At 38.8% G+C, this 288,358-nt stretch overlaps 4 protein-coding genes across 14 annotated transcripts in view; 1 reads left to right on the forward strand and 3 right to left on the reverse strand.

The window, feature by feature from the left end:
• Window positions 1-51,281, reverse strand: part of ryr3.L (ryanodine receptor 3 L homeolog) — a 268,307-nt gene extending 217,026 nt beyond the window's left edge. For 5 of the 10 annotated variants that reach the window (XM_041573333.1, XM_041573332.1, XM_041573331.1 and 2 more), the window contains exon 1: window positions 51,122-51,281. In XM_041573333.1, the coding sequence (XP_041429267.1) occupies window positions 51,122-51,169 (48 nt within the window). In that variant the 5' untranslated portion in view covers window positions 51,170-51,281. The remainder of the gene's footprint in view (window positions 1-51,121) is intronic. The other 5 variants (XM_018231167.2, XM_041573328.1, XM_041573334.1 and 2 more) reach the window with 1 other exon arrangement.
• A 42,395-nt stretch (window positions 51,282-93,676) lies between these two features.
• On the forward strand, window positions 93,677-232,803 carry fmn1.L (formin 1 L homeolog). Of its 2 annotated transcripts, XM_018231168.2 has the most exons (19): window positions 93,677-93,927; window positions 116,371-118,234; window positions 135,980-136,125; window positions 142,109-142,226; window positions 154,262-154,323; window positions 170,654-171,495; window positions 172,371-172,515; window positions 188,469-188,556; window positions 203,493-203,554; window positions 204,794-204,882; window positions 205,758-205,887; window positions 206,527-206,673; window positions 207,562-207,621; window positions 207,961-208,081; window positions 213,481-213,573; window positions 218,019-218,070; window positions 221,371-221,520; window positions 227,459-227,543; window positions 230,461-232,803. In XM_018231168.2, exons 2-19 carry the CDS (start codon window positions 116,488-116,490, stop codon window positions 230,503-230,505), a joined length of 4,182 nt encoding a protein of 1,393 aa, XP_018086657.1. In that variant the 5' UTR covers window positions 93,677-93,927; window positions 116,371-116,487; the 3' UTR covers window positions 230,506-232,803. The 2 variants fall into 2 exon arrangements, with proteins under 2 accessions (XP_018086657.1, XP_018086658.1); XM_018231169.2 differs by lacking the exons at window positions 93,677-93,927; window positions 116,371-118,234; window positions 135,980-136,125 and adding an exon at window positions 139,148-141,351.
• Window positions 232,804-252,064: 19,261 nt separating this feature from the next.
• On the reverse strand, window positions 252,065-266,723 carry grem1.L (gremlin 1, DAN family BMP antagonist L homeolog). Its single transcript, NM_001090277.1, is given in 2 exon segments — window positions 252,065-253,764; window positions 266,660-266,723. A coding segment is annotated over 1 exon segment (549 nt). The 5' UTR covers window position 253,764; window positions 266,660-266,723; the 3' UTR covers window positions 252,065-253,214.
• An 8,235-nt stretch (window positions 266,724-274,958) lies between these two features.
• The window catches only part of scg5.L (secretogranin V L homeolog), a 20,519-nt gene continuing 7,119 nt past the window's right edge, over window positions 274,959-288,358 (reverse strand). Inside the window, exons 3-6 of the mRNA XM_018231170.2 lie at window positions 282,414-282,563; window positions 279,942-280,051; window positions 277,382-277,435; window positions 274,959-275,411 (exon numbers count right to left, since the gene is read on the reverse strand). Coding sequence (XP_018086659.1) covers window positions 275,325-275,411; window positions 277,382-277,435; window positions 279,942-280,051; window positions 282,414-282,563 — 401 coding nt within the window. The 3' untranslated portion in view covers window positions 274,959-275,324. The remainder of the gene's footprint in view (window positions 275,412-277,381; window positions 277,436-279,941; window positions 280,052-282,413; window positions 282,564-288,358) is intronic.

Here is a 288,358-nt window from a genome sequence, read left to right on the forward strand (position 1 = left end):
ATTTGTTAGCATACACAAAACTGTGCACAGGTTTAAACTCATGATGCCCTTTTGTGTTGCAGATGCAATCTGTGTGCAACTACACTGTGCAAGATTTTGCATCTGACTTGTTAGGTACAAGATTTTGCAGGGATTTGTAGTAGATGCAATGTGCTGAAATTCTGGGGAACAATGCTGCATAGTGAAAAATTTGTCAGATTCTTGTATTTTGTACACTACAGCAAATAAGGCTCACCATGTCTAGTAAAGACTTTGAGAAACACGATGGAAAATATATGAGAAAACTTAGTCAAGATTCCAAAAATCAAAGAAAATTGACCTACTGTCCTATGTAATGGCTAAATCATACACAACATATCAAATATGCTATATCATATTTATCATATCAAATATACATGTAGGGTACCTGTTATCTGGAAACCAGTTATCCAAATAATCCAAATTTTTTAAAAATTATTTCCTTCTTCTCCATAATAATAAAACAGTCCCTTGTACTTGATCCAAACTAAGATCGTATTAATCCTTATTGGAATCAAAATAAGCTTATTGGGTTTATTTAATGTTTACATAATTTTTAGTAGATTTAAGGTATGAAGATCCAAATTACAGAAAGATCCATTATCCAGAGCATTCCAGATAACAGGTCCCACACCTGTAATATACACCAATGAGGAATCACATCACACATCTCAAATTACAATGATAACAATATACATATATCATATTCATAATAAAACATTTATATTTCATGTTAATTAAGGTATGTGGAATATATCTAATAGAATATCTTATATATTTTTCTACTTGCTAAATCCAGTGACACGAAATCAACCTACCATTAGTGGTATGTGGAAAAAATACCACCCTTCCTTCTTACTTTATGAGAAACAACAAACCAATGCCCTCATCAATATCTGAAAATAGATTTCAGCCTCAACATGTTTCACACTCAGGAGGTCAAGGGGTACCACACCATTACAACACTTTAAATAGCAATCCATTTAGTTCTTAGAAGGATAGGCTAAAATTAAGTAAGCTTTATTAGAAAGGTCTATATAAATACACCAGTAAACCCTCAAAGTAATTCTGCTCCGAGTCCTCTGTCAAAAGAAACACCACATTTCTTTCCTTCTATAGTGTACACATGGGCTTCTGTATCAGACTTCCTGTTTTCAGCATAAACCTCCAAGGCTAGGGCTTGAGCATGCTCAGTTTGCTCCTCTCTCCTCCTCTATTATTTGAGCTCAGAGCTATGAGCAGGGAGAGGTTCAGGCAGGAAGTGATGTCACACCAAGCTAATATGGCAGCTGCTATCCTAAATAAACAAAGAGAGCTTCTAGAGCCGTTACTCAGGTATGGTTTGGAATAAATATAGTGTTATTGCTTGCACTATTGTGGCTAATCTATTGGCAATAAACTGCCGTGGTAGCTTTCCTTCTCCTTTAAAGGTGAGTAATTAACTCTTTCCATATTGGAAGATTTTTAATACACAGATGCTTTTCTTAAACTGGTAGATTATAGAAATCCCCTTGAGTTTAAAAGCACATTACCATCCAATCTAAATAGGAAGAAGTATAAAGCCTTAAAAATTTTAAAAAATCCATTATTTTAGTCCCAGCAGACTAAGGTGGTGGAGTAGTGATGCAAGACATTAATGATCATTTTTCTAAGGCAGAAAGGCTGCTCTCAGATAGTATTACATATATTCATTTGTCTTCAGTTCCAACTATTGAATTATTTTTTTGGGAGTTAAAAGCATTAGTAAAAAAGGCCTATGATAGAGAGATTTTGAATATAATGGAAGAATTTCCTCTACAAGTACCATTTCTGAATCATCTCCCTAAGATTCATAAGCATCTGCCGGACCCACCAGGCCAGCTGATTGTATCAGGTATAAATTCAGTGACCTCACATTTATCCGTTTTTATTGATTAATTTCTGCAATCATTAGTAATGGGCCAGCCATTGTATCTGAAGGATACATCATTGATTTTAGGTGTTTTAGAGGATTTTGAATGGGAAGAGGACATGATTTTAGTGTCTTTGGATGTGCAATCACTATGTACATGTATCCCTCACATGGGGGGGGGGGTTGAGGCCGTTAAGTTCATTTTAAATATATATAGTGATTGTCTCTCCCTCAGTAGCAGTTTGTATTGGAGGGTATCAGGTTTATCCTCCCCCACAACTACTTTGTTTTTAATCTATATTTTAAACTGGTTGGTACGGAAATGGGAAGTACCTTTGCTCCAAGTTTTGCCAATCTCTATATGGGCTCTATATTTGGTGATATCAGTTTGTTAATGGCGTTAGTTTTATCGTATTGCTACGTTGACAACATTATACTGATCTGGAAGGGGAGAGAGAAAGATTTGATTTCTTTTGTGGATAATTTGAAAAGGAATGAGTTTAACCTGTGCTTTACACACACCATTTCTAAAACATTTTTGGTCTTTTTAGATCTTGAGATTTTTGTGGATCGTGGTAAACTCAATACACAGACATATTTTAAATCTGTGAGTATTGACTCCTATCTACATTCTAAAAGCATGCCTCCCTCCTATTGTATTAACGATATTCCCTTTGGGCAATTCTTGTGGCTGAGGAGGAACTGTATTATAGCGGCAGATTTTAATAAGCAGGCACAGTACCTTGCTATCAAGTTTCATAACACGAGTTATGATCAATCTGTAGTTTGTGCCGTAAAGAAAAAAAAAAAAAAAAGAGATCAAGAAGCTCCCTCTTATGGCCCAGGAGCAAAAACAAAAAGCAGATTTCCCTTTATTTATTACATGCTATACTACTATGGCCAATTCAGTTTGAAGAATTTTGAAGCAAGAAAGATCCTGTATCGCAGGGGACCTCAAACTTTTTAAACAGGGGGGCCAGCTCAGGGTCCCTCAGACTGTTGGTGGGCCGGACTATAGTTTAAAAAAAAGACGGATTTCCATGCACACTGCACATATCTTATTTGTAGTGCAAAAATACAATACAATATACAACTACTTTGGCGGAACTCGGCTCCTACTTCGGCAGTTAGAGGTGGCCCAGCTAATCCAGGAAATGCAGCATGGCCAGGCCCCCCTTAACATATAGAAGCCATTGGGCCCCCCAGTGCCCCCCTGAAGGCGGCCCTGCGCACCTAGCTATGTATCTGTCTCGCCCCGAGAGTGGGGATTTGGTTGACGGTTCCCCTGTAACTCTTGCTAAGGATGCGACATGTGCAGAGGGTGCGTGCAAGAGGAGTACCTGGACCGGGTGAGTGGCACACTTCTATTATGCTGCTGCTCCCAGATGCTCTTTTCCTCGGCCCTAGCACATCACGTGACCGCGTCCCCCCGGGTGACACTAATGACACTGGACGCAGGCGCAGCGGGGGCCAGATAAATTACTTTGGAGGGCCGTATCCAGCGGTGGACCGTAGTTTGAAAACCCCTGCTGTATCACCCCCAGTAAAGTTGCAAAGGCAGGCAAATCCACAAAAATGACCATATTTCTCAACAAATGAAAACTTTTCTATATGGCAGTGATCTTTAATTGTATGTGGGTTGCTGTAAAACATCATGTAAATAAGCCATTTACTAATAATAAAAAGAATCACATGAAAAGTATGTCTCCAACATTGCAGAGGAGAAATGAAAAGCGAATTCTTATCATGCTGCTGCTTCCTTCAGCCTAGGAGTGTGCGAACATTCCATCTTGACACTTACTCAGATGTCAAAAATAGCCATGGCCGTGTCTGCTGTCATATGGTCCCAGGATGCACAAATCACATATCAAAATAGTACCCTTTAGCATTCTCTTAATTATGTTGGATAATATAAATTTCTGGACACTACAAAATGTGCATTGCTATAATTAAGACAAGAGCATATGTCAGAAGGATTAATTCAACAGTCAGGGTAGCATGTCAAGCACATCTGGTATGAAGGATACTGCAGGCACAGCAGATTTTATTTTTGTAATCCTGGATGCTTCCTAGCTGATGTTTAACCTTTTTCATTGGACAGAGATGCTGATCACTCTTCAGCGTCTAATGTGGGCTCACAAGTATGTTACTTGATTCTGAGCTTGCTGTTGGCAAGTCATTAATCTATTTTTATTAGCTAGGCCATTGCTTCTGGGACATCCCAGTAGACTTGGATACCTTCCTACCTCTCTATTCCCACACATCCACCCTCAAAAAATAATGGAATAAATTAAACTAACTACAATAACTCTTACCAGGGCCACATCTATTTGAACTCAACCTAAAACTGCCCAAAAACCTTTCCAGAAGTGCAAAGTAACTACTGTGATGCAGAATTTTTCTAACCTTTTTTGTATATATATATATATATATATATATATATATATAGATATATATATATATAGATATATATATATATATATAGATATATATATATATATATATATATATATATATATATATATATATATATATATATATATATATATATATATATATATATATATATATATATAGAGTCAATGGAGGAGCCGGCACTCTCGTCAAACGGTTCAACATTGCCTGGGTGCAGTGTCCAAAATTTTGGAAATATTTATCCCACAAAGAAGGTCCGCACTCTCAGGACTTAAATTTAAAAAAAATTTTTTTTTAACTAAACGACTAACGTTTCGGTCTCTCCGAGGCCTTTCTCAAAGACTTTGAGAAAGGCCTCAGAGAGGCCGAAAACGTTAGTCGTTTAGTTAATAAAAACATTTTTTCAATTTAAGTCCTGAGAGTGCGGACCTTCTTTGTGGGATATATATATATATATATATATATATATATATATATATATATATATATATATATATATATATATATATATAAAATAATACACAAAAGCCATGAATATCTTGTAAATTATATCCTTATAAACAGTGAGTTCTGATGTCATCAGTTATAAATGTTGAGTTCTGATGTCATTTCTGTCACGTGACTTACTGAAATTTGTGTATTATAATAAATAAAGTAGCCCCAGTTGTAAAATATAAGGATATTAGAAGTTACCTCGGAGTTCCATGACCTTCGGCCTCGTGTTTTTATATGGTCATAGAACTCCTAATATAAATATATTTTACAAGAGCGGGGGTACTTTATTCACTATATATTTTGTATGCTAAACTGTAATGAGTGAAAACACTCATATAAGGATGGAGATACTCACAGCTCTTCCATGTCTCTTACTACAGTGTACTAACAACAAAGTTGGTTGGGGGACTTGCATGGATGGGCATATCCATCCCAAGCACCAAATTTTTGAAAATAGAAATGATATGATACATATTTGGATGGCTTACATGCAGGTTGTGTAACTAGACAGTACTGGGCCCCACAGCAAATAATTTTTCAGGCCCCCAAAATGTCTAGAGGTTGACTTGTTTTCAGGGTTGGAACTAGGGGTAGGCAGAAGAGGCACCTGCCTAGGGCGCAATGAAAGTTGGGTGCTGGGCAGGTACTTGTCTTCTGCCTACCCCTAGTCCATGTTCGCTGCTCTCCCTCCCCACCGGCTCTTTCCCTCCCCTCCGGCACTTTCCCCTCCCTCTCCCTTCCCCTCTGGCACTCTCCCCTCCCTCTCCGGTGCTTTCCCCTCCATCTCACCTCCGGCGCTCTCCCCTGCCTTCCCCTCAAGTGCTTTGCGCATGTGCACACAATGCTTTGGGCGCGTACTCTGAGGGAAGCGTGCGCGTGAGGACGTTCACGGAGGGGAGCGTGGTGGCCGGCCAGGTTGCCAAGTCGGATTGGCCCAGCACTGCTTGTTTTACCAATATTTATTGAAATTGTTTATAAATTACAATATACTTCCTGGGCCCCCTGCAGCCGCAGGGTCTGCTTCCTCTGTAGTTACTCTCCTGACAAAAATTTGTGCCCTCAAAGTGTGGGTCACCCCACTTTATGAGGTCATATCTGATGAAGGGGCTCATCCCCAAAAACATTTTTTGACCACTGTGACAAAATAAAATATAACAGCCTGTTTGTGCCGGTACTATTTTTCCAATCATTACCACAGAATTATAAATAAGCATAATATAAGCAAAACAAACCACCACACCTCACATTAGCAAAACAATAGGCTAATTTATGTTCGTTTTAATTGAAGCAGCGCATTAGTGAACATAAATCATGGGGTTCATGATTCCCAAAGCCTTCTTTTTTGTATAAAACATAGCCAGCATTTTGAATAGAAGAGAATGTGATCTTAAACACAGATATACTGCATTTTATGGTTCTTTGGATTATTGCATTCTGCATTCTAGGGCAGTCTGCCATGCCCTCACATAAATCATCAAGCTGGCGTTACTCGGAGTATCAAACAGGCGTATAATACTGTTCAGGTCTTAGAGTACAAAAAAAAATATTTAATGAAATATACATGCAGCTTGTACTGCATCACCAGCTGATGTGCTATGAATTATGCATGAGCTGCAGACAAGTAAAAAAAAATATCTAGGAGATTTATTTCTCTACAAGATTGCTACATTGATTGCTTATCTGAATACTATGTATGTGATTACCTTAGCTGACTGAAGCTATTATTTGGACAATTTTAACTCTTTATTGGATGAGAGTTTTGCTGGCCACTGAGGCAGCACAGCAATTTACTCTTGCCATGCAGGGGAATTTTTCAACCCTTAGTACTGCAATGTGTTAGGCCTTTGAGAAAGCAATAATTATAGTGCTGTTCAGCGATCATTTCCATTGCAGCATAGGACAGCTATTGTAATTCAGAGCACTGCAGTATCATATTTTGCTGCTGCACTAGGTCTGCCTTAATGCAGGATGTGCCCTCCCTTACCATTGGAAAGATATTCAAGCAAGCGCATTTATGTTGTCTCAAGTTAGGTCTCAGAATACAACCAGCAAATGATATTTTATATCAAAAGGTAAATGACTTCCTCATAGAATGATTAAGCCAGCAGTAAATCAGACATTTTTTTTTTTTGGTATCACCAGTTTGCAGACTCAGCAGGAAAATCCAGTTGATTTGCCTTGTTCGATCTATGTAACAATTATGACTCAAACAGTTTGTGAGATGGTACTTAATCATTAGATTAGGTACAAGATATATTAAGGGGGATCAGTTCTGTATGTCACTCTACTGAGTCATATGAACAGTTACATCCAATAGCCTGTAGATGGGCATTCTTGGCTGTATGTGGAAAGAGTTTGGTCTTGTTCGTTAATATACATAAGTTGGTTAGATGCACAAGCTGTTTTATACACCACACAAGTTGGTTAGATGCATAATCAAGATTGTGATTTTCAAGTAATATGCCATCATTTCTGGTAAATCAGATTAAAGAGACAATGAGAACATTTACCTGTGTGCATTAAACCATAGCAACCAATCCATAATCAGCTTTATATAGTTGTGGCTAATATATAGAACAGAACGTACTTATTACAACTGTTACTCTGCAAGTTTGCAACAAACTATTAGGTACTCAAAACAAAACTGAAAAATTAAGATGGAATGTAAGCAAATCACACTTTGATTTTGTTGTAACAAGTAAACTAGTTCAGATAACAGTTGAAACAATGTGTCTAAAAAATAATCTTTAATAAATGTTGCAATTAAAACTTGCTATGGAAACCAACACAGACTCACAGCATATTTAACTCATAGCCGTGCAGGACCATGTCCCTGAAATAGGGATTCACCGAATCCAGGATTCGGTTCGGGATTCGGCCTTTTTCAGCAGAATTCGGATTTGACCGAATTCTTCTGCCTGGCTGAACCGAATCCGAATCCTGATTTGAATATGCAAATTAGGAGCGGGGAGGGAAATCGCGTGACTTTCTGTCACAAAACAAGGAAGTAAAAAATGGTTTCCCCTTCCAACCCCTAATTTGAATATGCAAATTAGGATTCCGTTCGGTATTCAGCCGAATCTTTAGCGAAGGATTTGGCCGAATCCAAAATAGTGGATTTGGTGCATCCCTACCCTAAAACTAGTTTGCTTGTTACAACAAGATGGAAGTGTGATTTGCTTACATTCCATCTTAATTTGTTTCAGTTTTGAGAAATAATTGTGGACAAGAACTTGGCCAAACGCAGAACATTGCTGCAAAAGTTGTGCTTTTATCGATCCATGTTTGCGAGTGAGTAGTAGTAATGGGCGAATTTATTCGCCAGGAGTGAATTCGCAGCGAATTTCCGAGCTTTGCCGCCGGCGAATAAATTCATGAAATTGCAGCGAAAATTTGCCTGTGACAATTATAGGCGCCCTTTGATTTTAATGGGCGTCAGAATTGTCGCCAGCGTCGGAATTGTTGCGAGAAATTTGCCCATCACTAGTGAGGAGCTCTTTTTCAAGTTAACAAAATCCAACAACACACAGTAGTTTAAACTATAAACCCCACCTCAATTAGTAAATAAAGGAGTAGTGGCCACTGCTAAGGGTCATTTTTTACAGCCTAGGCACAAAAATAAAGCTGGGGGGGGTATATGGTTTAAATTATTGTGTGAAAAACAGCTCCTCGCTCGAAACATGTAATGGATCAATAAAAGCACAACTTTTGCAGCAATGTTCTGCATTTGACCAAGTTCTTATCCACAGCTATTTCTATTGAATTAAGGCTTCGTTGGACGGAAGGGGTGGTGAATGGACTAAAGTTACTGAATCCTGCTTTGTCTATGAAAAAAGGATTGGTTGCTATGGATTACTGCACAGAGGAGAATTTGCACAGTGTTTATAAATTAGCTGCATTGCCATATCACATATAACTGCGCCCTACTTCATTACGAGGCAAAGGTGAAAAGTATAACTTGAAAAAACACGAAGAGCTCAAATTCATTGGAGAATGTTTATAAGCTTACCGATTTAAACGGTGGGTCCGAGTGCTCAAGCCCCAGACCCTAAGCAATAGGGAGTAAACCACTGGTAGATATAGTGACAGGCAGGCAATAATCCGGAACCTCAGAATGTAGAATTCAGAAGCCCGTAGTTTAAATAATATACATTTTTATTTTACATTATGATTAAAATCAACAGCCTTACGTGTTTCATGTCACAATCATGAGATAGGTTAACGACCCATGTGGACATTTTTGTAAACTTTTTGTCTTGTTGCATTGCACTTGACAGGGACACTGTTTTCCCATAAGTCTAGTGTTGCACTTCTAAGAGTATACTGTAATGGTGGATGCAAAGAGCCCATCTGAACAAGTCTTTTAGGGGGTTATTTACTAAACCCCGAATGCAAAAATCACGAAAAAAAAATTGACTTTTTTTTTTTTTTTTTTTTAAATAAAATTGGACTTTAAAAAATAATTTTTCGGAATTTATCAAACCCTGAGGATGGAAAAGTCTGAATCTGAAAATTCGGCATCTCAGACCTGTCGAGGTTTCATATAAGTCAATGGAAGGAGTCCCAATGATTTTTTGATATGCGCTGGGTTTCGTGCAATACCCCAAAGTTTTCGGGGGGAAATTCCGAAAAAATCGTGAAAAAAATCGTGAATATCAGATGAAAAAATCTGAAAAAAAAGTTAAAATCTGATTTTTTTTTCCCACATAGAAAATTTTCGGGAAAATTTAATAAATAAGCATAAAAAAAAATCGGAGTTTGTAGCAGAAAATATTGAGATAAATTCAGACTTTGAAGTGTTGTTCAAATTACATGAAGGCACTGTGTTTCATAAAAAACCATAGTATGGAGCTAAAAAATAGTACCTAAAGGGGCAGGCACGTTGGAAATCACCACAAATAGTAACTCTCATATAAATCATTTTTACTATTATTGCAAAATATATGTTGTGTTTCCCAGTATGAGCAGCTCAGTAAATAAGATTAATATTAAAAATTGATACAGTTTGATACATTAATGAATACATTGCTAAGCAGCAGCTTCAGTCGGCTCCCCAAACTCCGTAATCCCAAACTCCATTATCCTTATAGAACAGGGAGGGAAATAAAAGCAGTTCATTTTTAAAACCTAAATTTTAGAAAACTGGTGCACAGTCACTGCTATGCTTATACTACTTGGTTATCTGCACCCAGGCAAGCTGATACAATCATTACATATAACTAAATCACATGATAAGCAGACATGTGACTAAAATACTACGGAAACCTTGATGTATGTATACTTAAATTGGTGTATAGCACATTTCTAAAACCAATACGTGTTTACCATGTGACTGGGCCCCTAGCACTCTAGGTATTTTCTTGTGCACTACTGTATGTAGGCAATTAGCATCAGTGCAGTCATAGTGTAACAATAGCATCAACTTCTAGAGATTAATTCAGGGGCAGATGCAAACGTCATAGCCTAAACTTTGTACACAGTCAGTGACATGATACGGGGCTTCAAAGGTCCCCGTAGCTATGTGACTATAACAGTACTGTAAGAGGAAACAAGTGTAGAAAATGTTGTACTAATAATAGTTACTCATGGAAATAGCAGCGTATGCTCTTCTTCTTTGTGTACAGCATAAAGAAAGGAAATCAATGCAATATGTCTGTAAAAACTATTTTGCAGCTTTCTCAGTCCCTTTCAGTAATAAGCCTTCTGATGTTCCTCATCTCCCTCATCTCACTCTGAATTATCAAGAATGTTACATATTTTGTTTTATATCACATGCGATAGCATCTACTGTGGTATTAGATGTAATATTTCATCTCTTGCCTAAAATGAAAATGCCATGGACTTCCATGTGCAAAACTTGGGTATGTCCTTCAAATGTACTTCAAAAAAGTCCATTTGGTTATGTGAATTATACTTCACCTTTGGGCCAGTTAAAGGTACAGACCAAAACCGCCAGGTTTTTTTCGCCAGAGGACTTTTGCAATACGAATGCTGAACCCAGTGACATCACAGAGATCTTAGTAAGATTCACTGTAATAGGCTGCACCTACAACTATGGGGCATAGCCTAACCAACATCTAGTTAATGCCCAGATTCCAGTTAGACTCCTTACTTGGTTCAGACCTATAAATATTATTTCTGCCCCTTTCTGCCCCTTTCCGAGACAACAGAGACCCAGTCCTAGATGGGGGGCCTGACAAATGTGATGGTCTAGTTCGGGGGCCGGTTGGGCCATAACAGGGCCACACAAATCAGTTGAGGCCCAATTCTGCTTAGTTGCCAGGAGACTTTGGAGGGCAATGACTTGACGTGGACACTAATAACAGCCCTGAGCCTCTTCTAGGTAACATTATATTTATTTATTTTTTATACAATCTTCACTCACTGTCACTTATGTAAATAACATGGTTCATGTCACCTTACCCATAATCTCCCCTCCCTTTCTTTTTCTTACTTGCACCTACTTGACCTACAGTATTTGACACTACGTCCCCATAATGTAGTACTATACAATTCTCATACTATGCACTTTAATACTGTGTACTGTTACTGCACTGTTTCTTTTTTTATTTTCTCATAGTAGTCCATTTACATTTATTTACTTCATGTAATATGGTTATTTGTGTACTGTACTGCATTGCTGTTTTTTTATAATTTTACATTTTTATACAATCTTCACTCTCTGTCACTTATGTGAATAACATGGTTCATCTTGCACTACATCTGCTCTGCTGCTGTACTTAAAAGTTTTCTTAGTATTAATCCTTTTGTACTTAGTTGTAGTATTTAACTAGTATGTTTAATTTTGCACAGTCTAAAAAAAAGTGGATCAGGATGCATTTCACTGCATGTTGTACCTGTATAACTATACATGTGACAAATAAAGAATCTTATCTTAATAGCTACAAATAATGGCAAATACATCACTGCAAAAATAACATTTGAAAAATATTTTTCAGTTTCTGATCTCTCACATTTTAACATTTTTTTTCCAAAAGATATCTCCTGCCACAACCATTTTCAGTCTCTGTGTATATCTACTGATACTCTTTAAGTCTATGTATAGTTTACTGGATCTCATCACTACACAACCCCATTCATTTGTCACATTTTGCTGTTACCATACTCTTTCTCTCACTGCCTAAATCAGTCTTTTGACAAAAGCACTCTTATAAAAAACCGTTATCAAAAGGTTTTCACTTCTCCCTCTCACTGACTGTCTATCTGTGAAACTGATGTACATCCAGGAAAATCCTGGACTATTTTTAGTAATAGAACTCCCTGTAACTGCCAGTTACAAATGTCTGGAGAAATTACTACTATGCAGGCACAAGTCTCAGTCTAATGAGAGTCCGCTGGGAAAAGTAACCTACGATGGTGGCTCAGTACTTTAACGGAAACCAGCCCAGGGAAACAAACCTAGTGACTGAATTCTGAATTCTTAAGCTGGCCATAGATGTTGAGATTTTTAAAAGATCAGATCCTCATCGTAAGACCACGATTTTCTCGGAACGATCGTACGATCATACGAATTGTCCATCAACTAAAAAAGACCAATTTGCCAGGAAAACAAAGGGGAGCTGCCTGCTTGGCCCTGCAAACATAGATAGATTGCACTGGGACCGACAAAGATTTTTTAACCTGGGCGATCATTTCCTGACAGATGTCGGCCGAAAAAATGGTAAGATGTACGATCGTTCGAATCCCACTAACCGCACGATAATTTCGAAGGATTGGTCGGACTTCCCTAAAATCGGTCGTTCGGCAAGAAGAATCGTCACGTCTATGGGGAGCTTTAAGGGAAATGCAGAATATTCAATATGGAACAAAAAGTCACAAGCCATTTTACTGCCAGATTAATTTTTAAAGGGGTTGTTCACCTTCCAAACACTTTTTTCAGTTCGTTTTCAGATTGTTCCCCAGAAACAAAGACTTTTTTCAATTAGTTTCCATTTTTTATTGGTTACCGTTTTTTCAAAATCTAAGTTTAAAGTTTAATGTCCCTGACTCTGGTGTTTCAGTCTAACAGCTCAGCAATTCAGGTGCAGCTTTGAAACTGTTACAATTTTGCAACATTTAGGGGCAGATTTATCAAAGGTTGAGGTGAAAATTCAAATTAAAATATTTGAATTTCGAGCTAATTTTTGTGTACTTCAACTAGGGAATAGGCCAAATTTGATTTGAAAAAAAAATTGAATATTCGAATATCAAAATTTATCATGTACTGTCTCTTAAAAAATTCGACTTCAACCATTCGCCATCTAAAACCTGCTGAATTGCTGTTTTAGCCTATGGGGGACCTCCTAGAACCAGTCGATTGGTAAAAAAATCTAAGGGGTTTTTTTTTTTTGGAAAAACTTAGAATCGAATTCGATCAAATGCGCTGTTACTTGGATTCGTACGATTCGATGGAAAACAGACCTATACGATCAAAAACTGACCTATTTGGCCAAAAAAAAAAAAAAACGTTTTTTTTTGATAAATTTCGATTTACCTGCCCCTTCTCAGCAGCATCTCTGGAGCATTAACCAACTATTGTATCAATTCTACCAGCTGCTTTTAATGAAACTCAGAGATTCTGATCAGCAGGAAGATAAGAAATGTATCAACTAAATGTATCAATTTAGAATAGTTTACAGGGTCGCAACCCCCCCCCTCCCACTTACACTTTCATATTAGAAAAACAGTCACATATAGAAAATAGAAAGTAATTAGAAAAAGTCTTTATTTCTGGTGAACTATCTGAAACCAACTGATTGAAAAAAAGCCTTGGAAGGTAAACAAATCCCTTAAAAACAAAAGAAAATCTACAAAAAAAAAAAACAAATCAACAAAAAGTCATAAGCCATTTTACTGCTAGATTAAAATGTTATGATTTATCTCATGTAAATTCAATAGAAATATATAGTCGGAAAAGTGGAAAAACTGTGAAGATCCATGGAATTGTGGTCTGGCACTCCGTGAGCATCTCCAAACCAGTTTTATTAAAATAAGTAATTTGTCTAAAAAACAAAAGCCCATTACAGCTTTGGAGTTTCACGGAGTACCTGCCTACTGTTCCATAATTCAGAGCAGTAAACCTAGGCCCAATCCTTCCATTGCGTTATCTCTGTTTTATTTTGGAAAACTCCATACATTGTGTTTATTGTCTCAATATGTGAAGGAACCTAAGGAGGAAGAGGACTTTTTGACCTTCCTGAAAATGCAAGTGGGACTCAAGTGAAACTCGTCTGATAATTTGTCATGAAGTGAGAAGTGGCAAGCTAGGAGTTATATATCCGTCTGTGTAGAAACACAGGCTAACAAAAGGCAGATCTGTGGACTTCCATTGGACCTGTCAGAACACACAGTGTAAATTGAAGTGTAAAAATGCACATTTTGGGGTTCCAGGCCAATATCTACCCATTATGTGTAATGCCATGCCTGCCATAACAGGGAGCACATGCAAACAGATTGGTCTATTCTCTGCCTTCATGTCTAGGTGTGGCACTAGCCTACAGACTCAAGTGTTAGTTTGCCAAGATGAATTAGTTTACCTAATAATGTATACTGCTAATAATAAAATATTGGCTCACAGCAGTTCTGAGCTGATCTACTAGCTGGCTGCTACAGTGTTAAATGTCTGATGCAGGGTGCCACTGCACAGTTCTCTGGATGCCGCTGCACAGTTCTCTGCCGCTCTTGTTTGGATTGTAAAGCTGTGCTGACAGCAGGAGAGCTCCAGTACAGCACATCCCTCCACTTAGTCTCCAGTAAGGAAATATAGGAGCCAGCCAGGAAAGGTATCAGGTCGATATTAGTTGGCTGACAGGAAAGCTATCGCTTCTCTTTTGCTGCCAGCACAGCTTTAGGGAAGGAGAGAACTGTGCAGACCTGTATCATTAATTTAACAGGCTGGCTGCAACAGCAGCTCAGAATGCGAGCCAAGAGTATGATATTAGCGGCGAAAAGCTGCCAAGAGCTTAAAAAAAAGAGAATTCTGAGAAAACACAAAAAATTAGATTGAGATCTGCAATGAACTGCTGCAGTAGTATCTATTCACCGGCATCATGTATACAGCATTAACAAATAAACACCGTATAATGTTCAAAAAGATTTTATTAGTGCACCTTTTGTGAAATGCCCCCTAACAATCAGGCTAGGCTTTTCACCTAACTTCAGTATGCACCGAGGCATGGCATCTGTCAGTGCACACATTGGGGTGGATTTCTGAGGAAAAATTATATATATATATATATATAATATATTGTGGCAGTGGACTGCAATATTGACTAGCTTCACCCTATATCAAAGACTCTAAGGGGCAGATATATCAAGGGTCGAATTGAAAATTCGAATTTTCGAGTTCTTTTATTGTCAATACTCAAATTTGACTAGGGAGTTTTTCAAATTCAATTCTTGTTTTTTAAATAATTCGAATTTTGATATTCATCATACTCTGGCCCTTTAAGAACTCAAATTCGACACCTAAAACCTGCCGAATTGCTGTTTAAGTCAATGGGAGACGTCTAGGGATCAATTTGGTGTTGTTTGCAGCCTTCCTGACATTTGACGTTTTTTTCAGAGAAAAAAACTCGAATCGAGTTTTTTAAATTCGAATCAATTCGATTCGAATTTGATTCGAGTTTTCGGGTCGACTCTATTCAACCGACTTCCGAAAATTAGATTTTATTAATAAAATTAGATTGGTCGAAATTCCAGTTCATGCGAGTTTTAAAAACATGAATTCGAAATTCGACCTTTGATAAATGTGCCTCTAAAAGTCTAAAAATGAAATAAAAATATTGGGCTTCTGCACAGACCCATTATTGTTATCTATTCATTTAAGCATAATGGGCTGTTAAATGCTCAGTATTTCTAGGAATAGCAATGCAAGTTGTTTGTATGTTCTCCGTATTCTGCCATGTTTTCCTCCATCAATCCAAAACATATAGACAGGTTCATTGGCTCCTGATAAAATGAATGTGTTGTGCGAATGTGACAGGGACTTAGGCTACTGCCTCACAAGACTAAAGATAATAATAGAGTTTCCAAATGAATGAACGTGGTCTCTCTCTCTCTCTCTCAAACAAAAAAAAAGGGAAATAACACGCTTGTAATCACCAAACAGAAGATTCCCATGACTACCTGAATAAAGGCTTTTCTTAGTGAAAAGGACAGCAATCCAGCAAAATCTTATTTATTAACATGCATTAATAAGCAGAGCTTGAACAACAGCAATCATAGGCTCTTCACTCACTTGAGTGAAAGGCTTAACTGATTTTTATAACTGACTTATATTATTTATATTCGTATTCTAGACTCCATTGTTGCTCCAAGTTCATTTGTTAGCTTAACTACCACTTTTAGACATCACTATGTCTCTTATGTACAAAACAAAAACATTAAACAATTTTTTAAATGTACTGCTGTGCTTTAATGCTTTGGTGGTAGTGAGGGGTTTATTAAATCTCTGATTTATGTTTTACAGTGGCCTAGGATCTACCTACAATATATGTGATAACAGTTGTATCAGATTAGGGCAGGAGAGCCCATACTTTACTAATGTGAGGTCTACTTCTGGTGATGTTGTCCCATTATGATCTACATCCATACAAGCATTCTGTTCCATGAAAAATATTATTTAAATATTGATTGATGAGGAAATGTATATTGCTATATTTAACAAACAACTATTTCTTAACATAATACATATCTGAAAGGAGAGTTATTTAGATTGAGTTGATTGAGTCTTGAGATCTACTGAACACCAGCTAAAGGTCTACTGGTAGATCCCGATCTACCTTTTGGGCACCCCTGCATTAGGGGGCAGATTTAGTAAGGGTCGAATTGAAAATACAAATAAGAATTTTAGAATTTTTTTTTTGGTCAAAACTGTCAAATTTGACTAGGGAATTATCCAAACTCGATTCGAGTTTTTAAAAAATGTTGAATTCGATTTTTGAGATTTATCATACTCTGGCCCTTTAAGAATTCAAAATCAACTAGTCGCCACCTAAAACCTGCCAAATTATTGTTTAAATCAAGGTCCGGGGATCAATTTGGAGATGTTAATAGCCTTCCCGACATTCACATTTTTATTTGGAGAAAAAACTTGAATCAATAGAATTTAAATCAAATTCGATTCGAGGTCTTCCGGGTCTTTAATTTGTTTGAGTTTTAATAATTCAATTTAATAAATACATTTGGCAAAGTCGAATTTTGAATTCATTCGAATTTAAGGGAGTTTAAAAAAACTCACATGAATTTGTGCCTCCCTATGTGATTTAAATAAAGTATTTGCGCATCCCTTCATCTAACAGGAAAATTGGAAAACAATCACCTACAATAAATAAAAACGACAAGTGCCCATATCCTGGAACCTTAGATAGAAAGCAGCATATACACAACATAAAAAGTAAATTGCCAAAGTATTATTACCGTGACACTGAGACAGAATCACTCTCCCTTGATAAATGACCGTGCTGAAGACCCAATTTCACACCATGTGCTGTGAGGACACCATAACACATCCGTCATCCAAGTCACTGATTTATGAGAACTGCAATATTACCTTTTTAGCATTCTCAAGTAGACAGTGTTTATAAAGTAAAAGGGATACAATTTGAACTCTATCAGCTGGCAATAAATTTATGTCTTAAGTAGTATTTGCACAAAAAGAGATTGGCTTGTAGCCTAAATGAGATATTAACAAACGTAACTAACAAACAAAATGTACAAACAATGTACTACATCTATGGGCAAACAGTTAATAAACAGGAATAAAAAAAACTTGGAGTGGAGTGTTCACAAATCCAAACTTCACATGGGCTAGGATATTAACAGAAATATAAAGCTGTATAAATTGTAACAGAAAGTTCATTAAAGGCACAATGACATTTATCAAGGGTCATTTATCAAGGGTCGAATTTGAGTTTACTAGAAATTCGAATATTCGATTATTTATTTAAAAAAAATGTAATATGTAAAACTAGGATGAATTTTACAGACCCCTAAACTTGATTCAAATTCGACCAAACTCGATCCCCTGTCATGCACACCTTCCTGTAGCTCTATTGACAGGCATGATGTCAGCTTCTATGGGGCTACACAGAGCAAATACTGGCATGAAAAAACACAAAAAAAATGGATTTTCTCATTGATATCTTCTCAGTGTAGCTCCTCACATCCACCTGGAGCTGCATGGCATCAGTGTTCCACCCTATCCAATTAAATCAAGTTTTTTTTATTAATAAATAAGCTAAAATCGGGCATGGGAGTTTGGTCGTGATTTTTTTTTTTTTAAATAAAACATGAGATAAATTCGGGTTTTAGTAAATAACCCCCAAAGACTCTTCAAAATCCTCTGCAAATATATCAAAGGGGAAATATTTTGCCTAGAGACAGCATAACGTATGAGTGCCAGCAATATATTGCACAATTCAGTGCTTAGGACTGGGGCATTTGAAACATTAGGATATTATACATATTAACATCTCATAATTACATATATGTTACTGCTGAGACCAGTGTTTTGCAGCTGTCTTTGCTCCATTATAGTCCCTTAGCCAACTGCATCAAGGGAAATCTAGATGATGAGTAGTTATAAGGCAAGTGTTTTATCGTGCTTTGCTGACTTTGATCTTTTTGGCAAAGTAACACTGTAATAACTGTATGTTTGTTATACTTAGGTGTGATAAACCTATACTGGTTGACAAGGAAGGTAAGCAATATGACAGGGAGGGGAAAACTGAAAACACAACGGATTAATTCATTATTATTATTAGTAATACATGAAATATAATTGATTTTAAATCCTCTGAACTTAAGTTTTTTTTTTAATGATCATAAATTGTTCACTTTCATTAATTGAACATGAATAAATGGACTTAGCCCCCCAAGTTGAGACTAAAATATAGATATTAACAATGAACAGCCATTTCTTCCAAACAGCAACTTCCATCTATCTATGATACATACATCTGTCACCAAAAAGGAAGCTTATGTCTAGAAGAAAGCCGACAGTTCTATTAGTGCAGAACAGTCTCTAATACCAACTGACTTTCCTGACTTGCTCTTTAATGGCAGTAGCAGGTGCAAGAGAAGTGCAAGAAATACAAATCTGATACATACATTACCAGTAACTGGAGACGTCTTAACAGACTGCCCTGCCAAATAATTTCCTGACACATACTCAGTTCTAAGGTTGCCCTAGGCACATATGTGACCACTTCAAGCACAGGTAGAACCTTAAAATAAATTCATATATAAATGTATGTCAGATAAATCCAATTTAATGCCAGCTTTACAGTCTTAATTTTTGCACAGCAAGATGCAATTGTATTATAGAACAGTTTTGGGAACAGAAACGGAATGTTATTTTAATCGCCACATGTCAGCTGAGTTCCCTATTAATATCAATTACTCGAAACATGTTATTTGTACATTTGTTAAGTTTAAAGTATGTATTAAAATATTTAAGGTAATTTATATTCCTCAAATATTTAGGTTACATTCAAGGTGTGACCATACCTCCCAACATTTTGGAAGTAAAAAGAGGGACAAAAAAATTTTTTCGGCACATAGCGCAGCAATTTTTTGACCACACCCCTTTCTGTGGCCACACCCCCTAATTACCAAGTTTGTTTTACAAAATTAGGCAGGTTATGAAAGTTTGAAAATATTTCTCCTTATCTAAACTGTGTTTTTGTGTCTCAAAATTGTTACAAAGTATCTTATATGCACCTGTTAGGTGTTCTGGGCTCTCTGCTAAAAGCCAATTAAGTGAGAAACTTTGTTTCTTTTTCTGGTTGTTCAGTGCAGAGAAAAGAGGGACTTTCCAGTACAAATGAGGGACTGCGGGTTGAGCTGTCAAAAGAGGGACTGTCCCTCCAAAAAAGGGACAGTTGGGAGGTATGGGTGTGACTGTAGAAGAAGCAGCCCGTGCAACTGCTTGGAAGGACCAGGAGGTGTAGGACTACAGTGGGGCACTAACTGATGAGCCATTTCTGTGAAAAAGCACCGATTATCCAGAGAAGTTAGAGAGTCCCATCTGAAGCTAGAAGCATAAAATAAAAGATAAGCTATAGAGTTTTTTTAAAATCATTCAATTATGAATGAACAAAGCAGAATTTACGATTTGTTGCCAGGGAATAATAAAAAAAAAACATCTCATTGTACATATTACACAGATCTCTAGGTTCTTTAGATCAGAGTTGGTTAAAGGGACTTTGATAAAATAAAATAAAAATGTTTTGTTTGCCTGTATAGATTTAGAAAAGTGGGTTTATGTTATAAAAATCTATAAATAATAAATCAATAAAGATGTTGACATGTTACAGTCATATAGCTCTTGCAAGGGGTAGTATGTTAATATATGGCTAAATCTCCTTCTTTCTCTCAACAACACAGCTCTTTTATGCTTCGTGGCAAAGGTTTCGAGCATTTTGTCACAGCTCACAGATCTCACCCAAAGCCAACGTCTTACATCACTGCATGATTCACAGCCTGTAACAGGATTAGCAAATTGATTATGATTCAAACATGGCTTTTATGACAAATGAATGTCTTTGGTAACAGAAACTGACCACATATAGATATCGGCATAAAAATGTGATAAAATAGTTGAAATCATGAAATCTCAGTATCCTTTAAGACGACACACACACATCCCACTTTTTCTTAAAATGTGGTGCATTTACAAATAAGTGAAGATTTTTTTTATATATATGTGGGGCAAAAACAAGAAACTGGTAGGCCAATGACGGAATTTGATACACAAAGAGGGGGTTATTACATTCTGTGCACAACATCTGAACCGACAACTGCTCTCAAACTGGTCCAAGAAGTAGAAAAGGTATGCAGGTGGCTTGGTTGTACCCGAGGTACTTAAGGCAAGCTCGATGTTGACAAAATTCTCCACACCTGCCATATCATACCTGCTCAGAGAAAAGCTAAAATCACTGGGGGGGGGGTCCAAATGTTAGCACAACATAAAGCTTTTTTTTTGTGTTTCATTTCTGACCTTCGAAAATGACAAGAAATGTTAGACGTAGAATGCCAAAAACTGCCTCTCAACAATAAGTTCTCAAGCATTTTTAACCAAAGCTCTCATGCTTATCATAGTGAATTCACTTTCATACATCCTCACTATATTTACAGGATTCTGAAAACCTCCTAATATATAATTTGTTACATTCAGGGCCGTTTTATCTATAGGGCCAATGGGACATCTGCCCAGGGCCCACTGATTTTGGGTGGCCCACGGAAATTATTGCAGGCCATTGCCACTGCTCCCTTAGCCCTTCTCGCTGACCATTCCTCTTCTGTTCTTCATGAAGCCTGTGCGTTCCATTGTGGAATGCACGGCCATCATGGATTTCTCAGCAGCGTACAGAAGGCAGGCGGACAGACAGACAGAGAGAAAGCGAGGGCCAAGCAGTTGTGGGAGCAGAAGGGAAGAAAACTTCACTACTGGTATTCTGCTTGTGTAAGGTAATGCTTTCAATCCATCCACTGATCTTACTGGCATGTATAGAGTACTTATTAGACATTTTTCAGAAATCTTACTGGCAATTGTGTAGTTAATGGCTTGGTTATTGGACTTTTTTCAGTGATTTTACTGGCTTGTCTGGGATTGATGGATTGTGTCTGGCCATTACAACAATGATTATACTGGCACAGCTGGGGTTAATATACTGATTATCCATGTTCTGTAGCAATTGTGCTAGTATGTCTGGGGTAATTATGCGGTTTATTTATTTTCCATAGTATTTGTACTGTCACGTCTGGGGTTAATATGGCCATTATCCATTTTACTAAGGGATTAAATTGGCACATCTGCCGTTAATATCCTCATTATTCATGCTTAGTAATTATACTGGCTTATCTGGGTTGTGTTAGTAGTAAAATGGGTGTTGTATTTAGGGGTTGTGGGCATGGTTTTAAACATTTTTTGCCACAATGCACATGCCACAGTAGTGGGGCCCACTAAGTACCTCTTTGCCCAGAGCCCACCACGGCCTTAAAACTGCCTTGGTTACATTGTCTCTACAGAAATTGATTCACTGCAGGAAGGGGGTCATTCTTCCACTGTGTAGAGCACAGGTAAGGCCCCATCTAGAATATGCTGTACAGTTTTGGTCTCCATCACTCAAACAGGACATTATTGTATTAGAGAGGGTACAGAGAAGGGCAACTAAGCTGGTAAAAGGTATGGGAAATCTTAGCTATGAGGAAAGACTGGCCAAATTGGGGATGTTCACACTGGAGAAGAGGCACTTAAGGGGTGATATGATGACTATGTATAAATATATAAGGGGATCATATAATAATCTCTCTAATGCTTTATTTACCAGTAGGTCTTCCAGCTGACACGAGGTCACCCATTCTGATTAGAAGAAAAGAGGTTCCACCTAAATATTGAGAAGGGTATTTTTCCAGTGAGAGCTGTGAAGCTTTAAAAAGGGGTTGGATTAGTTTAGTGCCGAGTTCCTAGATGGAAAAATAAGATATATAGTGTATTACACTTATTTTCAGGGATGAAGAATAAAACTGGATCTACTCACAAAGCTTGTTTAGGGCCCTGCGGGCAGTTAAGGAAGATAGCTCATAGTACAAGTTGATCCAGGGACTGGTCCGACTGCCATTTTGGAGTCAGGAAGGAATTTTTTCCCGCTCTGAGGCAAATTGGAGAGGCTTCAGATGGGATTTTTCTGCCTTCCTCTGGATCAACTGGCAGTTAGGCAGGTTAAAAAAAAAAAAAAAAAAAAGGAGGTTGAACTTGATAGACGTGTGTCTTTTTTCAACCTAACTTACTATGTTAATTCCATGGCACAAACACCCCATTTATTAGTTTAATTGCCAAACAATTTTTGAGAAATGCCGGTGAACCACATTACATTAAAATGAAGGCTGCGTCCAGCCCCCAAAGGCCTGCAGTCCAACAACCCTGCTATATAAAAATACCAAGCAAATGAAAAAAACTTTTAATAGCATTGTAAATAGTTATTAGTTTTGGATTCATAAATTTCACATCAGAGATGACAGAGTACACATACTACAGTGCATGAAGAGTTTTCATGAGAATCTTAGTTGGACAAAAATAATCTTGTCAGACAGAGCTCATTCACAGATATCCTGTTATCTTTTCTTGCAAAGCTAATCTAAAGATAGCAGTGTCACTGACATACAACAGTAGCTTCACGGAAGATATGACCAAACGTAAACTTTTAATCTGAATAAGATGCATTTTACAACCATTGCATCAGACACAAGGAGACAGAGGGTGGGTAGAAAACCGATATAGTTCACTCTAGATAACACTGGTTCAACATACCATTTTAAAAGGGATGCTGCTGTGAGGTGAAAAGAAGCATGGTACAACTGGAATGTGATCTTTCACCCTCTGATAGGAGAGAGGTGTTGCTAGTCTATCACTAGAGACTTCCTTGGCATAAATGGAATTAGGGAAATTCTGAAATGAGCACGCACTCCTGCGGCACAACCAGTTCAGATAAAAATTTGATCTTTATTCCATGAATTAAAAACAAAAGTCCTAACGCGTTTCGTATCTAGAGATACGTAATCATAGGCACAAAAGCAAAAGAACCGTTACACAAATTGAAACCTTAAGAGAGGATATGACGCGAGGGTGAACTCACTCAAATTACTTTTAACACTATGGGGCAGATTTATCAAGCGTCAAAGTGAATTCGAGGGAATTTTTGAAGTTAAAAAAAAAATATCGAAATTCAAAGTAATTTTTTGGATACTTCAACCATTGAATAGGATACTATGACTTCGAATTTACTTCGACTCCGAACTATATTCGAAATAAAAATAGTTTGAATATTCGACCATACGATAATCGAAGTACTGTCTCTTTAAAAAAAACTTCGACTTCAATACTACGCCAAATTAAACCTGCCGAAGTGCTATGTTAGCCTATGGGGACCTTCTACAACATTTTTCTAAGTCTTTAGAGGTCGAAGGAAAATCCTTTGATCGATCGCAGAAATCGTTTGAAACGTTAAATTCGAACGATTTAATCGTACAATCGAACAATTTTACTTTGATCGTTCGATTGCCAAATTCGGTGAAAAATCCTTCGACTGTCGAAGTATTTTAATTCCATGGTCCAATTTCTAAGTATTTTTTACTTCGAAATGCGACCCTTGATAAATCTGCCTCTAAGGGTGCTGGTTAACACATACAGTAGATAATATAAACTTCCATCTCTCATCAGATTAAACATTCATCTGAATAAATTAACATATAAAACATTAACAATGAGTATTTTAGTATATCTGTCTTTCACAGAAACAGAAGTAATTTACACATTATATATACATATATATATATATATATATATATATATATATATATATATATATATATATATATATATATATATATATATATATATATATACACACACACACACACACACCATCAAATGTAAAAAAAACTCATGTATTTATATTTTGTGTTTATTTTTTGTTTGTGCAACAGCGCCGAGAAGGCTGACCCCCTTTAGAGACGGACCTGGGGCTTTGCACCCAGGTCAATTTTCATACAGGGTGAGCTTTTGGCTTTTTTATTAGAAATGGTTAAATAATTAATATTTGGATAGAGCCACAGGTTTTTCTACTTATAAATGGAATTAGCCCTCTCATCCAAAATATATAACAAAATAGTTCTTAAAGGAAAACTATACCCCCAAAATGAACACTTAAGCAACAGATAGTTTATATCAAATTTAGAGGCATATTAAAGAATCTTACCAAACTGGTATAAATATTTAAGTAAATATTGCCCTTTTACATCTCTTGCCTTGAACCACCATTTTGTGATGGTCTCTGTGCTGCCTCAGAGATCACCTGACCAGAAATACTACAACTGTAACAGGAAGAAGTGTGGAAGCAAAAGACATAACACTGTTTGTTAATTGGCTCATGTGACCTAACATGTATGGTTTGTTTGTTTGTTATGTTTGTGTGCACCGTGAATCCTACGATCCCAGGGGGTAGGCCCTTAGTTCTTAAAATGGAAATTTTCTATTTATGATTACCCAATGGCACATGTTACTAGAAAAGTATATTATTATGAAAATTGTTTATTTACGTGAAGCAGCGTTTTACATATGAGCTGTTTTATTCAGTATATTTTTATAGAGACCTACATTGTTAGTTTGTATAGTTTTCTATAAACATTTATATCCTTTGCTATCCATGACACATGAATGAATCAAGTTTGAGCAGTTGTTTCTTTTTTATGGTGGGATTATATGATTTTATGTGTGTTAAGTCTTTGATATTTATATGGGTAATACTATTAATGTAAAATCAGTAGCTTGTATTGCACTCCACTATGTAAAAGAGGAAATCTTTTAGCCATGTAATCTGAAACTATGAAAAGAATCTGACAAGTGAGAGAGAAAGATGAAGCGCATTAGTTAGTAAATAATCTACTGTCTACTTTTATGTGACATTACAAAGTCAAACTGTGCTAGGATTCCATAGCAGGGGTCCTTCTTGTAAACACCAACATATCTAAATAAAGAGTGAAAATTCCCCTGCGTAATAAGAGAGCAAGCCAAGGAAATCCACGCTAAGAAAGGATTGATGATAATTTTCAACACATGAATTGTTGTTAAAGTGATATTGACACATTTACAGGTTTTTATAGTAATTTGTAAGTATCACTTTAAAAGCATTTCTGCCATTGCTCTTACTGTTGCAGTCTAAACCCTTTCCCCTTTCATCATGCCCACACCAAGCTTAAGAAGCCCTTGGCTACTGCACTAAGCATGCAGGTGAGATAGGACAAAAGCCCATAGAATGGATAACCTACTACTGTCACCCATTTCTCAGATCTTTCCCATGACAACAAGCCTGGAGGCATGATTGCACATCAGGAGGCATGATTGCACATCAGGGGGCATATTTATCAAAGAGTGAAACTAGAGATTGGTCCAGTCTGCCAGAGTGAAATTGGGCCACGGTCTATTCATTCATGTCATTTTTAGGTATATTTATCAATAGGTAAAAGTGAGAGTTCACCCTTTGCCTCTAAGGGCTAGTCCACACGGGGAGATAGCCACGCGTTTGCGGTCGCGGCGACAAAGCGCCGCGCCAGTCGCCGCGACCGGCGCAGGCGACAGTTTTGTATGGGCGCCTATGTAAAAACGCCTGTGCTAACCACACGAGGCGATGCGCTTTTCAACAGTCGCCTGAAAAAGCCTGGCGAGGCATTTTCAGGCGACTGTTGAAAAGCGCATCGCCTCGTGTGGTTAGCACAGGCGTTTTTACATAGGCGCCCATACAAAACTGTCGCCTGCGCCGGTCGCGGCGACTGGCGCGGCGCTTTGTCGCCGCGACCGCAAACGCGTGGCTATCTCCCCGTGTGGAATAGCCCTAAATATCCAAGGGAAATTAATAAGTTGCACTCTCTCTCTGGCAGACTGTGGCCAGCTTCAAATTTAATTTTTGATATATATGCTTCCTACCTCAGCAGGTATAGATGAAGAGTTGCTAAAGTTTGACACTTGCAGTGGTGTGCCAAGGGCCGCTGCTGTCTGAGACATCAGCCACCACACACCCCCCTCCTACACCCCCTGTGCTCTTGGATGTCCGCAAAAGGGGGCTCCATCAGCTAGTTCTTAAAAAATGATTTGTAAATTTGATTCCCAACAACACAAAACATTTTAAATAACAGTAACAGTTGTAAATGTTTTCATAAATGAAAATGAATTTAGCTAGGAGTGTATTAATTTATTACCATATAATACACAAAGCCATGAATATCTTAAATTTTATCCTTATAAACGGTGAGTACTGATGTCATCAGTTATAAACGATGAGTAGTGATGTCATTTTTGTCACATGACTCACTAAAACCTGTGTATTATAATAAATAAAGTACTCTCTTTTGTAAATTATAAGGATATTAGAAGTCAACTCGGAGTTCCATGACCTGTATAAAAACAGTCAGCCCTTGGCCTTGTTTTTCTGTATGGTCATAAAACTCCTCGGTAACTTATAATATCCTTATAATATACAAAAGGGGGTACTTTATTCACTTTATATGCATAATTAGGTTATATACTGCATTGTAATGAATAGGTTAATCTTCAGTGGGATGCTAACCTAATGTGATATTAGCTTACTTGCCCCCCTGGAAAAATGTTTGTGGACACCCATGCCTGTACTTACCGTTTGCCGTTGAGGAGGTCTATAGGGTGTGACATCACTAGTACAGGGAGCAGTACTGTAAAAATTTAGCTCTAAGGGGCCCTTTAATTAAACCTTGGTTTTTTTTGGTTGAGGTTTTTTGGGGGAAACTCATATTTTTTGCAGAAAAATAAACACCCATTTTTTTTTTTAGAGAGAGATTTATCATACCCAAAAGCTGCTAAAAATCAGAATCCGAGTTCAATTTGTGGAAGGGAGTTTGGTCAACTTTTTTTTTTTAACTATGACTTTTTTCATAAAAAACTGATTAATTTGAGTTTTTGTCAATCAGCCCTTTACAGTTTCTGGGAACATGCTGCACACTGCTGCCTAAGGCAAGATTGTCACCTTGCATGCCAGCAGTATCGGCCCTGCATGTAAGTAATGGTAGCTGAGGAGTAAGAGTTAAGCTGGCCATAGATGCAAAGATCGGACTTTCACATCTCCCGACCCGCCACTAACCATTCAGATCAAAAGTCTTACCAGTCAGATTAGTTAAAGAACAGATCAGCAATGTTCTGCCCCTGACAGCAATCATACGATATCTATGTCCAACCAAAGCTAGTGACAGTCTCCCACTGAAAATCGTATGATCGGCAATACACGCAGAGATATTATCGGCAGCCGACAGAAATTTTCTAACCTGTCCGATCGACCAAACGACCGATCTCTGCCGGACTAAAAATGTCGGGACTCTCCACACACGGTCCGAATATCGTACGAATCCTCGATTCGTACGATCAGATCTTTGCGTCTATGGCCAGCTTTAGACTGTTGGTTATGGTTTTCAGGAGATACTGGCAGATTCTTAAAAATACCTGGAATGTGTGCATTTCACTTTAATTTGCTGTTTTCAAGTTTAGGAACTGAAGCAATTCAACTAATTTGAAACTGTAGTTCCATATATATTACATGGGGAGAAAACATCTCTTAAATGGACTTGAATAGAATTTGGCACAGGAATTTCTTGCGAAATTACTACTGTAGATATCCGGAATACATATGATTTAAATGTAATAATAATAAGTATGTGATTTCCTGATAAAAAAAAAATTACCACTAAAGTAATATAATTATTACAATTATATAGAGCCACTATATTCCACAGCACACTTTACAAAAGTTGACACATCATTCACATCAGTTCTTGACCCAGTGGAGTTTACGATTCAAGGTCTCTATCACATACTGTACATATGACACAAAATGAACAGCTAATTGAGCCAAGGTCTTCAATATAGCATGAGACAAATACTCTTCTTCATTATACTGGGGGCAAGCAGTTTCCTTTGCACTCTTCCTATTGATTAAACGGAAGTCTAACTTAGTGTGATCAAAGAACAGTTGCTCCAGCATTAATTGTACATACACACATGCAGCCTTATGTTCGTTAGCACCTAGGCCTGAAAAATTTATTAAATCAAGCTTAATCACCTACTTGTTATAGCATGTTCTTTAATATACATGGGTCATTTTGGGGTGTGATTCTAGGGATATGTGATGCTATGAATTTATGCTTTGAATTTTTTTTATACAAAACATAAATTCTATTCTTTTTGGGGGAAAAAGTTTACTAAAACCCCAAGTAACGCATTATGCAACTGCATACATTAGATGAAGTGCAACATTATAGGTGTATATATCACTATAATCAAAAACTATAGGCAGTTTCAGTTTCAATAGCAGCAGGTAACAGATCAAAGCTCTAAACATGGAGGCAGTTACCATGGCATCAGGTCTCCCACCGGGAACATTAAGGCTTACAGATACTCAGGCAGTGAAATGAATGATACTTCAACAATCTGCTGACTTTACTAGGTCACCTAAATAATGTCTGAGCAGCATAACATTGAAAGAGCATAAGGCTGAGCTTTTATGCTTTTTTATTTATGAAGTCACATTGCAGTAATATGTAAGAATGCTGCACAAGGAAGGACTACTTCTACGCATGCATTTCGCTTTCATGCTGCATTATAAAACTCCTCAGTGTATTACTATTTTGAAGATCATTTATCAATTGCCAAATGGAACAAAAATAATCACTAGAGGATGGTTCCAACCCAGTACTGTAATGGCTCATTTTCAACCTATGGTCAGAGCTCCTATTCTTAAAAGAACACACAAGCCTGGGCTACTTTCTGCATAGCATCTGTGCCGTCTTCTTAGGGTTCCATACACACCTGCTCATGCCATGGTTTACATGTTGAAATGATTGTCTGAATAGGGTCTGAAAATAGGGTGAGCGAGTGGCCATAGACGTTACAATTACGATCTTTCCTGGAAAAGATCTTTCCAAGAAAGATAATTTGTTTCAATACACATGTGTAGAGCTGAACTGTCAGATATCCAGATAGAATTCTACCAGTATCTGCTGATTGAGCACTAAAAATGGCCACTGTTTGGGTGCCTTCAAGTGATGGGCGAATCTGTCCCGTTTTGCTCTGCCAAAAAATTAGCAGAACTCCAAAAAAAATTTGCAAACGTGAAAAATTAGCAAAATGCATTGAAGTCAATGGGCATCAAAATTATTTTGACGCACGACAATTTTTACACTAATAAATTCACCCATAACTAGTGCCTTCAAAGGAGCCCGATCAAAATTTTCCGGCTGGCTTGATCGACGAGTTGGCCAATATCAAAGTCTTCTGCCAATATTGGTTGACTTGCCTCCCACCATACACGCACCGATTATTGTATGGAAATTTGTTTTGTACCATATTATCGGTGCGTCTATGGCCACCATTAGACCAGCTCTGTATACAGGGAAAATCCTCTGGTCTCTGTTAACTTGTATGCGAATGTTAGGGGCATATTTATTTATCAAAGTGTGAACCCCAACAATACACTTTGAGTTAAGAGAGACTAAAAAAAAAAAATATCCTATATACAGAGATCGGTGAAATGTCATTGTACCAAGCTTTGTTTACCTTTTAAAAAATATGCCCCTAACACTTAGGATTTCACTTACATGTTTTGAACTGTTTAAGATCTGACAGGTACAAAACTTAGCAAGTCTTTGGGGCTCATTTATAAACACTGGGCAAAATTGCACCAATCGGTGATTAGCTTTTTTCAGCCAGCTGCAGGTTGAGCACTGAAAGCAATCATCTGGTTGGTTGCCATGAGTTACTTCCCAGTGTTTATAAATGAAGCCCTTTGTCTTTTGTTCCTCTTTAAAATTAACAACGAAGCTGCAGTCACATGAAGGGGGCTATTTACTAAAACTCGAATTTAACTCATCTTTTTATTAGACCAAGCTCGACCAAACTCCCATTCAGGATTTTATTTTATTAATCAATAAGATAACTCGGGCTGCGTAAGACGTGTTAAAATCTAGTGAAAACTTGAATTGTACAAATCTTTCTGGATAGGATGCCAGAATCGTTTGATGGTTTATATATATATATATATATATATATATATATATATATAGCTAGAAAACCACAACAAACAGGTCTTAACATTGTGTCAAAGAAAACAAAATTTATTAGACGTTTCAGCTCTGTAGGTGGATATATATATGTGTGTGTGTGTGTGTGTGTGTGTGTGTGTGTGTGTGTGTTATATAAACATTCCTCGAAACTTTGTTGCCTCTCTGCATTTAAAAAATGCAGACTTTTGACTGCAGTAATGATAATCAAATAGACTACGAATCTCAGGGGATCACTTTGAAATGTTTCCTCCAGTCAACCACGGAAACATCATAAGTAATTACAGGTTTATAATATTAATCTACATAGTTCTAAACTATACTTTTATAGGTTTACAATATTAACCTTCATAGGTTTACAAAATGCAACCTTCATGATACTTTTATAGGCTATAGCCCTAAATGATACTTTTGTAGGTTTACAATGTTAATCTTCATAGCCCTAAACAATACTTTTATTAGTTTACAATATTAATCTTTATAGTCCTAAATGATACTTTAAAAGTGCAGAGCTGCATTCTTGTTCTTCCTTATTATTGTAATTGCTTACTAAATACATGAAAATGCCAAATGATAATTAAGCCATTTCAATATTGATGAGATGAAAGGCCTAGACCCATCATTGTTGAGGTCCTATATTCTATATTTTGTAGGATACGATTTGTAAGGAGGCCCTAAGAAGTCCAGGCCGTAAGATTTAGGAAGAAGCATCTTATCCATCACCATAAATCTACTAATTGAATCTACAAGAACAAGAAAATATAATCAAACTGACACTAAAAGAAAGAGGAGAAGAGTGAGCACAGATTAATAAACCCTTTCATAGAAAAAAAATGTTACTGGCTACTTGTTATGGAACCTCTTCAGAATCTTCATTGTAAGGAGTCAAGCTGTGTGTTAGAAGATTGAAACTGAATTAAACAGTTGGGAAATAACTTGTTAAGATGTTTGAAAGTCAAAGGGAGGCTTCAGATAGGGTGATAATTAGAAAGGTATGTCACAAAAAGCTTTCTTAAAGATAGTAGTTGTAACAGCATGTTTAAACGAGGATGGAAGGATACCAGCAGTAAGAGAGAGGTTAAATATCCGATTTCAAATAGCACAAGTTTTAAAGTGAAAAGACTGGAGAAGATGAAAGGGAAGAAGGGCAAGTATGCAGAAGGATCAATGCAAGTCACACTACGCAAAAGAGGCAGAATGGATAGTGTGGACTTTTGTAGCAAGATCAGTATCAGTTGGTAAAGTTAGCATTTATATGAAATGTATGAAAAATCAATTCATATTTACCTGTTTTCACCATATTTTCACCCACATGTCCTTTGATATAAAGATAAACCATTCTAAATATGAACAACAGTCTGATGCATAGGATTACCAAAATATATGGCATACATGGACTCATAAATAAGAACATTACACGTGAATTTTCATGGCTGACAAGTCAGCTTACTGCAAAGTCAACAGAACACACTTTCTGCATATTATGGTAAAGCCTAAAAAGAAAACTAGGTTTACCCCAGAATTTTTTTGTTACACCTTCTAACAAATTCAAAATGGGCGAATGTGTCTTTCAACTGGCGACTACAATGTGGTAAAGCTTTTTCTAGTGTTTTTTTTTTTAACAACACTTCTTAAAATCACCCTGAAGCTTTGCAATTTATAGCATCTTATTTCCCACGTCATTAGCTACTAAGATAAAATGGGTGAGTTAGATGGTGCTGGGAACCAGTAAGCAAAGAAAACAGTAGATGGCAGTTTCATGAATCTGCTGCTGTCTGCTTGACTATTCTACATAGGTGACAGGCATATTTATCCAGGGTCGAATTTCGAATTTGAAAAACTTCGAAATTCGAATTCAAAAAGACCAACCAAAATAAATTTGAAACTTTTTTTTGGCCGAATAGGTCCGTATTCGGCCAAATTCGAATCGCATTTGATCAAATTCGAATCTACGTTTTTCCAAAAAAAACTTACATTTTTCAAAGTCCACCAATTGACTAGGAGGTCCCCCATAAACTAAAACAGCAATTCAGCATGTTTTAGATGGTGAATGGTCAAAGTCGAATTTTTAAAGAGACAGTACATAAATTTCGATATTCACATTTTTTTCAAATTCGAATCTAATTTGGACTATTCCCTAGTCGAGGCACACAAAAAAAGCTTGAAATTCGAATTTTTTGAATTCGAAAACTTACTTCGACCTTTGATAAATCTGCCCCTTAAAAGGATAAAATTAAGGGGCAGATTTATCAAAATTCGAGTACGTAAAAAAAAAAACGCAATGAAAAAAAAAAAACTTGTGCAACTTTTTTTCTCGAATTCTAGCTTAAGAAAAAAAATGCAACAATATATTCCCGTGCATGTTTTTTCATGGGAAAAAAAGTCTCATGCCAGTGAGAATCTCATTGTCCCATTAATTTTCAATGAGGCTGAAAATTTCGAATGTTTTAATAAACTGCAAAAATGAATAAAGTTGTCTTAAAATATTCCTTTTGACTTCTATAAAACCTTGCCAGCTTTTACTTGCCAAGTTTTTTTCTGGCTACCTTTTGTGGTTTTATTCTTTAATAAATGGCAACTATTCGAGTTTTACAAAGACTATTCTCGAGTATATATTCATACTAGTGTTTTTTTCACTGCGTTTTTCTTGAATCGTGAAAAAAAAAAACAACTCGATTTTTGATAAATCAGCCCATAACAGTCCACATTTTTATTGCAGAGTGTTTGCTGTAACCTGTTGTATTCAGCCATTTTATTTGTTGGCAAAACAAAGTCTACCTGGTGTACAGTATGCTAAGCCTTAAATAATAAATATGCATGCATATATTTGTATGTATTTATAATTCTATTACAGGTATGCGACCTGTTATCCAGAATGTTTAGGACCTGGGGTTTTCCGGATAATGGATCTTTAAGTAATTTGGATCTTCATACCTTAATTCTACTAGAAAATCATGTAAACATTAAATAAACCCAATAGGCCGGTTTTGCTTCCAATAAGAATTAGTTATATCTTAGTTGGGCTCAAGTACAAGCTACTGTTTTATTATTACAGCGAAAAGGGAAATCATTTTTAAAAATTTGGATTATTTGATTATAAAGGAGTCTATTGGAGACAGCCTTTCCATAATTCAGAGCTTTCTGGATAAAGGGTTTCCGGATAATGGATCCCATACCTGTACTAAGATATGCAGCTCTGTACAATTCTAGATGATAGAAAAATACAAAAAGGTAGGACAAGCATTATAGGGCAGTAGCATGTAGGAAATGCTGAATGGAAAGTGAAAGTAATTGACTGCCCCACCTCTATGCCTCAGGCATAGAGGCGGGGCAAATAATATTTGATTGAGCTCAGATATTTAAACACCTTTATAACAGGAATGGATGTTTTAAAGAATAAAAATAATTTGTGTTTCATGTTTAATTTGCAAAGGACTTTTATTATGCAGCTTTTTATTTGTAGATGACAGATCCACTTTAAGGGGGTAACAATAGGCAGGTGTTCAGAAGAGCAATATTTAAATACACGTAAGGCCCCATTATACTGTAGCTTGCTTTGGCTCAGGAGAGTTTAACAAGCATTCTATCATGTTTCATATCTGGCCAAATATGACATCTCAAATGTTTGCAGACCAGTTTTGTGCTTGCCAGACAGTGGCCATAACTTGGGCAGACTGTAGGAAAGGTGAAAGTTATAGCCAAAAAACAAAAGTGCAATATTCTACCTTTCTAATTATCGATACAAAAACCCTTGTAAAAACTTGAGTGAAAAACAGCAATTTGAGCATATACAGTAGGTTATCAAAATGTAAGACACTCTCAACACTCTCTTAGATAAACATATTAAAATAGCAATTGAACCTTGAAGCCAACTAACTTGGTAATGCAGAACAGTAACATAATATCCAAGGCTGGGTTCACTCATAAGGCATTACATCACTCAAGCCAAGTCATCAGTGACAGTCTATGCCCTCTTCACAGCATGGAGTTTTTCTAAATAAAGAATGTAAGCACCCTTCCTGGACTTTTTAGGATGTGGATTACTGTGTGGAAAAAAACACTCAAATACTTTTCACACCTAAGAGGAAAATGGTATCCCTTCCCTAGGTATGTTTTAGGCTTTAGATTCATTGCACAAGCATGGGACCAGTTATACAGAATGCTTGGGACCTGGGGTTTTCTGGATAATGGATTATCATGTAATTTGGATCTTCATACCTTAAATTTACTAGAAAATCATGTAAACGTTAAATAAACCTAATAGGCTCAAGTACAAGGTACTGTTTAATTATTACAGAGAAAAAAAATATTTTTTTAAATTTGGATTATTTGGATATAATGGAGTCTATGGGAGACGGCCTGTCTGTAATTTGGAGCTTTCTGGATAACAACTTTCCGGGTCCCATACCTGTATGTTTTTGGCAGGGTGCCTTCTGTTTCTTTGGTTAAAATGTAAATATATGGCTTTTACTGGCTATGTCTTAGGCACCCTCACTGTAATATAAACAATCATTACTAAATGTCGTGTCTGGATGGAAAATGGGGTTTTAAAGACTACCCAGTTTTTACTTAACTTTGTAACCTCTTCCCAAACCATACCATGGGCCACAGGGTCAGCACACAAATAACTAGGCTTTCTCCTAGTAAAGAGGCAGGGATAATGTTCTTTATGAAAACCTTTGCACTTTTACACTTTGCTGTTGCATTCAGGGGCACACAACTTTTGTGCATGATTCTTTTAGGGCAATGACAGAACGGTTGTTTTATTGCAAAAGTGACAAAATGTTTGAAATAGCTGGTCATTTTTCTACCATGGTCAGTGTAGTCTGCCAGCCCCTGCTGTAGGAGCTGCCAGACTACAGGAGATGCTTTCCACATTTGGTGGTCCACATTTGACAAGCACTTACCCAACTATGGAAAAACAAGAACACTGCATTCAGTCTATGAAGGCGTTATAATTGACCTTCATGCTTGAACTATTACTATTTGAGTGATATGGAATCTAATTTTGAGAAAGTGGAAAACTCTAAGTGTGCCAACTATTCCACAAGTCATAAGGGAGTTACACTTGTCCAACCAATATGAAAACAATATAAAAACTATGTACACACCCCCATTATTTTATTTCAACTGATGCAAAAAATGGACCATGTTGTAACACACCAGCATTCTCAACCTATCCTGCTGGATAATGTCAATTACTCGGTTTGAATGTTCATACCAATTATGGCCCTCCTCCCTTTCTCCCTTTTACTTTTGCTATTTTGTTGCAATTGGGCTCATTTTGTTAATAAAAACTAAATAAAGATGCTACATAAAATATTTTTATACTCAGTGAGCTAGTCAATCACTAAATAATTCATGTTTCCTAAATCCAATAGTCTTTATTGGTACAGCCAATTGGTACTGGCATCAAGTCTAAAACTGACAGCACGAGTGACGTAGATTTTTTGCATGAGGTAAACAATCTTATATTGAGTTAGCATACAAATTATACATTTTAGAGGATCAGACAAATCCTTCTCTTGTTTCTGCCTGTGACATCATCCAGCCCAGTTACAGGCTGTAGAGCCATCCGATTGGATGGGTGCCCCGGTGCATCCTTGGGAGAGAGGGAGTGCCTGACTTTGGAGCCTTTTGTACAGGGTCTCCAACAGAGCTTAGCAGGGGTTGTATGCTGCAACATCCAGCCAGAACCAGTTCTTATAAGACTGTCCAAGCTGTTGCATCTGTAGAAGTACAGAGAGAGCCCATCCTGTTCCCTGCCAAGCCCCTGAATTGCCACGCGTTTATTTCTATTTAAAGAGACAGTAACCAAATTAGGTTTTTCTTTGTATAAGAGCCCTTAAACTATAACTATAATGAATAGTTATGTGTAAAACAGATTAAAGAGTTGCCTATTGATGAGGAACCCAGCTTATGATTCCTCCCGTACATGTCTGAAGGCTGAAAGACAGAAAGTTTGCAAACAAATCACACCAAATGTTATAACTACGACTGAAAACTGGCAGCAAGAGACACTAGTCAGGTCTGGTGAAGCATCTGGCAAAAGGCATGTTAAAACTTTACCTTTATTGGTCTGCATTAAATTAAAACAAACTAAAAAAAGAAAGCAAATGTGTATATGGTGGCAGTTTCAATTTCCAGTAATATGTAGTCTAAAATAAGCCCTAAAAGCTGGATCACTGAATGCACGTTACAGAAACTGCATAGCAAATGTGCCAGTGGGAGAGTGCTACTCCTTTCTCTGTGACCATATTTTGTTACATGTGCCCCGCAGTGGGAGGGGCAGATGTAAAATAAAATATATAGGTACTTGTGCGGGACAGGCACCCACCTTTGTATTTTTTTTTAAATGTCTTTATTTTCACCGAAAAGATACATACAAAATTCAATGGAACAAACCATAATAAGGGTTACATATGTGAATTGGAGTAGGCCTGCACACAAACCACCCTTGGTTTTCCATACAGAAAAAACTGGACTGCTTAAACCTACAGTAGGACACTAAGGGGCAGATTTATTAAGGGTTGAAAAATTCGAATTTAAAAAAAAAAATTTTAGGGCCAAAACTCTCAAATATGAACTCGATTCGAGTTTTAATTTGAATTAGAAATTTTGAGATTTATCACACTCTGGCCCTCTAAAAACGGGAATTCGACTATTCGCCACCTAAAACCTGCGGAGTTCATGTATAAGTCAATAGGAGAGGTCAAGGGACCAATTTGGACATGTTAGTAGCCTTCCTGACATTCAAGTTTATTCAGAGAAATATTAGACTTTAGTTTAAAACACACATGAATTCAAAATTCGACCTTTGATTAAGGGAGGTGTTCCCGAAACGCGGCAGGCGATGTTGGCCTGTGACCTGTTTCCACCATTTTTTATTCAGAGTGCCGCCTTTCTCTTTGTTCAAGTAGGGCCTTTAATTAATGTGCCTCTAAAAGTCCTCACTAACTCTTGTATTGCCAGTTAAGAACTGCTGAGCAAACGTAAAGAAAAATCTCCAACATCTTCTGTGCCAATGAAACCACCTACAAGCAATGTAAACTGAAAGTCATAAGGATCTATGCTAGCTACACTATACGCAAAGTGTTTTCTTCTGTGATAGTCTCAATGCTTGGTGTGGTGGACCACAAACAGTGCGCATTCCTTAAACCACAGGTTTCCAGTCTGTATGGCTGTTCAATTTTAAAAAACCAAAACCTAAGGTTGGGCTTAATCTGAATGTTAATTATGGTGAATTTTGGATACATATAAGGTAACCGTAAACTGCTTGACCTATACTAAGGTGAATATTACAGCAATTATACATGGTTAAACTTTATCAGTAAGGCTTTGTAAGAGAGGACAACAGGCTTCTCATGCTTTGAGTTCTCAAAAAGCTTGAGAGCTATTATAAGCTAATTATAACAGGAATATTGATCCATATAATTGCAAATAAGCAATGCACTGTAAAAAAAATTGTATACATAAATGCCATTGCTTTTTAAAGACAATATTAAATATTAATGCTATAATTTCTTGGTTTGATTTAGTTGCAAGCATTTTACAGTATAAAAAGCAATAGGTATCCTCAAAATGAAGGAATAATCAGAATCATTATTTATCCCCATGACTTAAGGAAAATGAAAAATATGATTTTTAAACGTTGTTCTTGTCTACACTAGAACAATGGCAACAAGCAAATAACAAAAATGTCAAGATTTCAGAACCAATCCACAAGGAATCATCGCAAAGTTTCTTGGTAAATTAATCTCTGAAGAACCAGATACTTGAAACTAAAACAAGCAGCCTCTCTCTGCCAACCCTTAACACATTGCGTGAGTGGGAAGTCTATACTCACTGAAATATCGAGAGCATTCAAACGGGGGATCTAATTACATGCAGAGATTTTAGTTCTTAGCTCCACTAACAGCTCCAGAAATATGTACAGATAATTGGAAAAAACACTTGTTTTGGTTGGGTAAAAAAAGTTCTCCCATTACTTAATGCACTTAATGTACAAAATGAGAAATATTTTGCTTGGTAACAAAATACAAAAAAGCCTTGTTTGCTGTGAATATTTTCTTACTGGAGTTATAGGACGAATATTTTACCTTGGCTAAAGTAAAAAGGATAATGGCTCCAAGTTATGCCCAAAATCTGAATTAGTGTGTATAATGATGAATCATCTATGTTCGACTAAAATTTCAAGACAAAAAAAAAAATGAGATTATTAACAGGGTATACTTTCCCTTTAAGGACCTCTGCATGCCGAGTTAAATAGTAATTTAGTGCTTATTGATATTGTCTTCAAAAAGCAGTCCACCTTCTGCATTGGTCTGCATTATTTATGTACAAGCTGCTTTCAATATATAAATACTTGATAATCTTATAGAAAATGATTTTGTTATTATATGTTGTGAATATTTAACAATCATATTAAGCCAATCATATCACTCAATGCCCAGTAATATTTACAATCTAAATTACCTTTCAGTTCATCAGCAGTCAGTTTAATTACCACTATTTTTAAGGCTGAGGAGGGGGAAGTGTAGCACCTGAAGGAAACTCACACAGAGGACTCACTCTATATACAGTAGATTAATTCTTGATACTGGGACACAGGATAAATGATCAAATATCAGTACTGTGTCTGCAACCTTACACTGGAAACCTAGCAGCTGGCTGAGTTTGACTGAGCACTGGTGATTTCTTTCTGTGTTTTCTCTGCAAATTGTAGCCAAATATTGCTTATAGCTGCCATTCGACCTTTAGAACAGGTAATTACTTGCAAGTATATGCTAATTAACTGGGGCTACAAAAAGCTCCTTGCTTGCTCACTAGAGTTCTTAGGTTAAGGTAGTGGTCCCCAACCAGTGGCCCCCAACCAGTGGCTTATGAGCAACATGTTGCTCTCCAACCCCTTGAATGTTGTTCCCAGATACCTCAGCACAGGTGCTTATTCTTGGTTTCGAGGCATAAAAAACAAGGTGTTCTGCCAAACAGAGCCTCCTATAGGCTGTCAGTCAACATAGGGGCTACAAATGGTCAATGACAGCCAATAATTGGCTCCCTCTGGAACTTTTTTATGCTTGTGGTGCTCTTCAAATGTTTTTTTTACGTTTGAATGTAGCTCACGAGTTAAAAAGGTTGGGGATCCCTGGTTTTAAGGGTAAGGGTCCTTTACGTGGCATGTGAGCTTACATATTTTGGCCAAAGTGTGGAACTAACACCGCATTTTTTGTAATAATTTTTATTCTGGCAATTTCTTTCTGTGTTTTCCTAGCCTATGGCTCTTCTTTCCATACAGGTATGGGATCCGTTATCTGGAAGTCCATTAACCAGAAAGCTCCGAATTATGGAATGGCCATCTCCCATAGACTCCATTCTATCCAAAAAATCCCCATTTTTAAAAATCTCTGTATTAATAAAACAGTACCTTGTACTTGATCCAAACTAAGATATAATTAATTCTCATTGGTGGCAAAACCAGCCTATTGGGTTTATTTAATGTTTAAATGATTTTCTTTTGTAACTTGTTTTATTGAAACGTTTTTTTTTCCAGGTATTTGAACATAATAGAACATAATTGAAAAAAAAAGAGCCTATAGGGTTAAGACAAGATACTTAAGGTATGAAGATCAAAATTACGGAAAAATCCCTTATCTGGAAAAACCCCAGGTTCTGAGCCTTCTGCATAACAGGTCCCATACCTACATAGTAACATTGTTAAATTGGGTTTAAAAAAGACAAAGTCCATCAAGTTCAACCCCTCCAAATGAAAACCCAGCATCCATACACACACCCCTCCCTACTTTTAATTAAATTCTATATACCCATACCTATACTAACTATAGAGCTTAGTATCACAATAGCCTTTGATATTATGTCTGTCCAAAAAATCATCCAAGCCGTTCTTAAAGGCATTAACTGAATCAGCCATCACAACATCACCCGGCAGTGCATTCCACAACCTCACTGTCCTGACTGTGAAGAATCCCCTATACTGCAAAAGAGAGGTACAGCCGGGGGCGATCCTGGCCCCTCCGCCGCCTGAGGCAGCAGCAGTTGCTGCTGCCCCCCCTCCCCCGGAAATTCGCTCTTAAAGTACCAGGAGCAGCATTTTTGCTGCCCCTGGTACCTAGTGGGGCGCTGCTGCCTGAGGCGACAGCCTCAACTTGCCTCATTGGTGAAGCACCCCTGGGTACAGCAAATCCAAAAAGGGGTAGAGCATATTTCTTCCTCCCACAAAGGTAGTGGAGTAAAGAATTACTAGTCTTAAAGTGGCCATACACTGTAAGATTTTAATCGATCCAGGACCGCATCTGCTAGTTGATGTGGTCCTCCGACCCGTCTTCGCCCATTCGTAGCATTGAAATCCGATCGTTCGGCCCCAGGGCCGAATGTTCGGATTCACTCGATACCGCCCAGCCGTTAGTGGGCATATCGGGTTATGCCCACTAACGGCTGGGTGGTATCGGGTGAATCCGAACGTTCGGCCCCAGCGATATGCCCACTAACGGCTGGGCGATATCAGGTGAATCCGAACGTTCGGCCCTGGGGCCGAACGATCGGATTGCAATGCTACGAATGGGCGCAGACGGGTCGGAGGACCACATCTGCTAGTTGATGTGGTCCTCCGACCCGTCTGCACCCATTCGTAGCATTGCAATCCGATCGTTCGACCGATTATAGATCAGGAGCCCCCACACATGGGCAGATAAACTGCAGAAACGAACTAAAGGACCTATATCGGCATCTTTAATCTGCCCGTGTATGGCCACCTTTACACTAGTGCAGCCTTGGTCAACAACAGCACTGACTGACATAACACAGGAAGAGAAAGATCACTTCTTAAACATTTCTCTTCCCTTGTGGGTTAATTTGCTTGTTATTAATCCTGTTTGGCTGATTCACATTAGTAATTTCAAGTAATACATGTATTTCTCCTGTCATACATCTTAGAAGTTTACCGTAAGAAGGTTTCAAAACAAAGGCACAAAATGCAAAGCTACACATTTGCATGTGTTACTGTATGCTTCACCTCTAGAACAAGTCATTTTATTTTGGATGCAAAACATCCACATGCCAATGGAATGCAGTAGGTAGTAGTTTCACTCTGCACTTCTAAATGTGTATATACTGTAAGCTTTCACCAGATTCTTTTCTAAGCAAAGAAATATATGTATCCTTAGACTGCACTAGGCCTACAAAAAACAGAATATCCTTTCATTTCTTAAAGTATTAAATATAATAATATAATAGTTGAGCTAAGGACACAATTTTCTATCTTTCTTTCTGCTGTCAATAGCATTTTCATCACAATTGACTTTGAAAAATCTTATTCTATTGCTCAGCATTTGTATTACCTCAAGCTTCCGGAGGTAGAATTAAAACAAAGATAGATAAACACTTGTTTTTAATTGCTGAGCTCTTACATAACAATGGTGTTAATAACAATACCACTAGCATCTAGTTTGTTTTCTCCTCGCCATTCACAGCCAATCCTATTGTCCTTATTTGATTTACAATTATGATTTTCCTCACTACAAATTAAAAAAAATTTGAAGCCCATTAATCTCAAAATGGAAGATTTCTTAAATTAACAATTTTTTTTTAAAATAATGTGAATTAGATCACTTTACACCTTTGAGTTAAATACTCCGCAAAGTCAAAAGTGGCTGCCAAAAGTAGAAGTCTATAGAGATTTTTAGGCTGAACAAAGTTAATACAGCGGATTGCCAGTAACATACAGCAAAAACTAACCCCTCTAATTAATGTGCAAACATGAATAAAAAGATAGAAATTTTTTTTTTAAGACAAATAGAAAAGGGTCTAAGAAGAGCATCTGGCCTCAAAAATCCTTTTGAGAAATTATTCATTTTTTGTGCTGGTTCTTTCTTTCTCCATGTTACCTACTCACCTACATTTTTACAGGGACACTTCACAGACAGGGATTGAAATAATGGAAGTGGCCTCAATGAAACAGGGGGTGCCCATGCTTGTGCAGGTAATTTTTTCTTATTGGGGCCCTGTTTCTTCTTTGTGGCAGGACCCACTTCCTAGGGGCTAATATTTAGGGTCCCTAGGGAGGAGGGTCCTGATAACTTAGAAGTATGGAGCTCAATGAATATGGATCTAATTGGACTATTTGAACAAATATTTTAATAATTGTTGGACACAGACTGAATAACAAGTCAATATTTGCTCTAAATATTGCCCAGTACTTCCATCTTCTAAATAAGTGTTTTTAAAAAATATAGAATAGCCCAGTATCAAACAATAACAAGGTTTTAGACAGCTTTGAAATTCACTTTAAACGTTTTTTTGAGATTTCGTACTCAATGTTTTATAAGCACTTTTAGCAACATACAGTATATGTGCGGTGTTGCTTAAGCTGGTCACACATGCTGCAATAGGATGTGCATTCACAGGGACCTCCTTCCCACATAGCACGTATGCTCTTTGTAATGATATGAATTCTGTGTATATTTATTATGTGATTTGTCTTCCCTGTGTATACTTGTATATATATATTGTACTTGTATGCATTGTAGCTCCTTAACAGCTCTTTTTTACAAATAAAATTATACATACATACATAATTCTAATCTGGATGCACTGATGGTTTAGCCAGGTGATGACCTCCATCAGTAAATGTGAGAAGCAGTTACCACTCCTATTTAATTATCCACAGAACATTCAAAGCATAGGACATCAGGAAAACTATCAAATATCCAGCATTTCCTCAGTGCTTCAGAACAAATGTGAATGCAGATGGGTGGTATGCTGCCTCAACCCCGGCCTTTCTAGCCTTCCCACAAACCTAGGCCTGGATATCAGTTTGCTTTATAGATGACAATTAAAATGATTACGGTAAGTGCCTACTTTGAACTGCTCAACACTCTGACAGTATGGATTACCGTATACAACGTATTGTAAAACCAGTCACATGAAAAGAAACTGTGTTAGTTGAACATGGCATGTCCATTGAAGTATAAAACTGTGTTTTATTTTATTCTGGTACTTTTCTCCCAGAGAATACGAGTGAAACATGCAGGGGCACCTAATTTAAATAAAGGGTTTTGTTCTCCTTTAATTAACCTTGAGAGGCACGATATTAACATGAGCCTCGATTAGAGCTAGTGTAAGAAAGGCAATCCGTTATTTGGTTTTATAGAAAAAAATCTATTGATTACAGTAAAACTGAAAAGTTACAAAAAAGGGTCTGTCTTTCTTTAGACCCTGATGATGATGATGATGATGATTAAACAAAGAATTTAATTATAAGGAATAATAAGGAAGGCACTGCACATATGTCTAAGGAATATTATTGTTATCATTATTAATAAAGCCCAAGACTGCAGCTTCAAGAAGATATTTTTAAGTGTACAGGATATTTATTGCCGGTTTGTCCTTTAAAACCAATGTAGAAATTATGAATAATACATTCCTTCTGGAATATAAGGGTTGCAATATAGAGGCAGGTGGTGCTCATTATTCAAAATTTGTTTATACCAACCCTGGAGGCAGGTAGTAAGGTTTGGATAACTTTCTGGCAAGAAATGGCACAAATAATTGTTTGCCAAATCAATTGCAACTGATCCAGGGCACACTCTGATTGCAATTTCAGGGTCGAGAATGTTTTGGTTATACTCAGTTTGAATCACTAACTTGCTGCTTTGAGCATTTGATTGCCTCATTCTGTATAAAGCTGTAGAATGTGTTTGGGAAGGATGGAAAAACTATTAAAAACACATAGTGAATAAAAAGGTGATCATTCATTTTGATAATAGATTAAAAATAAGCATGGGCACCTGGCGAACACTATAACAGAAGGGAATGTAAGAGCATAGCATTTTATACCAGAAAATACCTGTCTTCATTAGTAAGGTACCATTTTTCACATACAGAAGACTATAGAGAAAATCACCTTTGTTTCTCCCTTAAAATATTAATCCATTCAGCATGTTACATCAGTCTGTATGACAACATTTCAGGCCATTGAGTGCCTGAAACTTTGCTGCTATAATTTGCCCTTGCTTGTCAATAAAGGCAGTTTTATACAAATGAAAATTGGTGGTGTTCAGGTTTATAATCACTGGGAGGTGGGTCAGTGAGGAACATGCACTTGAAAAAGATCTTAAAGAGGCTGTGCCGACTACTGCACACTTGTGGATGTGCACCATCCCACTATAGAAAGCAGCGGCAGTCCCAGAATCCTTCACTTCACAGAGGATCAAGTTGAGGGAGTGGTTGCATTACACTGTGATTCTAAAATTCACAGGAATCTCCATAGTGGGTATGTAATAGGGACCTTAGATTGTAGACTCAACTGGAGCAGGTGCACATATAAATTGTCCATAATATCTGTAAAAGGCTAAGGAATATGTTGGTAATAATAATAATAATAATAGCCCAGATGTTTGAAGGCATGTAAGGGTCATGAACAGTATAGAGAGAAACTAAGGGGCCTATTTATCATGCTGCGTAAACAGTGGAGTAAAACATGACCGGAGATGTTGCTCTTAGCAACCAATCAGAGCTTCGGGTTTTTTTTTCCCAACTGTTGAAATCTAATTGCTGATTGGTTGCTTTGGGCAGCATCACCAGTAATGCTTCATTCCACTTTTTTCACAGCATGATAAATAGGAACCCTAAATGTTTACAGTCAGAAAGAACTGCACAATAATTTGGAAAGGACACAGGTCCATCAAATTCGGCCTTGTTAAAATAATTTCTGCCTAGATTCAAGATCATTCAGAAAAATATTTTAAATCTACAAGCATCGACAGAAATACTGAAGTTAGTAATCCAAACAATGGCTGATCTCCTGCAAAGTGAAGCAGAGGCAATGCTTACTGAGTGGCTACATGCCTACCCTCTTGGTGTATACCAACACTGTTTCACACAGCAAAACCAGGATAAAGTGGCCCCAGAAAGTAGGGACAAAGTAGGATTCTAACTAACATGTAACTTTAATTCATGTTCATTTTGAAGGGGGTGCTTAGACTAATTCTAAGCAACTTTTCAATTGGTCTTCATAATTTTTTTTATAGTTTTTGAATGATTTGCCTTCTTCTGCTGACGCTTTCCAGCTTTCAAATGGCCCCATCTAAAACAAATGCTCTGTAATGCTGCAAATGTATTGTTATTGCTACTTTTTATTACTCATCTTTCTATTCAGGCCCCCTCCTATTCATATTCCAGTCTCGTATTCAAATTAATGCATGGTTGCTAGGGTAATTTGGACCCTAGCAACCAGATTTCCAGGGTAATTTGGACCCTAGCAACCAGATTGCTGAAATGGACTGGAGAGCTGCTGAATGAAAAGCTACATGACGCAAAAACCACATATAATAAAAAAATGAAAATCAATTGCAAATTGTCTCAGAGTACCACTCACTACATCATACAGGTATAGGATCCCTTATCCAGAAACCCAATATCCAGAAAGCTCCGAATTACGGAATGGATGTCTCCCATAGACTCCATTTTATCCAAATAATCCAAAAATTTTTAAATAATTTCCTTTTTCTCTGTAATAATAAAACAGTAGCTTGTACTTGATCCCAACTAAGATATAATGAATCCTTATTGGAAGCAAAACCAGCCTATTGGGTATATTTAATGTTTAAAATAATTCTAGTAGACTTAAGGCATGAAGACCCAAATTACGGAAAGATCCGTTATCCGGAAAACCCCAGGTCCCAAGCATTCTGGATAACAGGTCCCATACCTGTACTAAGAGTTAATTTAAAGATGAACAACACCTTTAATAAGTATGTTTGTGAACAAGGTTATATGCCCCAAAGTTTGAGGGCTCTAAATAAGAATTTTGATGCAAGGTAAAGAAGCATCTAGACATGCCACTGAAAAGAAATTAACTATTACATCTTTGTAACTAAATAAAAGATTTGCTTATGTAACAAATGACAACTATTTTAACCTTCGCAAAGCCAAATATTTTAGTATTACAGATTTTGAGTTAAATGGGTATCCAGTTCCTTAGAATTGCATTTATGGCTTATCATTTGGAAAATAATGTTTTCCAGATGTGTTTTTGATCACTAAAACTAAAATGTTTATGCCAGATATTCTCTTACTAAATTACTAACAGATCCAAAAATCTAAACAGGCACTATAGCATAATATTTCCGTGTGTTTTTGCACTTCCACACATGCGCACATGCCGATTCGCTCATTCGCTTAAAAGGCGCCGCTACTGGCCAGGTTGCCTTGGGCTTCTGGTCCGTCTCTGATTTTATTATGTCCATTTAAAGGCCACCTAGGATACCCTGTACAACAAAATTTAATCTTATCTAACGCCATGTTGGGAGTTTGGTACATGATCATGTTTTTTTGGATATTTGGATCTCCAAGCTACGGGCTCATGCACCTAGGCCATTTAACTTTTACTATGATGTAGAGAGTGATATTCTGAGACAATTTGCAATTCATTTTCATGTTTTATTATTTGTGGTTTTTGAGTTATTTAGCTTTTTATTCAGCAGCTCTCCAGTTTTTAATAGAGACTGGAATATGAATAGGAGAAGCCCAAATAGAAAGACAAGTCATAAGAAGTAGCAATAACAATACATTTGTACCTTTACAGAGCATTTGTTTTTAAGTGACCCACGTTTGAAAGCTGGAAAGAGTTAGAAGAAAAAGGCAAATAATTCAGAAACTATGAAAAATAAAAAATGAAGACCAACTGAAAAGTTGTTTAGGATTGGCCACTCTATAACATACTGAAAGTTAACTTAAAGGTGAACCACCCCTTTAAGACTCAAATCGTAAAAGGTAAATCAACCCCAATAATAAAATAAAACATAAATCTATGTCTATTATGACTTGGGGCAGCTGGGAAATTGACAATATGTCTACTCCATGTCAGATTTCAAAATTGAATATAAAAAAAATCTGTTTGCTCTTTTGAGAAATGGATTTCAGTGCAGAATTCTGCTGGATCAGCACTATTAACTGATTCATTTTTGAAAAAAATCTTTTTTTCCCATGACTATCTCTTTAATGTTGCAGAGGAGAACCACTAGTTTAACTTTCATAAAGCTCTGACGGAATACACTTACTTATTAAAATCCGAAGGGCTAAACACCAGTATCTTTGACTGTTGCAAAATGAGTCTAACTTGGTTGATTTAAGCTATTATGCATTTTGGAGAATGCTAGGTTGTGGTAAAAAAGGAAAGTTAAAGCTCCTCCATATTTTCGCCTCGCAGGGTAGATAATAAGAAATTAGATTACCAGTGAACAGATAATCCTCTGATTAATGGATCCATGTTAACATATGTGAAGAGGGAAGGGGATTGTATGATGGTAATCAAATTATCTACCTCCTGAGGTAAAACATGGAATGACTTAAACATTCCTGTTTGCCATGTTTAACCCAAGAAAAATCTAAAAAAAAAAAACAACTGTTTTTAGACAAAAAGTATGTTCCGCACAATCGATATTGCCCATCCTATCAGTGTCGTTCTTTTTCTTCAGCCGCCCAGGGGCCAGGGACGGAGGTCGGAAGCCGCTTCTGTGCAAGTACCGGGTCTAGGCTGGTGGAGCCCACCGGGTTTTCCCGGTGTCCCGCCATCCCAGTCGGACACTGCGTCCTATATCCTGCTCACAAGCATTTTGTTTTTTTTACTCAAAGGGGGTTCCAAAGGAAAATACTGCATCTGTCTGCTGGAAAAAGCACTGCAGATTATTGTGAGCTCCAAGGCAAACTTGAACCAAAGGCCATAATATTCCAGCTTCCTTCTACACAAATACAACTATAACAGTTAATTTAAACTAATCCAACATTTACAGGGGCATGGACATTCGTGGGATGTTTCTTAAACGGGTTGTTCACCTTTCAATTAACTTTTAGTATGCTGTAGTGAGTGATATTCAGAGACAATTTGTAATTGGTTTTCCTTTTTTCAGATTTGTGTTTTTTTGAGTTATTTAGCTTTTTATTTAGCAGCTCTCCAGTCCTAATTTCCCAAGCAACCATGCATTGCTTTGAATAAGAGACTGGAATATGAATAGGAAGATGATTATTTAAAAAGTAGGTATAACGATAACTTTGTAGTCTTTGTTCTTCAGATGGGGGTCACTGACCCCCATTTGAAAGTTAGAAAAAGTCAGAATTAGCCATTCTTTAACACACAATAACTTTGTAGCCTTACAGAGCATTTGTTTTTCAGATGGGGTCAGTGACCCCCCATTTATAAGTTCGAAAAAGTCAGAAAAAAAGGCGAATAATTCAAAAACTAGAAGTATGAAAAAAATCAAAGCCAGTTGAAATGTTGCTTAGAATTAGCCATTCTATAACACACAATAACTTTGCAGCCTTACAGATCATTTGTTCTTCAGGTGGGGTCAGTGACCCCTATTTGAAGGTTCGAAAGTGTCAGAAAAAAGGCAAATAATTCAAAAACTATAAGTACGAAAAAAGTAAAGCCAGAAGAAACGTTGCTTAGAATTAGCCATTCTATAACACACAATAACCTTGCAGCCTTACAGAGCATTTGTTCTTCAGATGGGGTCAGTGACCCCCATTTGAAGGTTCCAAAGTGTCAGAAAAAAGGCGAATAATTCAAAAACTAAAAGTATGAAAAAATCAAAGACAGTTGAAACGTTGCTTAGCCATTCTACAACACACAAAAATCCAACTTAAAGGTGAATCACCCCATTAAGTAACTTCAACTGTATTATTAGCAAGTGTGTGCAACAAATTGCATCCGTCTGTGCTTTTTGGCCATAACCTCAACTGAATTGAAGACGCATTTGTAAATTCGGAGGATAAAACACAAATGAGAATGTGCCAGAGGGGCATAAATATCCTTTGCTGTTGCAACCAACATATAAAGGCAAAGGCAATGTGCTGTGTGATGCGCATGGCGTATTGTGATAAATAGTAACAGACAGGCTCTGTGGTAACGCGAGCCATGTGCATACACACAAGACAGGCATTGCTGAGAGGGAGCCTGGCATTCATTTCATATCATACACACTTCATCATGAGGAATAATCGCACCACACGACATGCATCTCAAATGATTTAAGAGCCTTTGCGACTGAACATATCCATTGGCATGCAACCCATCGGATTCATGTGGAAAGAGTTCTATGAGCAGAGGAGCGCAATGCAGTTTAATTGGCCCTTTCTATGTGCATCATCACTGGACGAGCTGAGACCACTCATCATCACGAGCAGCAGCAGCAGGGTGCTCTTACAGCACTGATTCCTCTCACACCACTGCAGTTTGGACCTTTAACTGTTCAGCCATCAGTCACTTAACCCCTTCGCCCCTGTCCATATTGCACAGGGCTTCCTGGTTTCCAGGCGTTCTAGTCCCTATCACGTATCTAACTGCAGCAAACATTGACAGAATTACGGACTATGAAGGTTTGTGTGTGAGCTCACTCCTGACATGATGTGTCACAAAGCACAATGGGAAGTGCACAACCACACACACATCACGCTGCTACAAGCTTCCCCAGCGACTGCTACAAACACAAGACTCTGTAAATCAAGCTGCAGCTATTTCATTTCAACACGGCTGGGTTTTTATCTATTTCTTTTTTCAATACTGCCAACCCTGACTAATTTTCACGAGTGCTAATTACAAATATAGCTTCACAGCTATAACCTCTAAATCACAAGTCTACTCCACCAAAGCAGAAATAAAAAAAAAAATAAAAAAAAAATTCCTTACAGTCTTGAGGAAAAGGTCATGAGCCTTGTGTGGTGTGGCTATTGGATATTATTAGCCAGGGTTCCCTTATCTGCAGCCAAACTATCTGGGACCGGTAGGAGAAACACCTGCTCTAGCGAGACTGCCTCGCTCTCTCTCCCTGCCTTTCTCTCTCTCTTCCTTGCTCTCTCTCCGTCTCTCTCTCTGCCTGCCTTTCTCTCTCTCTTCCTCTCTCTCTGTCCCCATCTCTCTCTGCCTTTCTCTCTGTCCCCCTCTCCGCCTCTGCTTTTCTCTCTCTGTCCCCCTCTCTCTCTGCCTTTCTCCCTCTGTCCCTCTCTGTCTCTGCCTTTCTCTCTCTTTCCCCCTCTATCTCTGCCTTTCTCTCTCTCTGTCTGTCCCCATCTCTCTACGTTTCTCTCTATCTGTCCCCCTCTCTGTTTCTGCCTTTCTCTCTCTCTGTCCTTCTCTCTGTCTGTGCTTTTCTCCCTCTGTCCCCCCCCCTCTCTCTCTGCCTTTCTCTGTCCCCATCTCTCTCTACCCCTCTCTCTCTCTCTCTCTGTCCCTCTCTCTCTGCCTCTGTCTCATGATACACACACAGACCGGCTGTATGTCTCACGTACAAACACATTACATGGGCGTCGCATAGAACAAAAGAGCGACTGGGCTGACGATTCCCTTTGACATGTAATTAACGCGTCTTATAACGCCGGGCGCAAAGTTATTTAACCCCTTCGTTTCCACATTCGGCGCCCAAGAAGAAAACAGTAGCTGTGCGTGCAACTTGTCCCAAATCATCATCCCCCCTCCCGTGCTGTAAGATAAAATAGAAGTAGAGGTGCAGACGTTTCAGCGCAGATGACTGGAGAAGAAGAGGCGAATGAGAAGTAGTGCAGATTGCAGGGACAGGCTACACCACACAAGCAGCCCGACCGGGTTGTGCTTTTAATGTCGGTCGGCTGGAATGAAATGGTTCTACTTACAGTGCGGAGGAATTGAATTTCGTCCTCCACTTCACCCCCTTCAGCCATGGCTCTTGAGGAGTCAGCTCTGCTAAGACTCTGCTTTGCCTCCACTGGCGACTGAGCGCGCTGTGCAGCTCTTCTCCCAGCAGCAATATTAGCATACAGCTAATCCCATACCATATAGGGAGCCGAGCTACCGTGTGCTGCTAACTCTACTGCACTGCAGACTGGCAACCCCCTCACTGACACAATCTCTCTCTCATCTTCCACTCCCACATCACATATGCACCCTACAGCCAAACGACTTTCATAGCTTTTTACTTCTACTAAGAAAATGATTCTATGCACCTGCACATGTGCTCTGCAGGTATTCCCCCTCCCCCACCTTTAACACAAAATATTGCCCCTCTTTACATTTGAGCAGTGCAAATAGGAGCATTGCCATATTGAATGTATTGGCGGAATACTATGGCTGCTGACTGTATCATAATTAACAGAATAGTTAATAAATAATATACAGTTCCTTTATACACAGTTTGGGAATCTGCTGAGACTGTTTGTTTTCCCTTTTGTCATTTGCACAAATGTTCTCAGATTGCCATTATGCTGCACAACAGTCTGGCACTTCCCCTAGCTGTGAAATCATTCCACTCTGCAGATCTGTGTACCACTGCGTTATGCTGCTGTCATATTATCTATGTGCATTCGCTGCTGGAACACAATCAATACTGAGGACTGGGGGGGGGGTCACTTCGGAATGCATTTGTCAGATCACAGTAGAGTTGCTATAATGAAACCTAAGTCCATCTTGGAACTACTGAAAAAGCATATCCTAAAGCTGGCCATAGACGCAAAGATCCTATCGTACGAATCGCGGATTCGTACGATTTTCAATCGTGTGTGGAGTGTGCCGACATTTTTCGTCCGGCGGAGATCGGTCGTTTGGTCGATCGGACAGGTTTGATTTTGACCCGACCGATCCCGAAGGAGCCCATTGCGCATCGTAATCGGATCATTCGGCCATACTGCTGAACGTTCAGATTACCCCCCGATATAGCCGTGCTCGTTAATGCCATATCAGGGAAAGATCCGCTCGTTTGGTATGGCCACCTTTAGAATAATGTAGAGTATAGGGCAACAACCCAATCAGTTCTGCTGTATTAGGGGAAATTGCAGTACAAGAATACCCTCGCACGCTAAGATTTGGGGAGATTTAGTGCCCAGTGACAAATCTCCACTGCTTCAAGCGACTAATCTCCCTGAAAAGCCTTCCTACCGGCTAGAATCAAAATTGCACTCGTGCCTCACGTGGAAACTTTGGGTGACTTTCGGAAAAAGGATTTAGATTCTAGCCGGCATGAGGTTTTTACAGGGAGGTTAGTCGCCCGAAGAAGAGGCGATTTGTCGCCAGGCGACTAAATCTCCCAGAATCTTAGCGTGTGCCCTTACCCTAAGGGGGTTATTTATCAAAGGGCACATCTTAGAGTTTTATGTACCTCAAATTAATCATCATCATTTATTCTTCATCATCATTTATTTATATAGCGCTGTCAAGATACGCAGTGCTTTAAATTAATGCACAACTGTTTTCTAATTTAAAAAAAAAAACTCAAATGTGAAAAACTTGAATGAGCAAATTCGGGGGTTAAAAAATCAAAAACTCTAATTGATTGAGTTTTCAGCATTAAAAACCCCTCCAAAAACAACTTGAACATCATGAAGGCTATTAACATCTTCAAGTGGTTTAAGGGACCTCTGCATTTGACTCCTACATAGATTTGAACTATTTCCAGGGTCGAGGTATAATACATCTTGAAAAATTCAAGTTTGTTTTGATTACGGGAAAATGTGGATTTTGACCAATAACATCAACCCAAAAACTAAATTTTTCATGGAAAACACAACCCGAACCTTAATAAATCTGCCCCCTATAGTTCTTGATTCCACATGCTGTCAACCATGTCCTATTGCTGTCCCCTTTAAGGGCCACTATAATCTGTGTCCACCTATTCTGAAAGAGACCAATGAGAACATTAAACAATGGCAACTATTAAAACTTCTAAAGCTATGGCAAAGGGACCCAATAAAAGCAATAAACAATTTTTTGAGCAGTTAAGGTGGCCATAGACTTTAAGATTCGTAAGATCCGTCAAATCTGTTACTGTAAATTTTTGTCAGAAAATCGATCTATCAGATTAAAAAATTTTGAAAAGTGAAATGTATCCGTTGTCCAATTGTTTGCAGGGCCAAGCAGGCAGCAACACACAGTTTCCTAACTTCAACTAGACAATATCACTTGAAATGGTAGTTTTTGTTGTTGGACAAATTGTACATTTAAACAATCGTTTTCAGGACCTACGATAACAAATAAATCCACATTTAGTCAGTATTCTGTGAATGAATGATCTTATCATCTTAACAATCGTTTGAACAAGTGGTTCACCCATCCACAGTAAACGATATGAGGAGACTTTGGTCATATCTGTCATGTAGGCTGCAAGACCTCACATATACAGTATTAACCGTCCCTTAGTTTACTTTCACAAAAGGCATGCGTGATAAACAATTGTTTAATGATTATCTGATTGTATCATCCACTGATTTCATAGTCTCACAATGATAGTCACAATCACAATAGTCTCACAATGAAAAATTTTAAACCTGTCTGATCGACTGTTGGAACTATACAATCCTTTGCACCCCTGTTGATGTAACTATAAATAGACAATTGTGCTAAAAACCTTAATACAGTAGTTGTGCTCAAAAAACCAGTTCCACTTGTCCCACTAAGCAATAAACATTTTTCAAGTACAAACAAACCAATAACCATGTGGAACTGAAGATGTGTTCAAAATCCCTCACTGCAACTAAATCAACAGAACAAAATAGCAAAAAAAACACAAATAGTACCTATGTTAAGATGGCCATGGAAGAGCAGATTATAGCCTATCTCGGACAAACAATAATCCTTGCCAATCTTCCAACCTGCAATTAACTATTCAGATTAATATAAAGTATTTAAGAGAATAAATCACACAATGCTCGGGCCATTAATTGACAGACAGGAATCGTAAAAAAAGATTGCCATGATATGAAAAATGTCAGGACACTCCACACAGTCTGAAAATCGTACAACCTTTGGTTCGTATGATGGTATCTTTGCGTCTATGATAAGCTTAAGTCATGCTGGGAAATACAACAGTTGTAGGGCAAAAAGACTTGGCACAGTAAACAAGTGAGACAAATGTGTATATGTGTTTGTGTGCACTTGTTAGACTGTGTATGTGCTGTGAGCGTATATGCTCCTGCCACCAAAACAGTGAGTGTGTTAGCATAAAAGAAAGTGTGTTAGTGTCGAGCTTCAGGCAGACTGAAGCTACAGGTGGGTAACAGGGGGAGAGCACTTTCATTTGTATCATAGGAGCAAGAGGTAGTAGAGCAGCTTTGGCTCTATCCCTTGCAAGTCCTTGGAGGAGTTAAGGTGGCCATACACAGGCAGATTGAAGCTGGCGATACTGGTCCTTTAGACCAATTTGGCAGTTTATACTGTATGCCAATGTGTAGGGCTTTCGACGGGTCCCCCTGATCTATATCAGGCCAAAAATTGGGCAGATAACGATCAGGCAGATTTTCTTTCGATCAAGGGCCGCATCGGCTAGTTGATGTGGTCCTACGGCCCATTGGCGCCCATTTGATTTGTTGTAATCCAATCTGCCGTTACTGGGCATATCGGGTTAAGATCTGCTTCTTTGGCGACCTCCCCAAACAAGCGGATCCAATAGTGTATGGCTACCTGTAACGGTTGGCACCCTAAATCTAGAACCAATGCCAAGCACCCTGGTCTTGGCTCGTGCTTCACCCTGTAGCAGCCACCTTTGGCCTCTGGAGGAGCCCTCAGCTACTCAGATGCCCCAGGTCTTAAAATGAGAGGTGCAAGGCGAGGGGTTTTAGACAGGCAGAGGGGCACAACTGTAAGCAAACTCTTTGGGCAGAAGTTCGTGGTACAAGGTGTTAGGCAATAGAGTAGTCAGATCAGGCCGGGTCGGGGCAGGCAGAGAATAAACGTAGTCAGGCAGGCAAGGGTCAAACCAGGAAGTCAATCAGAAGGGTTAAGCAGAATCGAAGTCAGTAATCAGGCAGGATTCAGAAGTCAGGATAGTCAAATAGCCAGGCAGGGGTCACAACAGGAATCAAAACAGATTAATCAGAAGCTCTATAGCACAGAAGCACCAGGAAGATCCTATAACGGGCAAGGTCTGGAAGCCCAAATAATCCTTTTATACTGTTTTGATTTTCTTGGCATTGCACGTTATTGCGCGCCAGCGTCATAACGCCATCGCGTCCGCGTCTATTTTAGAAACGAGAGAATGAGAGACATTGCGGCCGAAGAGGAGCGGCGTGGCGGGCGTCCCTGCCGCACCACTGGACCACCAGGGTGAGTCAGATTTGTTGCACTCCTTGTATGAGTACTGTAAAACAATGGACACATGTTTGTACTGATATTGATCCTGGATCTACTGCTTTATATTTTCTATTTATAAACCAGCCAATAAATGGGTGAACACTTTCTTCTTTTATACTCTGCGTGAGTGAAATGGGTAAAAAAAATGGAGTGTTATCCATGTTTTGGGAATACTTTGAGCAGATTACATACAAAGAAAAGAGTTACAATCTGCCACCAAACACAGGAAGATGTTCAAGATGCAAGCATCCTATAAACTGTATGTATACATACATGTACCAATAAACAGCCCATGTACATGGGCATATTTAATCAACCTAATCAAGCATAGTTTAAATATGTTTGGTGACTATAAAGCCAACTCTTCCAAATACAATTCAGTGAAAACACTGTCAGCTAGACAGTTTAAATTACCACAAAATTAAAAAACTAAATGAGATACAGACATTTTAATTAACATCTACCTTCTTTAATACAAGGACATAAACTGTTTGGAGTCTAAAATGATTTAGCCCTGTCATTTTGAAGACATTTGAAGAGCAATGTCTCTGTCACGTATTGTCTTATTTAGTGTATGTATTTGTACTCCAGTTGCATAATTTTTGGTATTTTTCTCTGGCTTTATTCAGTTGTGCAACTAGATTTTGCACTGAAGCTCCTTGACCCCAGTCATCGCCAATTTAATAATCCCACGTATCCACCTATATTTTTAAGACCAATTTTGGGGTCATAATATTACACAAGGTATAATTCATTGGTAATCCAAAGGCATCAAACTGTTCAGAAGACCCTTAGCATTTTACATCTATGATCAATGTTCAACCCAGTGCATTTTTACCAGGTTGATCTCCATCACTTTTTTTTTGCCTGCCCTGTTCCACTCCCACCTGTGTTAATAAAATACAGAAGCTGTCAGGACACACAGTTGATTTGCAGAAGTCCTACCGGTCTGTTTAATTACAGCAAGCTGTGGTGTTTATACAAGTGGCCTGTAGATGTCACTGTGCGCATACTTATACAGTGTATACTTCCTGTCAGCTTAAAAGTGAAAGAGAAAGTTACTGTTGTGTAATGCTTCCATGACTCTACTAATAAAGCACTGTTATATTCTCCTCATCCCCAGCTACCCAAAACATAACAAATGTCTATTCTACCTCTGCAGCAGCCTGCACCTTTTCTTCCAAACCCTGGTGAGCCTACCACATACCTTTTACTGCTTGGATTCGTATGTTTGAAAATTACATTATTGCTTCTGACCAAGGGGAGATTTCTGCTGGTAGAAAGCATGCTTTACTTATTCACTGCCTGGGAGCAGAGGGACAGCGTATATTCTATATGTTAACATTACCTGATGAGACTTAGGAAACTGCAGTTACTGCTATAAAGAACTTTTTCATGCCAAGAGTAAATGTGGTTGTTGAAAGATATAAATTCCGCCAACGTTGACAACGTAATGGCAAATCCACAGAACAATTTGTAGCAGCTTTGCGAGAGCTGGTTGTTACCTGTGAGTTTGGGAATCTAACAGATGAAATGCTAAGAGATCAAATAGTGGAAAAAACAAACTCACCTCGCATTATAGAGAGACTGCTCCTAGAGCAGGATTTAACCCTTGCAAAGGCTATTACAGTTGCTAGCCAAATTGAATCAGCAGTGGCAGAAGCTAAAACTCTCAGCCAGAGAACTGCTGGGAATGTACAGATTGTGAATTCAACACTGTGGCCTAATAATGCACAGTCACAGGCAAAATACAGTGCTAAGGAAAGGGATTCATCTACACTGCAAAACCATGCAGCAAATACAAATAGAAAATACTACTTTCACTGTGGTTCAACACAACACACTGCAAATCATGTTACATGTTCTGCAAAAGTTAAACGGTGCCGCAACTGCACAAAAGTAGGATATTTTGCTAAAATCTGCCGTAGTTCTGCTAAAGATGTTCATGAAGTCACTACTACAAATGCTACAGTATTAAGTGGGGATAAAGCTGGTACATTTATTCCAGACAAGTTTATATGCACTGTCAGTGTCAGTACTGCTTCTGCTGACAAGGGGCACTCCATTTACCAGATGCTTGATACAGGGTCAGCTGTTTCTATACTACCAAAGGATATTTTCTTGAAATACTTTGCAAAAAATCCGCTTGTTGCACCTGCCCTGAAACTGGTCAGTTAGTTAAAGGATCCAATCCCTGTGCTTGGTTGATTGCCAGTGACTGTACAATTTGAATCAAATACTGCAAAATGTGACTTTTACATTGTGAATAAGGGTACTGCTATACTTGGAAGGGATCTCTTTGCTGCATTAAACCTACAATTATTGATAGTCTCATTACTACAGCACCAGTGCCTGCCACACAGCCAGTGTCTAAAATGTCACCACAAAGCAACACTTCACTGAGTTGTGCAAAGAACTTTGTACACAAAGTTAAGTTGAGACCAGATGTAAAACCAGTATGCCAGAAATTGAGGCGATTGCCCTACTCTATAAGGGAGACTGTCTCACAGGAACTAAAGAAACTGGTAGATCAAGATGTGATTAAAAAATCAGAATCCTATGAATGGGTTTCACCAATTGTTGTAACAATGAAGAAAACTGGAGGTATTCGATTGTGTGTTGATCCCCGTGAACCTAATAAAGCAGTTATGGATAATCATCCCTTGCCACACATAGAGGAAATATTATAGGAACTCCGAGGAGAAAAATTCTTTTCTACTCTGGATCTTCAGAGTGCTTATCATCAAGTATTACTGCATGAGGAAAGCAGAGACCTCACTGCATTTATCACCCATGATGGTTTGTTTCGGTTCAAGCGTGTACCTTATGGACTGGCTTCAGCACCGAGTTGTTTTCAAAGACTGATGTCTTCTATACTCCATGGCATACCTGGTGTAGAATGCTACTTGGATGATATAATTGTCTATGCTCCAACTATGGATCTCCATGACAAGTACCTAGAAAAGGTTCTGAAATGCATTGATTCTGCAAGACTGAAACTGAAGCTTTCCAAATGTCACTTCAGACAAACTCAGCTGTCATTTCTGGGTCATATAATCTCACAAGATGGATTACTGCCTGACCCTGACCATGTCAACGCTGTTACACAAGCACCTACTCTGATTTCCAGACCTTACAAGCTTTCTAAGGTCTTACTTCATGGTATTCTAAGTTTATTCCCAACTATGCTTCAGTTGTGGAGCCACTTAGAGCACTACTACTGTATGTGGAACTTTAAGTCTGGTGTGGTCAGAGACTGCTCAACATAGCTTTGAAATAGTGAAACAGCTTATTGTGAACAGTCCAGCGCTAGCTTTATTTGATCCTGCACTACCCACTATGGTTACTACAGATGCTTCAGACTATGGCGTTGGTGCAGTTCTCACACAGATCCATGCTGATCATACAGAGAAAACTGTTGCATTTGCATCCAGAACACTTACAGAGACAGAGCGTAAACATTCCACTGTTGAAAAAGAAGCTCTAGGGTGTGTTTGGGCAACAGAAAAATGGAGAACCTACCTATGGGGTAGAGAATTTACCTTATGCACTGATCATAGCCCTTTAACTACACTGCTTAAAACAAAGGGACTAGGAAGAGCTGGAATGCGTATAGCTAGATGGTCAGCAAGGCTACTGAATTTCAACTACAAAATGCAATACAAACCAGGTTTGAAAAATGTAACTGCTGATTGTTTGTCACGTTTACCTTTACCTGCAGCTTCTGATACATTGGATGAGGACATAGAAGTTGTAGCATTGACTGACTTACTATCATCTAAGCAAGCTGATTTTTTAAGCAAGCTAGCCTCACATGTCCAATTCAAGTAAAATTACGGGACATCTTACAAAGCAAATGGCCAAATGCTGAGAAGAAACTCAGTCCTGATCTTCAACCGTATTACAAGATTAGACACAAACTGTCCTTAGTAGATGGCTATGTTGTCCGTGGAGCTCATGGCTTACTAGTACCAGAGACCTTACGAGAAAAGCTCATACAACTTGCGCATGAGAGTCATCAAGGAATTGTATATACAAAACAAAGACTACGAGAACTATACTGGTGGCCAGCAAAGGATGCCGATGTGGTAACTGCCATTCATTCTTGTGTTACTCATGACAAAACAGATATCACACATACACCACCACTTCAGCCAGTACCATTCCCTGATTCAGCATGGGAAAAACTTGCTATTGATATTGTCGGTCCTTTTACAGATGCTCTTATAGACTGCAGATTTGCTATAACCTTGATAGACTATTACAGTAAATGGCCTGAAATTGCATTTGTTTCTCATACAACATCAGCTGAAGTAATAACATTTCTATCTACACTCTTCAGCAGAGAAGGTAATTAAAGGAGTTAATATCAGACAACAGACCACAGTTTGTCTCATCTGAGTTTGAGAGGAATATTGTGCATAGGAAATCTTCAGTGTATTACCCACGAGCAAATGGAGAAATCGACCGATTCAACAGAAGTCTGAAAGAAGCACTACAGACAGCAAATCTAACTGGGAAAGTATTTACAACAGAGTTCCTACATAACTACAGAGCAACGTGCCATGCAACAACCCAATCATCTCAAGCTGAATTATTACATGGCAGACAGAAAGTTACATGTTGCAGACATCAAACTTCCACAAAATACTGTGCCTACAAAATCATCTACTGCTGACATTGTGAAACGTCAACAAGCCAAATACAAGGCTTATACTGAAAGAAAACGTGGTGCCAGAGAAGTACACTTTCAGCCTGGATCTTTAGTCAGAATTAAGAAACCAGGAATACTGAAACAAGGACAATTTAAATTTACTACACCACTTGAAGTGAGACGCCAACGAGGGCCATACACATATGAACTGTCTGATGGACGCATATGGAATGCAAGTCATCTTGCTCCTGTTAGATATGACTTTGGAAGCTCCATTTGATGAAGGACATTTTCCTAACCTGATGTCAACTGCAATAGGCCTGAAGAAAGTGAACCTATAAGGCATACTGAGAGAATCAGAAAACTACCTGCATGGACCCAGGACTATGTAATGTGAATAATGTATATTATTGCTTTAAGATGCATTGTTGTTGTTTATTACATTTGCCCAAATGCTTTCCTACTATAGGGGGAATATGTGGTGTTTCTACAAATGGCATGTAGATGTCACTCTGCGCATACTTAAACTGTGCATACTTCCTGGTATCTTAAAAGTGAAAGTTACTGTTGTGTAATGCCTGCATGACTCTGCTAATAAAGCACTGTTATAATCTCCTCATCCTGGGCTACCCAAAACATAACACAAGCCCAGTGAGCAGACTAACGCCATACTCTATTTTCACCTCCTGGAATTTTTTGTTTACTGGGGGGAACACTGTATGTTGTGTTTTCCTTATAACCTCCTATCATAAAAATTGCTAAATTTGGTAAAGTTATTAAGTTTGGAGCAGAAATATATATTTACCTTTATTTTGTCAGATTATGTACTTTCGAAAAATGTATGGTTTTCAAGGGATCAACTTACTGTTTAGACAATCTATTAAGTGGCATTTTTGACCTCACAAAGTCTGGAAACTAAAAAAAAAAAAAAAACAACATATTTGTTACTGACAAATGTGAAAAGAAATGGAGTTTGCCAAATATGTTATATTTTCATTTGTATGACAAATTATATTTTCTGATATGACAAATATGGAATTATTCATATTTATTTTTATACAAGTGTAATTACCAAATCATTTTGTACTGGAAAACAATATATATGTAATAATATGATATAAATGAAAGAGCATAAAATGTTAATAAATCAGCAGGCATTTCAAACAAATAAAGTGTAAAAGTCTACAGGAATTGAAAAGGATAAACAAATCAATGAAACAATCCCAGATTAGTGGTTTAGGCTAATGGCACATGGGTTGTTTTCTCTGCTGGCATTGAGAAAAGCCAATTCACTGCCTTCTTTCCCTGAATGTGCATGCACTGTCGCCAGCAGAGAAAACGACCCATGTCCAATTAGTCCTTGAGGACTACATAATACAAAATTCAGGTTAGTTATCAGTTAAACCATATTGTACATTTATTTAGACATAGCTACAAAAAAATAAAAAAAAAAGCTTGACTCACGCCGTGTCTAGCACTTAATAGTAAGCAAATGAAGACAATTACACATAGGGTATGTATATGTACAGAGAAGCTATGGTAACCCACCCCAACCAGAATGCATGTGTATGCATGCTCTTTATTTCTAAAATCACTCATATCACATGTAATCTAATTACTTACACATCACTTTTAAATATCAATATCACACACAATGAAAATAATGATGCATTAATTGCAACAGTAAATACACTGAAGCATACTGAAACAAGGTATTAAGCAATCCACTTGCATTTTACAGGCATGGGATCTGTTATCTGGAAACCCATTACCCAGAAAGCTCTGAATTATGGAATGTCCTCCATAGATTCCATTTTATCCAAATAATCCAAATTATTTAAATATGATTTCCTATAATAATAAAACAGTAGCTTGTACTTGATTCAAACTAAAATATAATTAATCCTTATTGTAAGCAAAACCAGTCTATTGGTTTTATTTAATGTTTACATGATTTTCTACTAGACGCGGGGTTCTGGGGGGGGAGCAGTGCTAGTGCAGAAAGGGCAATTGAGCCCTCTTGCACTAGAAAAGTCAAATTTCTGTTTAAAAATACCTAATTAGGCTCTTAAAGGTACCAGCTGCATCTTTTTGCTACCCCTGGTAACTAGGATTGCCACCAAATTACCACCAGTGGTGGGGGCGGGAGCTAAAGGGGCAGCCGTGATGCAAAAAGGGGCAGAGCTGCGGGGGTCGTGCCGCAAGATGGGGCGTGCCACATCGCCAGAAGAAAATGTAAGTTTCCACCGGAGGGCAAGGGCTTTTGTTAAGGGTATTACAAATTACCGGCAGCTACATTGTCGGTAAATTTGTAATGCTGGCCCCGGACCTGACAGGTGTTTTACCGGATGGCAACCCTACTGGTAACCTGCTTGGTGCCGCTGCCTGAGTCAAGCTTTTCAATATGAATATAGCCAAAAATGACATATTTTATAAAATGAATTTATTGCACCAGCCTAAAGTTTCAGCTTGTCAATAGCAGCAATGACCCAGGACTTCAAACTTGTCACAGGGGGTCACCATCTTGGAAAGTGTCTGTGACACTCACATGCTCAGTGGGCTCTGAGCATGAAAATGAGGTTGGTAATATAAGATGATGCTACAGGGTTGATTATTAAATTCTGATGCTAGTTGCAATTGTTTCTGTGCTGCCATGTAGTAATTATCTGTATTAATTACTAATCAGCCTTATATTGTGACATTTCTATTCTATGTGTACTTTACAGCAGCGGCGTAACTACCAGGGGAGCAGGGGGTGCAATTGTGATGGCTGATTCAGTTAATGCCTTTAAGAATGGCTTGGATGATTTTTTGGACAGACATAATATCAAAGGCTATTGTGATATTAACTCTATTGTTATATAGATACACTGTATGGGTATATATAATTTATGTGATAGTAGGGATGGGTGTATGTATGGATGCTGGGTTTTCATTTGGAGGGGTTGAACTTGATGGACTTTGTCTTTTTTCAACCAAATTTAACTATGTAACTATGTAACTATGTATATTAATCTTCTGCCTAAAAGAATATATCAGCATGTGACTCTTAATAAATTGCACTTTGTCAAGATTGCAGAACTCATTTGTCTGTAGCTACACCAACCTATTTAGCAGCGATTTATAGAGATTATACATCAATCACATTAGTCCCTGTCCCACTGGAGATTACAGTCTAAGGTCCCTGTCCCATTCACACAAACTATGGTCAGTTTTGACAGGAACCAGTTAAACACAGTCATTTATATCAGAAACCAATAAACTCCCTGTATGTTTTTAGTGTATGGAAGGAAACTTTTAGTACCCGGAGAAAACCCATACCCAAACATAGGGGGAACATATTCATTCTTTGCGCGTACTGAAAATCATTTTATCAGTAAGTGTATGGCCGGCGTAAGGAATTCTAGAATTCTTTCCAGAAGTCTTGTGCATATATCCATAAGGCTAAAAAGACATTAATATAGCACCGCCTCTCCTACTTTGTTTCTGTAACCAATTAAAATCAGTGGTGCATTTCAATGGGGACATGAACTAAAACTGGGATGTAACAAATTCTGTAATTACTACATATCTTGCATTTCCCCTCAGTGCATACACAATAAACCAAAATAAATAATGAGCTCTTGATTTTTCTATTGATGAGATATTATGTGTAGCTTTCACAATCTACATTATGTACCTTCTCCCTTCCCCCCTAGTGATCTTCCATCCCCCAACCTTCTGCATTTTTTTTCCACACCTTTTTCAGTCTTCTCCCTTTTTCTCAATTCTCGCTCTGTTAGTAAGAGTGAAAGCAGTGGAAGAAAATAAAGATTGTGAAACGGATATGGAGCATAATATGCAATTATAAACGAGTGGAGGTAAAATGCTGACACATAAAAATACAAGCTCCTCTTTTCCTGAAGCGATGGACCATTCTAGTTATTCTTAAACATATATTTATTCTACTGAATAGAATTTTAAAATCTTACTCGGGTAAAACTTCATGTGTTTAACTAAATGATGCTTGTGTATTAATAGGTTACAGATGATTATACTTTATAGAGGTAAGGAAATGAACTGGGTCTAAACAGCAGCTTTGTTGTAACCTTGTGCAAAGCAAAAGCCAGCATTCATTCTGAATTACTGCACCAAACTTTGAATGAATTCAGAGTCTTTCAGCTTAAGAGGTTGCTAGGAATAAATAGTAAGGTTAAAAAAACTGATGCAGGCTTAAAGCGGTTGTTTACCTTTGAATAAATTTTTGTATGATGTCGAGAGTGACATTCTGAGACAATTTGCAATTGGTTTTCATGTTTCATTATTTGTGGGGTTTGAGTTATTTAGCTTTTTATTCAGCAGCTCTCCAGTTTGTAATTTCAGCAATCTGGGTCCAAATTACCCTAGCAACCACGCATTGAGACTGGAATATGAATAGAAGAGGGTCTGAATAGAAAGATGAGTAATAAAATGCAGCAATAACAATACATTTGTAGCCTTACAGAGCATTTGTTTTTTAGATCAGGTCAGTGACCCCCATTCGAAAGCTGGAAAGAGTCAGAAGAACAAGACAATTCAAAAACTATAACAAAAATAAATAAAAACGGAAAAGTTACTTAGAACTGGCCTTTCTTTAACATACTAAAAGTTAACTTAAAGGTGAAACATCCCTTTAAAGCAAACAAAAAGAACTTAGTAAGTCAGGGGGCAGTTAGGGGGAAAGTATATGTCTTCCCAACTCAGTAAAAAAAATCAGGCAGTTTATAACCTGTATTAATTAATACTGACTGTCCAGAAAAGGCAGCGTAGAGCAGCCTGGTTGGCAGGCTCCTTCTCACATCATGTGATGTATTATATAAAACGATATGTTGCTGATTAAGATCATGTGCAGCTTGGGTTTCCACCCCACTGTAAGAAATACAACTTACCCAGAGCCGGGCCACACTGGGTGGGTGCCCTAGGCAACCTGGGCCAACGCTGCGCCGGCTGTGTGTGCGCATGCGCAAGATGATGCTGGCGTGCGCACATGCGCAGAAGCATCAATCGGCGTGCAGGAAGACGGGGAGTGAGAGGACCGGACATGGGGTAGGCAACAGAGCAGGTACATGCCTGGCGCCCCCCCCCCCCCCAGCTTTGCGCCCTAGGCACGTGCCTACTCTGCCTACCCCTAGTTCCGGCCCTGAACTTACGCTGTCGTCGTCTCGGCCTCTGCTCAGGGACCGGTTCCCATCAAAGATGGCTGCGCCTAAGGTCTCCACGTGGCATGCTCTGACACCAGTGCGTCAAGCGTGCGCAGCTTTTTGACAATGCAACGACAAGACACAGCGGCCACAGTTGGACTAACTGCTTCCTCTTTGGTCCGCTACTCCAAACTGCGCCTTTGGGCCCTTACACTCTTACACAGCCTGCATGGCTAATTAACAATTCATTTAGATGCATGATGCATGGCTGCACATGAATTGCCCTATGTGCAGCTGAAACTAGGTCCATTTTGGCTTCAATAATCCATGTAAGGGGTGGGAGACCTTGACAGGGGTGCTAATGAATGCCTCTAATTTTACTGTATATATACTGTATAAGTATATATATATATATATATATATATATATATATATATATATATATTATATATATATATTATATATTAGTATAAACATATGATTCATGCATTTTATGCATCTCTATTACATTTGAGTACCTCCTTGACAGCTATTTTACAATATGGCCAGGCTTCCTTTGAGAATGCAGAACACTGAACAGTTTCCAAGCCAAGGCTTGTGTTATGAATCAACTCAGAGTAGGAAAACTGATTTGGCAAACGTGAAATAAAACCATTTCGATACTAAACACACATTTTATCAGATGGAAGCACTGATGCGTTAAACATTTTCACGATTCTCCTACTGAAGTGCCTGATGACCAGAAAAATGTTATTCTTGCCCTAGAGAGCTACCCAGGCCTGTCTCTGAAACCAGCAGCCACAACCTCACCTACAGTATGAAAGTTATGTTTTATTCTGCACAGCTCAGCCAGATAGAGCTGTAAGACAGTCTGTGTCAGGCATGTAACAATATTGAGTGCAATGGCTCGTACTGTGAGGCTCACTATCACTTTCCTGATTTACCATTACATGCAGACTCGTCACCCCAGTATTGTGAAAGCTTCTGTCTAGCAGAAGGGCCATTTAGTAATACTCAGTAGTAAAGTTATTTTTCATGTCAATGTTTTGTGGGAGTTATAGTTATAGCTAAAAGATGAGTTGTATGCTAAATTAAATTACTGTAAGCAGTCTTTGCAGTTGTCAATGTAATATTAACGAACATGTAATGAACTCTAGAAGGGTGTAAAAAGGTTTGTTAAGCCCTTATATACTGCTATATTTTATTATATGAATGCAACCCAATTTAGAAATTGGGTAGCCCTCATTGAGTTTCACCAATCCAATTTAGACCTACGTGTCATTTGAGTTTGGCATGGAAGATCTAGATGTATGCTACAGCACAGTAGCCTGAGAAACTCTACACAACCTTAGGGGCAGATTTACTTAATTAACCCTCGATATTCGACTGCCGAATGTAAATCCTTCAACTTCGAATATCGATTCGAAGGATTTTAATCCATTGATCGAAGGATTTTAATCCATTGATCGAAGGATTTTGCTTCGATCAGAAAATTGTTAGGAAACCTGTGGGAACCTTCCCCATAGGCTAACATTGGTCTCGGTAGGTTTTAGGTGGCGAACTAGGGGGTCGAAGTATTTTTTAAAGAGACAGTACTTCGACTATCGAATGGTCGAATAGTTGAACGATTTTTAGTTCGAATCGTTCAATTCAAAGTCGAAGGTCGAAGTAGCCTATTCGATGGTCGAAGTAGCCATATTCGACCATTCGAAATTCGAAGTATTTTTTCTTCTATTCCTTCAATCGAGCTAAGTAAATGGGCCCCTAAATGTTCTGCTCATTTAAATGCTATATTGGGATAATGTAATAAAAAATTTGCCCAGATCTAGTAACCTATAGGAACCAGTAAGCAACCTTGCAGGGATAATAAATTTAATACATGTGTAGTAAGGTAGAATTTACTGGTCTGCTTAATCTTAATTGGTGTCATGATCTGTGGAGCAGGAACCCTGGAATTGCACACTTTGGTGAGCAGAAGGCAGAAGGCCCACCAACCATCCCCGGCCCACCCTTCGCCAGCCGCCCCCTCTGCCACATATTTGTTGCATTGGGACCCGACCCGCCACCCCCACTGGCCCACACCGCCAGTCACCCTCTGTCTCCCCTTCAGTCCTCTAGGGGAGGTAAAGAACTAGTAAACGATCTGCCAGCTGTAATAAGTGGGTCTGGACCGGCGGAACACCTCCAGGTTTTTTCCATTGACCCATCAGCTCAGTCCGACCCTGGTTACAAAGCTTCAGCAGGACTTTAATACACAGGGCCAGCTTTGGCAAGGATTGAGAACAGGAATAGCCTTTTATTTTTAAAAGAGTGACAAAAGTAATGCCAGAGCATTATGATGTGCACAGTCTCCAGACGCATGGCAGCAACAAGATTTGTGGAGCTGCTAATGTGCAGAGGTAAGCAGGCACACCAGTCTCCTGGAGCATCTAACAATTTGTTTCCCTTAGTATACTTCAATTCTTTACCTTCTCTCACTCTCGCACCTTCCCTTGTGTTCCTGTTTTAAATATAAATGGCCATTTAGCAGGCCTGTACTATGACTAACAATGTGGATATTCAAATCTAAGCAGTCTACAATACAATGAACTTTTAGTAAGAATTATTTTGTATGCAGGCAGAGCAAAGTGGATATGCTGTAATGTGCTCCTTCCTGTAGCTCCATTGACAGGCATGGCGGCAAACTAGGAGTATGCATACCTAGGGCATGCATAAATGGGGGGCACCAGGCATGTACCTCATATGTAGTCTACACCTAGTCTGGGCTCTTGTCCCTCACTGCCCGCAAGGTGTTTAACTAACCAACCGAACTGGCAGACCTCTCCAACATGTCTCATAATTAGTCTTGTACCCATTTCAGTGTTCCTTTCTGTGTTCAATGCAGAGTTAGGCATCACTGGCCAGAGAAAAACAAACAGAACTGGGAAGCAACATGTACAGTTCTAGCTATCTTAATAGCTGAACATGTCCTGTGTCCAGGGTCAAGAGGTGGCACAGCATCCCATGTCACTTTAGTCCCTGCTAGTAAGTCTAGTTAGTTGCTGGTTAGACCCGTAGGTAGAACAAATGGTGAGAGGCAGCTGGCTTAGGCAGTAGGAGCAAATAGGCTGATATTTGGTAGGAGCATTTATTTGCTATATAAATATGTGAACAATATTAGGATGTTTGATAAAAGAAAAAAAAACATATGATTGTAGGGAAAGGTAATGTGAAGACTGAACCTGAAAATTCAAAAAAATAAAAAAACCTGATAGATGAGAAACTGTCTGAGAATATGGTGAATCAACTAGTTACATTGATACCATGAACCATACACTGGAGTCCTGCACTGGTCCAGTAGGGTAGACCCATGGTGACCTGGACCCACTGATCTATTCCTGCCTTCAAGTTGCCTTCTAACCTGACCCAGGTAACTGGAAGCATTGTCACCAGGTCAGAGGGAGAAAATGTTATTTTAACTGGGGGAGGCGGGTGGGATGAGATCCTGCAATCAAGCTGGGCACCATGCAGGTCAGGGGTTTCTTTCCTGACCAATTTGTGGGTATTTTGCAAGTACTGTTCTACAGAATTAGCTAACTACTCAATATCACATGTGCTTTAGCACACTAAAGGGTATATATATCAAAGAGTGAAGTTAATAGTGAAGTTCCGCCACTAGAGTGAAATTCCGCCACTCTCCATTCATTTGTATGGGATTTTTATAGGCGTATTTATCAAAGGGTGAACTTTCACTTTCACCCATTGATAAATACGCCTTTCAAAATCCCATAGAAATGAATTGAGAGCTGCGGAATTTTACTCTAGTATTGGAACTTCACTCTTTGATAAATTTACCCCTATGAGTGAAGACTGATCTAAAATAAATATATTGCAAATGCAGCTTAAGACTTGAATTGAAAAATATGTAAAACATATCCTGGTTTTGCAAAGACCAGTTTATTTCAAAATCCCAGATGGCGGTGGTTGGCCTCTTCAAGATCACAGATCACACTATACTTAATAGTACTATTGACCCAAACTATATTGATACCCTCCTTAAAATAACTATATACAGTACATTTTTTCAAGCAAGGGGTAACAATCATAGGAGCACAATCATATACATATCCTACAAATCCCTCAAAATAGCACATGCAAGCTACTACCTGCAAGCTATAAAGTACCCACATGACACAAACGGTCTGCACATAATCCATTGAGTATAAAATCTTGCAGGCAGGTCTGGTCACACCACACTTCCTTTTCTATCTTTGTAATTTCTTTTCTAAAATGAGAGAGGCTGGTTGTGGCACCTGAACAAAACCTTGCTTTTTATGTAACAAAATAGAACAAAATAACTTTTTTGGCTCATCCAACTGCAAAAGAAGAAGCAAAACATACTGTCTAAACAGGCACTATGATTTAACATGGGACTACGATTTGATACCAGGTCTATTTGCCATAACAGAAGACCCTAAAATTAAATGCAGGAAGATACTCACTAGACCATCGAAGGATTCGAAGTAAAAATCATTTGACTATTCGACCATTCAATAGTCAATAGTTTTCCCCAACCAGTGGCTTATGAGCTACATGTTGCTCATCAGCCCTTTGGATGTTGCTCCCAGTGGTCTTAAAGCAGGTGCTTATTTTTGAATTACTGGCTTAGAGGCAAGTTTTGGTTGCATGAAAAAGAAGTGTACTGCCAAACAGAGCCTCATGTAGGCTGCCAGTCCACATAGAGCCTACCAAACCAACCACAGCCCTTATTTCGCACCTCAGGAACTTTTTTATGCTTGTGTTGCACCCCAACTCATTTTACATTTGAATGTGGCTCACGGGTAAAAAAAGGTTGGGGACCCCTGCACTAGACTATCTTTTTCAACTGATATCAATTAGACAAGTACTCGAAAAAGAATTTAATATAAACCTGCCAATATTGTTTTGCACAGGACTATGCTATGATTGTGGGATCAAATGTGGAAACATGGTATTCTAGTATTCACTGGGGTTTGTAGTAAACTGTAGCAGGGAGAAATGTCACAATTGCAACACAACAGGGCAGGTTAATGAAAATTCAAGATTGAGTTTTTTTCATAATTTGAGAAAAATGGCAGCAAAAGAATGCAGAGAAAAATGCAAATATACTTGAGAATATTTTTTGAAAGTTTCGTCATTATTTCTTTAAAAAAAACCCACAAATTAAATGAAACTAAGCAAGCAAAAGCTGACGATTTTTATTAAAGTCAATGGGAATTGTCTCAAAAGAATTAAAACAACTTTATGTTATTTCTTTTTCCCAGTTTATTAAAATTTCTAAGCCTCACTGGAAATTTTTGTTTATGACTTTCTGCAACAAAATGCAACCAAAACTGTTCTGTTCAATTTTTTTCTTAATTGTGCTAGTGCTCGTGTCATGTTTCCTGTGTCATGTGTCCCTGCAATCACCAGCCCATGCTAGAAAAAAACACATTTAACAAAATCTACTAAAGCATTATTCAGCCTTTCTCTACCATGTGGGCTTCTTCTTTATGGAGAAAAAAGATATGGGTCTCCAGCCTTGGATTTGTTATACACTACTGAAAACACTGCCATCAAATATTGTTATCCCTTAATGCTCTTTTCAAAACATTTTGACCAACAGAAGGGGCAGGAATATATTTTTTATTTATTAACTCAGTTTACCATGTGCATACAACTTGTTTGATCCAAAAAGGTGACGAGCAGGAAGCAATATGAGTACCTGATAATGCTATCAGGCTCAGCAAAGCCTTAACTGTCCTCCGAGAATTTGTCAACAACCTCTTTAGAGACTTGTGTCAATCAGTCAGTCATCTATTTAACTGATATTCTAGTATTTTCCAAGAATTGGCTACTAATTGTCTCCAAGTCAGATAAGTACTTTTACATCTGATGCTAAATTTGAAAAGAGTGGGCTGAATAATGTGGCTTTGAAGTTGACCCTTCTAAAATTGTATCCATCAGGGAATGGCATCCCTGATGTTACTCAAGCTTCCCAGTGATTCATAAACTTTGCCAAGTACTACAGACAATACATTAGGGGGCACATTTACTATTGGTCGAATATCGAGGGTTAATTAACCCTCGATATTCGACCATCAAAGTAAAATCCTTTGACTTCGAATCTTGAAGTCGAAGGATTTACCGCATTTCGAATCGAACGATTCAAAGTATTTTAATCCATCGATCGAACGATTTTCCTTCGATCAAGAAAAGCTAGGAAAGCCTATGGGGACCTTCCCCATAGGCTAACATTGGTGCTCGGTAGGTTTTAGGTGGCGAAGTAGGTGGTCTAAGTTTCTTTAAAGAGACAGTACTTCGACTATCCAATGGTCGAATAGTCGAACGATTTTTAGTTCGAATCGTTCGATTCAAAGTCGAAGTCATAGTTGAAGGTTGAAGTAGCCAAAAAAAACTTCGAAATTTGGAGTATTTTTTATTCTAATCCTTCACTCGAGCTAAGTAAATGTGCCCCTAAGTGATTCTTCACACATTGCTCCTATAAGAGCTTTTATTTGGAATAGAGAGAACCCCAATTCTTGGTTTCCCAAGAAGTATATAAAATACATGTTTGCTTTGATTCCCATCCTCAATTAACCTGAACCAATCCTTGACAGATTGAACTATAAACAACAGATTGCAGCATACCAATGTTAATGTAAATAAGGTGCCTTAAAGGGATACTGTCATCGGAAAACATGTTTTTTTCAAAATGCATCAGTTAGTAGTGCTACTCCAGCAGAATGCTGCACTGAAACCCATTTCTCAAAAGAGCAAACAGATTTTTTTATATTCAATTTTGAAATCTGACATGGGGCTAGACATTTTGTCAATTTCCCAGCTGCCCCCGATCATGTGACTTGTGCCTGCACTTTAGGAGAGAAATGCTTTCTGGCAGGCTGCTGTTTTTCCTTTTCAATGTAACTGAATGTGTCTCAGTGAGACATGGGATTTTACTATTGAGTGTTGATCTTAGATCTACCAGCCAGCTGTTATCTTGTGTTAGGGAGCTGCTCTCTGGTTACCTTTCCATTGTTCTTTTGTTTGGCTGCTGGGGAGGATATCACTCCAACTTGCAGTACAGCAGTAAAGAGTGATTGAAGTTTATCAGAGCACAAGTCACATGACTTGGGGCAGCTGGGAAATTGACAATATGTCTAGCCCCATGTCAGATTTCAAAATTGAATATAAAAAAATCGGTTTGCTCTTTTGAGAAATGGATTTCAGTGCAGAATTCTGCTGGAGCAGCACTATTAACTGATTTATTTTGAAAAAACATTTTTTTCCCATGACAGTATCCCTTTAAATGTAATAGCAAAAGGCAAGTTTTAAAAGCACATTGCTTCCAATTTATATAGGTATAAAACAAGGGAAAGCAAATAATTGTTATTAACACTGTATGTTCCATTGTGTATAAGCACAGAAACAGAGCTAATAGGTAACAATGAGCGCTCCTGTTTGAGTTCTAATTTCTATTGTCAAGGAGATATTCCTTACAGGTTGCTATCAGAATCCAAGGGGTCCCAGTGATGTTATCTGTCAAACTTGGACCCCTGGTTAGCGGGATCTACAAATTAAGTACAACAGGCACAGAATATGAATGCCCAGAATTTTACCATAATCTGCCCAAACCCTGCCCACCAACTTCTGTTGCACAAATCACACCTCTGTGCCTCTCAGCCCCCTCTGCCATAGAGCCAGCCCAAGAGAACTACCTCCCTGTTGCTGACCTGATTTCTAAATACTCACTGCATTTTATATATTGAAGTGCTGTACAAGCCCAGAGATTAAGTAGCCCTATAACTGTGACGATTTATGCTTTTAAAGATGTCCACTGCAACTCCCCATCTTTTGATCTTCTTGGCCATCTTTTTATCAGTCACATGCTAAGTGTGGCTTCTAGGTGCTAAGCTAAGTTTAGTTTAGGGATGGTCACAAAAATACATACCATTATGTTTCCATGCGACTCCCCTTCATGCAGATGGGCTGTTTCTCCATTCTGAATTTCTATGCAGGCAGAGGAACAGCCTTGTTTGGCATTAGCCTAATACTATGTTGAACTTACAATTACAGCAGTAATTTCATATCCAGTAGCATGACTGTGCACGTTGTATTTAGTGACGATTGTATTGAATAAATTAACTTTTAGTGTTCCTTTAAATTCAAATGATTGAGTAAATAATCAAAATACATTAATGAAAGGAACTAACATGAATTTGCATTATCCAGTTAATAGCTTGTTGCAGTGGCTTCCCACTGGTTACACCTAAGCCTGATTCCCCTGGCAGCTGGCTAACCAGTAGAACCTACAACATTGCTGTAATACCTTATTAGTGAAATTGATAAATAGTCTAGTTAATGCTGGATGCACAGAGAAAGGGTCAATAAGCAATTGACAGTAAACAAATACATCTACAAAGAAATCTACTATGACAAAGGAGTGATGGTTTACAATAGCTCTGCTTTCTTTGGAACTGGACCCTTGGCAAGAGAGAGAGAGAGGCAAAAATTATTGGATACACAAATGGGTGGCGATATTGAACTGATCTTTTGATTGATTGCCAGCATATTCTTTCTCATTTATCAATCTCTGAAAATATACACCAGTGGGGTCATTGGCAGTCAAGTCTTGCTTTGGTACAATACAACCTTATTTCAAGAATCCAAAATGCTTCTTCAGACGCCTATCAAAAGTAAATTGGATGATCTGTCCACTGTTGTTTTTTCAACACCTTTAGCAGACTAAAGGAAAACAAACATTTTTCGAATTATAAGAAACAAACAGGGGGTCTGCTATTTTGAGGCAAGGTGAGAATCTTTCCTCAGGTAGCAGCATTTCGCATATTACCCAGGGCAGCAAAAAACAGCTGCTGGTAACTTTGGTTACTGGTTATTAAACTGAAATTTCAGCTCTTCTATTGCAGAAAAGGCAATTGTGCTCTCTGAACTACAGATGCAGACCATCCTTGACCAGCTCCAACTCTGAATTTCTCAGCATGGTGTTGAAATGGGGGGGGGCAGCAAACAGGCCATCTGAGGTCAGCCTGGGCACAGAAATTACCTTGGAAACAAGGAGCAACAACAATTATCTAAAGATGTCCAAGGTAATTTACATTACTTGCCCTGACATTTCAAGGACACTGAAGTTGAGGCAACCTAAAAAGCCAAGAACAAAGCACAGCTTTATGGCCACTTAAGGCATTATGGCAATTGCCATAATTTCCACATTTCCAGTCTTGGCTTAGTCAAGTTGTGTTCATTTATGCACAAAGTATTGGGATAATATATCTGTAAAAAGGTGAACTTTCGTGCCACAAGTTGAGATCACAATGCTGTGCAGGTACTGTTAAATTACCACTCCGTTTTTTCCTAATTTGGTGAGAAGACTTTGCATTCCATTTACCATTAGCTAGGTCTTATTAATAGTTCAACTTTCTTAGAAGTACTTTCTCTAAATGGTCTGTCATGCTGTGGGTAGACTTTACTGTAAGAATATGATAAATCTTTTCATCGCACAGAGAGGAAGTTACACAAGTAATTAGAAGAACGACTGTATTAGATGCCACAGTTAAAACTATATATACAAATAGCTGCTGGCTAGCTAATAATTTTCAGACTTAGACAACCTCCTTGATTTCAGGAAAACAAAACACGTCAGAACACTGAAAATAATATTTAAAAACTAGAAATATCTTTGCTTTATCTATCAGATTGAAGGAGGATATCAGGTCCTAATTATTTCTTTCATTAAGAAGTAATCTACTATTTCTTCTGCAGCCTGACTTTACTTTTATAGCTTACCAAAAAAAAGAAGTTCAAGAATATCTTTGGAAAGAAACCTTGGCCCAATTTGTGGGCAGGGCTCTCAGGTGGGCAAGGATTGGTGCATTGTTGGCATGATTCAGTGTAACTGGGAGTAACCAGAGCATCGGACACATTAATTTCTGTTGTATTTGGAGACTGATTTTTTCAGTGGGTTAATAAACCAGGGGCCCCTGGGGGTAGGGCTTTGCTAATTATGTAGTATACGGTCCCACAGTTATTAAAGGAACATTAACACCAAAAATGTAACTGTTTTAAAGTAATGAAAATATAATGTACTGTTGTGCTGCACTAGTAAAACTAGTGTATTTACTTCAGAAACACTACAATAGTTTATATAATTGAGCTGCTGTGTAGCCATGGGGGCAGCCATTTACAACTGAAAAATGAGAAAAGGCACAGGTTAAACAGTAGAAAAGAGAGGTTAAACAGTAGAAAAGAGATACGTTCTGCAGTATACAAGGGATTCTTCAGAACGTATCTGTTATCTAATATGTGGCTTGTGCTTGAATGGCTGCCTCCGATGAAATTATTCCTTTAAGTACACAAAAAGATAGTACTGTTCTTGGTATTCACAGATTGCTTGATATATTAGTGATTATCTTGCTTATAAAGTGATGGTCATAAAATCATAAATATGGTGGTCAGAATCTTCACACAAATTTCACAAAGTTATGGAGACTTCTAACCATTATTTATTCTTTTCAGTTCTAAATCTTAGTAGAGAACTGTGAGATTCTGGAATAGAGGGTTTAAATACTTTGGGGTATACTTATCAAAGTGTGAAACTTTGTCAAATTCTGCCACTCTGCAGATTTAAGGGGTATCAAGGGGTAAAAGGGAAAGGTCAGACCAAATGTCAAAAGGTAAGCAGGCACTCCAAGAAATCCCAACCTACAGGCCAAATAGGTGGAAATAAAATCTTTATTTTAATCCACATGTCCTTAAAAAGGATTGTTTAGTGCTACAAATCGCTTAATCATAGGCAGTCTTTCATACTGTATATATACGCCTCGGAAAATCCCATAGAAATCAAGACTGTCAGATTGTTATGAATTATAGTTTGACTCTTTGATAAATATGCCCCATTACAGTACCCAAAGCAAAAGCTTTGTTTTGTGTCCATTGATGCAGTAAAAAATAATTGAGACAGAAATTTAATAAAATGGGCGGTGCAGAGATTTGATAAAATGGATAATAAAATGAAGTCTTTATAGACATTCTAAAAAGTTAGAACCTGCCTTGCAGATATAAGAAAAACCTCTTGTATTGGTTATTGTTTATTGTGTTATTCTTTGTATGTAATCTGCTAAATCTGTTTAATGTATAAACCCATTTATTGTGCAGTACTGTGGAATATGTTGGGTTTATAAATACGTAATGATAATTAAGATGGGCGGCCCCCACTGGATGTATGTAAAGATAACTGCGTACATTAAGATCAGCTGTTTGGGAGGGTCGGCAAACAAGAGTATCTTTGCTCAATTTGGCCCCTACATGCTTGGCGCTGGGCCTACTATCGGGTCATAAAATGCAAATATGCAGGCTTGTCAAGAGAGGATCAACGCTTTGCAATGGCTGTGAGATGAGACACACACATGGACTTTGTAGTTCATATGAAATGTCACTGATGCAAAGGCACCTTCTTCTTCTATAATTTAGTCCCAAATTCAGCTTGAAGCAATATTAGTATAGTATAATTTAGCTAAACTATCTCTACTGGAGGTCTGTATAATGTGATGTGTATATTGGCAGATGCAAAATGTAATATTCTGCAAATACCAGAGGACTCTATATACACTACTGCTCTTGAGTTAATGGAAAAAAACATAACTGTACATTTTATTCAGCACATTACTTGAGTCTTCTGAACTGATTGTAATGAAATGAGCTTGGAAGATGTTTATAATAGGGATGCACCGAATCCAGGATTCGGTTTGGGATTTGGCCAGGATTCGGCCTTTTTCGGCAGGATTCTGACGAATCCTTCTGCTCGGCCGAACCGAATCCGAACCCTAATTTACATATGCAAATTAGGTACGGAGAGGGAAATTGAGTGACTTTTTGTCACAAAACAAGGAAGTTAAAAATGTTTTCCCCTTCCCACCCCTAATTTACATATGCAAATTAGGGTTCGGATTCGGTTCGGTATTCGACTGAATCCTTCGCCAAGGATTCGGGGGTTCGGCCGAATCCAATGGATTCACTGGCTTCTGGTTTTATCATTGTTTTTACCTCAATTTGCAAAGTAGTATAATATTTTTATTGTTATCAAGTTTTAATAGTTATAATTGTTTTATTTTTTTAAACCTGAGACAAGAAAATTATTGCATTTGCCTCCAATGACCAGGTCACAAGCACAGTTCATAACAGTGTCAGTGAATATGTTTTCGTGAGTTATTGGGATTCATTAGGTGCTAGATTATTTTGAGGTATAAAAAATGCTATTTGTTGCAGTACAATAATCACACTTGGCAGGACTTTTGAGACTCTGTCCCTGGCGAACCATGGTTTTTATTGGCATATGTTCACACTAGTGATGTGTGGGTTGGGTTTTACCCGACCTGCACCCGCCCGATATCCGCCCTCCCTCCACCCGCGCCTGCCGAGCCCCACTTCCGGGTTCCTTTTATAGACCCGCCACCCGCCCCGCGATGACTTTGCAAAATGGGTGGAGCAAGCAGACGCACGTCTATAAAAGTTGAACCTGGAAGTCGGAAGCCGGCATTGTAAGGTCATGGGTGGTAGATCAGGCAAAAGTGCTCAACCTAAACCCACCTGTTACCCGGAAAGGGGGATGCGAGGTCAGCCCGAACCCCCCCGAAACCTGGGGGTTCGCGGTTATTGGGCCAGCCCACACATCACTAGTTCATACAGAAGCTTCTACCCTGTCTGTATTACACCCTGTTGTCGTAATGTTCACTCATTTTCTCAATACACATCAGCTGCATGGAGTACAAGTATGGGACCTGTTATTCAGAATGCTTGGGACTTGGGGTTTTCCAGATAATGGATCTTTCCTTACTTTGGATCTTCACACCTTAGGTCTACTATAAAATAATTTAAATACTAAATAAACCTAATACGCTGGTTTGCTTCCAATATGGATTAATCTTAGTCTGGGTCATGTACAAGGAACTATTTTATTATTACAGAGAAAAAGGAAATCATTTTAAAAAATGTGGATTATTTGGATAAAATGGAGTCTATGGGAGACATCCTTACTATAATTTGGAGCTTTCTGGATAATGGGTTTCCGGGTAATGGATTCCATACCTTTATAATGACTAATTTTGATAGAGGGCAGGTGTGAATTGTTGTTCAGTTTAAATATGTGCAGACATAGATAAGATAAGGTAAAAGATTATTTCTCTCTATCAGGCAGAATTTAACTTGACCAACCTGCGTCTAGCCTCCTGGACTATACTGTGCTCATTTTTTGTAACAATATTTGACGCTGTGATAATGAAGTGAAAAGTGACAGTAAAAATAGTATATTGAAACAGTGTTACATTATATGGTGATTTTAGCAGTAGGAGTGTTATATTGTTTAAACATAGAGATTATTAACAAAATGCTATTTATATATGTGCTATGCACTTTAATATATTTCTTGAGATGTCATTAGTGAAATTAAAATGGCAGTTTTGTTTCGGTGATGTTATCAATACGTCAGTTCCGAGTTGTCTAGTTTCCCGCCAAATTCTTGTATTTATGGCATTCTTACAAACAGACTTTCACTTTTTTTTTATTTAAGACCTTAGAGTGCAAATCCTTTTTTTGCTTGGTATATATATATCTATATATATATCTATATATATATCTATATATGTATATAGATATATATATATAGTGGATAATGTACCCCCTACTGTAATTTATAAAGATATTATGTCACCGAGGAGTTATGTGACCATATGCTGAACCCTTACTACTACTTTGTCTACCACCACAGCCATGGACCTAAACATGGTCCTTGAACTCCAAATATTTATTGATATGTAAACATATATATATATGTCTTGAGAAAGGTCCAGACTATTAATACATTAAGGGGCAGATTTACATATGGTCGAATATCGAGGGTTAATTAACCCTCGATATTCGACTGCCGAATGTAAATCCTTCAACTTCGAATATCGAAGTCGAAGGATTTACCGCAAATAGTTTGATCGAACGGAAAATCGTTCGATCGAACGAAAAATCAAACGATTAAATCCTTCCAATCGTTCGACCAAAGAATTGTTAGAAAGCCTATGGGGACCTTCCCCATAGGCTAACATTGCACCTCGGTAGGTTTTAGGTGGTGAAGTAGGGGGTCGAAGTTTTTTTTAAAGAGACAGTACTTCGACTATCGAATGGTCGAATATTCGAACGATTTTTACTTCGAATCATTCGATTCGAAGTCGAAGTCGAAGGTCGAAGTAGCCAATTCGATGGTCGAAGTAGCCAAAAACAACATTTGAAATTCAAAGTTTTTTTTATTCTATTCCTTCGCTCGAGCAAAGTAAATGTGCCCCTAATTATCACTTTTCCACCCCTTACTTTAGGGGAAAGGTATTGCTATAGGTTAACTATTATTATTAATGTCAGACATGGAATTTCCTGAAGAGAAAATGCCAATACAGACCTCTATCGACATGTGTGTGCAGTAACTGAATTTCATCCGCATGTCACTCCACAGACATATGGTTTTACAAGTGGATGGCATTCATGTCAGTTACTAAACACATGGGGCGGTCAAGCACAGGCGATTTCCTTGTCATCGCCTGAAAGAAACCCCATTGCGGCATAAAACCCTTAGCAACAGATGTATCAACGTTCTATTTGTTTTTCCTGGCATTTTTACCCCAGATTGTTGAATGCTCTGTGTCTTGTGATAAAGTTGGGAAAAGGGTCTGAGGCCATGTGGAATTTGTAATACAAAAAAAGCTTATGGGAATCATGCATTACTTAATACATTTTCTTAATGTTTTTCATTCACAAGTAAATGCTTGAAGATGAAAACTGGTGATACAAACTGGTGATGAAAAAAAAGATATTCTCTCCATTAAAATATATACCGACAAAATACTTTGTATTCCAATGTTTACTTCTGCTGCCATCTGGTGGTAAAAGTAGTGAAATGCTTTTATTTATTTTGGTCAAGCAAAAACTCCCTCCAAAGCTATTTTTATTATTATTAGCATTTATTTATAAAGCATATACATAGTTTGGGTGTATGAAAGGGGGATTTGAAATCCTAGCACTAGGCTGATTCAGCCCTTGTAAAAAACGCTGACCCATCATTGTTTACAAAACATTGTGGGAAGTTTTTACCTCCCCTTTGAGAAGCAAATCGTTGTTGTATATAGTGTGAGCTGTGGTATTGTCTCCCTGAAAAGATTGTATTTGTCTGTAAGGGTTCCCCCCCTTTTTTAAAGCATTCATCTGATGAAAAGGTTGAACTTGATGACTTGTCAGGAGCACTGGGAGCATTCTGCTCCTCGTCCAAAATGGCGGTGCCCAGCACCCTGCACTGACATCATTGCGTTGCGCCAGACACGTGACATCAGCGTGTCGAGGAACGGCGGAAAATTTGAAAATAAAAGGTGTTCCTAAATTTATTTTAAACTTATTCCTAAACTTTTGACCTTGCCTGAACCTGTGATTTCGATCCATTTCTGCCTATTGAAGTATTGCCTGGAAATTGACTACGATTACTCCTGATCCCTTTTGGTTACTTCAAACTTGGACTTTTATCCTGAAGCTTCCTCCTTGGTCTGGACTTCTCCACTGGGAGCCCATAGGCCCCTGACACATTATATTTTTGCACCACCTACCTACTACTTAAAGGAGAAGGAAACCTAGTCGGCGCAAAAACCCTCCCCCCTCCCGTGTGTTGCCCACCCTCCCTCCTCCCCCCTGGCCTGTCCCACTGGGTAAATGCCCCTAACTTGTTACTTACCCTTCTGCGCAGGTCCAGTCTACGGAGTTAACCGACGCCATCTTCTTCCAAGCGATCTTCTTCCTGCTTTGACCGTCGCATGCGCAGTAGGAGCATTTCGCTGGTACGATCTACTGTGCATGCGCCAAAAATCACAAAGTGAAATCGGAAAACTTCGTGACTTTTGGCGCATGCGCAGTAGATCCGTACCGGCGAAATGCTCCTACTGCGCATGCGCCAAAATGCCTGTCAAAGCAGGAAGAAGATCGCGTGGAAGAAGATGGTGCCTGTGAACTCCGTGGACTGGACCTGCGCAGAAGGGTAAGTAACAAGTTAGGGGCATTTGCCCAGCGGGACAGGTAGGCCAGGGGGGAGGAGGGAGGGTAGCAACACACGGGGGGGGGGGGAGGGTTTTTGCACCTACTGGGCGCAAAAACAAGAAAAGAAAAGAAAATCTTATTCTAGCCAACGTTTTAATATATTAAAGGTTATGTAAACCCAAAAATAAAATTTTGCCCAAGGATAGAAAATGTTATTCTAAAAACTTGAATACCTCCATTTTTAGTGAGTTTACAAGCTCAAATTTTTTTTTTAAAAAAAAACTGGAATTAAATAAATAGTTTACATTGTGGCTAGGACAGCTCCCATTGACTTTAACTTGACTTCAAATGCTTTTAGACGAGTGCCTTTTTAAATTTGTGTTTTTTAAACCATTACTCACATTCATGATTTTTACAGCAAAAAAATAAGAATATATGAAAAAAGGAAACATTGATAAATGATTCCCAACTCTTTCTACAAACTTTAAAGGGGCATTGAAAAGGGTATAGCCCAATTTTTTTGTGGTAACTGGGGCAAATTTATCAAAATATGAGTTTAGATTTTAATAAATAAAAACTCACCAACGTTCTGTTCATTCTTATGGGATTTTTAGAAGCATATTTATCAATCGGTGAAAGTTAGAACTCACCATTTGATAAATACACTTCCAAAAATCCCATAGGAATGATTGGAATGTGGTTGAGTTTTTTATTTATTAAAATCTAAACTCACATTTTGATAAATCTGCATTTAAGCATCCAAAGGGTTGGCACTCTCTTGCTCCTATAATTTCTTGCACATCAATTGTGAGGCTCAAATTAGAATATATATTTTCATTTCTATATTATCCTAATTACATAGATAAGACAAAGAAAAGACAAAAGTCCACCAAGTTCAACCTGTCCAATTGGAGTGTGTGCATATATATATATATATATATATATATATATATATATATATATATATATATATATATATATATATATATATATATATATATATATATATATATAGTCAAATCCAAGAGTCCTCTGCACTCAACCCATTATCAATATATTTAAGACAGCGACATTTTGTGCATACTGCTACTAAAAAATGCCTTACCCTTTAAACAAAACAGGGATTGTTTGTCCATATATTGCAATATATTTAAGCTGGCCAACTACGTCAAAGTCATCCCATCCCATGGTTTTAAAAAATAGTGGTGAGCACAACTTTCCCTTGTTTGTTATAGTTTATACAGGAGCAGTGACCAGCTCCATGTTGTAGCTCCCACCCTTCCCAGCTATAGTCAGGTGATCCCACTGGTGTCTAATAAAAGGGCAGCCAAGTATGGAGGTTTACTTTGAAAGCAGCAAGTTAAGTTGCAGGTAATACCTAGTCCCTTTGTAAAATGTATAATGAAGCAATAGAATTCTTAATGAATCAGATAAAATTGAGCATAGGACTGGCCAGATATGGGATGACTTTGACGTAGTTGGCCAGCTTAAATATATTGCAATATATGGACAAACAATCCCTGTTTTGTTTAAAGGGTAAGGCATTTTTTAGTAGCAGTATGCACAAAATGTCGCTGTCTTAAATATATTGATAATGGGTTGAGTGCAGAGGACTCTTGTATTTGTCTATATGTATTTTGTGGTCACAGCCTCATTGCACCCCCGCCTAATGGTTTTAAAAAATAGTGGTGAGCACAACTTTCCCTTGTTTGTTATATATATATATATATATCTTCTTGGTTCTTCTCACGGCTGCGCATTAGAGAGAAAAGCCATACTTTAATGGAAAAGTTTCTGATTACGTTCTTTGCACATGCGTCTGCCCCGGGAAATTTGAAGAAAGAAGAAGCAGGAAGGCGATTGCTCTGTGGTGCTCGCTGGAATAAAACCCGGACCGGTGCAGTTTTCTTCTGATAGGAGCAGGTTTCAGGTAAGTATATATAATCACTTGGGGGTGCCTAACTTTTGGCATCCCCAAGTAAAAACACCTTTCCTTCTCCTTTAAGGAAATTAATTAAGCACTGGAGCAAAGGACCTCAGGTAGTTGGAGCTGGATTTAAAGGGGACTTGCAACCCTAAGAAATAATTCTAAATCCTATTTTATGATGGTAGTCAAGCAAAATAAACTTAAAGGGATACTGTCATGGGGAAAAAAATGTTTCTTTAAAATGAATCAGTTAATAGTGCTGCTCCAGCAGAATTCTGCACTGAAATCCATTTCTCAAAAGAGCAAACAGATTTTTTTATATTCAATTTTGAAATCTGACATGGGGCTAGACATATTGTCAATTTCCCAGCTGCCCCAAGTCATGTGAGTTGTGCTCTGATAAACTTCAATCACTCTTTACTGCTGTACTGCAAGTTGGAGTGATATCACCCCCTCCCTTCCCCCCCCAGCAGCCACACAAAAGAACAATGGGAAGGTAACCAGATAGCAGCTCCCTAACACAAGATAACAGCTGCCTGGTAGATCTAAGAACAACACTCAATAATAAAAACCCATGTCTCACGGAGACACATTCAGTTACATTGAGAAGGAAAAACAGCAGCCTGCCAGAAAGCATTTCTCTCCTAAAGTGCAGGCACAAGTCACTTGACATGGGGCAGCTAGGAAATTGACAAAATGTCTAGCCCCATGTCAGATTTCAAAATTGAATATAAAAAAAATCTGTTTGCTCTTTTGAGAAATGGATTCCAGTGCAGAATTCTGAGGGAGTGGCACTAACTAATGCGTTTTTAAAAAAACATGTTTTCCGATGACAGGATCCCTTTAACTTACACTACATAAATTATTTCAGTCTTGTTTCTTTTAATCTTGGAATTCACAATCACATCAAGCAGGCAACAGCCATTTTGAAGACATTGCTATTAAGGCAAGCTTTAGATCATGCATAAATCTTGTTTATGGGCCAGAACAGGGCACCTGATGCCCATGCCCCTGCACTGGCTACACAGTTAGATGGTGGGATCGGAGGGGGAATGTAAGAGCTGCAGTGACATCAGAGAAGTGCAGAATGGAAAGTGAAAATAATTGCTTGGCCTGCCACTATATCTAAAGCTGGTCATAGATTTGCAGAAACTGTATATCATTATGTCCAACGAACGGCATTTGTTAAATCTCCCAAGCTACTTACCATTCAACGAAGATTCAAAGGAGTGGATAATGTACCCCCTACTGTAATTTATAAAGATATTATAAGTCACCGAGGAGTTATGTGACCATATAAAAGCAAAAGGCCGCAGGCTGAGTGCTTTTATACAGGTCACATAACTCCGAGGTGACTTCTGATATCTTTATAAATTTCTAGTAGGGGGTACATTATGCATTATAATCTACATTTTGCGGGGGGTCCGGAGGGGGGGTCGGAGGGGTTAGCGTCGAAATTTTGGTTGCTTGCGCTGCGTCAAAATTTGGCGGCCTGGGGGCCCCTGTTATAAACGGCGCATTCTGACGTCAGAACGCGCCGTTTATAAGGATATAATTTACAGTCTGGTCCCATAGGGAAATGACCAGACTGTAGATTATAGATGTATAAAACATGAATCTGGGTTTCATGTTTAATTTTTAAAGGTCTTTTATTACACAGCTTTTTATGTCTGGGTGACAGGTGTTATCACATACCTTCTTAGCATTAGAGATTTATTTTTTGTGCTGCCACTATTTACTGCTTTGCCTGAAAGCATTCTTATAACCCTTTAATAATTTTACCACACTTGAGGTTTACTTCAATATTAATTATTTTGCTGGAATTATTTTTTTTAATTTATTTTTAGAGATACTATATACCTGTTGGACTGCTATAGGGAAAGCTAAACTGTTCATACAATTTTTTTTACATTTGAATTTTCTGCTTAGGGTTTCCATTTAAAATATGCCCAGATTACCTGTAATATTTAGTATGCATTCATTACTAGCAGTCACGTAACTAGAGTGCACCTGGCCCCCCCTGAAAAAAAATCTTCAGAGGGGCTTGGCACACTGGGATCCCCATTCCCCACCCACAGGGGTGGGGATTATTTTTGGCTATAAAGAAAGCAGGAGGGATTTGCTTCTCTATAGCTATGCCACTGATTACTAGTGATATTACAGGAGTATCAGGAATTTTTTACAGTAAGTACTTTTATTAGAAGATAATCCACATTTTTTAATTTAAATGAAATATAATTGCCATGTATTGTCATTTGCATCTAGCTTCACTGTTTCTGCTACTTTTATCCTGGTAGTTACAGTATATAAATTTTCTGTATTTCTGAGTGCATTTCGTCCTCTTTTACGCAATTGTTACATGTTTTTATTGTTCAGTGTTTTCTTTTTTTCTTTTTAGTACAGGTTAATTAAATTCTGTCACACACTTCAGTTTAGGGGTTTCTCACAAGAAATAAGTCCTTTTGGGAATTCAGCATGAGAAGCAGTTGATGAAGATCTTGTTAAAGAGACTGCTGTTCCCCCTCTCCTTCCCTCTCTCTTTGCTTTTTAAAGTGGCAAATTCAGTGACTGCATGAATTCCACGCTCAGTTAAACCTTGCAAACACAGCCATAGCATGACAATCATTATTTTTACTTTGATGAATAGAACTCATTCAGCAAATCCTTCGCTAAGGATGTTCTCCATTAGTGAAAAGGTAAAGCTACAAGTGGTCAATTACTAGAAACACAATAACTACAGAAACTGAATGAATCTCTTATTTTTGCTCTGGGTGTCTCTTCTAGTGGCATTGAACTGTGATTATGTAATGGTTTTTCCTTTTTTCTGGAATGATGCCTAGCAATCGTGAACCTTACTGGATAGGAGGACAACAGGCAGTAACAGTTTTGTACATCAGAACTTGTCTAAGAGCCAGCTTAACTACTGAAAATATTCAGCTGATTTAGAGCTTTAAAGGAACAGTTCAGTGTAATAATAAAAACTGGGTAAATAGATAGGCTGTGCAAAATAATAAAATGTTTCTAACATACAGGGCCGGATTTACATAATGGGCACCCCTAGGCCCACTCCGTTCTTTGCCCCTGTCCCCTCCTCTTTATTAGTGGAAATTTTCATCATCTGGACCGGAGCAATGGAGATTGGCAATTGGGAAATTTAAAAAATGATTGTATCTCCTGAGCAACCCCGGTAGTTTTGAACCAATGTGGGTGTGGTTGGGCAGCATGCCGCCCCCTTAAAATCCTGCCACCCTAGGCCCGGGCCTAGGTGGCCTTTCCACAAATCCGGGCCTGCTAACATAGTTAGTTAGCCAAAAAAGTAATCTATAAAGGCTGGCGTGAGCAGATGTCTAACATAACAGAACAGAATAGAACACTACTTCCTGCTTTTCAAATCTCTAACTCTAAGTTTGTCAGCGAGCAGGTATGACCCCTCAAGACACTGATTGGTTACTGCCTGGTAACCAATAAGTAACCTTCAAAGCATGAAGCAGTGAAATGGCTATTAAACATCCAGTCAGTAACAGTGGGGCTTAATACATCTCCAGTTTTTTTTCCTCTAAAAACTTGAGTTTTCGGCACTAAAAAACTCAACCTACCAAACTCGACTTTTAATAAATAACCTCCTTAGAGTTTGTGAGTTTAGCCGTGGTTTCAAAAACCACTAACCAGAAAATGAGACTGTTGATTTTTAGAATCATATTTATCAAATATTGAGTTCTACGTTTCACGCATTGATAAATACAATTCTAAAAATCCCATAAATTTCAATAAATCTGCCCCTAAAATACTCTAAAGGTGGCCATACACTGAGAGATCCGCTCATTTGGCGATGTCGCCAAACGAGCGGATTTCTCCCCAATATGCCCACCTTGAGGTGGGCAATATCGGACTGATCGATCGTGGGCCCTAGGGCCCAATGATCGGATCCTAACTAATAGCAATGGGCAGTCGGATCATGGGACCGCATCAACGAATAGATGCGGCCGCGATCCGGCGGGATTTTTCATCCCATCCTATCGAGATCTGGTCGACTTTCGGGCAGATCTCGATCGGTGAAGCCCGTCGGGGGGCCCCATACACGGGCCAATAAGACACGGTCTTTCGGCAGCTTTTATCGGCCCGAGTATGGCCACCTTAAGGAGCCTATTTATCAAAGATCGGATTTTAATGGTTTTAGAGGTTTTTGAAACTATGACTAAACTCTAAGGGGGTTATTTATTAAACTCTGAATGCAGAAATCACAAAAAAGGCAGGGAAATATTATGTTTGACATAAGCCTAAATGTCTGGGACTGCTACAAAACATAGAGTTATTTTCAATGCTATTCATTCACCTCTATCAAATATACTACTATATAGCAAGAGTTATCTAGCTAAACTGCCTCAGTTTTAAACTAATTGCCCAAGGTATTGGACGCTACTTAATAATAAAGGCTAGAAGTAATGCGAAAGGAGTGCAGAACTCATTTAGACATATTCCAGAAACTACAATGTATGTATCTGAAGAAGTATAATTGATGCTCATGGGTCCCAGATAAACTTACTAATATAGTATCAGTTAATGTTTAGAGGTTATAACAAAGTAACTAGTATGAGGGATTGTTACATTTCCTGGCAAATAGCTGACTTAGGCTGTATGAAAAAACATTTATTAACATGTTTTAAATAAAAAGTTAAATTACCAGATTACTAGGTAATTAATTGTTACAACCCATAACATTATTAATTATGTTGCACAAATAGCTTTCATTGTTTTCTAGGGTAGAATAAACAGACTGCTTATTAAAAAGGGCATGTTTACATATAATTTTGGCCAAAAGTATCACTATCTCTATACTTTGTATATTGCTTTTGCATTCTTCCTTTACAGACATTTCCACTGTGATACTTTGAAGGCGTTGTATATGTGTCCACAGTGTGGTTATAGCAAGGCAATAGATTGAAATAACCAAGGCTGCTATGAAAAGCTGATTATACAGCTAAAAGCAGATGATGTATAGGCCTTTGAGATTAGATTTGCATTTGCTGTGTGTCCTACAATCCCAGAACACACACAATCAGATTATTATATTATCAGTGAAGGCAGAGGTACAGCATACCAGTTTCATTGGAGTCATTCAGATTTATTTAACTCTTAGGATTACTGAAAAAAACATCAGCATGTATAAAATTAGTGTGTGATAATAATGTGATAATAAATACAACCAGGCCCGGACTGGCAATCTGTGGGTTCTGGCAAATGCCAGAGGGGCTGCTGTAAGTTGCTATAGACTGTCACTATTTAGTGGGCTGGTGGGGGACTGTTTGGGCCTCTGTGTACTTGAAATGCCAGGGCCTATTTTAATTCTCAGTCCGGACCTGAATACAACCATCATTCTTAGGAAAGTACAAAGCTCCTTCATATATTAATTTTCTGTTAAAGGGCAATAAAAGCTTTCTCACATGATTTCTGACCCATATTGTCAGTGTTTGTGTGTTTATCATTCATCTGATTGCCGTGGTTCTCACTTTTGTGGTCATATTACCTGGTGTACTATAGTTGTATGATGGTGGGCATTGATGGGCATACCAGATCATTGTTTCTGTCCCACTTTTCAAAATTTCTTGAACAAAACAGGGAAAAATCTTAGATTGAAAGTAAAGTTAGATTGTACTTCCTGTTTTTTAGAAGCACAAGCTAAACAAATCACCATTCCACTAATAAGCCTCCATACAAACCCTTCCTTTCTTCCAGACACTGCTTTTTTTTAGGCCCTCAGATAAAAAAGCAGCTCAATATACAGAGGCTTTTTAAAGTCTGATTTGCTTTGATTGTTTTTGTAGAAAAAATGGGAATTTCCTTTCAATTACTTCAATTTTGCCCTGTTTAGTGAAAGCAATATAAAAAAAAATGCAGATTTATGAATAAAAATAATAAACAAAATGCATGTTCTGCACACATGCCAGTCAATAATCTAATGTTGAAAAAATAAATATATTGCCCCTTTAATAATAGAACTGTAATGAAAACATTGTAAAACCATCACAAATATAAATAATATATACACACACACACATATATATATATAGTATATATATATATATATATATATATAAATACTCACGGAATTTGTACCTTGTATAGTAAATTCATTCTTGCAGTTATTGTCCATTATGCCAGTGAACCATTAGGACTGTGTTCCTTCGTCAGTAATGTGGAACCAGAACAGCTTTTATGCTGCTATTCTATTCAAAACAACAATAAGAACAACAAAATGTTAAGGTTGCCTACAGTGCAACTTACTAACACTTTCACAATGGGAAAATATTATAAACCAAAGGGATTAAAATATGTTTTATTCACTAATGCATAATGATATGTTGGATAGACAGTTATCTATTCTTTACTGTTTCAATAAGGCCTTTTTTAAGGATCTATATATATATATATATATATATATATATATTATTTATGACAAAACCATGAAACAATGCTTAGATTTTGCTGAATTTCATTAGTTTTCACTTTACTGCAAGTAAAATGTTACCACTTGTAGACCTTAAAGGGCATAATAATAAATATGTTACACTCACCACTTCAATATTTTCTTCTTGCAGGAAGAACTGCATCTAAAGTAACCACTTTTATTTCTTCTAGTAGAAGACAAATAAGCGACACTGATCTATACAGCATCTTCTGCAGAAAGGAAAAGATTTTACTTAATCAGTAAGCTGGCAGGCTTAAAGGAAGGTGTAACTACAGTGATTAAATTCTGACAGATTTATCTCCAAGCATGTTTACAAAACTATGACAGAGGATACAAGCTATAAACTATAAACACTAAAAACAACAAATAATAAGCAAGCATGTAGCCTCACTTAAATTAAATGATTTTTATTTTGTTTGTAATTTGTGCAGTAAAATGATGGCTCTTACATACATTACTATATACAGCAACAGAAAGCTAAGAATGCCGAGCTTAAAATGAGGTGTGCCTAAGCACAAGACTGTATGTAGACCTTTAAGTATAAAATATATTTGAAAAATGTCCACTAACCATGATGAACTCTGAGCACTTTTGAATTTATGCTACCATATTTACAGTGAAGAGAAATTAAGGGGCCGATTCATCAAGGGTCGAATATCGAGGGTAAATTAACCCTCGATATTCGACTAGGAACTAAAATCCTTCGACTTCGAATATCGAAGTCGAAGGATTTAGCGCAGAAAATTAGATCGAACGATCGAAGGATTATTCCTTCGATCGAACGATTAAATCCTTCGAATCGAACGATTCGAAGGATTTTAATCCAACGATCGAAGGAATATCCTTCGATCAAAAAAACTTAGGCAAGCCTATGGGGACCTTCCCCATAGACTAACATTGACTTCGGTAGCTTTTAGCTGCCGAAGTAGGGGGTCGAAGTTTTTTTTAAAGAGGCAGTACTTCGACTACGAATGGTCGAATAGTTGAACGATTTATAGTTCGAATCCTTCGATTCGAAGTCATAGTCGTAGTTGAAGGTCGAAGTAGCCCATTCGATGGTCGAAGTAGTTTTTTTACTTCGAATCCTTCACTCAAGCTTGATGAATCGGCCCCTAAGATTTAAAACGTCTGAGACTGTTTTCACCCTCCTGATACAGGATTAGCTGACATCTCCAAATTACGTTTTTTGCACATGATGTGACCTATAATGGGAAGATACTGTATACCCACCAACATGGCTGACTTGTAATTGTTGATTTTTTAAAAATATGTTTCAAATTTGTGAGTTTTATGTGTAAAAAAACTAAAAAAATAAAACTGTGGCAAAATCTGTCTAGGAAGATTCTCCTTTCATGATATACAGTATCTAGTAGAATTGAGTCAACAGCAACTGGACATAAGAACTTGGATGAGCAGTGAAGCAGTTTCAAGAAAGGGGGTTATTTACTAAACCTCATTTTTTTCTGTCCGAGAAGCTCAATTTTTTGGAAGGAAAAATACTCGAATATTTTGAGATTTATTATACCCCAAAGCTACAAATGAATCTGAAATCTGCCATCTCAAACCTGTTGTGGTTATGTATAATTCAGTGGGAGATGTTCCTTTCACAATTTGAAGATATTGTGATCTGCAATGGGTTTTGATTGATAATCCGCAAAACTGAGCGATTCTGTCGTCCAGTTGCCTTTGACTTAATTCTACTAGATACTGTAGCAAAAATTTGGATTCAAACCTTGATAAAGCACCCCCTTCATGTCAGGGGGGGTCAGTTGGTTGAGGATAAGAGAGAAATAGCAGAGATTCCGACCTATTATTTTTCAATAGTCCCAATTCTATGCAGAACAGATATTTCCAGACTAATTTAGGTGAGCAGGAACTCTGGGATGGCAGTGGATGTAATCTACTTAAACTTTGCTAAAGCATTTGATACAGTGCCACACAGAAGGTTAATGGTTACATTAAAGGGGAACTCGGGCTTCCAAAAGAAAATTTGATAAAGAGGCCCACATAACACAGAAACCCCTAATATACCCATCACCGTTATCTGTTTCTTCAAAAAGTATAAATAAATGCCATTTTCTATGCTGAAATCCAGCTGGTTAACAGTTCTTCTCTTTCTGCAACATTTAAAATCCTGGCAGGAAAGGTGGGACTAAAACACTGATGTTACTCCACAGCTTACAGACAGCATATAGGAACTACATAACCCACAATGCATTGCACTGTGATGTTACATTCCAAATTACATGTGCAGGGAATTGTGGGGTTTGGAGGATGCAGGCTAAGGACAGATGGCTGTTGATACAAATTAACAGTAGTCAGCCAGCTCAGCAAAGTAGTCAGAGAGATCAGAAGGAGAGCAGGGGCTAGGCTTAGGGAACCATTACAAATCATGAAAAGTCTGCATATTTTTTTAATTGATATATATTGCAAAGTTGCTTGAAATTGTTTTTACTTTTCAAAAAGCTTAAGTTATGTTTGTGTGGAATTTCCCTTTAAGGAATATTGGCCTGGAACATAGTATTTGTACTTGGATAGAGAACTGGCTGAAGGATAGTTTACAAAGAGTGGTGGTAAATAGAACATTTTCTAATTCAAGGGATGAAAACATAATTATGCCTCTTTATAGGTCCCTGGTAAGGCCTCATCTGGAGTATGCAGTGCAGTTTTGGGCTCATATAAATTATATCAATGAGCTGGGATAATGCAACTAAACTGGTTAAGTGGAAGATTTAAATTATGAGGGCAGACTGTCAATGTTGTGGTTGTTTTCTTTGGAAAAAAGATGCTTGTGAGGGGCCATGATTATTTTTTGTAAGTACATAAGTGGACATTATAGACAGATGGCAGGAGATCTTTTTTTCCATAAAATCAATCACCCCACCAGATGTCCAGGCCCAGATTTGTGGAAAGGCCACCAAGGCCCAGGCCTAGGGCGGCAGGATTTTAGGGGGGTGGCATGCTGCCGAACCACACCCTTATTGGTTAAAGAACACTGGGGATGTGCTGGAGATACAATCATTCCCAGTACTTCAATCCCCGTTAATCCGGTCCCGGTGATGAACATTTGCACTAAAAAAGGGGAGGGGACAGGGGAGACGTGCGGCAGTGGGCCTAGGGGCGCCCGTTATGTAAATCTGGCCCTGGTCCTGTACAAATATCCCTATTAGACCCCCAGTGCCTCAATAAAAATCTAATTTATATAAAATTCCAGTTGAATTCCATTATAAAGCACTGTTTCAAACACCTGCATAAGCAGCAAGTATGCACCTTAAAGGAACAGTAACAACAAGAAATTAAAGTGTTTTAAAGTAATGATGTGTTGCACTACACTGTTAAATCTGATCTGTTTGCTCCAGAAACACTACTATAGTTCATATAAACAAGCTGCTGTGTAGCAATGGTGGAAACTGAAATGGCACAGGTTAAATTGTGGATAACAGATAATATGCTTATGTTCTACAGAGCTTATCTGCTGTATAACCTGAGCCTTTTCTCCTTGGAATGGCTGCCCCCATTGCTACACAGCAGCTTATTTATACTATAAATAATAGTAGTGTTTCTGAAACAAAAACACCAGTTTTACCAGTGCAGGGCAACAGTGTATTATATTTGTATTACTTTTAAACAATTTGACATTACTGGTCCTTTAACTGGTTCCCCCCTGTCACTCTCTCATTCAGGCTCCGCCTCCTTCCCGCCTTTTTAATTTGCGCAATTACCTCTCCGTGAAACTCCGCCCATTAAGTGACTGCGCTTGTTGATTTGCTGTCCCCCTTACATGGATCATCGGGAAGGCGGAGCTACGGCAGGTTGCGGCTTAGAGAAGTGAAGCGAATTGCAGTGGTACAGTATGGGAAGGAAGAGACCGGATGCTGAGCTCGGGGTTCAGGGAGATGGTGCTCGAGGGATGAAGGCGGGGTGGATGCTCGGAACATAAGGAGAGTGGTTGGAAACAACATCATGTGCCAAAGGATAAGGATGCAGGGGATGATGGAGGGCAGCGCGTTATTGAGCCTCCGCTTTTTCTGTTGGGTCAATACTAGAAGCGCCGCAGAGATCAGCAGGTGTATGGCTGGACATTGCAGGTGAGTTTGTAGAATAAAGTTCATTGTAGCCCACTAGAGGCTTGTGTATGTAGCAGGACAATATGGTGCCAGCAGCACTTTCTGTCACAGTCGTACAACATGCAGCCCCCAGCTGTGCACATAGAAAGCAGAGTGTTGCCTTATATTTATATATATATTGTATATAGCCCCACCCCCAGAGTCCTGAGTGCCACCAGCTTTAAATTAACTTTTAGTATGATGTGGAGAGTGATAATCTGAGTCAATTTGTAATTGGTTTTCATTTTATTTGTCGTTTTTGAATTATTTAGCTTTTTATTCAGCAGCTGTTCAGTTTGCAATTTCAGCAGTCTGGTTGCCAGGGTCCAAATTACCCTAGCAACCATGCACTGATTTGAATAAGAGACTGGAACATGAATAAGAGAGGCCCGACTAGAAAGATGAGTAATAAAAATGAACAATAACAATACATGTGTAGCCTTACAGAGCATTTGTTTTTTTTAGATGGGGTCATCGACCCCCATTTGAAAGCTGGAAAGGGTCAGAAGAAGAAGGCAAATAATTCAAAAACTATTATAAATAATGATAAAATAAAAAATAATGACAGATAAATGATAAAAATAAATAATGAAGACCAATTGAAAAGTTGCTTAGAATTTGCGATTCTATATCATACTGGTAAACCACCATTTTAAGAGCAGGGGTCAGTGTCTTTTATACCTGTATGCACAGTATCTGGTGGCATTTGGGACACAGAGAAATGTTACAAGAAAAAAAATGACTTTTTTTTAATCACATACTGTTAATGTGGTGGGTTTTTATCCACTGAAGTGCAATAGAATTACATGTGGGGTACATTAACTATTGGACAAATATCGAGGGTTAATTAACCCTCGATATTCGACCCTCGAAGTTAAATCCTTCGACTTCGAATATCGAAGTCGAAGGATTTAGCGAAATTCGTTCGTTTGAACGATTAAATCCTTAGAATCGAAGGATTTTAATACATCGATCGAACGATTTTCCTTCGATCCCAAATTGGCTAGAAAGCCTATGGGGACCTTCCCCATATGCTAACATTGGTGCTCGGTAGGTTTTAGGTGGCGAAGTAGGTGGTCGAAGTTTTTTTTAAAGAGACAGTACTTCGACTATCGAATGGTCGAATAGTCAAACGATTTTTAGTTCGAAACTTTCGATTCAAAGTCGTTGTTGAAGTAGCCAATTCGATGGTCAAAGTAGCCAAAAAAAGTATTTTTTATTCTAATGCTTCACTCAAGCTAAGTAAATGTGCCCCGTGCTGTTAGACAGTAGCTGAGGCGCAGCATTTAATTATATATAATTGTATATAATGTATTGGCACACGCTATAATGTATACATAAATGTGTACACTGTATACAAATAGCCAACGTCAGCTGGTGTGGGGGTTAGGGAAGCAATAAGAAGGATTTAGATGGATTTTATGAGACAGAAGAGTAGAGTCTGAGAACTACAATTCCCATCATGTCAATTGGTTGTTGTTACTTATAGCAGGGCCTCCAGATGCTACAGTAGCAGGATGAAAAAAATATAAGAATTAAAATATTGGCTAGCAGCAGCGCTGACTTTTTCTGCTGCTGGATTTCTTTATGAGCCTAGTTTACTGGTGTTTGACTTCATGGGCCCTGATTACTGTACTGGTCTGGCTTAAAGTCGTTGTTGACCTTAAAATTAACATTTAGTATGATGTAGATAGTGATATTCTGAGACAATTTTAAATTCATTTTCATTTTTTATTATTTGTGGTTTTTGAGTTTTTTTGTTTTGTATTCAGCAGCTATCCAATTAGCTAGAGACAATTTGCTCGGATTACTGTACTGGTCTGGCTTAAAGTGGTTGTTTACCTTTAAATTAACTTTTAGTATGTTGTAGAGAGTGATATTCTGAAACAATTTGCAATTGGTTTTCATTTTTTATTATTTGTGGTTTTTGAGTTATTTCGCTTTTTATTCAGCAGCTATCCAGTTAGCTAGAGACAGTTGCAACCGTTGAGCCTATATTTGGACCGGTTATTACAACCAGTGGTACAGAGTACAGTAACATATTTTAGAGATACCCCTCATTTTTTTGAGTTTTATTAATAATATTTAACTACAAATGATAGAGAGATCTGTTTGGCTACTGCTGATTTCTCTAGCTTGTACACAGAGGGAATAAAAGTGGATGGAGATTTATTAGGGGGGTTGTTCACCTTTAAATTGATTTTAAGTATGATGTAATGAGTGATATTCTGAGACAATTTGCAACTGGTTTTCACTTATTTGTGGTTTTTGAGTTATTTAGCTTTTTATTCAGCAGCTTTCCAGTTTGCAGTTTCAGCAGTCTGGTTGCTAGGGTTCAAATAACTCTACCAATTACCCTAGCAACCATGCATTGACTTGAATAAGAGACTGGAATATAAATAGGAGAGGGCCTGAATAGAAAGGTAGTGTTCACCTTCCAAACACTTTTTCAATTGAGTTTTTTCAGATTGTTCTCCATAAAGAAAGACTTTTTTCAAATACTTTCAATTATTTTTTTTATTTTTTTTTTTTTAAATATGTTTTATTGAAAATTTTTTATGTAACAAATAAAATAAAATAAACAAATATAAAGGAATTCGGAGTTACAAAAGAAAATGATGGATAGAATCCATCATTAGCATATTTCGAATATACACACTCAATAGTCAGAATGCAGGTCTTCTCTCAACGGTTCATTGTAAAACATATTAAGACATTATACTGCACAACATTATTTCCCTCATACATAGCTTGAAATAAACGATTAAGAATACCTTGTTCTTAACATCTGATTTATGTGGTGGCTCCTGGGGGGAATTATTTATTTTTTACTGTTCCAAAATCTAAGTTTAAACTTCCTGTCTCTGGTGTTTTAGTCTGACAGCTCAGTAATTCTGGTGCACATTGTAAACTGTTACAATTTTGCAACATTTAGTTGATACATGGAGTATTAGCAACTATTGTATCAATTCTAACAGTCGCCTTTAATAAAAAAAAGGGATTCTGCTCAACAGCACCACAGTTAAGAAATGTATCAACTAAATGTATCAATTTAGAACAATTTAGATTTAGAGAGTTGGCGACCCCCCCTCCCAGAGTTGCTTTGGAAAGGTGAAAATTTAGATTAACACTTTAATATTAGAAAAACGGTAACACATAGAAAGTAAAAGGAAAACATCTTTGTTTCTGGTGAACTATCTGAAACCAGAACTGAAAAAAGTGTTGGAAGGTGAACAACCCCTTTAAAGGTGAACCGCCCCTTAAATTAATAGTGAACTGTATCAATACAGCTTCATATATAAATCAGATGGTATGGGAGAATTGGTTGAGTATTAAGTAGGGAGCTAGCAAAATTATGCCCAAGACCACTTTTAATGGCACTTAATAAGGGCCACAATTTCAATAATTGATTGAATTAAACCAGTTAGCTATAATTATTATTGTATTTGTATGTTTGCATGATTTTATATAATCAAATTCTTGTGACATATACATGAAATGCTAAATGATATAAGAGTTTGTTTTGTAATGAAAATGATATAATAATCTAAGGTGTAGCAGTGGACAGTCAGTGATGCTGGGAGATGTAGGCACTAGGAGATTTCTTATGATTAGTGAACTTTATATGGACACGCCTACTCTTATGATTTTAGAAGGGAAGTTGTAATAGGGACCTGTAGTATCTTGAGAAAGGCTCTACACAAGAGCTGAAACATTGAAATCTGCATGAATCAATAAATCAATTTTTTTATTTGAAGACCCAGGAGTGAGCTTATATCCTTCTATAGTTTTATGATACCTCATTAAGTAGCACCCGGACAGAGTGTTTGTTTGGAGATCTGGAGTGAGCGCTTGCGGATCAAAACTGGGAGATATATATATATATATATATATATATATATATATATATATATATAGTTACATTTTTAAAACCAGATAATTAACATAATAGTTCGGACTGGTTTTCATGTTAGTTCTCCTTTAATGTTAATGTTCTAGTGAGGAGGAGAGAGAGAGAGGGTGAATAGTGAGTGCAGTGCAAGGCGAAAAAAAAGAGACCAATAAATACTTGAGAAAGGATGTCATAAAAGCACGTGGATATAACAAGAAGAAAGGAAATTTTAGTTGGAGAATGAGTTTGGATCACTAAAAGCATACAACAAAAAAAGTCAGAATCAGGACACCCGCATGTTATCACTTCCCAAAGGAGAATCTGCAGAGTCCTGGAAACATCAGTTCTAGCAGGGACAGTGCTCAGAGCGCACTGTAATCAGAACAAGCTTCCTCTTAATGCTCTGGAATGAAAATAAATCTGAACGGATCTGACTTAGGATTTGCACTTCATGGAATCTGGGCCAGATATTGCTTAGCATGCGGGATGTAGCACCAGAGGTAATCAGGGCAGATATGTAAAAAGCTGCTATATAGGCTTTGAAATTGAATTTAATACCGAATAACTATGCATGCTAAATGATTTTATTAATGTTAAATTTATGTAGCTTCTCTTAAATTGTGGGTCATGATTGAGGTCTTTAGAAATTTGACGAGGGACCCAAATTAATTAAATATGTGAGATTAATATTGTATTAATCATTGTAATGGTGATTACTGTTCTGCATTTATACCTTGGGAAAACTAGTCCCTTTGAAATAATAAAAAAATGTATTGCTAATATGAAATAAACAGCATTTTTTCATAGTGACATTAGTGAGAATTACATTGTTTTTCACTGCATTTTTATTTATCTCCGCATCCTTTAAATCCCTTCCTCCTTTTTAATGTGAAGGGTTGGTTTAGTGTACGTTAGAAGGCATTTAAGGGGTTGCTTTTCATGCTCTAAATGTTCTAAACTGCATGTTTCACCTCTTTTTTTTATCAGCAATGTATGCTATATATAAGATAAAGAATCACTTTGTGTGCAGTAAATTCTCAGTAGAGTAACAGAATACAGATTGTTACTTTTATTTTATTTTTATTTTGTTGTGAAGCCTCACTTAATACCATAGAAGTAGGGGTAATAAAGTAAATACTGCTTTGCTTTGTCTTATACACATGTCTGTATGGATCATTGCACTGCAGTGGATGCAGCTTCAGTTTGTTGCAGTGCTAGCTATTCCTGGATAAATGACTCGCATCAAGCTTATTTGAGAGGAATTTCTAAACCATATACAGATTATATGTGTATATGATTGACAGCAGACTTGTTTGTTGGCAGTATACATACACTTGAGTGGTCAGTATAATCCTTATGTAATATACTGCAGACAACTCTTCTCATCTAGATTGTTCATTTGCTCTGCTTTGTTATTATTGCTGTTTCCAGGATGGAGGCTTTTGTGTATGGACCATTTCCATCTTTGTACTGTTCTGTTATTTCTTTTACATTTTCTGGATGATTTCTAGGGTCACTATCGGACTTATTTTGAACTATAGTTGTGGTCATGTAAAAAGTAGTTTCATGCATTAACACCATTCATTAGGGTGAGGTCACACCAGGCGTTTTTAAAAATACGTGGCGAGCTTAAATACGTCAATGAAACCACACATGCATGATAATTTGCGTTTTTCAGTCTGTACTTTTATTTTCCCAACATGCATTTCTGTCTTTTCCCATTCCCCAAAATCAGCATCAGACTGGAGCCTTGGGGGTCCACTGGGGCTGCAAACAAAGGGCCCTCCTGTTAGTCCCCGGGGTTCCACTCCCGACCTCCGATTCCCTGGTCCTCTTCGTGCATGCGCGGAGACAGCACACAGGAACACGGCACGATGCCTGCTCATATGCAACCACGGTGTGCTAAGAGCGCATGCCAGCGTGGCGTGCAGGTTATTTTATTTATGGGGCAGCTGGGGATCAGGTCTGGGGGGGCCCATGAGGGCTGGGGCCCACCGGGTTTTTTCCAGGATTTTTTTAGAGTTCAATAATATGGTGTTTCCTTGTCGTTTCTGGCATTGCGCAAAGTATGTTGACTCGCATACGCCCCGTGCAAATGGCTATAGTGCATATGCCATTATTTTCAGTTGGGCTCCATTTTTGTGCTTATTTATGTTCGAATATGTGGTTTAAAAAAACAGCCCATGTGACCTCAACCTTAGAGGTACTTTCATTAGAGTCCTGCACGGAACCAATTTATTAAACCCGAACCCGACCCGTGACCCGGACCCGCAACCTGCTTGGACCCGTTACCCAATCCGCAAGTAACTTATTGGCAACCAATCCGTGACCCGCTGACCACCAAGAAACAGGAAGAGCTGTCATTGTAAACCAGAAGTGACATTATTGGAAATAGGCGTGATCAGAAAAAAGGAGTAAAACTCGCTATTGAGATGACCCGCGACCCAAACTGCAATCCGCAAACCCGGAGAACTGCTGACCCGCGTCTATACCCACTCCGGAAACTTCTACCTGCAACCCTCGGGGTACCATAGATTATTGGTACCCGACCTGCTGCAGTACTATAACTTGCATTGAAAGACTCTCCTTGTGTTTGCTGTCCCGCCTCCTGTTCCAGGGTCGGACTGGCCTGCCGGGGTACCGGGTAAAATCACCTTCCGTGCAGACACGGTTGGACTGGCCTTGGTGGGCCCTAGGCTAGGCCTTCTCACTGAGAGAATTGAGCACGGATTGGATGTGGACCTGCACATCGCCGCGCACATTACAGTGCAGGAAGATCAGTGCGGGGCGGGCGGGCGCAGCAAACTAGTGCAGAGCAGCAAAAAGCAGGTCCGCCTCCCGCGTCTGCCCAGCCCGAAAGAACTTATTTTACTGGAGCAGAGCCGGAGACGGTGAGGAATGCGTCACCTCTATCTCTTCAACATGATGGCTGGCCTGCCTGGGTGTGCTGCGTCTGCAGTTAATGCCCTCACCCAGCACACGCTCAGCACATCAGTGGTGTGTGGGCATGTGGATCTCAGTCTGATGGCTAGATCTCTCTTTATCCCATCTGACTTTTATCGGTCATTCAGTATAATGCTGGACACATTATAATTGCAAATAGAAATATTGTGTTTATGTCACTTGGATTCCTCACACTTATTTTACAACTCCATGGACCATGTGGCCAAAAGGGGGTCAGCACTAAATCGAGCAATTGCTGTGTGTACAGGTAATATAATAATTACTGAATGCATAGGGGTGGTTTAGAAAATGCATAATCTGTAAATTATATATTTGTCCTTATATCTGTAAAATGAAAGTGTATTTGTCTCATATTAAGTACCAACAAAAGGGGAAAGGCTTTTTTTATTAAGATTTTTAATTATTTTAAGCTTGATTGGATATGCCTGAGTAATAAATGTTAGGCTTGTGCTACATCAATTTAGCAGCTGCTTTGGTTTAGCAACCTTTAAAGGGGATGTAATAAGTTACCCCAGCACTTAGAGCACGTGCAACCCCAGTACTTTTTAGAGGAAGACTTTATTATACCCTAATATTAACATATAAATTTGTCATGGTAATATAATCCCACAAACCTTTAGAACGCTAGGTATCTGACGCTAAATGTGCTACTTTCAAAAGTGGGTTCATTTTTACACAGTGTTCTATTTTCATAAAGCATAATTCCAGCAGCAGGTGAGGGTAGGGGGTGATACTTATAAATTGATGACTGATTGTGGCTGCGGCAGAATGTGGTAATTGTTGTTTGATATTCATAACAATAAGGTGAACTATTCTTGTTTGCTAAACATAGGTATTTGCATTCCAATCCCTACCCCCCCCCCCAAGTGTATGTTTGCCCAGGATACACTGATGCTAAACTAATTAACCATAGGGTTAATTAACATCAGATAGTGCATTTGTGCCCCCCCCCCCTTCTGCAGTCAGTTGCACAGTATGCCAAAATGAATACTGTCATGGGAAAAACATTTTTTTCCCAAAAAGTTTAGTTAATAGTGCTGCTCCAGCAGAATTCTACACCGAAATCCATTTCTCAAAAGAGCAAACTGATTTTTTTATATTCAATTTTGAAATCTGACATGGGGCTAGACATATTGTCAATTTCCCAGCTGCCCCCAGTCATGTGATTTGTGCTCTGATAAACTTCAGTCACTCTTTACTGCTGTACTGCAAGTTGGAGTGATATCACCCCTCCCTTTCCACCCAGCAGCCAAACAAAAGAACAATGGGAAGGTAACCAGATAGCAGCTCCCTAACACAAGATAACAGCTGCCTGGTAGATCTAAGAGCAACACGCAATAGTAAAATCCAGGTCCCACTGAGACACATTCAGTTACATTGAGTAAGAGAAACAACAGGCTGCCAGAAAGCAGTTCCATCCTAAAGGGCTGGCTCTTTCTGAAATCACATGACCAGGCAAAATGACCTGAGATGCACCTACACACCAATATTACAACTAAATACACTTGCTGCTTCAGGAATGACATTTTATATCGTACAGTGAATTTTTTCCATTGTAAATTTAGTGAAATTTTTAAATAAAAATGACACCATAAAAATCATGACAGAATCCTTTTAGCACTGTATAATTGCGCTGATCGCCGCTCAGTCCTAGATGCCGTCCATCCCAAAACTAGCCCTTTTGCGCTTATTGATGCAGGGGAACCATAAAGCTGCTCCTGACCAGGCAGTAGCTCCAGGCAGTTCATAATTTATAAGCAAAAGTGTTAATTTAATATTGCTACTACCATTCCAGTTTTTTTAAAATATTTATTGTGGGTGCTATTTCGTACAGAGGGGGAAGGGTGTGGGCCCTTGAGATCAGGTTTCCTGGTGGGCCCCAGGCACTCCAGTCCGACACTGTCCTGTTCTGAATTGCTTGAAAGTCTATTTATGTATCGAGTCGTGGAGCTACTGCAGCAGTAAATCCAGGGTTTACAGAATGTGGTCTTGCATCATATTTTGCATCATATTTGTCAACGTTTTGATCCGTAGCCCACAGTTACATAAGACACAACTGTCCCTAGTTACACTGGAGTTTCATTATTAATAAAAAGACATATTGCATCTGAAATTGCACTATGCTTTATACTTGGCTGTGATGTGGGAACAGCATTCTGTAAACATGGCAACATCTAGAGGAATTGAAATATGTGAGGGCTCAACAATATGTATCTCTGAAAATTTATATGGGTTTATATAGTCACAGTTCACTCATTAAAAATGTTGACAGTTAAGAAAACCTAATACTACCGGTCAATAAAACAGATCTTAACATGGCATGTGCATTTTGTCAGGCAAATTAATCAAATCATTATATTTTACATATCCTATTTTGTTATGTACACACATCATATCTAGAGTGCAAAGCGCTCATTTATTAAATGATTGGAATATTATTTGCAGATTTGTGATACGCCCTATGCATTTGGATTAACAGCGTTGGCCTCCTAGAGTGGATTTGCGACATGTTTAATGTTATTAGGTTTCAGCACTGATTGGTGTCAGTGGATTTGCATTATGGTTGTGGGTTTTCTATTCTGCTGCCATCTCCTCTTTCTTTATGCAGCTTTATAATATTTCCTTGCCTGACATCTGTTTACTGATACTTTTGAGAAGAGTAATATGACTAATGCAGAGCTGATATCTCTAGGGCTTTCTTGGCCCCTGCAGAGGCCTCAGATATCCATATACACATGTATTCTTTAAACCATTTGCATTTTCAACTCGGCTCAGCACATTTTTTTGCCAGCACACTTAACTATAATACCTAGAGCTGTGCAAACAGGATTTCTATTTTAGGGTAAAATCAGTGAAATTGGCAGCCAATGATTAACAATTTAGCCTACCTTTCTGCTGCTTGGAAGAGATATAAAACAATACAATAAGAAAGAAGTAGGCCCAGTTTGACTAATAAATTGCGTTTTCTTTAGACAACATATAGTACTTTCTACAACTGTAATAAAACTGTGTCAGAATTAATTTACCCTAATCCTGCGTCTATCTTTGAGATCTGGGTTGGTAAATTGTGTGTACAGACTGCATTCACTGAAATAACATGGAGGGCATCATTGGGAACAAAGAGATCTAATTGTATTTTGATGTCTTTTTCAATTGAAGTGTTGCTACTGTTTATGTATTACTGTGACTCATCTTCTGTCTCAGATCATTTGCTGAGTAAATTAATTTGCTTTCCCATTTTAGCAACACGGAATTATGGCCAATATTTGGAGGCTGTAGGAAAGCTTGTAAAATATTACTTGTTTTCTCTGTCCCAGCAGAGAAATGCACTGAAACGCGCTGCAACCAAGGGGGTTATTTTTAAGGGTCGAATGGTGTTTTCCACAAAAATTTGAGTTTTCGAGTTTATTTTTTTGGTCAAAAATCACATTTTCTGGTTAAAAGAAAATCGAATTTGTCGATTTTTTTAAATTTATTATACTCCTGACCCTGCAAATCTTAAAATACACCATTTAAAACCTGTCGAGTACATGTAGGAGTGAATGAACCATTTGAAGATTTTAAATAGCCTTCATGATTTTTTCAGAGCAGGCCCGGACTGGCAATCTGTGGGTTCTGGCAAGTGCCAGAGGGGCTGCTATAATGTACCATAGAAAGTCAGTATTTTGTGGACTGGTAGGGGCTGTTTGGGCCACTGTGTGGGCTGATTGGGCCTCCGTGTACTTGAAATGCCAGGGCTTATTTTAATTCTCAGTCCAGCCCTGTTTCAGAGGTTTTTACTTGAAAATTTGATACATTCGAGTGATTCTAGTTTGTTCGCGTTTTTTCTTGAATTAGAAACCATTCGAGTTGTGAGGTCATTCGAGTTCATTCAAGCTTTACAAAACGCTAAAATTCTACCTTTGATAAATAACCCCCTAAAATAAAGGCCTAGTTCAACTTAAAATTAACTTTTTGTAAAAAAAAATATACAGCTGTATGATAAGAACAGTTGCAGATTGTTTTTTTTTTTTGTTATATGTGACTTTTGAAATATTTACATTTTTGTTGAACAGCTCATAGGTTTGGATTCAAGTGGTATTTGATTGCTAGGGCTTAATTACCCTAGCCCCAGGCAGCTTCCTTCCCTGTTATAGTTTCTTTGCATAATTATTTAGGATAATGTATTATATAAGACTAGGAGGAAAATGAAGTAATTGAAACATTAAGACCATAGTAATGGAGGGCACACACTCCTGAGTTCTGAGTTATTGCTTTGGATGTGCTTGCTACAACTTTAAGACAATATAAGTTGTACCTCCTCAGTAAAAAGTAGTATAGTTATAGGATCTGTTATCCGGAAAACCGTTATCTAAAAACCTCCGAATTATGGAAAGGCGGTCTCCCATTTTATCCAAATAATCCAATTTTTTTTAAAATGATTTCCTTTTTCTCTGTAGTATTAAAACAGTACATTGACTTAAGGTATGAAGAACCAAATTACAGAAAGATCCATTATCTAGAAAAGCCCAGGTCCCGAGCATTGTGGATAACAGGTCCAATACCTGTACTGATGCTTTTAGTATAAAAAACATATTGGTTGAAATAAATGCCGGTGTCCAAGCTATAGCATTGACCAGCTGCTAGAGGCACCCATATTCCGGCACTCTAACTCAACCTATCCTACGTTTTGGAACAGAGAAGAAGAACATGTCAGTTCCAGCCTTTGTATATAAATCCTACACTGTATTTTGGTCTACTAAATCCATGGTGAATTTGAAATCATTAGTCCCCAGCAACAATATGATTGCATATTCAGACTATCACCTTATTTGTTGTGACAATTATTCTTACATATTGTGTATGCAGTATAGAAAAAAATAAGGAAGGCTGTCTACCATAGACTTCATTCCCATCCAAATAATCCAAATTTTTATAAATGATTTTCTTTTTCTCTGTAAAAATAAAACAGTATCTTGTACCTGATCCAAACTATCATCTTGATCCAAGATATTTGATACTTGACCGAGATATTATTAATGCTTAATGGAGGCAAAATAAGCCTGTTGGGTTTATTTAATGTTTAAATTATTTTCTAGTAGACAAAGATCCAAATTACATTTTCGTTATTTGGAAAACCCCCTGTATCATTTTAAGCACTAAGCCGCTATGCTCTCACTTGTCCGAGGGATCCCTTGCAGCTGCCCTAGGCTGTGCACATATGCAGTAGAGTAACATTTCTGATTATACTGTACAATTTCTGTTTGTCTAATATGGCCAGTAACCCCTAACAATAAGATGTTTTAAACAAGTGACCAGGAAATGCTATAAGCTCATTTGTTGCTATAGGTGGTTATAACTGCAGAAAACATTGTCATTTTTATTAAATAACCCCATAACAGTTTAGCATGTTATCAATCTAACTTACTGAGCTGCTCCTGGGAACATGAATAAAACTTTAAAATGTAACCTATGTTTTGAACTGAGACACTAGAACTGGTACTGTCAGGAACTCCCTGGTTTCGAACCTGTTTTATTTCTGTCACTGTTCCTCCTGCCACATTTGGTGTGGACATGACTCTCACAAAGTACTTTCTGTGATGCTGCCTCAATAGCAATGTTCCCTGACATATGCCCCGTGTCCAGCTGCGGGCAATAGCTTGTTAGTGAGCTATTTAAATGGGTGGTTCACCTTTAAAGGAAAATTCAACCCTAAAGTTAAAAATAAATAAATAAATGCTACAAATGTATCGTTATTGCTACTTTTTAGTTCTCGTCTTTCTTTTCAGGCCTCTCCTATTTATATTCCAGTCTTTTATTCACATCAGTGCATGGTTGCTAGGGTAATTTGGGCCCTAGCGACCAAAGTGAAACGGCAAAGTGGAGAGCGGCTGAATAGAAAGCTAAATAACTCAAAAATCACAAACAATAAAAAATGAAAGCCAAATGCTAATTGTCTCCGAATTTCCCTCTCTACATAATACTAAAACTTCAATTAAAGGTGAACAACCCCTTTAAACTCACTTCTCAGTTTCCCAGTTGCTGGATTGCCTTCCTGACGAATCCAAGCCCTGAATTTCTGAAGATCTTGTTCCTGATCCTGTGACTGTGTTTCCAGTTCCTGATCCTTATCCTGGTCCTGTTCCTGATCCTGTGACCCTGTTTCTGTAATTCTTGATCTTGCTCATGTCCCTGTGCCCTTTGGTTCTGACTCCTTGGTTTATCTTTGGCCTGTTTCCTGACTCTGCAAGTGTTCCTTGTTCCCTCTGGCTCTGACTCCCCGGTTTGAACTACTGTAGGCTTGTTTCCTGACTCTGCAAGTCTTCGGCCCGCCTTTGACCTTCGGCCTGTTTCAATGACTTGTTACTGTCTACCCCCCATTTTATTTGTCTGCAGAGGTGTGTGCACTTTTTTCTATTAACTCAAATAGTTACACAGCACGTCAGCCATACCTCCCAACATTTTGGAAATAAAAAGAGGGACAAAAAAGTTGCCGTGCGTATCGTGGCAAAATTATTTTTGATCACGCCCATTTGTGTGGCCACACCCCCTAATTACCATGTTCATTTTACAGAATTTGGCAGGTTATGAAAGTTTAAACATATTCCTGTTGTTTTTTTTCAGTTATTACAGTTTTGCTAATGAAGGTGAATTGCCCTTTAAGCTGTGAGTCTAACTTTTCCCAAGGGACCTGTTATCTTATATTGTTACAATTACTTATTTGCTTATCTCGAAATTGTTACAAAATTATCTTATCAGCTGCTGTGGCTGTTCTGGGCTCTCTGCCAAAAGCCAATTAAGTTAGAAACTTTGTTTCTTTTTCTGGCTTTTCAGTGCAGAGAAAAACGGGACTTTCCAGTACAAATGAGGGATTGAGCTGTCAAAAGAGGGACTGTCCCTCGTAAAACGGGACAGTTGGGAGGTATGACGTTGGCTCCTGTCAGTTTATCATAAGCTAATCCTTACAGTTACTTTTATTATTAACTAAAAACAAAATGATATTGTTAAATAGTTTGAGTGGGCATTAAGGGGCCGATTCACTAACTTCGAGTGAAGGATTCGAAGGTAAAAAACTTTGAATTTCGAAGTTTTTTTTGGGCTACTTCGACCATCGAATGGGCTACTTCGACCTTCGACTACGACTTTGAATCGAAGGATTCGAAGTAAAAATCGTTCGACTATTCGACCATTCGATAGTCGAAGTACTGTCTCTTTAAAAAAAACTTCGACCCCCTAGTTCGCCATCTAAAAGCTACCGAAGTCAATGTTAGCCTATGGGGAAGGTCCCCATAGGCTTGGCTAACTTTTTTTGATCGAAGGATATTCCTTCGATCGTTGGATTAAAATCCTTCGAATCGTTCGATTCGAAGGATTTTATCATTCGATCGAAGGAATTATCCTTCGACCGTTCGATCGAATTATCTGCGCTAAATCCTTCGACTTCGAATATTGAAGTTGAAGGATTTTAATTCCTAGTTGAATATCGAGGGTTAATTAACCCTCGATATTCGACCCTTAGTGAATCGGCCCCCAAATGTGCATTGAAAAAACACGAGGGAATGTCCCAGGACACTTTGTAATATTAAGCTCCTTTTGCTCCCCGCATTTTTTATTTTTTGAGGTGAGGGACAATAAAAAAAACTTGTGGTTTTGGCACCAGTTATCACAACACTTTTTAAAAAGTTTTTTAAAACTAAAATTATATATGCTCAGTGCTGGAAAAAGAGCAATCATGAACTAAAGAATGAGACCTACAATTAGGCTTTGGTTTGTAAGACTAAATGCTCAGGGCTGGGAAAGGGACCTAAAGCATCTTGAGCTGTATTTTGTCACTATGCCTACTGTACGAGTAACTGTAGACCACAACCACATTTAGAGACTACATCTGTTTTGGAGACTATGCCCACTAGATGCTTTCCACATGATCTGCACAATCTGCATCTTAAAATAAATATCACTCATGCTATAAAATATGCCGGGGGCATATTTAAAAACTATTTAAAAAAAAAAAACTATTCGGACAATGGACCAAATTAAATTACGTGAAAAGTCAATTTGATTCAATTTGAGATGCAATTCAATTCAGAAAAACTTTTCTCAAGGTTTATCATGTGAAAACTCTGTTGAAGTCTATGGGAAAAAACTGGAACTGAATTTGGAGAAAAGTCTTTTTTCTCCTTGATTTAAATCTCATCATGACTTTTCACGTTATAAATCATGAGATAACCTTTTCTCACTGAATTGAATCTGCCCAAATGTTTTTTTGTATTTTATGGCCCTGATCTCACATAGGGTTGCCATCTGGCCGGTATATTTAAAAATGATGGTTGATCCCAATGTTATTAATAGGGAAAAAAGATAAATATTTAGGAAGGCCGGTATTTTTTTTCAGAAAAGGTGGCAACCCTATTCTCACACCATTTTTGAATCACATGGTATACCCAAAAAATGTGGTTGCTGTGCTAAGAATATGTGAAGCTTATTGGTTTGTGGAATGCATACTGAGTACACCGCTGTACTAACCTTTGTAAAATGAATACCACACTCATACTGCCTCTACTGTATAAACTGTATAAACTTTTATAAATAGATCTATAGATATATAAATAGATCTATAAACATAAATAGATCTTTAATTATTCTAATGTTCTCAGTACTGCATTTTTTAACACACCGCACCTTAACAACAACGTAAAACCTCCTTAGTATGTACAAAAATATGGCAAAAATACAATGAAATTCACAATAAAAAACAACTCTTAATAGTCTCATTTTCCAGTGTAGGAATGTCTGAATTTCATAGATATAACCCCAGTTGTTGATGGCGTTTGAGCCTCACGTGGTTTGTGAATTCATATAAAACCTTATCTGTTATCTGGTGATGAATAACTGCTGAGTGAGAAGTTAATCTTATCTGATTTTGCAGACAAAGTGACAGATGGAGGTCAACTGATGTACTCATAGGAGGATGTGGAGCTAATACTGTTACTCATACAGTTTTCAGTTTGCATGTAGGAGCCTCAATGTATGTTGACAATCCACATAGGAGCTACTAAATGGCCAATCACAGTGCATATTTGGCACCCCTGGAACATTTTTCATGCTTGTGTTGCTCCCCAACTTCTTTTTTACTTCTGAATGTTGCTCACAGGTTCAAAAGGTTGGTGATCCCTGCTATAGCTTCTCCAACTTTCCTACTTGGATCAGCCAATACTGTGTATTTCGAGATGACAAACTTGTTTATTGAGAGCTAGAATCTAAGAATCTGTTCTTCCTATCTTCCTAAAACAGCAGCATTTATTCTGTGTTTAAAAAAAATCTCGGTTTTAAGATTTTTTTTTTTTGGTACCTAATAAAAACAAACGTTTGAGAAGGTTGACAAAGCCCAGCAAATGTTTATTGCTACAATTGTTTTCTTTGCAGCTATACAATTAAAAGTATTTCGTTCCTGAATTAAAATGGTAGATGTCTGTGCAATAAACATTAGGCGGGGACTATAAATGATTATAAGTTATGGTTAAGCAACATAACATTCTTATGATAAGATGCTGTAGTAGCTAGAGGCAGTTTGCACCATGTAGTTAAATGATATTTTGAGAAGTAGGCTAGAAATGCTGCAGTATGTTTTGAGATTTTGTACCAACCCAAGGCAACCACAGCCCTTTAGCAGTGAAGATTTGTGAATCTGAAGATGCCCCAGTCTTTCTGATTCACAGCACATGCTTTGAGCTGTTGTTGTTTATCTGACTTTAGGGACCTACTCACAGTTAGGGTTGCCACCCAGCCTGGCCGGTAAAAATGATGGTTGATCCCAATGTTATTAATACAATCTAATAAGAAATAAAGTTAAGCCCTGTTTTGAAATTGCTGCTGAGTACCTGCTTTCAGTTTACATTAAACATTAAACATTAGGCAGTGGTGTAACAAGATGTTATTGGGCCCCACAGCAAAATTATTTTAGGGCCCTAGAGGTTTTCCTGTTTTACCAATATTTATTGAAATTGCTCTTTAATTAGGGCCTCATGGGGCCTCCCTATACCTCCAGGGCCCCCCTGCAGGCGCAGGATCTGCTTCCTCAGTACTACTTCTTTAAAGGAACAGTAACACCAAAAAATTCAAGTATTTTAAACTAATGAAAATATTATGTTGCCCTGCACTGGTAAAACTGATCTGTTTGCTTCAGAAACACTAGTATAGTTCATATAAACAAGCTGCTGTGTAGCATTGGTAGAAATTGAAACAAGACTATATGGCACAGTTTAAATCGTGGATAACAGATAACACCATTATGTTCTACAGAACTTATCTGCTATCTGCGGTGTAACTGGAGCCTTTTCTACTTTGAATTGCTGCCTACATTACTACACAGCTGCTTATTTATATAAACAATAGTAGTGTTTCTGAATCAAAGACACCAGTTTTACCAGTGCATGGCAACACTGCATTATATTTTTATTAATTTAAAATTCTTTTATTTTTTGATGTTACTGTTCTTTTAAGAGGAAAAGAGAAGCTGAAATTGTTTGAAAACTTTTGAAAGGAAGGTTGCAACCCTGGTGGTGCTATATAAACAAACTCCAACCAGCCATATTTTATCTTGTCAAACTTGTGCTCCCCATAAACGTAAACACCTATGGGCTCATTTATTACAGCCCCGGACACAAGCTGAAGTGCAAAATTGTGCCCTTTACTGATCAAACAGTTGCACAGCTTTTGTGTCTCGTGCTTTGTTACTTTCTGCAACTTGCGGCAGATTGAAAATTCAGCACAAGGTGCAGAGTAAATTACTGTTGGGCACAAAGTAGCATTGTATTTAACATCTGCCAAAGAGATCTAATTCTTGGCTGAAATGTATAGCTGCAGTTCAAGTCACCTCACTGCCTAAATTGTTTTATATAATTAAAACCTTACCATCCCCAACAATATTAAGGGTATTTATAAAATTACAAAAATTATTTTATAGCCGCCCTTCAATATTATACAAGCAGAGAAAGGCACACACAAGCAGCACTGGGCAAGCAGAGAATGGCATACACAAGCAGCACTGGGCAAGCAGAGAATGGCACGCCCAAGCAGCACTGGGCAAGCAGAGAATGGCACACCCAAGCAGCACTGAGCAAGCAGAGAATGGCACAAACAAGCAGCACTGGGCAAGCAGAGAATGGCACACACAAGCAGCACTGGGCAAACAGAGAATGGCACACCCAAGCAGCACTGGGCAAGCAGAGAATGGCACAAACAAGCAGCACTGGGCAAGCAGAGAATGGCACACACAAGCAGCACTGGGCAAGCAGAGAATGGCACACACAAGCAGCACTGGGCAAGCAGAGAATGGCACACACAAGCAGCACTGGACAAGCAGAGAATGGCACACACAAGCAGCACTGGGCAAGCAAAGAATGGCATACACAAACAGCACTGGTCAAGCAGAGAATGGCACACAGAAGCAGCACTGGGCAAGCAGAGAATGGTATAAACAAGCAGCACTGGCCAAGCAGAGAATGGCACACACAAGCAGCACTGGGCAAGCAGAGAATGGCACACAGAAACAGCACTGGGCACGCAGAGAATGATCTACACAGTCTAATTAAAATGAAGATCACCCATGCCATACAATGCCATTGATACCCTAAGATGAATTGACACAGCATTAAGTGGACCTCAGTATTAAGGGGGTTATTTATTAAAATTTGAATGGTAAAAACTCAAAAAATCTAAGTTTTTAAGATTTTTCAAGATTTATCATACCCCGATGCAAGAAAAAGCCAGAATCGGAAAATTCGCCATCTCAGACCTGTCTGAGAGGCACAGGAATGGGAGAGGCACCAATCTCAATTTGTAGTTTTCGTGCTCTTCAAAAAAAACAGGCTGAATAAGGATGAAGTAGATGAATTTGTGGACAGACATGAGCACAGCACAGTGGGCAATGATCAGTAAAGACTAGAACAGGAAGGAATTGTTGAAGTACAGTGTAGAGCAGTGATCCCCAACCAGTAGCTCATGAACAACATGTTGCTCACCAACCCCTTGGCTGTTGCTCTCAGGGTCCTCAAAGCAGTTGCTTATTTTTGAATTCCAGGCTTGGAGGCAAATTTTAATTGTATAAAAACTAAGTATAGTGCCAAGTAGAGAATCCTGTAGGCTGAAGTTAGGCTGCCAGTCCATATAGGGACTACCAAATAGCCAAGCACAGCCCTTATTTGGCACCCCAAAGGACTTTTTCATGTTTGTGTTGCTCCCCGACTCTTTTTACATTTGAATGTGGCTCATGGGTAAAAAAAGGTTGGGTATCCCTGTTGTAGAGAAAAGAATACACTAGAGCAAAGCAGGGCAGAACAAGTTGCACAGAGCATTTTTGTTGCAACAAAGGGTTACCTGTATACTTTCTTTTTTTTTTTTTTGCACTAATTAACTAATGGTTTTGCTGCACTACGTCCAAAGCCTGACAAGCACAAGATAAATGAATGTAAAGTCAGAATAATTGTGAAAAGTTCAATGAACATATGATGCAGAAACCAGCAGAGGGTGCTGTCTTTCAAGCTATATATTGAGATATGTGTCAATGGCTTTAGAAGCCAAGGAGCCCACAAGATCACTTAGAGATTTCCTACCGTAATGTGATAGTTCTTATTAGTAATATGCAGTCAAAAGCATCTTAACATGAGTAGTCTACCTGATCAACTGCGTTTATGTGTCTTCGCTATCTAAAGTAGTACCCAAAAAGAGAAAAAGGTGACCAGGAAATGAAAGAGCCCAAAAGGTAGCATGTCTATAGGCCAGCCCATGAAGGTGCATTTATCAAGATCTAAGAGTCCATCAATGTGATCTAGTTTAGTTTATTTGATAAACATTTCCATAATTATGTATGTATATATTTTCATAAAAACCCAGTTTTATCTGGTCGCTGTTGCTGTCTAGTGATGGGCGAATGTATTCACCAGGCATGGATTCATGGCGAATTTCCGAATTTTGTCACCAGCAAATTTTTTCGTGAAACTGCTGCAAGAATTTGCTGCCGGAAAATTTGCTGCGACAAAAAAGTTGCGCGTGTAAGGACATAGTCATCTCTATAGGATTTGTACGTTATTATTGCAGCAAGTATCCTTTATTGCAGTCTTGGCAACGCACCAGAAATCTTTCACAATGCACTGTCCACGGTTTGTTAGTCAAATTTAGACATTTAACAGAAGTCTGTAATGCAATTGGAAACCAAGGTACATATTATTTGTGTATTTTGATTTAATTAGGATGCGGGAATGGTCTTTAATGTTCCCATCAACTGTCCAGGGACTGAAGTATAGATAAGGTCCCGTTCCTGTTCTACCAGATTTTCTATCTGTTTATTTGACTAAAATGTAGGGCCTGGTAGCAATACATGCTCTGTATTTCTTTCTGAATATCTGTCTTTGCTGCTTTCTCCCTCCTGCTTTGTCTGAGTGCATTAGCAGTAGGTCATGTTGCAGGCAGAGACTGTCAGTGTTGCTGCCAGTTCAGACGCATCACGAAACTGCCCTGTGCTTGCAAACACTCCACCCAGCTTAGACAGACAGCATTAATTCAGACTGCCTTCTCTAACAACAGCTGCCCTGATGTTAATTCAACTGTTATCCGGAGAGCATAAGGATGTTATTGCCAGCCTCTTCCTCATACATATTCTCTGCATGGCAGCAGCGGTGAGTCAGGAGGCTTCATCTGTTTGTATGTTCATGGTTTATGTGCTCTAATAGAAATATTAACGTTGAACATCAGAGCAGACGCCGTTTATATTCTTTGGCTAATTTCTCCCGCAGAAGGCAATTCATCGTCAATGGCAAATGAACAATTTGGCATGTTCAATGCATGCAGGAGAAATTGGTGTCTGGAAAAATCTAAGCCTCTGATTTTGACTTATCACAGCAACTCTGAGGACAGCTCTAATACTTGCACTTCTGCCGTTTAACCATAGTACAAGTATGAGATCTGTTATCCAGAATGCTTGGGACCTAAATAAATCCTTAATTTGCATTTTCATACTTTACGTCTACCAGAAAATTATTTAATCCAATATCCAATAAGGATGAATTATATCTAAGTTTAGATCAAGTTCAAATAACTATTTTATTATTATAAAGAAAAAGGAAATACTTTTTAAAAATTTGGATTATTTGAATAAAATGCTGTCTATGGGGGATGGCCTTCCCGTAATTCGGAGCTATCTGGCTAAAAGGTTTCTGGATTATGGACCCCATGCCTGTTTTTAGGTGCCTACTCTTACAGCTATGGAGCTATGGCGAGCATGTAAGCAACATCCTATTACTGTGAGCTTTATTACTATTATCGTTATTATTGTTAGATCTAATCTATTGATTAGGGGTAGCACTGGACATATTGCACAATAAGGAGGTTTCTCTAAAAAGCCTTACAAGAATGAACAATTCAAACAGAATCTCTCTACCTTTTTTGGCATAATTGTTATTGCTTATATACAAAGTGACAGTGTTTTTAACTGTTCTGTACAATAAATGGAGGAACATACAGAACAACAAGCAGAAACAAAGCAACAGGATGGTAGGCTCCGGATCATTTTTTATGGTTTTACGGATATTCAGTTTATAAATACAAGGGATGTTGCCGTTGGCACCATTTGCTATAAATATAGCTTTGTTTAATCATTTAAATTGGATTTTGATTGTGTGGCAATATTTGCTTTAACAGTTCACTAAAACATTTGAATTTACTGCTGTTTGAACACATTCAGTTTTGGAACTCTTCCATTCTTTGGTATTTTGTCCAATTAAGATAGTATCAATTGATTAACCAAACTAAGATAAAAAGGGGTCCCCCAGCAAAAAAGTTATTTATTTTTAATTTTTGTTTTGCATAATGAAATAAAATGTATTTCCAGTATACTATAACTATACTATAATTGCCATTGGTTTATTTGTATTGCTGTTGAAAGCATCCGTCCAGGTCTTTATATTCTCTGCATGGACTGTCTCTGACTTCTGAAACAATGTGGCAAATGTCATTAACCAACCTGAAGGAGAATGAAATTCAGTTACATAGTTTCAAGAGTCTGAACTAGAGAACTGAAATATGTAATTAATGTACAGTATATCATTCTGAAAGTAACTTCTAATTACATTTTTCTTCGTCATACAGAAATTATTCTTTTTGGTCACAGAGGGAGTCTGCACATTGATCAAAGATCAGTAATTTTTGCTCTTGAGAAAAATAACCCTTCCTGTGCAGCAAGAAGCTTTTATTTATTCAAGAGAAATAACATGATAATGGTAATCACTGCAATGTACCATTGAAGAACAATTGAAATGGACAAACAGTGAGACAAATGTGTGTCTACTTCTCCTGTTGTAGAATAGGCTCGTGCTTTACAAATAGAAATAATGTTAATAATTATCTATCTAAAACCATACCCGAGTTCAGCCATTATAAGGTTAAAAGACTCAGCTAATTGTAAGAAGCCTTCGAGCGTCACTGAGACTATAAAGCATGTTTCTGGTATCTTTTAAAAAACTTTATGAATGGTATCTATATGTATCTTATTAAAGAATACATTGTAAGTTGAATTCTTTTTATACCCCCTGATACAGGCAGAGTTATTGTGCATCTCAGTCAGATGATCGTCAGACTGATTATCACATGCTGTGTCATGAAGCCCAGGAACATTGACCATATTATTTAAATCCTGGAATAATTAGAGGCGTATAATGGAAGGCAAACACTCCATCCTCCAATTGCACAAACCCATTATGGAGCTTTGCTACGTCAGCTTCTTCCTTCCCAGAGGTAATGTCAGGGGATTCACATACAAACGCTGTGTAACTCGAGACAAAGCCAGAACATGTTTTGATAACTGTTATCGAATCAGGGAGGAGAGAGAGACTGCAGTGCATAAAGATCCACCTTATGAAACATTTACAGAGGCCCTGAAGGAAGCCACAACCCAAAACATTCTGACAGAGCTCTACAAACTCACAGCTGCTAAGGACAGACTTTTAGTTCAGCTCCTAGAAGTCTCCCATAATCCAGGATCTATAATGGGAAACCAGGATGGCAAGCTTCAGGATCTTCCAGATGGTTATAAATTTCCAGAAGACGAGGCACACGGCCATGTCGATTTCCATGAGTCATTTTCGGTTTCAATGGAGAAGAAGGTGCCTTCAGCAAAGGTAAAGAAAAATAGAAGGCTTAGTCGGAGGAAAGAAAGTATAGAAGATTTTGTAAACAAGAAGATGAAATGGAAAAGTACCACAGAAGCTTCGGCAGCACAGGTCAGAGACAAAACATCCTCAGCAAAGGTTTCCCTGACGGGCTCCACGGATTCATTGTCACGCCCAAAACTGCAGTCTGTGGAGAACAAGGATAGCTATTTACCAGGGCCCACGGTGAAAAATACACAGGGTAAGCTGAGTGAAAGCTCAGGGATGCTGGGTTGTGAGTCTGCAATGGGAAGCTTACTGTCTGTATATGATAATGATGTGTTTGCTGATTTTTCTCTGCTGCCTCACAGTGACAGTCTTTTGAGAGAACTTCAAGGTGCAATCGACATTATGCCAGAGCAACCACTGGAAGGTTATATATTTGACAAGCATAGCATTGAGCACGAGAGCAATGAGCAGGCATCCAGTGGGACAAATATAAAGACAGTTACAGCTAAATTGCAGGACATTAGCACTTGTGTGCACAAAGTGATTCATACCTATAACTATCCAGAAGTTGAGGAAAGGAGGTGTGGAAATATCACTGCCCTCTCTGATGAATCAAAGGAGTTTGTATCACAGATTGATGTACCAACGGTGAATAAATCTTTAGAGTGGCATAGAGAAAAGCAGCTATATGGGGGCCTTGATAATGACAGGCATGGTAGACTAGAGACACACAATAATATTGAGCCACTACCTTCTGGATATGTTAACAAAAGTCTTCTCAGGGTTGTGCAAAGTGACAACATGGAAGAAACAGAGTATTGGCTGGGACAGATGGACAAAAGAGGAGAAAAGTGCAGCTATGGCCTTAAGCTGCCAGAGAAACAAAGTAAATCACAAGAATCATTAAACCATCTAACTGTGTCTCATAGCACTGATATTAAGTTACAAGACAAGCCTACTGCAGTAAAAACACCAACCTTTGATATGGCCAGCAGTGTTCAACCACCATGTACTTTGTGCAAAAGGAATTCCCCTGTTTCTTCCCCTGTATCTTCTCACCTGTCCAGCCCTCAGTCCCATCACAGGATTTTCCCTTTGCAAAGCCAACATCCAGAGGAAGATTTAAAGTTGTGCGGTAGAGAACACTGGTCTGCCATACCTGATATATATAAGGAGCCATCATCACTCCATGAATTTAAAGAATCCTTCACTTTTAACCTGAGCCCTGATAACGATGTTGTTGATGACCTGTGGCAAAACGCTAAAGGAAAAAATACCACATTACAGCCTAATCTGCCTCCTCCAGGTTAGTAAAATTTTCTTTGCAATCTGCAATTTCCCACTTAAACAACTCATTTGTAACCATATTTCTTGGCGTACATAGCATGAAAATGTTAGCCATTAATACATGTGATTTTTTTGTAAGATAATGGTGTATTATGGAATTGGCGGTCTAACTAGCAGATAAAATTAACTAAAAATTGAAGTAATACAGTAAACACATGTTTTATACTCTAGCAGCACAGCTACACATAATAACATCACTCACGGGGCTTTTATAATTATAAGTTCTTCTTGGATTTCAGGGGCTATGAACAAGAAGACATTAGATAACTATATGGCTTTACCAAACTGAACTAGATATTTTCTGTCCGCTCTAGGAAGGGCAGTTTCCCTGTCTACCCAGTATTTTAAAAAGCGCTTCTTTTTCTAATAAAAATCACGTTTATGGGGGAAGATAGTAGATAAAGGACTGGGTCTATGTAGCATCCTGTCCTTAATTCTAATTTTGTTATAATTAACCTCATGCCTTTGCGTTCCTTACACTAGTAAGAGGAAAGGGAGGAAGCTTTGGAGAGATGCTTAAAGGGCATATAAAGCCTACATTTTCACACCATGTATATAAGTTGGGCATATCTCCCCCACCCAAATGGCATTATTTGTACTACATATACCACCTCCATTTGCCAGCGTCATTACATTTTCCTAAAACAAATAGCAGCTTTCATCCGAGGGCCATTTTCCCTCTGACACATCATCAGTGCATTTAGATCTGTGAACCGCACCTATGAGATGTAAAGTTCACGCAATTGAAGAATGCAGGCTAACACAGGCAATATTTACAATGATGACCAGTCCTGCTTTGACTGAGCACTGTAATGGTTACTCTTGCTCAGGAGAGGGGTTTGGATTTAAAAATAGGAGCAGACAGCTAGAGCAGAGTTTTTATGGGAACCAGCAATGCCATCTCTTCATTGGCTGCTAGACTGGAGGTGTGTTTATTAATCTTAGTTGAGAAGAACTGAGCATGCTCAGTAGCCAACAGCCAAAGGAAATTCCAGTGGGTTAGAGGAGGAGAAGAAATCCTAAGTGATTAAGGGGATGCTACAGCTTTACTATTAACCTTTGAACAACCAGAGTTGCAGGTATTTAGAGATTTCAACGAGGTTCTTCGGTGATTAAATTACATGCCCTTTAAGGCTATATTTAATATGAATGGGGTTGCTGTACATAAGGAGTCATACAACAGCCTTAAATGACTGTTATAGCGCATTAAAGAGAATACAGTCAAGGGTTAAGACACTGAAGATGTGATGTGTGAAAACTTGTAGGGGGATATATCCAGACATTTGAAGTGGCTATAAGTGCAGAATGCCTGGCAAGGCAGAACTGTCTTGCAGACTTCATAATCACAGCAATAAACAATGCAAATATTTTTTTATTTCTCTGTATCTAGAACATGGACATTTCCCATTTTCTAAAATGAATATTTCATAGTGGATCACTGACTCACAAGATTAATTTGTTACATAAAGATTTATATGAGATAAATCTTTCCTTTGATACCAGCAACACAACAGGAAGAATGTATAAACAGATATCACTTAATTGCATTTGCAAACATGATTTCCTGTTAATGAAATCAAGTTAGTTCACTTTTACGTGGAGCCTAATGCAAATACACAGGCAAATTATTTCACGATATTTTGGGTGTGTCGGAAAGATTTTTTCCAATTTCGTGCATTAACTTGTTTGTGTGATTCATTGATTTGCCAAGCCAGAAGGAAGCATGGTTGTGCCATTCAAATGATCTGAAAAAGGCAGTAATTTTACTTGTGTTTAAAATTTTGTAAGTGAATAAAAGGGACATTAACCCACAGTACCCTAAGTTAACTTCATTTTTGACCATGTACACTTTTGTTCTGTCCAGGAAGAATAAAAGTTAAATAAATGATGTTCTATGTCAAGTAATTGGTGGGAAATCCCTCAGTATGCTTTTCTTGCATGAAAACTTTGGTTATTTTTCTTTTAAATCATGTGACGCATAGTTCAAAGCCAATCAGTCAAGGGCAACCAACTGATATTAATTGGATCAAGGAATGGAGCGCACAGAGGTCACAGTGATGCACAACAGGGTTTTTTTTATTTGTATTCTTTGTTTTGCATTTCGAAAGCTGGGATACAAATGAAGTTATGTACAATATTTTAACCTCTGTTATTTATAAAAATACAGATATGGGATTTCTTAACCAGAAACCTGTTATCCAGAAAGCTCTAAATTATGGAAAGGCCATCTCCCGTAGAGTTCATTTTAAGCAAGTCTAAATATTTTTTTCTGTAATAATAAAACACTAGCTTGTATTTGATGGTAACTAAGCTGCATGAATCCATATTGGTTGCAAAACAATACTGTTGGATTTATTTAATATTTTAATCATTTTTAGCAGACATAGTATAGAGAGTATAGAAAGAACCCTTATCCAGAAAACCCCAGGTCCTAAGCTTGCTGCATAATTTAGCCATACCTGTATTATAGCGAATTTTGTGAAGGTGGGGTTCCATGCTCACTAGGCTGCCATGTAAAGCAGAATCTAAATAAAAAATATTACATTATCTTTGTACATCAGTGATGTGTACACAAATATAGATGTAAGGCAGTTTTGATTTACAGAGAAAAATAGGTAGCATGGGACACTTTGCTCTGCATCACAAGAGTAATTGTACCAGTACCCCACCCAGGGTCGGACTGGGGGGGCCCAGGGCCCACCGGGACCGATGTCCAGGGCCCCCCTCCAGCCTCCCCGCCCCTACTGTGAAGTAGGAGAAAGGGGGTCGGTCTCACGTTTTTTTTCCCCGGTGTCCCGCTCGGCCAGTCCGACACTGACCCCACCCCAAAATTTTAAGCAAATACATACACGGTGGATCGTTGCATTTCACAATCCATTTAATTTATAAAAATGAGAAATGTACTTAGACTTTTGTATAACTGTGTTTAGGCATGTTTTACTGCAGTGAAAATATGTATGTGTATTCGGTTTTCTGTTCTTACCCACTTTAATATTTGCGGAGCTAGAACTGACCATCCAGCACAGATTATAGAATATTTAAAGGTAGCAAAGCACTTTTGCTTGGTCCCCTGTCCCAGGTAACAACCAGAGCAGGAAGGAACAAAAGCATATCTTTCCTTCAATATTATATACTGATCCAAACCCCTCTTATGCATTCAGCAGCCAACCCACCCTAATATTGAAGAACCATATGAGCTGCTTCAGGTGAAATCTCTGTTCCTCAAGGTCTGGTATGTTGCCCTTTGCCCTCTCCTCCCCAACTTTATTAGTCTTTCCTCATAGTTTATTTGCTCCATTCCTTTAACCTGCTTAGTATGTGCACTATTTCCTGCATTTTAAAGATAGGGGTTTTTTTTTACTAAGCTTCTGAAAATCAACATTATTATGTGTGGGGAATTTGGACACCATATTTAAAATATGCTGTGTATTTACTTAAAGTGTGGTTTCAAACATGCAAATCCCATAGGGGCAAATTTACTTGCCTCCGAAATTGCTCCAGCGACGGCTTCGCTGACATCGCAACACTTCGCCAGGCGTAGATTTGCCAGGAGAACAACCTGCTTAGTATATGCACTATTTCCTGCTCAACTACACCCTCCCTTGTAGGGCACTGTTTATATGTTGGTACATGCCACATACTTGGGTAATTCCACACATAATAATGTTGATTTTTAGAAGCTTAGTAAAAAAAAAAACCCTATCTTTAAAAAGTATTTGCAGTAAATTTAAAGACATTTACCCATGTTGAATATTTTAGAATGTTTCCAAAATTATATGATTAATTGGTGTAAGTTACTGTTTCAGATGTTTATGTAAAGAAAGCACATATAATCTGCTATAAACATAACATTCTGGGCGGTCTCTACATGCCATATCATTTTATAATTCTGTTCATAATAAGTAACAGCTCAAAAGAGATTTCTGGTCTTATGTATGATATTTTATCTTTATAACAAAAACTATATGGGTGATAAGATGCTGTGATATACATTGAAAGATCTCTTTGAAGTCATAGCATCAGTGACCCTATGCGCAAGGCCAGACGTGGCCACTGAAACCACACGCGACCATCAACATGCGTTTTTCAGCACAACTCATTGTTCTCCATAATTCCTCTGGCTAGTAATAGAAAAGCTATTTACATGCAAAATGGAGCAGGAATGATCGTCAATATGCAATGTAATTACGTCACTGGCCTAATACGCTATAAAAACATCTTTTATCTCGTGAGAATTTGGACACCATGTTTAAAATATGCTGTGTATTTACGTAAAGTGTGGTTTCAAACATGCAAATCCCATAGGGGCAAATTTACTTGCCTCCGAAATTGCTCCGAAATTCAACTGGCGTTAGAGTGCGAAGTAGCGCTAGAGTCTATCTCCTGCGCTGGCGAATTTACGCCAGCGTTAGTCACTTCACTCTTTAGTGAATTTGCCCCATAGAGTCTATTGATTTGGTAGTTTCTTGACATATTGCCATTTCTGCTGAAAAAAGCCAATACTGGCGTCCCGTGGCGGATTTCTGCTTGCAATCGCCCTGTGAGAATTGCCATAATGTGTTTTCTATTAGTTTCAGTGATAGTGCAGTTTATGCGTATTTACGCCCCGACTGAGCTTTTTTAAAAACACAACGTAAAAACGCTACGTCTGGCCTTGCCCTATGATTATGGATTTTGCAGGTATTGTATAGTCAGGGGCACTGACATTTTTAAAGCAAACTTTTGAGCAGAATCAGCTGTCTAAAACCACTAACATCTTTTCTGTGAATTATCGTTTTGTTTTAAAGTCATGTGTCTGTGATTGAGGGAAGGAGCCATGACTAAGTGAGAAAGGGGCAGGGTAGATAAAGAAATGGAAGAAGTAAGGGTGAGAAAAGATTCAGGGAGTTATGCCAGAAGCTGTGTTCGAAGAGTAGCCCAGGAAGGACTTAGAAGGAAGTGAACATATTGTTTCATACAACCAGCAACAGGGAACATTAAGCCCCCAACAGGGATCATTCCAACAATAACCAATAAGTTCTCACTGCTACTTGAAAGCCTTAAAGGAGATGGAAACCCTTTCGGCGGAAAACCCCTCCCCCCGTAGGCCCCCCGGCCTACCTCCCCCCCTCCATGCAGGTCCTCTCTTGCCGAGTTCTCTGGCGCCATCTTCGTCCGAGCACTCTTCTTCCTGTACTGACCGGCGTTTAGCGGCGCATGCGCAGTAGGAGGCATTTGCCAGTTGGATCTACTGCGCATGCGCCCGGATTTCACGAAGTTCCCAATTTTCTTTTTTCGGAAACTTCGTGACTTTCGGCGCATGCGCAGTACATCCAACCGGCAAATGCCTTCTACTGCGCATGTGCTGCCAAATACAGGAAGAAGAGCGATCGGACGAAGATGGCGCCCGTGAACTCGGCAAGAGAGGACCTGCATGGAGGGGTGACTAACAATTTAGGGGCATTTGCCCGGGGGGGAGGAGGGAGGGTTGCCTACGGGGGGAGGGGGGAGGGGTTTTGCGCCTAAAGGGTTTCCTTCTCCTTTAAGAGAGAGTAGGCAGGGGCCATAGTATATAGGGTGATGTGATTTTTCAGATGTCTTCTTGGGTATGGGGTCCTTGCAGATGGGTGATTGTTTACAGTTATTTGCTCTAAACTTCCCACCTATTGCAGCTGCAGAAGGTGACCATCAAGGCAATTTTTGGTGGTTGGCAAGGATTCTAAAGAGGGGTGTTATCAACATGTTTGATTATAGTGTAGATTGTATTGTGAAATGGTGTGCCATTGGCCTAAGAGGAAATGTTTTCAGGATTATGTTACACAGACCAGTCTGTTAATGATAAATTACTATCATGCGTGATTAGGTCTGAAACCAGTGGTCTGACTAGTTTGTGTATTAATTAAAGTTAGTGAAAGCATGCAGCAGTCTTTCTTTCACAGCAAGTATTACCAATGGGGAATAAATTTCCGTTCAGCTACAGCGGCAGTTATCCGAATTATTACACCCTTGGTCTCCCACACTATACCTCATCCCTTTTCTACTCTACTCTATCACCAAGGAAATATATGCACAGAAGCAGTGACGTCAGCAGAGCAATATGCGCACCTCCAGTGGAGTCACTTTTGGTTCATAAAATTTAGCAGCGACAAGCTGCAGATGACTCAATTCCCGAGATAAATATGGACAGCTCTGACCATTAATTTACATAAATTAAATATATTTCACTTTGGCTTTTGGATAGATTCTGCCAAATGCATTTATGTCATAAAGTGAGGACTTCAGAAAGACATATACTCGAGTAAAAGCCGATATCAGTATAAGCCGAGGTACCTAATTTTACCTACGAAAACGGAGAAAACTTATTGACTAGAGTATAGGCCTAGGGAAAAAAATGCGACAGAGGTGCTGCAGTGCGCAGAAGAGCGCACTAGCTACAGGTGCAGGCTGGTCAGAAGTGCAGCCATCCACTTCAGGGAAGAGGCACGCCACGTCAGAAGGTTTGCTGCTCCGTAGTCACGTCAATCAGCTAAGCAAGTTTATACTGACACGAGTATAACCCGAGGTAGACTTTTTCAGCACATTTTGGGGGCTAAAAAACTCGGCTTATACTCGAGTATATACAGTATGTATCCTATATTAGATTGAGTTTTTCACGTGATGCAAAGAGTCATGATTAGAACGAAGGTTGTTAAGCCATAGTAATGTAAGCTGCAGTTATTATTGACACATGCTAGCACTTTGTTTCCCTTCTACTCTGGTAATTGTTCTTTGGATTTTTATATCTATTAAAGGAACAGTTCAGTGTAAAAATAAAAACTGGATAAATAGATATTCTGTGCAAAGTAAAAAATGTTTCTAATATAGTTAGTTAGGCAAAAATGTAATGTATAAAGGCTTGAGTGACTGGGTGTGTAACATAATAGCCAGAACACTACTTCCTGCTTTTCAGCTCTATAACTCTGAGTTAGTCAGTGACTTGAAGGGGGGTCATATTGTACATATCTGTTCAGTGAGTTTGCAATTGATCCTCAGCATTCAGCTCAGATTCAAAAGCAACAGATATGACCCATGTGGCCTCCCCTCAAGTCTCTGATTGGTTACTGCTTGGTAACCAGGGTAACCTGTCAGTGTAAACCAAGAGACCTGAAAATGAGGAAGTAGTGTTCTGGCTATTATATGAACACATCCAGTCACTCCAGCCTTTATACATTACATTTTTGGCTAACTAACTATATTAGAGACACTTTATTTTGCACAGCCTATTTACCCAGTTTTTATTTCTACACTGAACAATTCCTTTAATACCAGCAAAGATTATTGTGCCTTGTCTTCACAATGTCTACCCTTTGTAAAAGTCATGCATTTGGCTGTGGACAGACAGGGAGTTTTACCGCAGTAGAAATGCTTTGCAGAACTGTAGCCACGAGACAGTGTTAGCTGAGGCACAGCTAATTTATAAACTTATTGTAAATCAAAAGCTCTTGGTCCCTTAACAAGCTACCTTAGATGGGGCTCACTTAACTTGGATGGCTCTTACTGTACCTTAAAAACATGGGTGCCTAGACTTAAAAAGACAAGGATAGGCGTGGAGAGCTGTGATCTACTGGTCATCATCTCAAGATATACTGTTGGATCACAATTTGCCTTTAGGTTTCCAGGATTCAATTTGGTATTTGGCCAAATAAACTTTCCAGCTCAGACCAGTTACCAGTGCTAGGTTTTGCTGTGTTTGTTTTGCAGCTTTCTTTTCTCTGTTTTTCAAGCTTCCGGCCCATTGAACTAAGATGATTGCTTTTTACTGAGCCTTACATAAATCAGCCTGAAGATGTCTGGGCGTCTGTAAGAATCACATCTCTCTCAGCATTTTCTATGCTGGGTTACTGCTCTCCTTTGTGCAGTTTGAAGAGACTTCCTAGTTATTTCATTTTTTCTATTTTTCATCTCTATATTGATATCCATTATATGAAAGTCATGCTGTTCAGTGAGACACTATCATGTTTTCATAAAATAAAAAGCAAATATTATTAAGACTAGCAGACTGTGACATTTTTAAAATGTTAAATAATGACGATTCAGTTGGTTGTTTAAATGATGGTTGAAAAGAGCTAAGATAAATGAGGGTAAGATTCTCAAAATAAATTATATTATAAGAAATCATTTGAAGACTGGGATGTTTGGAAAATGTTAGATGGAATTTGAATTTAGTCATATTAAAAATAAAGAATAATACATTTTATGTATGGGGTTTCAGGTGAGAGAAGCAGCTCTAGGAAAGTCTTTCATGCCTGTATATAATGGCTAATAAACAATTTGGTAAACATTGAAACATGCATTCACACATATATGGTGGGACAGAGTGTTACATTCTGTAAGGCAGGAACGTTGGGACTGCTTAGTGTATCAGTCTCTTAGGTGAGCAAGAGAATCCCTTCAAGTTCCAGTAATCACAATGCCTTTTTGTGGGGGCCCTAATAACTTCTGCAATGGTACTGTGATTCTAAACACTGCTGAAAATGATCCTAAGTGTGGTACAGAAAGGGTTAAATGGAATTCTAGTCAAAGTCAGTCAAAGAGTCTGGGCTAGTGGCAAACAAGAAAAGTCAGTTACAGTCAATTAATTACCCAGGTACATAGGCTGGAAACAGGCTTGAGCTAGGCACTGTAAACATAGCCAACTTGGGCAAAGTGTTTGTTTCAGGTAGGGACTTCTGAAACAAAAACCTCTCTGCTGGTGTCACAACACAATATTGTGTCAGATGTGCACTCTTGGTTGTACATGCCTGGCAGTAGCATGAAGTGCAGAAGTGAAGAAGGAAGCCCACAGCCTAACACAACCTTGACAGTGCCCCACCCTTTCAGGAGCAAGCCCTGGTGGATCCTCAAGATTTACTAGGACACATTTATGAAAGGCATTAGCCATACAGGGAGTATGAGTTTCCTTATGACAAAGTGAAAACCTTTCTTTAGGACCAGAACATTCCAACCTTCCAATGAATGAGATATTAGATATTGCCTCTACTTTACAATTTCTTGGACCTCAAATTCCTGATGCCCTTCAGTGTAAAGGGGAGGAGGAGAGGCATCAGAGGAGAAAATATTATTGCCTGCTGGTAACAGAAAAAACATGGATGGAGTGTGAAATATGTATGCTATAATGGAGGTCTAGTACATAGCATAGCTCAGTGTAATGTTATTAGTGGATAACCAAACAAGAAATGAAAGGGCATATCTGTGATGTCTGTAAGTGGCCACCTTCAGACAGACAGAAGCTTTAACTGAAGCTTGATGGGCATAGAATCAGATGGTTTTGAAGTCACGCAGAACAGTTCAGCAGCAGGCGCATCCATTTTGACAAATACAGAAGGTAAAACAAAATGGTTTAGGCCATATGTGTAGAAAAATGTGGAAATAAACAAGGATTAGTGTATAAGATTATTATGGGCAAATTTAGTTCAGAGAAGAAGCTCAGACCACTTGTCATCGCTTTGAGACATAAAACAAATTGCTCCAAGGCTTGATTAGTTCATTAGTTCATCTGGCAATTACTTTGAAGGTGATAAGCAGAAGAAAAATGCAAACAGACCCCCAGGAGCTTGCAGAAGGCACACCATAATCTGGGAAACAAACGAGATACCGCGGTAAAATACAATGGAGGAAGGAAAAAGTGTAAACAGAAAATTTCTTTGACAAAAATTGTGGCTAAAAAAGCAACAGACTTTTCTTTTGAAAAAACAAAACAAGCTGATTTAGGCAAGTCCACAATAAAGTCCAAGAGTGTCAGACCAGGGTTGATTCAGAACAGGTAATAACCGAAGCAGACCACAAGGGAGGCAAAAAGGCATCTTTTTTTGTGCACAAAGAGATGTGTAGCATCCTGAACTAGAATGCTTAGTAGAAGAAATATACTCAAGATTGCTTTGGTCAGTAAAAATAGTAAATACAGCACCCTCCAAAAGATGACACCATTCTTCCAAGGCTAATTTCACAGTCAACAGTTCACAGTTGGCAATTTTATAATTTCTTTAGTGAAAGCCAGAATGTTGAGACAAGGCAGCTCCTATTTCAAGAATGCAGCCATAAATGGTACCAGGGACCACTGCAACATGCAGAAGGATTAAGCTCTGTTTTTTGGGTGTTTTGTGAACTGCTGTTAATGTCCTTATCATTAGTTTTAGCTTGCTTGATGAATTGTCATGTTTTCTAAGTATTCTGAAGGTGACATTCTGTAGTTTTTAACTGAATATGAGGAGTGAAAGCGAGGAGATAATTCTAAGGCCCTAGGCCTGAAAGAGGGGATGATAGTCTTGACCCTTCCCTTGTGTGTATTTAGATAAAGTTAAGATAAAACAAAATATGTACTGTGGTCTGTAAGGATCTCATCATATTAATATGGAAAGTTCCATAGCATTACTCTTTTGAGATTGGATGAGGAGTAAAAGAAGCAGGGTTGGCAACTTCCAAATGTTACCCCATGTCTTTGAGCTCAATTAATTATCCGCCATTTCTTGCCTTAGGATTGGTGACCTCTGACCTTCAGCCCGTAGGTTTAACTTGCCAGACAGCTGTGCAGTCTGATGTAAGTAAGTACCTAAGTAGTGGTGTGTGTGTTGATAAATTTACCCAAACTAAATGTATTAAAAAAAAAAGTTTTTTGATTGGTTTTTCATTAATAGAAAAAGAAGGGGGAGCCGGAGGGGGGGTGTGATAGACCCACCTGGGGGTTCCATACAGTTACCGCTAACCAGGGCAGCCATCAGGGGGGGACAGGGGGGAGAGTTGTAGGGGGCCCGAGGGTAAGGGGGGCCCCCGGCCACGCCACACTTACTTGATTAGCTGGCTCCCCATCTTTCTGAGAGCTGCTGACTTCAGGAAAGCATGGACGTTTAAGGGGCCCTGGCCACCAATTTTTTTATAATGTGAGGGGGGGCCCTGGCCACCAATTTTGGCCACCAATTTTTTTTTCTCATGTGGGGTCCTAGCCACCAATATTTTTTAATATGTTTTTATTAACATGTGGGAACCCTAGCCACCAATAATTTTTTTGTTTTTTTACTGTGTGATGGGGAGGGCGGACCTGTAGGTGGGGCTTGTGGTGGGAGCAGCCCAGGGGGCCCAGGAAATTTTGCCGTATGGGCCCTGCGATTTCTGATGGCGGTCCTGCTGCTAACTATAACAATTGAGTCACATATTATGCCATACACTGTTCACACTTGAACATGTTGTGTGGAGGATCAATCCTTCCACAATGATTTTGTCAAACTAGCCCTGTCAAAGGTGTATAAGTTTAATAACTGGGAGTGTGGTATTAACCAGCTTTTGCCACATTTTCAGTGAGGTTTTTCTAGGGCCCATCCATCTCAGGATGACAGACTTTTTTGCAAAGTACAGAAAAGGCCTGGTAAGAAGGCTCAAAAACTTGTCCTTGACTGCACCATCAAGAACCCTAAGTAAGCAACATTGAGGGAACAGTACAGGGGGGTGGGCAGATGTGTAGAGAGCAATGCTGTGACTGTTCTCCAGAAATGCTGGATATGGGGGCATTACCAGGTCAAGTGTAGGAAATCTGCTGCCTCAACTTGGCACCTGTGGCAGTTGCTATTGTCCCTTCTACCAAACGTGCAGTTTTGTGTGTGTCTGGTACATGTGATGCAGAAATTTATATTGTATCAGTCTATCCTGGGAGGATATTAAGAAGTGGTATAAATTGACGGTCCTCCTTCAGCGTGCCCAATGTGTCTTGTCATTTGAGGTAGGTGCGGGGGAAGGGAGCTGCTGGGGCTCTGACCAGTAACCAGTAATTTGGGGATACAAGTTGTGGAAATGTTTGGAAAAGGCCTCTCACAGCTGGAAGTTAGTATGTATCCGTAGCTTGTACGGTATCATTTTGTCTCTGAGGGCTGTGAAAGGTGTAAAATTATCATCAGTCGGTACATCTGTGAGTTTTTTTTAATGCCCCTAGTGGCCACACTTGGAAATTAAGTAAAATAAATTAGATTGGAGTTCCTCCAGCGTAGAAGGTTTTGGGGTAGGGGGCAGGGCCAGATTTACATAGCAGGTTCCCCTAGTCCCGCTGTCTTTTGTTGCCCTGTCCTCTCACTTTTATTCAATCAAATTGTCATCATCAGGACCAGAGCAATGGGGATTGGCATGCAGGAAATCTCATGCACCTCCCCAGCTTTTCTGAACCAATGTGAGTGTGGTTGGGCAGCATGCCGCCCCCTACAATTCTGCTGTCCTAGGCCCGGGCCTTGGTGGCCTCTCCACAAATCCGGGTTGGTAGGGGGTCATTTGTTGTTATCAAGCCTTTTAATATGTTTTCAAGACATTTAGTATTTCTAAATGATTCTGCTTTGCGAGCTTTAGGGGTTTCCTTTTGTTATCAAGCCTTTCACTATGCTGCCCTGTTTTTAAAAGATTTGGGAAGAGAACCCATCAAAGTTAGGATGTGGTGCTTTATTACTTTGCTGCAAAAAAAGTTGTTTGCTCTTAATGCCATCTTGTGGTAATATAAGATATGACATAATTGGGGGAATGTAATCTTAATTCTTTGGAGTTTTGTTTATCATTGGTTGAGCTTTCAAAGTAGCAACTTTCTTTTAATATATAACATTCCAAACTTTTTCATATGACTGTATGTTTTATTAGAGCAAAAAATGTTCCATTGTGAACATTAGGGACAAAGATTTTCATTTTCCTTTTTGACCGATTTCAGACCTCAGTGACTTCCTCACAGAGTTTGCGAACAGATGGCTTTTTTCGAACATGTGCAGTGTATGTAAAACATTTTTTTTGAGACAAAAATACTTAATGAAACTCAAGAGCAGCTGTTAATGCTAACTTTTGCTTAGCGATAATGATCGATGTAATGTTCACCAGCAAATTATTTTACATTCCAAGCAGCTCTAAACATTCGCAAAGCACCATATCAAACAACTTTTGCGATTTTAAATACGTTCCCCCTAATGTGTGTAAATTGAAATGATAAACATAAGCATTCTGAGCACTTTAATCCCATCTGTTGTGCAGAATTATTACATATTAGGGCTCATTTACAATAGCTCATGCTGCAGTGTGCAAAGTGGGAAAAAAAGGCTGCAGTCACCCATTTTTTTAGCCCTTTGCCCATTGTGTGGGGCATTATGCAATCAGCTGTAGGCTTCTGCATTCCAAAACAGAATGTGTCTTAAAATGGAGAGCTGCCTGCATTAGTACTATACAGGTATGGGATCCGTTATCTGGAAACCAGTTGTCAGAAAGCTCAGAATAGCTCCTATAGACTCAATTTTATCCAAATAATCCAAATTTTTAATAGTGATTACCTTTTTCTCTGTAGTAATAAAACAGTACCTTGTACTTGATCCAAACTAAGATATAATTAATTCCTATAGGAAGCAATACCAGTCTATTGGGTTTATTTAATGTTTACATATTTTTGTTTACATATTTTATAGTACATTTAAGGTATGAAGATCCAAATTATGAAAAGATCCATTATCCTGAAAACCCCAGATCCCAAGCATTCTGGATAACAGGTCCCATACAGAACCTGTATTCAAAAACCAACCAAATGTGGTCACAACCACTTAAAGAAGAAGGAAAGCTACTGAGGCAGATTATTGGCAATAGATTAGCCACAATAGTGCAAGATATAATTTATTCTATAGAATGCCTTACCATACCAGAGTAAACAGCTTTAGCTCTATCTGGTTGTTTAGGATAGCAGCTGCCATATTATCTTGGTGTGACATCTGAGCATGCTCATCTCGTGCCCTGGAGGCTTAAGTTGAAAGAAGGAAGTCTGATACAGAAGCCCATGTGTACACAATAGAAGGAAAGTGATGGTTTGGTTTTTTTTTTTGACAGAGGACTCTGCATTACTTTGAGTGTTTACTGTTGTATTTATATAGACCTTTCTGATAAAGCTTACTTAATTTTAGCCTTTCCTTTTCTTTTAAAATAAGCTTGTGCATACTAAACCCACAATGGGTAACCACATGCTAATTATTACTCTTGCACAAATTAAAGTTAATATTTCCCCCTTTATTACAAATCCATTAATAACTACACTTACAGTTATCCTAATGTTACCTAATGTGCTTCATGCTTACCCAGAAATTGAATATAGGCTCTAACGAAAACATACAAATGTCAGTATATATTTATTCCAAAACACCCCCCTCCACAGTTAACCCCAATAATTTTAAAATCACAAATTGTTCAGTCTCATGTTACTAAAATAGTGATATAATCAACAAATATCCCATGGTCAAGACCAGTGATCCCAACCAGTTGCTTACAAGCAACATTGTGCTCACCAACCCCTTGGATGTTGCTCCCAGTGGCCTCAAAGCAGGTGCTTATGTTTGAATTCGAGGCTTGGTGGCAAGTTCTGGTTGTATTAAAACCAGGTGTACTACCAAACAGAATCTCCTGTAGGCTGCCAGTCAACATAGGGGCTACCAAATAGTCAATCACAGGCCTTACTTGGCTTCCCAACTCTTTTTACCTTTGAATGTGGCTCACAGGTAGAATGGGTTGGGGCCCCCTGGTCAAGACCAATCTAACTTTTACATAGTCTACTTCTTAGACCGAAAATTAACTACATTTTATTAGGGGGCCTATTTATTAACAAACCAAATTCTATTTTTTCCACAAAATTCATATAAAAGTTGTCAAGGTCCTCGAAGTCAACATAAGACAATGAGGTTTTGTCATTTTTTCTGCTAGGCATTCCCAGGAACTTTTGGCGTGCTTCTGTTGCTCTTCAACTTCTTTTACATTTGAATGTGGCTCATGGGTTAAACAATTTAGTTAACATATTGAGTCAACTAAAAAATAATTTAAATATCATGTAGACCCAATAGTATTGTTTTGCCTCCCAGTAAGGATTTATTATATAACAGTTGAGATCAAGTCCAAGGTACTGTTTTATTATTACAGAGAAAAAGAAAATATTTTTTCAACATTTTAATTATTTGATTTAAATGGAGTCTATGGGAAATGGCCTCCGGTAATTCTGGCTAAAGGGGTTCTAGACAAAGGATGCTCTCCTAGCTATATTACCAATTCCCAGTCTCTACTATTTTAGTGTACTGGCTGAATCTTGTCTGTTGTTTTTTATTAATAGTTTCTGAATTTGTCGTAGCTGCTCTTTTGAATGCACACTTGATACTTTTCTCTTTATAAACTCTATTCCTAAACTCTGTTCCTAAATCAGCCAATCATATCACTCCCATCTGAAGTATTCCAGATCAGTGAAGCAGTTCTTCCTAAGTCGGGTGAACTGTCCCACTGATTTGCCATAAATTGGGCTCCTCAGGTGACATGGCTGTGCTTAAAGAAACATGTTACTGCTACAAGAATTATGATAAATTGTGGAATTAACTACATTATCTGTGGCCTTCAATTTTCAGTGCAATGATTTGTTCATTTTCTCAAAACCACCACTAGGTGCTGGTTTAAACCACCAGGTATGCTTGTGGGTTGATTAGGATTTTCACTGTGAAATTGTCCAGATTGGCCAGATATAAATATAAATGTCATTTTAAAACAAATATTCCCTGTTAATATGCCCTGTTAAGCAACTGAAACCTTTTGTGCGGATTTAAGCTGGCCATAGACGCAAATTTTCAGACTGTTTGTGGAGAGTCCCGACATTTTTCATCCGGCGGAGATCGGTAGTTTGGTCGATCATACAGGTTAAAAGATTTCTGTTGGCTGCCGATAATATCTCTGCATGTATTTCTGATTGTATGATTTTCAGAGGGAGATTGTCACTAGCTTTGGTCGGACATAACTTTCGTACAATTGCTGTCAGGGGCAGAACACAGGCTGATCTGTTCTTTTGTACTTTATTTGATCAGAATGGTTAGTGGCAGGTCGGGAGATGGGAAAGTCCGATCGTACGATGATCTTTGCGTCTATGGCCAGCTTTAAACAGGTTGTCTCAATGCGCATATCTCTACTGCATGATCCCTTCACCACCATTCTTCACCAGACATTTGGTGTTTGTGACTAGCTAGTGGTGGGACTATTGGGGGTGTGGGCTAGGGGTGTGTGATTGCACCAGGGTCATGCTTTATCCACATTAATGATAAGAATATTGTAGGGAAGGGATGCAAAGAGTCCATTAGGGCTATAGTTATGTTACTGTGGTTGGGTGCTGCAGAAAAACCTATTTGACTCTTGTGAAAATTGCAGCTTGGGTGACAATTTACCACGTGGCAGTATTGTGAAAAGAAAAAACTTATGTGGGTACCCCATGTGTTGTTTATTATGCCACCAATATGGTTGCTATGTTAGTTAGCAGACCTGTGATCAAGGTTTTCTGGTTGGCCCCTGGCACCTCAGTCTGCCACCACCATCTATTCACATTGGTTTTCAGCATTTTCTTTGACCAAACTGGCCACAACAAACACAGCCACAACAGTTATTAAAACTAGAGACATGTGCTAATGAATGCGATAGATCTTCCCCAGTGCTCATTTGTCTCTAGGTGCCAAGCAGATGCGAGTAATTCCACCCTGCAGCTTATCACTGAGCCATTCAGGCTCACATGGGGAGGACTGTTTATCAACATTCTAAATCATTTTTAAAAATGCCTTCAAGCATGTAGATATTATTATTACAGTATTACAAATGTAGGGGTCTGTTAAATTAGCCACTCCTAATAATATTGGCAGGCAGATCCCCAGCGGTATAGATGCCTAAATGGATCCTAACAGGGGACCTATTTCATTATTCTGCTTTAAGCTATGCCCTTGGTGTGCACAATAGTGACCAATAGATGCTAAAGTATAAAACCCTTTGAAGCCATTCGCTCAGGGTCCATCTTGGGCTGACTCTAGCCTGAGCAATGGCAAGCTGTAAATGGGGGCTTTTGGTACGGGGTGGGGTTAGTTCTCCTTTAAACTGTGCATTCAAGTTTAAAGGGGAATGTAACACCACCAAACAATGATAAATAAAACTGTCCAGAATACTATTCTGAGCACCCTCTCAAACCACATAACCCTTTTCTCTATAATGTGTTCACAGTACCATCAGTCAGCTCTGTGCTGCCATATATTATAATTAGCTCTCTCCACTGTGGCACTCCAGTGGATTTTTTATGGACCCCATTCAGTTAAAGGCTTCATAGACTTCACTATATGACATCATCAATTTAATTCAATCTAGCCTTTGAACATGCGATATGAGAAATAATTGTCCCACTACATGTAACAAGTTAGACAGCCCTGCTCTAAGATATAAATGCAAATTGTTGGACCAGTTACTCCAGTGTTTCTCAGACTCGGAGGCATGCTTGCTCTTCTGTGAACCACATCACCCCACAAACAAAAGATACAAGTGCAAGCTTTTCTTTTCACCAGTGTGTCAACATTTGAGTTTCTTAAAAGGAAAAGAGCATGCATATTTTTTTGTCAAGCTTAATTTATAACTTTTTGAAGGAAATCTAAAGACCCAATAATATATATTTATACATATTTTTTTGACTGTTTTCTGGCACACCCAGTTTGGCAGGCTTATTAAAAGAAAGTATGACTCCATCTATGTATTTTAATTAATATGGTCCTAAATTTTTTACGTTATTCTATACCTAAGCTTAAATTATTATTCAGGATGATATTGGTTAGTATCCAAGTAAAATGTGACCCAGTTTTATTTCAATGTCACAGACTGCCCTTTCGTAAAATTAATTTTGTTAATTTGATTTATTTGCATGCAGGAGGTGGCGAAGTCATTAAAGATGTTTTCAGAACTTCCTCTGGTCTCCAGGCTGGTGTCAACGAAGAGGTGTCAAGTGCTTGTGATAATAAAACCATTGTGGGGAGGCCTGACCGCAGTGGTTTGCATCTCAGTCTGGAAATACATGTAAGTTTGGAAATTTGGCAATCAAGATAGTGTTTGGCTGATCTTCATGAACCACACTGTCTGGGTATGTATGCCAGGTGGGGGCCAGTTGAGACAATACCATCATGTTGTCCTGTCTGATTGTAGATGATCGGTATTATTGGAAAAGTTTAACTGCAAACACAGTGCCATGTTGTTTTGGAAAATGAGGTGAAGCTGCGGCTCCTCTTGCATTTTTCATCATTTAGGTGCTCAGCTAATAATGGAACAGTGAAGGGTGGCAGTATCATTTAATTTGTCCTGTAGGATGATCCATCAGTTGCTGTTCTAGATATTCAAGTGTACGGCCACCTTGACATTGGTCGCACAGTAATCAACAATGCAGCCAATGGATATGAAAAAGCAAAACCTGCTTGTTTTAAATTTCCATAGTATGTTCTGTTTTGTAACTGCCATGTGTTTAGGCAGAATCATAATGTATGGCAAGTAAGATATATTAAGCAAAATAGAAAATGTAATGTATTGTTTTCTCTAAAAAAAGTGAGTGGCCATGTAACAACCTATAAATCCTTATAAGCAGTATAATGTACATGCTCACACAAAAATATGATTTATTAGCAGAACTATTACCTTTTAAACTGTGGCCAGCAATTATGCCTTGTATCATGTATCTGTCTGTTTCCTCCAGGTACTTTGTAGTAATGTGCACCCATCCTAACCCACCTGTTCACAACCCTGGGCTGACCGGGGCTGAGGTTGAGAAGGGATTTTACAACCTGAACCAGCCCCAGTAATTGTTAATGCCCCATCAACAATGAAGGAGTCCAGCCACTGAGCTCAAATAAAAGTATTACCCCCACCTGACCTGGACCTGATGTGCAGGATTTTTGGCTCCCTATGATACTGACCCTGCTGTGTGTTTTATAAATATGATAAAGGCTTCTTCTGTCTGAGTCAGCAGCTTATCTGCCCATGGATGGGGCACTTCAACAAGCTTACCCAACCGGAAATCTGGATGATATCTGGCCAGCTTGACTCCACTGGTGCAGGGGCTTAAATGAATGATGAACAATCTCTGTTAAGGCACTGTATAAATGTGGCAGCGCTATATAAAAGATAGTAGTATCAGCTTCCTGTTTAATCTGGCCATACACAGGCAGATTTACGTTGCAGATTCAGCACCTTCAGGCTGAGTTGGCAGCATTTCTGTCAATTCCTGATGCTCACCTGACAGATATTTGGCTGATTGAATCATGGAAAATCATGTTGGGTAAGGACCACATTGGCATGTAAATGAATAGGCCACTGTTATGAATCTGTGATTTTGGCCCTGCACATAGGTGGTGAAATCGGGCAAAGATCTGCTTGTTTGGAGACCTTAAATGATAAATTATACTAAATTGATTTACAACTAGGGATGAGCAAATTTATTCACCAGCCATGGATTCGCCGCAAAAAAAAATTTGCGGGCAAAAATAAATTTGCGGGCAAAAAACACCAATAAACAAAACACCCATTGACTTTAATGCATTTGGAGAAAAAAGTTGCCATAAGAAAAAACACCCATCGACTTAAATGCATTTGGAGAAAAAAGCCGCCATAAGGAAAAACACCCATTGACTTTAATGCATTTGGAGAAAAAAAGTCGCCTTAAGAAAAAACGCCCATTGGTCGGGAGATGAGACACCCCGAGGAAGAGGAGAGTGTGTGCCCTCACCCTAATGCATTAGGACAAAAAAGTCGCCATGAGAAAAAACACCCATTAACTTTAATGCATTTTAAGTGAGAAAAATTGTTGCGCGCGTAAAAATTTGTTGCATGTAAAAACGCCCATTGACTTCAATGCGTTTCGCAAAATTTTGCAGTTTTGCAAATTTTTCCAGAGTTTTGAGGATTTTTCGGCAAAGTGAAATGAGACAGATTCACTCATCATTATTTACAACTTTTTAAGTACAAATGGGGCTTGTGTACTAAACATCAGAGCAGGTTGGGCAATGTGCCAGAAGTGTGTATTGGTGCAAGTATCTTTGATGAATGTTGTCAAGGGATGCTTGATTTTATTGCATCACAATTGCAGTTTTGCTAAATGCAAACATTAAATAAATCCCAATAAGCTGATCTAGCTTTTTAAAATGATTTCCTTTTTCTCTGTAATAATAAAACAGTACCTTGTACTTGATCCCAACTAAGATATAATTAATCCTTATTTGAGGCAAAACCATTCTATTGGGTTTATTTAATGTTTACATGATTTTCTAGTAGACTTAAGGTGTGAAGATCCAAATTACGGAAACCCAGGTCCCGAGCATTCTGGATAACAGGTCACATACATTTTTTAAGGGCAAAAACTTGAATTTTTCATTGAAAAAAAAAAATCCGCCAACTCAGACGTGTCCAGGTCCTGTATTAGACAATGGGAGAGGGAAACATTTGAAGTTTTTGTGGTCTGCGCTGGGTTTAGTCTGAAAATCAGACTTTTTCAGGGTTTTCGGGCAAAATCTCGAAGAAATCAAGCAGTTCAGGAAAAAAACACCGAAAGATTTGAGCGATTCGGGTTTTCGATTGATTTTATTTAGTTTTTCCACAATCCCATTAATTCGGGTTATTTTATTCATAAATAAAGTCAAATCGAGCATGTTTGGGCGTCGTTTTTTTAAAATATTTTTTTATTTTAGTAAATAACCCCCTTAGTGGGCAGAACTCATCTTTCACCCCTATGTTTGGAAAGTACTAAAATATATTGCTATGGGAACTGGGAATAAATGTATGTGCCACTCATTTTCACCTCAGATTCCTGCAGATTTGATATTAGGAAGATTCTATTTTAAGAAGAGGTGATTCTGTAGTGAACCAATGCTAACACTTTAAGAACTCCTGGATTTTCCTGTAAGTGCCGGCCTGATAATTATATTACACTAAAAGACCATGTCATTTTAAAAGGATTCCTTAACCTTCTTCCTGGCCTGTTTGTTTTCCCTCCCCACCCTGTGGGTGTGTTCAGTAACCTGCTATCGCTGAATACCTGTTACCTGCAAGTGGGAGGCACAGTAATATGAAACCAGCCTTGCTGTCTCTGAACGATGACATTTACATTCCACAGAAAAACTGCAGCAAGTCGGAAGAGGGAGATCTCATCGTTTCAGTTGACTGCTCGTTAAAATCCTGCTGCTTATTTCTGCTTTGTGCTAAAGTTGTTGTCTTTGGATCCCATTGAAGACACGTCGACCAGGGTTGGTTTGCCTTTTTCCTCTTCAAGTTAACTTGTGTGTTACGAGAAGGAGTCTGAGCCTAGAAAGCCGCACGGATTTTGCTTTTCACAGCCGAACATGCCTGACAGAGTCTTTGTGTGTCATGTGCATGTAATTAAAACTGCCAAGCAACTACAGAGCTTCTATTTTACAAGCAGGAAAACAGGAATTCTCCCGTTGCTGTGGAAAGTTTCCAACTGACAGATACAACAAGCTGACTGATTTTATTTTCGATTTTCTCTTTAAAACATTTTAAAAAGTTTCATCTGCACTGTTACAGAAACATTGACTGCATTTATATAACTCATTTATTGCAGAGATACGGCTCAGCAGGAGTGTCTAACGACACGCTGGAAGGAAACTTAACTGACTCATTTGCTTTTGATTTGTCAATGGCCGTTCTGTGTTTCATTCTGCAGATCTCCCCCAGGCCCAACGTTTAAGAGCTGGTTAAACCTGAGACATGGCTGCAAAAGAGCCAGAGGCAGCAGCATCTGCTTCACTAGTTAAGCCTGATGCATCAGGTCTGTCTATACTAAGTAAATTTTCCATAAAGTCATTTTTTGGAATCACAACAAAGTTAGACGGCCAGAAAAACAACGAAGGGAATGCTATTTTGAAATCTTTTAAATCACTTGGAAATAAAGTAGAATTACAGACAGACCCTGCTAGCAGTGCACAGAAATCAAGCTGTGAGAACTCAGTACCACATTCTGATATAGCAGGGGAGGAGGCAAAGGACCCTGAAGAGACAAAGACAACCACTCCTAAAGACGTACAACTTGGACAGGTGGGAGGCTCAGATCTGCATTTGCAGAAGCACAGCTTAAAGAATCTAAGTTGTGAGAATGACTGGGATTCACAAGTCACAGTAGGACAGGCTACAGCAGGTGACATTGAATCGGACAAAGAAAACCCTGAGACGGATAACCTAGGTGGTGCAGATGTACTGTTTTTAGATGAGCAAAAGCATGAAGAAAAGGGAGTGTGCACAGAACTTCTCACAGTTTCAGATACTTCTAAGGATGAAAAAGCTGATACACATTCCATTTCAGAGCACGCAGCCTGTGATGCTCCCAGCACAGGACTTAATGACAAGGATGATTTTCTTGTACGCGGTATTCTTGTACAGACAACAAGTGATACAGAGTCTGACTGCGAGGATACAGAGCAAGTCACAGGCCAAAAGAGTGCTCCAGTGTCTAAGAATTTCTCTGCATCTCATGTGTCATTGAACAATAGTCCCAAACAAGAGCCAGAAGCAACAGGTCCAGGAAAAACAGGGCACATGGAGGGAGAAGACAAAGAACAATTGGATACCAATAGCTCTGACTCTTTGGAAGCCCATATGGAATCACAACAAGTCATTACACATGAGGCAGATGTTAACAGTCCTGAAGTCAATTCAGTTCCAGACTCTGTAACTGCTACACCCCATCCTGAACCTCAGGGGGAGAAGACTTATGCGCTTCCGGCAATTTTTAGTGGCCTGCGTGTACACAAGAAAGGGGCACCTGTGGACGATAGGGATATGGTTACTGTAAAGCCAGGGGATAGTGATTTGGCATTACTTAAATTGTCCCAGACAGCTCAAAAATCCAAAGTCTCCATTGAAACAGTAAGAAAGCGGGAGCAGAAGAAGTCAAATGAAACCAGACCAAGTTCAAAGTTCATGGAACAACTTTCTCAGCTACTGAGCTTTGATAACCCCAAGCAAGATGAAACACAGGAGGAATCTACAGAGCAAAGTGTTCCAAATGGCACTGAGCAGGACCCTCGGACTGTTCCTGAGGACAAATCAGAAGCTAACTCACAAGAGACTGCAATGGATGCTTTCAGATCCTTTTTCATGATTGCTCCCAAAAAGACAATAATGCAGGATTCCCAAGATTTGGAAACTGTCAAGCGCAAGCAAAAGAATGAGAAGGAGACACTCAAGGCTATCTTTGAAAAGCCTCGACCCACAGACCTTGACCTGGCATCGGATGAAAAGAAAAATGTATGATTTAAAACTTTTTGTAGTTTTTTTATGGGAAATATGTCACATTAAAAAATGTATACTAAGTATATGGATTACATTTACCATCAATTGTTGGGAATACTAAGTGGTCATAAATAACATTGTAACAGGCGGTATATAAGGAACAGCTTGTAAATTAAGGGTGAGACATGTTTAATTGATACACACATCTACTACCTTTTTCCACAGTGCACCATGCACCTTCGTTGATTGTGTGCTCAATAAGGGGAACTTAAGGCTTACAAGTATATAATATTGCCCCTGAGCAATTTCGCATTTAATTTGGATTTTTTAAAATGATCGTGAAGTCTATTTCTCTGCTGGCAGCCCAAGGACAGAGCAGTGTGCCAGGGTCAATGTTTTGCCAGCTGCTGCAGAACTGGTACTTCTAGTAGGGTATATTATGAGAAAAAGTGCTTCTTCTGATTAAAAGCAGGCCTAGTATAACAGTATTAAATAAAGTGATTGTGCTTATGGAGTGCTTTTTCTACATCTGAATCAAATAACTTTATTTACCAGTGTTACTTTATGTAATAAAACAACCTTAATTAGGTGTATATAATTCATATATCTGACAGTGTGTGGTCTAAAGCAAAATTTGTAGATGGCTTTATTGTTTAGGATGTGACATCGGGAATTATCCTTAGGGAAACTGGTGCCTTGTTTTTTGCTTATTATTTGTACAAAGGCTTCATCTGGCTCTCATAAAAATATTCTTTTGTCTCCTATCATCCAGCCTGACCTCAGTCCTACTGATGGAGAAGACCGAACCCCAGGACGACTCCAAGCTGTGTGGCCACCGCCAAAGCCCAAAGATGAAGAAGAAAAAGTGGGTCTGAAATACACTGAAGCAGGTAACTAAGCATATAAAAATTTCAAAGGTGGGGAGGGAGATTCTGACAGCAGCACTGAAAACATGCAGTTTGTTCAGACAGGTGTGATATGTTCTGTAAAGAATAACTCTGTATGGAACTTTTTTTGATGTAATAACACCCATTGTTATATTGTTATGTTTTATAGCAGAATGTATACTATACATTATAGGGATAATTTACTGCAACCCTGTATAGAAATTAAAAAATAGCCCTTATATGAATCCATATTTCATCTTATCAATGAGAAAAAGGAGAGCACTCTAATGCAGATTAACTGCAGTTAATCTGCATTAGAGTGCTCTCCTTTTTCTCATTGATAAGCTGATATTTGGGATGACAGTGCATCCATAGGTAAAGGATTGACGCATTCGCTATGTGTTGTGGGAGGCTGTGCGCTGATTCATCAATATTGTCTATGAATCCATATTTCATATCAGCTCCACTATTAAAAAAAGCATGTGTAACATTTGGCGCTTGAAGAAATCATAAAAGTGGGCACATTTCTGAGTAATCAGAATTACAGGCTCCACTTTAACAACATACTCCTCCTAGCTTCCCCAGTGGCTTCCTTGTTTGATGGACACACAACTGAATAAAGGTGGAGGTTAGGAGTGCACACCCTGATATGAGTGTTTGATGGGTGGAGTGGTGATGAAAGGTGCATTGCACTCATGACTGTGTATAAAGCACCAGTGAAAGTCATGAAAGATACTAGTAGTTGTACTCTTCAATTTAAAAAAATAAATGCAGAGGTTACCATTACATTCAAAATAAATGGTGAAAAATCAAGCCATAACTAGAAGATGACCCTTATGCTTATTCTTTATGAGGGAGAGCAGAATTACTAAATATATGGAGTGAAAATAAAGTTCATAATTGTGAAATATAGTGCTATGTATGCCGTACTGAAGTGATATTAAAGGACATGAAAACCCCTCACACAAAAATTTAATCACCGAAGAGCCTCTTTGAAGTCTCTAAATACCTGCCACTCTGGTTGTTCAAAGGTTAATAGTAAGGCTGCAGTATTCCCTTAATCACTTAGGATTCCTTCGGCTCCTCTAACCCACTCTGCCCCCTCCCTCAGAATTTCCTTTGGCTGTTGGCTACTGAGCATGCTCAGTTCTTCTCAACTCAGATTAATAAAAACACCCTCCTGTCTAGTAGCCAATGAATAAATTGCATTGCTGGTTCCCATAGAAACTCTGCTCTAGCTGTCTGCTCCTATTTTTAAATCCTAACCCCCTCTTCTGAACTCAGAGTAACCATTACAGTGCTCAGTCCAATCAGGACTTGTCATCATAGTACATTATTTAACTGTGTGAACTTTACATCGCATATATGGTGTTTGAAGATATAAATGCACTGATGATGTGTCAGAGGGGAAATGGCCCGCCAAATGAAACCTATTTGTTTAAGGGAAATGTGATGGTTCTGGTAAATGGAGGGGATGTATGCAGTACAAATAATGACATTCGGGTGGTGGAGATGTGCCCAACTTATATACATGGTAGGAAAATGTAGGCTTCACATGTCCTTTAATAGATATATATGCTTTGCTATTTTAATCAATGTGCACAACGAAATGTAGTGAAAATTACTGGCCAGTTAGTCTTATATGCAAAAGTTGCTGTACTAGTGCCTTCACAAGGCAGGTCCAGCCATTGAACCCGATTGCTAAAATAACAAACCTCTTATTTGTCCACACGCACACACACACACACACACACACACACACACACACACACACACACACACACACACACACACACTACACTTAAATGTAGAAGTCAAGACTTATAAGTTACCGACATCAAACAAACCAAACATCACATGGGCAGTGCCAAGCATCGACCTGAGTGGGGTACCATTATACCATAGAGTGGTGAAAATACATCCTCTGGACTGATAATGGCATTTCACCATTTGGTGATGGAAAGGCCTAATATTGGCAGATACCAGGAAAACGGTAGCTGCCTGAATAATGAATACATTAATAATAACAATGGTAAAGTTTGGTCTGGAGCTATTTCCATTGTTTGGGCTGGCTTCTCTGAAAGCAAATTAAGGGTGCAATAATGACATTATTGACATTTTTGCTCCCTACTTGTGTACAGAATTCCAAAATGCCAACTGCAAGCCTGGCCTGATGGCTCAACATTGGTTCCCAGTCTCACTAAGACTATTGTGGCTGAATGGAAGCAAATTGTCCCAACATCTTTTGGAAAGGCTTCTTAGATGATCAGAGCCTGTTATAGCATCAAAAGCAGGACCGCCTTCATATTAATACCTGTGGTTTGGGAATGAGAATACCCTTCATATTATGTGGTGATCATACCACATAATCATAATACATTTAGGGGGCATATTTTTACAAAGAGGGTGAAAAGACAGTTATAAAGCTAGCTAGAAACTCCATAGCAAATTATATCATGGATTTTTCATTCGTATGGTCCTTGATTTTTACAAACAGGGTCGGCTAGGTTCTACTACACTTGTACTTTACAGTGAGCAGCTTGCTGTAGTTCAGGACACATTTGCATTCTCTGAAACCCAGCCATTTTATCTGCCACTGTTATGGTGTGTGCTTGTGAAACACAATGGAAGCTTGTGCAGTGGAATTGAAGCACAGTCATGTTTCAATGGGAGAACAAAAATAGGTTTTCAGTTGGCTGCTTATTCTAGACAGATGCAAAAGGAGTGGAACCAGTTTGTCAGCTTAATGAAATTGTGTGAAACAAGTGGAGTAATGTCCACTCTCCTCTACCTCGAAAAGTTTTATAGCACACATAACCAGTTTAGAGGCGGACCAGTTATATAGCAATAACACTGGCTTAGTCTTATCTTTTATCTGTGTATGAAAAGCATATCTGGTACATATTGGCTGAACTAAACAGTGCAGTAAAATGTAATATATTTTCCTTTTGTAAATCACCTATTCACTTTTATAGACACAGAAAGAAGCTTGTTTCGTACTATTTACGTGACGTCACATTTTCAGGAAATAGACAAATGATCGTCTGCAGTGTGAGAATTGTCAGGGCAGAATATTTGCCAATGATTGGATGGAGCAAGATTCATTTAAACAATGGGAAGTGGCACTGAAATTTTATAATTTGTTACTTTAAGAAGGCCATAGACCAGTGATCCCCAACCAGTAGCTCGCGAGCAACATGTTGCTCTCCAACCCCTTGGATGTTGCTCCCAGTGGCATCAAAGCAGGTGATTATTTTTAAATTCCAGGCTTGGAGGCAAGTTTTAGTTGCATATAAACCAGTTGTACTGCAAAACAGAGTCTCAATGTTGGTTGACAATCCCCATAGGGGCTATTAAAGGCCAATCACAGCACTTATTTGGCACCCCAAGAACATTTTTCATACTAGTGTTGCTCCCCATCTCCTTTTACTTCTGAATGTTGCTCACGGGTTCTAAAGGTTGGGGATCCCTGCCATAGACGGTCGTGCAGATATATCTTTATGTCCGACAGATGATTGTTCGTTGCAATCTCCCGACCTACAACCAACCATTCAGATTAAATAAGGTAGTAAAAAGAACAAATCAGATGATGTCCTGGCTATTAATTGACAGACTGCAATTGTACAATGTTATGTCTGACAAATACTTGTAACGGTCATCCACTGATATTGACAGATAGACAATACATGCAGAGTTATTATCGTTAGCCAACAGAAATCTGCTAACCTGTCCAATCGACTAAACAACCAATTGCCATGGTACGACAATCCAGACACGGTCTGAAAATCATATGAAGACTTTATTTTTGCAATTTATGGCCAGCTTAAAGGTCACCTGTAAGGATAAGACTCCACGGGCGATTTACGTGCGATCTGACGTGCTGCGCAAAAACGCAGGCGTCACGTCGGATGCAACAGAAATAAGGCAAGTAATAGCATTGTCGGATGGTGTTGCAGTGTTGATCCGACGCGACACGACTGTCGGATACAGACGCTGCACGCTGCGTCTGCATCCAATAGTCGTGTTGCGTCGGATCAACGATTCGACTTCATCCGACCTTTGTATATCTTACCTTATTTCCATCGCATCTGACTTGACACCTGCTTTTTTGCACAGCGTGTCGGATCGCGCCAAAAATGGCCCTGTAGTCCTACCCTTAGTCGAAAATATTTTCTCCAGCCAAACATGCGGGCTAATAAAGTACTTTGGCTAGGGAGAATATTTTCACCTAAAAGGTGCCCTTAAGCCTGGCCATAGATGCAAAAATAAAGTCTTTGTATGATCGCGGAGGGGTAACAGCCCTGGACAATCACACCAGGAGGGAGCTCCCAGTGGGTGCAGCCATGTTGCGCAGAGCGCATGTGCATAATGAGCTTCTGACATCACGTGTATGTGCATAATGAGCAAGTTACGGCATTCGCTCATTATGCGCATGCTCAAACCAGTAGCTCCCTTCCGGAGTGGGTGTCCTAGTTCTGGTGGGGGGCAATTAAAATGAAAAAAATAAATACTACTGTTACCTCCAACTGGAGTACGGCTCTATTAGCCCGCACCTTTGGTGCTCTTTAATTTGCTACATTTCTCAGCAGCATCTGGGAACTGCAAGCAACTATAGTATCAATTATATCAGCTGCCCTTAATTGGATGATTATGTTCAGCAGGGCCAAAGAAAACAAATATTTCAACAAATGTATCAATTAATCTATGATTTACATCAGTTTACAGACCCCCGTCCCAGAGCTGCTTTAGAAAGAAAAAAAAAAGAAATTATCAGGCAGGTTTATCAAAATGTGAGTTTAGGGTAGGGCACACTGGGCAATTCGGGGAGATTTAGTTGCCTTGGGACTTATCGCCTTGTCTTTGCGTCGACCAATCTCCCCGAACGCATTCCCTCTCTCTTACGCTGGCTAAAATGAAAAATCACCTGCGCTAAAGCATACGTGGCAATTTGTTTTCCGAAACGTGATTCATATCTCCCCGAATCGCCCAGTGTGCCCCTACCCTTAGAGTCGAATAAATAAGATCTCACCCACATTCTGTTAATTCCTATGGGATTTTTAGAACCGTATTTATCAAATGGTGAGTTCTAACTTTCACCCATTGATAAATAAAATTCTAAAAATCCCATAGGAATGAATAGAACGTGAGTGAGTTTTTAATTACTAAGCTTTACATTTTGATAAATCTGCCTGTTAAATTTCAATAATATTTCACAAATAGTAAATAGAAAGTGATTGAAAAAGTCTTTATTTCTGATAAACTAAAAACAACTCAACTGAAAAATTGTTGGGAGGTGAACAACCCCTTTAAAAGGCATGTGAATATAAAAATACATTTTTGTCTGATGAAGGAGAGTATAATTGTTAGCAAATTTCCAATCTACATTTATCAAAAAATGTCAGTGGTTTTAAATTTTTGTGTAAATGTATTTGCAATTGAAAGCAGATTTGTTGACCCTTGAAATAATGCAGTAGAGAACAGTCTTGCATCCATCTTCACGTGTCAGTTAATTGGATGGCTCCGACTAAATTGTTTCAAAATTCAGAAGCACCAGGGCAGAGAATAGAAATGACAGGCAGATACTGCTTTCAATAGAAAATATATTTAAATTCTTTTAAAACTTATAATCAATGGATATTGGTAAGTTGCTTATAATTACAATCTTTAATTAGGCCAAATGTAAATATTGTGTTCTCATATAGGGGCTTATTTTTGAAAAGAGAACAATGTGCAAATTTGGGTTGCCATCGGTTTTAAACTTGACAGCCCAGTTTTTTAAACGGACTGTTCAGTTTTAAAACCTGCAAGGTATTGGTTTAAAAACCTGATACATTCCTTCATGCTGTGTGTCGTGTGACTATATTTTTACATTTATTTATCCCAATGGCATATTCTTGCCTATGAATATCAAAACCTTGCCCCTAATATTATCAGCCCTCTCAATTTGAGGTTGTCTATTTTGCCATTTCGGGGCAGATTTATCAAGGGTCGAATTGAAAATTAAAATCATTTGGACCCTGACACTTTAAGAATTCAAATTCGACTATTCACTACCTAAAACCTGCCAAATTGCTGTATAAGTCAATGGGAGAGATCCAGGGATCAATTTGGAGATGTTTGCAGCCTTTCTGACATTCAAGAGAAAAAACTGGAATCAAGTTTGATCGAATTAGATTCGAGCTTTCAGGTCATTTTAATTCATCTGAATATTAAAAATTCGATTTTAATATTTTTTTAATTTATGGGAGTATATGAGAGTTTTAAAAAACTCACATGAATTCGAAATTCGACCTTTAATAAATGTGCCCCTTGCTGTATGCAGTCTTATTGAGCATTACTAACTGTGGAGATTGAATATAATGGTTTGTAATTGAGTAGAATGTTGTTTCCTAGTTACTTCAGGATATAATGTTGTGGCATTCAGTATAATGTTGTTTACAAGTAACTCACCAATTACTGATATAATGTTAATGAATATGTAACCAGGAAGTATGTAGTTATGCTCTTTGTCCAGCCATCAGGTAGGACACCTTTTAGGTGAGGCTAACATAGACAGGTCTGTAGGCATTCCTCTCTGCCCATAACCCGTCTGATGTAACCAGATATAATTTTGCATATACTAAAAATAGCTGGATGAGCTTTAAACCAAATATATGTTTATGCCATTATTCAACTAAGATAAGGTGGGAGTTGCATATGTCAGACAGGATCCGAGCTAACACCCTTCTATGTTTGGTTCAACTCCTTTTGCAAACATGATTGTGCAGAAGCTCAGTTTAACAGTCTGACATGCTTCTGATCTGAGGTAGATTTAACAGTTAGCTGTGTTACTGCAGTAAGATAATTGCTCAGTTTGCTAGCTAACTAGCAGCATAAATTAGTTATGACCCTTTATATATTTGTATTAAATTCTAGATTTATGTTACAGAGATGCTGAAGCAGTGGCGGAACTACCGGGGGAGCAGGGGGTGCGAGCAAGGGCCCGCACCCCCTCAGGGCCCCCCCGGCAGTTCACGCGCCGCTAATTCCCGGCCAGTTCCGGGTGTACGGAGGGGGGCGGGGGGCCAGGCTGCGCGTCCTGAGCCAGGGCCCGCCCCCTCTAGTTACGTTTCTGGCTGTAAGGTTATCTACTCTCGGAAGGCCCAGCACACTAAGCATTTTCGAGGCTGCCGTGTACATGGTGGTGCCAGGCTCAGTAGTCGGTAGCAAACCTCATAAATGGCTACTCATAAATTCTGCCCCATTCATTAAGTGCTGCAAGCATCAGTGCAGTTAAAGGAGAACTAAACCCTAAAAATGAATGTGGCTAAAAATGCCTTTTTTATATACTGAACTTATTGCACCAGCCTAAAGTTTCAGCTTGTCAATAGCAGCAATGATCCAGGACTTCAAACTTGTCACAGGGGGTCACCATCTTGGAAAGTGTCTGGGACACTCACATGCTCAGTGGGCTCTGAGCAGCTGTTGAGAAGCTAAGCTTAGGGGTTGGCACAAATTATCAAGCAGAAAATCAGGTAGACCTGTAAAATAAGATGATGCTACAGGGCAGATTATTAAATGCTGATGCTAGTTGCACTGGTTTCTGTGCTGCCATGTAGTAATTATCTGTATTAATGACGAATCAGCCTTATATTGTGACATTTATATTCTAAGGGTACTGTATATTGTGAGTGGGTCCCTAGGCTTAGTGAGAGACATCAGCACAGAGCATGTGCAGTGAATCAGCAGAAAAGAAGGTGGGGAGCTACTGGGGCATCTTTGGAGATACAGATATTCCCTGCTAAAATGCTGTGGTTGCCTTGGGCTGGTACAGAAGCCCAAAAAAAGGCTCTGCAGTTTTTCAATAGCAATTCCCTTACTTTTTATAGATATTCTTTGCCACCAGGCTAAGCAGAGGGGAAATTGTTTACCTATGTTCTCTTTTTTAAACAATTTATCGAACTTTTGAGCACAAACCAGCATAAAAAAAAACAAAAATCATGAAGGCAAAAAACATCTTCAAATGGTTAAAGGGATATCTGCCATTGACTTCTACATGACCTTAACAGGTTTTAGGTTGGGGTATTTTCGGAATTCAGGTTTTAAGCAGCTTCGGGGAGTAATAAATCTAGAAAAATTCAAGTCCCCCCCCAAAAAAATTTGAGTCTACGCTCAAAAAAAACCACAACTTTACCTTTAATAAATCACCCCCTAAATGATAACATTGCACCCATCTGTATGAAATTAACGGTCCAAATGATGGAGCAGGTGAGAATTTGCTGGAAAGTACATGGGCAGTATCATATTTAAAGTTATGTTACTGTCAAATTATTGGATGCTTCCTACATGTGTTGCCCTTAAGAAAGCCTGGTGGTTTTGATTTTGGACGCTCCATTAATACCATTTTAGCAGTGGATGTATATATACATTGTCATAATAAGCCTCAAAGACCAACAGTGTCTGGTTTCACCCACTTTAAAGCAAAGCCATTTTGCTATTTCCATTTTGCTATTTCCTTCTAATGCACAATTTGATGCCCAGTATGCGTAGATTTACGTAAGTATGTGACCTGTAGGGACCCCAAAATTAAAATTGTGAATTTGGCTTTTCTTGGCTGACAATTCAGCTTCTGCAAACACAGCACCGTGCTTGTGTAATGTGTGTCATAACTTAGCACAACCCTATTATATTCTGCATTACCCAAAATTATGTCATATATATCATTCTCTCACTATTCCTTAATCTGCTCCTTTTTAATACCTTAATTTCTCTTTTTGTTTCCCCTGTTTTATTCTTCTCTCCTTTTCTTTATAACCCTCTCTGATGCCTCCACCTTCTTTATCTGTTAAACACTACTCACTAATCTCTTCTCTATTTCTCTCCCAGCAATCGTTTCTCTCTTTTTATCCCATTTATATTTAACTATATTATATTGTACCTCTTCATTTTACTTGCATGCAAAAGTGGAGAGGAGCAAAATAAAGAAGAAGTCTTGCATCCCCACTAAGGGGATACTATTACTATAAAAAAGTGAAGGGATGGCATCCCTGTGCATCCCTCTCCAATCCCAGGACTGCTGGACAGCCTATAGAAAGTAGAGCGTATTTTACATTATTTTACATGCAAGGTCAAATCTGGCGTTTGGGCACCAGAAAATAAAACACGTCCTAGATATTTTGCACCTGCAGGTACAGTGCAAAAAGTGCAATTTCACACCTAAATCAGCATGCGTTTACTCATTATTAAGTTTTTTTCCTAAACTTCAAGGAAATTGCAGTTGTATGGAGATTTGATTATTTACAAATTGGACGCAAGTTGCAGCAAAATGTACAGAGTGAGGAGTGTGTCATTGACTTTAAAGTTAAATTGGGGTATGATTCTTTGGATAGAAGTATGTTGCACTTATTGACATACCCCCCCCCATATGAACCCTGAAACAACTGCAACGTGCAGGGTTTCCTAATGCCAGTAGATACACTTGCATGCTAATCATCAGAGCAGAATGGGAGGATGCATTGGTGCCTGGCGAAAATATATGTAAGTGCATTTAGACACAAGTACCTTTAACGAATACAATCAATAAGCTCAATATTTGCATTTTTGTCTTTAAGTCACCAGAGGACAGCGCACTTGTTTCAGTGCAGAGTTCACTAGACTGCTAATCCTGTTATGCTATACTCACAGCTGTTATTAGTGGATAAGGCAAAAGAATGGCTGCTGCAGTTGCATAGACACGTGAACCCATCTCCAAGTCAGGAGATGCTGCCTCTGCTCCATTTGCTACAAGGAACATATAGATGGCCATGGAATGGAGTTCTACCCCATTTTAGCCCTAGTGTTGCTGAGCTATTGGACTCAAACTTCAAAAGGACGATATCACTTAGCTACTTAATGACTGAACATGGCTCTGCCTACTGCAGAATGGTCGATTTGGTGATAAATGAGCGTCTTAATTATTAATATTCTATTCCATTGCATTGCTCTCTGGCTCTGCTTGCCTGTGGCTGGCTGTCATCTTTTCTTAAAGGACCAGTAACATTTACATTTTTTGAAAAATTCGTTAGAAAAAAAACCATCCCCAAAACACGTTACCGTTTTCAATCGTGCTTCCTTTAGGTACTAGTGAGGCAATGTCACATGATGAATATCCATCCAGAATAGTGTCTGAAAATAATTTAAAGTGGACCTGTCACCCAGACACAAAAATCTGTATAATAAAAGTCATTTTCAAATTAAACATGAAATCCAATTTCTATTTTTTATTAAAGCATTCATAGCTGTTGTAAACTCATTTAAAAATCTCAGCTGTCAATCAAATATTGTCTGCCCCTCCTCTATGCCATGGGCATAGAGGTGGGGCAGACAATTACTTTCACTTTCCATTCAACACTTCCTAGATGTCACTGCTCTCCACACATTCCCCCAGTTCTCTTTACCATTTAATTGTGTAGCCAGGGCATGGGAACGGACATTGGGTCCCCTATTCTGGTGCACAAACAAAATTCTGAGATGATACAAGGCTTTCCTTAAAAACAGTGTCCACAAAATGGCTGCTGCCTGCTTGCTATCATCTTGAATTTCCAGACTGAAGGAAACAAGATTCAAATAATTTATACAGTGTAATTAAAGTTCATTTTGCTTGACTAATGTGATAAAATAGGATTTTGAATAATTGTTTTGGGTGACAGGTCCCCTTTAACATTTCTCTGAGGTCACAACCACCCTCACACTTCTGGGATCATCCCTTTCCTCTCTAAGGGCTAAACTACACAGGCACTCTGTAGGATGTTGTTGGATGTCAACAGAACACATCCTACAAGTTGGATGCAGTCACATGGGTCAAAATATAGCGGGACTGATACAAAAATCTGATGTGTTAACTACATGGAAGATTTGCAATCGGATGCCACAGGGCTGTCAGATGCAAATGCAGCAAGCTGCATCTTCATCCAACTAGACAGAATCTGATTCAACTGTTTTTCACATTGAAATACGTTGACTGTCAGATATAGATGCATGAATAAACCACACCATCTCTGACTTTACATTATAGCTATGGATATCAGATTTTGTAGGAACCAATAAAATCTCGTGCAGTTGTGTGGCATGATCAGATAAAATCTGACCCACAAAATCTGATTAAAATCCCCCATGTAGTGTAGCCATAAAGGTTGACATTGCTCAACCATAGACAATTGCTGGTACCAATAGAAGAAAACACCAAGCAAGCACAGTACAAAATATACATTAAATCCCTTTGTTTTATTCACACTAGCTAGGTAATAGGAGAACCAAAGTTTTTGCTAATACTGCACATAAACTTGCCTCTAGGGCAAGGTTAAATAAAAGGGAATTCATGTTGTTGTCCTGATGAGATGGAGGCATTTTGATGTAATCCTTTTGGTTAGTCTGCATTGTAGAATGTTCCATACCAATTCCAGAATTCGTTGTTAACATTTTCCCTCAGATGACCTCATTTTTTCTAGGTCACTAGGATTCAGTATGCCTGCATCTGTGTAAAGATACTTAGGAAGCATATAATGCAGGGTACGGTCCATTAACTATAGCACAGGTATTGTATGGTTTGGTACTGCAGAAGGAAATCTACATTCATTGAGGAGATGCCAAAATGTTAGCCCCCCCCCCCCACACACTGTTATTTTCCAACCTCTCCTGCCTTTTTGCAACTTTTGGGAGTCACAGACCAACCATAAACCCTCTTACTCCATAAAACTAGATTGTACATTGTTTTTATGCTGTTTTTATGCCTGACCCTGACTGACTATTAATTTTCTAGTCTGTCATTCAAACCAGTGCCTGGTTGCTAGGCTGTATTGGAATTGGATAAGCCTCAGAAATTCTAGACTGCTTTATTATGAGTTATTTCCAAGTCATTGGATTTGTAGGTGGCAAACCACACACCACTGAATAAATGATGTCTTGTTATTATGCACACGATTATTGTTTTAAGTCCCGTGGATGTGAAATTGTTAGAGGGTAGGGGATGCCATTATTTATTGATCATTTCAGAGACAAACGTGTCAAATGTTATCTTACAGAGTATCAGGCTGCTATCCTGCACTTGAAGAGAGAACACAAGGATGAGACAGAGGAGCTGAAGGTAAGGAATTGCAGTCACTTGCATTGACTTTTGTTTTGTTAATTCCATAGCCTTGCCAAAGCCTGGCATGAAAAGAATATGTATTAGAGCCACCATAGATCCTTTGGCGAAATATTTGCATGCAACCTAGTTAAAATATTATTTCTGTCTTATAATTGGTGAGTTGCTTTTGTTACATGCTGAAATTACATAAATATTGCATCATGAAAACTGAATATCCGAAGTTTCCCCGCTATGTTACTTAATAATATAATCACTACCTGTCAGCATTCTGTATCAGGTAGCTTTGGACTTAAAGGAGAAGAAAAGTCATTTTATACTTAGGGTTGCCAAAAGTTAGGCACCCCAAAGTGATTGTACATACTGACTCTCATGGCCGGTACTCTTATCAGCAGAAAACTGCACTGGCCTGGAGTTATTCAAGCGAGCACCACAGAGCAATCCTTTTCTTGCTTCTTCGCTCTTTGAATTTCCTGGGTCAGACGCATGTGCAGTAACTAACCTGAGAAAGGCTGACAGAGGCATTGGTGGGAGTTGTATTTCAACCTGCAAGATTACAGGTTGGACATTGCTACTTTCTGTATTCAGATAAGGATTGCAGCCTTTCTGTTTTGCCAGTGACACCCCCCCCCCCCCCATTTCCTAAATGTGGCCTTGATCGTTATCAGCACACAACAGGAAAACAGAATCCTGTTTGTATTTCACAAAGATTTTAGAGTGAAAATACTAATAAATAACAGCAGAATTAGGCTGAAAAAAAGCCTGTAACCCTGTAACACTGTAACTGGTATCAGATGTAGGAAGGGATGTGCACAGCTGTTCCCTTCTCTTGATCCTACACGTGCTTGATGTGATATCCCATTATCATTAATCTATCATATGAAAAAAAGTATCTGATGGGTTGTGGTGGATTGCTACACTATTTTATAGTTGGTCCTCTGTCTGTGTTTGAGTGGATGTATAATTTACTTTATTGCTGTGAAGCAAAACATCTAACAGCAGTTGCTTTGTGTGTCATAAGTTACCCTGTTGTCAGGCAATAAACAAGTTGACATTTTGGGGGTTATTTATCAAAGGTCGAGTTTTTTTACCTGGAATAAACTTGCAACTCGAATTTTCGCTTATATATGAAAAACCCAAATATAAAAACTTGAAAGTGCAATCGGGGAAAGAACTCTAATACTAGAGTCACCCAAAGAAGAGATTTGTTGCTGGGCGACTAATTTTCCAGGAAAATTAGCGTGTGTCACCACCCTAAGTAAAGGGAAAAACACACACAAAATACAATTTTATGCCAAATTAAATATTAAAAATATTGTATTTATGGAATGAGGACATATTTTGCAGCACTTTACAAAAATCAGTGTCTACCCCAGTGGAACTTACGGTCTAAGGTTTTGATCACATTCAAACACATGGGCTAATTTCATCAGGAGCCATCTAGCTGTCTGTTTTTGGAGTGTGGGAGGAACCCAGAGGAATATCATACAAGCTTAGGGAGCACATACTAACTCCTTGCAGATAGTGCCCTGACTTGGATTGAACCTAGGATCTCAACTCTACAAAGTGTTAAATACTGTGCCACTATGTGTTAGAAAATAATTTTAAAAGTTTTTATTCCTGGTATGCTATTTGAAGTGTTTTGTGAAGAATAACGTTTAAATGAGTGACATCATTGTCCATGCGAGCATCTTGTCCATGTCAGATTGTTGACCAGGTCCAATAATTAGTGAATGGGGGCGGCTTAGAACATTGTGCATGGCTGGAGGGAAGAATGTCATCTCTTCTAGCTGTCAGCTCAAAAATTTTCAAGGTACTTAATGGTATCTCACCGCAGATGAAACCTGCATATGTCCTCTTCTAATTGTATGTAAATTAGTAATATTTTATATTAGAAGCATAAAATGCAAAAGTAATTTACAAAATGGCTTAGCAGAGCAAGTTTTCTTTGATGTTTAATTTTGACTTTAGAAATCATAGTGTTCAGTATTTGTTTTGACACCTTAACACTCTCACCACTTGAGGGCACTGCTACCCTCCAATTTTGTTCTGTAAGTTGAAAGGAACAATTTTCCTTCTGACTTCCACTATTTTATTTATTTTACAACACTCAGACTTGAGCCAACAATATTGTTTGCATGATGCCAGAATGTATATCAGGCATCACAAGTATGTGCAGCAGTATTATAGCCCAACCTTATACTGTACAGCGCAATGTAGAGGATTAATATGTAAAGCACTAATATCTAATAGTATCTGAGCTACAAACTCATATCCAAGCAACAAATACAAATTCAGTTGTGATAAATGGGCTTATTTCTGTGTGTTTGCATGTGAGAATTTTGGACATTGCTTGGAGATTTTATTAAAGGGGGAAATTATCTGAGGAATTCTTTTTGCATGGTTCCTTCAATACTCTACTCTTTTTTTCATTTAGACAGGTACTGTATGTGTGAATCTATCATTTTAAGTTTAAAGTAGAAGGAAAGGCTTGGTGCACTTGGGGTGCCAAGTGTTAGGCACACCCAAGTGATTGTATTGACTTACCTGAAACCCCGGGCCGGTGCTCCTATCAGCAGAAAACTGCACCGGCCCAGGGTTATACCAGTGAGCAAATACAAGAGTCCTCTGCACTCAACCCATTATCAATATATTTAAGACAGCGACATTTTGTGCATACTGCTACTAAAAAATGCCTTACCCTTTAAACAAAACAGGGATTGTTTGTCCATATATTGCAATATATTTAAGCTGGCCAACTACGTCAAAGTCATCCCATATCTGGCCAGTCCTATGCTCAATTTTATCTGATTCATTAAGAATTCTATTGCTTCATTATACATTTTACAAAGGGACTAGGTTTTACCTGCAACTTACTTGCTGCTTTCAAAGTAAACCCCCATACTTGGCTGCCCTTTTATTAGACACCAGTGGGATCACCTGACTATAGCTGGGAAGGGTGGGAGCTACAACATGGAGCTGGTCACTGCTCCTGTATAACTATAACAAACAAGGGAAAGTTGTGCTCACCACTATTTTTTAAAACCATTAGGCGGGGGTGCAATGAGGCTGTGACCACAAAATACATATAGTCAACTACAAGAGGTCCTCTGCACTCAACCCATTATCAATATATTTAAGACAGCGACATTTTGTGCATACTGCTACTAAAAAATGCCTTACCCTTTAAACAAAACAGGGATTGTTTGTCCATATATTGCAATATATTTAAGCTGGCCAACTACGTCAAAGTCATCCCATATCTGGCCAGTCCTATGCTCAATTTTATCTGATTCATTAAGAATTCTATTGCTTCATTATACATTTTACAAAGGGACTAGGTTTTACCCGCAACTTACTTGCTGCTTTCAAAGTAAACCCCCATACTTGGCTGCCCTTAATGAATCAGATAAAATTGAGCATAGGACTGGCCAGATATGGGATGACTTTGACGTAGTTGGCCAGCTTAAATATATTGCAATATATGGACAAACAATCCCTGTTTTGTTTAAAGGGTAAGGCATTTTTCAGTAGCAGTATGCACAAAATGTCTCTGTCTTAAATATATTGATAATGGGTTGAGTGCAGAGGACTCTTGTATTTGTCTATATGTATTTTGTGGTCACAGCCTCATTGCACCCCCGCCTAATGGTTTTAAAAAATAGTGGTGAGCACAACTTTCCCTTGTTTGTTATAGTTATACCAGTGAGCACCACAGAGCGATCCTTTTCCGGCTTCTTCTTTATTTAAATTTCCCGGGGTAAAAACATGCCCAGTTGAACGAAATAGCCAACTTTTTTGTTAAATTTTGGCTTGTCATTCTACTGCGCATGCACAGCCGCACGAAGGAGGAAGACGGAAGAAGATTGTCCGTGGTGCTCACTGGTATAACCCTGGGCTGGTGCAGTTTTCTGCTGATAGGAGCACCGTCCTGGGCTTTCAGGTAAGTCAATACAATCACTTGGGGGTGCCTAACATTTGGCACCACCAAGTGCACCAAGCCTTTCCTTCTCCTTTAAGAGAAAACAAAATCAAATCCAATCTTTAGCTAAATACTAAAGGTAAAAAATCCCTATCCTTAGACATAAATAAAGGAAAAGTATTAAGCTTCTTCATCATGGTCAGACAGGTATTAATGCGCTATATTTACATATCACCATTATGTCATGTACTACTTCAGTGATTGTATTATTTTTGTCATCAGTACAAAGCTCAGTAGAATTGGTAACATTTCTTTCCATTTCAGATTTTCATACTGATTTCCTTTTAAATGGTGCCAGTTATAACTTGCTTTAGTGCCAAATGTGCATTATTTTGTACTTGATAATATTTGCTTGTCTAGAGAAATTCCCTTGTAATTATATGCCCAAAAAAAACCATAAACTTGGGGACTGCACTGTGGTTACGTGAGTGCAGTGCTGTTCAGTATATACAGTAGATATGTATGTCAGTTACTGCAACATCTGAGCTGGATGAATGGATGAATTGCATGCATACATATGACAGTTGGTAGGCTATTCTTTGCCCAAATCAAAATATGCCTTCGGGCAAGGTCATTTTTTACGTTGCATTTTTAAAACCATGTATTTGGCACAAAATGAAGCCTTACCCAAAATAATGGAATGTACACTATAGCAATTCCCACGGGGCACTTGTGAGCCAACATCCGACATGCAACGCCAGTATTTGCGGTTTTCAGCAGAAACACTAATACGCCAATGAAACGTCCAACTCTATGGGATCTGCAGGTTTAGCAAAACACTTTGCTGAAATACGCAGCATATTTTCAATATGGCAGCCAAATTCTCATGCAATGCATTGTGTTTGTACGTATTTGCAGCGTTGTATGCTGGTGATGTAATTACGTTGCGTCAGTCAGGCTACATTTTGCATGTAAATTGCTTTTCCACTTGCCTTTTTTCACAAACATTTGCTAAAATTGTTTCAAATGGAATTTTGGGAAAAGAGTAAAAACCATAAATGCATGTAGGGAAAAGAAACCTACAGGCTCAAAAATGCAAATTATCATGCGGTTTCATTGGCATATTTACGCTCGACTGTGCAATTTTAAAAACGCACCTAAAAATGCCCCTTGTGACCTCCTGACTGGTGGGTGCAGGTCCCACTGGGGCTACCACCCCAGGGGCCCCCGCAACGCCCAAGGGGTCCTGCTGACCTAGTCCGACCCTGTATACAGACTCTGTATACATATCCTTGTGCTGTAAAATTTAAAGGGGAAGCAAGAATTATTTATATAGCACATTTCGTCTTTTACAGCAATCAGGGTAGCTATTATAGGTGAATTAATATGCAGGGGCACCAAGAGAATAGGGTTAGGGATTGTCCAAGGTTGTTGCCACGGGGTGACTAGCATCAAATCCCAAGTCAAAGGCTGATCCTCTAACTCCTCCTCGTGTTTATACAGACAGAACAATATTAAGAACAGTTTCTTATGTACATTGCTGTTAGAGCTGGAGACCTCTAAACTAGTGAGGGTTAAAGCTCGTGGTGCAACTTTTCTTTTAAATTCTTTTTTTTTTCTGCTGTTAATCTGTAACTTGTGTCATGCTCGGTACCTGACATCATCATTAATTTACTGCTGATCCTGCTTATTGAACATTTATACAAAATGTGTCCTTTGGTTTGTAAAAGTAATAGCACTCAAAGTTCTATCCTCAGCAGTGCTAATAAAAGTAGGGCATATGTTACAATTTAATTTATGTGGCTGCCTGGGATCAAAGAGATGTGGGATTTGGACTATAGGGTCACCCACTGCTTCAGAGCATTGCATCTCATCAAAAAAAACCTTTGTGAAGATTAAGCTGTTTAATCAAACAAAAGAATGAAGTTGTAGATGCACAGGGCTGTAGCTTGGCACACCCTTCATTACCCACACTGCTCTCGTATACATTGAAATACAGCATCTAAGCAGGCTCTGCAATAAGTGGAGGCAGCATTATTTTATTTCTGGTGTAAATGGAGCCCTTTTTTTATGGAGTAACAAGCATTAATTAAAGGCCAGTTCTGCAGTGAAAAGCTTTGACTATTATATATTTGAGCCATGACATAATACTCATTGTAGCCATGAGAAAGAAAGGCAAGCTTCAGTACACAGCCTTTGACACAGCACTTCTCAAAATATTTGTTTTCCAGAAAGTGTAATATTTACTAACTAATAACATGAGCAATTTAGAGACAATAAATTCATTATAGAAGTAAGGCAGGTTGTACATACAGGTATAAGATCTGATATTTGTAATGCTCAGGACCTGGGGTTTTCAGGATAAGGAATCTTTCTGTAATTTTGATCTCCATACTTTAAATCTGCTAAAAATCATTTTATCATGAAAAAATCCCAATAGGATTGTTTTGCTACCAAAATGAATTCATGCAGTTTAGTTACCATCATGTATCTGATGTTGATAGTAATTGGGGTTTTTTATCAAAGGTCGAGTTGCGTTTTCTCGAAAAATTCGAGTTTTTCAAGGGTAGTTTTCAATCAAAACTCAAAATTTTTCGGTGTTAATAAAAACAAAAAAGTTTTTTTTTAATGGTTTTTATTAACAAACTCAAATTTTTTTAGATTTATTATACCCCCAAGCTGGTAATAGCTCGAATCCAAAAATACTCCAGTTAAAACCTGTCGAAGTCACTAGAAGTCAATGGCAGAGGTACCTTGAACTGTTTGAAGATGTTACTAGTTTTCGTGGTGCTTTTTTTCAGTGGGTTTAGCTCGAAAACTCAAGCGATTCGAATTTCAACTCTTTTAATTTAATCAGGTTGTTAACCCCTGGATTCGCTGATTTGAGGTTTTTCCATTTGAGTTTTTTCTTAAATTAGAAACCATTTCGAGTTGTGAGTTCATTCCAGGTATAATAAAACCTCACAAACCTCTAACAAACCTCAAACACAAACCTTTGAGCTCAAACAACCCACAAACATGAATTAAGAAAAACAAACAAACACCAATGTATTGTGATTGTACATTTGGTTAAATCATACCTCAGAATGGTTAATTGAGTTATATTCATAGAGTCACCACATATATCAGTTTTACCTTTACAAAGCCTCTCACAGTTAGTCTAACAGTAAACATACTGTTCTAGAGGGGTGGCTTGTTTCTTTAGAGACTTCAACATAATTCCTTTCTAGGATTTATGACTTAATAATTCATTGACGTTGCTGTGCGATGCACCTCTAGATGCAAACTCCTCGACTGCTTATATGCCCTACAGCTTCTTACGTGATATTCTTTGGATTATGTTATTAATATGTATGCTTCTGCTTTGTTATTTCATGAAACTTTTGTTCCTGCCTTTAGGTGCTTTGATTTAATAAAGTCTGGTGTTCCAGACAAAACAGTCTCTTTTAATGTATATATGTGAATGCCTACATTAAATAAATATATTATATATATATATATATATATATCATATATTGGAAACCATTTTATCAGAAAATAAACACTACTGTTAGATCTAAATATTTATTATAAGTTCTGTCCATTAATTTTTTAATGTATCCCATTTCTGCCCAGTATGAGCATTCCATGATGCTAGGCTATGTTTTCTTGTGTCTGTGATCGACACTCTCTCATTTTCCTACAAGAAACTTTAAGGGGGTAATTAATCAAAGACCGAATTTATCTCAATATTTTCTGCTACAAACTCCGATCAAATCCACTTGGGTGTTTTACACTTTTTTATTATTACATTTTCCTGATAATTTGCTTTGCGGGAAAAAGTCTGATTTTCACGATTTTTTCAGATTTTTTCATCCGATTTTCACAAATTTCATGATTTTTTTGGAATTTTCACCTGAAAACTCAGAAAACCTCTGGGTATTGCACGAAACCCAGCGCACATCAAAAAAACATTGGGACTTCTTCCATTGACTTATATGCAACCTCGACTGGTCTGAGATGCCGGATTTTCAGATTCAGACTTTTCCATCCTCAGGGTTTAATAAATTCCGAAAATATCATGAATTTTTCGTGATTTTTGCATTCGGAGTTTAGTAAATAACCTCCTAAATGTGCTTAGTTCACATTAGGGATGCACCGAATCCACTATTTTGGATCCGGATGAACCCCCCGAATCCCTGGAAATTATTGGTGGGAAGGGAAAACATTTTTTACTTCCTGGTTTTGTGACAAAAAAGTCACGCGATTTCCCTCCCCTAATTTGCATATGCAGATTTGGATTTGGTTTGGCCGGGCAGAAGGATTCGGCAGAATCCGAATCCTGCTGAAAAAGGCCGAATCCTGGTTGAATCCTGGATTCGGTGCATCCCTAGTTCATATGATTGTTAGCGTACGGTCCCCAGATGTTTCTTTAGTACACCTTTCAGCATCCTTAAACAAATAATAAGGAGTTAAACCATGTAGGGGGTTGTAATTGAGCAACATCTAGGGTTGAGCCTAATTGATGTGAGTGGTAAGAATTCCTGATCACATTAACACTTGTTCTTTTCCATCAGTGCTTTTTAACCACTTCCAATAGCATTCTTCTTTCTTGCTGTGGTTGCACACAGCATGTATTAAGGCTGCATTATAATGAACTGTTTATGTCACTCAAGTCTGTGGAGACCCTGAGCAGGCGGGGGGGGGGCATACCATTCCACTGGAGGGCCACTTATTGCTACTGGTCCTCCAGCTGGATAGTTTGCGCTGCGCAATATTTTGGCGCTCTAAAAATACACGGTAATCTTAATAATACAATTTAGCCTGTACAGTAGTGAAAGAAAGGTGTAACACCTCTACATGTTAAGGTTGGTACCCACAGTTGATTGTTTTTGACTATGGCAACATACCTAGTAACTAGTTACACAGCAGAACTCTCGGAGTGCTTGATCTCACAGTTAACTTATTGCCTGTTGATCCCCTCCTTGGCTCTGGGCTTGGGAGCTGAGCCTTTAATGAAACTGTTGAGAGGCTGCTGTGCTTTATATCTTTCACAGTTTGCATTTTTAATGGTGGTTGGCAGTGGATTTTGTTTAGATTCCTTTAGTTTTAATGATGTTTGGAGCGTTGCAGTGTTTTTTTTTTTTCTTGATAATAGTTGGGTTTGTTGCCCAGAAAGTATCACGAAAATTCTGCAGTATGCTTGGTTATATTTTTCCTTGTGTTTCCACCTTTGTATAAGGAGTTTTCTTGAACTGTTATTGGCCTGTACATTATTTTCTCTTATGCTGTAAGAGGCACTGTTGCTCCTAGAACAGTGCATGCTGTTGTTTAGATTTAGGAGACCCCATTACTGTTAAGAATTACAACCTAGCTCATGGGAACAGCATCTTATACTTATATAAATCCTTCTAAATCATCCTTACTTCTTTTACATAGCTATATATATATATATATATATATATATATATCTTATAGTATATACCTTGAGAAAGGTCCCAAAAGGGACCGAAACGTAACGTCGGTTACATATGCAATAACACTTTTTCTACTTGCAAAAAAACCTGGTGTTGCTGGTCTTTTTTATCTTTATATATATATATATATATATATATATATATATACATGTCTGATTAGGCACAGAGGGTCTCCAATCACTTAAAGAAACAACATCGCTGATACCTCCAAAATGAATACTTAAGCAACAGTTTATATCAAATTAAGTGGCAAATTAAAGAATCTAACCAAAGTGAAATATATATTTGAGTAAATATTACCCTTTTACATCTCTTGCCTTGAACCGCCATTTCATGATGGTCTGTGTGCTGCCTCAGAGATCACCTGACAAGCAATACTGCAGCTCTAACTGTAACAGGAAGAAGAAGAAACTCTGTCTGTTAATTGGCTCATGTGAGCTAACATGTATGGTTTGTTTGTGTGAACCGTGAATCCTAGGATCTCAGGGGGCAGCCCTTATATTTAAAAAAGACACATATTACTAAAAAAGTTTAGTATTATGAAAATGCTATATTTACATGAAGCAGGGCCCACAGGGCCCAGCAGAGACGGTTTTGATCAGCAGAGGGTGGTAGGTAGTTCCAGGGGAAGAGGAGAATTGGGTGGCCTGGTCGCAATTTTATTCTACTGCTTTGTTCTACTGCTGGGAAACGGTTCCTGTGGATAAGAGGTAGACTATATTTATTTTTGGTAGTCCAGATCGTATTTATGCACTTTGTTATATAATCTCTACTGAATGAGTGTATGTCTCTGTAAAAACTGCTACCTTTGTTACACTTCTGTAACACCTTTGATTCTGTAATTGTTAGACTCCAGCACAAAATGGAAATTGTTCATATCACTAGTTGCATGAGACCAATGATTCCTGTCTTACTCACTGCCAGAGCTTTGCTCTTTTTCTTAATATAATTCTAAGCATGAGACAAGCTAAAGAGGATTCCGCTTGCATTCGTGCATTTGATCATATGCTCTCAGGTATTTGTGCTTACTTTCCTCATATTTTTGAGCCTGGTGTAAGCCTGGCTGCTTCCCGTCTAGTTTGCTCAGATGTCCTTCAGTTAGTTTGTTTTTCATTTTCTAGAATGCTTTCTCTTTGTTTGGCTTAGGTTTTCTTTTATAGTTTTTTTCCTCTTTTTAGTTTTTTTTATGATCTATTGTAAAAAGCACTACAATACTGGGAAATGTTTAGTAGGTGAAAAGGTTTTTTTTTTCTCTCCTCCAAAGTGAGAGATATTTACAGGGTTTTCTCTGTATAGACTCTGGTAGAGTTAGTACTAAGTGGATTTATTCAACACGAACTGTAAAAAACAGTGTACAATAAAACAAAATAACGACAGATGAAGTCAGAAATAGAGATGTCGCGAACTGTTCGCCGGCGAACTTGTTCGCGCGAACATCGGGTGTTCGCGCTCGCCGGAAGTTCGCGAACGTCGCGCGACGTTCGCCATTTTGGGTTCGCCATTGTTGGCGCTTTTTTTTGCCCTCTCACCCCAGACCAGCAGGTACATGGCAGCCAATCAGGAAGCTCTCCCCTGGACCACTCCCCTTCCCTATAAAAACCGAAGCCCTGCAGCGTTTTTTCACTCTGCCTGTGTGTGCTGAAGAGATAGTGTAGGGAGAGAGCTGCTGCCTGTTAGTGATTTCAGGGACAGTTGAAAGTTTGCTGGCTAGTAATCGTTTTGATACTGCTCTGTTATTGGAGGGACAGAAGTCTGCAGGGGTTTGAGGGACATTTAAGCTTAGGTAGCTTTGCTGGCTAGTAATCTACCTTCTACTGCAGTGCTGTATGTAGCTGCAGTGGGCAGCTGTCCTGCTTCTGATCTCATCTGCTGACTGCTGCAATAACAGTAGTCCTTGTAAGGACTGCTTTTATTTTTTTTTTTGTTGTTTTACTACTACTACTACTACTACTATAAGAGCCCAGTGCTATTAGTCTAGCAGTGTTGGGGAGTGGGACTGGTGTGCTAATCTGCTGCTCCTAGTAGTTCAGCAGCACCAACTTTAATTTTTTTTTTTTAATATTCATTTTTTTTTTATTTTACTTTTTTTTATTTTACTAACGCTGTAGTAGTGTATAAGTTGACCTTTTAGGCATTATTTGCCCTGTAGGCATTTTTTGCCCAGTGTGTTATTCAACCAACTGCCATCTAGCTGTGTGACCTTGTTCACATTCTGTCTAAATATCCATAATATTACCGTCTCCAGAAAAAACACCAAACAATGCCTACAAGGTCAACGTATGGCAGTTGTTTAAAGAGAACAGTAGATTACTAGCCAGCAAAGCTACCTAAGCTAAAATGTCCCTCAAATCCCTGCAGACTTCTGTCCCTCCAATACAGAGCAGTATCAAGCAGATTACTAGCCAGCAAACTTACTATCATCTGTCCCTGAAATCACTAACAGCTCTCCCCCTACACTATCTCTTCCAAGCACACACAGGCAGATTTTTCAGATACATTTTTGCCCTTGATCCCCCTCTGGCATGCCACTGTCCAGGTCGTTGCACCCTTTAAACAACTTTAAAATCATTTTTCTGGCCAGAAATGTCTTTTCTAGATGTTAAAGTTCGCCTTCCCATTGAAGTCTATGGGGTTCGCGAACCGTTCGCGAACCGCTCGCATTTTTGCGCAAGTTCGCGAATATGTTCGCGAACTTTTTTTCCGACGTTCGCTACATCCCTAGTCAGAAAGTATAAAATAAAGAAGAAGAAAATAAAGAAGAATATTCTTACATTCCCTCTATCCCTACAGTGCCTCTGACATCCCAGGTCACTCCTGATGCAGATTAAACACGCCATTGGTCTTTATAATAACTTTTACATGAAGATAAGACAGCGTGTATGTACTGTATTTTCAAGCATTTCCAAAAATGGACCACATGGAATCCATAGATTTTCCTCAGGACAGCCTTCCTTTTCAAGAAAGTGTCCTGGCCGCGGCTGCTTTTCCTTCCCTGTTTGTTTATGGGCTTAGTCATGGGGGTTTATTGAAGCATGCAGATTTTTGCTTTTATTTACATCGAATTACCACTGTCTGCATAAAAGACAGAGAGGGAGAAATCAATGAGATATAAAGCCAACTTTGACAAAATAGTTATGTGCGTGACCTAAAATGGAATTCAACGCAGTGAAAAATAAACCAAACACGTATAGCAAATCTAAATAAATAATGGTGGATAATTTTTGGGATTAGAACCTAAATTTCAGATCCAATTCCTAGCCTGGCTTTCTCCATTCTATCAGAACATTAAACTCCACCCCCCCTGTTCCCCATTGTTTAACATTTTCATCTGTTTGAGAGTATATATTCCATGTTTATGGCCATCAGCATGGGCAGTATGGGTCATCAAAGCCTTTTGTAATGCTCATCTTCACTGTAACCCAAGGAACAGAATACTGGTTCTTCATAGGGTTGCTCAAACTCAATTTGAGAATACATATCCCACTTGCACACACACACACCTGTTTCTTCTATGTAACTGCTTCTATCCACAGCCATGGTGGGGAGGCCCAAATACACATGGTAGATCCTTCTAGACAATCTATGCAAATATTCTGTCAGGAAGGCTAATTGTTAGTCCACCATGGTTGACAATATTATCTACCTAATGTAGATAATACTACAGAATGCCTGACCAAATCTTGGCATTTACGACCATTTTAAGGCTCTGACCAGTTTAATTTTAAGGGTAACTAATGGTTTACATTTCTTACATTGCTCAAGATCTGGAAGCAAGTGTCATATCTTCCCAGCCACATACTCAGGTATCTAAATAGCTCTCCATCTCAGTTGCAATCCCCTATTGATTACTCTTGAGCAATGGAACCAAAACTATCATTAATATGAGTGTTTAGTATGGTTTTTCTTATCAAGGCAGAAAATGATTACTCCTCTTAATGGTGGCCAGATGCATAGCGTTTAGTCTTTTGCCAGCTGCCAGATAGATATTAATTGAATCCAATTTAATGGTGATGAGTAGGTCCTGCAGAATTACCACTTAATAATGCATACCCCATTACATAGGGGTTTTTAGCCAAATCAGAACTAAAATGTACAATACTACAAAACCTTGCTGTGACTGTGATGAATGACTAAAAGCTTTAGAATACGGTAGAAAGAAAATCAACCAATGGACATTGTATCTGTTGCTGGGTTCATCTGCACTCCAGATTTCATTTGAGGAGGAGATATTAACTTAAGTAGAAAACTTTACGATATGGAAAATAAAATGTGCTTTTATGCTGCTCGTATTTTTGTGTAAGCTGCCAATGCACACTCTGCATTAGACACTATTAGGGTAGTCTTTGATCCTTGCCGTAAAAGCCCTTGGGCCGGTGGAGTTGCAAAGGCATGCATAGCTGATTCAGCCATTTAAAAACCAGGTACACTCATTTTTTTTAGAGAACAAAATAAGCAAAGGCAAACTAATTGAAGCATGTGATACACAATGATCTCCCTGTCAATTAAACAGTGCTTCATTAATAAGCCACATATCCACAACAAATCAGGGCCATATACATTGTCACCACAGGGAGCTACAACATTCTTTCAGGTTCCTGCATACATACACAAATGCCAAAATCTGAAGTGTTTATGGCAGATTTGGCCACAATGTACAGTTTAGGCTCTGTGTTTTCTGCACACTAAAAATCTGGCTTTGTCTTGTGCAAGGGTTCAAGAGACTCGAAACTATAAAAGAATACAGATTTAATCGGACAAACAATAATGTGGAAATGGCGGAGGTTACTCATCTCACTGCGTCTCCTCATGATCACTGCTCTCGCAAAAACCCGGCTACTTCTCTCCGACTTCAGCTACACATACTCACTCACTTGTAAGTGCTGATTGAAGCATTATTGGAGAACGGTCAATTTAATAGCAACTTGGCTTTATTAAAGCACACATAATTATTTTAATTCAGCAGTGGGTGTACAAAACTAACGCATTTTGTGCCTATACACTCTGCACTTCCTCTGATAAACACGTTAGTTTTGTACACCCACTGCTGAATTATATTGACTGTTTTCAAAGAATTCTTCAATCAGCGCTTACAAGCGAGTGAGTGTGTGTAAATACATACTCATCCATGTAGTGCTAGGAGCTGATTGACATTGACTAGTGCACGTCTATACCTCCCATAGATGAAAAGGATTTGTAGAACTACAACTCCTCTCCTACTCATTAAGTCCAAGGATATCAGTCTGATCAGATCGGTTTAATGGATATGTAGTAGTAGTACAATTTACAATGGGGGTAAACATATGGAATAGACTGAAGTAGTAACATACCATTGCAAATATTTCACTAAACATATTATAATAAATCACTTTTAGCGGTCATTTAGTTAAAACACTGCATTTAGCAAGGAGTCTAAAGCCTAAGAGCAAGACAGAAAGCCGAGTTCAGTCCCAGAACAGAATGCAAAGTGATCTCAAGGTATAGAAAAAGTTATTGGTCAGCAGGGGGCAATGTCTGTTTTACAAACTAATCACATTTTGCAGACATTGAAGCACTGAAGCTAAATGTGCTCCAGTCCCCTTTCATCCAAACACAAGATGAAGTAAATTGCTGTAATTGTCACACATGCAGCTCTCATGTTTATCCCATTAGGATTTAAGATCTAAGCTAAACATATGAATACAACATATTTGTTTCCACTGGCATTTTTCCTACTCTAAACGTGCAGTACATCTAATATTTCATGACACGAGAGTTAAAATATAAAATATTTATTAGTATAAATGGTTTCTGCTTGATACACAGCAGCTCGCCCTCTTATTTTGGGATCTTTATTCCAGCTCTCTCTGTGATGTTTCGACAATGCCTTCCAGAACCCTTTTTTTTATCTTAAGGTCATGGCTGATCTGTACATGTCATGGGGGGAGTACAAGGTCCACCTTGCATTGATCAAATTATCTGAGCAATTTTAGAAAGAGATAGGGCAATCAACCAATGTTGAGGATAAAAGTGGGCCTTCAGTTTTCTCCAAAGGGATATGTTTGGCAGAAACAAAGTTGTTTTGCACATTTTTTCACCATGTTTTGGCACATATAAACGTTGGATTTTTTTTTGTGTATGCTTTGCAAGTTGTTCCAAACTAATTTTTCTCTTAAGTCATGCAAAGCCACAGGTTGTTGTTTAGTTGCCATATAGCATGATAATTAGAGAATATGGCGAACCACCTATACTGCATCGCTGGAGTTTGCTCAATCCTATCTTAGATCTTTGCACTTTTTACTGTCACTGTCTTTTCAGTTTTCTCTGCACCTAATTTTACTGATTAAATAGTAAGATCTGATAGATATCTATGGTCCCTATATTGGGGCATGCTGCTTGATATAAAAGTAACTTCCCAGTAAAATCATTTAATGATGTTTATTCTAAGTAATGTGGACAGAGGGTGACTCTTTGAGAGTTTTATGACATTGTAGAAGGATTTGTGGTTAGAATATGCAAATTAGGCAAAGAAAGCATTACTGGAACATAATTAAATTACATAACCCATTCCAGTGCTAGGGCAAATCTTCAAATCACTATGGTTTTTGTCCAGTTGATACAAGCCCTGGAATAGCCATTTGATTATGCCATGGCATTCTCCTCTACCCAACATTGCTAACCATTACTTTTCTGTAAGCCCTAGTTTACTCCTGGATCCTTAACATGAACCTATTTTTTTCAGTGGTTTTAGTTTCTTTTTTTCACAAATGTTACAGTATAATTATTCTGTTTGGAAAATGGGTGTGTATCACTGTGCCAGATGTTTAGCATGCTCTGTCCATATAAAATTATAAATTTTTGTGTAATATTGCTTCTTCTGTGACGTTCTTGTGATTAGGATGGATGATTGTATATGCCAATTATGATTTGAAAATCAGCTTGTGTATTTACACGGTTCTGTTTTTATTTCTCTCAGTCTCAGTCTGAAGTGACGATCTTCAATGTGCGAGGGGAACAAGCAGTGCAGACAGCAAGATTAGAGGAGGAAATTCAGAAGCTGCAAGAGGAACTACATAGTAAACTCAGTCACCAGAGAGGGGAGACCAGGGATGTTTGTGTGTCAACCGAAGATGAGAATTCTCCACGAACTTTCCGAAATGTATGCATCCAAACTGACCGCGAGACTTTTTTGAAACCCAGCGAGGAGGACAAATGTCAAAAGAGCGACCCCATTTTACCCAAGAAACTAGACATTGTATCAATCAATCAGAACCTCACTAGTCCCAGCAGTCCTACTAGTCCCAGTGATAATTCTCAACGCAATTTGACTTCAACCTCCTTGTTAGTTACTCCACCACCTCCCAACCTCCTTTCTGCATCTTCAGAAAAACCCTCTTCTCCAACACCCTCAAATTGCAGTATTGTTCCACCGCCTCCACCACTTCCAGGTGTCCCTTCTGTTCCACCACCTCCACCTCTTCCTGGTTTTAGCTCTGTTCCCCCTCCTCCCCCTCTTCCAGGTTTTAGTTCTGTCCCACCACCTCCCCCTCTTCCAGGTTTTAGTTCTGCCCCACCACCTCCACCTCTTCCTGGTTTTAGCTCTGTTCCACCACCTCCCCCTTTTCCAGGTGGGGGTCCTCCTCCACCTCCTCCTTTACCTGGTTCTGGAAGCACAGCAATTCCTCCACCCCTTCCTTTACCACCCCCTGGGTTGTTTTTTGGACTATCATCTGCCGGAAAACCTCGGAAAGCCCCTGTAGAGCCTGGTTGTCAAATGAAGCCACTTTATTGGACAAGGATTCAATTAAAAAATGGCAGGTAATTATGTATTTGGGGATCAAAGCATTTTGTTATAGGTTTTCTTACAGCGATAGCATAATATGTCTGCTATAATTATCTTATTATTGTTCTTTATTAAGCTGATTCTTGATGAGTGCAATGGTTGAAGAGGGTTGAGCATTTAGTTCTGTACAGTTTACTGCAGGTACAAAGCTAGTTTATCCAATAATGATCAGCACCCTAAGGCTGGCGAAGGGGCACAACAAAAAAGAAAAATAATAGAAAATATAATGTAGTATTTATGTTTCAACTTAAAATCTTGCTCTACCTAAAGTGGTGTATCACCAAACTTTTAGGTTTAGTTGCCTTTTAATCACACAGACCATAAACATTGGTGTATAGGAATTAGATAAAGTTTTGGTGGGCAGTAGGATGATATCCTTGCGGTCAGCCGACAAACCCCTCACTCACGACTTCTCCAGCTGCTATCGTAACTGAATGATATTGTCTGACACGTTTCTTCAGGGGCCTCTTGGCCCTCTGGTCTCTAAAAAGCAATCAGCAAGCATTCTCTTTTTTAAAAAATTAGTGGTGAGCACAATTTCTCCTTGTTTGTTATTCTTTTAGTTTTCACATGTTACTACATGTATTAAATCTGCCTATAAAATAGAAACTTTGCTTCCATGCTAATAGACAAACTAGAGGCCAACGTATTCTGTTGTATTCACTGTACAAAGTGCAGAAATACTGTTGGTGCTTAGTCTATTTAAATAGGAGCTGCTGTGGCAGGTATACTTAATCAGCCTTTAGATGTATCAGGATGTGTATATTCTAAATCTAAAGCATCCCGTGAATGTGAAAATTGCTTGTAGACAAAGTTTTTTGCACTGCATAAATCTTTCCTACATCACTAGTTCCAGCCAAACGTTATGGGAGATCCTGAAAGAGCCCACCATTGTAGACCCCAAAGAATTTGAGGACCTGTTTGCAAAAATCACTGTTCAACAGAAGAAGAAACCACTGTCAGACTCTTATGAGAAGAGAGCTAAAGCTAAGCAGGTATGTATGTGTGCCATTGGTTAGTCCAGCTTTCCTTTGCTGCTTCTCTTAATTTTTCTTTTCTTTCTTAGTATGAAGCAGTGACCTTTTGGTATATCACTGTTTCTTGAGGTCTAGCATTGATTGACAGTGCAATATGCATATACAGTCATAGACATATTGCTTGATAAATCTTTCAGATCCCAGGTATTCCATTTTTATGAAACACTGGTTTAATATGCTATGTCCAGGGACAACCTATTACTCATAAGTTTGCTTGGATATCTCTCCCTTTAATACTGAGATTTTCCACCATGGACACCACTCATCATTTTTTTAAATTTAGAAATAACTCTACAATACTGCAGCTGGACATACAAATAATATTCATACATAAATACATGAAAAGGTTTATTCCAAACTCAGTCCTGCGAAATCATCAGTCCTCCCCAAATGCCACCTGTCACTCCGCATTCATCCAGGGTTATATTGAAACCTTAACCTTGCTGCTAGAAGCTAGAGGTTATACTGCTAATCATGCTTAATTGCATACCTCCCAACTGTCCCGTTTTTAGTGGGACAGTCCCTCTTTTCACAGCTCAACCCGCAGTCCCTCGTTTGTACTGGAAAGTCCCGTTTTTTTCTCTGCACTGAACAGGCAGAAAAAGAAACAAAGTTTGTAACTTAATTGGCTTTTGGCAGAGAGCCCAGAACAGCCACAGCAGCAGATAATATACTTTTGTAGCAATTTCAAGATAAGCAAATAAGTAACAATGTAAGATAACAGGTTTCTTGAGAAAAGTTAGACTCACAACTTAGAGGGCAATTCACCTTTATTAGGAAAACTGTAATAACTGAAAAAAAATCACAGAAATATGTTCAAACTTTCATAACCTGCCAAACTTTGTAAAATTAACATGAAAAAATGGGCGTGGTCAAAAAATTCACGCGCTATACGCAGCAACTTTTTTGTCCCTCCTTTTATTTCCAAAGTGTTGGGAGGTATGTGAAATGTGAAATAAAGTTAAATATTGCTATATGATTTCTAACAGGATTCTACTCAAGAAGCCAATGAGGGAAATGTCTCAGATATACTTAACACTAACAACATAGGTTTATTAAACATAAAGGAATTGGAAGTTAGACCACAGAGCTCAGTCTTGAAAATATATACTTTTATGTGTGTCTGCAGAGTATGAACTCCATAAAGACTTTTGATCCATGTACTAACACAATATTATTGTTCAGCCTGCATTGTGGCACACAGAATATTTTGTGCTTTCTATTTTGTGTTGTGCACAATAGTGTATGGCTGGTACAGTACAATAATTAGACATGCGGAATAGTGTTATAAGCAATACATGATAGGTGATGTTTTAAGCCAGTGTAATCTGGTTTAATAAAAGGTAAGAAAAGATATGTGTGGTCCTAGAGTTTTTGCGATGATGCTAAGGGTAAGGGCACACCTGGCGATTCGGGGAGATTTAGTCACCTGGCCAGGGCTGGAACTAGGGGTAGGCAGAGTAGGCACGTGCCTAGGGCGCAAAGCTGAGGGGGCGACAGGCACGTACCTGCTCTGTCGCCTACCCCGTATCCGGTCCTGGGTCTCCCTGACTGGCATCGGTAATTTCAGTTTTAAATGCGCTTGCGCGCATGCGCACCGGCGCACCGGCGCGTAGTTTCGGGCATGCGCGCCGGTGCGTATTTTCGCGCATGCACGCCGGCGCACACTAAGCTGGCGCCGTGCCCGGCCAGGTTGCCTAGGACGCCTGGCCGGGTTGGCCCGGCTCTGCGCCTGGCGACTAACGAGGAGCATGACACACGAGGAGCTTTATTTTCCGAAGTTGCCTCACGAGGAAACTTCGGGCGACTTCGGAATATGAAAGCACTATGTGTGCCATGCCGCAGGCGCTTTTTCATTATAGCCGGCGGAAGACATTCGGGGAAATTAGTTGCGATTTTTCTCCAGGCGACTAAATCTCCCCGAATCACCAGGTGTGCTCTTACCCTTAAAGTTGTGTGTATTTGGATGAATGGAACAGTTGTGGTTGTAACAATTGTTTTGTTTTTTTGTACTAGATATGTTAGTAGGCACATATCAGGAGCTGTATATATATGGGTACACCACTATTATTGTTTTGGCTTCAGAAACATTGTAGAGGGATTTATTGCCATACAGAACAGCACACCGACACTCTGTCTTATGAAAAATGAAGTGCATTTTTTTCTGTGTATAGCAATGTGCGTGTGTCTGAATTGGATCACCCATTAGAGATGTTTTAAGATATGTTGAGTTGTGATCCATCACAGTACATCTGTCAGCACCATGATTAACATATCAAAGCCCAAGAAGGGGTTAGGATAACGGCCTTGTTGGCGTCTCCTTTTCCCTTGCATCTTACTAATTGCTTGCATGTGTTGACGGTCTTATGTCAGGGAATTGAAATATCACCACAGTATGGCCAACGACAATCATAGGAAGAAATTTTGCAAGCCTTGTTTGCAAGGAACTAAGCACAAGCAGGCCAGAGGCTTAAATCATGTGACAAATATTAAATATTTAGTTATTAAATGGGTTTTGGAAATCAACACTTTTTTTCTGGACAGTACAAGGCATTTACCCCAACCCCCTAAAGATTTTGAGCATAATTAGGAAATATCTGAAATGGGTTCATCATGATTCTGTTAAAGACTGACTAACTCCATCAAATGCTCTGTAAGGCTACAGATTTATTCTTATTGCTAATTTTTATTACCCTTCTTTGTATTCAGGCCCTCTCCTATTCATATTCCAGTCTTTCACTTTTCCAAACAGGAGAGCTGTTGAATAAAAACTATGAATAATAAAAAATGAAAACCAATTGTAAATTGTCTCAGAATATCACTCTCTACATTCTACTAAAAGTTAACTCAAAAGTGAACAACCCCTTTAAGTCACAGATGGCATTTTTAAAATTAATTTTCAAAAAATTTGATAATCACGACAGGTGTAAAATCATGGCAAAAAATTCTCCAGTTTGTGCTTGAATGCTCGAATGGCAATATTTACATTTTTTATCATTTTATTTGATAACGTTTTGTAAAATCACAGAAAAAAGTAAAAGTCACAATTTGCAGCAAAGTTGCAACCACAATTGTTGATATATCTCAGCCTCCTGTTTGCAGGTGTTGTGCCCATTATTTTGAACCCTGAATCCTTCATTTAAATGTAAATCCATAGTATGCCATTTATAATATGCTCTGCCACCCAGTACACATTTGTTTCTAGATCTGCAACAGGATGGGAAGACATTCCATAGGTTGGTTATTAATTAAATAAAGGTGTTTTACCATGATTGGAGGACTGGACAACATTCAGAAGCTACAGATTTTGCAAAATCAACCAAATACAAACCTCTAGGGGGTTATTTAACAAAGGTAGAGTTTAAGAGGTTTGTGAGGTTTTTTGTACCTAGAATGAACTCACTACACGACATGTTTTCTAAGTTAAGAAAAAACATGAAAGGAAAAAACTCGAATCAATGAATTCGGGGTTAAAAAGGCGACAACTCTAATTATTCGAGTTTTCCACAGGAAAAAAACTCAAATTGTTCAAATCATTAGAGTTTTCAAGCGAAACCCAATGAAAAAAACCCTGAAGATTACAAACATCTTCAAATAGTTGAAGGGACTTCTGCCATTGACTTCTACATGACCTCAACAGGTTTAAGATGGTGTATTTTCAGTTTCAGGGTGTAATAAATCTCAAAAAAATTGAGTTTATTTTTAAAACCCTGAAAAAAAATCTATTTTTTTTAACCTGAAAATTTGAGCTTTTGACTGAAAATTACCCTTGAAAAACTAAAAGTTTTCAGGAAAACACAACTCAGCCTTTGATAAATCTGCCCTTTAAAGGAGAAACAAACCCTTGATAAAAAACCCCTACCCCCCTACCCTACATAGACAACCCTCTCTCCTCCCCCCAGCCTTTGTGCCCCTAATGCTTTACTTACCCCTCTGTGCAGATTCTGTCTAGCGGAGTTCACGGGCGCCATCTTCAGCTGCTTCGGTAATCTTCGGAATGAGACCATCGTTTCTGCAATTTTCGTGAGTTCGGCGCATTTGAGGTTGCCGCGAAACAGAAAATTGCTCAAACTGAGCATGTACCTACTCGCCAGCCTCACCCCGAAGATTATCGAAGAGAAGCAGATGATGCCGGTGAACTCCGCTGGACAGAATCTGCACAAGGGATAAGTAAAGAGGTAGGGGCATTTGCCCAGGGGGTAGCTAGGCCGGGGGGAGGGGGAGAAGGGAGCGGGGTCTATGTAGGGTAGGGAGGTAGGGCTTTTTTTATTAAGGGTTTATTTCTCCTTTAATGTCATGGTTTAGCAACTTTATTATGATGAATTTGCAGCTAAAATCGCATTTTTGTTATAATTAACCCTGGGCTCGCGAATGTGCATTGAATGTCCATATTTGTAATCTAAAAAAGTATATTCAGAGTTTAATTCTGGTCTGTAAATCTAGTTACATGTACAGAAAATTACATTTATTTGTTTGGCATGATCTTGCATTCTTTAATTATTGGTATTTTGTATGCATAGGTGCAGATTTAGGAAATTAGCATCCCCAAAATAAACCAACTGCTATACATTAGAGGGCCTCCAATGTAAAACTATGTGTTGGTTTCTCCTCCAATTTAACAATTCACCCTCCTACCCATTTGTATGTCTGCAGGATATTTCAATCAGCATTATTTTTTATACGCGTACTGTACATTACTATAGAGTTATAAACTGTTAAAGTGTTTATACCTTTACAAGTGTCTAACTGTTCCATAGTGCTACTTCAAGCTATTTTGTAATGAGTTTGTCTTGCTGCTTTTCCGTTGCTTGCCATGCTGTTTCATATTTTCACTAGAGCCTATGATTATTTACATTTACATGTAATGAAAGGGCTTCATATATATTTACATATATAACATATGGTTACATTACACTTGTAAAAACTGTGCTAATACCTTTGTAAAAATAAGCTTGTTTGTAAAATCAGAAACCGATGTGCGGAGTCCTAGTTACATTCAACGTTAATAGCATGCAGATCGTTTTCACCGCTGGCGTATATGCGATAAAGGATGTGTCGGTGCTCCAAAATCTGCTCCATGTTTGCACTGCTTGTCAGTGCACACACCTACAGGGAGCAGAATTCATCAAATTGACTTTCCAGTTCTGGTGAATATATGCCAACAGACAAAATGTAAATGGAGAATAGGATGGAGCACACGAATCTGTAGACTCTGCTGCAAAATATTTATTAATCACAACATGTTTCGGATCGACATGGATCCTTTTTCAAGTGTAAAATACAAATATCCACAAATAACCACCTAACACAGAACCCACCCTAAAAACTCCTCCCTTAGTGATTCACAGACTCTTCAATTGGTCCAAAATGTATTTTTTTAAGTCCACAGCAAGTTATTTGAAACTGTTTTTGCTGGTTGCAACATTTGCTACAATTACTTATCGTGTATGTATATATTTTTAATTGTTGCAATCTTTTTAATGTTACAGTGTTTAAAGTTGGGGATATTAAATTGTTACTAAGAGTACAAGGTATCTGGTGAACATGCTGATATGCCTATGAGACTTGGGGTTAATTGCACTATGCACTTGGATTAAAGAAAGACTTTCGTAATACATTTTGGACCAATTGAAGGGTCTGTGATGGCACCAAGGGAATATTTTTTTAGGGTGGGTTCTGTGTTAAAAGGTGATTTGTGGATATTTGTATTTTACACTTAAAAAAGGATCCATGTGGATCCGAAACATGTTGCAATTAATAAATATTTTGCAGCAGAGTCTGCTGATTCATGTGCTCCATCATATTCTCCATTTACTTATTATATCAGTCTGACTGGTGTGGCCTAATTAAGGAAAGAGAGCAGTAACACAGGTGGATTTCTTTAGAACAAACCCTCTTTGTTAACAGAGAAAAAGTGCCATTAACCAGGGGCATATTAATAAAGGTACCCAAGGGCCTGTGTCTACAGTGGCAACTTTTGGGGGTCACCCTCAGGTGCCTATATAATTGAATACATTTATAGGGGGAAAAAACCAATCCCCCCCCAGCCACCAAGGAACACTTACAGCTTAAATGCTCTGGCTAGGATTGTCACCTGCCTTTGATGGGTTTTGACCCAGACAGGGTCGACAGACAGAAGGGTTGTCCGGGCCTGCCCTGTTTTCCAAATAAGGAAAACCGGGCAGGACCTGCCTCAATTGACATGATGATCAACTAATCGTCATGTCATAGCCTGCCCCATGACAAAAATTGTTCTGCCCATGTCACTATTTGCTCGCCCCATGGCTTCACTGATCCTCCCTGTGACATCATCGGCCCACCCCCTGCCCATACCACGGGTCAGTGACAGGTGGCAACCATAGCTCATAGCTCATAACCATCTCCATTAGAATTACTGTATGGAGATCCAATTTACGAAAAGATCGGAAAACCCCAGGTCTAGAGCATTCTGTATAACAGGTCCCATACCGTACTCTTCTATATCTCCATTTCAATAATACTACTCTGTTCAGGATTCACCATGGTGATTTTTTGTTTTTAAATCCTAGTGAGATAAAAAAAAATACATACTATATAGTTATTTTGATTTCTTTATTTAAAGGAGAAAAAAGGGGTAAAAATAATGGGGGGGTTCCCTGGACTTGCTTATTTTTGCCTGTAAAAATGCATAATTAGACTAGGGGAACGGATATTTTGTTGACTAATCTCAATGTGTAATATATTTTTCATATAAATTGGTTGATATTATTGGATTTTTTGTAATTTATTCCATTTTTAATTGCTCTTGAAAAATTTTGTGCAGTTTTAATTTCAGGGTTTCTACATGCTATTTAGTTCTGTAATCCTATTCATAATAGTTAGCAAGCCGTTTATATTTATAGCTCACTCAGTGACTCTCCTTTTGGGTGTGCCATTGCAGAGCATTCATTCTGTGAGTCATTGTGTGTGGTTTTTAAAATAAAAATAAGAAAATATATTGATTTAAAGTGGTGTTTACTTTTTATATGTGCTTCTGGAATTGGCAGAAATAACATAATAAGTCTTGTTTTATATCTCCTGCCATTTTGCAGTAGTTTTTCAATGACTAGCATGGGAGCATGTCCTGTAGCTCAAGGGTGATTGCTAACTATAAGGCAAAAGCTACCATACAATTATAGAATTTACACTCCACTACACTAGCATCACCTGTAATGTTTAGCATCCTATTAAGACATTTGGGGCCTGTTCCATTGCTTACTCTACTTGGTAAAAAGAAATCTCTAAACACAATCCACCAAAATAACCAGAAACAGCAGAATGCTTGGCAGTTTTCAGTACAGGTATGGGACCTGTTATCCAGAATGCTTGGGACCTGGGGTTTTCCGGAGAACGAATCTTTCTGAAATATCGATCTTCATACCTTAAAGTGGACCTGTCATCCAGACACAAAAATCTGTATAACAAAAGTCCTTTTCAAATTAAACATGAAATCCAATTTCTATTTTTTATTAAAGCATTCATAGCTGTTGTAAGCTCATTTAAAAATCTCAGCTGTCAATCAAATATTGTCTGCCCCCTCCTCTATGCCAGTGGCATAGAGGCGGGGCAGACAATTACTTTCACTTTCCATTCAGCACTTCCTACATGTCACTGCTCTCCCCACATTCCCCCGTTCTCTTTACCGTTTAATTGTGTAGCCAGGGCATGGGGATGGACATCAGGTCCCCCATTCTGGTGCACAAACAAGATTCTGAGATGAGACAAGGCTTGTCTTAATATCAGTGTCCACAAAATGGCTCCTGCCTGCTTGCCATAATTATGAATTCCCAGACTGAAGGAAACAAGGTTCAAATAATTTATATAGTGTAATTAAAGTTCATTTTGCTTGACTAATGTGATAAAATAGGATTTGGAATGTTTTTTTGGGTGACTGGTCCCCTTTAAGTCTACTAGAAAATCATGTAAACATTAAGTAACCCTAGGTTGGTTTTGCTTCCAATAAGGATTAATTATATCTTAGTTTGGATCAAGTACAAGGTACTGTTTTATTATTACAGAGAAAAAGGAAAATTCTGATTATTAAGATAAGATAGAAATAAGTCTATGGGAGACAGCCTTTCTGAGCTTTCTGGATAATGGGTTTCCAGATAACTGATCCCATACCTGTATAAGAATATTTGACTATGCCCCTCATCTTTCTAAAGTACATTGCCATTCTGTCAAGCAGTGTCCATAATCCATGTTGCCTCTGAGAACCCACTAAAAAAGTGCTTAGCTGGAAGCTTTGATCACTTGATATACATTTCAGAAAATTGAGAAGGTACATTGAAATTGATTATTTTCAAAATCAATATGGTTAGTGCAAATTTCCATTCATAGAATAGAGTGTCTCCTGAACAGAATGTTTCTGTGATCCATAACTAGGTTTAGATCTTTCTACCACATACTTTCTCTGTTATCTGTTGAGGAAGAATAGCCCAGTAACCAAGGTTTTCTGTAGGAGGCCCTTATATAGTGTATTGTCCTCCAGTTAGCGGCAGGCTAGCATTAGTAGGACAAACACTGGTTTTGGTTGATTTTGACAGCCTAAACTAATGGGATGTAACAATTTCCACTCTGATATTATGGTCTCTCCTAAAACTACCAGCATGATGCCCATGGAGAGGCATACAATATTATTCTGAGGACATTCTTATACATTTCCAAAAAATGTTATGTCAGGCAGTCCCAATTGTGAAACATCAGAAAGGAAGTGGCTAATTGAACTGAACAGTCACCTTGAGTCTAACTAGGTTTGTCTGCCAACCCTAGTTTAGTATTATATCTGCTCTGTACTTAGTTTAAGAATGTAGGCTGTTGGATTTGTGCCCTGGGGAAAAAAAGCAAACTAATATGTTCTTGGTAGTAGAGGATGGGGTTTTCAATTTAGGCTTACTAATTTCTTTGAGAGCTTAATATGAAGTAAAACGATTAGCTTGTGTTAGATGAAAGAGTGATATTAACATTACTGCAACAACACTTAAGGCCAGGGCACATGCTGCTATTTTCCGGAGATTAGTCGCACAGCGACAAATCGATTCTTCTTTAGGCGACTAATCTCCCAGAACTGCCTTCCCACTGGCTAGAATGTAAATCGCCGGCGGGATGGCAGTCAGATCGATTCGGCTTTCCAAAGTCATACGAAGTTTCCTCGTGAGGCAACTACGAGTGACTTCAGAAAATGAAGCAATCTGAGTGCCATCCAGTCGGTGATTTAGATTTTAGCTTGTGGGAAGGCTTTTCAGGGAGATTAGTCGCCCGAAGAAGAGGCGATTAGTTGCTGGACGACTAAATCTACCCGAATCTTCGCGTCTGCCTCTGCCCTAAAGCAGTGATCCCCAACCAGTGGCTCATAAGCAACATGTTTCTCATCAACCCCTTGGTTTTTGCTCCCAGTGGCCTCAAAGCAGATAATTATTTTTGAATTACAGACTGGGAGGTAAGTTCTGGTTGCATAAAACACAGGTGCACTGCCAAACAGAGCCTCCTGTAGGCTGCCAGTGCACATAGGGGCTACGCACATGAACTGTTTTGCTCCCTAACTCTTTTTATATTTGAATGTGGCTCATGGGTAAAAAAGGTTGGGGACCCGCTCACGAAAGCATTTTCACAGTTGTGTATACCAGACATATAAACAGTTACTTCCAAAACCAATGTGTTAGCATTTCATACATTTAAATGGCATACAATGTAGGTACAGTTCACACAGCTTTCTGGATACATATGTTTGCATGCGGTCTATTGTGAACTATATCATTACATGACATGACATGTCATATCTGATATTATTCTACTAAGCGCCATGCTACATATATAGCAACATGTACATTTTTTATTTAATAAACCTATGCAATATGATATTTAAAAAAAAGATACAACTCTTTCCACTTAATTCATGGGGGGAAATTTACTAACCTGCGAAAATTCGAAGTTGTGTCCAGGGAGCTGAACGATTTGCAAATTTTTGCTAGTGTTACGTCGGCAAAGAGAAGATGCTCTAGAGTTCAATTATGCCTAGTGCAACTTCGTTAGAGGTCTTCGCTCAGGCTAATTTGCTTACGGTGGGAAATTATAAAGTTTAATGGACGTATATGTTGCAGCAAATACATTATATTACATTATATAAGTCCAGAGAACCTTAATAAAGAAAATATAGTTCTCATAATGCCCTACACATGAGCCCATTGTATAATTTATGTTCCATATGTTAGAAAATGTAGGGGGGAACACGGTTACCCAAAAAACATTTTTAAGGACTTTTGCACTCTGAAAAAATGAAAAGACGCCAGTATTTTTTGGGACTTAGAAAAATTTTCCACTAAAAATTGAGGATGTCCTATGCACTCCATTGCACTTCGCCTGGTCTGAGCTGGCGAGGTAAGTCTGGCGAAAGAGGTAACGTTCAGTAAAATGCGCAAGTTACGTCCATTCGCCAGAGCGAAAATTCACCTGGCGTTAAAGTGCGTAGCAACGCTAGCGTCTATCTCCTTCGCTAGCAAAGTGAGTAAATGGGCGAAGTAACTAAATTACGTCACGCTGGTGAATCATCGCCAGAGTTAGTCACATCGCCCTTTAGGCCCGGACTGGCAATCTGTGGGTTCTGGCAAATGCCAGAGGGGCTGCTATAAGGTGCCATAGAAAGTCAGTATTTATTAGGCTGGTGGGGGCTGTTTGGGCCTCTGTGTACCTGAAATGCCAAGGCCTATTTTAATTCTCAGTCTGGACCTGGCCCCATGTGTTGTGCAATGAGTTGTGTCTCTCTGTGGAAGGTGGCAGGATGCATTGTGGCCAAGAAACATTATGGTTTGAGCTTGTTTTTCCCATTTTAACCCTTGTTTTGATCTGAACTGCAGTAGGAATAAAAATGGTTGCTTGGGTGAAAGTATGCTATTAACATCAACTTGTATATTTACAACTCATACTTTCCCTTGCAGCTTGATTTCTTGCTGTTTTGTTGTGCCTTTTAGTAAAGCAAGCTTGTGCTCAATTTTGTGGCTTTGCAATGAATTGTAATTGCCAGTGAATGATTCAAAATAATAATAGTATATTTAAAGGCTTTTCTTGTGCCTTAATACCTTTTCTCATGGATGAAAGACTGTTTTGGCCGTTGTATGATCGTTAAAAAATAGATCTAACCAGTCAGCACAGAGTTAATGATTTTCTTTGGCTCCCAGAGGGCCCAGTCTCGTGTGTAATTATGACCATGTGTATATGTATTTCGAGTCCTGAGATTCTTGGCTGAAACACTCCATGGACTTTTCAAATATTTAGAATAAAAGGATTTAGGGTGTGGGGTGTTTATCACTGAGATTTCTTTTTTTCTACTTTTTTTTCTTGCCTGCGAATTCTACTGATTTTCTTAATTATAGTGAAGGGGCTGATTTACAAAGTTTTGAATTTCAGCAAATCGTGCCCATAGTCTTTTAGCTAAAATAGGATATCAAAGGGGCAAAATAATTATCATTGGCTGCCTGCTGGGGGAACAAATTAGCATTTACCCAATTCTAATCTACCTGCCCTTGTAGTTCACAGGATTGGGACTCCAGCCCCACAGTTTGGGAAACACTGCTCTAGGGAGTTATTCTGGATACCCTTTTAATTAAACAAGGTATTTATGTATCTGGTAAATTGTTTAGCTTTAAGCACAAAGGCTAATATCAGACCAGCTGATGTGATATTTGCCTTAAAGGAAAGATTGCAAATAGGCAATGGTATTCAGGCAGTTTTCCTTTTCTCTGTGGTAGGGACAGACAAAACAACGGTCTCTGAAAAAAGTTTAACATACATTTAGGGGCAAATTTACATATGGTCGAATATCGAGGGTTAATGAACCCTCGATATTCGACTGCCGAATGTAAATCCTTCGATCGAAGGATTTTAATCCATCGATCGAACGATTTTTCTTCGACCACAAAATTGTTAGAAAGCCTATGGGGACCTTCCCTATAGGCTAACATTGCACCTCGGTAGGAAATTCAAAGTTTTTTTTATTCTATTCCTTCACTCGAGCAAAGTAAATGTGCCCCTTAGTGATAACAGATTAAGCTAGGCTCACAGTGCTCTAATGATACAGAAGATGCTGTGTTATGTTTTGGTAGCCAAAAAGTCCTGTGCACAGTGACACCAGCAGGCCATTTGTATAAACACCACATATTCCCCCTATCGTAGGAAAGCATTTGAACAAATGTAATAAACAGCAATAATAAAACAGTATACATATTAAAGCAATATTATACATCCTTCACATCACATAGTCCTTGGTCCATGCAGGTAGTTTTCTTATTCACTCAGTACGCCTTATAGGTCCACTTTCTTCAGGCCTATTGTAGTTGGCATCCGGAGTAGGAAAATGTCCTTCATCAAATGGAGCTTCTCCAAAGTCATATCTAAGACGACTTGCATTCCATATGCGTCCATCAGACAGTTCATATGTGTATGGTCCTCGCTGGCGTCTCACTTCAAGTGGTGTAGTAAATTTAGATTGTCCTTCCTTCAGTATTCCTGGTTTCTAAATTCTGACTAAAGATCCAGGCTGAAAGTGTACTTCTCGTGCACCACATTTTCTGTCAGTAAGAGCCTTGCATTTGGCTTGTTGACGTTTCACAATGTCAGCAGTAGATGATTTCGTAGGCACAGTATTTTGTGGAAGTTTGATATCTGCAACATGTAACTTATTGCGCATCTGTCTGCCATGTAATAATTCAGCAGGAGATGATTGGGTTGTTGCATGGCACGTTGCTCTGTAGTTATGTAGGAACTCTGTTGTAAATACTTTCCAAGATTTCCCAGTAAGATTTGCTGTCTGTAGTGCTTCTTTCAGACATCTGTTGAATCGCTCGATTTCTCCATTTGATTGTGGGTAATACACTGAAGATTTCCTATGCACAATATTCCTCTCTCTCAGAAAGGATTCAAACTCATATGAGACAAACTGTGGTCCGTTGTCTGATATTAACTCCTTTGGATTACCTTCTCTGCTGAAAATTGTAGACAGAAATGTGCTTACTGTAGCTGATGTTATATGAGAAACAAATGCAATTTCAGGCCATTTATTGTAATAGTCTTTCAAGATTATAGCAAATCTACAGTCTATAGGAGCATCTGTAAAAGGACCGACAATATCAATAGCAAGTTTTTCCCATGCTGAATCAGGGAATGGTACTGGCTGAAGTGGTGGTGTATGTGTGATAGCTGTTTTGTCATGATTCTGACAAGTAACACAAGAATGAATGGCAGTTACCACATCAGCATCCATTGCTGACCACCAGTATAGTTCTCGTAGTCTTTGTTTTGTACATACAATTCCTTGATGACTCTCATGCGCAAGTTGTATGAGCTTTTCTCGCAAGGTCTCTGGTACTAGTAAGCGGTGAGCTCCACAGACAACATAGCCATCTACCAAGGACAGTTCATGTCTAATTCTGTAGTAAGGTTGAAGATCAGGACTGAGTTTCTTCTCAGCATTTGGCCATTTGCATTGTAAGATGTCCCGTAGTTTTACTTGAATTGGACATGTGAGGCTAGCTTGCTTAAAATCAGTCAATGCTACAACTTCTATGTCCTCATCCAGTGTATCAGAAGCTGCAGTTAAAGGTATTTTTCAAACCTGGTTGTATTGCATTTTGTAGTTGAAATTCAGTAGCCTTGCTGACCATCTAGCTATACGCATTCCAGCTCCTCCTAGTCCCTCTGTTGTAAGCAGTGTAGTTAAAGGGCTATGATCAGTGCATAAGGTAAATTCTCTACCCCATAGGTAGGTTCTCCATTTTTCTGTTGCCCAAACACATGCTAGAGCTTCTTTTTCAACAGTTGAATACTTACGCTCTGTCTCTGTAAGTGTTCTGGATGCAAATGCAACAGTTTTCTCTGTATGATCAGCATGGATCTGTGTGAGAGCTGCACCAACGCCATAGTCTAAAGCAGGGATCCCCAACCAGTAGCTCGTGAGCAACATGTTGCTCTCCAACCCTTTGGATGTTGCTCTCAGTGGCCTCAAATCAGGAGCTTATTTTTTAATCAGCGAGGCAATTTCGAGCGACAGTAGAAAAAAGATCGCCGCGTGTGTTTTTACGCTGGCGATTTTTCGCGATTCCCCATAGACGCCAGCGCAAAAGTTACCCCAGCGATTGCGGCTTAAAAGTCGCGGCGAAAAGTCGCCGCGAGTCAAATCGCGGCGCTATCGCCTAGTGTGGCCTTAGCCTTAAGCATCTGTAGTAACCATAGGGGGTAGTGCAGGATCAAATAAAGCTAGTGCTGGGCTGTTCACAATTAACTGTTTCACTATTTCAAAGCTATGTTGAGCAGACTCTGATCACACCAGACTTAAAGTTCCATGTAGTAGTGCTCTAAGTGGCTCCACAACTGAAGCATAGTTGGGAATAAACTTGGAATACCATGAAGTAAGACCTAAGAAAGCTCATAAGGTCTGGAAATCAGGTGGAGTAGGTGCTTGTGTTGAACCACAGTGAAAGCAGTATTTTCTATTTATATTTGCTGTACGGTTTTGCAGTGTAGGTGAATCCCTTTCCTTAGCAAAGTATTTTGCCTGTGACTGTGTATTATTAGGCCCCAGTGTTGAATGAGTTTGTTTTTTCCACTATTTGGTCTCTTAGCATTTCATCTGTTAGAGTCCCAAAGTCACAGGTAACAACCAGCTCTCTCAAAGCTGCTACAAATTGCTCTGTGGATCCGCCATTACGCTGTCCACGTTGGCAGAATTTATATTTGAACAACTACATTTACTCTTGGCACAAAAAAGTTCTTTATAGCAGTAAGAGGAGTTTCATAAGTCTCATCAGCTAATGGTAATGTATAGAATATATGCTGTCCCTCTGCTCCCAGGCAGTGAATAAGTAAAGCACGCTTTCTAGCAGCAGAAATCTCCCTTTGGTCAGCAGCAATAATGTAATTTTCAAACATACGGATCCAAGCAGCAAAAGGTATTGTAGGCTCACCAGGGTTTTGAAGAAAAGGTGCAGGCTGCTGCAGAGGTAGAAGAGCCATCCTTGTCGCCATTTATTATGTTTTGGTAGCCGAGGATGTGTAGAGTATAACAGTGCTTTATTAGCAGAGTCAGACAGCCATTACACAACAGTAAGCTTAAACTCTAACACTCTCAATCTGTACAGAAAGTCCTTTATATGCACAGTACAAGTCCTGTGCACAGTGACACCTGCAGGCCATTTGTATAAACACCACATGCTGGTAATACAAACAGGAATTTGTCTTATTGTAAGCTTTTTTTGGCAGGGCCATCTTTAACCTTTGTATCGGTTGTTGTTTCTTGTATGTAATCTGTATGTTCAGTGTATACACCAATTTATTATACAGCACTGCAGAATATGTAATCACTTTTCAAAAAGCACTGGTTCACAGGTCACTAGGTGCTCCATCATACTTAGTTGCAATACTAGCAGCTCTGAGTGAGTACAAGGAGTGTGTTTTAGTCTGTTTCTTTTATATGTGATTTAAACTGAAAAATACAATTTTGCTTAATGAAGGTAAATGTAATAATAGTCAACTTTCTAATGTACATGTAGTAAAACATCATCAATGGTTGTATCGTTAATTGTAAAAATCAACTGGCTGCTTTTATATTATTTTAGAAGTCAGAACCAGCAGTACAGAAAGTAGCAAAATATAGAGATAGTGCTTTCAATACATTTATATCTAACTTTATAACCACTTAGAATTGTAAAGGTTACCGCATCTAATAATATATAACCCTAAACATAAACCCTGTTATTTGAGTAATCACTTAAAAAAAACTTTTTTTTTTTAATCTAAACTATCCTTTATTTTGTGCTTCTTTTCTTTGCTTAGTGGCATTCTGATAACATTTTTAAAGAAAGAAGAGGAAGCCATATTGATATCATTTCTATTTACATGTTTAGGTTGTAAAGCTACTCGATGGGAAGAGGTCTCAGGCTGTGGGCATTTTAATATCCAGTTTACATCTGGACATGAAGGATATTCAACAAGGTATGTACCGATTTTTGGAAAGAAATCACTGCTGTACCTACCCCAGAACACAAAGTTTTAAAATCCATATTTATTAATGTTGGCCTTTTTGAACAGATAAGGTTGTATCTGCTGACTTGCCCTCTCCAGACGGAACTGGCAGCTTATTGGCCCCTGTATGGGGCCTGTCTAACATCCTAGCTGACTGATATCTGCCTGAAAACTGGCCAGATAGATTTGATTTATCAGAAAGCGTATTGACATGGCCAGTTTAGTTTGTGTTGTTTCTTTGGGTTTGTTTTAAAGGTGGCCATAGAGGTTACAATTACAATCTTAAGATCATAATTTGTTTCAATGCAGACATGTTAGAGCTGAATTCTCAGATATACAGGTAGAAACAATGGAATTCTACCTGTATCTGATGATTCAGCACAGGGCACTGTACAACAACATTTTCGGGGGCCCCTGGGACCCAACCTCCCCTGCCCCCAAGCGTCTTTCTGCTGCTTCGGGACTTCGTCTTTTTCGGCACTTCCGCATTTCGGCTGTTCGGGACTTCGGAAGGAGGCGGCACGGCTTCAGCCGTGTCAAGGGGGGCCTGACTCTTTCGAAAAGTTCAGCACTGCCGGGCCCCCCTTCAGGCCCGAACCTGGTACACTTGTACCGTACCCCCTGTGCCCCCCTGATAGCCGCCCTGATTCAGCAGTGACAGTGACTGATGTTTGGGTGCCATCAAAATTTGTAGACCTCTCCAATCGATGAGCTGACGATCTGCCGATACAGTTTGGCTCGTCTCCCACCATACACGCACAGAATATTATATGGGAGTCTATGACCACCTTTAGTCTTGAGATTATTTGTTCAGTGATGTGCTCTTTGCTGACTAATTCCTGTTTAGATGGAGCAATATCAGTGTGACTTTGTTAGTATATTTGGGGATTTTTTTCACATTCATTTTAAGGCCAGTGGCAGACAATGCATGAAGATATTGACCTTGAAACATTGTGCACAGCCTTCAAAATAAACATGGCTTTATGCCTTGCACCTTCTTCTCTATGTTGTTCTCTATGTTGTTATGGTATTTAGCCATAACTACACCAACGTGTTTCTACCAGAGTATCACAACAACAGAAAGTTCTGTACTCTTCTTAAGCCAAGAGTTTTAATGGGAACTAAAAATAAATATCCCTTAGCTCTTTTTTTTAGGTCAGATATATATTTTTTTAGCTCATTGAACTATAAGACTATAATCTTGCCATGTTCCGAATGTTTTACTGTTCTTTGCATGTGACAAGAGGAAGGTGTATACTAGACCCCCTCACCTACTGCACACAACTTGCATCTGCAACTAATTACAGCAGCGCTGACCTCCTCCTTTGAAGTACAGCGCTTGTTAGTCCAAACACCATTTACAGATGGAAACAGTACAGAGGCTAGACTATGTTTTACACTGCTTTCCATGACAATCCCTCTAGGAATCATGTCTCCTTCCCTCACACCGTTGATCTCTTTTAAAGCTTTGAATACTTTATAATTAGGTTAACACATTGACAGGTGCTTTTATCTGATGGCTTTGCTAAGCTTGAGAGACATCGAATCACCAAACACAAAGGGAATCCCACTGAATGCGAACACAATATTTTATCAACAATTTACCTCTTGCTTTCACTGGAGACTTCCTTTTTCCATGCTCTACTACAAAGTTTCTTTAAGAATAAGCTCATGATATTTGCCAAAATATCATTTTTTCATTGCAAGTAAACCTATAGTATATTCAGTATTAACAACATTTTTTAATAAAAAGGCAAAAATATTTCAATGTATAATAAATAAGAAAACTATCACACTGTGTTTATACAGTTTTTCCTTTGTCTGCACTAGTTCCACACCTTTTAGTTCATTAGTTTTAAAACTGATTTACGTTAAAGGGGATAAAAGAAAAAAAACAAAAGTAACATTTGGCCTAATAAATGAGAATGGAATTCGAATATAGATCCATTAAAGTAGCTTTAAATATATTTGCATAAGAAATCAGTATTTTTCTGTATATTGCTGGTTCTTAAAACAGTATGAAACTTTGTATATATGGCTGCTACATTGTTTCAACACTCTTCAGTAGCAATTACATCCACAAACAACACTGAAATATGTAATAAATGTATATTGGAAAGTGTGCAAAATTGATGGTGCGGATGATTTCGATGTGCAAAATTTAATTTTTATATTTACATCCCCCTTTAAGGCTAAGGTAAAGCAAGAGACACTAAAAGCTGAAAATCTCTCGATGTTTACTTTTAGAAATTTGCAGCTGCAGGAAAGACAGTCTTACCAGACATTGTTGAACTCAAGATGTTTTTTTATGAGTGTGAACCACTTATGTAGAGCTGTCTTCTTTTCCACAAGGAGCATTTTGATATGTATGGATTCCCAACAGTGGCATATGATCTGTTAACAATCTCACTTTCCGTGTCAATCCACCCATCTCGTGAAATACTTTTATAGATTGTCTGTCCTCTGCTCAGACGCTGTCAAGTAGTTTGTCTGTAACAGTTGATGCCATTAACCCCCATTAGTGTAGGGACCGCTTTAGTTGGGAATGGTTTATGTAGACCAGCGGTGGAACAACAACCCACCACCCCGCAAAAAAGATTCTCAGGGGAGCCCAGTGCACACTCTCAGCTGTGTACACGCCACCCAGCCCTGTCCCCCAAGGCAGTCCAAGTAGGCCGTCTGTCTGTCACCTGCTTACTTACAGTGGGCAGCAAACTTTAATGCACTGGTGTGGGGGACTGCCATGCAGCAGACCCTGCAGACTGGGGCCACTGGGATCTGCTGTATTGTAGGTAATCCAATGATTCTGACAAAGGAAATCTGTGTTCACTATAAGATTCAAAGAGTACAAACCTGATACTCAGCAAACCTAATTGGGGAACTTTCACAAAGGCAATAAGGGGATCATATAATAATCTTTGTAATGCTTTATTTAACAGCTATCTTCCAGCTGACACAAGGTCACCCAAGAAATGAGGTTCCGCCTAAATATTCGGAAGGGGTTTTTTACAGTGAGAGCTGTGAAGTTGTGGAATTCTCTCCCTAAATCAGTGGTTCAGGCTGGTACATTAGATAGCTTTAAGAAGGGGTTGGATGGCTTTTTAGCAAGTGAGGGAATACAGGGTTATGGAAGATAGCTCATCGTACAAGTTGATCCAGCTTCCCATCCGATTGCCATATTGGAGTCAGGAAGGATTGTTTTTCCCCCTCTGAGGCAAATTGGAGAGGCTTCAAATGTTTTTTTTTTTGCCTTTCTCTGGATCCACTAGCAGTTAGGCCAGGGGTCTTATAATAATTAAAAAAACTACAGAATAAAAATAGGATCAGAAGGCCCTACTCACAAAAGCTGACAATGCAAGGATCAAAACCTGCTGGTATTCCAAGTATACTCACTCAGAATTAGTGTATAGAGTGGGGTGCATTGCACACCCATCATTTTATTGCCCCAACTGGAAATACATGTTTTATTGTTCTGTGCTTTGTTATTTTTTAGAGATTAGTTCTCTACTAACAATACCTCTCAGACATACAGTGGTCATTATGTGTGAAGTGAATATGTTTGTGAAGATTATCATTCATCCAGGTCATGGTATATCTGTAGAAATAATTCAAATCAACTGGACTTGCTGTGTTTTTTATTCCTTGAAGTTTCACCAGTCATCCAACTGTCTTTCTCAATTCAGAATGACTTGTTCTAAATTGAGATAGCCAGTTGGATGACTGGTGAAACTTCTTCAAGGAAAAAAAAAACACAGCAAGTCCAGTTGATTTGACGTATTTCTACAAATATGTGAATGCTTATGATTTGCTACATGTGTATTTGATATCATTGCAGATATACAGCTTTTTCCTTAAAGTTCATTACCTATTTTCAGCACTGAGATGCACGAGAGGTGGTTTCTGTCAGCAGTGAGTGGGTTACAGGGCTGCTCTGTTGACTATGTCTGGGAAGGTCTTTTTGAGAAACCAGTCTGGATGTGAACCTGGTATCACTGGTGCCAGAGACTTTGTGCTGACGACTTTATGTAACAAGGGAGTCTCCTGATCGTGCATTAAGACCTTTTCCACATCATAAATCACCAGGCATGTTATAGACACAGTCAGGGAGGGAAGCGCCTGATAAGTCAAGTTCACAGGAGACGCTCAAACAGAACTGAAGAGTCATCATTAGTCTTGCTGCCTCCTCGCTGACACTGTTTTTAGCTTCCTAAATATACAAGGCAGTCTGCTGACACAGAAAGGGTTTCCAGTAAACCACTTCACTTTGTTAAACTTGTAACATCCACTTTGTAATTTGTTTTTTTGCCTTGTTCAAAGCTGAAAATATCTATCGATAGTGAGGACATTTTTCCTTATCTTTTCAAAATATGACATATTTAGTTGTTCTAGCATTTCTGTTTCCTTATATAAACCATTTGTAAATGAACGAATTACATACACATTATTCCTGAAATTGTTTTATAGGGAAAAAAAGTCTGTGTAAAAAAAAACTGGATGATCAATTTCATGTTGGCATTATTTTCCTACTTTTACAGGAAATAAATTCTGCTATTTTTATATGTTTGCTAAAACTGGAGAACGTTCCCTGCAATTGCAGCCCTGTGAAGTCTCCATCAATCACAGGCTGTGTGGCCACAACCCTCCTTATCTCCTCTCATTGCAAACTGTTATGTTTTGGTAGTCGAGGATGAGTAGAGTATAACTTTATTAGCAGGTTTATGCAGCCATTACACTTCAACGCTAATACTTTAAACCAGTCTAGAAAGTACTTTGTATACACAGTATAACTCATGCGCACAGTGACACCTGCAGGCCATTTGTATAAACACCACACAATTCCTGCATTGTAGTATGTCAGTATAGCCCCCCTCTCACCAGTTTATGCACATCTTTAATAGAGTAAAATGTTTTGTAAATGTGCATTTTTGGGCCAAAATCCACTATTTGTGAGCATTTACTGGTGGATGCAGGATGCTGTATTATATATATGAAGCCCGGCATCAGCATCAATAATGAATGGTCCAGGCCTTCAGTGTTGTCCACAGTAGCTTCCTGTCTTGGATGTTGTTAGGCCATATTTTGAGTGTCAGTGACACTGTAAATGTTCAGTATCTCTGGGCAGGAGATGGAACTTAAACCATTTCCAGATCCAGAGCATGTGAATGAGCAGAAATAAGATGGACATTAATTTATGCCTTTGAAAAGTATATGTAGTTAGTCAGCAACTTTGACAGAGCTGCATTTAGATTCAATTCCATGCTAAGCATCAGACCCACACAGGTTGCAGGAGTGACATCACGCACACAAACACATGGCTGCATGTGACATCACTTCTGGTTATGGCATCATGTCTGCCCGCAATGCGCCAATATACACTTCTTACCCCTCACCCCCCATCTTAGCCACCAGATTCCAGATTTACTCACAAGGCTCTGGTGGCGGCTGGGGAGATTTTTTTATTTTTCTAAAAAAAAAATTCATTTGTTATACAGACACTCAAAGGTCACCACCTTAAACTGCCACCCTAGACACAGGCCCGTGAGTGCCTGTATATATATATATATATATATATATATATATATATATATATATATATATATATACATATATATATATATATATATATATATACATATATCTATACAGCCCTGAACTTTGAAATATACATTAATGAAAAAATATCAATGGTTTGAAATTATGTGCACTCAGGGTACCCAGAGATGTGGTTGGGTAGTAAATTATGTATTTTTTTCACACTAAATTCTTTCTCATCAGAAAAAACAATAAGTCCGTAGCTTAGAAAAAACATTGTTGACAGCCAAGATACCACTATTTAGAATGAGGGTAAAGGTGATCCCCAGTAGTTTGCTTTTTTGTGTCCCCCTCAACTGCTGAAGGTGACATTGGTCCTCAGTAATTTAAGTAATTTTACTGTGAGTAACTTGCTGCTGAGCTCCTACATTGAATCTGCTGGGACTCTATGGGGCAAATTCACTAAGTGCCGAAGCGCCGAACGCTAGCGTTACTTCGCTAGCGTTTGGCATTTTCGTTACTGCGCAAATTCACTAATGAACGCTGGTGTAGTTTCGCTAGTGTTACTTCGCACCCTTACGCCTGGCGAAGTTTCGCTAGTGACGTAACTACGCAAATTCACTAACGCGCGCAGTGTACTGAACGCTACCTTTTACGCTAGACTTCCTTCGCCACCTCAGACCAGGCGAAGCGCAATAGAGTAGATAGGGATTGCTTCAAAAAAAGTCAACATTTTTTCTAAGTCCCAAAAAACGCTGGCGTGTTTTCTACATTATGGTTGATAGGCTGAAAAAGATCGAAAAAATTTTTGGGGCTCCCCTCCTTCCCCCCTACATTTCCTGACTCATGGCAACTTACCTAGACAGTGGGCACATGTGTAGGGCAAAATAAAATTTTTATTTGATGTTTTGAAGCTTTTCTAGCCATTTGTAGTGCTGATACGTATTCCTCCATTGAAATTTGAATTTGGCGCCGTATGCAAATTAGCCTTCGCTAGCGTAACTTCGCTTTACTTAGCGAAGCAACGCTAGCGCAACTTCGCAACCTTACGCTACCCCTGAGCGCAACTTCGGATTTTAGTGAATTTGCGAAGCGCTGGCGAAAGTAAGCCTGGTGTAGTGCGGCGAAGTTACGCCTTGCGCAACTACGAATCTTAGTGAATTTGCCCCTAAATTTGCAGATTTATTTGATAAAATGACCAGATTGATTCCATAAAATTACCAGCACTACTGAGTTATCAGGCTAGAATCGCAGGAAAAGTGCTGATGTGCTTTCAGGCTACTCTTATGAGGACAATTAAAGGCAAAATTTGTGCTGGTAAAAAAACGCAGCAGGCAAATGCACAAAATCAGTCCTTCTGCCATTGCCCTAAGGTTGTCTGGAGTGCAACCCGTGTTTAACATAACAGGCAATTGCAGTACATAACAGAGTTTACTACAGAGGAAAGTATGCACCAAACGAGTATCAAGATTACACTGAGCATAAAATGAACATAAACATAATGACCCTTGTGTTGTATTTATTGTCACTATTAAAAGCAGTTTTATACTGTATACTGTTGCACTCATAGTGTAGTGCTTGTGTTGGGTATTTGAACATGTGTGACCCTTTTATAGCAGAAACACCGCATGGCAGTAATATATAAATATAATTACAGACTCATTTATTATTACTGTGGATAACCATGCAGTAATTCCTTATTATTTTGTCAGATTATTGCTTCTTATATAAAATGATCTCCTTGTTGCTAATAAATACAGAGTGGCAATGAAACTGTGTGTAAAAATGACTAATCAGACCCAAAGCGATGAAATTCTCAAGTAACAAAAATCTACAGGAAATTTAGGATCAAATCCATCAAACTAATTTTGACTAGTAATTGTCTAGGCATGAATTGTTTCACAAAAATTTTGCTTGCGAAAAAATTTGCTGCGAAAAAAACAGCCCATTGACTTTAATGCATTTGGACAAAAAAATTACACATGTAAAACTTGTTGCGCGCATAAAAATTGCCGTTCGGCAAAATAATTTTGACGCCCATTGACTTCTGTGCATTTCACAAAATTTTTCGGAGTCTCACAAATTTTTTGGCTAAGTGAAACGGGACAGATTCGCCCATCATTAATTTTGACTTGCATCAAGTGTGCCTTAAGGGATGTATTACATTTTTTTGGTGGCAACTCATATCTCTTGCTCCTACATTTAAGAAAAATATGTCACAGTAAGTTTTTTTGGCACAGACTTCATCACCAGTGTAACCAAGTCCTAATGGTGAAATATTACATCTTTATAATGCCTCATGCTACTCACATAACACTTAAAACCACAAACAATAAGTTTTCATTCTCACTTAATTATGGCTGAAGAAATTCAGGTTATTCTTCTATGTTCCTGCAGCCAACTATGCATCTAGAACTACTGGTTTAATATCACAGATATAGAATTACAATTCAGAGTTGTGTTTCTAGACTCACAGAAAACATATTTTGATCTTTTTTTTTAGATGTCTAAAGACGAGATATTGGACCGTGTTTTGTTTTTGTTTTTTTAATATCTTTTGCCCATTGTGCCATCTGCATTATAATCACAGTCTGGTATATTGGCTTCTGTAAAAACCCACAAACAACCTTGTTGGCCAAGATTCTTTGGTGCTGAATTGGGGTAGAGAATGGGGTTTCTAAATGAATCCATAATTTAGGCAAATGTAAGCTGTGTAATTGAAGAATAGATGTCTTAAGATCTACAGCTAGTTAGTATAATTACTTGTGCGAGTACTGTATATGTGCACTGTGGTTCGTTGGAGGGTTGAACTTGATGGACTTCAACCCAACTTAACTATGTACCTGTGTGCTCAAGACTCAGTTATGAGTCTTGCATTATCCGTGGATATAATGTAATATAAGTATAAATATGTTCTAGGCCAGTACCGCATGGCTGATATCTTTAGGTTGGGACAGTGCAGTATGTCACATTTATTGTAAAAAGTGTGCCATGCTAAGAGCACCAGGAGCATTGCTTGGGTGGAATTATTAAGTTGGCTATGCAAACCTTCTAGTGTAGCCGGACTGTGAAGAAAGTTGATATTTAAGCAGTTGGGTCACACAAGTAGTGGGTAAGACTGCCTGATTCAAATATTAAGCCGACAAAAGTGTGATTTCATGGGAGCCTATGCAAACATTACATTGCATTCACAGCACAGACAGGATTTTCAGAAGATATTTCTGAGCCCACATACACTGGTCTTTATATTGGTCGTCAGAGGCAGAAGCCAATCTCTGTTAAGATTAGGGCTACAACAAAGCCACTTTTTTGGTATTTGGCTGAATCCCGAATCCTTTGTAAAAGATTTGACCGAATACCGAAACAAATCTGAATCCTAATTTGCATATGCATATTAAGGAAGGGAGAAGGAGAACCATGACTTTTGTTTGTGTGATGAAAAGTCACAAGATTTTAAGAATTCGGATTCTAATCCTGGATTCAGTGCATCCCTAATTCAGGTACAGAGAGCAAAGGTAACGTTGCAATAAATACTGGGCTGATGTCATTTACATTGCTCCCTACAGCAAACAACTTTAGCATGCAGGCAACTTACTAAACTGCATCAGACATGATCAACTCAGTAACTTGCCAACAACAGAGCAATACAAATAAACTGAGTGCAGGGATTGGCTTGGCATGCTCTTCGTAAACTGCTTGTTTTTTGCAAAGGAACATTTGCAGTGAGTCCTACTTCAATATGTACACCATATCACTAAATGGGTGAAAAGTAAGCCCTATAAAGGAGAGAAAGGTCATGTTCTTATTGCTGAGGCGTTAGACACATCAGCCTGTGAATTCTGTCCAGAATAAAGACGGAAAGGTTGTATAATCAAGTTGAATTAGGTGTGTTAAAGCACAGAGAGCAAAGGAAAGTTTCTACTTAAAACAATTCAATAACCAAAGCGTGTGAAATGTAGCTGGCAAGTGTTTTTTATGAGCGCCTGCCTGCCTAGGCGCTGGGTCCTGCTCTGCTTTTTGTCCCTTCTGACGGTTATTATATCCTAATGGGAGCAGCTTTGCTCTAATGACGCTGCTGTATATAAATTTTTCGTGCGGCGAGCAGACACTGTAGGGCCACATAAAAATGTTTGCCTTAATTTCCCTGCAAAAAAGAATCTTAGAAACCAGACCAGCCCTGTAACAGATTTTTTAAAGGTTGAAGAACCCAATAAAATTACCAGCCTCGCACAGCATGCGTCTGCTTCCTTTTGGGGTTATTGGGAGGTGTAGGTGAGATATTCAGGAGGCTGACAGTATATGGTAGAGGGAAGTGAAAACCCACCAGGGAGACTGAATTTAATGAGACTAATTTGCATTACATGGCAAGCTTCATGCAGACAAGCTTCATAACATTAGCACTTTTTAGGCTGTTGGAGGTGGGAGTCCTGGAGAGGCCGACTCTGTCTGGGAAAACTTGTAAAGGTGCTTTGCTTAACAATATAACATCTCCTTAAATGAGCATGCCATAGAACAAGAAATGGATCATTTAACCTACAAACCATACTATACATCCACTACAGGTATGGGATCTGTTATCCGGAAATCCGTTATCCAGAAAGTTCCAAATTATAGGAAGGCTGTCCATAGACTCCATTTTATCCAAATAATCCACATTTTTAAAAACTATTTTCTTTTTCTCTGTAATAATGAAACAGTACCTTGTGCTTGATCCCAACAAAGATTTAATTAATCCTTATTGGAAGCAAAACCAGCCCATGTGGTTTATTTAATGTTTAAATGATTTTGTAGCAGACTGAAGGTATGGAGATCCAAATTATAGAAAGATTCGTTATCTGGAAAACCCTATGCACCCGAGCATTCTGGATAACAGGTCCTACCTGTACATGAACTCATGACAGGGCTCTCTGATTTGTTGACCTTTGATCAGTATTTGTACATGTACACCCTTCTGTTGAACATTATTGTGAAATAATTTGCTGCTTTTAGATAGTAATAAAAATATATTCTTTGGCAACTGGAACAAAGCTGGCAGGCATCATTCACATTTATTCAAAATGCCAATACTAGTGATGGGCGAATTTGCGCCGTTTCGCTTCGCCGAAAAATTCGCGAATTTCGGGCGAAATTCGCGAAACGGCGAAAAATTCGCGAAACGGCGCCGGCGTCCCGTTTTTGGCGCCGGCGTCCGTTTTTTCGAAAAAAAAATTTTGACGCCGGCGAATTTTTGCCGCGAATTTTCGCGGGCGTTTCGCGAATTTATTCGCTCGCGGCGAAACGCGCAAATTCGCCGCGAATTCGCACCTGGCGAATAAATTCGCCCATCACTAGCCAATACCTTTTTCCCACCAAATATATTGCTCACAAATATTTCTCTTGGACCTTACTGTTCACAGCTTGATCATGTGTGTGTGAGCCTCATATCAGAAACGAAACTGTTTAAACTTAAATTGCATTTTGGGTCAGATTCAAGGTTTATCATGTGAAAAGTCATAGACAATATTCAATTTGAGATTCAATTCAATACAGAAAAACTTTTCTCACGGTTTATCACTTGAAACCTTTATTGAAGTCTATGGGAAAAAACTGGAACTGGATTAGGAGTAAAGGTTTTTTTTCTCCTTAAAGGGATCCTGTCATCCGAAAACATGTTTTTTTCAAAACGCATCAGTTAATAGTGCTACTCCAGCAGAATTCTGCACTGAAATCCATTTCTCAAAAGAGCAAACAGATTTTTTTATATTCAATTTTGAAATCTGACATGGGGCTAGACATTTTGTCAATTTCCCAGCTGCCCCCAGTCATGTCCCTTGCGCACAATATATTTCTATGGCATCCAATTACAGATATAGAACCTGTTATCCATAATGCTTGGTTTCTCCATATCCATGCTTGGGTCTCTATATTTTAAGTCGTCTAAAAAAACATTTAAGCATTAACTAACCCCAGTAGGATTGTTTTGCCTATAGTAATGATTTATTATATCTTAGTTTGGATCAAGTACAAGCTAATGTTTTATTATTATGGAGAAAAAGGAAATAATTTTTTTAAATTGTCATTATTTGATTAGAATGGGCTCCATGGGAGATTGCCTGTAGTTCTGAGCTTTCTGGATAACTGGTTTCCTGGATAACAAATCATATATCTGTTTTCCAGAAAGCTCTGAATTACAGGATAGCCATCTCCCATAGAGTCCATTAAGCAAATCATTCTAATTTTTAAAAAAGATTTCCTTTTTCTCTGTAATAATAAAACAGTAGCTTGTACTTGATCCAAACTAAGATATAAACCATCCTTATTGGAAGCAAAACCAGCCTATTGGGTTTATTTAATGTTTACATGATTTTTATTAGACATAAGGTATGTTGATCTGAATGATGGGTATATTTCTGGAAAACCCCAGGTCCCAAGCATTCTGGATAACGTGAACACAAATAGACGCTATAAGCATTGGCAAAATCTCTTTAAAAATGTGCAGGTATGGCTGTAATTTATCATTTAAATGGGTGGTTCACCATTAATTTAACTTGTCATTTATTACAGAATGGTCTATTTTAAACAGCATTTAAGTTGGCTTTCATTTTTTATGGTTTTTCTTTTTATTTAGCCTATTCTCCTGCCTGTGAGGCTACAATTGTATTGTTATTGTTACTTTTTATTATGTATCCTTCTATCCAGGCTCTTTCTTATTCATCTTCCATTCTCGCATGCAAACCACTGCCTGATTGCTTGGGTAAATTGGACCGTAGCAACCAGGTAGCTGAAAAAAATGCCAAGTGGGAGAACTGGTGAACAAAAAGCTTAATACTTAAAAAAAATATTTCAAAAATGCAGACCAATTGCCAGAATATCCATGTCTGTATCATAATAAAAGTTAATATAAAGGTGAAAAGCTCTCCATGTATGCAGGGAAAAAGTACCCCTTATGAGATGCTATTGTTTAGCTTGTAAGAGATTGGTGAAAAATACACGTAACTTGTAAGCAGTTAACTCCAAGGAAAATGTATAGTGTTGCAGCAAGTAAGGCTTAGGAAAAGCCAGATAAATGGGTCCCTGAGTGAATGGAGAAGAGCAGGGTGGGCCCTCCATTCGTACTTCATTTAGTGTTTACAGTTGCTCAGCTATAGGTAGCTGTCTGATTATGCTGCAAGTGAGCAGCAAATAAAAGAGGGATATGATTATACTTCGGATACCTCCATGTGCTGGAGGAGGGTTGTGGTGCTGCCAGAAGGTAAGCCAAGGCAGAGGCTGTTGAACTGGTATCCCTGGAGGGGAGAGTGAAAAGGACTTAGAGGTGTGTTTACTAAAGTGCGGTAAATTTGACTTTAAGTTTCTGCATGTTATCGCTGAGAATATTTTTCCGCCAGAATATTCGCAGCGACTAAGTTTACTAAACAGCGAAGCGCTCAGAAGTCATTGCGATCACTTGCAGTAACTACGTTAACGAACCAGCTTATGTTAGCGGTAATTTTAGCGAGTTGCGAATTTTCAGCCAATAGAATCATATGAACAAGAAATCATACCAGTCAATCTCTTTGCTTCATAGAAATGCACAGTTTAATGTAGCCAATCACAATGAAACCAAAAAAGCGTAGAGGCTGACGAATCCTTGGACTGTGATGCCGCTGCCAATAATACGACTCTGAGCTGAAACTGCTGCTGTTGCACCAGATAGAAGCAGAAGCCAAAACATCCTGTCAGCAATAGCTACAGATCTCTCTCTTGTCAGCAAAGAATGATGTAAAAAAAGTATTATGGGATATTTCCTGCCCCTTGAGAATTTTCTGGCGAAAAAATACTTACGCCACTATAATTTTGCGAAAATTCTTGCGTAAATTTTGTCTTTTGCACATTTCGCTGTTTAGTAAACCAGGCGTTAATGTGTTCGTAGTGTTATTTTCAGCGAATGCGATAACTGCCGAAAACATATTTTTGAGCAAGAAAATTCGCAAATTTATATTTACCGCAGGTTAGTAAACTGGCAAAAACCTATTTGGCGATAAATTTGATAAATTAGTAAATGGACCCCTTAGTGAGAAGCCTGTTGGGTCCAAAGTTAGAAGTGCTTGGTGAAAAGCCTGAATATTCCAGAGTGTAGGAGCCATCCTGAATTGTGAGAACCCCAAAGAGATGGGGAACGTTGTGAATGTACCGTATATACTCGCGTATAAGCCGAGTTTTTCAGCACCCAAAATGTGCTGAAAAACTCTACCTCGGCTTATACGCGGGTCAGCTAAAAAAGGTTGCCGCTTACTCACTGATTGAAGTCTGCAGTGACTCCTCCGTGCTGCCCATACTTCTCCCCGCTCGTGGCTTCCTTAGCCCTCAGCCCCTCCCCTCTCAGCTCTCGTCACTCAGTACTCAGTACTGTGTGCGCATTACCGTATTGCGCGTAGGAGCGCACAAGAGTTTAGAAGAGGAGCGCTCGAGACGTGGATGAGGTGCACGCTCACTCTGTGATACGAGCACGCACCTGTACAGGGAGCGGAGGCGCGCGTCTTCTCCCTTTGTGACGTGCCCTGGGATGCTGCAGCCTCGTAATAGGGGGAAAGGAGGTGGCAGTTTACTTCTCCTTTAACCCTTGTGAGCTACCATTGTCATTTGAGAGGGAGGACTGATTGACAAGAGCTGAGAGGGGAGGGGCTGGAGCAGAATTAAGCGAGGAGGGGGGAGAAGTATGTGCAGCAGCATGGAGGAGTCAGTGCATGCTTCAGATCAGTGAGTAAGCAGCAACGTTAAAGCTTTAACGTTAGGCCATGTCCTAAAATAATTTCTCACCCCTAGGCTTATACACGAGTCAATAAATTTTTCCAGTTTTATTAGGTAAATTAGGTACCTCTGCTTATACGCGGGTCGGCTTATACACGAGTATATACGGTATGCTGTTGAAATGCTAATGAACTATGTTCCTTTAATCTTTATGTTGGGAAGAGTTGCCTAAATAAACCTATAAAAGACCTGGTGCACCTTTTGTTTATGCTCCTGATCCTACAATTACCTGCCTACTATTGCTAATTTCCCCTAAAAAACTGCGTGAACAGGCAGCCAACTTGTCAAAAGCTTTACAGGAACATATTTTCAATGTTTGTGTCTTAAAGCCATGGTCAATAACAAAAGGAATATTCAAGAAAGACATTATCGGGTAGTTTTCTGCATTTTCCTTATGGCATGACCACTGTGCTGTGTAAATAGTCATCCGTTGAGTAGAACATTAGATACATAGAGGACTAATACATGTTGGGCTCCCTTTATATTTTCACATGGAAAAGTGTCTGTTACCAATGTGTATGTTGTTTTCTTTTGTTATACAACTAACACCAACTTACTTTAAATTAAATGTTTCATTGTCACCTATTTTCCTTTCTTTTTTGTAGCAATTCTTAATGTAGATAATTCAGTTGTGGATCTAGAGACTCTTGAAGCCTTGTATGAAAATGTAAGTACTGCACTGTATTTATAAGAGTTACATTATTCATTCTATAAAAACCAATGAATGTATAGTTTATTTGCAACTCTCCTATCAGAACCACTGAAAAGTAACCCAGCCTGTTGTTTTGCACACTACAATTGTAGAGTCTATCATCAGCTGCTGGAAGAAGGTACAGAGTATGTTTGCATACACACTAATGTTACTGCTTACATCTTCCTACGGACTTCATTTTATAGACTGAATACCAATCATTGCATGTACAATCCATCACTAATTACCCAAATATGTAGATTGTTAGTGCTGATATTTCCCACTGTGAAAATCAGCGGTCAAACAGTTTGTACAACCGTTATGAAAAGAGTTCCAGATGTCACTTCATCAGCAATGCATTTTAGGTGACTGTCTTTGGCGATATGGATCTGTTCCATTTTATGCTATTCAGTATTTGAATTCATTATGATATACATTACCCAAAACTTTTTGTGTTCAGTGTAGGAATACTGGGCAGCAAACTGAAAAATGAGGTCCAATGTTGAAATAATATAAATGTGAGTTATACGCTCAATGGCAGTGTGTTGGGAGTTTCCTTAAATGAGAAGAATCTGGAGATTTTAGTAGATGAAAATTGTGTCATTATATGGCTACTAAAGCGAATAAAGTGATGTCTTGCATAAAAATGGACATTGGCTCAAGGGGCGGAAATATAATTTTGCCTCTTTATATGTCGCTGTAAGGCCTAATGTTTAATATGAAGTGCAGTTTTGGGCTCCAGTCCATAAGAAGGATATAAGAGGGTAGACCTTCAAGGTTGGGGTTGTTTTCTCTGGAAAAAAGGCGCTTGCGAGGGGACATGATTACACTTTACAAGTACATTAGAGGACATTATAGACAAATAGCAGGGGACCTTTTTACCCATAAAGTGGATCACCGTACCAGAGGCCTCCCCTTTAGACTAGAGGAAAAGAACTTTCATTTGAAGCAACGTAGGGGGTTCTTCACAGTGAGGACAGTGAGGTTGTGGAATGCACTGTCGTAATGTTTTCTTGAACAAGCAAAATATCATAGGCTATTATGATACTAAAATTTACAAATAGTGTAGATATTGGTATATATAATTTACGAGTGTATGGAAGGGTCAATGTAAATGTACAGTGTAAGTATGTATGTGTGCTGAGTTTCAACTTAACTATATATCGAAATGTGTAGACTGGGAATAATGAATCCTGACTGTCAATTATGTTACAGAGGGCTCAGAAGGAAGAACTGGAAATCATCAAAAAACACTATCAGACATCTAAATCTGAGGAAGTGAAACTGCTGGATAAACCTGAACAGTAGGTTTTTTTTGCTCTTAATTTCTTTCCCCAAAAGAGCTGATAAAAATCAGCATAAATGGGACTGCTGACTTTGGTTCACACTCCCCTTAATCAGATAATACATTGAAATCTCTAAAGGTTCTGGTCTGGAGCAGTTTGTGTAGGCATTCTCAATGTATTCGTTTGGCCAAAACATTCCAGACTGTCTTGTCTTTGCACAAACATTGGTCTAATATTAAATAAAATATTGGTAGTTTAGAAAATAACTGCACCCATAAATAATATAGTTAATATGTTTCAGCTGATTTGAGAACCCTATACTACTAGATACCCAATTAGGACTTGCATAGATCAGGACCAATGGTGGTAAATACTTTGAGTCGTCTACTCCAATTGGTATATATCCCTTATAATTGTAAATAACTGCACACCACAATAATTTGTGAATGTTGATTTTTTATTGTTTACAAAAAACTTTACACAGTATTATTTGTAATAAGATTAATGTCATACGCTTCGACCCTTTATAAATCTGCCCCATAGGCTTTGAAGTACAGTGCTAGAAATTAATTGTAGTTGGAAGTTGTAGCTTTTAAAAAGCTGCATATTAAAGTAATCTAAGCAACACTGCAAGTCGTGTTCATTATCCAATACAATCTTGTAAGATCCCTTTATAGTAAGATAAAAATTAAAATGTATTCATTAATTATAATTACATTTCTATGTGATACAATAATTTAAAGAGTGATTGACATTTTTCCGAACTTTATTGATAGTAGGGACTGGATTGCTCTCGCAATTATTTATAAGGGCTGTGTTCACAATTTAAAAACCTGCTGCAGGAATCTTCCAAAAAATAAGCATTGGAGTGTATTTTTTGTTTTCTTGTTCAGGTTCCTTTATGAGCTGTCCCAGATTCCAAACTTCGTAGAGCGATCTCAGTGCATTATATTCCAGACTGCCTTTCTAGAAGGAATAAGCGCAGTGAGGAGGAAGGTGGATTTCATCAGTCGGGCCTGCACTGTGAGTTTTCATTGTTATACAATGGGTGATCACACATTTACTAGCTATTAGTACTAAAAGAATCACCCTATAGCTTTTGCTGCTGCCGTTGCAGTCACAATAAGAATTCTAATTTATGCCTTACAGTTGTAAAAGCATTTGTGTGTTTGGTTGCTTCCCTGCATGAGGACATGTATTTTGTTTTAGATTTTTTTGCATTGTCCATTTGAACTTTTAGCTTTAAAGAACATCAAGTTATATGAAAATAACATTCAAATTTAGAATCTCTCTGTCTCTGGACACCTACTGTGGTATAAGAGGGTAAAGCAGTCAGTCTCTCCACTCACCATAGGATGGTCAGTAGTGATGGGCGAATTTGGGGCGTTTTGCTTTGCCGAAAAATTAGCGAAACCGTTTTTTTGACGCTGGCGAAAATGCGCCAGCGTCCAAAAAAAACGGACGCCAGAATTGGAATTCGCTGCAAATTGGCGCATGGCGAATAAATTCGTCCATCACTAATGGTCAGTTTTGCTAAGAATATATAATCTATTTCAGCTATTTCGGCAGCGTTCTTATCATAATCCCAGTGATAATTATAGAGGACAATATTTTCATAATTTCTATATGTTCCATGTAGTAACCAAGTTTTTTTTCCCATAGTGCCTCTTGGAGATGGTCTCTGTGAAGGATATAATAGGTTTAATTCTTGCTTTTGGAAACTACATGAATGGAGGCAACCGGACTCGTGGGCAGGCAGATGGATTTGGATTGGAAATCCTTCCCAAACTGAAGGATGTTAAAAGTAGGGTAAGTGTTAACTGTAGTAAATGTTGTTGGCCATAATGTACCATTCCTGCAAAAGATGTGAGGGCTCATTTACAAACATAGATGCAAATAGCAGAAGTGCAGACCAATGAAAACAACTACACTGCTGCGGTTTAGCACCAAACTTGCTAAATGAGCCTAAACGGTTGAAGGTGAGTTGGTTTGAGAGATGGGTATTCACAGTTTAACCGGTTATTAGTTTACGCAGTCAGTGTTCTTTCAGCACATGAGAATATATACAGTGTATTTAAGATCTGAAATATATCATCATCATCATATGAAATGTCGGTGTAATTTGGAATCACTTTCATTTTACAGAAAATCCATTGTGGAGGAGATATAGGTAAAGCACATAGCTCGTCGGTTAACATGCAGAAGTCACTTTTTCAAGGCAAATCTGCTTATTGTGTGTTGACTTTTATATGATGTAGGCAGTAATATTTTGAGATCATTAGTAATTAGTCTTCATTTTTAATTTTTTTTCTGTGGTTAATAAAGTATTTTGCTTTTTCTTCACCGTGCTTTTTCTTCAATTTCATTCTATCTTATATATTTGTCCCAATGTAACCGATTAGCCAGGCAGTGAATTAAATAAGAGATTGAAAGTAATAAAAAAAGTAACAATGACAAAATTCTAGCCTCATAGTTTAATAACTTTTTTTTTTTGGATTGTGGGATTAAAACAATTTGTAACATACTAAAACTTATCTTAAAGAACTATCCCATTAACAGGTACATACTAAGAGCCCGATTTCTCAGAGGTCAAGAAGAAAAATTTAGTTCAATCTCAACAAGAAATTGGCAGATTGAGATTTTAAAAGATTTATAATATTTTCTTGCAAAGTAATTTTTCTTCTGTTTGCTTCGTAGGATAACAAAGCCTGCCTGGTGGATTATGTTGTACGTTATTATCTACGATATTTTGATCCGGTAAGAACAGAAAGGCCAAACTGCTCCAAAAATAAAACCTGCTCTTACCATAAATGTACTGTTAACTATAAAAAGGAGTTCACTGGGTGGGTTAAAAAAACAATAGGACAAACAACATCATTAACTATAAACCCTATAGCGGAGCTCCATAGTGATTGTGGCCTAGAAATACACAGGCTATAGTATAGCCTGTGTATTTCTAGGCCACAATCACTAGGGAGCTGCAGAAGTTTGGTTGTGGCCCAATAGTAAGCAGTTTTGTACATACAGTATTTAATATTATATTATGTTCAGGAGAAGCTAAAGTGTATTTAAATGTAATCACATAATATCTTGTAGGATGCTGGAACAGACAAAAGTGTTTTTCCACTGCCAGAACCCCAGGACCTTTTACTGGCTTCACAGGTGAAATTTGAGGACCTGGACAAAGACTTGCGTAAACTTAAAAAAGACATTGAAGGTAAGACCAAATCTTGTAGGTGCCATTTTTATAGCAATTTTCTCTTTTAACAAAGTGCATGTCTTTTATATTGTTATATGATCAAGAAACTCAACACTTCTCTCCATGTTACAAGAAAATGAGTAGCTAAAAAGAGGTTAAAAACAAATGTAAATTTCATTCTAAGAAATGCAGCCACAAAAAGATTAGCTCCAAAAATAACTTTGAAAACTTGATATTTCACATCTGTAAACTAAGATATGAAAACGATAATGTAAACAGCTACAATACTTTGTTATTATATGATGTGTATAGTAATAATAAAATTTGGTGTGGGAGGTTTAATACCTGAATACACCACATCTGTAGGAAAAGGACTTAAAGCATGCACGAATTCCTTTCTGTCATTTGTAAGGCCATGTGTTTAACTACACGGCACTTTTTTTGTTTAATAGAAATATTTTTTGCCTCTGCTTGTGGAACAACAACTTAGCAACTCAAAGAAAATAATTGGAATTTGTAAGACTTTGTGGAAGCAAATGTCAGGTCTAAGATTAGAGCAGTGCTGTTTAATGCTAGAAAATAAAATAAACATTTTAAAAAGATCTTGGCTCTTAGTTTGCTGAGTATCTTGGAGGCTTTAGAGATCAAAGTCTGGGACAACAAATGTAAACATAGTTGGTCTGATATTGTGTTTTGTACTAATGATAGGATACACTAAGCTGAGCATAAGATATGACTTACACTATGCACATTTACCAGATTTGCCCTGAGAGACACAGCATTCCTATTATGTATGAAGCAAGGGACCATATACTACTAAGAGACCTAAGTAGCTGCTGTGCCTATAGTAATAAAGCTAAAATGTGAGTAAGAGTCTTTCAGACACATCCAAAGTGCTGGCCAGTTAAAGTAAAAAAAAAAAATCACCATGTTTTTTTTTAACCACAATGTAGCATTTTCTCCACAATTCCAGAATTCCAAATTATTGGATGTACATTTTCTCAGAGTGGTTATCTGACCACTGTTGCAATTTACATCCATTTTAATTTTTGATACATTGTCTATCTGGTCATCTAGATAAACGTGAAGGCCAAGTCTGAAGGTCAGTTAGAGTGAGATTTGGTGTAAGAACTTGTTTGCTGTGCTAGATATTTTTAGAACTATGGTCGAAAATCACCAATGCTTTCCTATATCTGTAGCCTTGTTGTGAGCTATGGAGGCCATACTCCACAGGCTGTGCTCCAAGGTTGGACCTCAAAGGGAAGTTTGTGGGGTTTTTGGTGGATCAGTTCTATGTCTGGGTGACCATTGTAATCGGGCTTGGACTAAAATGTCCTCACTTTTAACTGTCAGATTTTAATAGATATGCAATAATAGAGTAAAGAAAAAAAAAGCGAGTTTTTTTTTTTTGGCTTACACCTATTATGATATTTATGCCCACAAAGTATGTTTAGAACTTTCAGTTCTCCCCTTAAACACCCCCTTTATAGACAGAGACAAAACATTGCATTATAAGGCAGCAAACAGCACATAACACATTGGAGCTTAATACAACATAATCAAATATCGACTGTCAGTAAAGACTATGTCTGTCAGTAAAGATACAGAAAGGAGCAAAGGAAGAGATTTGGCTATCCTCCATGGAGAAGAAAACACAGGTGGAGAAAAGCCTGCTGGTGTTTCTTTGCCTGAATCAATATGTTAAGTATACATTGGTCTTACCCATCGCAGATAACATGCAACCCCTCTCCAAAAACACCCATATAGCCACACCATTTTCTCAGGAAGATCCCAGTTCCCCTTTCATTTGCTTGGTACATGCTTTCATAACCGTTATTTTGGATATTACAAGTAAGATACTTTTCCTTTACAATCTGTAGACCTGTCTGTATTAAATCTGTCTGCACCAAAGATAAATATAAATTTATTTCCAAAGTATATCATGTGGAGCTTGACACAACAGAAGTCTAATGCCATTGGTCTAACAGAGAGCAGCTACTTTCATAGTAAATTTATATGTTGATGGGCATCAAAGTGCCCTACAAACCTAATTGTAGTACCATTTGGTGAAATTCATGGTATGCTTTTCCCTCTATTACATGCAAGAAAGTTTTGTTCAAAAAAGTATAAAAAATACTTGCATCAGGCAGAAGCAGCTTTTTCTTTTTTTGTTAATCTCCAAATTGTCACCCCATGGTCTGTTTCTAATCTATATTTGTGGTGAAATAGTAATAAAAAGAGGGGCCACGTCCCTGACTGCAGATATATAGTGTGTGTGTGCGTGTGCGGACCCGTGAATTTACTGCTATTACTGTGGGACCTTGCCGGGGTCTACGGAGGACCAGCACCACCATTGCAGGAAAAGTGAAGTGGCGGGTGAGCGGTAGATATAACACATTACTCTGTTTCTAATCTAACTCTAATCTGTAGAGTTTTATTATCCTTACACCTCCAAGAATTAACAGTAAGTGCCTAGCTCCTCTCAGCACCTCAGGGTTACTTTATCTGACCCTTGAGTTTCCTCACAGGACTTAAAGGGGATGTATATCTACCAGTGCATACAGATTTGGCACCATAATTATATATTTATATATACTATATATAAACAAAGTCCAAGGCTTTTGCACACGTTCTACCTGGCGCTACCAGAAATTCAACAATATAAGCAGGTAGAACAGCTTTTCAAAATGTATCTTTATTGACTTGACGTTTTGGTTTGTGTGTGTGAGAGAAATTATAGAGAGAGACATAGTTTCTGTCTAATTTACAGCATAATGGCATATGTCTTCCATAAATGTATTTTCAGGAAAGTATACATTTTAGGAAGTATGTTACTAATAAAAAATTGAGTTATGTAGTTACAGAGGCAAAGTTTCCCGGTGTTTAGTATCCATAGCAACGATTCAGTAGTTGGCTTTTACAAGTGCATTAAAAGTCTGACCATTTTCCTAATTCCATATAGTAATTTAAATTTTTACTTGTTGGTCGATGCACTCACTGAATATTCAAGCAATTACCCTTTGATGTTCGGCAGTGCGACAGGTCAAGAAATGATACTTTACTTCACAGTAATTTTAGCTCAAGAATTCATAATTTATTGCTCTGTCTATAGGTTTATTTTCATCACAGTTAGTCATAATCACAATTACCAATTCATTTAAAACACATAATCATTATAATGTCTTAAAAAATTGCCCTCTTCAGTTCAAAAATATACACAGAAATGAATGTCAGAGAAATTAGCCTGTTTGGTAATAGGACTGGCAGATTTAAAGAGCTGTGCATTTAGTGCATTTCATAATTATACTATCAAGATGAAAAACAATAATAATAATAACAATGAACTGCATCAACCGAGAAGAGTTCCAGCATTCAGTATTATCAAGTCATGTTGGTGCTTCAGTGAACTCTATAATCTTTGCTATGCACAAGTCAGCGTTATAGATTGATGGATATTATCTTTTCCCATGCTTAATAGATACATATTTCCAAAAGTCTGACTTTTCCAAAACATCTAATTATTAGGGATGCACCGAATCTAGGATTTGGTTCGGGATTTGGCCAAGATTCTGCCTTTTTCAGCAGGATTCTCAAGTTTTTGACACACAGACAAAGGCAAACATTTCTTTTTTTAAATTCTTTATTTCTAATTTTTCAGAATACAAAAAAGGAAAAAACAAAGACTAGGGTCCAGATAATGACAAGTGACATGGCATATTTTTACGAGCAACCTTCAAAAGCTTATTGTTAGTTATCTTGCATATTGTCACGATAATATAGCTTTTTACAATTTTGCAGTAAGTCTGACCAAATACACAATAAGCCAACAAAAAAAAAAAGAGAAAAGAGAAAAAGAGAAAAAGCGGTAAGGGTATATACACATAAATGCATGTGTATATACACACACACACATATATTTATATATATATATATATACAAGAGGACCATGGATTGACATGTCTGAGGATTCATATTGCATATGAATACAATGCCATATGGATTTCCCTTGTTGACTTATTTTAACTGTGAGAAATTAATTCTTGATATTCTCTGGATTCTACAAAAAGGAGCCAATGAGCCCATTTTCGTATAAACTGTGACAAACATTTTTTAACCTCGCACACAGCACTTGATTCTCTTTCCCCCTTGTTTCCATAATTTACATATGCAAATTCGGATTCAGTTCGGTATTTGGCTAAATCTCTCACAAAGCTTCACTGTACACTCTCTCTCCCTCTATCTCTATATATATTTATAACCAAAGGAATGGTGCACTCCGTAGACAAAATTAATACCTGGGTGCCAGCATGGGAAATAAGCAGTGAACAAGGATTGCGTCACTCACAGGGTTTTAGTTAAAAAAATAAAAACAATTTTTATTATTAAGCCTCAACGTTTCGATCCTCCACAGGGATCTTCGTCAGGGGCACAGAAGATCCCTGTGGGGGATCGAAACGTTGAGGCTTAATAATAATATTTTTTGGGTTTTTTTTTTTTATATATAGTGAGTCTGACCTGGTGCACTCACAACTACATATCCACTGCCTGGGTGCTGGTCAAAATAATCATTCAAAGTTATATCAAAAAGTTATATTTTATTTCGACGTTTCTGCGCCATAACTCGGGCCTTCCTTTTCATTTGAAAGTTTTTTCTATTCTATTCCTTCACTCGAACTAAATAAATGTGCCCCTAAGAGTGAAAATTATTAGCTTTAAGGCAATTTATTATTGTTATATATATATATATTTTTATTTCCATAACTATTCTCCACGCACAGGGGTTCATATAGTTCCCCTGAACAATTGCTCCACTTGACTGCACCTCATGTAAATTCAGAAACATACAGCCCAGGGATTATAGCCATCATTAAATACATTACGGGCCCATTTAGGAAGACTCAATCTTTTTTTTGGTCAATTTTTTTAGGGGTAAAACTTGAATATTTATAGGGGAAAAAACTAATTTTTTTAAAGATTTATTATACTCCAAAGCTGATAAAAATCTGAATCAGAAAATACTCCAGCTAAAACCCGTCGAGGTCATGTAGAAGTCAGTGGCAGATGTCCCTTTTACAGTTTGAAGATGTTTCTTGACATCATGATCTGTGCTGGTTTTTGTACAATAATCCAAAAAAGACAGGGTTTTCGGGCGACAACTTGAAAAAATAGTACAGTTCAAGCGTCATATTTGAAAAAGTTGTACAAATTGTGACACGATTTTGTAGAGACTTTTCCCACACTGACTTTTTTCAGCCTCTATAAGCTTTTTTTTTTTTTATAAATTAGTCAAATTCATGGATCAGAGTTAGGTTGACTTTTTTTTAATAAAATGGGAAAAATTAGAGTTTTAGTAAATACCCCCTATGTGCAAATACATAGAGAATGGCTAATGTGTGTGATATCTGTTCCCAATACAGTTTGTGACAAGCAGCTGAAAGCAGTGGTAAAAGACTCACCTAAAGAGAATATCCAGCCATTTAAGGACAAGATGTCATCTTTTTTAAACAAAGGTGAGTGTTCAGTATTGGTGGAGGGAAATGAAAGGTCTTTGTGTGGAAAATCAAAAATTTCTGTTCAAATGATTAAACCTTCACCAGTCATATTCTATAGCGTACAAATATTTTATTATCATTTAGTATATCTGCAGAGAGTAATACATTCAAATCTGTATATTTTTGTGAAACGTATATTTACAGAAGACTGCCAGAAATTGTCAGAACAAAATGCTTCCACATTATGGATGTCTGAAAATGTTATGAAACATTCTCTTTTCATCATTGGCTAAATGTACCCTTAGGTTAATGGCACACAAGGCATCATGTGCATGAACTAAACTGAATGAGCTACACCTGAAAGTGCCAGCTTTTTTATGGCTGAACTGGTGCCTTTAGGAGTATCCCTTTTAATTCAGTGGGAGGTATCAGGAGGTCATTTTTGGTATTTTTAACCTCAGTGGACCTAAACAGTTTTGCATCAAGATTTGAACTAATTAAAGCAAAAGCATGGAAGCCACAACATTACTTTAACAATATGAAGAAAAGTGTCGGAGGCCCTTGATTTTAAGGCAAATGGGACACAATGTATAAAAATATTTCAGACAGAAATGTGAATCTCCGAATCTTCAGTGTTGAAGTTTAAGGAGCGCCCGACGGTGCTGCTTACCTTCCTGGCCGTCGCAGTGAATTAAAGATGGCAGCGCCCATACGCTGCACATAAAAGGGCTTCTTAGATTCCGTGTCCCTGCCCAGTTATAGGATTCGTTTGTTTAACTTTCCTGGGTGTTTTGTATTGTTAATTGACTGTTTTCTGGATTTTGACCCCTGCCTGGACTTTGATTCTGATTCTATTCTGCCTGCCTTTGAACTCTTGCCTGGATTTGGATAACATTTTTGCCTGAAACCTTCTGTACTGCGATCTTGGCATTTTTAACCCTAGAGCTTCCTCTTTGGTCCTGACTACTCCCAGCTGGGAGCCAATAGGCCTCCTGACATGAAGCATGCTAAAAATAATAGTAATTAGACTTAGAACCTATTCACCAATGTTTCAAACACTGCACTGAGTGAATAAATCTGCTCTCTGTTAATTGCTCAATAAGTCCTTATGTCAAAATATTTTGCCATTGACTCTTACAAAGTGCCATTATGAAAAATCTGTTTTTATTTTGTTTATTTTAATGCATATTCAACCTTTGTTATGGCTCAAAAAATTTGATTATTAAACTCTGTTAAATAGATATTTATTTCATATAGTTTTATAGCTCTACTTTTTTTTTACCTACAATTAGGCCTACTTGCATTGCTGAGTATTTATTTGTTTTCATAGGCATCTCTGTTAGAGCTAAATTACACAGGAGATTTTGACAAGATTTTTTGGGTCAGAATTAATCTTGTCATGCAACTGCACAACATTTTGTAGGGTCCAACAGAATCTGATCCCCACAGTTGTAATGCAACTCTTCAGGCGACAACTTGAGAAAGTTGTATAATTTTAGTCTCAAATTCAAAAAAGTCATACGATTCAAAGTTGTAAAATTTTAGTGTCAAATTCAAAAAAGTCATACGATTCAAATTATTGCACAATTTTGTCAAGTCTTTTCCTGCACTGACTTTTTTTCCAAGCCAAATTGGATGGAAGCTAGGTCAACTTTATAAAGGAATAATTTTAGTAAATACCCCCTTATTGTATGCAGCATGCAGAGTACCCTATGAACTGTCATGTTGCGTTGGATGGCAAATATTCCACACCAGATTTTTTTATTAGCACCAATATATTTTGACCCGTGTGACTTTGTGACTACATCCGACTTGTAGGATACTTTCTGTTGATCCCACTTCATTCTACAAAATCTCCAGTGTAGCTTAGCTCTATGTTTTCGCAGCTTTTAGCATTCAGTTTTTTTCTCAATCAACTGTACTGTAGAAAAGCCTACAAAGAACTGATAATTTGACTAAGGCACATCTGTACACCGCCATCTGTTGGTTAAAGACAGGTAAAGTTGTTGTACCCTATTAGCCAGTTAAAATGTTGCAGGGCAACCTTTTTGAAATAGGAAATAACAAAAGTGCTATAAAGGTGATACCTTTATTAACTAACCAGTGACGTAACTAGAGGGGGTGGACCCTGACGCTGGACGCGCTGCCGGGCCCCCCCCTCTGTACACCCGGAACCGCCCGGGAATTGTGGCGCATGAGCTGCCAGGGGGGGCCTTGACGGGGTGCGGGCCCTGGCGTAATCCCACCCCCTGCTCCCCCGGTAGTTACGCCACTGTAACTAACTCAGATAATCTATTTTAGGTAGCCAATAAAGGTATCACCTGTACACCACTTTGGTTGTTTGTTTGTTTTTCAAAAGGGTTGCCCTGTAACATTGGTTAACAATAGTAATACAACAGAAGTGCTCTGCTCACTTGTACCTTCCTGTGACTGACTGTATTCAGGATTTCAGTCTTTTTTGAACACAAACTTAAGTGGAGGGGGTTAGGGTCATACTTACAAATGGGGCACAACATTTCATCCCTTAATGATGTCTACCCTACCCATACCAGCTAAGGTGTAGGGTAACACACATACTTACATTTTAATCCCTACCAACCCTTAACCACCAGGCACAGGATAGAAGGAATGAGTAACAACTATTCAGTTAAGTGCCCTTACAGAGGGTGGAAGTTGAGGTCTCTTCAGGTTTCTACCATGTATATTTATTATCCAGCCCCACCATATTCAGGAAGGCATGAAACACATATTTGCTACATACATCCAACTACACTTCCAAAGGGGTAGAGAAAGCATGTAAATAGCATACTTTAATACACCTTTCATTTGCATTCTTGTAGATTTATTGTTGCTGTTTTTCACAACCACACTCGCCCTTTAGTAAACAAACCCCTAGATTGTTCTTTTAAGTCTTCATTTCATTCAGGTTACTACCTACAAAGTAATTAGCACAAATGAGCCATTAGAATGCCTGCCAAATGAAAAGGAAATGCAATATATCAACGTATGTTGTGGTATAAAGAGCAATTTCATGTATAAACAGTATATAACATAATTTATGTGGGAGTATTTTATATTTATATAAATACTTCAAACAATTTAATCTCATCATTTTTTGTACACGCCAGACACACAGATGCTGGTGCTGGCAAGATATGTGAAAAAATGCAATGTACTGAACTGTGCTACGAAAACAGCAGAGGGGGCACTGACTACATAGTACTGAGAGGGTATTACATGATGCCAAATACAATAGAGAGACAGATGTTGGGTCTGATGCAATATAAGAGACAAAGGCATTGTAAGAGACAAACTGTGGAAAGCAAGTATGGGCTCTGACAGGGAAGAATGTACTTGATAAATATAGGGAGCACTGCCTGCCTTTTATTCTGAATAAACAGGATAATGTGCTCCAGAGTGAAAATATGCTATATGAGGTTGAAATGCAAGATATTTTGCCTATGCACACTATTGCATTACACATAATACACAAGTCAGACCTAAAAGCAGGGGTATTGGCTTTATATGTAGTAATAGACGGCACCAGTCATCGGTTTGTTATCTTAAAATGCCTTTATTGGGACATAGGCTCTGACCCCAAACACCCGGGTGTTTGGGGTCAGAGCCTATGTCCCAATAAAGGCATTTTAAGATAACAAACCGATGACTGGTGCCGTCTATTACTACATTTGGTTCGATGAACGGATTGAGGTTGGAAACCGTTGGACATGCATCACATTAAAGTATTTTGGAGGTGAGGGTGCTGACTGTGAAAATTGTGAAACGTATTGGCTTTATAGTCATATATTTATTATATGTGTGTGTTTTCTCTTTCGCAATGGTGCATTAGTTATGAAAAAACAAACGTATTATTAACGAATATTAAAAGCTCCAACATATTCTGCAGTACAGGGTGTATACATTAAAATATACTGATGACAGACGTCATCTTTGCAAAATAGTCACCATGAAAGCTTCGGTCTTGTTACTCGTCAAAAGATCACTCTGTGCAAAATTGTTGTTCTCGCCGGCAATGCATGAAGTCAGAACTGTGATAACCTGCAGAATGTACACCTAGATTGCTGTATGGTGTCCCGCTGGTTAATGTTAGCAAGAATGAATAATAATAGACCAACTTTTTACTCTCTCAAATTCTCCACAGTAGACAGGTTGGAATTTCCACTCTGATTTATATCCCAGAATTAATCACTAGCTGGCAGATCACATTTTTCGAAGCAGCCCTGAAGTAGACATGAGGTTTTGTTTAGTGTTAAGGAAATGAGTTACAAAGTATATAGAAAACAATGATAAAGTGAAGTTTGCTCTAAGAGAGCTCCAATGTGCGCTGTGTGTAGTGTGAATTACAATTACCACTGACCTTGAAACTCTTTGTTGTTACAGCAAAACCTTGCCTTTTATTGTAAGCCATCACAGTGCCCATGGTGTGTCTTTTTTTTTTACAGCCAAAGAAGAATATAAGACAGAAGAAAGTAAACTGACCAGATCACAAAGCAGGTAATGGCAATTATCAGTTGTAGGTTTAAGCTTATAAGCAGTAACGAAACTAGAGGGGTGCGGGACACGCAGCCGGGCCCCCCTCCGTTCGTGATTTTCGGCCCGCATTTCAGTAGCACGCGAGCTGCTGGGGGGCCCTGAGGGGGGTGCGGGCCCTGGCCCGCTCGCACCCCCTGCTTCCCCGCCACTGCTTATAAGGGGGAATGTAATTAAAATCACAAGCGTTGTTTAAAATGTTGTTTTTTTGCGAATGTTTAAATAAAATAATTTGTGCATATTATAAATTTTTCATTAGCGATGCACCGAATCTATCATTTTAGGATTCAGATGAATACCGCAACATTGACAAAAGATTCCACTCATTACACAACCAAATCTGAACACTAGTTTGTAAATTCAGATTTCAGAAAAAAAATTTAATTGCATTTTCTGAACAAACAACTGTCGCTCTCTGTTAACCAAAAGTTAAAAATCATATGACCCAGGGGGTTCTTTTTAGTAACATTTGACTTTTTTTTCTCTAAAAATTCGAGGTTTTTAAAATTTCTCTAAAACTCCACAAATTCAACATTTATTAAGTGTAAAAGCTACGAAAAACTCTAAAACAAAACTTCTCCAAAGCAGTCGAGGTCCCGTAGAAGACAATGGGAGCTGCACTGATCCTATTGGACTTGTTTGTAGACATTCAGAGCTTTTCAAAATTTTTTCCATTAATAATTATGCGAAAAATGCAAATTTTTGAGGGTTTAGATATGTTCGTCATTTTTTCTGCACTTTTTATATTAGGACCTTTTGATAACTTTCATGGCATTAGTGATTTTAGAAAAATAGATTTTAATCGTTGTTTCAAAAAGCTCTAATGTCACCAACATTCAACCTTTAATAAATAGGCACCTAAGGGTTCAGATTTGGATCGGCTGAGCACTAAGAACTGGCTGAATCTGCATCTTGTAAGGCATGTTGAGATTTAGGGGGTTAATTATCAAAGGTTGAATGTTAGAGTTTTATATACCTCAAATGAATTCACAATTCAAATGGTTGGGAGTTCTCAAATTGATCGAGTTTGCTGAAGGAACTCGAATCACTTGAATCATTCCAATTTTCGAACATTAACATCTTCAAATGGTTCAAGGGACCTCTGCCATTGACTCCTACATGATCTCAACAGGTTTTAGATGGTGTATTTTTGAATTCAACCTATTTCCAGGGTTGGGGTATGATAAATCTTTTTTTAAAAAAAAAAAAAAAACACAACTCAAACCTTAATAAATAACCCCCTTACCCAAATCTTGAACTAAAGCTGTGCACTGCAGTATCATTTTTCATTATTAGCCTCAAAACCAATCCCTAGGTACATGACAAAGTTACTACTACCATTAGAGCCTGGAAACACTTGACCAGTGTGCTGCATCGGGTGAAAGGAATGTTTTCTTGTGCTTATACTGATCAAACCAATCACAAGCTGAGAGTGTGACTCATGGGGTAGACATTATATGGTGTTTTGTCAACTACGCAAAATCACCTCTAGCTCAGATGACAACTCCCCAAAATATCTTACCATTGCAGATGACAGGAATCACCATTACCACCACTGATTAGGGCAAAATGTTTCCAAGGCTGCTTTGTTCACTGCTAAGCAAGTGACTGTGGTCAAAGCTGATGGAGTGAACATCATATTTAGAACTGAGAATATGTTTTTTGTCATTAATGGGCCAGTGTAACAGAGTGTCAGTATAGTCACATCCTAGTCAAAGCATAGTCTAAACCACTGAAGTCCAACATCTTGCTGTGCAACTATTTTTAAACTACCATGCAAGTGCATGTGACAAAATGCCCTATCTGAAGTTTCCCCTACAGTGATATACTGAGGTCTATAATGCACAAATGTAATATTTCTTCCTGTATTCCCATTGCCTTAATATGTAACCTTATTATATGGGCAAACAAAGTTACTAAAACAACCTGTTGCTCAATTGGGGGGGGGTAGATCGGCAAGAAGCCGAGGTATTTGAATGAAGAAACCACCCAATAGTTTAGGAACTCTTGCATAGTTTTAATAGCCGAAGGCTTGAGCATTCTTAAATCGGCCCATAAGAGTATGTAGTATCTATAGTGTGAAACTTAGTATTACTTTACTATAATGTTACAGGTGACCAAAAGAAAGAGAAGGGTGTAAGTTGTTGTTGGTAGTAGTAGTATCTCCAAAGAAACCATACTTCATTACTCTTGGCGTAGTCCAACTTGGCTTAGACCTGTTGACCTTCACAGACTCACGTGCAGCAAGCTTGTGCTCTGGGAAGCAAATTATTTCTCAAAACATTTATTAACTAGAAAGATGCCATGAAACTTAAGTGAAGTAGGCCACATTGAGATTCTTCCAAAATGCCCCTGGTGATTTTTACAGACCCATATAATGTTAGGAAGCGTATCATATTCAGATTGGCTGCCTATAACTGCAGGTCTTCATTTTCCAGTCTGGCCATGTTCTTGCATTCAACTGCTTTGTCCTGCACCATGTACAGCTGTTTGATGTTGGATGGTATATATATTTATAATAAACTGCATGAAGGCATGGATATATGATCCATGAGTATGATGGGTGGTCATACTCAGATGAAAAAAATCTGCAACTCCATTTCTTTGAGAGGTATTCTATAAGGAGTACTTATCAAAGTATGTAACCCATTGATAAATAGGTCTTTATAAACACCCGGAAATTAATAGAGGGCTGGAATTTCACTCTGGCAAGAGCTAATAGCAATCTCTTAATAAATATGCCCCATTGACTCCATATACCCTTTCAAAGGGCTGTCAGTTTATTCATCCGGCATCATAATACAAAGCAGAAATTAATTATAGGTCAGCCTTCGGCTGCCATTCAGTATGTAGATGACATGTGGGAATTAATTTTACCTGTATATGGTAATTTCTTGCGGATATGGTCAGGGTTGCCTTCTTACAATTATATTTCAGTATAGCAAGAACAAATATTGTAGAAATGTGATGTGGTGTTTATTAAATGAATTATCTTGCACTTTCATTCCTCTATTTTATCTTGTGCTGTAATAAAATACCTGTATTTTTCTTTTCTTTTCTAAACATAAGGAAAGGCAGGGGATTATTTAAGTAATGTTTTCTTGATTATAGGAAATTTTCCCTTTCCTTTTTCCTGCGTGAGAGGTGTCTTGCTTTAAAGTCAGTACAAGCCCTTCTTGAAAAGAGGAAAAAACAATGGGGGGAGACTGTGGGGGCACATAAACATATCCTTGTTTGCTGAAAAAAAAAATCTCTCATTCCCAGGTTTGAAAAAACAGTTGAATATTTTGGGTGTAAGCCAAAGGGCAATGATAAAGAGATCAACCCCAACGCCTTCTTCGTGTTGTGGTATGAATTCTGCGTTGACTTCAAGAGTGTGTGGAAAAGAGAGAGCAAAGTCCTCTCCACCGAAAGGTACGTTTCCAATCAAAGCCTTACTTGCATTACACAGCATCTGGGACACCCAGATTACACATACTCATTCCACAGGCGCCTTTGTTTTCTTTTCGGATCAAATGGACATCAAGGGAAGGTGATTCCCCCCCAGGGCTCCAGAGGGAACCCGCTAGCGGCCGTCTGTCCTCACAAAAAGATAAACACGCCAGATCTGATAAGTTACACTTTTCTTTACCACTCCCAATTACTTGCTAGTAAAATGAAAGGAGACCTCAGCTAATTTGGACCAGATTTTTTTTCTCTTTGGTGTCTGAGTTACACAGATTGAGTTGGGTATTGGTCTAAACAGTTAGAGCTGAGTAGCCTCCTCTGTTTTATAGTTAACATGGAGCAGTCTCTATGTTTGTGTTTTTCTTTGAAAGACATGGTAATCGATGAATCTTGCTAACCTTTTTGCTTTGGTCACTGCTGAGCAGATTTGGTCAAAGCTGATGGTGCGAATGTCAAATTTAGAACCAAGAACATATTTTATGCCATTATTAGGTAGACGTGGCTGCATATTGCTATGCTGGAGTGTCACAGCCCAGTGTGAGACAGTGACAGCATGTGCACATGCTACTGAAAGCCCGGGAAAGCCTTAGTTGATATCCTTGTAAATAATGCAAACAAAAATGATAATGCATGATTGGGCCACGTTATAGTTGATTTGGTTTAAAGATACAATGAGAGTGAGTTTTTTCACCATTTTTTTTTCACATGCAGCTTAGAGTTAACAGATCATGCACAATAAACTTGTAAGGGAGCATTCACTTACCAAGACCAAGTAAGCAAAGTGCACTTTAGAGCACAGTCGTTTTTTTTCCACAATGCAATGTTCGTCAACAAAATGATGGCTTCATTGCACACACAAATAGCTGATTCCCTTGATCCTGTTGTATCCAACTTGCCAAAGTGGGCAAAACTGCGCTTCAACTATTTTGCATTGAATACTTCCAAAGTCTGCCTGGTATAATTTCTGGTGTTCGCCATTCATGTGACGTGCGCACCCCTACTCTTCCACCAGACTTACCACCTAGTCAAAAGGTGGCTGTAGCTCCAGGGTTTCCTGTTTTGGACAGGAAGGATTGAGCGGAGCAAAGGACAACTCTACAGAATTACGAAGAGTGCATTGTACCCCAGGTACTTTTAATGAAAGTGCTTCCAGGCACAACTCACTGCAGGGAAAAGCTCAAGGTGCCCACTCTACGTGCGGATGTAAATGCAAATGAACCCTCTAGCCTCCAACTAGAAGAAATTTAAAAAAAAAAAAAAGTTTGTACCCACTTTTTAATAATGCCATCTGCTGCAGATTAGGAATCTTTATCATTTTGACCTAAAAATAAATAAATAAAACAATCGATGGCTCAGAGGAATGACTTTGGCGCTTATGTATTAACCCATCAGTTCCAGATGTGCTTGGAGAACCAGGTTTTTTTTTCTTATAACAAAACATTTAAAGTGCATTGGTAAAAAATATAGGTTTTGCTGGTGCTAGCCATTATGGGAATACTGGAGGGATTATTGTGTGTGTCTGTGTGTATGTGTGTATATATATATATATATATATATATATATATATATATATATATATATATATATATATATATATATATATATATATATATATATATATTATATTATATATATATATATATATATATATATTTTGCAACCCCGCTTAATGGTCCATTAAGCAGGGATCCTTAATCGACCATTACCTTTTGAATAAAACAGGGATTGTTTGTTCATATATTGCAATATATTTAAGCTGCCAACTACGTCGGTCATCCCATATCTGGCCAGTCATACACTCAACTTTCATCTTATTCATTAAGCATTCTATTGTTTCATTATACATTTTGCCCTTTTATAAATAAATTAATTAATTAAAAAAAAAAAACATATTTAGTTTAGGTTTAAATATTAGTATATGTCCATAGAAAGAAACCAGCAACTACAGGGTATTGTTGAAAAATCAAAAAAGTGTATTGAAAAAAAGCATGTACAGTTTTACATGCTTTTCTTCAATACACTTTTTTGATTTTTCAACAATACCCTGTAATTGCTGGTTTCTTTCTATGGATATATTTAGATATATATATATATAACAATTGGTTTATATATATATATATATATATATATATATACACATACACACAGACACACACAATAATACCTCCAGTATTCCCATAATGGCTAGCACCAGCAAAACCTATATTTTTTACCAATGCACTTTTGCATATTCTTGCTTGGTAAAAACCTTTTTTGTTACTTAGAGCAAGTTGTCTAGACTTTTTTGTTTGAAATATAATTTGTCCATTTCTGGACTAAGTCATGGACTGGGATTAGACTCCACTCCATTTTGTACAAATATATATATATATATATATATATATATATATATATATATATATATAAATAAACACACACTATTTATATGTGTACACTTGCAAGCCTAGGTGGCCACCAGCATTACTGCTGAAGCCTGGGTATTAAGCATCTTTTTATATAGTGCTAATAAAAATCCTGTTGATTCCTGCACATTACGGCTCAGCCCTTTATCCTGATCTTTTCCCACTTTAATGTTGGCCGAACGACGCATTCCGCAGTAAAACTGGAAACTGAGCAGCGTGAGCTGCTGTGGCATTTATTTTATTGACTAAAATAAATCAATTAAGAGATTTAAACAGTGTAACACAGCACAGTGGGAACAGGGTAACCAGATGCATTTAATAGTTTAGAGCCGAATGGGCATCCTCCTCTGGGACATGTAAAGCTCCAGTAGGAGAGCAAGACATGCTTTCTAAGTGGCACCATACTTAATGCAGAAATTTCCAGATGATTTTGCACAACATTCTTTACAGGGATATAAACTAGATGAGGAATTTCCCTTTTGAAGGCGGGTAAATGCACGTGCTGTGGTGTATATCTAGCTTATATAGGAATTCAATTGGAAGCTCAAACAGCACATTAAATAAGGGTTACTTGCTCATAGCATGCTTTAGCAAGCAGCAGTGCAGTGGTTAAACAGCTGAAACATATCCACACAAACCAGAGAGCTCTACATTTTTCTAAGGTCTTTGGCAGTAACACCAAAGTTGTACATCTCCAGTGTTTTCTAAATTACACCTTATTGATGCTGATGGGAGGTATTTTGGAAAAAGTGAGGGAATGCAGTGTCCAACAAAATGCAACTTTGGAGGAATTGCAACTAGAGAGAGTAATTACTCACAGTCAGCTGCAGTTTGAGCCAAATGTTGTCCATGTAATGGTTCCCCGGATACTCTGTCCTAGGCATCCAAGTATTATATAGATAACTGAAAGAGGTTGGGAATCATACACTTAGGCAGAAATTGTCTGCTATTATATCTATCTATCTATATATATATATATATATATATATATATATATATATATATATATATATATATATATATGTGTGTGTGTTGGTGATTTCACTTCCTGTTTGGTGATAGAGGAGGGTATAAAACCCTGGTTTTAAACATATGGTGTATCTTGAGAACGGTCCAAGACCAGGACCGAAACGTCGATACATGTAAAATATCTTTTAAAATTTGATAAATAAATTAAACTTTTAAAAAATTCCAGTGTGCACTGCTTTCTACTGATGGACTTCTGAATAATTGACACGGCAGCAGCACCTGGTACTTGATTATTCGAAGGTGTGCGAGAGACTTATTTTGTTTTTTATATATATATATATATATATATATATATATATATACACACACACACACATACAGTAGAAACCCTCATTTTACCTTTTTTCAGTGGACCAGAAAAACAGAAAAAATGGTGTAAAATTCAGGGAAATGTATTCACGTCGGCTGTACAAGCACATTATAATACATTCATTTTGATCATAAGAAATAGTGATGGGCGAAAAATTCGCGAAACAGCGCCGGCGTCCGTTTTTGACGCAGGCAATTTTTCGCAGCTGTTTCTTGAATTCATTCGCCGGCGGTGAATCGTGGGAATTCGCTGCAAATTTGCGACTGCCGAATAAATTCGCACATCACTAATAAGAAAAGTGTTGCTGGTCTTTTTAACATACATGAAACTTTTTAACGTTTCCCGGGAACGCTTTGAGTGCTGCCCTGATTAAAATGTATATATATATATATATATATATATATATATATATATATATATATATATATATATATATATATATATATACTGTATGTTCGATCTGGAAGCATTTAGAACACAGGAATGTGCAAAAAATTTTTATTATATTCACATAATCCCCAGCATCAACGCGTTTCAGTTCTCCTTGAACCGTCGTCAATTATGTGAATATAACAAAAACTTTTTTGGACGTATCCGTGAGAGCTTCCAGATTTTACAGCTACTTGATTCATTAGGGAACGGGAGTTGATATGAGAATGGTGAGTGCCGGTTTCCACTATTTTAATAGGTATGTTTGAACTGACTGCATGCATAACATCAGATTTGAACAAGTAAATAAGTATATATATGTGCTGAAAAGCCAGTTCAGATCTGGGTTGTACTGATTGTATCTTGCCTTTTCTCTACAACGTGAAGTAAGGTCTGCAGGACATACTTTTTGCAGGGACCAGCTGCAGGTTTTAAAATTAGCATCAATTATCAGACCCCCTTTAATGATAAGTTATGGGGAGTAACAGCCATTCTGTATTCATTAGATATCCTGCTGATGAATGAGGGCCATTCACGAACACTGTAACACACAGTTCCTACAAATATTTTACATTCAAGAGAATTCCTCCACTTTTTCTCTGCTTTTCCTAGAATTGAGTTCTTGGCTTCGTATGAGTGTCATTTTCCTTTATGATTCAAGGACAGAGTGAAAAATACAACACAGCAGATGTCTAAAAATATCTCCGAATCCTGCATATTTGTAGTTAATATCTTGTATGTAAACCAGCATTCTATTTAGTGAATATAAAATTAAAGTGTTTGCCTTATTGGTGCCCCCTTAGTTACAAAGTGTCAGTATTGCATTTACAAACTTGAAAATAGTATTTACATGAGGAATGTACAGCTTGCAGCCCCACAACATAAGGATGATTGAGGATGCTGGAAGATGAAGATCAACAACAGCTGTAGGGTTGCAAATTGGATAACCCTGTTTTCGGTGTTTTAATAAATTACATTGAAGTTCCAGGCCTCCTGCATTGCCCTCACCCCTACACAAAGGCAACTACATTAAGGAGCATGCTCATCAGTTATTGAAAAGATAATTATCCAAAAAAATGATTGAAAAAAACGATAAAGCCCTGTTAACTTGTATAGACTTTTGCTACATTGTGGATAATTTTTCTACAAAGGTCTTCATGAATGTTTTATGTGCTTTCCCATAATGCAGCTTGTGTCTGTAAATGTATGGTCATCACAGTCTCTGATAAAATATTTTTATTTCACTTTTGTTTTCTGCCGTTGCCACACTCTCGTCCACACTTTGGCACCGCAGTATAAACATCATCTAGAACAGTGTTGTATTGTATATAACCAAAATGCTTCTACTTCTCTTTCAACTTGTAGACCCATCTCTGCCTTCTAGAACTCCTCCTTCCCAGTTAAACACGTCTTGAAAAAATCTGGTCCCTTTCCATATTCTTCTTATGTCCAGACATGAACCGTGGTTTTATCACTTAGGGGTCTGACCACTTTACCCCAATAAATCACAAGATGATTTACACTTTATGGATTACCCCAACCATTTCCCCCTTTTAACAGATTTCATGTAACTCGGCTTTTGCCACACTGTTTTGAATGAAATACAGAAAGAAAAAAAATCAATTTAGTTCAATATTTTATGAATAGCTTAAAAAAATGGTGAATCTTCCTCTAGGCTGTGATAAGTTCCTTATGGGCTCTGCCACTAATATCAAACTTCTCCCCTTTTTTTTAGGCTTCGCCAGGCTCAGGAATCTGTAAATAAACTGACAGCAGAAAAGAAGGTTGAAACCAGGAAGATTAACCCTGCAGCAAGTCTGGTAAACAAATTTCTGTCATAAAAAACATTGTTGTTCAACATGCTAAACTCCTAGGGCTGTAAGCTCTTGCACCAGTTGACTTTCAAATGATTTAAAGGAGAAGTGAACAGTTAATTACAGTGAACATTTCACATCCTATTCCTACCCATGCACACACAGCAATGCATTCCTTAGCACCAGGGCAGCCATCAGGGGGGAGAGTTGTAGGGGGCCCCGAGGGTAAGGGGGGCCCGGCCACGCCACACTTACTTGATTAGCCGGCCCCCATCTTTCTGAGAGCTGCTGACTTTGGGAAGGCATGGACGTTTAAGGGGCCCTGGCCACCAATTCTCTCATAATGTGGGGGAGGGGCCCTGGCAACCAATTTTTTTTTCACATGTGGGGTCCTAGCCACCAATATTTTTTAATGGGAGGGCCCTGTCCACAAATGTTTTTTTATGGGGGGCCTGACCACCAATATCTTTATTTTTTATTAACATGTGGGAACCCTAGCCACCAATATTTTTTTTGTTTTTTTACTGTGTGGTGGGGGGCGGACCTGTAGGTGGGGCTTGCGGTGGGAGCAGCCCAGGGGGCCCAGGAAATTTTGTCGTATGGGGCCCTCTCAGCATATCACTGGCCTAGGCAGAAAAACAGAAGCTAAGGCAGTATTCAAAAAGTACTGCCAAATGGAAATTAGTTTCCCTGCAAATGTGGGCTCCCTGCTGTTAAGACCCTGCCACTCTCAGTTTGTGCCCTGCCCAGTTTTAGTTAGGGATGCACTGAATCCAGGATTCGGTTTAGGATTCGGCCTTTTTCAGCAGGATTTGGATTTGGCTGAATCCTTCTGCCCGGCCGAACCAAATCGGAATCCTAATTTGCATATGCAGATTAGAGGTGGGGAGGGAAATCGTATGACTTTTTGTCACAAAACAAATGTTTTCCCCTTCCCACCTCTAATTTGCATATGCATTTTAAGATTTGGTTCGGTATAAGGCCGAATTTTTCGGATAGAAGTGCAAGCCAGGACATGCATTTGCTTCTTCTGTTTTGGTCATATTCCCTATCCACACCCATTTTTTTTTTTAAAGTTAGAAAGACTCTAGTTTAAGAATTCCTAGTGGTGCAGGTCAATGCTGGAGCAAATTATAAGGATTTATCAATATAGAGTGCAACCCATGCTGTCAAAGTTCTGGATATTATCCAGGTTCAGCTCTAAAGTTTTTTTAGTATTCAAACTTGGGAAAAATTTGTAGTGTCTGGCAGATGTTACATTTAAAATCTCTTGTAAACAAATGAAGCTATGGTAGTTATGATTATATATTAGACATATATATATATTTGCCACAGATCTGTGGAACTCCTAGGACTTTATAAATAATTTGTTTTTATTAATTTACATTAAAAATAACTTATTGTCATTGTTGTGGTCCAGTTCCGAGACCTTTAACACAACTACAAATATTTTAAGAACCAACAATTTATAGTCACGCCTAAGAATAGGGGGGGACCTCACGTAATCATACCGCTCCCCTTAAGCATAATGCTTAACATCCCATCAATAGTGTGAAACGCATAGTCAAAGCTGTACAAGTTACGGATTACAATAAAATTACCATACATATATCATTAACCAACATATCATGAGAGACCTGGGATCAAAACAGTGATAACCACCAATAAATACCTTCACTTATTTATAAGTCCCACGAGTGCTTCAATTTTTATTATATAGATACACATTTCACTGGATGCACCTGGGAATTCATTTTTTTTGGGAGTGTGTTACTGCTACTACACCAGCTATATATTAACCAACATAAAATACCGTTCGTCATTCATTCAAGAATCGGATATAAAGGCAATTTTCATTTAATCCACCAGGATTAGTCTATCCAGTTTTCTAATCCAAAAGACTTCACGTCGGAGAAGTCTTTGAGAATGGTCCACCCCACTCCCCTTTTATATATAAAGTCCCAGGAGTGCCACAATTTTTTTTGCTGGACAGTGTGATTTATACACTGTAGCTGTATAAGGATTACACAATTAGCATCTTGGATGCAGGAGTGATAATCTGATCCAGCCTGAATAGTGAGACATCGTTAGGCAGCCTTAACGAGAGATGTCTCTGTGTTATGTCTGGAGCAGAGGTCTGTCTGAAAGGCAGATGCAATTGGGAGGGTGGGCAACTGAACTTTCACCAAGGTGCTAGTGACAAAATCAAGTCTGTTACTTAAAAAAAATAAAATAGGGCAGGGGTACATGAGGAGATCTGTCTGTAGTGATGGGTGAAATTGTCCGGTTTTGCCAAAAAAGTTTAGAATTTGCCTCATAATTCGCGAAACGGCAAAAAAAACATGAAACACATTTAAGTCAATGGGTGTCAATTGTTTCGACACGCGTCAATTTCAACGTCTGCGACAATTGTTATACGCATGCCTTTTTTGTCTAAATGCTTTAAAGTCAATGGGCGTTAGAATAATTTTGACGCGCAACAATGTTTATGCGCACGACTATTTCACTAATTTATTTGGCACCGGCATAACGTGGAAACTCGCCTGGCGAATTTATTCGCCCATCACTAGAAATCTGTAGTACGGCAAGTGACAAATCTCCTGAAAATGCATTGCCATTCACTAACCTTCCAATTACTGCATGTCAAACACAGTACATATATGAAATTCACCTGTTTCGGATATATCACTGCAGGTAGCGTAGATTTTCCATGGACAACAAATCTCATTATGTGTCATTACCCTTATGCAGCCTCAGGATGGTTACAGTAATAGCTGGTATACAGGTGGTGGGTACAGATGGGCAGAGTAAATATGCCTTTTTATTCATTAACTGGCAGAAGAATGGCTTTGTTCTGCTTTTACTACATATTTGTTTTTTGATTAATGATTTGAAAGCTACATTTGTCTCCTCTTAACTCTAGAAAGAAAAGCTGCGTCAGAAAGAAGCAAGTGTCACCAGCAACTAAGAAGCTCAGGTCATGGAAGTCTTGGAAGAAGAATCAGAAGGCCTGCAAAGGCTCTAGCTAAAAGCCAGCATTAGAGCTCCCATGGATACCTTTGTTGTCATTGAGCTGCCTCAGATCAGTGTAATTAATGCAGCAAACATTCATTACTATGTATGACAGCAGCCAACATGTAGGTGTTGTACAATCATAATGCACTTTGTGCACAGATAACATGTATATAATTATAATTCTTCTATATATTCAGAGCCCATTAGTACAAATGGGATATATATATATAAACACACAAAGAGTGAGAGAACAATAGTGACACAGAGAGAGAGAAATATATATATATATAGTATACATACTATATAAAAAATGTGTTCTTAGACATAATAATTAGCTTGAAAAGCACTGATTTGAATCAGTTGGTTCAGGATTTATATTATTTTTATAGTAAGCCTGTGCAGATTGTTGTACAATATATATATAAAATATTTATGTATAATGTTGGATGTAACTTGTTTTTGTAGCTTGCAAACTTTATTCATGAAGAATATTTCGATTGACTTTTTCAAGATTCTTGAGCTGACTTGAGAAAACGCAGCATGTTTCATTAGGACAGAGATGGGAAGCTTACTTATGGTCTTTAAATACAGCTTTAAAGGCTAGAAAAGTGTCCCACATCATAAATGAGGCACTTTCTAGGGTAACTCTGTAGTGACACTAGTCATTAAGGAATGCTGAATGCATATTCTTCATCACTGGTCCCAGCCAGCTAGGTATTGGCCAGACCCAGTATGTTTTGTGTTAAGTGTACCGTTCATAGGTGAAGTCCATCACTAGATGGGATATTAATTTTTTGAAATCCATCACCTCCATACACCTGTATCACACCCAGACACAGTACTCATTGGTGCAGACCTAATGACAGGAGACTTGCTGTGTTGCCCTGACCTAATATGTCACAGTCTTGCAGAGTATTTTGGGAAAGATAGCAAACAGTGTTGCAATTATGAAGTACGGCGTTTGCACATTATCAAAATCAGCATTTCTTTGGATAAAGTGTGATTTACATTTAGTATAATGTGCTTTTTCCAGAAGTACATACTTTCACTGACCAAAGCAGCTATTGCGCTATGTATTTGTTTTGGCGTAAGTATGCTTTTATAAATCCGTTTTATTGTGCCTTTTTTTTAAATTCTACTCAGCAAGTTTCCATATGCCTAGTTGGAATTCTGAATTGATTGCAGAGAAGTGGCATGCAAGTCATGAGCATTAGCTTGAGGTGCATTTACCTGAACAGATGTGCACTTGTATGTAAACGTTTGCCCCTTTGCTGCAATAAAACCATGTCACCTTTTATATATAACCATTGAATATCTGGGCTGTTGTATATTCAAGCCTTGAGACACATCAAATACATTACCTTACAGTGACTGCTTTAGCCGGGCCATGCCAATCACCATCTTTTTCTGTTGTTATGAATGTTTTATTAATTAATATCAAAATGTGATAGCGGTGTCTTTAATAGGAAGTATTTGCATCTGAAAAACGTGTTTAAAGTCTATTCCTATTCTTTAGTTAGAGATATTTATAGAGGAAGATTATTTTTACTTAGGGTATTCTTTTCAACATATTGACAGCTTGACAAACCTTTCTTCATAACTCAGACCTTCCATACCCTTTATTCGCTTATTATTACCTCTACATGAATCTTTACCCCTTTTAATACAGGACAGTAGCCTTGCTGGCCCTTTCTGCTGCTGACTGTTACCTACTATAGTTATGTTTATTACCCCTTCTCCATCGCATAATTTTTCTAAGTTAATGCCATAAAGGATATAGGATATAATGGATATAGGTAGTCTACATGTTTTTTTTTGTGATTTATCAAAAATTAATTTCCTCTTCCACCCTATTACCAATTTGTCAAGACCCCTCCTCAAAAAGTACAAATGCTGGATACATGTAACTGCCCCATATACTTGTAAATTCATTAACAAAATCATTTTATATAAGTGGATCAATACAGAACCTTGTCCCACAGCTCTTAGAAACCTTGCCCAGTTGGAGATTGTACCAATAACACTCACCCCCGCTGATTACTATCTTTTATTTAGTCCTCTAGTCATGTATAAACAGCTTCACCATGACCAACATACTTTAGTTAATAATAGTGAAGGAAGAAAACTTAAATAAATAGAAAAAAATAAAAGAGTTAGGTAACTAACTAATATCCTTGGGCTCAGATTACAGCAGGGAGAGGGAAAAGGCAGGGGGAGAGAGGAGCACACTGAGCATGCTCAAGCCCTAGCCCTGGAGGTATAAGCTGAAAACAGGAAGTCTGATACAGAAGCCCATGTGTACACAATGGAAGGAATGAAATGTTGTGTTTCTTTTGACAGAGGACTCAGAGCAGCATTACTTTGAGGGTTTACTGGTGTATATATATATATATATATATATATATATATATATATATATATATATATAATCATTGGATAAGGACCCGCACTCCGATATTTCGTGAAAAAAGATTTTTTTATTTTAACTTGTGCATCCAACGTTTCGGCCCATGTCTGGGCCTTTATCAAGACATGGGCCGAAACGTTGGATGCACAAGTTAAAATAAAAAAATCTTTTTTCACGAAATATCGGAGTGCGGGTCCTTATCCAATGATTGTATGCTGAAGCTTTGACCCAGCACCCACAGTATCTTCAAGACTGGATCTGAGTGCAAGCGTTTTTCTATGTATATATATATATATATATATATATATATATATATATATATACCTTTCTGCTTACTTAATTTTAGCCTTTCCTTATCCTTTAAAGGGAGATGCTGCAAAAAAAAAGATTAGGCACTGCTGGCAGATAAAAACCCTTAGAATTCCTCAGTTTTCATGAAAAGTGATTAAAAATAAATGTTTTGCAAGCAGACAATTGAACGATTGTTCACCTCAAGCAAATAGTTGAATTGCACTATGCAGTTGGAAGAAATCCCAATGACTGTAAAATGCTGAGAGAAAGGATCTTGCAGTCTTTCCCCTATGAGGAATGTCTGAATGCTCTCAGCTCGACCCTTGGCATTGTGTGACTTTTCTACATAACTTACCTGTGATGGTGGGTATCAGCTGTCACTAGGCTGTGCTTGGGTCTGGAAGTGGTCTCAGTAAGCGTAACGTGATCCTATGTACACTGCTGTTAGACGCCATTACATCATTAAGTAGTGACAGTCAGGAGCCCTCAACGCTGACTGTCTAGCCTCTTGGGACAGCGATACACCCAAAGCAACAGTTGCACATTTTTTTGGGTCCAGTAGTAAGTATTTAAATAGTACTGCTGTTTGACTGTTTCACAGGTAGATTTGCCCTCCATGTTTAGCAGGGTCAGCAAGTAACGCTTATAAATAAGTGCTAAGTGACTTTTAAATATGATGGAATGCCTGGAATTATCTGTAAAACTTCTTATTTCGGTTTATTGGCTCAAAGTCCTAACTTAGAACAGGGAGGCATACATTGCATGTTTGCTTGAACATTCTGAGAGCTATCCTGAACCGTGCTTGGCATGATGTGTGTGGGGGTTTATTGCTGGTCACACAGACTACCAGTTCTGTCACAGCTAAAGGTGCCTGCCTTATAAATATAAATCCTGGTCCATCCGTGATTTAATTTAGGGGCCAATGGGATGAACATCTATCCATATCCCCCCAAAATGTGTTCTCTGCAGTGGCACAGCATTCAAGTTTTCAGTTACCTAGCGAACTGATAATATATTTATTTATAAATAAGTAAGAAACTCCATCAATATGTATTGTTATACGAAGCCGTGATGTTATAAGATATGGTAGAAGTGCAGAGCCCTCAGTAACAGTAAGCAAGAGCCCCTATAGTAAACAATGTCTAATCCTCACCTGCAGCAGTCTCTCTACCTGCAGCAGTCTCTCTCCAGCGGCAGCTCTGTGTACAATATACAGTCACATACAGTAACTTTTTTTTATCTGACAATTTTTATTAGTTTTCAACAATACAATCATTATATTGGTATATAATAGTCTAGATCATTGCAGGTATACTCATTGGGGCAGATTCACTAAAGGGGGAATTGTCGCCAGCGACCGCTTCGCATACCTCGCATCACTTCGCCAGGCGCAAATTCTCTACCACTACGCTAGTTCACGAATATGCAAAGTTGCATCCTGGGAGCCGAACGCTGGCGAATATTCTCTAGCGTTACTTCGGCAGTGCAAGAATTTCATAGTGAAGATGCGTTAGTGTTCGTTTGTGCCTAGCGAAAATTCGCTAGTGATCTTACGCTTAGGTTTTACGCTGAATAGGGCATTAAAGTTGTATGGGCTTCTTTATTAGCGATGTTGGTGCAAATGCTTGAAGTTACCACTTTTTATAACAAATGTCCTAGGAATCTTAATAAAGACAAAAGAGTTAATAGAATGCTCTAGACATGAGCCCACTGTAAAATAAATGTTCCATGTGTTCTCAAATGTCTGGGGGAAAATGTTAAGCCAAATAAAGTTAAAGTTGGGACTTTTGAAGGCAATCCCGCTTAAAAAAAGGAAAAGTCGCCAGCGTTTTTTAATCTTTAATGCATTTTCGGCAGACAGTACATGATGTAACTGATAAGATAAGAGGTAACGTTCAGTAAAATCCGCACTTTACTGAATTTGCGTATCAACGACCATTCGCTTGAGTGAAAAATCCCGAATGAACGATAGCGACAGTCCCATTCGCTAGGAAATTGCCATCTGCGCCTGTTAGTGAATTGGCGATGTCCCTAGCGAATTTTCGCTAGTGACAGCCACTTCGCCCTTTAGTGAATGAACCCCATTGAGTTAACCAAAATAATATACACACATTTAAACACAAAACGTTGTATTACATCTGTATGTCTCTCAGGGTAGTTAACATTTATACAATACATATAAACTGTATATAAACTAGATTTCGACCTTAGACATCCAAAGTTTGTGAGCTTCCAACATACAGTACCTTATCTTTGCTTCCCAGATTCATATGGGTCTAGTATTTTTAACCAAACGAATGGAAGTTCAGAGTTGTATAGAACAGGATACAAATTCTTCTGTCATTTGAGTTTAAGACATATCACTAAACACTAATTGACCCTTCTTAACCTTTCCCAAGAATACCCCTTAACCCCTACTAGTGACCCTTTTGACATTTGCGATTTCCTTTCATTGACCCTTTCAAACAAATCCCACTGACCTTTAATATCCCTACTACCACATTAAAGCCCCTTCAGCAGCATCCTAGTATTTCCCCAAGCTAAACCTTCACCAGAGACAACCAGCAACAATGTCTGTCCAGCTGAGCTAATATTCTCCTTCCTATTGGTCTCCCTGATAAATTGCTTCAGTTCTCCACGGGCTGGCTTTACTAAACAACCAAATTGCTTATGCAGTGTGTGTGTTCTAGTTATGTTTTACTCTTAACTTAGGCCATGGATAACCGCAATAGACTTCCCATTCATCACCCTAATTAGTGCTGACTTAAGGAAAACTGATTTCTGAAAAAACTAAACATTTTAAGACACTGGCCTTTATTCATGTATCTAGTGTATTTCATGATTATTATAGCAATAATAATCTTATTTCTAAAGAACAAATTATCATACAGTGGCTTTACAAAATGTTCTGTGTTTATAAGATGCATTTCAACAACTTGATTATTTTGAGTCAAATTTAAAAAAAAAACAAAAAAAGTATTTTAAAAGAAAAGTATTTTTTAAACAACCTAAAACCTGGCAAGGTTTTTTATTTCTTTGCCTTTTCTTCAGTGGTTTTGCCTGATCACGAACATCGATGGATTATAAATCAGCCCCATAAAGTCATATGACTTTAAAGTTCTGGATAACAATATTTTTACCCCAACTTTATTTTCATCAAAGTTGAATGTGAAGATTAGGGTTTGGATTCAGATCGGACCATATTGGTGTTCATTTACCAACAATATGAATCGAATTAAATGTGCTTTACTGATTTATTTTTGAATAGGCTTTTAAACCTCGCTTCTTAACTGTGTTCTCTTGATTTTGCCGGTCCCCAAAGTAACAAAATTGATTTCAGTGTAGTTGTCTAAAAGAATGTGTTTAATCCATAGCCGGTTGGTCTCCTGCTATTTTTACCAGTTTATAAAGAGGCGGGGGAGGTATGAAAAGCTGGGGGACTGCCTTATTTATTTGCCTGGCAAGGACCCCCAAATTAACCTCCCCAGTAGGGACAAGACTGACTCCTCGGAAGTAGTTTTTGATGTGTTTATGTGTATAGCAGCTGGGTCCCCTATAGTATTCTTATTGGGAAAAATGACTTGTGTGCTGCAGGCAGGGTGGTTCATACACACCATGCTCTTTATAGAAGAGAGATAGCAGACTGCCAATTATTCTTCTGTATAAACCATGGAAACAAACAGACTGCTGTTAAATTTATAATATTTATTATAGGCCCCAAGTGTGCACATAAATTAAGATATTGGTAGCAGCCGTGGCCTGTTTTTCAAGCAAGCTGTAGATCAAGGGAGCACTTTACCTTATACACTGTTTTTAAAATTGTCCAGAGGCACCCATTGCACAGGGCCCTGTCTGCAGCCAATCAGCATCCTGTGTGACATCACTGGCATCAGTGAAACATTTCCTTATATGTGTCACTCTCTGACATCATCACGTGACAAATATAAGGACTGATTTCACTGGATATCTCAAACTCCTATGTCCTACATGTTTATAAAAAACACATCCTTGCCAAGCTAGTTCAAATCAGGTCAATAACATTTTACTACTTCATACTGCATTCAGCCCTCCAATCACATTAAAACATGGGAGGGACTTAGTTTATATTTTTACCCAATCACTTGCTTTAGATTTAGCTTCAGAGCAAATCAAGAGTTTTTAAAAGATTCTTTTGCTTTTGCTTTTCTTCTATTGTTTTCTGTGTGTTAAATATGTTAGATAAGTTTATTTTCTAAATGACTGTAAATGATAAAATGCCCAGTTCTTATTGACTGTTCCTAGTTGGACCAGCCCTACACCTTATAAATACCTGCTTTTATAACCTTCTATACTACTAGGTTGGTTTACTGGTTACTTTACCAGAGCAATACTGGCTAATAGTATAGGAGGTTACAAAAGCAGTTGCATAAGTTTTTCCCAATAATGCCTCACTGGGAGGATTTATTTTGCCCGCTTCCTCTTACACCTATGTGCCCTAATTACTAAATATCTGTTTACTGTGCACCAATAATGCTTGTAATGAAGTACCAAGTGGTATCAAGCCTTTCTCCCTGCATGTAGGGTTTAACTGGTACCCACAGAAAAGTATTTTTCCTTATGAAGGTGATATAAAACCTGTAAATAAGATAGAAAAACGTGTATATTTTCCTCTTGCAGAACACCGTTATGCATATTAAGTGTATTTTTATATGTAAGCAAATAACCTGTTGTTTAAGAGATATTACCGATGTATTTGGAGATCATAAACTGAAACCTTCTATTTATCATCAATAAATCATTTGGGAGTATGAGATGCCTTGGCTCGGTTACTTAAAGGTCCATTTCTTTTACAGAAATAAGAACAAAGGTACTGTTTGGATTTTGTGTGATCATCTTTGGGGTGTGTTATAGGATTACTTAATAATTACTAACCTCCCAAGTACCAATTTGGTACAGGTATGGGACCTGTTATCCAGGAGGCTCGGGACTTGGTGTTTTCCGTATAAGGAGGTCTTTCCGTAATTTTGGATCTCAAGTCTTCAACCCTAAGGGGCAGATTTACTAAGTTCGAGGGAATAATTCGAATGGAAAATAATTTGAATTTTGAAGTATTTTTTTGGGTACTTCGACCATCGAATGGGTCAAATTCGAACGAATTTGATCGAATTGAATGAAGTAAAAATCATTTGACCATTCGATAGTCGAAGTATTGTCTCTTTAAAAAATATTTTGACTTTATACTTCGCCATTTTAAACCTACCGACATTCAATGTTAGCCTATGGGGACCTTCCCCAGCACTTTTCTATGTTTTTTGTGGTCGAATAAAAATCCTTTGATCGATTGCTTAAAATCGTTCAAATTGTTCGATTCGAAGGATTTTATCATTCAATTGAACTATTTTTATTCAAGCGTTTGATCGAAGCTTTTGCAGTAAATCGAATTCGAAGGATTACTTCGAGGGTCAAATTCGAGGGTTTATTAACCCTTGAAATTCGACCCTTGATAAATCTGCCCCTAAATGTCTACTTTCTTTCCCCTGTATTCCCCAGCACTTTAACCCAATTTGTCTTTGATTTCACTTTATTTCACCCTTCCCCTTAAAACTAACTTATAAATGCTTTTCCTTTCATTGTTTTCATCATTCTCCATTTTTGGTTTTGGTGGACTTTTTAGTTCAATATCAATAGCAATTATTTATTATTATACTTTGTAATACAATTGTGTGTGCCACAGGTGGGAGGGTCCCTTCTTTTACAGGAGTCTTAGGGTTTTTAATGTGTTTATAATATGTACGTGTTGGCATGTTGACTAATAAACGTTGCCATTTTGAATATATTCAGTATTACCAATTAAGTATCTTAATTTCTTTCTAGGGATGAAGTCCTATTGTGTTTCTTGTTATATATTAGGGCAGAGACACACGGTCACAAGGAAACTTCAGGCAAAAGTGAATGGCTCCAAGTGTCATCCCACCGGCAATTTACATTGTAGCTGGCGGGAAGGCAGGGGCGACTAATCTTCCCGAATCTGACCATGTGTCTCTGCCCTTATGGTAACTTACCGTATATACTCGCTTATAAGCCGAGTTTTTCAGCACCCAAAATGTGCTGAAAAACTCTACCTCGGCTTATACGCGGGTCAGCTAAAAAAGGTTGCCGCTTACTCACTGATTGAAGTCTGCAGTGACTCCTCTGTGCTGCCCATACTTCTCCCCGCTCGTGGCTTCCTTAGCCCTCAGCCCCTCCCCTCTCAGCTCTCGTCACTCAGTACTCAGTACTGTGTGCGCATTACCGTATTGCGCGTAGGAGCGCACAAGAGTTTAGAAGAGGAGCGCTCGAGACGTGGATGAGGTGCACGCTCACTCTGTGATACGAGCACGCACCTGTACAGGGAGCGGAGGCGCGCGTCTTCTCCCTTTGTGACGTGCCCTGGGATGCTGCAGCCTCGTAATAGGGGGAAAGGAGGTGCCGGTTTACTTCTCCTTTAACCCTTGTGAGCTACCATTGTCATTTGAGAGGGAGGACTGATTGACAAGAGCTGAGAGGGGAGGGGCTGGAGCAGAATTAAGCGAGGAGGGGGGAGAAGTATGTGCAGCAGCATGGAGGAGTCAGTGCATGCTTCAGATCAGTGAGTAAGCAGCAACGTTAAAGCTTTAACGTTAGGCCATGTCCTAAAATAATTTCTCACCCCTAGGCTTATACACGAGTCAATAAATTTTTCCAGTTTTCTTAGGTAAATTAGGTACCTCGGCTTATACGCGGGTCGGCTTATACACGAGTATATACGGTAAGTAGTGACACCCTCGAATATAGTCATTATATCTTATTTACCATTTTATGTAGTTCCCGTTTATGCTTTCACAAGTTTCTGTTCTGCTTTACATTACTAATTTTTGTTGTTGTTCCTCCTGTTACTTCATTTGTCTTCTAATTGCTTCCTTTCCTTTGTTGCAGATTTCTCCTTTCATGTCTCCCACAAGTAACACTGCTCTGTTCAAGCTTGTGAGTAGTGCGGTATGCTTTTGCTCTCATATGTATTAACCTTCATGTTTCTTATTCAGGCTTCCTATTCAGCACGACTGAGCCGTACATGGGTTGAATACGTCTAGTGACTTAGGTTTGGCCGCTCCCAACAAAATCTACAATCACTGTGCCACGTAGTGCTGCTAGGTAGAAAACTGATAGGAGGCTTGATAAGGAACAATGTGCTGCTCAAGTATTAGAAATGTGGGTGGAGATTCAGCATTCCACTTGTAGCAGAGCTTACAGTTGAGCTGGGTTCATTTTTATGTAGTTTGTTCATTTAAGGGGAGGGTCTCCTTTAAGTTCACTTTTAGTATGTTATAGAGTGGTTAATTCTGAGCAACTTTTCAACTGGCCTTCATTTTTTCTTTTTTTTATAGTTTTTGAATTATTTGCCTTCTTCTTATGACTCTTTCCAGATTTTAAATGGGGGTCCCTGACCCCATCTAAAACAATCTAAAAACAAATGCAGAAAGCAGGGTCGTAGTTATAGATAGCCACCTAGAAGTGCCTATATAATTGAATAAATTTTTTAAAGAAAAACAAAAAATCCCCCCCTCTTCCTGGATGTGATGTCACACACACACTTGTGCACATGATGTCACTTCCTTTACGTTGGGGGCCCTGGACCTAAATACAGCTGTCTGTAAAGCTACAAATGTATTGTTATTGCTACTTCTTATTACTCATCTATTAGAAATGAGTGAATATATAACGGCCATAGTCGCTAATGTATAGTAAGCTATAGCAGCTGTAAAGTTTTGCTTTTTCCATTCACTCAACTGATTATCGATACCCTTGTGATGTTGTGATGCCATCTGCACCGCTATGATGTCACGGAATAGGGCTGCAATTTCTGCTCTGACTACACGATGTAAACCTCCAGTTGACTTAACACTTATACATTTGACTTGTAAAAAAGGACAATATTTATGGCACACAGATGTAAATATGCTGAGCATCACATTTAATAAAGGCTGCTCTCATGTGTCTGCCGCTCCATGCTGTTTGTTTTTATGAGGTTCTAAATTTCCTCCCATTAATATACTGCTTCATCACAATCCTAGGAAGACTTCTAAAGCTTAGCAGGGGAAGTTACACGACCGCTGATGGTTTGAATATTGCAAAACCTGTCTCTTTACTAAATCATAAGAGGCTTTAACAGCCAACTAACAAAGAACAACAAAGAAATCAGGCTTGTAGATGTAAAACTGCTCAAAACCCTCTACCTCTGTGATTTTCTGTTTACAAAATGTTTGTTTTTACAACATTTCTTTGGCGGGGCCTCATACTTATAGGTGGGCCACGTCCTCTGTGTTATGTGTGTTTATTGTGCAGAATGAATGTTCTATATAAGAATAACAATTTTATGTGCTAATGAGCTAATCATTATCCCATGGCCAAGCATAGGGTTCAAAAGTGGAGGAACATTGGGGCAGGACTACACGTTCGATTCCACCACAATCCGACGCACTGCGCAAAATCGCAGGCGTCAAGTCGGATGCAACGGAAATAAGGTAAGTAATGCCAGTGTCGGCTGCGACACGATCCGACAATTGAATTACTTACCTTATTTCCGTCACATCCAGTGTGACGCCTGCGATTTTGCGCAGTGCGTCGGATCGCGCCGGAATCGGCCGTGTAGTCCTGCCCTAAAGATCGAAAAACATATAAATTATAAACATATAAATGATATCACTTCTTGTATTTTTAGAATTAACAATCAATTCACTAAAAGTTCACTTGTCTAACTTAAGAAGTGATATTTTTACGTTCATTTTAGCTGAATTCTGTGCGGTATTTTATACACATTTGATTGATATTGTCACACGTTAGTTATTGGGGATACCACTGGCAGAGCAGAAGTCTCTTTTTACAGTATTCTAGTCATTCCTTTCCCTGGGAAACTTAATATAATTCCATGACACAGAACGCAGTGCATTCTGGATCTGCCCAAGATTTCATGTAAATGTGTTAGTGGCTGTAGGTAAGTCTCCTCTATTTATCCATCTGATGTTGTTTAGTAACGCCTACTCCTAGGAGGTATTACATTTTTCCGTAATTATCACACCATGTTATGCTTTTATCACTTAAAAGATGTTAGTGAATAATGAGTTAGGATTAATTCTGTTCTATAAGCATCGCAATGCTGTTAGAATACCGCTGTGAAGAAATGTAGAATTAATGCTTGCGCTATGTCTGTTAGCGCAAGGCGAAAATACTTTGATGAATCGTTCCTTAAATAACGCATCTTAAATAAAGCACAAAACTGTGCGTTAAACAGATACTGTCATGGGAAAACATGTTTTTTCAAAACTCATCAGTTAATAGTGCTACTCCAGCAGAATTCTGCACTGAAATCCATTTCTCAAAAGAGCAAACAGAATTTTGAAATCTGACAAAGTGTCTAGCCCCATGTCAGTTTCCCAGCTGCCCCCAGTCATGTGACTTGTGCCTGCACTTTTGGATGGAACTACTAGCCCCATGTCAGATTTCAAAATTGAATATAAAAAAATCTGTTTGCTCTTTTGAGAAATGGATTTCAGTGCCGAATTCTGCTGGAGCAGCACTATTAACTGATGCGTTTTGAAGAAAACATGTTTTCCGATGACAGGATCCCTTTAAGGAATAACGACCTTTTGTGAATCGGCCCCATTGTATTTTACAATTTAGCAAACCAAACTTTACCAAACTGTTTAATAAGACATCACTTTGCCAATGTTGTAGCTATACAAAGCATAGGCTGCATATATTTGTAGGAATGATGTCATTAAATGGCATTGTTTGTTTTTCATATCAGCATTTTAACATACATATGAGATTTAGAAATCAATAATTGCATTAATTGATGTATTTTATCAATCATCATCCTTATAGAGCAGTGCTGGCATTTCTGTCTGTGTTGGATCAACTTTCAAAGCTCATTTAAATCCCTGAGCGCTTCGTGATGATAAATCAAGACTTATTACCTTTCATTACAAAGTTCTTGATAACTTTGTTACTTGCAGCACTACTTGTCACCAGTCCGGCTAAAAGGCAAATACTTTCCAGAAGCTGAAACAGAACAGCCCCACAAGCTACAACACTGTAGGCAAAACCACTGATATTGGAAAAGGGATTTACTTTGAGCCCTGCGCTTCCCATAAATGGCAGAAAACAGCATGTTAATCAGCTGGAAGAAATCTACAGCCTTTTTTTTTTCCATAAAAAGCGAATACTGCTCCTTTAATCACTAGAACTGCAAGAATGATCCCATGCATTAAGCAAGGCTGGCAATGGAGGGGAGAAAGAGCCAGCTGGAAGAGATTTAAAATGTATTTTCATGCATGGAAAGCTGAAGGTGTCTAGAGATATGCATTATAAATATCATTTGGGAGTGGAAATAAATGCTATAAAACAAAGTAAATACAGGCAGAAATCTAAAGCAGCTTAGACAAACTGCCAAGGCAGAGTACAGCCATCAGCATGAAGTAATCTGTCTAATGACATCCCCATGTTGAAATGATCAGGAGCTAAGATATAGATTAGCAGTAACTAGAACCAAGCGGGATGTGATTGGGATCTCACAACATCAATATATCATAAAGAAATACCAAGGTCTGACCCTTTGCTCTTTAAGATGTTCTGGGTCTGCAATCGGCTTTACAATCTAACCCTCGCTCTATGAACAGAGAGAGAATGAAAAGCAATCGGCACCCCCTCTGCTGGGGTTTTTGTATTGCATCTGAAAATGACTTGCTGAGGATGCTAGGAGTTGTAGTTCACAAAGAGTTGGAGAGCCTATTTCATCAAGCAAATACAGTCAAGGTAACTAGGAGTTATTTCTAAGCTGGTACAGAGCGGGCAACCAGGGCATAAAGGTTTAAGTGTCCCGTCTCTTCCAGTGCCTCCTGTCCTGGCAAAAGACTAGACACTGCGATATTAGGGGGTTCTTGTAGATTATACCAGACTGTTCTCTACAGACTATGCACAATACAACTGCAAACGTGGGTGCACCGCAACTTGTGCGCAGATAACCAATGCAGGTGCAAATTAGCCTCCTCTATAGTAAATTGCACACTCGTTTCATACGCCTTAATTGTGTTTGAATATGTGCTCCTTGCTGGAGCAAGTAACTGGCAAATATCCACATGCCCACATCTGAAGTTTATGGCAGGAAATAGAAATACTGCAGTACTCACTGACCAGAATTCCAAGTAGTGATAAAAGCCAACACCATGCGAAAATAGGCCTTATAAACCAGTCTGAGTCATCAGCGTTGACTCATTTATATTATTCTCCCTTTAATGTGCTCTCTTATGGGTCTTTAAAAATCATTCCCTGGAATAAGTGTCTTCAGTAAAGCTGAAATATTTTTTCCAGATCTATCCATGAGCCATTGGCAGAAAACAGGCCAAACCTTTTTTAGTTTGTAAACGGACTAATTCAATCCACAGAATCATTGGTTTAACTTGGTTTGTGCAAAGTCTGGTCCAACTTTACATTACAGCCATTTTGTTTCATCCCCGGGGCCTAAGAGGTGCATCACCTGACATGGAAAAACAGAGGAGAGAATATGATGAAGATGTGTACATAAGGACATAGGGAGGCCATGCACATGTAGTTGTGGGGACGCCTACAGCCATTCTGATTGCACAAGACTTTTATTAGCATTAGAGCTCTGAAACTCCTGCAAGGGACGTGTTTATGATGTGCAGGAAATTACATCTTTTATATCAATTTGCCTATATAAGTTCTGTGAAGCTATAGCTATTTCTACCCTGTCATGGTAAGGGTATGCCATGCACTTTATTTGTCAGATGGCAGAGAAGTGGCCAATATATGACGGCCTGGCATGGGAATTTGGCAAGAAAGAGCTCAAATGTGTATTTTCTTGCTGAAATCTCTCTGCTACGGTTAGGGAATGACTAATGAAATGCTAAATTGCTTTGAAATGGAGCTTCTCTTTAATGTGAAAACAACAACAGGGAGTATTCCCCATATACTACTGGCTTGACACTTTTTGGGATTAAGGTTTTTGCAGTAATGTCATTCTTCCTTCTTAACTACAAGTGCTGGTACTAAATTGCACCTCTTGGAGGCCATGGACTAAGCACTTGTGGAGGTGCAAACTGTGCAGAGCACTATACTCACAGGTGCAACACTGTCCGACTGGGATGCCTGTGGCCAGCACAAAACCTAGACCGTGGGCCCATTCTCCAATCTAATTTTCTGCCACTTCTCACGTAACCTTTTTATTTTCTTAGTACTTTTTCTATACATGATTTACTCTTTTTTTCAATCTACTGTTTCCATAAAGAATAAGAGAATGAACATGAAATTGTAACAAATGCTTAGGAGGAGGAGGGCCCATCAGGAGTTTTCCTGATATCCTGGTGGGCCAGTCCAACACACTTATGAGGGTGGTACTTTCCAGAGCTGGCACAAATCCACCCCCTGGTAACTTTAAAAGCAGAATTTCTATTTTAAAGCTGGATATTAGACTCATGTAGTATATCATTAGTGCAGACAGTGCTCTCTGAACCATCCGTGAAACTCCCCTTGTCCCTTTTGTCTTGCATATTTGCTTTATTAACCAAAACAAATGCCACTTAAAGTTTAGGTTCCATCTAAATAGTGCCGTACCCCCAACAGCTGGTTATGTCGCTGTACAAACTATGCTGAATACCCACACACCTACTGATGACTTGCCTTGCTCCCGTCTGGCTTCTTGTAATGGGTATATAAAACAACATGGGACCAATGGGAGGTAATAAGCCCTACTTTACACTATAAGAGACTGACATTTCCCAGAATTGCATAACTGGCACAATGATTTTGTGGGTATTGGGTATCAAGCGATCTTACCTTACCTAATGAATCTTTTACTTACATTATCTTTCTGCTGAGCTTGCGGCTGACTTGCCAGAAAGACACTGGCTGCTAAACCTGCAATATGAACCAGCACCTGGCTACCTTTGAGTTTAATACAACTTCTTACTTGGGGAAACATTGACAAGCCTTAATACTGAGTTAAAGATGGATGGACGTATACGTTGCAGCCAATACATTACACTACACAAGCCCAGAGAACCTTAATAAACAAAAATAGAGTTGCTATATTGCCCTACACATGAGCCCAGTGTATGGTTTATTGAACTTTAACTTCCCGCCGTATGCAAATTAGGCAACGCTAGCCCAACTTCGCTTTGCTTGCCGCAGTAACGCTAGCGCGACTTCGCTAGCGTTCGGCGCCCTGGACGCAACTTCAGATTTTAGTGAATTAAATTTTTATGCAATCTTTTTGTTCAACCCACCGAATTAAAGCTGAAAGTCTGCAGTTCAACTGCATCTGAGTTGTTTCATTTAAAATTCATTGTGGTCATGTACAGAACCAAAAAAAGAAAAAAGCTGTCTGTCCAAATATGTATGGGCCTAACTGTATATAACTTTATACTGTTCCCCTGTTTAATGCCCCACAAATATTGTCATTTGGCGCACATGTAGATGTTTCAAAACCTAACAGAGATGTCGTCGATTCGTCAAGATTCACAATTGACTTAAAGGCGCGTGTCTCGGCTACCTCCGAGCGAGTTTTTTTCCTCTGTGGTCCCTCCCTGTGCAGCTAGCATACTGTGTAACAAATTTAAAACTCATCAGAGTGCGGGAATCAAAGAGACAATAAATTCTAAACCAATCTTATTGTCTGCATCCTGACGTGTTGTTCAGATCAAAGTGGAAGCAACATCTGGCCTGGCCACGCTGGGAGCCTGAGAGAAGTCGTTAAAACTACTTAACCCTCCATAAGGAGTGTGGCTCCCCCTGACTTACAACCAGAAGCCTATACTCAAAATGAATATCTACAATCTATCCTTGTGTAATACTCATTGCACCGCTGCTGCTTTAACAGGAATATTCAGAAATACGCCGCTCACTGGGCGCCATCTACACTGCTGCGTTCAGATCAGTCAGATAATCTTTTGAGAGTTTGGTATTCAGACAGATGAAAAATACAGATGGATTTGGTGAATCTCTGATAAAATCATGTTTGATATAGCTACAATGACATTTGCAGCAGAGCAGATTTACTTAAGAATAATGGGGTTATTAATTTGCAATTATATTCATCAGAACAATTAGAGAGGGAGTCCTACCAGTGATCCCCAGCCAGTAGCTCATGAACAACATGTTACTCTCCAAACCCTTGGATGTTGCTCCCAGTGGCCTCAAAGCAGGGGCTTATTTTTGAATTCCAGGTTTGGAGGCAAGTTTTGGTTGTATAAAAACCATGGGTGCCACCAAACAGAACCTCATGTTGGCTGCCAATCAACATAGGGGCTACCAATAGCCAATCACAGCCTTATTTGTCACCCCAGGAACTTTCTTCATGTTTGTGTTGCTCCCCAACTCTTTATATTTGAATGTGGCTCACGGGTAAAAAAGGTTGGGGACCCCTGAATTAGACCACGGCCCTCACCAAACCATGTTTTTTTGTCCCATCTACACTAGTAACTTTCTCCACTAATTTCTTCTCACATCTTCCTATTTTCCCTTTCCCATTTGTCTTTCACTTCTATATTCCTCCAGTCCTTTTGCTGTGCTCTTTCTTTCTATCCTTTCTGTCCCAACAGCTACTGTATCTCTGGATCACACCATACTATACATGTGACCCTTTTCTTCAGCCTTATCGAAGCCTTTCTATTTAGAAATATGTAGGACAGCCAGGTTAAAGTCCAAAAAGCAGCTGCACCTACTGTCTGGGTGTCCTGGTGGGCCCATTGATGTAATGAGTTCTTCTGATAGGCAAGCTGAACAATGTTTATACATTAGGGGGTTATTTAGCAAAGGTCGAGTTGTTTTTTCTTGAAAAATTCCAGTTTTTCTAGGGTATTTTCACTAAAAAATTACAATTTTTCTGAGAAAAAAACCTAACATTTTTCTAGATTTATTATGCCTCTGAGCTGCTAGAAACCCAAATCCGAAAGCTAAAAACCTGTCGAGGTCATGTGGAAGTCAATGGCAGAGGTCCCTTTAACCATCAAGATTTTTGTTGGTTTGCAGTCGAAAATTACATATATTCAAGGTCAATGATAGAGGTCCCTTTAACCATTTGAAGATGTTTTTTGCCTTCATGATTTTTGGTTTTTTTACGCTGGTTGCAGTTGAAAATTAGATATATTCAAGGTTTTTTAGCCTATAAACTCAATACATTCGAGTTTTTTCCCTGATTGCATTCAATCAAGTTTTTTTACATTCGGGTTCTTTCATAAATAAGCAGACATTTGAGTTGTGAGTAGTGATGGGCGGATTTATTTGTCAGGCACGAATTTGGCCGTTTCGCTGCCGGCAAATAAATTCACGAATTTGCAGCGAAAATTCGCCAGTGTTGAAAAAAATGTTGACGCTGGCGGCGGTTTCAACGCCGGTGTCAAAGTTTTTTCGACGTGACAGTGACGATTTTGACGCCGCCAAATTGTTGCAGGCGTCATAATCACTGTTTCGCTTATTTTTCACCAGTTTCGTCCATCAATAGTTGTGAGTTTATTCAAGGTAGAAAAACCCTCCCAAACTCGACCTTGGATAAATAACTCCCCTAGATGTCATGATTAAATAAACATAAGTGAATTCCAGTGAAGCAGCATTGAAGATTGAAGTGTCTGAAAGAAAAGCACTAAGGACTGTGCTTTTAAAAGACGTATGGAGCACAGAGCAGGATGAGTTTGTATGTAGCTCTGAACACGTTCCTAAACGAGGAGACCAATAATGGTTTCAGGTGGGACAAAGCTGTTAGACATTGATAGTGTTGAGAAGACAAGAACCACCAAACAATTCTGCCTGTGGGTTGTGTTGCTTATTTTTATGACTTGATACTTGCTCTTTGTTTGAGTTGTTCCTCAAAGCAGTTCCAGGCATGGCTTTCACCATGTATTCTTAAATCAAATGAAATCTTTGTCTGCTTGAACTGAAAAGTGGAGAGGACAAACCTTACAGAGGAATTGGAAGCTGAGAAAGAGTGAAAACGGGCATTAAAGGAGCATTTAAGCAATTGATCATATGACAGAAGTCTGTAAGGGCGTACTGTAGGCTGCATAGAACTGTAGCACCCGGCAAAGAATACTCTTTGTGTTCACGTTGCTGGGCATCAATTACTTTTTTGTTTTGTTTTTTTAAGGTTTTATATTTTTGTTTTAAATGTAAACATTTACAAAACCAACAGAACAGATAGAGGAAGAAGAGAAAGGGTAGAGAGGGGAGGTGAGATAAAGGTACAAGTTGTCATATATATTATATGAGTTTAGATGCCCTTAGACTGTTTCAATATTTACCCCAAATGGCTTCAAATTTTCCTGGGCAACCTCTAGCCAGATAGGTCATTTTCTGGTTTAAAAGAGTGTTATTTATCAGTTTTTGCCAATACTGTATTGAAGGAGGGTTGAGGGATTTCCAGAACATTAATATGGCTTTTTTGGCATAGTATAGGAGCTGTAGGTAACACACTCTTGAGTAGGAGTGAAGCCATACCTCCCAACTGTCCTGTTTTTAGAGGGACAGTCCCTCTTTTGACAGCTCAACCCGCAGTCCCTCGTTTGTACTGGAAAGTCTCTGCACTGAACAGCTAGAATTAATTAATTGGCTTTTGGCAGAGAGCCCAGAACAGCCACAGCTTCAGATAAGATACTTTTGTAACAATTTCAAGATAAGCAAATAAGTAATTGTAACAATATAAGATAACAGGTCCCTTGGGAAAAGTTACATTCACAGCTTAAAGGGTAATTCACCTTCATTAACAAAACTGTAATAACTGAAAAAAACCCACAGATATATGTTCAAACTTTCATAACCTGCCAAATTTAGTATAATGAACATGGTAATTAGGGGGTGTGGCCACAAAAATGGGCATGGTCAAAAAATTTACTTTTTTGTCTTTTTTTTTTATTTCCAAAATATTGGGAGGTATGTGAAGCTTCAACTCCCCTCTTAACCCAAACAGACATAGCTCTGGTGAGCGAATATTCGGTAATGTGAGCTTTTCATTTAAGTATTGAAGTACTGCACCCCGGAATCTCTGGGTTACCGGAGAGAACCAGAATATATATCCAGGTCAGGGATATCTCTTTGCCATTTGTCCCTAACTCTTTCAAGGAGAGAGGGGTTGGTGTGAGACAGTATAATATATAACCAGGATAAGGGACCAGTTACATTTTTAAGTCAGCTTTACTTTTTCCACCCCGGAACCCAAGTTAAGTCGATATAACAGCTTTGTGACCCAAACTTTGGCTTAGATTGAATCAGGCACCTTATTATTATTATAACTATTTTCTACAGGAGGAAGAAACGTCACATTATTAAAGTTGATCTTGGGGATCCCTCTAAGCAGCATGGGGGGACCCAAATTTCTGTCCTGACCCATAGGTTAAGAATCCCTGTTTAAAGTACACATGGTCATACCTTTTTTCTGCTCAATATCCCACAAGCTTTTAAACCTGTAGGCAGCAAAACAAAAGAGTTAAGCCTTGCAGATGTGGAAAGTATCTAAACAAATGTCAAACCACACGCCACATGCCATGTATTCTGTCTACACTTCCACAGTTACAACCAAAGTGTAATATAAGATAGACATCCCGGCCATCGATAATGAAACAGCAGGCAATCCCACAAAAAAAAACGACATGATCCAAAAACCTATAATTTGGCACAGTGTAAGAACAGGCACACGCTCTGCAGGATCCCATCTACTGTATATTACTTGTGTATCTACAGCTGCCGTGTACAGTTAAATCCTTTAGCAGTGCCTTTGGCTGGATGTAAAAGATATTGCTGGAGTGTGGCTCACCTAAGAGAACTGCTTTTTCCAAGTAATAAATTCTGTGAAGCCGCTTCATTCACTTTTGTAAAAAAAAAATAAAATGCTTAGTAAGAGAACGGAATGCGGCACTGATAAACAGATTTATTAAGGGTCGAGTAGTAAATTCGATTTTTTTTTTATGTCAAAATTCACACATTCAAATTTTAATCCCCCTATTCGAATGTGAGATTTATCACACCTCGACCATGGAAGTAGCCCTAATTAGAATATTCGCCAAATAAAACCTGCCGAGTCAATGGCAGAGGAGTGATTCTCTTCCGACTTCTTCGCTCTTCAAATTTTCCGGGGCAGACGCATGAGCAGAAGAACAAAAAAGCCGAAGAAAGAAGAAGACGGAAGAGGATCGCTCCGTGGTGCTCATTGGTATAACCCCGGGCCGGTGTAGTTTTCTGCTGATAGGAACACCGGCCCAGGGTTTCAGGTAAGTAAATACATTTTGGCACTCCTAAGTGCTAAACGACTTTCCTTCTCCTTTAATAGCCTTCCTGACATTTAAGGTGTTTTTTGGAGAAAAACTTGATTCGTACGAATTGAATATGAATCAAATACGATTCGAATTTTTGAGTTGGAACCATTTGATCGAATATTAGACATTCTAATTTTTTCTTGAAAACCTCCCAGTCGAATTGTGGGTATATTGGAATTAAAAAAAACTTCACACGAATTAGAAATTTCGACCTTTGATAAATGGGCCTCTAGATTTCTATTAATATAAATGATGTGAAGTTTCTGCCATGGCAAGGCAACGTTGTCCCTAGTCATAAATAAAATACTTGCTCTGTTTGGCCAATGATCTTGGTTCTGGAGAATTTAGCACAAACACCGATATGATATGGATTTGGTTTTGCTTTGTGTGTAAACAACGTTCAGGCCACATCCAAGTTGTAGGGATCCAACATGAGAATGTTGACCGTTCCAATGTTATCAGGTCTAATGCAGTTCTACAATAAATGCATGACATGAATGTAATATTTCCATCTTGTACTGTTTCTTTATTTATCATGAAGCTCATATTATTGGCAAACTTTCTGCGCTAATTTGTTTAATACAAATAATTTTTTTTTTAGGGAACAGTTTATCGTGCAACACTACAATTGCAATGGCATTTTCCCTAGATTGTCCTGTTTTGCTGGGACAGTCTCAGATTGCAGTTGTGGGACTTTCTGGGAAGCGAGAGGGGTTTGGGGTGGTTCTGTCTGGACATAACCAGCCATGCAGTGATTTGTTTCCCACCCCTGACCTCAATAAAATGACACAGAGTTGTTGTTGCTACAGTCCCAAATGTGAATAAGAGGAGTCAGAGCAACTTTAAATTGCAGTAATCTAGTCCCTAGTAAAATGCCTCAATATCTCATCCTCCTCGTTCTTTTTCCACTGCCATTTGGCACCAGTTTGCTTCTCTCTCTCCCGGCAGTCTTCAATACATGAGAAATATGCCATTAGTCTCCCCAACTCCTGGGAACTTCCCTGCATTGTGTTGCTCTTTACCCCCCAAATCAGCCACAATGGTTTTAAAAGATATATTGCGATGATTAGACTGTACATGCTTCACATGGCATTTTCTGTCCTCAAACTGCCATATTTGCCAGGTTTGTGGCAGATTAACCCACATATAAGAAAATGTATTGTGGATAATGCATGTTTACCCACAGAGAACCTTACAGAAAGTCATAGATTGCCTTAATATTGGGTCTCCTGTAGTGGCGACTCACAGCTACATGCCAGTAACATGCACAATTCATTAACTCTCATCAGTCTCAGCGCCTTTTCTCATGCTCTTTTATGTGCACAAAAACACACGTGAGAATAAATAATATATATGTACACAATGTATACATGGATGCCGTCTTTGCAGGCCTCCACATTCCCTAAAAAAAAGGATAAAGAACCCAACGCTGTTCGGGACAGTTCAGCAGAAGGAGGAAATCTAGATATTTATTGCTTGTTTGGATTCCTGCTGATGGTGTATTAGCATGAAAAGCATAAAGTAGCTCGGACACAACAGAATGCCTGTGAGGATTGTGGTTTGATGGTCTTGGCACAGACAGTAATGGTATGGATATGAAGAGTGAAGCTCCCAGTACATTATTCTAGTATTCACAGGCCCAGCGGCACATTAGTCCAGGTCTATGGAGATGCAGCGACACTGCTTGACACGTGTAATTCTCTTCTTCTTTGTGGGAGGTTGTAGCTCTGGGCAGTTCAGGGTGACCACCATTGTGGTGAATTTTTTAGGCTTGCAGAAGGAGCAGGATTGAAATGAGCCCTCCTCCCTGCGTATGTGACGGGGGATGTAGAAGGAGTTGCATTGCCCATAGCAGAAGCGGTTGATGATGGTACGACTGTTGCACCCGTCCTCGTGAATTGTTTGCTTTAAGGGCTGAGTCTTACACCAGTCCCTCTTTAGATACTTGCGTTCAGTGACGTGTAGAGCTTCTTGACTGGACTCCAGCACTTCTTCAGCCGCTAGTGCTTGTCCCTTCCCCTTCCCTCTGACCCGGTCTCCTGGCTGAGCTTGACCTTGCTCAGAGTCATTGGGCTGCCCTTTGTCAGGGGGAGGAATGGCTCCCTGTGATCCACTAACCTTCTTCTTCCCTTCGGAGCTGGGGAGGAGGAGCCCACTCAGAAGGAAAAGGGATCCTAGAGCATAAACGAGACAGTTCATCCTAGGAATATAAAAAAGACAATTATTAGCATTTGATTGGATTAAATCTATAGACCTTGAAGTACATTGTAATTATTTCCATTTCTATGGCTGATGGCTGGCAGCTACAGTAAGAACTGCAAATAGCCCATGGACTGAGACAGTAGCCTGACTACATGTTTTACATAAAGTCACAGCTCATCCAGGCATTTAGCATTACTATTCATGCAGCACTTTATAACAATTATACATCAGTCCCTTCCATAGAGGATTTTACAATGTAAGTTCCCTATTAAATTCACACTCAGTATAGTCAGTTTTGTCATGAGTCACTTAACCTGCCTGTATATTCAGGAGGAAACCAGAGTTCCTGTCCTATGAGAAAACCCAAGAAGGCATGGGGAGAACAAAACTTCTGGCTGGAATTATACATGAAAGCCCACAGTCCTAAACATTGCACCATCATTGCACATTGATAATGTTCCCATCAAGACTAGGGGCATGTGTAATACATGGGATGGTATTGGCTAGCATCTTTTTAGTTGATGCTGGAGTAGTACATGGGATAGTATCTGTCTTTTGAGTTGCCCGCTTCTTGACAGAACATGACAATGCAGGGCTTATTTACTAGGTGCTTTTGTTGAGAGCAACCAATCAGGACTTTGCTTCCAACAAGTAGTTGATTATTCAAAGTGAAATTGATGTCTGGACAGTTGGATGAGACATGGGGCATATGCAGACAATGTCAGGAGAGGACTTCATCAACAGCTCAGTGCAGTCCTTGTCTGAATGAATTTTTATACCAGCCCAATGGAAATCTGTCTTGTGCACCAGATATTGATTTTGTCCTATTACACTTCCCGATAAGCTGCCAACACGATCTAAGCTTAAAGTTAAAGGGGAACTTGAAAATGTAATATTAGCTTCAGCATACTGAAATAAGAAACTTTCTAAACACAATCAATTAAAAATCCGATATTGTTTCTGAAATAATCAAGTTTATCTTCACTATTCCTCTCTCAGTATTTGTTTCTCCTCATTCTGTCTTCATTCAGGAGTTGGGTGTCAGATGAATGATCCAATATATCTTATAGGGGGGCTCCTTTTGCCTAGAAGATGTATTAGAGCTCACTCACCAGAAATCCTGTCTCTCTACATGTAGAATTTGTGCAAAAAGCAGTTATTTTGTTTGTACTGGAATCTGTTATTTAAGCCCCCCTATAATATATATATTGGATCATTCTGACACCCAACTGCTGCATGAAGACAGAATGAGGAAAAACAAATGCTGGGAGAGGAATAGTGAATATAAATTTGATTATTTCAGAAACAATGCAGATTTTTTATTTGATTGTATTTAGAAAGTGTCTTACTTCAGTATGAGGAAGCTTATATTAAATTTTCATTTTCGCAAAGGTTCCCCTTTAAGGGACAACAAGGGTGCTGAGGATCTAGTGATACAGGTCAACAGCTCACTGTTCCTTCATTCCCCAAAATGAGATGAAATCAGCAATGTTTCTGCAGCCATAGAGAGAGTTCTTCGCACACATACATGGAATAGATTTAATTAAGATGATCAAAGAAATATATTTTGGGCTGCATCAGGTAGGAAGTGCATTTGTGAACAGTAGAATAACCTAGTATTGGCAGCAGCAATACATGTGCATCTTCTATATTTGACCTCCTTGCATTTATCCAAACCCCTTCGAAGACTCAGGGCTCCATTCTTTCTGTTGTAGTGGAGCAGCACCTTAGATAACCACAGTAACTGAACACGAATCACCGCGCATGTTTGCATGGAACATTTATTTCTGCATTCCTTGCATGGTAAAGCGCTGATGTCAGGTTCTGGCTTCAAGTGCACTGAATGTGGAAACCTACACTTTAACAATGGTCATGTCTAATCTCCAAAATCCCAGTAAATAATCCCCACTGCAAACTAACGTTCCAGACTAGCCCTGCTCGAATTCTCTTCTTTAACCCTATTAATGTTGAATATGTTCAAATCAGGCTCAGACAAATAAACCTCGTGCATTTTTTAACAGCCCCAAAACACTAACAGGAAGCAATGGTTAAATTTAGCTAAAGACTCAACTAGATCAAATGCCGTGAGCATCAAATGGGTATCACAAGACAGACTTGGGTTACAGCCCCAAGAGATAAGCACATAAATGTGTTTTTACAGCCATTGTGGGGAATGTAAAAAAGTGTTTCATAAGAAATATCTTCGGATCATTTAGGGATACTCCTTTCCTAACTTGGACATTTGTTTGCTGCTCGTGTGACATTGAGTCCAGTTTGGAGCTCACTAATTAGCACCATGAATAAAAAAGCCTCATAATTCCTCCATATGTCTGAAAGAGGATTAAAAAGTGGCACCTGCAGCTGTCGGGGGTTTTGTAGCCCAAATTTTATGCTGGAAAGTAAGTTTGGCAAAATGAGGGTGGCTTTGAGGTTTAGAGCCTAATACAGCCATGGGATCGGTTGACCAGAAAAACGTTATTCAGAAAGCTCCGAATTACAGGAAGGCCATCTCCTTTTTCTCTGTAATAATAAAACAGCATCTTGTACTTGATCCCAAGTAAGATATAATTAATCCTTATTGGAGGCAAAACAATCTAACCACCCCATCTGTAATAAAAGACAGTAAGGGGCATATTTATCAAAGGTTGAATTTAGAGTTTATGGGGGTTTTTTAAAACTCCCATCAACTCGAAATTCGAAGAAAAAATCGAAGTGTATTAAAAAAATTCAAATTTTTTAAATTCGAGTGAATAGGATCGACCCACAAACTCGTTTTTTCACCAAAAAAAAATTAGAAGAAAAGAAAAGTCCACCAAATGACTCAAAATTGATTGTAGGAGGTCTCCCATAAGCTAAAACACCAATTTGGCAGGTTTTAGATGGTGAATAGTGGAATTTTAATTCTTTAAGGGACAGAACATAATACTTTTCAAAATTTGAATTTTTTTTAAACTCAAATCGAATTTGGACTATTCCCTAGTCCAATTACACTAAAATAAACTTGAAATTCGAATCTAAAAATGACAAATTTCAGTTTGACCCTTGATAAATCTGCACAAGTGCAGTAACCCATAGCAATAGATGACCAGTAAATCCTACCTGCTAATTGGTTGTCTTTTATAACATAACCCCCATAAGACTAGAAATGCAGTTCTTTGATACAAGGTGTGGAACACAGATGACACAAGGGAGCCCTACTCCCTACAGCTGTTACATTCAGGAATCTTATTGCCTCGCGTCCATTCGGAATAATGCGCAAGCGTCCCAGCCAGAAACACCCACCTCCCGACCTCTGTATGGAGTACTGCTAAATGCATATGTTTTCAGTCTAAGGGCTAGTCCACACGAGGAGATTAATCGGGGAGATTTTGTCGCCTGGCGACTAATCGCTTCGTCTTTTGAGCGACTATCTCCCCGAACTGTCTCAGTGAGGCAACTTCGGGCGACTATAGAAAATGCATTGCCGCGTGTGCATTAGCGCAGGCGACTTTTCAATGTAGCCTATGGGGAAAAACGCTGAGTAGTAGTTCGGGGAGATAGTCGTTCAAAAGACGAGGCGATTAGTCGCCAGGCGACAAAATCTCCCCGAATCTCCTCGTGTGGCCTTACCCTAAAAGAGAGAAAAAAGTGTGTGATTTTTAGAATTGAATTTGACCTCATACGAACTTACCACTTCTACTGTTCAAATGAATGGAGACAAACAAAGCTGCTCTGTTTAACCACACACAGAGCTGTTCCTATGCAAGGCTACAGTAATATTGCACAGAATAAATATATGAGTATAATGCGTATATTGGTCACAACACCACCATTTATCAACACTGGCAATTAACAATAGCAAATTTGGCCATGGGCAGTAACCAATAGCAGTGATTGGCTTTTTTTCAGCCAGCTGCAGGTAGAACAATGAATGCAACAATTTGATTGGTTGCCATGGGTTACTGCCTACAGGCAAATTTGCCCAGTGTTGATAAATGAGCCCCACAGTGTGACCATTCGTCTGTGTTACAAACCTTGCTTTGGGGTCTTGTATAACTAGTGTAAAAGTTTCAGACAAAACCTAAAAATCACATGCATGCTAGTAATGGTAGTTACAATTTAAGGAGTTGTTTGGTCATTAATGATCGGTTCCAAACTCTGGATCACACAGAGGATAATGCTGACCTGTCGAGTAGACTTGATCACTAGTCAGTGAGAAATAGGAGTTAAGGGCCCATAGAAAGGTCATTAGGCTGCCTGTGTGTATGGATATTATTGGCTACTCTAATCCATTCTGATTACAGTCCTTCCATTGCCTACTGTACTTCCATAAAACTTCAGCCTGGTCTCCAGATTCACTCCTGTTCCGCTTAAACCCAAATCCTGACCTTAAATTCCAGCATTTTGATCTGCCCTCGTTGTGCCTGACCCTAAGCTCACCATCTGCCATGTTTCCAGAACCAGGACCTATTCATCTCTGTAACACTATTCCAGCCTGCAGCATTGTGCCCTTTGTTTATGTAGGAGCCATTAAAGGGGTTACATTTTAGTATGTTACAGAGTAGCTAATTCTAAGCAATTTTTCAATTGGCCTTCATTTTTTTCTTCGTTATAGTTTTTGACTTATTTGCCTTCTTCTTCTGACTGTTTCCAGCTTTCAAGTGGGGGTCACTAACCCCATCTAAAAACACGTGCTCTATAAGGATACAAATATATAGTTATTGCTACTTTTTATTGCCCATCTTTCTATTCGGCCCTCTCCTATTCATATTCCAGTCTCCCTTTCGTATCAATGCATGGTTGCTAGGGTAATTTGAATCCTAACACCCGGATTATTGAAAATACAAACCAGAGAGCCGCTTTAGGGCTCTTACAAACGGGCAGTTTTTCCTGCGCTCCCCTGCATTGCGCTTTCTTCCGTTCAACCGCAGGGGAGCGCAGGAGTAGACGCAGTTAATTATTTTGAAGGGGGCTGTACCCACACAGACGCATGTAAGCGCCGAATGCAACATGCTGCGTCCCAACCTGCGTTCAGCGCTTACATGCATCTGTGTGAGTACAGCCCCCTTCAAAATAATTGACTGCGTATACTCCTGCACATCCCTGCGGCTGAACGGAAGAAAGTGCAACGCAAGGGAGCGCAGGTAAAAATGGCCACGTGCACGATCCTTAATAAAGAGCTAAATAACTCAAAAACACAAAAAATAAAGAATGGAAACCAATAGCAAATTGTCTCAACTAAGAGTTAATTTAATGGTGAACAACCTTCTGCACTACCCTACCAGCCTTCAGGGATGATTTACACTAAGCTAGACCTGATTATGGTTTAAAAGCTACACAAAAATTCATCAAATCAAAAAAAAAATGTTTTTCTCCATTTTCTTGCAGGTATTTTCTCACCAAATTAATTTGAGGACTCAAACCTGCCTATTCAGCCCTTAATTGCCATTGAATTAATATTTGGCACTTTCACAATCAAAAAAATCAAGGGACCAATGATAAATACCCAAGCATGGAAAAATGTGAGAAATGTTACTCAATATTTCTTATGCATGAGATGCTCTGAGCAAAATCAAGACAAATTCTGATAAATCTGCAATCATAGTTAACTCTGTGTCAGCTAAATGTTTCCTTTCTCCTGCTAATTAGTTACTAGGGGCTACTTAACCAGTAGCAAACTTTGGTGATAGATTTGGGGAATAAAGTAATAAAAGATCCCGTTTTACGTAGTAACCACATGTCGGTATTAAGGCGAAGAAGGCAGGATAAGAACTCCCATTAAGATAGTGATAGTCACCACTTATCCTGAGACTGGGAAATAACCAATTATTCATTCCACAAGTCTGGCTGCAGCTTCATTTGTCTTTACTGCTCTTTGTCTTGTTTCTCATTAGCAGAGTACTTGATAAATATGAGAGTTCTCCTTCTCTGACACTCGCTTACAATGTGCCATGTGTGGGTGATATATAGAAGGTTCCTTTTCTCTGAATGTTCTTTCATACAGTCACTTGATTTAACTTTTAAGCATTTCATATACACAGAAGCCCAATCAGCCCACATAGAGGCCCAAATATCCCCCCACTAGCCCACTAAATACTGACTTTCTATGGGACCTTATAGCAGCCCCTCTGGCATTTGCCAGAACCCACAGATTGACAGTCCGGGCCTGGTGGACAGTTACCCCCAAATATTACGCTGACTGGTGTTCAGGCCCCTCCAACCACTGCACTGCTCTAGGGGGGGTCCAGTCCCACAGTTTGGAAATCACTAATGCAGAATGATTCAAGTGACAGTTTATTTGTATTTAATCTGTATGTTTGATGCATACACCTATCCACAGTCCTATGAAATATATTGTGCGTCATAAATGATTGTTAAAATAAAAATACAGGTATGGGGTCCATTATCCGGAAACCCGTTATCCAGAAAGCTTAGAATTAAACAAATACAAAGAAACCTCAATTTTAACTACCGTGATTTAAATTTTTCCTGCATTTTACATTTTTTATTAGTGGTCTCACCAATTTATAATGCATTTCAAAGGGTGCATTTCCCTGATCTTAAGTTATGTTTTCCCGGATTTTACATTCAAAAATTGTCTTGACGTTCCCAAAAATTGCTGTTTGTCCTCTGTGAGTGTTATTATTAGTGAAATAAAGAGGTTTAAAATACTAACCAGATGTATATTTCGCCATGGTTCTGCCTGTAAATAGTCAATTCCAATGAGTCTGCCCCTTATACAGTCCTGCACCAATCACTTATTACTTTGGGTTGTGTATGTGACTGACAGAGAGTCTTGCACATGTCCCCCATAGTGTAACATTAACGCTGCAATGTTTAACCTTTGTTATTAAAGCAGTAAATATTGTATTTCAAAGTAAAACGAACTCCTGTACTTATATCCTTTCCATACTTGAAGAAAAAGTTACTTTAACACATTTCCCTGATTTTCCAGTTTCTCGAATTTGACATCATTTTTTTTCCTGGTCCCCTTAATAACGTAAAATGGGGGTTCTACTGTAATACAATTTTTTAAAAATGATTTCCTTGTTCTCTGTAATAATAAAACAGCCTATTGGGTTTATTTAATATTTACATTCTCTTCTAGTAGACAAAGTGTTGCGCTGCCTACAAAGCTGTCGCTGGCGAGTTCCCATTGTGAGAAGGTAACCAAACCAATTAAAAAATCAGAGACACTTTAAAAAACATTTAAATTACTGGGTTGTGCTGGTTGCAGTTTGAGCACTCGATTCTGCTTCCAGAAGTGTCGCTTATTTATCAAGTGCTGTAGTAACCTTGTCTATAGCCCTGGTGTGATCTGGGACTGTTGTCTTCTACATAGCGTTATAATAGAACAGGGAATAGGAGAAGATAAGCAAACTTCTGGCAAACAGCCAAACAATCAAGGGGAACCACATACTACCATATAATTTAGTGCAAAATGCCCAGAACATTCCTCTGAACACTTTAGCATTTTTTATACTGATAATATCATGAATGTGTAACCAGAGCGCCCCCTATTGTTCTGTATGGTCTCCTGGTCTGCTATAGAACAGAGCAGAAAAGCAACTGGAGATGCTTCCTGCTTTAGTAAATGAAGTTTTGCGTCTTCTGCCCGGCCCTCCTGCTTGCTACAGGTTTTACACTCCCCTTGGCAAGTGGAAGGCCAATAGTCCAAATAGAATTGGTTGCAGGACTTAAACACTAGTGGGCCCCTTGTAGCTTCTTCAGCCAAAAAGACAAATGACAAATAGAAGAGTGTTGTTCCAGCTCAATAAATGAAGGGAGGCACAGGTATAGTGTGAACAGCCCCACAGACTTCAATGCTGAGTTAAGAGGTACACACAACAGAATACTTCTGTATGACAAGATATTGCAGCAAATGTAACAATGCAGCCTGGGGCTGACTTACTAACTGTGCTTTGTGACTAGCAACCAAACAATATTTTGAAAACCAGTTGCCAAATGGCCCAACACAAAAACACGGTCAAGTAATATGGCCAAAACTAGCTAAGCTGCCCAATACTAGTACAGTACAGGTATGGGATCTGTTATCCGGAAACCCATTATCCAGAAAGCGTTGAATAAATTGACATGATTTTAAAAGTTCAGATTTGGCTTGGCCAGGCAGCTAGATATGGACAAATCCTTCGCACAACAAATTGTAGTGATGGGCGCATAAACCGGGCAGGCATGAATTTTTGCGTTTCGCCACCTGTGAATGTTTTAACGAAACTGTGTTGAAAATTTGCAGGCGAAAAAAAATCCGCCATGACAAATCATCGCGTGAGTGCATAAAAAAATTGTTGAGTGCATAAAAATGGTCGCGCGTCACAATTATTCAGACGCCCATTGACTTGAATGCATTTGGGCGAAATAGTCAAGCGTATAAAAATTGACTGCATTTTCGCGAATTATTCTGCAAAGTGAAAGGCCCAGATTCGCCCATCACTGAACTTGTGGAGTCAGTGCAGCCCTAATTATTTCCCTGACTAAAACAACACACTCGTGCTGTAAGTCACTGGCAGATTTCTCCTGCTTTAATTGGCTGATTCCAGCAACTCCGTGCTACTGACAAACAGCAAGCTTGATGCCTTTACAGCAGGAAGCTTTTAAGATGCAAAAACAACAAAAAAAATGCTTGTGAAACTGATCATTAATTGTCCACTAAAGTTGGGTGCAGGTTTATAGTGATGATAGTTCTCCCTTTTAAGAGGAACTGCAGGACTAATACATTAGTTTAACAGCACCACCCTGACCCATGATATCCCTGAGTAGATGTTTCCAAACATGTTCAAAAATAAGCTCCTGCTTTGAGGCCACTGGGAGCAACATCCAAGGGGTCGGAGAGCAACATGTTACAGCTACTGGTTCGGGATCACTGATGTAGAGAGTGATATTCTGAGACAATTTGCAATTGGTTTTCTTTTTTTATTATTTGTGGTTTTTGAGTTATTTAGCGTTTTTATTTAGCAGCTCTCCAATTTGCCATTTAACCAACTAGGTTGCTAGGGTCCTGCTTACCCTAGCAACCATGCTAGGGTCCTATTTACCCTAGCAACCATGCACTGATTTGAATAAGAGACTGGAATATGAATAGGAGAGGCCGGAATAGAAAGATACATCATACAAAGTAGCAATAACTATACATTTGTAGCCTAGCAGAGATTTTTTTTTAGATGGGGTCAGTGACCCCATTTGAAATCTGGAAAGATTCAAAAGGAGAAGGCAATTAATTAAAAAAAACAAACAAAAATGAAGACCGATAGAAAAATTGCTCAGAATTGGCAGGTCTTGAAGGTGACCCCCCCTTTAAATACACAGTATAAGGTAAAATGAGCCAGTGAGAAACACAAGTCTGTATTGTGAAAAAGCTCAGACCAGGAGAGCAGCAGATAGAGGTGTGGGGCCTTTTCTGTAAGTATGGGGACACAATCCAAGGGAACATGAATGTAAATATGCCCATCCTGGGCCCATCAGATTTTAAACAGAAACCAACCCACAGTCCATGCTGAAAGCTGCAGTTCAGTAACATCTGTGGGGCTACAGGTTTTACATGCCTATCCTACACTCCTATATACATGATATCAGGATGTGCCATAGTGTGATCTAAATTTATTTTTTAAATAAGCCCCTGCTATACTGTTGCTCTAGCCTCAAACTCACCTTAATGTGCCTAAACACCAGAATAGTCTTGGGCTGGAGGCATCTGACACTGGGCAATGGAACTGTGTAAAATAGGAGCATCATGTTCCCTGATAAGATAATAGTGGAAACAATGTTACATGTAACAGATCAGAGAGAGAAGCCCGATAAGTGTCTGAGTTCGGAAAGTGAGAGCACAAATCACTACATTTATCTCATTGCCCAGCCTTACAGAATAGACACCGGCCATTAGTTACAACAACTCCCCAGAGCTGCACAGAACAGAGAACAACAACTGCTTTTAGCTTCTGATCAACTCCCGTGACCTCCTATAATCTTCTCATCAACTCCCGTGAGCTCCTATAATCTGATCAACTCACGTGAGCTCCTATAATCTGTTGATCAACTCCCGTGAGCTCCTATAATCTGCTGATCAACTCCCGTGAGCTCCTATAATCTTCTGATCAACTCCCGTGAGCTCCTATAATCTGTTGATCAACTCCCGTGAGCTCCTATAATCTTCTGATCAACTCCCGTGAGCTCCTATAATCTGATCAACTCCCGTGAGCTCCTATAATCTTCTGATCAACTCCCGTGAGCTCCTATAATCTGATCAACTCACGTGAGCTCCTATAATCTGTTGATCAACTCCCGTGAGCTCCTATAATCTGCTGATCAACTCCCGTGAGCTCCTATAATCTTCTGATCAACTCCCGTGAGCTCCTATAATCTGATCAACTCACGTGAGCTCCTATAATCTGTTGATCAACTCCCGTGAGCTCCTATAATCTGCTGATCAACTCCCGTGAGCTCCTATAATCTTCTGATCAACTCCCGTGAGCTCCTATAATCTGTTGATCAACTCCCGTGAGCTCCTATAATCTTCTGATCAACTCCCGTGAGCTCCTATAATCTGATCAACTCCCGTGAGCTCCTATAATCTTCTGATCAACTCCCGTGAGCTCCTATAATCTGATCAACTCACGTGAGCTCCTATAATCTGTTGATCAACTCCCGTGAGCTCCTATAATCTGCTGATCAACTCCCGTGAGCTCCTATAATCTTCTGATCAACTCCCGTGAGCTCCTATAATCTGATCAACTCCCGTGAGCTCCTATAATCTGATCAACTCCCGTGAGCTCCTATAATCTGATCAACTCCCGTGAGCTGCCCATAGCAGGACATACCGTGTCTGAGCTGCAGTATAATCCGGGAGCAGGTAGGTAGATAGGTAGGTAGGTATGTGATGTAGTCACACAGAGCTGCCCATATACAAGTGTTATAAAGAGAAATATATAAATATAAAGAGAACAGAACAGGAAGCTGCAGGACACACGATGCTGCTTTACTGGAGAGAACAAGTCGCAGCGTCTCACCCCTTGTGTAACCCAATAACTGTATCACTGTGAGACCCATCGGTCACTACTGGGACTGATACAACTCCCCGACCCCAGACTGACACATTCTGCCGGGACACACACACACACATATATATTTATATATATATGACCTTATGGAACTGACACTCAGGATTAGTCCAATACAGATCAGAAGAAACTCATTCTCAGGCCTTTAAACATCCTCGTGCAAAAAAAACATCAATTGTTCGTGTCAGTGTCCGGCGAGACATTCAGGTCTATGCGCTAACGCTAAAGTCTCCCGCCACGGTCAACTGCTCCCCTGTTATACAGACTCACCTCACTCACCAGCCCCTCACTCACTCACTCACTCACATCAACTATAATATGACTGCAATTACTTATAATCGCTGCTCAGTGACGTCATTTGTGTTCGATTCCTCATCCAAACGTGTGTGTTCTAAAAACAATATATGTCCCCCCGTCTTGTAAAATATGAGGACATCAGACATCAGAACAGAAGCCATTTAGGAGTTGCTTAACCCTATAAAATCCCTCAGACATTGGTCTGTGCCTTTATATGGTCATGAACTCCTCAATGACGTCAAACTTACTTACATTTTACATTAAAGGTACATGATGCCTATATTATTATTGTTATTATTATAATTATTATTAGTAATAGTAGTAGTAGTTTTATTATTGTTATTATTATTATTAGTAGTAGTAGTAGTAGTATTATTGTTATTATTATTGTTGTTATTATTATTATTACTGTCCCATTTAAAGGCGTTACAGCTTCTCTATGAGGTTTTTCAGGGTAACAGGACAGGCCTGACAGTTCCATATTTAATAAATATGATGATGTCCCTGGGCTGCAGCACAGAAATGGATGAAGTTGTATTTTATACACACACTGGGGGAGAGAAAAAAAACCCTTTCAAGAAGTCACATAGTGTTTTCACAGATTCCTAAATGTTTATCAGAAAGTCGCACATCACTGCACTGCCCTGCACCCCTCATGAAACCAAAAGAAAATCAGTTGGATAAAATATCATTAGCTGGTTCCCTCTGTTATAAAACATCTCATTATTTGCTTTCTCGGCACTTGATTAAACGCACAATAATTGGGAAGAATAGAAATGGCAGAAACAACACAATAAAGGAGACCAAATGCATTTTCCGCCCAGAAAGTAACTGCGATTTGCGAAGCAGAGACGAATAATCGCTAATATACAGCAGGTCTCATAGTTCCCTATTATAATTTCCGAATCTTCAGCTGCCCCTCCTGTTGCGCCAACTGGCACCTTCATACCACGTGCAGCCCTCCTGGCAGTCAATATAGAGCCCTGTACATTATATATTGGATTGTTAGTGTCAGTACACACAGGAAAGGTGCGACACTTTGTGCCCATTGCCCAACAGAGCTGCAACTACTCGTGGCCCTTCCAGTAGCCAAACGAGTGCCCAGTGGAAGCAACACGTGCCAAGCTGCTTGTCTTTAGTTTATTATTGTCGCTCAGTGGGTGACTGTCGCAGCAACTTCTCCGCCTATAATAAACTGGCACGTCTGCGTCTATAACAGCACATTGCGGCATCACTATATTAATCAGAGAAATGAATATACAATAAATGTATTATCCGGGGAGTTACAACTGATTCCCCAGGGCGCAAATACTGATGCAGCAACAGAATCGCAGCCAGACGCCCGCGCAGACAAATCGCACTATAGTGAGGATGATGATCTCTGGCACCTGTGCAGCACCTAAATTAATTACCTGACAATTATTCAACACGTTTGGCTTATAAATAAAGGTTATAAATCCCTTCCCAAAATCAACCCCCTACTCCCGGTCAATGGTAGTGTCCAGCTGCGGGCGCTGAGCTGAGCGATCCCATAGAGGAGCTCACCTGTGGGAAGGGGCCGCTGGCTCACAGCAGATCAAGACTAGTCCATGTGAGGCTGCTACACGGGGAAATCCTTCCAATCCGACCTACAAATTGCAGCAGCGCCGATGTGTCTCTCATTTAAATGTCTGCCAGCTGAGCTGTGCGCTCCAAACCTCCCACATCATTGGCCGGGGGACAGCTCCGCTCTGAGCCTGGGAGCTCCCTTATCCGCCCCTTTTAACACTTGCCCTGGTCTCCAATAGAGAGAAGGCAACTAGGCAACTGCTACAGGACATGATGCCCCAAAGTGCAGCAAAGGGGGAGAGTGAGCTCTTTGGTTCCTTCTCAAGGGATGGAATAGTGTCTGATAAAGGCATATCATGTGTATCACTCTGTGGGAACGTCACACTATCTATATAATCTCCTGCCCAGGAACAGCTCTCAGCTCTGGACTAAGAATTAAATTAGGCCAGGCCTGGACTGGCAATCTGTGGGTTCTGGCAAATGCCAGAGGGGCTGCTATAAGGTCCCATAGAAAGTCAGTATTTAGTGGGCTGGTGGGGGCTGGATGGGCCTCTATGTGGGCTGATTGGGCCTCTGTGTACCTGAAATGCCAGGGCCTATTTTAATTCTCAGACCAGACCTGAATTAGGCCCTGACATTTTAGGTGCACAGAAAATAGTGCACCAGCCCAATAGGTGCACCAGCCCACTAAATAGTGAGTGTCTATGGCATCTTACAGCAGCCCCTCTGCCATTTATGAAAGTTTGAACACATTTCTGTGGTTTTTATGTGTTATTACAGTTTTGCTAATGAAGGTGAATTGCCCTATAAGAAGCAAGCCACAGTTTCCCCAAGAGACCTGCTTATCTCAAATAGTTACAATTGTTTCTTTGCTTATCTTAAATTGTTACAAAAGTATCTAAGTGCATCTGTCACATATTCTGGGCTCTCTGCCAAAATTACGTTTTAGAAACTTTGTATCTTTTTCTGGCTGTTCAATGCAGGAGATCAAAGAGGCATTTCAGTAACAATCCGGGACTGCGATTGAGCTGTCAAAATCGGGACTGTCCCATGGAAAGCAGACAGTTGTGAGGTATGACACAGGGCTGTTTTATATAATACAATCCCAAGTCACCATTATCATGTCATGTCACTGGGACAAACTGGCTTCTATCTCCATAATTTGAAGCCCCCCCTCCACATTGCCCTCCCTGTCTATGGTTTGTTTTATGATAGCCAAAGAATAAAACAAGTGCAGGGATGGGACCTGTTATCCAGAATGCTTGGGACCTGGGTTTTTCAGGATATTAGATCTTCATACCTAGAAAATCATGTAAATGTTAAATAGACCCAATGAGCTGGTTTTGCTTCCAATGAGGATTAATTATATCTTAGTTGGGATCAAGTACAAGCTACTGTTTTATTATTACAGAGAAAAAGGAAATTGTTTTTAAAAATTTGGATTATTTGATGAAAAAAATAGTCTATGGGAGATGGCCTTTCTGTAATTTGGAGCTTTCTGGATACTGGGTTTCTGAATAATGGATTCCATACTTGTACTCATGATGATCAGGGCAAGGTGTCTGGCCATCTGTCTAGATGCTTCATGTCTTCATCTGTATTGCACCATTGCTATCCTTGAGTTGAATAAACCCCTATGAACTTGCCTTCAGCCACCAGCTGTATCTGTGCCACAGAGGAATGGATTAATGATCTGTATATTCCCTGTTATTAACATTGCTATCAAATTAAATGGGGCTGATAAAATGGCAGCATATGTCAGTGGCAAGTACCAACCCTACTGAGTGATGTGCCGGGTTCTGGCCACGGTTACAAAGGCCGGATGTTATACAGCTGGAAGGGTAAGAGTCATTCTGCTTTTTCTTATTTCTCCTTAAAGGCGTAGTGATTCAACTTTAAGTATGTTATAGAATGGCCAACCCCAAGCAACTTTTCAATTGGTCTTTATTATCTATTTTTTTTATAGTTTTTTAATTATTTGCCTGACTTTCTTCAGCTTTCCAATGAGGGTCATTAACCCCCATCTAAAAAACAAATTCTCTGTAAGGCTACAAAAGTATTGTTAGTGCTTCTTTTTATTTCTCATCTTTCTAGGCCCTCTCCTATTCATATTCCAGTCCCTTATTCAATTCAGTGCATGGTTGCTAGGGTAGTTTGGATCCTAACAACCAGATTGCTGAAATTACAAATTGGAGAGCTGATGAATAAAAAAGCTAAATAACTCAAAAACCACAAACAATAAAAAACAAAAACCAATTGCAAATTGTCTCAGAACATCACTCTGTATTTCATATGAAAAGTTGACTGAAAGGTGAATAACCCTTTTAAAATCTGCCTCACTCCCTGATATCCAAACCTTGTGATTCTGTTTTAGTTTTTCAATCCCAGGGGGTGTGTTGATTGGCTGAGAATAGAGGGAGCTGTAATGCACAGCAGCCAGACGGTGGCACAATGGGGAATGGTCGCTATTCTGTGTGTGTGACGTTGCTGATCCCACAGTGTCTCCCTATGATTTGGGGGCAAAGTCAATGCACAGCAGAAAGAGGGGAGAACTGTATCTGTCTCTGGTTCATCATGTGGATTTCCTCTCCTTTTAATACAGAACAGCACTCTTTTCAAAGAGAACAATTTGGCACAGAGGCAACAGTCCAGATATTGACAGCTGAACCCGCAGTCCCCGGCTTGTTACTGAAATGTCCCGACTTTCTCTTTGATCTCCTGCACTGAACAGCCAGAAAACTATATAAAGTTTCTAACTCAATTGGCTTTTGGCAGAGAGCCCAGAACAGATACTTAGATACTTTTGTAACAGTTTAAGATAAGCAGGTCTCTTGGGGAAACGTCCTACATTAGCAAAACTGTAATAACACATAAAAAACACAGAAATGTGTTCAAACTTCCATAACCTGCCAAATTTTGTATAATGGATATGGTAATTAGGGGGTGTGACCACAAAAATGGGCGTGGTCGAAAAATTCTCGCTGCATATCTTTTTGTCCCTCTTTCTATTTCCAAACAGTGGCAAGGTTTGATGCCAGAAAGTGACAGAACTGCTGATTTGTTAGAGAAAAGCATCTGAATGCACTTTCCTACCCCAGCATGAACATGACGACAGACAGGAGATTTGTGATGCCGAGTGTTTGGGGCCTGTGCAATTCCAGACAAGAGGCTTTTCCATAAGTTTCAATCTGAATACTTTTAATTTAATGCTTTTAAAGGGAATGTAAAACCCCATCATCATTTTTGTTACAAAGTTTCAGTGGTTTCAGATTTATTTATTTATATGTCCTTTCGGCTGAAAGCAGTGTCCGTCTGTCTGTCTCCTACTGCTGGTGGTTCAACTTCTTACTTTTAAAACAATGTAGCTGATTAACATAATGATTGGCTGGAAGAGGAGCTGGTGTCTTCTACAATGGTTTCAAGAGTCAGAACCTGGAGTGCAGACACTGTATTCAGCTGCAAGTGCAGTTACAAATAACTTATTTAGTTTGCTGCTGGAAAGCTGCATAGAATGTGAGGCAGAACATGATATTTTGGGGGTTTGCATGCCCTTTGTGTATTGTAGGTGTGAGTGCTTTGTGGGGTATCACACGTGGATCAGGGCTGCACACAGTGCAAGGTAGCTGAGGTGGAGAGATGGGGTTATGTTCAGCAGAGGATTTTGTATAGGAAACATACAGGGTGACATTATGTACTGTGAATAATCCAAGATTTCCACTAATCAGTATCTGCTGTAAAGTTCCCATCTTATGGGCCTGAGAATTCCCTGGAGTCTGGGTTGTGTGCACCTCCACTGCAGGTTTTGGGATTGAACATGTGTTCAGCACATGGCCCTTGTCAAGCGTCCCCAGGTCAGCAGAGAGCAGTGAGCATCATAAATAAAGCAAACATGATCAGACACTACATCCTCTCCGGCTCACGCTGCATTACAGGCAAAACTCGCAGGAATTCTAAATGTGCCTGATGTAGCCGGCGAAGATCCTGCTGGAAATGTTCAGATCTACAAGATGGTAAATATATAGACTTTGTTCTGACATTGGGGTCATGTGCAACTGTCACCGGTGAGGAATCCTGTAATGGATCAAACATCTGCAGCTGGAAGGAAATGTATCCTGGAGCAGGGTTCCACCATGGAGAATGCAAGCTGAGAAGCTCCTTATATATTATCCAACTGCCCCCATACTGGATGCCGACACCGACTAATGATTGGTGTTCTCTGGTAAATGTACATTTTCCTCATCACATTAATGTGATCTAAAGTTTGGTCTGATTCCGTATTATAATAGATACAAGCAGAACAGTGATCAATGATCTACTCAAGGGGTGACCCTGAGCCGCTGGAGGTACCAGTATCATTATGTCAGGGGCATGCTGTGCTGATGGCTGCCCTCCCTGTCTATCACAGCATGACTCCTTCCTGAGATAATGGAATGCAGGCAGAATATAATGGAATGTATGTAACATATATATACACTTGAAGGTGTGATTAGTTATGGCCAATAGCTCAGGGGACTAGTAGGGAATCTTAAGCACCCCTAGACAAGTGCTTTGCCATGGAGTCGGATTTATAAGAAGGGCTAGTGAGTTACAACTCTCGATTCTGGGCTGGCACACACCTTGCTATTATAGAAATAGAATGTACAGGCCGGTAATGTAGGTCAGGGACATGCCTAGTAAATCCAGCTAGAAGAGCTGCCCTGGCTGCAGTTTCATTTAAATAAAATCAACAGGTATTTATTAGACACAACCCTGGGGGATCTGATAATAAACGCATAGGTCTGTCTAGGTCCCAGCCTGCCCAGTTTGTACCTGGGTACATGCCAATATAATCAGCATTGCCTTCAGTATAACTTTATACTGTATATTCCATTCTCCAAAGGGTGTGGGGTCAGATGATTGATTTTAGCATTCAACCTGCAGCTGGTTGAAAAAATCGAATCACTGATTGGTTACTTGTGGTTACAGCCCATGTGCAAATTTGCCAGGTGTTTAAAAATGAGCCCTACAAGTGTGTCAGATCAGGATGAAGCTTATTCCTAATGATTTCGAGAGTGGATGAGAAGGAGGACTGGAGAATAGGAGAGCAAAAATGAATGGAAGGGATGTGAAATTGGGGAGAAAATGGAGAGAGAACACGATGAGAAGTGCGACAGCAGAGTGGAGCAGAATGTAAGAAGAAGGGTGAGAGGGGAACTTGCAGAAGAGGTAAATTGGCCCTTCAGGAAACCAATTTCTATATTGTTTTTCACTTGACAGTTTTCGAAGCATTGCTGTTACTAGTTCTAATCCATTTGACGCAGAGCTGGATTTATTCACATCTCCGCTGGGGTTGCAGGGAGCTCCCAAACGAAAAGAGCTATGACTCAGTGACTCCTAGAACTTTCCCATCCAGATGTATTTAATCCTGCAGTTCCTCAGTGACTTTGCTGCTACAAGAAAAACACTGCTGAGCAAATGCGTCAGTAATAATTGAGCAGTGGAGACACAAGTGCAGAAACACTGCAGTTTTCACAGTTGGAAAGTGTTGTTAGTTGGAAAAATACCCATTGAACAGGTGAAGAGTCTCTGGTGTAAGATGTAAATGGTAGATTGTATTAACTCTCTTTCTGTTTCTGTTGCAGGTGAGACAGAGTTGGTGCTGGCGGGATCAGTGGGGCAGATAAATGAGATTTACTGATATAAGAAATGACAAATGTTGGTCTCTGGCTGGGGAAGTGCTACATGTGGGTTAGTGGCTAAAAATCCACAGGGATGAGATTTGCCCAAAGGCATTAGGGTTGAAATTTGGGCAAACATTGCAGATTTGGGTTGGGTGTGGGCCAGACTGGAGAATTACACTCCTCCTCTTCTCCTGAAGATTCCATGTCTTGAAACCTGAATTGCACAAAAAATATCATACAGAGTAGGAAGACATGGGTCCAGGTCCTACCATGGCAACACTTATTAGTGTTGCCATGGTAGGTTTGCTTATTAGCTTTGGGTAGGGTGCGGATACCACATTTGGAAGTCAGGCATCCAGGGAGATTCAAGCACAGTCTGGAATCAGGAGATTAACAGGTTGGTTCAGGTAAGGTCTGATATCAAGAGTGTTGAAGAGAGACTCTGGTCTTTGCAGAGGTACAGGTTTTGTCCATAACAAAAGTAAGGGGGGGCTCCTAGGGGGAAACATCAATATCCATATCTGACAATAACATGAGTCTCCTGGCAAGGCTGGCAATAACTAAAGATAGGCATGGGAGCAGAATGACAGCAGTCCATAAACAGACCAGGTCAACCAGGTAATCAATCTAAAAACATAACTTAGATACTTAGATAGATACGCTAATAACAAGAGCTATATAAGAGCTAGCATGGCCACTGTTGTGCTCAGCCATAACCACCCACGATTGGTTCTTGTCTACAAACCCAACATTTGCCATTGGTGCAATCACTTGAACTGGTTGGTCATGTTGAAGGGGCCAATAGAATGTTCCTTACTGAGCCAACTCTACTCCAGCAGGTATCAAACTCTTCTACCTCTTTGTTGATACATATCCTACATATACATTTTATGCAGCCAAATGAGCTGTTCTTGACATTCTAAAACAGTCAACCTCAATTCTTCTGACCTGGCAACCCTGGACTGACAAGCACACCCCTAAATACGTTGCTTTCCCTGTTCTCTGTTTGGCAAAATTTTGCTCTGGGCCCTACAAAAGACAAATTTTTGGCTCTAAAAACAAATTTTTTTTTGCTGTCCCATGTTATAGTGATACCTGGTTCTCGCCTTTCCTCATGGCAGGGGCAGCACTGAAGGGAAGTACTATTGGACTATTCTGGAAGTGTATAGAAAGGAAAGTGCAAGAGTACAAGGGTTATTAGTGTTACACAGCCACAGCCTGCCAGGCTACCACACCTCTCATCCCTGGCGCCACCGTTATTTTAATTTGTACAAAAAAGTCCCCAAGTGCCAGAAATACAGACAGAGCCCTTAATGCTCACTTTAGAAACGAGTCCCTGAGACTGTAAGTCAGCCACAAGAAAAAAAAAAGCTGATTAGATGGTCGGACCATTTTATCTGCCATCAGATTCTATGTAACTTCAGTCCAGATGTTCATAAGGAAAGATCAAATATAATAATTTCATAATATATTCCCAAAAGTCAACTGGGATCAGGTTTCTTAAGAACTAAATACAAAGCAGAGCAAAGAGAGAGAAGACAGAATAATCATGATAAAAACCCTTTCATATTGTGTGTGGATACAAGATGACCTGATGGCAAGGTTCTGCTGGTGTTAATGAAGTCCCATTGTGTCCTGATTTCCACGGCCAGAGCTGCTGATAATTGTCAACAGGCCACGTAAAGTCCAGCATTCTGACCTCCACAGTTACTGTCCAGTCTCTGCACATTTTAAGCATCTTGGCGCTGGTCAGTGTTTTGTAATGGAGTGTAGATCCTACTGGATCTTATAAAGCAACATGCAAAGGTTTATTTTGTCTTTAATTGACATGGATATAAATGTTATTGTCTCCTGCTAGATCATATTCACACTGTTCTACTTCTCATTTCTATACTGATACCCAACGCATTCTGCCCCATGGACATTCATAGGCTGCGCCGTGTTATTTGGATTCTCATTGAGGCTAGGACACTCTAGCCGCTCAATTAAATGCGTTGTTCACCTTTAAATGAACTTTTAGTATGATGCAGAGAGTCTGAAACAATTGGTTTTCATTTTTTATTATTTGTGGTTTTTGAGTTATTTAGCTTTTTATTCGGATTCGGTTCAGCCAGGCAGAAGGATTTGGCCCGAATCCGAATCCTGCTGATAAAGGCCAAATCAAATTAGGATTTGGTTTGGTATTCGGCTTTCGCAAAGGATTTGGAGGTTCGGCCAAATCCAAAATAGTGGATTTGGTGCATCCCTAACATAATGTCTCCCAATTGTCAAACAGTAATGTAATAACAGACACAACTTATCCCATCAGAGGATGCTTTTAGAAGAGCATAGAAATGGGGACACTAAGCACCTGTTTTTACATTGTCCAAATGATGTTCATTGTGTATAACCCCTCCCCCCATAGGACCCCCTTTTGCCCCTGGCAAACATTATATTTGCTTTACTCCAAATCCAACCTGGTTACTCATCATATGGTTAAAAAAAAAATCACTAAACTTTGGATTTATTCAAATAATGATGGAGCCCCAAGGCGAGAGAGAGAGAGAGAGAGAGAGAGAGAGAGAGAGAGAGAGAGAGAGAGAGAGAGAGAGAGAGAGAGATGCAGAAGAGATTTTGAAGAATAAACACAACTGCAGTACAAGGGAAAGATCTTTATTGTGCATATGGCTAATTCTATCAGAGTGCGAGAGTGGGAAATTACTGGAGAACAAGGGGCTTTAACCTGTTCAGTCCCAGTCAGCGCTGAATGAGTTAAAGTTTCCCCTCAAAGCAACAGGGGAAAAAAAACACACAGGAAAGAAAAAGATACCATTCCCCTAATTTAACAGAAAGCAGAAGTCTATATTTTTTATTATCAATGACAACATAATGTTATAAGTCCAGCTGTTTCCCATTCACAAGTCTATAAATAATAAACATGCTGCCAGTCAGTGAGGCTCTGAAGCGGCAGATAGGATGCCGGGCTGGATCACAACGTCCGCGGCTCCATCACTTGGCTCTGCTTACTCTTCCTCGCCAGAGAAATGTGGGACAGACTTCTTGGCTACCACTTTGTCCAGTTTCTGTCCCTGCAAGTATGGATTCACTGTCTGGAGGGGTATTGAAGGTGAGAGGAGACAAAAGTGAGCAACTCCTAGTGTACAGAAAAGGCCCATGTTTGTCATCATTTACAATGGCTCAGTTCCACTAGCAGCCAGAAGAGGGAGCACCACTGGTACTACGTTTTCATCCATAATTTTCTCTTTCTATTTCAGAAGCAGAATACTGGGCTTCTCTCTCACACACACAGAAACAATGAATTCTAAGATATAAAGGGAAGGATGCCAAAGATGAAAAAGCTAATTTGTGTGCCCTGGATAATTATTATTAACATGTATTTAATAAGCGACAACTTATTATACAGTGCTGTACAATAAATAGGTGTATATATTAAACATACAGATTCCATACAAAAAACAACATCCAATAACTGATCCAAGAGTTAAATAGAGCCCTGTCTAAAGCATGGGCAGTGTACTACCAAAGTGCTTTTATATTTATCAGCTCTATTAAATAAACCTTTGGAATGGGTTTCTTTTTTGTGGTTGTTATATACAGGGATCATGAATATGCATTTGGTAGCCCCTGGTTTGCCGAGTATTGTACATAAAGTCACTTTTCAGACATTCCAGACAGGGTAACTAACTTGGCGACACACATTTTTTCGTTGGTCCTATCAAAAGGGATCTGATAGACACGAAGGATGGTGCTAGGAATATGCATTAAATAGTGTATATTACATATATATTACCATCGTATTAACAGCTCTAGCAAAAGTCAGTAAACCAGATTTCATAAGAATATAAATTAAATTCAACATCATGCGTCTGATATACCCCCTCCCCCTGTAATGGGCACAACCCTCCCCCTGTAATGAGCACAACCCTCTTCAGTGAGTATTTGTATGTCATTTGTATGTGTGACATGTACTCCCTTCTATTCCCATTCTATCCCTGCATGATGATGATGAGAACAACATTAATAATAATTTCAATTTCAAGTTGTTATTGAGACCCGGGGTATTGAGCAAATGGTCTGGGGTACATACCTTGGGTTTTTTAGGCCTGCCATTGGCTCATGCCCATATACTAGTCCCACATCATACTCAGTGTTTGCAGACATTCCCCCTGCTATACCAAAGCTCAGTGCAATTGAGGAAAGGTGCATATACTGTACCACCGACACGTGTGTGAGAACTTCTAGTGCTGGGATATACTCTAAGTGGCTGATCGATTTCTTAAATCTGTTGTTGAGAGGCAGCGCACTCCTGGGCCTTTTTTTCTCACAAATTGCTCATCTCCAGACCATAGGTAAAATCATTGTACTTTATTTAAACATCAGATTAATTATAAATAGCGTCTGAGGTCTGATGCGTTTCGTGTTTGAACACTTCCTCAGAGACCTCACTTTCCGTCATCGTATTTAAACCCCTCCAACCAATAGATTTCTACATACCAAAAAATTATCTTGGTGGGGGTCCCATGAGTGCAAGAACAAGGTTTTATCAGGAGCAAAATAACCTGCTTCTTTATTTTAGGAATGTGGGAGGAAACAGGTAGGAGAACCCAGAGGAAACCCGCACAGCTATAGGATAAAAATGGGGAATTCTGTCTAAATGTTCAGCCTCAAAGAGTAAAGGTGTCCATAGACTTAACAATTACTATCTTTTTTTGGAAAAGATCTTTACAAGAAAGACAGTTTGTTTCAATACACACGTGTAGAGCTAAATAGTCAGATATACATATAGAAACAATAGAATTCTACTTGTATCTGACGATTCAGCACTAACAATGGCTGATGTTTAGATGCCTTCAAAGGCACCGATCAAAATTTTCCGTCCAGCCCGATCGACGAGCCGATATCCAAGTCTTCTGCCGATATCGGCCGGCTCGTTTCCCACCATACACGCACTGAATATTATCTGTACGATATTATCTGTGTCTATGGCCACCTTAACTTCCTTTCTTTCCCAATTAACTTCTCTACTAAAATCTGCACAATAACAATAGAAATGGTTTACCCGCTTCTGTCTCTGTGATGCTCCTTTAATTTTCTCATACAGCAGTTTCTTATTCTGCAAATGGGAGAGAAACACAGGAAAACCATTTGTGAGCAACACTGGCAGCAGAGAGAGGGCAGAGGCTTTAGTTACGGATGACAATGGTGGGTAGGAAGACACTGAAGAGGAGGTAAAGGAAAGCAGAGCATAAAGCACACTATACAAGTTATCATTCAATTATTCTGCACATACATATTAAAACACTTCTATAAGGTCTTTATCTTACGCTGAAGCTAAATTATAATACCCCTGCCAGCCACAGTATCCAATATATATCTATATATATATCTATATATATATATATCTATATATATATCTATATATATATCTATATATATATATATATATAGATAGATATATATATATATATATATATATATATATAGATAGATAGATATATATATATATATATATATATATATATATATATATATATATATATAGATATATATATATATATATATATATATATATATATAGTAAGTGCTTTGTTAGAAAAAGAATATTTCCTCCAGACTGTGCATGTGTTTCCAAGGCTCATGTCCTGTCTTATTGTTTCCTGTTTCATAGCAGGGGTGATGAACCTGATTTTATGGTCTTCCTCACTTTAAATCATGACTAATAAAAGTTCTTTTTTGCCAGTGAGTAACACAGTACAGTTATACATAGGAAGCAAGTCATCCTCTTTGTTAAGACTTCATCCTTCCATATGAAAACAGCCGTGACTAATAACGCCTTTCTTTTACAGCATTTTGAGGATACATTAAAAGGTTTTTTTTTTTTTTTTTTGGTGGAAAGGGTCCTGTCTTTTCAGCCTCTGCAGAATGTCTCTACTTGGTAAATAACATAAAACTTCTTGTATTATAAAATTCTCTGTTCTTTACTCTCCACCACATGACTGGGCCGGTTCATACGCAATGCACCCTCGGCTGATGTTTCTCGGTGGAAGGCACATTACCTTTTCTGAGCCAATCAATACCTCTTAAAATAGAATCCACCCCCCACACAAACCCTATACTATGTCTCTATTCTGCTAATCCTTTTTCATTAGTTAATCATTCCAACCTGCACTACATTCTTTCACTGCTGATGCCCCCTGCTGCAGCCTACGTCTTCTATTGACACAAACCAGTACACTCACTGTATTACTCCTAGTAATTGCAATAGTTATCCTATTTATTTTTTAAAATATATTGGATAACCCCCTATTGTCTGTATATTTGCTATTGTCCGTAGCCCAATCCTGTACTAGAATGCCCAGGCACACACTGTTGCTTTTCTGTTTTGCCTAGAATTTTTATTGCCCTTTACCATGCTTTTTATAGATCCTTTCCCATAATGTGAAAACTATTTGCAATCAGAATTCAGGTATAGGATCTATTATACGGAAAGCTGGGGAGCTGGGATTCCCAGAAAGATCACTGATGTTCTACCTGGGCTAAATTTGTCCAAGTGATAATCAGGGACACTTTAGAGAATTGAGCTAGAAGGGCTGCACTGATTGTATTTCCTTTAAATGCAATGATTTTGCAACCAGTAAACTTCTATTTAGTATTTTTTTTCCTTTTGTCCTTTCCTGATATCATTGTATGTAGCCACACCAGTCAGTGGATATATCCACCTAATTCTTAGGGTTAAAGGGGTTGTTCACCGTTGAGTTAACTGTTAGTATGATGTGGAGAGTGATTTTCTGAGACAATTTGCAATTGTTTTTTATTTTTTATTATTTGTGGGTTTTTGAGTTATTTCGCTTTTTATTCAGCAGCTATCCAGTTTGCAATTTCAGCAATCTGGTTGCTGTGGTCTAAGTTACCTTAGCAACCATGCATGATTTGAATACGAGACTGGGACTTAAAAATAAATAATGAAGACCAATAGAAATGTTGCTTTGCTAAAACATACTGAAAGTTAAATTAGCCCTATTGAGTTCCAGAAGTTGCACGCCCAGGAGACTGTTGCCACACATAGTGGTCTTGCTCTCCTCGTAAACCTTTTTTACAGAGACAATTTTATAAAGCCTAAAGGGTTTCCAACGCTTGTCCGGGGGGCGATTCCTTCTCTCATTGCACAATAAGCACCGTAACAAACAAGAAATAGCTGCAAACGTCCTGCTAGGATTCTGTTTTGCTTTGTGACCCATGATTTGGTTGAGCATGTATGATATAGTTATTTCCTTGCGACTATTTTGTACAAATTCAATTTACTGGATTACTCCTGAAGGAAAGTTCACATATAATATTAAATGGTGATATAGCCTGAAGACCATGAAGACCCTATTTTAAGATTAAAACATTCTTTTGGGGTTAGAATGTACCAGCTTTTGGGAGTGATTTGGGCCCATTCATCCAGTTAACCCCCATGATGTTTCCTCAGTGAGTTTTGGAGCAATGATTCACGCGAGAAGCACAGCACATGTCCAAACAAATGGTGTCACAAAAGTGATTAATATGGCGCCTGTATTGTCTCGTTTTGCCCAAATAATGGTGACTGTGACATATCTGACCAGCTCTTTGAGACTCACCCATGTTGATGCTCCAGGATAGTTGTGCTCTGGGTCATAAAGATTTTGGTGGAGCTGGTACTCTCTGCTAAATTGAGCTGTATCTGGGGTATCCTCCAGGCACCCATCACCTGCAAAATATAAATAGCCAATATAAAAAAAAGTAACCAATAAAGATAATTTAGAAGTGTAGGTGTCTTCTCATCAGAGTATTTGTAGGTTACCCATAAAAGGTCACTTCTGTCTGAGGCTCTTATGAAAACAATGATACTTTTTAGCTGTGTAGACACCAGTGTTCTACTGTTCAATCCTGCAACAATCCCACATATATGCTACCCTTTCCATGCAGGATGGATCCATCATAATTAGTGCTGTGTTCATGCTAGTATGAGTTGCACAATGTCCTAAGCATGGCAAGAGCAGGAGAAACATTTATGTGAGGAACGAAGTTAGGATGGGTGGGGGAGTAGATGCCTATTGCTACCACTCACTTATCTGCCCGACATCTATTCCTGGTTTAAAGGAGTCTTTGCTATAACATTAAGACCCGGGCCATGCACCAACATTTCTCGGTGTGATGTAACTGGCTCCAGTATGGTCTACCTACGCAGAATACAGAGTAAGTGCAGGATTCAGTAGCTGAAGTAGAGGTACCACATGGCACATCATGTCCCAGCATTTGTTTAAATGGGGGAAAAAAAGGTTTGATAATGATCTATTTAAATGGTGTGATACATAGTGAGTCGAATTTCTGTTTAGATAAAGTTTGCTCCATCCATATGTGTTATTTCCATTTGTGCGTGTATTGTAAACTGGGGCACGGTCCATTCCATTAAGATAATACAATATTGTACACAGTGCTGAGGTTTGGGAGGAAAAGGATTTACTTTATTGAAAAGTAATGGAAGCTTTTTGTGCAAGGTGGACTGGACAATGCAAAAGTTGTACGAGATGAGGATCTGTCAGTTGTGCGTTGAATTAAAGGGGCGGGTCACCTTTTAGTATGTTGTAGAGACAATTGTAGGCACCTTTTCAATTCTTTATTTTTTTTATGGTTTTTGAATTATTTCCCTTCTTCTTCTAACTTTTTCAAGCTTTCAAATGGGAGTCACTAACCCCATCTAAAAACAAATGCTCTGCAAGGCTACACAATTATTGTTATTAATACTTTGTTCATTATAGAATGGTCAGTTCTAAGCAACTGTTCAGTTGGTCTTCATTATTTTTATTACAGTTTTTTAAATTAATTATATTCCAGTCTTGTATTCAAAGCAATGCATAGTTGCTAGGGTAATTTGGGCCCTAGCAGTCAGATTGTTGAAATGGCAAACTGGAGAGCTGCTGAATAAAAAGCTAAATAACAAAAAAAATAAAAATAAATGAGAACCAATGGCGAATTGTCTGGGAATATCACTTTCTACATCATACTACAAGTTAATTTAAAAGTGAATAACCCCTTTAAAAATGGCATAAAATTCCGTAAAATGTAAAATCAGGGACATACATGAATATGTTTTGTATATTGTTGGGATCACAAACCAACATTGTAAAACAAGGGAAAACTTAAAATCAGGAGACATAAAATTGAGGTTTCACTTTATATATTCTTTAGGACCATTATCTGAATTGTGTAGCACCCTATCTGTTGTCCAGTGTGTCCACTACATCTCTCAGCATCCCCATATAGTTCTGCATGGTTACTATAACTCGCCTGAAGAGCTAGACATCTAAAAAAGCTTTTATAATAAGCACCTTGTTGTAATTCCCTTAATAACTAGTTTTACTTACTAACAGCTAATAAATTCAACTCATTAAATTTATATTAAATGTAATGCTTTATTTTAGGATTTCTATTTTTTAATGTGTCCTTTTAAACACAGTAGAAGTCAGATGCCATAGAATGCTTCTAAAAGACAGAGGTCTGACCACAGGTACAAGGAAAACTGGATTTCTGGCAGTTACAGGAATTGATAGAAGTCAGATAACCTTGTCCCAGAACCAACTCCCCTCTGGTCCCTTTAGAGGATGAATGGTTAATGCAGTCAGGCTAAACTGAACTGGTAACTGATTTACCAAGAACACTCTCACTTTTTGCCTTAAGCAAAACACGTTAAACAGCCAAGGGTCCAGTTAACGACCCCCTGCACTCCTTTTCTCATTTGCACAGAGACAGCTGGACGCCACTTTAACAAGCGTGGGAGGAGGCAATGAAGCAGACAGAAGAGGCAAAACAGGTGGATGCCATAGGCCACACAAGGCCAAGCTTTGGGCTCCCTACTCTCTGCACTGTCTGTTTTGCAGGGGCACATTCACTCTGTAAGTACTAAGAGATTGCTTTCCGTGCATGGCATTTCTAACATCTTTATCAAGCAAAGAAAGTAGTGACCCTCATCTTCCAAACTCTCTATGAACATAAAGTTCTGCTCATGTGGACTGAGAAACTGCAAACCATTCTAACTTCCATCAGAAACAGTAAACATTCCATCAAAATACCAGTTTTTCCAACAGGACAAGGATTGGGTGGGTTTGGATATCCTTGATCTTCTCGGAAATCCTTGGGAATATTATCGCCCGTGAGCTCTGCTACAATATTTGGGATGTTTCCATAAGGTCCCAAGTGCTGCAAACCTTCATGTGCGCCACCTGTAGGGGACAAGAGACTTGGAGTTAGAGAGGTGTCCATTGTAGAGACCAGCAAGGAAACAACAAACAAATATAACTTGCTTATGCCCGTGCCTCACTTTAATGCATTTCATGAATTAGATAATAAACAAAATGAGTACTGGCTGAAGAGATGGTTTTTATAGCCTAGTATTTAGAGGGGCATGGTAGGGAATACTTTAAAGAAACAGAAAAGAAAATTCCTTATCCTATCAAAAATATCATATACCATGTGGGCAAAATGCATTGACAGAACAGGAAGTAGATCTGATCATTTGGGCCTTTGGCTCAAGCAAATGGAATATAATTTTCCATTTCTGTGTAGTAGAGTGGTATCTATCTGTTCTGCTCTCTACGTGACTAGTCAAACACCCTGAAGGGCCACCCAGTGTACAGCCACCTTAAGCCTAGCTGTAATATCCCCCAAAACAGTCAGGGCATCAGGGAAGTTAATACAAGCAGCTACTGTAGGTTCACGTGCCCTGACCCATAGGGTACCCTTTGTCATGTTCTGGGCAAATTCTCCACCAGGTCCGGACTGAGAATTAAAATAGGCCCTGGCATTCCAGGTACACAGAGGCCCAATCAGCCCATACAGAGGTCCAAACAGCCCCCACCAGCCCACTAAATAGTGACTTTCTATGGCACCTTATAGCAGCCCCTCTGGCATTTGCCAGAACACACAGATTGCCAGTCTGGGCCTGTTCTCCACTATTTAAAATGGAATAGTCACAATAATTTAATGGTACTGGTGCTTTTTTGCAGTGGTCACTTTTACAAACAGTGCCTAAAGCTGGCCATAGACACAAAGATATCATCGTACAAAACAACAATTCATACGATTTTCGGACAGTGTGTGGAGTGACCATGGAGATTGGTCATTCAGTAGATTGGACAGGTTAAAAGATTTATAATGGCTACCAATAAGATCTCTCCATGTATTGCCTATCTGACAATGTCAATTAGAGATTGTCACTACTATTTGTCGGAAATAACTCTCGTACGATTGCTGCCTGTCAATTAATGGCCCCAGCATCATGGGAGTTAGTTGCAGGTCAGAAGATTGGCATGGATGATCGTTCGTCTGACATAGGCTATAATCTGCACGTCTATTGCCATTTTGAGTAATTCCTAGGACTGCTGTTTAACCCCAAATTATTTTTCTAAAATAATTCATATTTACAGAGACAGGGTTGTTTATCAAACTATAATTATTATCCATTATTTATATACTTCTACTATACCATGCAGCGCATTGCAAGATATAGGTCATTGACGTCAGTCCCTGCCCCAGTGGAGTTTACCATCACAGGTCCCCATCACATTTAATAGTCTCAAAGGGCCAATAATCCTGCCTGTATGTTTTTGGCTGAAACTAGAATACCTGGAGGAAACCTGTACAGCCACAATATAAGGATAGCACACCTAGTAATCAGGTCATAAATGAACCCAGTAAAAATAAATGGATCCCTATATGTTGGTGCCTCTAACGCAGCTATGGCTAATGGCATGAGCTAATCAACTCATTTACACTGGACAAATAAGCAAAGTAATGATTGCTTGCTCATTGGAAAAAGTGCTAAGAAAGGAGTAATGGGTTTACAATGGCTAAAATGAAGACAGGAAAATACAGGAGGGAATATATTACTGAGACTTGATTCCTTGGCTATTTGTAGCTGCCCTCTCTGTGCCATGCTGCAATACCGTCTCATGGCACCTTTGTGTCGTACTGTCCAAAGTGTCGCAGAATTAGACACCGATAGCCAGCCGACAGGGGCAGCCCCCATTGCAATGTGATGCTCCTGCTTGTTAATCAATATGCAGTGCCCCACTTGTAAGCAGTTTGTTTTACAGTGTGTCACTTCTGATACATTGATCTCCCCCCCACCCAACACACACATCACAGACCCTGTGGCACCATGAACTGCCCATAAAGAAAACAGAGGTACTTAGCAGGCTCCAACACATATCCAGTTAAAGTTTAACCAAATGACAGCATTCCTTCCATTGTAAAAATACATCTCTCTCCTTCTGAGCATCAAGGGGCAAGTAGCACAGGAGGGTTTAGTTTAGGCCATGAGTGTCTTTGTGTTTACTTTCCCTTAACTTCCATCCACATAAATAGTAAACAAGTGGCACATAAAGCTCAATATTCTCTGCTCATAAATGGAACAAAAAAATGTAGAATTATGGATAGATGTTGTAGCGGGCGCAAAAATAACAGATTAGCACTGGAGGCAATTGTAGTTTGTAGCTGTGTTTTTACACAATATACAGAAATCTGTGACATTCAGCATATACAGTACTGGCAAACGAGAGGATATTTCCCCCTATATAACTAACTTGGACAATATCAGGCTTTAATCTGACAGTCGGTCCTAGGGCCAGGCAATCATATTACAGAGGTGGGTATAGGAGCTGTCAGAATGAGAACCAGATCAACTAGCCAATGCAGCCCCTCGTGTGATGGGCAAAACAAACCTGCTCGATTGACATCTGGTCGATTTTCAGACAGATATCAGTTGGGTGGCCCCATCAGAGGTCACCATACACGGGATCTCTGGAATGGCTGAATAAATTTGCCCGTGTATGGCCACCTTAACCAAATAATGTGCCTTGTGTATATTAGGGCAATGGCACAGCAGGAGGTCGCAGAGTGGGTTGGTGCAATAAACATGTTCACCTCTACAGCAATTGCCTGAAATCACTTATGTCACAAGATAGGAAACGTAGCAGTCCAAACTATTTTAGGCAAAAATGTGCCTCTTTTTGTCACTTCTCACAAACGCAGTAGGGACCCTGACACCCAACACCAGGACATTGTTTCGTGCTATGCAGTGTACTGCCAGGGTCTTGGTTAGTTGTGTAAGGTGCTCTAGGAACTTTCTGCATTATGGGGCCCTGATGGTGGTGCAATGTGCTGCAGAGTGTCATGGGAGTTGGAGCCTGACTCTACTGCATTATGAAGCAGGAGCCTAGGAACAGAACACAAGGAGATTCATTTTGGGAAGGTAGGTAAGTGCACAAAATGGAGCAAGCATTGATAATCCAGGCACTTGACTATAGGGTACTATTGCAGTGATCTCACCAACCCATTGGATGTTGCTTCCATTGGTCTGAAGGTAAGATTTAATTGCATAAAAAATGTGTGTACTGTCAAACAAAGCCTTGTATAGGCTACCAGTCCACATAGAGGCTACCAATAGCCAATCACAGCCCATATTTGGCACCACAGGAACTTTTTGCATGCTTATGTTCATCTCCCACCTTTTGGAATATGAATGTTGCTCCCCTGGCCTATTGGTTTCAAGCGACTCTCTTGACCACAGCTAAAAAATAATCTAAACTTTATAAATATAAGTATGTATCAGCCTCTGGTGTGGGATCTCATGCTCAAGATCCTTGTTTGATTCCCTGTGGCAAGCCCTTGTAATTATGGATAAGTGACTTAATCTGCTGGTGTCACAGCATACTTAGTGCACTTATAATGGCTGCCTGGTTTACTGTAAATAGCTTTGAGTGCCACAAAAGCTGATGCAATCTGTCGCTCCAACACCATCCTACAAAATCTCCCATGTAGTTAAGTTCTAAGAATAAGGACTAAGGTTTGAGGCTACACATGCTTCAATGGTGGCACCTAAAGAAGAACTAAAGAAGAACTAAAAAATTATAACTGTGTAGCAGATAAAAATCATGGCAGCAGATCTGTAGTCACCAATACAACTTGTTGGAGTCTGCTTTTTTAACTTACAACCCAACACTGTAATGTACATGACTCCATCGTTTGTAAAGGAACAGCATCGCCACCTGGTGGTGAGGTGTCAGCTCTGCAGCTTCAGTCCAGCATGTGATAGCAGTTAAACAGAAGATTTTCTAGCATTCCTAATCATATGCAAATGCATTCCCTGCGTGATGGGAAATAATACAAAGCAGACGGATTCCTATTCCAATGTATTACATCAAAACACTATCATGTGTCTCTAAACTCCACCTAATACCAAATGCCTGTATTACATTGCAAGCCCCGGGAGATAAGAGATCTGAGAGTCCGATGAACAGGATAGATTGGTGAAATGCTCTTTACTGCCCTTCTCTATCATGTACTGTGGGTGAGGTCCTGGAACCCAATCAGATCAAGAGGGTGATTTTTACATTTTAGAACACAACATTTGTTGTTAAGCCTAAGATAAAGCCACGATAAAGTTCACTTTGAACTATGTTCACTAAGTGATTCTAGGCTGAACAATGCTATGTGCTTGGAAGTAAAGCTGAAGTTGCCTTGTTTTAGCCAGAATATAGAAGGCAAGCACCTCCACTAAGGCAGAACATTGCCTCTCTGCATAACTGTGGAATACAGGACAGTGGGAACAGATTTATAACTTCATTAGCACAATTAGACCACTCTGTATGTATGTTCTCTGCCCTGGCATACAATTAATATAAATTAAACAGCAAAGGGGCCACAAATGAATGACTGCCTGGATAACTTGATATGTGACTATGGGGCTTACATAAACAACTTCCTAGTACTTTAGAGCAATTAAGGACTAGAATAAGGCAACTCTGCAGATAACTCCAGGTATAATGAACTCCTCCTTAGCTATAAACCAGAGAAACAAGCTGCAGCTGAGGCAAGAAGGGGGGATTGTTTACACAGAGCTCATTATCTCTTTTGATACAAACATTCCTGATTACAGAGAGAGGTAGAGAAGGTAAGCAATAAACATTTTCAACACACAACCTATACATTAAATATGTGTAAAGGTTTTTAGTAACATTTAATCTACAGAAAGAACCAATTCTATGCTAAATACAGTAGGAAAGGTTCTTTCCCTTTTCTCACTGGATAGCCTATAATTTGCTTTATTCACTGGCTGAATAGTTCATTACACATGTTTTATTTTCTTCTTGAACTTGTTTATTTTGACCTTGCACATATTAAATACGCCCCAAAGAAGTAGCTCCTTTCTGTAGGCAGGTTAATTGAATCCTGTGAACCTCACACAGATGAGCGTGTGTGAATAGGATGGGGAGCTTAGATTGTAAGCTCCACTGGGGCAATCTGTGATTACCATTTTTGTCCATGGAAGATTTTTACCAGTGTTTTGCTGTCTGTCTACAAAATCCTTACCCTAATTCATGCATCACTGGTCACTTCCAACAACAAAACTCTGTGAATCAGAGACACTGCCAAAACCGTAGAGACCATAAACTGTCATTATTTAAATATTGGGCTCATTTATGATCCTTGTGGAAATGTACATTTTTTTTTAGCTAAGTAGAAAACTTTTATAGCAGACATCTGGCCTAATTTTATGGCTAAATCTGTTATTTTCTAACTTACATTTAAATCTGAGAAAGAGACTGTTGCAGGGGAAGGGAGGGGCTTGTTTCTACAGAGCTCATTATCGTTTTTTATCGTAGGAAGATAGGGAACATAATGTTTTTTTTTTTAAACCCACTTAATAAAAAACCATGGAATGTTCAATCCACGGCCTGTTTATCATGATGTGTGATAAGCGGAGTGAAGCATTACCAGTCATGTTGCCCTGAGCAACCAATCAGCAATAAGATTTCAACAGCTGGAAAACAAAAGCAAAGATCTGATTGGTTGCTATGAGCAACATCACCTGTAATGTTTCACTCCACTTTTTACACAGCATGATAAATAGACCCCATGTCACCCTCCTGCAGATTACCTAAATATATATGCGAGCACATTATGGAAGCTTGAAATGATGGAAGCTGCATTGTGGGTAACATCCAAATCATGTGCT

The sequence above is a fragment of the Xenopus laevis genome, chromosome 8L (genome assembly GCF_017654675.1).
Source record: "Xenopus laevis strain J_2021 chromosome 8L, Xenopus_laevis_v10.1, whole genome shotgun sequence".
NCBI lineage: Eukaryota > Metazoa > Chordata > Amphibia > Anura > Pipidae > Xenopus > Xenopus laevis.

Excerpts from the sequence above, each read along its gene's own strand:
- fmn1.L (XM_018231168.2), top strand. The coding sequence starts at position 116,488 with ATGGAAGGCAAACACTCCATCCTCCAATTGCACAAACCCATTATGGAG. Across the intron at positions 205,888-206,526 it reads TCATCAGTCGGGCCTGCACT|TGCCTCTTGGAGATGGTCTC; the intron begins GTGAGTTTTCAT and ends TTTTTCCCATAG. Across the intron at positions 218,071-221,370 it reads CTGACCAGATCACAAAGCAG|GTTTGAAAAAACAGTTGAAT; the intron begins GTAATGGCAATT and ends TCTCATTCCCAG.